At 46.9% G+C, this 263416-nt stretch overlaps 4 protein-coding genes and 2 pseudogenes across 4 annotated transcripts; all 6 read right to left on the bottom strand.

Moving 5' to 3' along the window:
- Nucleotides 1-38110: 38110 nt before the first annotated feature.
- Nucleotides 38111-45742, bottom strand: LOC142258794 (uncharacterized). The gene is made up of 5 exons (XM_075331388.1): nt 45725-45742; nt 45488-45610; nt 45295-45406; nt 45098-45211; nt 38111-40532 (listed from the first exon to the last, which is right to left on the bottom strand). Exons 1-5 carry the CDS (start codon nt 45740-45742, stop codon nt 39109-39111), a joined length of 1791 nt encoding a protein of 596 aa, XP_075187503.1. The 3' UTR covers nt 38111-39108.
- Nucleotides 45743-57403: 11661 nt separating this feature from the next.
- LOC142258792 (uncharacterized) lies at nt 57404-77780 on the bottom strand (annotated as a pseudogene).
- Nucleotides 77781-84667: 6887 nt separating this feature from the next.
- On the bottom strand, nt 84668-207415 carry LOC142258791 (uncharacterized). Its single transcript, XM_075331387.1, has 11 exons — nt 207326-207415; nt 207145-207242; nt 206857-206947; nt 188531-189409; nt 172950-173527; nt 155975-156068; nt 150656-152087; nt 119245-119657; nt 117123-117898; nt 96090-96183; nt 84668-85606 (listed from the first exon to the last, which is right to left on the bottom strand). The coding sequence occupies exons 1-11, from the start codon at nt 207408-207410 to the stop codon at nt 84687-84689; spliced, it is 5460 nt and encodes a 1819-aa protein (XP_075187502.1). The 5' UTR covers nt 207411-207415; the 3' UTR covers nt 84668-84686.
- Nucleotides 94132-95234, bottom strand: LOC142258802 (hydroxyacyl-coenzyme A dehydrogenase, mitochondrial pseudogene; annotated as a pseudogene).
- On the bottom strand, nt 97183-113246 carry LOC142258803 (zinc finger protein 667-like). The gene is made up of 6 exons (XM_075331399.1): nt 113221-113246; nt 113016-113139; nt 112839-112936; nt 97676-97825; nt 97367-97546; nt 97183-97285 (listed from the first exon to the last, which is right to left on the bottom strand). Exons 1-4 carry the CDS (start codon nt 113242-113244, stop codon nt 97784-97786), a joined length of 288 nt encoding a protein of 95 aa, XP_075187514.1. The 5' UTR covers nt 113245-113246; the 3' UTR covers nt 97183-97285; nt 97367-97546; nt 97676-97783.
- Nucleotides 207416-252081: 44666 nt separating the features above from the next.
- On the bottom strand, nt 252082-260959 carry LOC142258800 (uncharacterized). The gene is made up of 5 exons (XM_075331396.1): nt 260716-260959; nt 260407-260586; nt 260202-260325; nt 260005-260118; nt 252082-254916 (listed from the first exon to the last, which is right to left on the bottom strand). The coding sequence occupies exons 1-5, from the start codon at nt 260791-260793 to the stop codon at nt 253901-253903; spliced, it is 1512 nt and encodes a 503-aa protein (XP_075187511.1). The 5' UTR covers nt 260794-260959; the 3' UTR covers nt 252082-253900.
- Nucleotides 260960-263416: the final 2457 nt, after the last annotated feature.

Here is a 263416-nt window from a genome sequence, read left to right as displayed (position 1 = left end):
TATTAAATGCCCTCTCTAGATGGGTAGAACAGGAGTGGGTAAGAGTCATTAGATGTGTATGTAGGTTGTAGATTTTTTCCTGTTGTCAAATGGATTAGGTATGCTGAAGAGAAAGTCTAGATCTGAGTTGATGGAATTGGATGGAGATCCCCGCACAGGTGCAGCTGACCAAGAAGCAGTGAACGGGCCTAGAGTTGAGAGTCTTTCATCAATACCGACCATGCCTCGGTGACACCTGTCACATCATTAGTGACTTCTGTCACTCCTTGTGTTCTTAAATCCCTACAGGAACAAGCAAATCAACAAGGAATGGAGTGTGACATGCAGGGAGCCAGCTGACTGAGGAAGGTCTGTGGACAAAGGGTGGTAATCTTTCTCTGCCATGAGAGCTCTTCTTACTGATGGCCCAGGTAACATATGGACTAAAATCTGTGAAAGACAGTTATCAGTGTGTGCTTTGGTGACACCAAGGTTCAGTACCAAGGTGGGCAGATTCACACAGTCGTGTAAGACATGTGCCTAAAACGAAGTGAGAAAAAAAAAACGGTAAAGAGTCCGTAGAAACACCCTGCACCTGCTCTACCCATGTTTAGAGACTGCAAATTGATTATACATGTATATCACGAGCACGTTGTATGTAAGTCTGTGCGTGTTGTGTAAATTTCTCTCCAGGGTTGGTCAGAGGCATTCCAGTGCAGAAAACGACGTTTTTGCTGAGAAGCACATGAAGGTGGTATGTAAAAAAAAATAGGCTTACAAAAAGTGTATATTTTTTTATAGAAAAGTGGAAACTGGCAAATTGTGTACAAAATGTATGTTTTGTTCCCTTTTCGTAATAAACAGGTTTTTATGTAAAATGATTTTTGGTTTAGTACAGGCATGTATATTTTTATATAATTGACTGAAGAGTGTGATAATCAGGTGTATTTTCCAATTCCAGATCTTAAATCAGAGCTATTAGCATATGGTTTCCAGTCAGGAGACTGATCCTAAAGGACAAGCGAGAAAGAGCCATGAATCAACACTAGATGAGCCAATCCAACCGCAGAAAAATCTATGGATCCACGCCTCGCATTGCAAAAGGGTCGACCAACCAGAGCGGTACTGAGCGTTCTGCTCATACTTATCCTTTTCAGAAAACCCTGTACAGTTTCAGACCATTATTGCCAGAACAGTTAGAAGAGAGGACTTAGAGAACCTTGAGACATGGGAAAGTCCAACTACAAAGGGTGAGGACTCGCCTAGGAGTCGTTGGTCTCAAACCGGTGAAGAAAACCCCTTTCCCTTTCCGCCCATGTTTCAACGTTCAGTTAGGCAGGTTTTTCAACAGATCTTTCTACCTCTCTTCCTAAGGGAACACAGTACCCTTAGAATTCAGAAATGGCAGAAATAAGTCTTTAGGGGGGACTGTTGAGGATAAGAATTGAGTATAAAGAAATACTTAATTCAGCCATTTCATAGACTCAGGTATATAGTTCAGTAGATGTAAACTAACACACATATTTGTGAATGCTTTTGTTCCTTACTAACATGTATATATGTATATTGCATATTCAGTGATTTTTCCTTAATACAATATACCAGCACATGTAACTTAAAGATGGCTGCCATTTCCTGTCTACACCCGAGGTGATAAACAAAAGAAATTCCTGGAGCCTGGACTGACAAATCCAAGGAGGATATGCAGATCTCTCTACGTCATGAAGCACCGACCCACGATATTTGATTGGACTGTATTTTGTCCACGCCCTTCACTTCTGAAGAGCTGTGAAAAGTTTTAAACAATAAAGATCAGTTGCCTCAATGCCAGTCATGGAGATAGATGTAACTGACTCGTTGTCCGTTATTTAGTCTCAAGTGCACTCATGACATTTTAATTTGAAACAGCGGTCAGATCGAAAAGGGATCGCTTGTGTCTCGTCCTTAACAGACCGATTTGGAGTGGAGATCACAGGAGGAAACTCCGAAACAGAGAGTCCTTCTGGATCTTCACCTTAGAAACGCGACAACCGCAAGGTATGAACTACCGCCAGGATCTTATTTTACATTATTAGTGGTACTTTTATTGAATGGCACTGGATAGTGATATTCATTCTGGCATAGTTTTACTCTGCACCTCTGGTTGCTAGTATGATATATCATCTGTATATTGCAAACTTACTCTATATTACTGAAAATATTTTCTCCATTATATATTGATGGGATTGTTTTAGTTCAGGAATTAATATAATTAATATCATGTAAAAAAAATGTTTCCCTTCTTGAATTATTAGTATTAATTATTTCTATGAGAACATTATCATATGTTGAATGTTTTGCAATGTTTGATACATACAACTTTTCAGTAAATATTTGGAGATCATAAATATCAGATTAATTGTATTGGTAATTGTCTTTTTATATTGGACTTCATATTTTTATTCTATATAGTGAATACTGTCAGTATCGATTGTATATGTTATCTACTGTCCGTTTATTATATATTTAAACTTACTATAAGATTTATATTCACAAATGTTTACAGATTTTGTATAGTATAATCTGCATTTTATCATCATTTTAATCACTTATCATTTTAATCACTTATTTCTGTGTGTCAGATCCCCTGCAACAACTAGTTCTGGAGTTGCCCTGAATACTTGTTCAGGTGTTACTAATTATGGAATACGGGTGGATCTTACAAAAGGAAACCGACAACACATTACCTTTAGAACATGATGACCTGAGCGTCGAAACGCGTTCTGTACGGTTCCTTATGATGTCATTTCACCTGCTGGATTTTAATAATTTTGCTAAATAAAAAAATGGACTTTTAAATATTTTGTCCAGCGCTGGATCTTTCTTCTAATTTGCTATTGGAGGCCGCATCATTCCGAGCGCAGGACATGCCAATATTACAGCAGGTTTGATCAGTGAGCTGGATTTTTATTTCTTTTTGTGTGCAATCAATTGTGGCTCCATGCTCCCGACGGGGGAATACTCCATTAAACTAATTTGGATATTTTAATAACATCTTTCGTCATGTCGGAACCTACTGTGGATAATCTTGTGGACAAAGAGGATTATTCTAAACATCTCTCTAAAGTGTCAAAAATCTTTAACGTGGCTGATAAAATACCAGTGGCTGAACAGGATGCTTTCCAGGAATACATGTTAGATTTAGAGCGGAGTGTGGTGAAGGAACTTAAAACCTGGTGGGATTCAACCTCGCTGCAAACCTACATTGAAAAAGGTATGATCCCCAGGGGGTTGCGTTTGTTATATCTACTGGTAGGGAACTTTTTCAATGAGTTTAAAAAAAATTGGAACAATATACTGAGCGATTGCTCAATGAAATTGATGCAACTTATTGTGCAACAAGAGGAGTTGGAACTTGTGCAAATTAAAACTAATATAAATAAGATCAAAGAGTCCCTTAAACAATTTAATAGTTTGGAAGATTATAAATTATCTTATGATAAAATTCAAACCAAACTTTCCAAACTAGAGAATAACATCATGGAAATGAAAAAGAAAAAAATTGTGAGAGACTCTACAGTCATGGCCAAAAGTTTTGAGAATGCTACAAATATTAATTTTTACAAAGTCTACTGCTTAAGTTTTTCTAATGGCAATTTGCATATACTCCAGAATGTCATAAAGAGTGATCAGCTTAACAGCAATTACTTGCAAAGTCAATATTGGCTAAGAAAATGAACTTTAACCCCCAAAACACATTTCAACATCATTGGATTCCTGCCTTAAAAGGAGCAGCTAACATTGTTTTAGTGATTGTTCCATTAACACAGGTGGGGGTGTTGATGAGGACAGGGCTGGCGATCAATCAGTCATGATTAAGTAAGAATGACACCACTGGACACTTTACAAGGAGGCTGGTGCTTGGTATCATTGTTTCTCTTCAGTTAACCATGGTTATCTCTAAAGAAACACGTGCAACCATCATTGCTCTGCACAAAAATGGCCTAACAGGGAAGAGTATTGCAGCTACAAAGATTGCACCTCAGTCAACAATCTATCGCATCATCAAGAACTTCAAGGAGAGAGCTTCCATTGTTGCCAAAAAGGCTCCAGGGCGTCCAAGAAGGACCAGCAAATGGCAGGACCGTATCTTAAAACTGTTTCAGCTGCGGGATCGGACTACCAGCAGTGCCGAGCTAGCTCAGCAATGGCAGCAGGCTGGTGTCAGTGCTTTTGCACGCACTGTGAGGCAGAGACTCTTTGAGCAAGGCCTGTTTTCAAGGAGGGCAGCAAAGAAGCCACTTCTCTCCAGAAAAACATCAAGGACCGACTGATATTCTGCAAAAGGTATAGGGAGTGGACTGCTGAGAACTGGGGTAAAGTCATTTTCTCAGTTTGTTTGGGACATCTGGGAAACAGCTTATTTGGAGAAGAAGAGGTGAGCGCTACCACCAGTCTTGTCTCATGCCAACTGTTAAGCATCCTGAAACGATTCATGTGTGGGGTTGCTTCTCAGCCAAGGGAATCGGCTCACTCACAGTCTTGCCTAAAAACACAGCCACGAATAAAGAATGGTACCAGAATGTCCTCCAAGAGCAACTTCTCCCAACTGTCCAAGAGCAGTTTGGCACCCAACAATGCCTTTTCCAGCATGATGGAGCACCTTGCCATAAAGCAAAGGTGATCACTAAATGGCTCATGGAACAAAACATAGAGATTTTGGGTCCATGGCCTGGAAACTCCCCAGATCTTAATCCCATTGAGAACTTGTGGGCAATCATCAAGAGATGGGTGGACAAACAAAAACCAACAAATTCTGGCAAAATGCAAGCATTGCTTATGCAAGAATGGACAGCTATCAGTCAGGACTTGCTCCAGAAGTTGATTGAGAGCATGCCAGGGAGAATTGCAGAGGTCCTGAAGAAGAAGGGTCAACACTGCAAATATTGACTTGCTGCATTAACTCATTCAAACTGTCAATATAACCTTTTGGTACTCATAATATGATTGCAAATATATTTCTGTATGTGATGTAAACATCAGACAAACACAATTAAAAACCAGAGGGCAACAGATCATGTGAAAATATAATTTTGGGTCATTCTCAAAACTTTTGGCCATGACTGTAATGATTATGCCAAAGATGAAATTTATACCTGGAATTACAGACCAAGACCAATCTTGAGGAGGAGATGCTATTCCAGTTTCAATAGGGTTAATTTCGAGAATACTAATTCTTCAGCTGTCTTTTCAATAGCGTCCACTTCAGATGGAGCTACAGACATATCCAACTCCTCTAATGATACTCCTGGTATTACCACCCGCTCAAAACAATACAAAAACAAAAATCCACCACAAATGTTTTCCAACAACAGATCAAAAAATGCAAGAGAAGAGTGGGTAGGAAACATAAAAAACAACACCTACCCTGCTCACAATTACAATCAGAGACCCCAACGATCCCATATGAAGAAAAATAAGCACCAGGCACTCCAATTGATGTGAAAAAAGAATACATTTTATTGCAACTTCAAACAGTTCAACGTTTCGGTTGCTGATTGGATCTTCTTCAAGAACTGACAAAACAAATATAATTCCATTTAGATAAATACAATAAATGGTCTTCATAATGCTCAGATACAAAGTCTAACAGACAAGAGAAGGAACATAGAAATTAATGAAGACATGCGGAAGGGATGGGGGAGAAGGGAGAGGAGATCCAGGTGAGTGAAGTGAGTAAAAAACAATGTCGTAAAAAAACAGTATAGAAAAAACATGACTTTACAAAAAGTGATATTGATAGACTTATTGGATAATGCGCTTATGCAGCTGTGAAGCCGCATAAGAACTACTCGTGAGTAAACGATAAGGGGGCAGGACTGTGCGAATAAGTGAATGGTGATGTCAAACAGGTGTAAAGATAATACCAAGAATCAATGAAAATGACAAAAGAATAAAAGTAGCTGCTCACCCTGTCTTATGATGGTTGAGAAGCGAACGAAGGAGGTTTAAGTATGGATAAGAAACCAGGTGGGGAGGGGACTAGGGCAAAAAAATATATATTGGTAGTTATGAATCCCATATAAGGATTACAAGAATAGAAAACAGGACAATGGCGGTGAACTCTTACTCTGTTCTAAAAAGGTTTTAAATGGAAATTCACCTATAGCAAACTGTGTGTGAATCAGTAACAAGTAATGATGAGGATTGCTCTAAGAAAAAGGGGGACACGCATTAAGCGTAGAAAGTCACAGGGATGACATCCAAGAACAATAGCTGTCCAACGTGTTGATGTACTAATAAATAACCGATTATGATATCGTGTAGAAATGTAAAATTATAAATCATAAGACTAGTATAACTGGGAGTAGGAAATCACAAAGGTGACACCAGAGAACAATAGCTGTCCAACGTGTTGATATATAAATGGACAACCAATTATGATATCGTGTGAACATGTATCAATTGTCCCTAACCCTCTTGTGGGAAAGGTTTGTGTGAGGGCTCACTAGAAGTTGCTACAGTGTAGATTGGTCAGGAATGGCATAGGTTGTTCTATAGAGGAGGGAATACGTCTAATATAAACTGTATAGTAGTATGTTATGAAAAGATGTAGCAGAGTATAGTAATACTTGTAACAACACACTGTGTGGTGTCCACCGCTGATGAACATATAAAAAAGGGGAATGTAGGTAGATGGGTGTCTACACTGTGAAAAAATAAAAAATAGAATTAATGCATATAGACTGAATATAAAAAGGTATATATAAGACAGGGGGCAAAGGAATATGCATGTATATGAGGTCAAACTTACCCAGAAGGGGCAGAAAAAAGATGTGCGGTATCTACCGCTTGTAATAAAGATAAGGTAATCTGGCTGACGTCACTATGAGTAAAGGTAATTGTCGTCATATAGAGAAAATAAAGATATTATGCATATAAGGATAAGACTAAACTTACCCGAATGGGCAAGAGTATAACATGCGGTATCCACCGCTTGTTGAGAGTGTGGTGACTAAGGTTGCCGTTACTATAAGATAAAGCAACTATAGTAAGAAACAAATAGAAGACATATAATCGCCGTGGGGACGGACCGTAACTTACCCAGGAAGAGAGAGAGAGAATCACATGGTATACACTATTAGTGGAGAGCGCCATTGTAGAGGCGGAACTTCCGGGTAGAAATACCTTCTGGGTAATAAGTGACAGGTGAAGTCTATGACGTGCGTAGTGAGCAGTGCGCATGCGTGAGGGACAAACAGCTCAATCAGGTGAATGAATAGCTGCAAACATCCGATGGTGGCGTATATGGTAAGGTGAACGTGATTTCCTATGGGATGCGGGAACTAGGACACTGGAGAGGGATCGAAGACAACAGAACACAGGTTCATGTACAATTCTGTAAAAAGATAATATTATTAGAATACTTCCAGATACAAACAAAATGATAAAATACATATTGTAATCTAGTTGTACAAACTGGATAACCGAATATTTTAATCGTTATATTAATGCACAAGGTAATGCGCAGTGATTATAATACCAAACACTATTCTAATACCAGAAGGAGCATACACCTGATAAATAGAGAAGATGGTATAACATGTTAGTCATAGGAGGGCTTTGCACGTTGCGGCATCGCAGGTGCGATGTCGGTGGGGTCAAATCGAAAGTGACGCACATCCGGCGTCACTGTCGACATTGCAGTATGTGAATCCTTTTACATATGATTAACGAGCGCAAAAGCATAGTTACCGTATGATCGGTGTAGAGTCCGACATTTCCATAATTTGGCAGCAGCGACGGTACGGTGTTGTTCCTGCGGCAGCACACATCGCTGTGTGTGAAGCCGCAGGAGCAAGGAACATCACCTTACCTGCGTCCCGGCTGCAATGATGAAGGAAGGAGGTGGGCGGGATGTTTACGTCCCGCTCATCTCCGCCCCTCCGCTTCTATTGGCTGCCTGCCGTGTGACGTCACTGTGACGCCGCACGACCCGCCCCCTTAGGAAGGAGGCGGTTCGCCGGCCAGAGCGACGTCGCAGGGCAAGTGAGTGCATGTGAAGCTGCCGTAGCGATAATGTTAAGATAAGATATTGCTGCTGCGACGGGGGCGGGGACTATTGTGTTCGACATCGCAGCATCGGCTTGCGATGTCGCAACATGCAAAGCCCGCCATAGTCTTTTTAGAAAAGATGCAAGATCATAATCACGATTCAAGCCCCGAGGTGAAAGGGTCTTAAGCTCGTGGATCCAATAGGCTTCCCTTTGTTTTAGTAATTTAGAATGGTTGCCACTTCTCCTAGAAGTTTGTACCATTTTGATAATTTGAAATTTCAATTGGGCGATGGTATGGCCAGCTTTATTAAAATGATATGGTATAGGCAAAAGTAAATTTTTGCAACCAATAGTGGATTTATGTTTTGAAATGCGGTCCCTTATATGTTGGATGGTTTCTCCAACATAGAAGAGACCGCAGGGACATTTAATGAGGTACACTAGGTTAGAGGTTTCGCAAGTAAAATAGTCCCTAACAGGGTATCTGCGTCCCGAATGAGGATGGTGTATGTATTCTCCCTTCATTACATTGTTGCACTGATGACAGTGTAAACATGGGTAAGTGCCACGTTTTGGGGTACCAAAGAATATCTGTTTGGTAAGAGGAGCAGAGGAGCCTATATCAGCCCTAACAAGCTTGTTTTTAAGATTAGTTGGTCGGATGAAAACAAGGTAAAAAGGGAGATTGAAACTCAGGGATAGGTGGATAACCTGTTTGTAAAATATTCCAATATTTCCGAATAGTCCTGTGCATCATGTATGCATAAAGATGAAATGTATGTACAAAAGGGATTCTCTTGTGAGCTTCATTCCGAGGAGAACTATGGAGAGTGGGATCCTTAAGTACATGTGAGGGGTAACCTCGATCTATAAATTTTTGTTCCATCTCTTGAAGACGAACAGAGCGTACTTCAGAATCGGAAACAATCCGCCGTACTCACTGAAATTGAGATTTGGGAAGTGATCTCTTGGTGGCATCTGGATGAAGACTTTCAAAATGTAAAAGACTATTTCGGTCTGTAATTTTAGTGTATAAATCAGTACATAAAATGCCTGTACAGTCTTTAATGACGTAAGTATCTAAAAAGTTGATTTTAAAAGAATCATGATGAATGGAGAAATGAAGACCAGGCCAAGAATTATTGATGTCTTGATGGAAACTGATTAAGGACTCCAACGGGAACGTCCATATGCAACAAATGTCATCAATATATCTTTTCCAAACCAAAGAGTATAGTGAAAACAAAGGATGAGGATAAATGACCGTATCTTCAAATGCCGACATGTAACAATTTGCATATGGAGGGGCCACGTTAGAGCCCATAGCGGTACCCTGTATCTGAAGGTAGAATGTGTCCTCAAAGAGAAAAAAAATCTCCCTGAGGACCAGGGACAAGAGATCCACACAAAGGGAAACAATATTACAGTCAAGATTAGACTCTTGGAGAACTTTTTGTACAGCCGATATACCTGCATCATGTGGGATGCAGGTATAAAGGCTGTTCACATCCAGGGTCACCAAAATAGAATCTGGATGAATAGTGTTAGTACTTCTAATCATCTCAAGAAAAGCGCCAGTATCTAAAATGAAGGATTTGGCTTTTTTGGTCAAAGGAGTAAGAATCTTCTCCAAGAAAATGGACAATGGAGATAGTAAAGAGTCTGTAGACGCCACGATGGGTCTACCTGGGGGATGAAATAAATCCTTGTGAATTTTTGGTAATGTATATAGAACTGGAATGATGGGATTATTCTTAGTCAAAAAATCGCATGTTTTTTTGGTCAATGGTGTTATTCATGACATATTTCTGAATAGTATGGGCAATAGTAAGTGCCAGTTTTTTTGAGGGATCCTGAGATAGTTTTTTGTTTCCAATTTAAATTTTTATTGAGTTTTCATAAGCATACAATAAAGAGCATGGGACCATGTAATGATAGACAGGTTTCATCAAACATCTGAACAATGTTAAACTGTCATAGGAGTCATAATGGATTATAAGTCATTGTGGTGACACATAGGTCCTCATTTTAAACCGTAGAAACCATAGAAACCAGTAACACAGAGAGGAAAGACAGAGGAGAGTAGCAGTCATGGTATGTAGGAAAGATAGCGTAAGTCAGAGAGAAAGGAGGAAAAATGGAAAGAAGAGCACGGTGACCGGGGCTGATACACTGTCCGCTGGACCAAGACCATTCGAAAAGACGGTGTATGTCATCTGAAGAAGGGAGGGAGCCGGGGGTTCCTGCTCCTCAGGAGTCACACAGATCCAAGAATTTTTTACTAGACAGAAAAGATTCCCACTGAAGCCATTTGGTGGCTGTCACCACCGACTGCCCACGTGACTGAGCCATCACCACCTCCATACGGTGAATCACATTTACCTCCATGACCCATTCGTCCAACGAAGGGGGAACAGAGTCCTTCCATCGTCGTGGGATCACTGTCTTAGCTGCCTGGAGAAGATGGCCCAGGATAGAATTTTTATAGACCTTTTCGGATACATTAAAGATGTACAATAATACCGCCTCTGGGCGACTCGGAACCACAACCCCGGTGACCTCATGAATGGCCGCCAGTATTTTTTTCCAAAAGGCCGACAAGCTCGGGCAGTACCACCAGATATGCGACATAGTGCCCCCCTGCGCTCCACATCGCCAACACGTGTCAGGGACGTCAGGATACCATGCATGAAGAGATGCTGGGACCCTATACCATCTAGACAGTATTTTATAGCTGGTTTCTTGCATCCTGGTGGCCACCACGGACCTGTGGGTCAAACGGAAACAACGTTTCCACTGATTCTCAGGGAAAGTCTGGCCGAGCTCCTCTTCCCATGCCGCACAGAATCGGGGGGAAGACGTCTCCGCCGCGTTCGTCATACATTTGTACACCTTTGAGATTGCATGGCGTGCACCAGAGGGCCCACTACAAAGGTTTTCAAAAGGCGTTTGGGGCAGGTGGTGGGCTATGTCAATGTCCTGGGAGGTTATGAAGTGCTTAAGCTGGGCATATTCAAAGTGGAACCGCAATTTGAAGTTGCGGTTCTCTACAATCTCCCGGAGTGGAAGGAGGGACCCCCCCGAAACTACCTGGTTTAATCTCAGGGGGTTTAGTTTCGTGCAACCTAGAAAGTTGTTGGACGATGCTCCCGGTAGAAACTCCGGGTTGTCAGTTAGTGGCATGAGGGGTCCCCTAGGCTGGATCATGAGGTTGCGTGATGATATAGAGTGTATCGTTCGTAGTGTTTGTTTGGTACTATAGGACATCTCAATTTTATGTTTGATGAGGAGGGGCCAGGTCCACGGCAAGGTCGATGTCGATAAAGGGCACAGATCCTGTGCCAGGCAAACCCAGAGCTTAGACTTAGAGCAGTGCAAAAGGTCCAAGACCCTGGCATGAGCGGCTGCCATATAATATCGCCTACAATCGGGCAGACCTGTTCCCCCCGCGTTCTTGGTCCTGGTTAAAACGCTGCATCTCAAGCGAGCGCGTTTTTTGGACCAGACAAATTGATTAAATATGCGTTGTATCTTGGCCCAATATGCTGCCGGGATATATACCGGGACCGTCTGGACCAGGTACAATAATCGCGGCAGGGCGGTCATCCTGAGAGCGCCAATCCTGCCAAACCACGAAAGAGTGCCTTTTTGCCATGAGGCTAGGTCTCCCTCGAGTCTTGACAGAAAGGTTTGATAGTTTAATTGAAAGAGCCTAGTCAGATCGGAGGGAATCTTTATGCCCAGGTATTCAATGCTACCATGGGATGGCCATTTAAAGGGAAAACTTGGTTTTAGGGCGTTTACCATTGTGTGGGGCAGAGAGATATTCAGCGCCTCCGACTTGTCAAAATTAATTTTGAAATTGGACCATTTACTAAAGCGGTTTAGCTCCACTAGCAGGGACGGAAGGGAGGTGAGAGGATTACATAAATAAATAAGGAGATCATCGGCAAATGCGGCACATTTATGTTCCTGGTTTGCAACCTGAATGCCTTGAATATCTGGGTTAGCCCTAATGGCCGACAGTAAGTGTTCCATTACCAACACGTATAATAAAGGTGATAGGGGGCATCCCTGCCGGGTCCCATTCCGGATGGGGAAGGGCCTCGACAGAGTGCCATTAATCTTAATGTATGCAGTCGGAGAGTGATATAAAGCCATAATCTTAGAGGAGCAAATGGGTCCCAGGCCCATATGCTCCAATGTCTGTGAAAGTGACTGCCATGAGACTCTGTCGAAGGCCTTCTCAGCATCCAAAGATAACAGCATCAAAGAGAGTTTTTTAGTGTGTGCGTGTTGGATTAAGTCCAAGGTCTTTATAGTATTGTCCCTAGCTTCTCTGCCCTGGACAAACCCGACCTGTTCTGGATGGATCAGGTCAGGAAGCAAAGGGCCCAGTCTATTTGCCAAAAGCTTGGCATAGATTTTTAAATCTACATTAAGGAGTGATATCGGTCTGAAACTGCTACATATTGTGGGGTCCTTTCCAGCCTTACGAATCAGAGAAATATGGGCAGTGGTTGAATGGGGCGGGAAAGGGACCGAGTCCGAGATTGAGTTGAAAGAGAGGAGCATTAAGGGAGCTAACTGTTCCGAGAAGGCTTTATAAAATTTAGCGGGGAATCCGTCAGGTCCAGGACTCTTATTACCCGGTGTGTCACGAATCACCATCAACAATTCATTCAATAAAAATGGACTTTCCAGGTCCTCAATTGTGGAGCTACTAAGGCGCGTAAAGGGTGAGGGCATTGAGGGGCATTCGGCACTCAACTCAGAGGGTTCAACAGGTAAATTATATAGCTTGGAATAGTAGTCGTGAAACGTGTTGGAGATGTCGGGGGTGGCATAGAGTAGCTCGTCACGTGTGTTCTTGATACAAGGTATAAGGGTGTGGGCTCTTCCCTCTCTCAATGCGTTGGCCAGCAATCTGCCCGGTTTATCTCCAAACTCATAAAACCTCCCTTTCCCTACCTGTATCAGGCGCTTATACGAGGAGTCCAACAACTTTTTGACTTCCATCCTGGCCTGTAGAAGGGCCTGCAGGTTCGTGGCCGATAGTGCTCGTTTGTGTATAAGCTCACGTTCAGAGACCCTACGAAGGGCTGTTACTATATCTTGGGCCCGTTCTTTTTTGATTCGGGACCCATGCTTAATAAAAATACCCCGTATGACACATTTCAATGCTTCCCACTTATAAGTGGGGGCTGTGTCATCGGTTAAGTGGTCTGCTACGAACCCCGTGATAGAGGACTGAACGTCAGAAACACAAAGCTCATCCAGCAACAGCGACTCATTTAGCCGCCACGAACCCCTGGGGGTCGGGAGGGAGGGTATCTCAACTGTACAATAGACCGGGGCATGATCCGACCATAGAATGTTGTCCATCCCAGTGTATCGAATCCAGGGGAGAGCGTTGTGTTGTAAAAGTATATAGTCAATGCGACTGTATGAGTCTTGAGTATGGGAATAGAAACTATCTGAGATAGTTTTTTATAGACATTGGTATCAGAAAGTTGATGTTGGATTTCTGTTAAATAGTCGTTTTTGTTCATGACCACTATTACTCCCCCTTTATCGGGGAGTTTGACAATTAAATCTGTATCACTGATTAAACTATGCCTATTTTTCTATAGTAGAGATGTTGTTATGACAGTGTAAATGCCCCTGTTCATTATTAGATCTTAAGTGATGGAGATCCTCATTGACAAAGTCGATGAAAGTCTCCAAAGCTGGGGTACCATGTGGCGGACGGTAGGTACTTGGGGAACGTAAACCCAATGACTTTAAAGTTACAGCAGCATTAACAGGAGGAGGCAAAGTAGCAGGAGATGAATCAACATGAACTTTCAAACGCAAATTTCTATAGAATCTTTGCAAGTCCATTTCAAATTGGAAAGTGATGTATTTGTATGAAGGACAGGAGGACAAGCCCTTCTGTAACAACGAGTATTGGGCTGGACTCAACGTCTTCGATGAAATGTTGACGACCAAGGATGGAGTGGTGTTACCTGTGAGCGGAGCGTTCGGGTTGATCCTGGTTCCTCTTCGACACTGGCCTCCCCTTCGTGTCTTCCTCTTCCTTTTCTTGATGGTTTTCTGTAGCATTGGCCTAAAAAAGAAGGTGTGGGAGTACTCCGGTCTCGAGAATCGTGGTCAAAACTAGATGATGAGTTTTCTGATGAAGAACGTCTGTAAGAAAAGTGTGTATAAGTAGGGCGAAAATTATCTTGCCAACTATAAACTCTATTTTGTGAATAGTCCTCAGCGTCCCTCTGAAATTTGGCACGTTTCTTATTTTCAGTTTCTCTGCAATGCTGAGCTAAGTTGTTGTCAATCTTAGCTTTCAAAGAGGAGAATTCCTCCGCAGTAGTGAAAGTGGTTTTCAATTGAGCCTCTATGTTGGAAATACGATCTTTGACCTCTGTAATGTCTTTTTGAAGAAATTCTATTGTCAGGGTCATCAAGTCCAATGAACACTTGTTCAAAATGTTTTCAAATTTGTCACAATATTCTGGTATATTACGAAAAATGGTTGGCCGTATAGGTACCCGCAGGCCACGTGGAATATGTTGTAATGTGAGATACTCAGAGTAGCGCAGTGTAATTCAAAATTAATCAAATTACGAGATTCTCTTTCAAGATCTCGACTCCTAGTCTCCCTTGGAGGTAATTGTAAAAAATCGCTAGATAAGGTGGATTGCGCCAATATATGGGAGGTCTCTTCCGTATTGTAGGAAAAAGTCTTCGAAGACATATTGTTCAGAGTGCCCATGAAAAAGGAAGTATCACAATAAGAAATTGTCACGGCACTTCTGTGAGGTTATGGGTGCTCAGGTAGGGTCCAAGTCCATATGAAGAAAAATAAGCACCAGGCACTCCAATTGATGTGAAAAAAGAATAAATTTTATTGCAACTTCAAACAGTTCAACGTTTCGGTCGCTGATTGGACCTTCTTCAAGAACTGACAAAGCAAATATAATTTATTCTTTTAACCCTGTACTGTGACATCACTGTGTGTGTTAACCCTGTTTTGTGACATCACTGTGTGTTAACCCTGTACTGTGACATCACTGTGTGTGTGTTATCCTTGAATTGTGACATCTCTGTGTGTGTGTTAACCCTTTACTGTGACATCACTATTTGTTATCCCTATCTCTGTACTGTGACATCTCTGTGTGTTAACCCTGTACTGAGATATCTCTGTGTGTTAACCCTGTACTGTGACATCACTGTGTGTGTTAACCCTGTACTGTGACATCACTGTGTGTGTGTTAACCCTGTACTGTGACATCACTGTGTGTGTGTTAACCCTGTACTCTGACATCACTGTGTGTTAACCCTGTACTGTGACATCACTTTATGGGTCAACCCTGTACTGTGACATCACTGTGTGTGTTAACTCTGTACTGTGACATCACTATGTGTGTTAACCCTGTACTGTGACATCACTGTGTGTTAACCCTGTACTGTGACATCTGTGTGTGTTAACCCTTTACTGTGACATCACTATTTGTTATCCCTATCTCTGTACTGTGACATCACTGTGTGTGTTAACCCAGTACTGTGACATCACTGTGTGTGTTAACCCTGTACTGTGACATCACTGTGTGTTAACCCTGTACTGTGACATCACTGTGTGTGTTAACCCTGTACTGTGACATCACTGTGTGTTAACCCTGTACTGTGACATCACTGTGTGTGTTAACTCTGTTTTGTGACATCACTTTGTGTTAACCCTTTACTGTGACATCACTATTTGTTATCCCTATCTCTGTACTGTGACATCTCTGTGTGTTAACCATGTACTGAGATATCTCTGTGTGTTAACCCTGTACTGTGACATCACTGTGTGTGTTAACCCTGTACTGTGACATCACTGTGTGTGTTAACCCTGTACCGTGACATCACTATGTGTGTGTTAACCCTGTACTGTGACATCACTGTGTGTGTTAACCCTGTACTGTGACATCACTGTGTGTGTTAACCCTGTACTGTGACATCACTGTGTGTGTGTTAACCCTGTACTGTGACATCACAGTGTGTGTTAACCCTGTACTGTGACATCACTGTGTGTGTTAACCCTGTACTGTGACATCACTGTGTTAACCCTTTACTGTGACATCACTGTTTGTTATCCCTATATCTGTACTGTGATATCTCTGTGTGTTAACTCTGTACTGTGACATCACTGTGTGTGTTAACCCTGTACTGTGAAATCACTGTGTGTGTTAACCCTGTTTTGTGACATCACTGTGTTAACCTTTTACTGTGACATCCCTATTTGTTATCCCTATCTCTGTACTGTGACATCACTGTGTGTGTTAACCCAGTACTGTGACATCACTGTGTGTGTGAACCCTGTACTGTGACATCACTGTGTGTTAACCCTGTACTGTGACATCACTGTGTGTGTGTTAACCCTGTTTTGTGACATCACTGTGTGTTAACCCTTTACTGTGACATTACTGTGTGTGTTATTCTTGAATTGTGACATCTCTGTGTGTGTGTTAACCCTTTACTGTGACATCACTATTTGTTATCCCTATATCTGTACTGAGATATCTCTGTGTGTTAACCCTGTACTATGACATCACTGTGTGTGTTAACCCTGTACTGTGACATCACTGTGTGTGTTAACCCTGTACTGTGACATCACTGTGTGTGTTAAGCCTGTACTGTGACATCACTGTGTGTGTTAACCCTGTACTGTGACATCTCTGTGTGTGTTATCCCTGTACTGTGACACCACTGTGTGTGTTAACCCTGTACTGTGACATCACTGTGTGTGTTAACCTTGTACTGTGACATCACTGTGTGTGTGTTAACCCTGTACTGTGACATCACTGTGTGTGTTAACCCTGTACTGTGACATCACTGTGTGTGTTAACCCTGTACTGTGACATCACTGTGTTAACCCTTTACTGTAACATCACTATTTGTTATCCCTATATCTGTACTGTGATATCTCTGTGTGTTAACTCTGTACTGTGACATCACTGTGTGTGTTAACCCTGTACTGTGAAATCACTGTGTGTGTTAACCCTGTTTTGTGACATCACTGTGTTAACCCTTTACTGTGACATCACTATTTGTTATCCCTATATCTGTACTGAGATATCTCTGTGTGTTAACCCTGTACTATGACATCACTGTGTGTGTTAACCCTGTACTGTGACATCACTGTGTGTGTTAACCCTGTACTGTGACATCTCTGTGTGTTATCCCTGTACTGTGACATCACTGTGTGTGTGTTAACCCTGTACTGTGACACCACTGTGTGTGTTAACCCTGTACTGTGACATCACTGTGTGTGTTAACCTTGTACTCTGACATCACTGTGTGTGTTATCCCTGTATTCTGACATCTCTGTGTGTGTTAACCCTTTACTGTGACATCACTATTTGTTATCCCTTTCTCTGTACTGTGACATCTCTGTGTGTTAACCCTGTACTGTGACATCACTGCGTGTGTTAACCCTGTACTGTGACATCACTGTGTGTGTTAAACCCTGTTGTTGTAAATGTCAGTTATGTTTTTGCTGCTGTGAGGCTCCCTCTTGTGGCCAGGAATGGTTTGGTCAGAGACCAGGTGTGTTGAGCAATGGGCGTTTCCATTGCTAACTCTCTGCCTATTTAAACCCTGATCTGATAGCAGGCTATGCCGGATGTCAGTTGTTCTTTGTTCCCCAGCCTGCTTCATCCTGCTCCAGACCACATCTACCCCAGATAAGTGCTTTGCTCTTTATTTGTTGTTTGGTTCTTTTTCCTCTTATCTGAGTTTGTCATTTGCTGTGGTTGTTGTCAGTTTATTTGCATGCAGGGATCTTCCCTCTCAGTTGCTTGCTGGGAAGCTCCCTGCAGCTATGTTTGGAGTATTGCTCCTATAAGTTCATTTGTTTGTTGCTTCTTGAATTTGTAATGATTCCTGCTTTCTGTTCATTGGTATGACAAGAGCGCCTGGTATAGGACGGAGTTCAGATCTAATGATCTGAGGGTTTTTTTTGTACTATCAGGTTTTTGGATTTTTGCAGAGTTTTTCTCTGGCCACCATCAGTCCCTTTCCTGTCCTGTCCTATTTAGTCAGTATCCTATCATCTATCTGTGTATTGTGTTTTCCTATATCACCGCAGTCTTTGAATGTGGGGGGCTTGCTATTCTTTATCTATTTTCTGAGGCAGAGAGTTATTCATCTTTCCTTCCTTTAGGGTAGCTAGTTCTCTGGCTGGGTTCGCGGTGCACAGGATGTTAGTTCACCCCTCGGCTACTTCTAGCGTTCATGGTTAGTAAGGGGATAGTGGCCAGATTAGTTGCCAATGCTCTTGTCACCTTTTACCAATGATTTATGGTCGTCTTCCATGGTTCCAGGTCATAACAGTACATCCGGCCAACAAATTTAAAGGGTACTCTTAAGAAGGAAGAAAAAAAAAAAAAAAAGTCTGCTGAGAAAAAATTTTTTTGGTGTTTTTCCTCTTTTTCTTTGGGTTCCGTGGATGATTTCTCTTTTCTAGCATGGATGAATTGGGTGAGCATGTTGCTCATCTTGATGCTAAGGTTCGTAGTATAGAGTCTTATCTTGAACAGACTCCCCTTGCAGAGCCTAAGATTCCCGTTCCTGAATTTTTTTCGGGTGATAGGTCGAGGTTTTTGAGCTTCAAAAATAATTGTAAATTGTTTTTTGACCTACGCCCTAAGTCCTCAGGGAGTCCCGTACAGCAGGTTAAGATTGTCATCTCCTTCCTGCATGGTGATCCTCAGGACTGGGCCTTCTCTTTAGCGTCTGATGATCCGATTCTCAGTGATGTGGACTCCTTTTTTAAGGCCTTGGGATTATTATATGACGAACCCAATATTGTGGACCAAGCAGAAAAGGTCTTGTTGTCCTTAACTTAGGGTCTGGATTCTGCAGAAACTTTTTGGCAGAAATTTCGAAAGTGGGCGGTCCTTACCAAATGGAATGATGACGCGCTTGCGGCTCTTTTTTGGAAGGGTAATTGCTGATGCTGTGAAGGATGTAATGGTAGGATTCCCCATCCCTTCTGGTCTTGATGCCTCTATGACCTTAGGCATTCAGATTGATAGGCGGTTACGTGAGCGCAGGAAGATACCTGCTGGTTTTGTGCCTGTGGAACAGCCTTTGGAGCCTATGGAGTGTGATAGGGTCCTTTCTAATGCTAGTCGGCAGGGGTTCAGACGGAAGAATAGACTGTGCTTCTATTGTGGAGACGCTTCTCATAATATCTCTGTCTGCCCTAAATGTGAAAGGAGATTGGCTATTTCTGTTACTGTGGGTTCTTTGCAACCAAAGTTTCTTTTGTCTGTCACATTGATTTCCTCATTGTCTTCCTTTTCTGCATTTGCCTTTGTTGACTCAGGGGCAGCACTCAATTTGATGGATTTTGGGTTTGCTAGGGATTGTGGTTTCTCTATGGTTCCTTTGCAAACTCCTATTCCTTTAACCTTTAACCTAAGGGGGTGGAGATATTTTATTAAAATTTGGCCAATATATTCTGGACCAAAACTGCAGAGATGTCACGAAATTTCAGCCCTCTACGGCTTTTCGAAAAAAAAAAATGTCTTGCAATTTAAAAAGGGAATAGTTACAATTGTACCTATTCAGCCGGACGAAGGTTAAGGGGCATTGATGCTACCCCTTTGGCAGAAAATAAACCCCAATTTTGGACCCAGGTGCCTATGAGAGTTGCACCAGCGCATTAGGAAACTTGTAGATTTTTAGTATTGCATAATCTACAGGATACCTTGGTACTGGGATTTCCGTGGTTGCAGACCCATAATCCGGTTCTTGACTGGAGATCCTTGTCGGTAGCTAGTTGTGGTTGTCAAGGTGTGCATCAGCACTGTGTTAACCCAGTACTGTGACATCACTGTCTGTGTTAACCCTGTACTGTGACATCACTGTGTGTTAACCCTGTACTATGACATCACTGTGTGTGTTAACCCTGTACTGTGACATCACTGTGTATGTTAACCCTGTACTGTGACATCACTATTTGTTATCCCTATCTCTGTACTTTGACATCACTGTGTGTATTATCCCTGTACTGTGACATCACTGTGTGTGTTAACCCTGTACTGTGACATCACTGTGTGTTAACCCTGAACTGTGACATCACTGTGTGTGTTAACCCTGTACTGTGACATCTCTGTGTGTGTGTTAACACTGTACTGTTACATCCCTGTGTATGTTAACCCTGTACTGTGACATCCCTGTGTATGTTAACCCTGTACTGTGACATCATTATTTGTTATCCCTATCTCTGTACTGTGACATCACTGTGTGTGCTATCTCTGTTATGTGACATCACTGTGTATTGTCCCTGTACTGTTACGTCACTGTGTGTATTATCCCTGTACTGTGACATCACTATGTGTATTATCCCTGTGCTGTGATGTCACTGTGTGTATTATCCCTGTACTGTGACATTGTAAGAGGGTGGTCGCAACCCCAGAGAGAGAAGATGCCCCCCTGAAGACATCACATAGTTGTGAAGTATTTATTGAATATGTTATATAGAGTTATTAATGTATTGTCACAATAATGTGTAGTTTTATGGGGCCACCACTAGATGTCACCCAAGAGTAGCACACTGACACTAGGAACAGGCATAGGTATGCAGTTGAAGGTTAATTCTGCCTGGTAACAGACAGTTGGGATTTTGAAATTAGCCTATAGAGGAGAAGCTAGGGCATAGGTAGAGAGACTGTTTCTGTGGAAACAGGAGTTAGGGCCCAGCCTGGGTCGGAGTCAGGCCTCAGGCCTGTGGAGCAGCAAAGTCGCTGGCTATGTGGAACTTATAACGAGGAAAGTGGAGATAAAGTTACAGTGGTGTGCAGATAGAGACGGTTGAAGTTAGTTAAGTTTGGGACACAAGACAGAGCAGGAGCAAGGGGACGAGAAAGAAACCAGAATGAAGGAAAGTGGGACACCTCTGATGATGGAGTAAAGAAGGAGACACGGGGGAGAGGGAGCTGCCAAGAGAGACACAATATGGACCACACTACTGAGTCCCTGAGGCTGGCACAGGATCCTGCAGCTGGAGGCCTGAGAAAGTCTGAGGAAAGATTGTGGCTTGCTGGGGAGCAGTGCGGCAAATAGGGGTAAGCCTTACGGGCACCTTTTTGGGACTGTGATGTGGAGTAGTGTCCGAGGGCACTGTATCCAGAAGTTCATTTTGGTGGCGGCCTGAACTACCTGTATGAGGTCATGGTGACCGGTCTCAAAGCCTTTAACAATACACACATACCAGAGGTGAGAAAGACAGAAGGATGGAGCTAATGTACAGCTGTAAGATGGACTTTAATAAAGAAAACCTGTTTGAGTTGCCTGGTTATCTTGGACGATTTTTTGTTGCTAAGGACGGTGCCGGTGATCAGGAGAGGACCAAAGTGCTGGTGAAACCAGGTATTTTCCTGTGGGATGATCCCCAGCTCTCCATATTCCCCTTACTGCTTGCTCCATGTGCTCCCATGTTTTCTGTGACGGTGATGGCTGGGTTGCGCTTGGTGCCCTCCGGGCACAGGACCACGACTACTGCTGAGGCGCCACCTGCCCACCGTTACAACATCACTGTGTTAACCCTGTACTGTGACATCACTGTGTGTGTTAACCCTGTACTGTGACATCACTGTGTGTATGTTTTAACCCTGTACTGTTACATCACTGTGTTTATTATCCCTGTACTGTGCAGTGATTTATTATAGTGTCTAAAGCCCGCTACACACGCTTCAATATATCTCACAATCCGTCGTTGGGGTCAAGTTGTAAGTGACGCACATCCGGCATCGTTTGTGAGGTATCTACGTGTGACATCTACTTGCGATCAGGATTGAACGCAAAACCGTTGATCGCAAACACATCGTATCATTCTCTAGAATTGAGCATTTTGTTGCATGAACCTAGTGAATTGTAACGTGTGACATCCCTCATACGATTTTGGTGTCTGATGCTATGTGCGCAGGTGTGCGCTCTGCACCGCAGCTTAAAAAAGGTCCGCTTCAGAGCGCAGCTGAAAAGCTGCGTTCTGAAGCGCCTCACAATGTCTGTCAGTCACTAATCTCTGTCAGTCGGTCACTATCTCTGTCCCTCACTCTCTGTCCATGTCAGTCTATCTCCCTCTCTCATATACTCACCGATCCCCGGCGCTGCACGGCGTTCACACTGCTCCGGCGGCTTTGACTGTTTTGAAAAAGCCGGCCGCCCATTAAACAATCTCGTATTCCCTGCTTTACCCGCCCACCGGCGCCTATGATTGATTGCAGTGAGACACGCCCCCACGCTGAGTGACAGGTGTCACACTGCACCCAATCACATCAGCCGGTGGGCGTGTCTATACTGTGTAGTGAAATAAATAATTAAATAATTAAAAAAAACGGCGTGCGGTTCCCCCCAATTTTAAAACCAGCCAGATAAAGCCATACGGCTGAAGGCTGGTATTCTCAGGATGGGGAGCTCCACGTTATGGGGAGCCCCCCAGCCTAACAATATCAGCCAACAGCCGCCCAGAATTGCCGCATACATTATATGCGACAGTTCTGGGACTGTACCCGGCTCTTCCCGATTTGCCCTGGTGCGTTGGCAAATCGGGGTAATAAGGAGTTATTGGCAGCCCATAGCTGCCAATAAGTCCTAGATTAATCATGTCAGGCGTCTATGAGACACCCTCCATGATTAATCTGTAAATTACAGTAAATAAACACACACCCGAAAAAATCCTTTATTAGAAATAAAAACACAAACATATACCCTGGTTCACCACTTTAATCAGCCCCAAAAAAGCCCTCCTTGTCCGGCGTAATCCAGGATGGTCCAGCGTCGCATCCAGCGCTGCTGCATGGAGGTGACCGGAGCTGCAGCAGACACAGCCGCTCCGGTCACTTCCACGCAGGTAATGAAGACAGCCGTGCGATCAGCTGAGCTGTCAGTGAGGTTACCCACTGTCACTGGATCCAGCGGTGGCCGCGGGTAACCTCAGTGACAGCTCAGCTGATCGCGCTACTCACCGCCGCTCCTATCACCTCCACGCAGCAACTGAGGTGAGTAGCGCGATCAGCTGAGCTGTCACTGAGGTTACCCGCGGCCACCGCTGGATCCAGTGACAGCGGGTAACCTCAGTGACAGCAGCTGATCGCGAGGCTGTCTTCATTAGCTGCGTGGAGGTGACCGGAGCGGCTGTGTCTGCTGCAGCTCCGGTCACCTCCATGCAGCAGCGCTGGATGCGACGCTGGAGCATCCTGGATTACGCCGGACATGGAGGGCTTTTTGGGGCTGATTAAAGTGGTGAACCAGGGTATATGTTTGTGTTTTTATTTCTAATAAAGGATTTTTTCGGGTGTGTGTGTGTTTATTTACTGTAATTTACAGATTAATCATGGAGGGTGTCTCATAGACGCCTGACATGATTAATCTAGGATTTATTGGCAGCTATGGGCTGCCAATAACTCCTTATTACCCCGATTTGCCAACGCACCAGGGCAAATCGGGAAGAGCCAGGTACAGTCCCAGAACTGTCGCATATAATCTATGCGGCAATTCTGGGCGGCTGTTGGCTGATATTGTTAGGCTGGGGGGCTCCCCATAACGTGGAGCTCCCCATCCTGAGAATACCAGCCTTCAGCCGTATGGCTTTATCTGGCTGGTTTTAAAATTGGGGGGGACCGCACGCCGTTTTTTTTAATTATTTAATTATTTATTTCACTACACAGTATAGACCCGCCCACCGGCTGCTATGATTGGGTGCAGTGTGACACCTGTCACTCAGAGTGGGGGCGTGTCTCACTGTAACCAATCATAGGCGCCGGTGGGCAGGGAAAGCAGGGAATACGAAATTGTTTAATGGGCGGCCGGCTTTTTCAAAACAGTAAAAGCCGCCGGAGCAGTGTGAACGCCGTGCAGTGCCGGGGATCGGGGATTGGTGAGTATGAGAGAGGGCTGCTAACTTCAGTAATTTAGGAGATTAGCGGTCACCGGTGAGTCCTTCACAGGTCACCGCTAATCAGGACGCGACACAGACAGAGCCGCAGCATGACAATGAAGTCGGGTGAAGTTCACCCGAGTTCATTCTGACAGTGCGGCTCTGTCTGTGTCTGCTGTCATCTGCCATTCATCTCTGCTACATGGCTGTCTGTGTCTGCTGTCAGCGGCCATGTAGCAGAGCTGAATGGCAGATGACATGGTAAAAACGCATCCCTACACATTACACACGCTTGGCAAGTCAATAAATAAAAAAAAAAAGGTGCCCAATGCATACGTCACAGAACACATGATCTAAAGGATCGCACATAACATTGATCAATTTAACATAGACTACTAACGCTCGTGTGACAGCAAATGAACGACCAACGTGAAATCTCATAAGATCCCGTATGCAACCTGGGCGTGTCACATCGCAAATGCGATTGTACAACTAATTGCAACGTGTAAAGTGGGCTTAAGACTATGAAGAAGGTCGAATTTGTTACTTTTATATGGGAGAGACATGTGAAAATGTATATTGTGTGTGCGGTGAGGGGCACGAAAGAGGACATCGCTACTTTAGGCCAAGTTCACACACTGCATACTTTTTGGGGATTTGCGGTGTGATCCCACTGGTCTTTGTGCAGTGGGCTCTGCTCATTACCTGGACGGTGCTTATATTCAGGCTCTATGTGGTGATAATATTTGGTCATGGTGTAACGGCACTATTTTGCAATATATATTAGTATTACTGGTTTTGATGTGGTGGGTGCTGCTCAGTAACACTATATAGTATGCGCTATTTGGTAATTGTATGACTATTTTGTTGATGCATTACTAAAAAAAAATGGTAGACATTTATAGGTTTGTATTATTTAATTTATTTTATCTTGGCAGTAAATGTATCACTAATCACTGGCACTGTGGTAGGACTATTTTTTAGTAGTTTACTCTGGAGTTCTTTGGTTTGTTGGCTGCGGCTGATTCCACTGTTTGCAGGCCCTGCGGTGCTCAGCGACTGTCAGGCCCTGCGGTGCTCAGCGAAAGTCAAGGGCTGCGGTGCTCAGCGAGCGTCAGGCCCTGCGGTGCTCAGCGAAAGTCAAGGGCTGCGGTGCTCAGCGAGTGTCAGGCGCTGCGGTGCTCAGCGAGTGTCAGGCGCTGCGGTGCTCAGCGAGCATTAGGCCCTGAGGTGCTCAGCGAGCGTCAGGCCCTGCGGTGCTCAGCGAGCGTCAGGCCCTGCGGTGCTCAGCGAGCGTCAGGCCCTGCGGTGCTCAGCGAGCGTCAGGCGCTGCGGTGCTCAGTGAGCATCAGGCGCTGTGGTGCTCAGCAAGTGTCAGGCGCTGCGGTGTTCAGCGAGCGTCAGGCTCTGTAGTGCTCATTGACTGTCAGGCTCTGAGGTGCTCAGCAAGCATCAGGCTCTGTGGTGCTCAGTGACTGTCAGGCTCTGCGGTGCTCAGCGAGCGTCAGGCGCTACAATGCTCAGCGAGCGTCAGGCGCTACAATGCTCAGCGAACATCAGGCGCTGCGGTGCTCAGCGAGCGTCAGGCGCTACAATGCTCAGCAAGCATCAGGCTCTGTGGTGCTCAGTGACTGTCAGGCTCTGCGGTGCTCAGCGAGCGTCAGGCGCTACAATGCTCAGCGAGCGTCAGGCTCTGCAGTGCTCAGCGAACATCAGGCGCTGCGGTGCTCAGCGAGCATCAGGCGCTACAATGCTCAGCAAGCATCAGGCTCTGTGGTGCTCAGTGACTGTCAGGCTCTGCGGTGCTCAGCGAGCGTCAGGCGCTACAATGCTCAGCGAGCGTCAGGCGCTACAATGCTCAGCGAGCATCAAGCTCTGCGGTGCTCAGTGACTGTCAGGCAGTGTGCTGCTCAGCGAGCGTCAGGCACTGCGGTACTTAGTGAGCATCAGGCGCTGCGGTGCTCAGCGAGCATCAGGTGCTGCGGTACTTAGTGAGCATCAGGCGCTGCGGTGCTCAGCGAGTGTCAGGTGCTGCGGTACTTAGTGAGCATCAGAAGCGCTGCGGTGCTCAGCGAGTGTCAGGTGCTGTGGTACTTAGTGAGCATCAGAAGCGCTGCGGTGCTCAGCGAGTGTCAGGTGCTGCGGTACTTAGTGAGCATCAGAAGCGCTGCGGTGCTCAGCGAGTGTCAGGCGCTGCGGTACTTAGTGAGCATCAGAAGCGCTGCGGTGCTCAGCGAGCGTCAGGCAGTGCGCTGTTCATCGAGCGTGAGGCGCTGCTGAATGCATCTCACAGAGTCACAAGACAGAGAAAAGTTAATAAAGGAGCTTTTAAAGGCTGATTATAAAATATAACAGCTTTATTAAATACAAAGAATTATAAAAGATTCAGCTTTTACAATTACAATATAATGGTGCTAAATATTATAATGGGTGAAGACCCAGCAAGGTCACAGGAGAAATGGAAAGTCCAAAAAACAAAGGGCTCTGTGTAAATATAATAGTATGTGGCTGACAAGCAAGGAGCCTCTAACAACCATAAATTCCAAAGGGAATTTTCAGTGCAAAGCATTCAATTCAGTGCAGCTGACCAGTGTCAGACCAAGTATGTACAAAAGGCAATGAACAGGTCAGCCAAAAAATAATAATAAATTATAGCCCTAAGACTTACACATGACTCAAGTGGTCGCCTGGATGTCTCACATCAACACGAAAGGAGGGTCTTTCGTGTTGATGTGAGACATCCATCTGGGACCTTAAAGGGCGACGTTATCGAAAGGTTTGGGAATCTCATAATTTTCTAAGACTTATCGTTAACGAGATGTCGTTGGGGTCACGGAATTCGAGACGCACATCCGGCCTCGTTAGCGACGTCGTTTCATGTGAAATGCAGGAACGACCTTTAACGATCAAAATTACCTACCTAATCGTTGACGCGTCGTTCCTTTCCCGAATATCGTTGCTGTTGCAGGACGCAGGTTGTTCATCGTTCCTGCGGCAGCACACATCGCTATGTGTGACGCCGCAGGAACGAGGAACATCACCATACTTGCAGCCGCCCGCAATGAGGAAGGAAGGAGGTGGGCGGGATGTTCGGCCCGCTCATCTCCCCCCCTCCGCTTCTATTGGGCGGCCGCTTAGTGACGTCGCTGTGACGCCAAACAAACTGCCCCCTTGGAAATGAGGCGGTTTGCCGGCCACAGCGACTTCACTAGGCAGGTATGTGTGACGGGGCTTAACGATATTGTGCGCCACGGGCAGCGATTTGCCCGTGACGCACAACCGACACGGGCGGGTGCTTTCACCAGCGATATTGCTACTGATATCGCTGCGTGTAAAGCCCCCTTTAGGGTCCCGTCACATGTAGCGACGCACCAACGATCCCACCAGCGATCCGACCTGGCAGGGATCGTTGGTGCGTCGCTACATGGTCGCTGGTGAGCTGTCAATCAGGCAGATCTCACCAGCGACCAGCCACCAGTGACTCGTATAACGATGCTGCGCTTGGTAACCAGGGTGAATATCGGTTAACTAAGCAAAGCGCTTTGCTTGGTTACCCAATATTTACCCTGGTTACCAGCGTACGTTGCTTACACAGAGTCGGTGCTCGTTGGTCTCCCGCAGTCAAACACACCGATGCGTGCTGCCCTGCGGGAGCCCGACGACCAAAAAATGAACCACAACAGTGTGTAACAATCAGCGATTTCACAGCAGGGGCCAGGTCGCTGCTTAGAGTCACACACAGCGAGATCGCTGATGAGGTCACTGGTGCGTCACAAAACCTGTGACTCAGCAGCAATCTCGCTATGTGAGAAGTACCCCTTAGGCTCATTCTATCTTTCACTGAAGTCCAGCCGTGTTATGAGTCACCAGAGGGGAAGTATGTGGGTGTAACTTGTGTTAATAAAAAAATTCCAATTATGATCTTCATTCAATGAATGAAACATTGCTGTGTAGGATTGTTCTACGTTCCATTAGAGTCATTCCATCCAGAAATCTGAAGTCATTACTGTGACCCAAGTTCAGTAATTTTCCTTTTGTTATTCCCATTTATTTTATGTAATTGTATATATATTGTTTTGTTCCCCTTTGTAATATGTTTTGTATATTGTTATAAACCCTGCCTACTTTTCAGATTAAATATATAACATTTAATAGTGTTTGGCTCCGGGATGTGGTTTATAGATTAAGGGTATGTGCGCACGTTGCTTTTTACCTGCTTTTTACCTGCTTTTTTGCTGCTTTTTCTTCTGCGCTGTTTAATGCCAAAATGGATGTGTTCTTCTATTCAAGCAAAGTCTATGGGAATTTGGGTTTCTTGTTCACACTATGTTGTTCAAAATGCTGCCTTTTTGTGGCAGAACTTTGGTCAAAAACTCAGCTTTGCAGTGCAAAACCCAAATGGCAAAAACAATTGACATGTTGCTTCTTTGAAAAGCTGAGTTTTTGACCAAAGTTCTGCCACAAAAAGGCAGCATTTTGAACAACATAGTGTGAACAAGAAACCCAAATTCCCATAGACTTTGCTTGAATAGAAGAACACATGTATTTTGGCATTAAACAGCGCAGAAGAAAAAGCAGCAAAAAAGCAGGTAAAAAGCAGGTAAAAAGCAACGTGCGCACATACCCTAAGAGGAACAAAGCTACCTGTAACGTGTGTCCTATCGACCTGCATAAGCAGAGACCCTGATTCCAGCGATGTGTCACTTACTTGGCTGCTTGCTGAAGTTTTGAAAATCAGTTTTCTGTTTAAAATCTACCAGTTCTCAAAGTACTGCTCTGTGTATAACCCCACCCACATCACTGATTGGCAGCGGTGTACAATGAGCATAGACAGAAAGCTGCTAATCAGGGTGGAGTTATACAATGCTTATGGAGATAGAGGATACATAGCAGCAGGTTACTAGTTCTCTAGTGATAATCCCCTAATGGTAATACAGTGATTTTATCAAAACTACAGCAAGCAGCTCAGTAAAGGACACATCATTGAACTCAAGAGTCCCTCTCTGTCACAGGTGTGTCACGGGAAACAGACAGTCATGTGATGTCCGACAATAGAAGGTCACAGCGTTTGGCTGTGCAAAATGTTCCCTGACTTTCTATTTTTCCAGCTGTTAGTATTCTGTGTACTAGGTATCTCCTCTCTGCTGGGTTTTCATCCTTTTACTTTAGGACACTGGGGACCTCCAGTTCCCTTCAGCCGTTAATCACCTGTATTTCCTCTTGGGTTAAAATATTCTCATTTTTCCTGGACTTGTGGTGGAGATATTCAGTTCCTTCACAAGCTCTGGATGCAAGCAGGTGGCTTGCACAGACCAGTAGGATTGTTGTTGCTCTTTACTGAACTTCTTACTGAGTCGTCTAGTGGTACGTTGTTTGCTGTTTCTCTTGTTTGTTATCCATGTGTGTCCTTTAGTACCTAGTGAGGCTGATGAAGAGCTCATCCCATCTGTTCCCTATTTAGGGCTCAGTTCAGGGTCAGCCTAGAGTCAGGTATCCGGCTCGGCGCATAGGTGTGGAATCTTTATATGGTGGTGACGGAACTCAGGGGCCCAGCGGTAAACTTGGTCAGGGCTCTCATATCCCCTTACCCTAGGCACTGGGTTTCCCTTCCCTTTTGCCATTCGCTTGGTACTTCACCGTACCTAGTGTGACACTGTCTCTACATTATTCTGATTTTTAATTAAGTGGTAAATAGAGTTGATCGGACGACCAATAATCCGGGGCCGGCGGATCACTGCCAGATTTAAAAAAAAGAGTCCGATCCGCTCCGGAATCCGGTGCCGACATAAGTCAATGGAGACCCGAATCTGGAGGTTAAAAACGTTTGTGGAGGGGCTAGGGGGCTAGGAGCGAGCGCAGCATACTCACCGAGGCGCTGTCATGGCGGCACACTCCTTCCGGGTCAGGTTGCTACCTTCCGGAGACGACAATTCAATATTCATTGTTTTCCCCGCCCACCGGCGCGTGTTGGTTGCAGCTAGACACGCCCCACTCTGAGTGGCAACGTGCCAGCTAACTGCAACCAATCACAGGCGCCAGGACGGCCGGTGGCCGGGGAAAGCAGTACAGTCTGTCGGTGAGTTCACAGTGGTAAAAATAAGCACTCGGCAGCACAGGTATAGCACGTGGCTGCAGCCCCAGCTGTAGCGCTGTATCTGTGCTGTGTATACAGTGCCCAGTCACACGTGCGAGGCTTTGCCGGGTGCTGCCATGGCAGACTCACGTGAACCCCTCGCATGTGTGATTCAGGTGAAAGTAGAAAAAAAACAAAAAAAAACGATGTGCGGTCCCCCTATTTTTATCCCCAGCCAAGATAACGCCGGCTGGGGGCTGGTATTCCAGCCCGCAGACGCCTGGTAGTGCCGCATCTATTAGATGTGACCATACCGGTGTGCGCTACTGGCTCTTCCCGCAGGCGTGATGCGGTGCCAGTCGGGGTAATTGTGACGGGGTATGCGACAGAGCAGTAAGGGACGCCAGGCCTAGGAACAATCCAAGAAGATTTAATGAGGCAGGGAGCATAAAACATCCAATATTAAAATGGTTCTTTAGAGTCCACACAAAGGAAATAGGTCCGGGGGCGCCAAGGAGAATGCAAAAGTCCTCAAAGTCCAATCGTCCATGTACGGGCGAAAAGGAGCTGGCCTTAGCACAGGTCCTCACCCTTCACTCAACAAAGCATAACTAAAAACTAAAACATGTGGCTGAATCTCCCACCCCTCCTTAGATCCACCCCCTTAACATTTGCTACTTGTAGCTACTAGCTAGAAAAGGGTTCCTAGACACAGTCTCCAGAGATTATGTACTAGGCAAGCCCCCTGCAGAGGAGAACAATATATTTGCAACCCCCCCAAATCAAGGACAATAGCTATGGCTGAAGCCTGATTGCAATATGATACAGGCTGGGGGGATATAATGTTACAACCCCTTCCCCCCTCAATTGGGGTACGGACTAGTGACCTCAACAGGTCGCTTGTCAAGTACACGTAAACATGGTGGACCTGACTCAGGGCTCCTCTTGCCTGGACAATCCGTCTGCATTTTGGTGTTGGCTGCCCCTTCTATATTGTATTGTAAAGTTATAGGGCTGCGGAGCCAGGCTCCATCGCAGTAATCGTCCATTGTCCCCAGAGACTCTGTTAAGCCAGGTGAGGGGATTGTGATCAGTAACCACAGTGAATTCTCGCCCATACAGATACGGCCGTAGTTTCCTAAGGGCCCATACTACAGCCAGACATTCTTTTTCAACAGTTGCATAGGCCACTTCTCGGTCCAGCAGCTTCCTGCTGAGGTAGGCAATGGGGTGCTCCTCCCCGGCTGCATTCACCTGGCTGAGGACAGCTCCCAGTCCATAAGAAGAGGCATCCGTCTGCACAATGAATCTCCTCTGGTAGTCTGGAGCAGCCAGAACAGGGTCGCAGATCAAGGTGTCCTTCAGCTGGTTAAAAGACTCATCACAGGCTGGAGTCCAGATCACCAGCCGGGGCATTGTTTTCTTGGTCAGGTCGGTAATAGGCTTGGCCACACTGCTGAAATGAGAAACAAATTTTCGGTAATAACTGGCAGTGCCCAAAAAAGCCATAACTTGTTTCTTGGTTTGGGGTACAGGCCAGTCTCTAATAGCCTGGATTTTTGCAGGTTCAGGACGTAACATCCCTCCTCCTATTCGATGCCCTAGATATTGGACTTCACCCATTCCCAATTGGCATTTATCAGGTCGAATAGTTAGGCCTGCCGTGAGAATCCGGTCAAGAACAACAGCTACTTGATTCAGATGTTCCTCCCATGTGTGGCTGAAGATGGCGATATCATCCAGGTAGGCACAAGCGAAGTCGCCACATCCCCGGAGGATCTGGTCCACCATTCTCTGAAAGGTTGCAGGGGCGTTTTTCATTCCGAAAGGCATGTTTAGAAATTCATACAGACCAAAGGGGGTTATAAAAGCCGACTTTTCTCTACCTTCCTCCGTCAGGGGGATTTGCCAGTATCCCTTACTGAGATCCAAGGTGGTGACGTATCGTGCCCCAGCTAGCCGGTCTAGAAGTTCATCAATGCGGGGCATTGGGTAAGCATCACTGATGGTATGGTCATTTTGTCGTCTGTAGTCCACACAAAATCGAGTACTCCCATCCTTCTTGGGTACTAACACCACAGGGGAGGCCCAAGGACTATGGGAGGCCTGAATCACCCCAAGCTGTAACATCTCCTCCAGTTTGTGCTGCATGGTGTTTCTAACTGATTCTGGTACCCGGTAGGGAGCCTGTTGTATGGGACGGATGCCCTGAGTGTCCACATGATGTTGGGTTACTGTGGTTTGACCTGTTCGGGATGAGAAAGCAGCCTGTCTCTGATGGAGCACTCCCAGCATTTGTTTTTTCTGTAAGGAATCTAAGTGATCTCTCAGAGGAACCTGTTCCACAGTGGATGGGGCTCTGGCTGCTTCAACAAGATCAGGTAATGGGTCCTCATCCTCCTGACCATCTTCTGAAGCCAGCCGACAGGTTGCTATCATAGGTAATGTCCGGTCATGGTACTCCTTAATCATATTCACATGGACAGTCCTTTGTCTTAGACCCTGATCATCTAAAGCAAGAAGGTAATTGGTGTCGTTTAGTTTTCTGAGAACCCGGAAGGGACCCTCCCATGTTGTCTGGAGTTTATTTTGCCGATGGGGAACAATCATTAAGACTTGTTGTCCCTCTACAAATTCTCGATAGCGTGCTTTGCGGTCATACCATGTCTTCTGTCTGGTTTGAGCCATCCGCACATGATTCTGAGCCAAACTAGCAAGTTGAGCCAGGGTTTCACGAAGCTTGAGGACATATGGAACAACAGGAGTTCCTGTATCTTCAACTTGCCCCTCCCATATTCCTTTAGCAGAGTTAAGGGTCCTCTGACCTTTCTTCCATAGAGTAGTTCAAAGGGGGAAAACCCAGTGGACTCCTGGGGAACTTCCCGGTAGGCGAACAGGAGATGGGGTAGGTACTTCTCCCAGTCGGAATCACTGTCAGTGAAGGCCCTTAGCATATTTTTCATTGTTTGATTAAACCGTTCACAAAGTCCATTGGTTTGAGGATGGTATGCTGTAGTTCGAATTGCTCGTACTCCACAGGTGCGCCACAGACACTGCACCAACTCTGACATAAACTGGGAGCCTTGGTCCGATAAGATTTCACTGGGGAATCCTACTCGGGTGAAAATGGTAACAAGGGCCTCGGCCACCTTGGCTGCAGAAATACTTGACAAGGCCACAGCTTCTGGATATCGGGTGGCATAGTCCACAACAGTGAGAATGTACTGCTTTCCAGATTTACTTGGTTTAGCCAGAGGTCCAATGATATCGACAGCTACTCTTTGAAAGGGTTCTTCTATTTTAGGGAGTGGTTGCAAGGGTGCCTTTGGGTGATCTCCGGGTCGCCCTCTACGCTGACATATGTCGCAGGTTCGGCAGAAATGCGCCACTGCTTGAGAAATTCCAGGCCAATAGAAAATTTGAGTCAATCGTCTCTCGGTGCGGGTTTTCCCTTGATGGCCAGCAATAGGAATGTTATGAGCAAGGTGTAATAGGGAAATTCTGTATTTCTGAGGAACAATCAGCTGTTTGCTTTAAGTCCAGGGCTTATCTAAGGAGTCAGCGTTGGTAACTCGATATAGGAGTCCATCTTCTCTGATAATTTTTTTCCCCATTTTCTCCTAACTGCCCTACTTCAGCCCGAGCTCTAAAGCTAGCCAGGGTGGGGTCAGTCTCTACCTCTTGTCTAAACTGAACTTTATCCCAAGTGACATTCATATGAGACCCACAAGAAGAATCACTCACCGGCTGTGAAGGCAGTTCGGGTGGCCTCAGTTCCATTGATGGGTTGAACACGTCCACGTCTGATGCTCTCTTTGCTTGACTTCTGGTTATCGCGCCGACAAAGTGGCATTGAAGATTCCCCACATCATTCCCTAGAAGAATGTCTGCAGGAAGGCCGCTCATCACACCAATCGTGCATTGTTTTGCTCCAAAGCCATAATCCAGGGTTACACTCGCTCTTGGAATGTATCTTTGAGTACCTCCAGCCAATTCAATAGCAATTCCTGGTCCCTTTTGCATTGCTTCTGGTTGAATTACTCGGGGATCTGCGATGGTGAGAAAAGCCCCAGTGTCACGAAAGCCAACAACTTTTTGGCCATCCAGCACGACCTCCTGTAGATGTTTATGCTGAAGATCAGAAGAACGGGCGGCTGTGGCTCGCACCCCATAGACTCCTGGTAGGGAAGTCAACATATCAGAGTCACTTGGCAAATCATCAGGGAATGAATCCAGCTCTTCTCCTGTTGAGGGTGTCTGTAGATAATGAACAGGCAAAGGGGGTCTGTAACTGTTTTGCCTCTGAACACCTGGACAGTGAGCTTGCAGATGACCAGGCTGCCCACATCCATAACATCTGCGTTCTATGAGTTTCTCCACGTCGTACTCCCAAAGAGGAGGCAGGAGTAGTAGGAGGCACATTCACACGGGGTCCGCCATGTGTTGGTAGTCTATTGGGACGGTGAACATTGGAGGCCAAAGGACAAGGGACCACTGGTGTTGGGGAGCTGGTAGTTTTTTTGTCACCGACTAGTAGCCTTTTCCATTGAGGCTTGATGGTGAGCACCTCATCAGCTAGAGCGGCAGCTTGTTCCACAGTTGACGGCTTTCTCTCACGCACCCATTCTCTGATTTCCGCAGGGCACCTGGCATAGAACTGCTCTTTCAGGATGACCTGGAGGAAGGTCTCCCAAGTTAAGGCCCCCTCTCCCTCCATCCAGCGATGGCATACTTGTTTCAGTCTGTGGGCAAACATCTTGAAAGACACTTCTCCATCACAGGCTAATGTACGGAACTGAGTCCTATAAGTATCTGGGGTCACGGCATAATGTTCCAGAATGGTCTGTTTTATCTCCCCATACTCACAATTCCACTGAGGGTCCATAGCTCTATAGGCATCGGCAGCTCCACCCTCCAAGAGGCCCACCAGGTGTCTGACTCGCTCTCTTTCTGGGACTTCCATTAATCGGCACTGATGCTCAAAGTCCTGGAAGAAGCCCTCAATGTCACCTGCAGCTTCATTAAATGGCTTAAAGTCCTTGCGGGACACTCTGGAGAATTCCCTCATAGTTGGTGCTGTGGTTACAGTTTGTCTGGAGCCTCTAGCTGCTTCCACAGCAAATCTCTCCAGCAATGCCCTCTCCTTAGCTCTGCGAATAGCCTCCCTCTTATCTTCTATGGTGGCCTCATCTCCAAGCAGTGCCATCTCCTCCTCATACCACACAATCCATTGACTTTTTTGGGTATTTACCTCCAGCTCCCGTCTTTCCTCCCTTTGCTGTGGAAATTGTTCCTCGGTGCCATCTTGCAGGCAAGCGTTTTCCAATGCCTCAATTAGTTGCTCCTTAGAGAGTCCTTTGTAACCGACTCCTAATTCACGGGCCATTGTTTGTAGGCTCACCACAGTCCAGTTCTTGTACTCTGAGGTTCTGATTACAGATGTTAATGGGCCGTTGTCCTCCATTCTTTCTGCTCTGATCCCGCCGCTGCCACCAGTTTGTGACGGGGTATGCGACAGAGCAGTAAGGGACGCCAGGCCAAGGAACAATCCAAGAAGATTTAATGAGGCAGGGAGCATAAAACATCCAATATTAAAATGGTTCTTTAGAGTCCACACAAAGGAAATAGGTCCGGGGGCGCCAAGGAGAATGCAAAAGTCCTCAAAGTCCAATCGTCCATGTACGGGCGAAAAGGAGCTGGCCTTAGCACAGGTCCTGACCCTTCACTCAACAAAACATAACTAAAAACTAAAACATGTGGCTGAATCTCCCACCCCTCCTTAGATCCACCCCCTTAACATTTGCTACTTGTAGCTACTAGCTAGAAAAGGGTTCCTAGACACAGTCTCCAGAGATTATGTACTAGGCAAGCCCCCTGCAGAGGCGAACAATATATTTGCAACCCCCCCAAATCAAGGACAATAGCTACGGCTGAAGCCTGATTGCAATATGATACAGGCTGGGGGGATATAATGTTACAGTAATAGCATAGGCTAATAGCGGCACACAGCTGCTACTAAACTCTAGGTTAGTGTGATGGCACAGACGTCTATTAGATACCTGCATCACACTAACCTGTAAGTGACAGTAAATAAACAGAGAAAAATCTTTTATTTGGAATAAAATACAAACACCCCCTCCTTCACCTCTTTATTAACCCCCAAAACATCCTGCAGCTCCGACGTAATCCACAGGAGAAGTCCCACGCCGCTTCAGCTCTGCTACATCTGAATATCACAGAGAGCGGCACGACCGACCGCTCTCTGTGAGCTCCAGAGAATGAATGAGCTGTGCATTGAGCGGTGACGTCACTCAGGTCATTTGCGGTCACTGCTGGAAGTTCCCACGGTCCTTCATCTGTGATCGCAGGTAACCTGACCTTAGGTGGAGGTCACTGAGTTCACAGACCTGCATCTCCTAGCAGAAAAATCGCCGTTTTTTTGGCCAAGAGATGCAGATTTTGTGCTGAAATTTTTATACGATATTCCTGCATCCAATCTACACCTCCTGGCAAAAAACCGTGGTGTTTTGGCGGAATTTTTTGCCACTATTTTTGCCTCGGTTATTGTCATAGGATGTATTGTGTACAAGGAAAAAACTCCGTCATCCCTCCGCCGGTAATAAATACTCCGTTAATGTCTGGTTGCATGTGGACGGAGACCCGAACTGCCCAATCAGTGACTTCCAACAGGTTCAGGACCAGTCCGGTTCACGAACTGAACTTTATCTAAAATATAAACAAAAAAAGCTGAACCCGAACTTCAACGGGTCTGCTTATCTCTATTTGTGGGTAGCCCTACAAAAAATAATACATTGGATATCAGATAAAATACTTTAGTTTTTTAATTACAATAATTATCCTTTATAAAGGGATCATTTTTATAACATAAAGATCCCAATTTAGGCGGGGCCACTCCTGATTCATGAAGTGGTGCATGCCTCTTCATGAATCTGGAGTGTTTGATGAGTGGCATGTGCCTCCTTGTGCCATGCAAGAAATATTACTCCGGTCAGGGACTGGAGTGAAATTTCTGGCATAGAGAACACCACAGATCGTCATGAATTTAAGGAGCTGTGGTATCACGCCCCCGTCCCACCCAAACCCTACCAATTTTGGAGTGAAAATGGCAAAAGCCACCAGAATTTGGCACAACTATGAACTGATCCAAATTTTTGTGACTTTTCAAAGCTTTTGTGCCATTTTTTGGCATAAAAGTTTTGATAAATTGGGACCAGAATATTCTTAAAAACTTCCACATATCTAGGATGCATAGTGTGATTCAATTCTCCTCTGTCCCTGCTGGGGATAGAAGCCATATATTACAATACAAAGGGAAGGGGAAAAAAATGCCCTATCACTAGGGAAAGCGGGAAGTGGTGACCACTGACAATACAGCTCATCCTCACTGCCCTCAGCAACTTTATATAGGTTCTGCACCTGTCACCGAGCAGGAATACCTCACACTAGGCAAACCATGATCTGGGCCTAAGTAAGGATGGTACGTATGAGCTCTTCATCAACACCACTAACGTTAAAGGAGACAAATGGAAACAATACAGAGGAAATACAATTTCTACCACCTGAGCCCAGGTACATAGCAAAAGTCAAACACTCATCTTAGGACTGAGGAGCAGCTACGACAGAAGTCTCTGGAACAACAGGAAGAGACTACCTCTGCAAACCACAGCCAGGAACAACTATAAATTTCACCCAAAACACCCCAGGGTGAGGTTTATAAAGGAAGTCAGAGGCTGACAACAGAGGAAAAACTGACAGTTTCCCAGAGTCATGGAGTCCACGGCTGCAGAAATAGAGAACTGTCAGATAACAACATGTGCTGCAAATTTCTGGGATTTTCCAACACTTCTGCCACTGGATTGTCAGCCGGCCGTGACATGTCCGTGACATCCCCTCACTATTTTTGTGCAAAATGCCTACAGCTCTGCCTCAATTCCAGAGGTTATGAGGAAAAATCATCACATCTAAACAATAGAGAAAGATAGGCATGAAGAATATATATTTACAAGCATTTATTAACAAAACAAGTTTTGAAATGCAATTATATACAATGTGATGTACTTAAGAGTTCCTATCTTCATTCTGGAGCTGCGCTTTTAGTAAATAAAGCAGTGAGTAAATTGAGATTAGTGAATTATCTAAATATAATCTAGTATCAAAACCTTTCTCAAATGTTCATAAAGGGTCTCGAAATACCCAACTTACTAGCAAAGTGGAGCTCGAATTTTCATTTTGTGGGATCTCAGTGTGCAGAGCGGGATCCCACAAATCTATGCAGCTTCTCTAAGCACGAGACATTGCTCTCTCCACTAATCCAGCGCGGTCACATACTTTTTAAAGGTTTTACTGAACTGCTTAAGAAGGATGCCGCAGAGCTGGGGGCGTAGAGCTCACGCTATCAGTGATCACTGAGGGTTGTGGGATCTCACAACCTCAGGGACATTAGGGACACTTCCAAAAGTTTTGGTACTGGATTATATTTAAAAAAATTCACTAATCTGCAGCTTTTCACTGTTTAAGTAAATAATAAAGGCAGCCACAGATTTGTAATAAGCACTATTTAAAGGGAAAGTCATCAAACACATTGCACTAGAAACTACGGGATATTACCCCTGTAACCGTGTCAGCAGCATATACCCCTATAACAGTGTGTCATGACCACATTTTTCCTTCAATCTTTTTCCCTATTTTTCTCCTTCAAAATCTAGGTGTGTCTTATGGTCCGAAAAATAGGATAAGTTTAAAAAGAGAGAAACATTTTTTTTACTTGAGCAATTGTAGCCGACTTTTGGATAAACCCTTTGAATTATGGTACATCATGATGGCTTCTCTTGTGTGACTCATCTGACAACAGGACCTGATTAATGAAAAAAACATTTGCCAAATTCTGAAAGCAAGAATGGCTGCTCCGCTCTGTTGGTTTTCTGATGGTCGCAAAGACTTGATTTACCAGTTATACATTTCAATTATTCACAACATGAAAAAGGTCCCTTCCCTGTGCGGCTTCTTCACATGTTTAACTAGGTCTGATTTCTGAGAATAACATTTTCCACCCTTCAGAACATAAAAATGGTTTATTTTGTGTGATATTTTTGATGTCTAACAAGATCTGATTTCCTAGTAAAACATTTACCACATTCTGGCCATGAAAATGGCTTCTCCCCTGTGTGAGATCTTTGATGAAAAACAAGGTCTGATTTCCGAATAAAACATTTCCCACACTCTGAACATGAAAATGGCTTCTCCCCTGTGTGAATTTTCTGATGTGTAACAAGGTTTATTTTCTGAATAAAACACTTCCCACACTCTGAACATGAAAATGGCTTCTCCCCTGTGTGAATTTTCTGATGTCTAACAAGGTGTGATGTCCGAATAAAACATTTCCCACACTCTGAACATGAAAATGGCTTCTCCCCTGTGTGAGATCTTTGATGAAATACAAGGTCTGATTTCCGAATAAAACATTTCCCACACTCTGAACATGAAAATGGCTTCTCCCCTGTGTGAATTTTCTGATGTCTAACAAGGTGTGATGTCCGAATAAAACATTTCCCACACTCTGAACATGAAAATGGCTTCTCCCCTGAGTGAGATCTTTGATGAAAAACAAGGTCTGATTTCTGAATAAAACATTTCCCACACTCTGAACATGAAAATGGCTTCTCCCCTGTGTGATTTTTTTTATGTCTAACAAGGTGTGATTTCTGAATAAAACATTTCCCACACTCTGAACATGAAAATGGCTTCTCCCCGGTGTGACATCTTTGATGCTCAAGAAGTTGTGATTTCCAATTAAAACATTTCCCACATTCTGAACATGAAAATGGCTTCTCCCCTGTGTGAATATTCTGATGTTTAATAAGGCTTATTTTGTGAATAAAACATTTCCCACACTCTGAACATAAAAATGGCTTCTCCCCTGTGTGATGTTTCTGATGTATAACAAGGTGTGATTTCTGAATAAAACATTTCCCACATTCTGAACATGAAAATGGCTTCTCCTCTGTGTGAATTTTCTGATGTCTAACAAGGTGTGATGTCCAAATAAAACATTTCCCACACTCTGAACATGAAAATGGCTTCTCCCCTGTGTGAGATCTTTGATGAAAAACAAGGTCTGATTTCTGAATAAAACATTTCCCACATTCTGAACATGAAAATGGCTTCTCCTCTGTGTGAATTTTCTGATGTCTAACAAGGTGTGATGTCCGAATAAAACATTTCCCACACTCTGAACATGAAAATGGTTTCTCCCTTGTAGGAGCAGTTTCATGTTCCACATGCCTTCTGTAACTTTTATTTTGCTTACAATTCTGTAATAAATTGGAATTTTGGACTTGATTGAAAAGATCAGATGATAGAGCTTTCCAATGAAGGACTGAAGGTATATGTGGGACAGCAGCATGCTCTTCATATGCATCATGTGTGTTACTTTGATCATCTGTTTTAAATTCTGAAGATATTAGATTTCCATCTGAACTCCTGATATAGTCATCGGCTAAAAATAAACACAATGTTATTATTTTTTTATGATATAATTTTGAAAGTAGATTTATTGTTTTAAACCATAACATAAGAAATTAAATTAGGAAACAAATTATTTTTAATCTGTTTTCCAATTTCGAGATCTAAGAGTTACATCTTTGTTAATTCTGATCTCCCATTCCTAGCACCAGTTCTCTGGAATGTGCTACAGTAAATATTCTGATTAAATGTCGCAATGTGACTGTAGAATAATGAGGGACAGGGGGCTGCTATACTTTCCCTCATGCTAGGAGACCTTAGGCTATCCCTAACCAATGGATTACCCCTGAACGTGGAAGGAAGGGGCAGGAGTATGATGGAAATAAAGATTAAGACAGACGGGAAAACCAAAATTCAGACACACTTCAAACTCACAGAAATAAACAGTGAGAGACTAAGGAGAAAAGCAAGAGCAGGAAGGCAGAAACAAAAAGACAACAAGGGTTAACACAACTGCTCACAGCAATAATGCACAACAGCCACTAGTTTGTATCACAACACCTCACCAGACCTGGGTAAACTATAGCTGGCATTAATGGAATAGTCCAGCCAGCATATACAGAAGGGTTGCAAATGATACTGACTCCACTACAGCATGTGATCAAAGACATTAACAAGGAGCCCAGCAGAGTATAACTCTTGCTAGTCTTACTAATTATGTGGTTCGACGCCTGCATCTCCCTGCGCTGCTCACAGACATCGGAGAAGTTAGCAAGCAAAGTGCCAGAATCTGTAATTTCCACAGATCCTGATGCCGCCATGACAGTTGGCGATGCCTGCAAGCATCTCGTTGTGACATTGATCCACAACATAGACAATTTCAAAAAGGGTTTTTTTCAAAGACGAAAATAAAATAGAGACAGATGCCAAATATTTAATGGGCTTGTCCGGGAGTAACATTGATGGCCAATCCTTAGGCTTTGTAACCAAAGTAGGTAGCAGGGTCTTGCTGTCTGTGCAGATAAGCATTAGGGCTCCAATTCATCAAGACAGGTGATGTACAATGAAAATTGATGTCAGGGACTGGCGTGAGATTTCTGGCATAGGGAACGTTACAGTTTGTTATGAATTACAGAAGCGGTGGCATCACACCCTTCTTCTGGCCAAGCTCTGCCCATTTTGGCAAAGCTGGTTAAAATTGGCGTGAAACCTCCAAAAGTTGCACAATTTATTGTTTGTTCATTCATTTATTATTGACTGTAGAATGGCTATGACATATCAATGTTTGGAATCAGCGGTACAAAAGGATGTTGATGAAATAGAGAATCATGACTGTAAGGCACTAGAGTGTTAATAAGTGCTGAGAAAACCGTGCAATGTAAAAACAACAACATTCATCGTAATCAAAGCAAACAAGAGACTATAACAATATAGCTCTGCAGTGCAGCCAGGCCAACCATCTGTCTTTATAAAACCCTTCTCCGGTCTTCTTTCCAAGATTACTGTGCAATTCACTGGAGGCAAAAAGGGGGTTTTCAGGTTCCATCTGGTACCAACCATCAATGGTGTATTTACTAATATCAAGTCCAACTTAATCCAAAAGCTCAAAAGGACCCATTGGGTAACGGGCTTCCAATTTCATTGCAACATCCATGTCTTCCTTAGATGCATGACCTGTTTCATAAAGATGCACGAATTCCATTAGGTATGGTACCAGAAGACGGCTAACAATGAACCCTGGGGTGTCCTTACATAACACAGGCGTCTTTCCTACTGTTTTACTAAAGTCCATGAGAGTCAAAAGTCATTTAGCTAGTCCAGGGGTGGGGAACCTCCGGCCTGCGGGCCGTATGTGGCGACTTTTTATGCGGCCCCCGGGCACATTCCCGGGGACCGCTGTGCTCTGGCGGCAGCCGCACTTTTCCCGGCTGCTGGCCCTTTAAATCCCACTGCCTGATGACCTGAGGGTAGATGCTAGAATGTATGGGCTCTATCCAGATCCTGACTTCCAGGACCTGACTGCAGCTCATACATTCTAGGCTTTATCCCAAACTGTGCTAGTGTGCTCTGGTGGGCGGGGTAAGCAGCACGCTGTGATAAAGTCACAGAAGAGCTGCAGCAGCACGCTGTGATAAAGTCACAGAAGAGCTGCAGCAGATTTACTGGCCTTCCGGACCTGTGCTATGCTGTGTGTGTGACTCCTCCCCCACCCCAGTACTGTGAGTGCTCAACCCATCGCTGCCCCCCCTGCTCAGTGCGGTGTACCCCCTTGTGCTGTGTGTACCCACTAATGCTGTGTGTACCCCCCAGTGCTGTGTACCCCCTAGTACAGTGTACCCCCTAATTCTGTGTGTACCCCAAGTGCTGTGTACCCCCTAGTGCGTTGTACCCCCTAGTACAGTATGTACCCCCAGTGCTGTGTGCCACCCCTCAGTACTTTGTACCCCCCAGTGATCCGTACTCACCACTGCTGTCTATGCCCCCCAGTCCGTGCCCTCCTGGTGATGTCTAAACTCCCACAGTCCTTTCTGTGTCTCCCTAGTGATGCCTCCGAGTGCAGTCCGTGCTGCCTCCGAGTGCAGTCTGTGCTGCCACCTAGCGCAGTTCGTGCTGCCACCTAGTGCAGTTCATGCTGCCACCTAGTGCAGTCCGTACTGCCACCTAGTGCTGTAGGTGCTGCCACCTAGTGCTGTGCGAGCTGCCACCTAGTGCTGTGCGAGCTGCCACCTAGTGCTGTGCGAGCTGCCACCTAGTGCTGTCCGTGCTGCCACCTAGTGTTGTCCTTGTCCCCAGTCATGCAAGGGCTGTCCATGCCCCCCTAGTGATGTATATGCCCCAGCCCCTCCTGTGATGTATACGCCCCAGCCCCTCCTGTGATATATACACCCCAGCTCCTCCTGTGACGTATAAGCCCCAGCCCCTCCTGTGATCTGTACTCCCAGTGTCTCCTGTAATTTATGCGCCCCAGCGTCTCCATACCGAGACAAACCTGGAAAAGCAGCTGTGAGAAACAAGATGATCAATAACACCGAACATCACAGCCGCACCAAAGAGAAGCAGCTCCAGCAGCCACAGTAGGGGTGAGTTAATTAATCTTTTGACCAAATATGCCAGGGTAGTTTTCAACTTGATAATTTTGTGCGGCCCCCAAAGGTTAGTAGGAAATTCCAAATGGCCCCCGGCAGTAAAAAGGTTCCCCACCCCTGGGCTAGTCATTGGTGTCTTAATGACCTCCACCAGCTTCATCATTGGTACTGGATTAAAGAAATACAGACCTCCGAACTGATCCTGCCTAGTTGTGGAGTTGGCTATGTCAGTTATTGCCAATAAGAATGTGTTGCTGGCAAATATGGGGTGTTCTGGTGCAAATTTGTCCAGTATCTTGATTAGTGCCTTTTTCCACTTCCAATTTTTCTATTATGGCTTCCACCACCAGATCATTGCTGTGTACCACGGCCGCTGGGTCTGTGCTTGGGATGAAGTTTGAGAGTGTTTTGCTGATGAACTGTGAATTAGCCTCAGGCTTGTTTGCAAACATCTTCTTAGTGACCCTTTTCAAGCTGTCTGCAATACTTTTTGCAGACTTTTTCAAGATGTCATCAGTCTGGTCCACTAAAACAACAGTGTGTCTGGTTGCTGCAGCTACCTGCGCTAACCTGACACCCATCAGACCTCCTCCAATCACAGTCACGTGCTTGATAGTCAGCTTCTTCGCGGTGGCGAAGGCCATGGCGAGGCCATGTCTGCTTGTACTGCTGAGAGCTGAAGGACATGTTAGTGATGTCAGCACAGCGCGCCGTGATGATTTAGTCGCACAATCTTTCTCACAACTCTGTGTTGCACAAAAAATTGATTGAAAAGTGATTTCTGACAGAATTCTGGCATAATTGCTTTGAAGAATCAAGCTCTAGGTGTCAAAACTCCTTCTGTAGGTGTCTCCAATCCTTCCAGGGTAGTTTGCCTGTAGTTCACATTGTCTAAATCAATAATTTTATTAGATATTTTTCGGTAGTTTAAAAATTTGGTATTTCAGTGTGCGGCTGGAACTCTTTTTTTTCCTGTTATCCACACACACACACACACACACACACACACACACACACACACACACACACACACACACACACACACACACCTCCTCTTCAGCTTTATACTCCTGCAATTAAGAGACCTTTGGTTCCATCATGTCACATGACTTCAAAGGTTCTTAACACTAGAACTACTGGACTCGTGACACCTATATAGAAATACATAGTGCAAAGTAGTCAAAATGACTACCTCAGTAGTTCTAGTGTTAAACAATCAACTTCCGAATGCAACTGATGAGGTCCTTAAGTGGGGTTCCTAAGAAATTGCAGACTTTGACTCCTCCGAACGCTGGACCTGCCTGTAAGTAGGGCTTATTTTAATGGAAACAGGGTATTCATGAACCCTCTGCAGGTCTTTGAGTTGCCTTCATAATGACATAGAGAAGACACTAGAAACAAACAGCAGAAGAAGCAGAAGCAAAGAAAATACAGCTGAAAAAAAACATAGCAGAAAGTCTAAAAATGTAAACACAAAATGAGTGCAGAAAGTACATGAGTAGATATCTCTTACTGGATAGAGCTGGAGGAAACACATCCTGAGGAACATCGGGAGCTTCTTGTTTACAGTCCTGTGGGAGAAGAGGACGGGGACATCTCTCTGGTGTTGTCCTCTTACTGGATAGAACTGGAGGAGACACATACAGGGACTGAATTCATTCCTTACATACAGATAATTATAGGCCGTGTGTAGTTAGTCCTGTCTATTACCTGGTGATGTGAGGGGCTGGGGATCCTCCATCATGACGTCTTTGTGTCCTTCTAAATACTCCCACTCCTCCATGGAGAAATAGACGGTGACGTCCTGACACCTTATAGGAACCTGACACATACAATGATACCGTCACCCCCGATCCCTTCATAGCGTTACTGTATAATGTCCCAGCATTCCCAGCAGTGTCACCTCTCCAGTCAGCAGCTCAATCATCTTGTAGGTGAGTTCTAGGATCTTCTTTTCATTGATGTCCTCATGTATCGGGGGGTGAGGTGGAGGCCCCGTGATTGGGCTCAGGGGTCTTCCCCATCCCTCAGACACAGGGGCCTGACAGCGCTCACTAGAGGTCTTCTTCACTACTGTGTAATCCTGGTTATGGAGAGACAGAGTAATAAATCTCACTCCAGACATTTCCAGAGTCCTCACCTCTCCAGTTCTGTCCATCTGTTATTCCCATAGATAAGAATGATGTAATGTGACGTCATCAGAATCTCTCACCTCTCCAGTAAGCCGGAAGAGGATCTCTAGGGTGAGGTGTAATATCCTCTCCGCCATCTTGTCTCTGTCCATATCCATCCTTGAAGGGTCAATCAGGAGAATTCTCTTATATAGAAGATCTCCACTGAGAGGATCCGATATTATAAGGACCTGATTGGGGAGAAGATGATGATGTGACATCATAAAGAATCCTGTACAGTAATATAATTACCGGAGACTTTATATCAGATCACTGGCTGCAGAAATATCGCTAAGGCTAAGTTCACATTTCCGCTAAAATGTATCAGTCACAATCCGCTGCTCTTGTAAACAACGGAATCCGTTTAGCGGATTCCGTTGCTCCCATAGACTTGTATGAGCAGCGGATTGTGACTGATGATGCTGCGTTGCACCCTCCGCCCGACTGATCAGTCGTGGAACGACTGACCGCCGGGCGGGAGGAACGCAGCATGTAACGTTTTTTGAGCAGCGCGATCCGTCGGATTTCGCTGCGCATGCTTTCTGGCTCCCTGCACACGTCACCAGCTTTGGTTGGTTACCCGATATTTACCCTGGTTACGGTGCAAGGAGCCAGCGCTAAGCGGTGTAGGCCCGTAACCAAGGTAAATATCGGGTAACCAAGGTAAACATCGGGTGCTTTGCCGTTACCCGATATTTAGTCTGGTTATGTGTGCAGGGAGGCCGACACTTCCCCGCTCGGCCCCGCCCCCTCCCGCACTCCGCACATGTATGTACACACACACACACACACACACACACCTGTCCCCAGCCATGCAGACAAGCACTGCCACTGACATCCTCAGCGCCTGGCCCCGCCCCCCGCTCGGCTCCGCCCCCTCCCGCACTCCGCATGTACACACACACACTCTCACTCACTCACACATACACTCACCTGTCCCCAGCCATGCAGACAAGCACTGCCACTGACATCCTTAGCGCCTGGCCCCGCCCCCGCTCGGCTCCGCCCCCTCCCGCATTCAGCATGTGTATACACACACACACACTCACACACACACAGTCACACACTCACACACACTCACCTGTCCTGCAGTCCCTGCGGCACTGATGTCCTCAGTGCCATGGCCCTGCTCGGCTCCCCCCCCCCGAACTCCACCCCCGCACATAACGGAATCCGACAATGAATTCTGTTCTTTGTCATCCGTTGTACAGCGTTGTACAGCGCATCAGTCACATGCGTCAAGCGACGCATGTGACTGATACAAAACAACGGAAATGTGAACTTAGCCTAACATGTATGGCATGAAGGAGAAGACAATTCATGGTTTTGGGGCTGCAGGAACCGAAATGAAGATTCTTGATCCAATAATATTAGGAAGCGGCTTTTACTTGACATGTATGGCACGTGACTATTTTATAATATTCATCGGTTTGCTTGTTTTTGGGTGTTTTTTTTTTTATGTTTGCAGGTTTTCAGCTTTCCAGATTTTTTGGCTGATTTTTAAACTGCAATTTTTTTTAAATATTTGCAAAATTACTACATAATAATGACACTGAAAAAGACGTGGGTGAGCGGGAGGACGAGAAAACCAACCAGGGCCAGGAAGCTGCTGCCAAGGCAGATAATATAATAGGATGCAGTGAACGAGACACAGATGCTCCGGACAAGAACAGTTTTGCCTCTATACAAGTCACTAGTGCGGCCACACTTACAATATTCTGCACAATTTCGGGCTCCAGTGAATGAGGAGGACATAACTGAACTAGAGCGGATGCAGAGAAGAGTGACCAGTAAAGGAATGGAAGGTCTGCAATAGGAGGACAGGTTAGGAAGCCTGGGGTTATTCATATGGAAACACAAAGGCCAGGAGGCGATTTTATTACAATGTACAAGTATATCAGGGGCATTACTGAGATATTTCTAATGAGCTTTTTACAACTGAGGCTTGCAATGATGACAAGGAGGTTCAGTCATAATCACAGATGGGGATTCTCTACTGTAAGAGCAGTGAGAGTATGGAACTCTCTGACACATGATGTGATAATTGTTGATACACTACAAAAAAATCAAGGTGGGCTTGGATGCCTTTCGTGAAAAGTATATTATGGCAGGTTATCAGTACTACATTTTGTGATGGGACATTGATCCAGGGAACTAGTCTGATATTTTTAGAGTCATGGAGGAATTTTGCCCCTTGTAAAAGGTATTCACACCCTGGGAACGTTGCACTTATTTTACATTACACCAACAAACGTAAATGTATTTTATTAGGATTTTATGTAATATACCAGCATTAAGTAACAAGTATTTGTGAAGTGTAAAGGAAATGATAGATGGTTTTCTAGATATTTAAAAATATAAATCTGAATATTGTGACGTGCATTTGTATTAAGCCCCTTGTAGTATGATGCCCCTGAGTGACCAACTGCCTTCAGAAGTCACATAATTAGTAAATTGAGTCACCTGTATCATTTATTGTCAGTATAACTACAGCTGTTTTGTGAAGGTTTCACAAGTTTTGTTTGAGAACATTAGGGATCAAATAGCATCTTGAATACCAAGGAACACACCAGACAGGTCAGGGATAAAGTTGTGGGATAAAGTAAAGCAGGGTTCAGTTAAAAAAAAATTAGCCAAAGTTCTGACTAACCACTTTTCAATCCATCATCCAAAAATGGCAGGAGTATAGTGTGGAGACACAAGGGTCAGTGGGTATGGTCTTCCGCTGGCCTGGCTGTCTTCAGAAAGACCGCTCAGACCAGGACTCATCCCACTGAACACCCGCACTCCATCCTTGTGGGCAGAACACTACTCAGACAACACAGGGTGAGGGAACCACACCTTGATAGGACGTTACTGGTTCACCAACAGGAAAAATCATATTGTACACTTCCAGAAAGATCCCAAGATGGTACAAGCGACAGAGTCTCTCCCATCCATTGTCTCGCATGGGATTAGAAACTTTGCGACTTCGGGCCTTCCTGGCTCAACTATCCCAGCCAGCAGCACCTCGCTTTTGATGAGCACCCGCTGAGAGGAGATAGCGGCAAGCTTAGAAAGATGACTGAGCACAGCAAGATATGTAGCCAGGCAACTGAACTGTCCTCACCTGGGTTCTCCAGGCACAATTGTGGGCTCAGCATTGAGCAGTGAAGCAGATCTGTGATCCTCCAGCTAAAAATGTGGATTTTAGGCTGAAGTCCTGCAAAATAAATGTGGAAAGAGGAGCAAAGCATTTTTTATACGCCTCAGATCTCATTTCAGGGTATTGTGTCTTACAGGATTGGTGGGAGATGGCTGTTCTCTCATTGGTTCAGTTCAATTCGACTGCATAATATTCCTCTATCAGAATGGGTGACATAATGAGAGAGGGATCTTTACCATCCTTTGAGGATTTACAGACCCAATCCCCCTCCAGACAATTAAAGTGGATGCAATATATACAGCTAAGGTTATTTGTAAATTCCAAATATGGGGGGGACGATCTCCCCGATTAATACCGACCACACAATTTGAACAACTATTCTCAAGGGAGACACCACCCACACACCAGATTTCATTAATAAGTAACCTATTAAATAGACAAGGGTCGGTGGACCCCACTTATATCCGGGCATGGGAGAAGGAATTGGGATACGACCTCACAGAAAAAGACAAACAAAAGGCATATATATTCTCCCATAAAATATCTGTAGCGAGTAATGCACAAGAAACAGGTTACAAGCTACTGACGAAGTGGTACCAATGCCCCACTAGAGTCCACAAGGCATTCCCTTTGGTATCAGATCGTTGTTGGAGATGCGATAGGGAAAAGGGAACCATGGCGCACATATGGTGGGAGTGTCAAGGAGTGACCCCATTCTGGTCAAAGGTGTATCAGATTTATAATCAAATGACGGAGGAACGAGTCGCGCCATCATTCTAAACCACAATTCTATCAATCCTTCCCGGATCCATAGGGCAACAGAAAAAGAGTCTGCTGCGCTTCTGTCTAATAGCGGCACAAGCAGTTATCCCACGGCACTGGCAATCGACGACGCGACCTAGTATGACAGAGTGGCTGACGAAATGCTCCCATATATTTCATATGGAGGAACTCTCGTCGGAACTCTCAGACTCACAGGAAAAATGTAGACAAAAAAAAGACTGCCTGCACTCAGCCTCATCGACCTGACGTGTGAACAGGCGCATAACTGAACATGACATAAAATACAAAAAAAAGACAGTTTGCACTCTGATAATGCTAAAGTATGGAAACCATGAATGTGTGAACATGGACCTGCATTACTGCTAAGGAAAATCTAAGAAAAATGAGATATTTAGCATATAGAAATGGCCATTTGTATATCTGCCCAGTTGCCCCTTCACGGCACATCTCGTAACTGGGTACCTAACGCTATTCTGAAGCCTCTCTCTGGGTTAAAAACCTTCTGTGTATGGGCACGTAGGAACCTGCTATATAGAATGAGATTACCTGTGGCAACTGGGGGAGGGGTGCACGGTCAGAAGGTATGACCCTCTTGATATAGACAAAAAAGACTGCCTGCACTCAGCCTCATCGGCCTGACGTGTGAACAGGCGCATAACTGAACATGACATAAAAGAGGGTCATACCTTCTGACCGTGCACCCCTCCCCCAGTTGCCACAGGTAATCTCATTCTATATAGCAGGTTCCTACGTGCCCATACACAGGAGGTTTTTAACCCAGAGAGAGGCTTCAGAATAGCGTTAGGTACCCAGTTACGAGATATGCCGTGAAGGGGCAACTGAGCAGATATACAAATGGCCATTTCTATATGCTAAATATCTCATTTTTCTTAGATTTTCCTTAGCAGTAATGCAGGTCCATGTTCACACATTCATGGTTTCCATACTATAGCATTATCAGAGCGCAAACTGTCTTTTTTTGTATCACAGGGAAAATGTGTGAGGTTGTGGCAACCTTGGATATAATTTAAGGAAACAGCGGACTTTTCTAATATATTCCGGTAGCAGTATCCGGTCCCCCTGTTTTCCCTTGTCATTGTCTTTAGATCTCTCCTCTCTTCTTCGTTCTCTCTTGATCTTAATTCCTTGCTTCATATGTATTAAGTTGGAATAAATCATTATGTTCCAGGGGTCCAGAGACAGCTGGATTAATAGTAGAATCTGCAGTGGAGTTTCAGGATTACCCCAAGAGTACAGTGATAATAATACAAGGCAGAAATGATATGAATATATGAGAGTATGATATGTATATACGCTGTGTTTGAAATTAATGTAATACTTTCCTATACTCTTCTCCCTTTTTTTGTTTTCTGTATTTCTTAAAATTCTTTTAATAAACACTGATTGATTATTATATTCCTCTAATTGAAAATAGTCACAGAGGCTGAGGCAATCCATATTTAACAGGCAATAGGGCTCCGATCAGTCTAACATTAAACAATGGCTAACTTCTTTTGATTTGGCAATCAAAGAAACAAAAGATCTGGCCTAATTAAGAACAGTTCACCCATCACACAAATCTCCAGATGCTGAGTTGTCACATAAAGCACAACTACAAAACGACAAAAGACATGGCCGTCCACCTAAAATGACATCCCAAGCAAGGAGAGCACTAACTATAGAGAAGCAGGTAAGAGGCCTACGGTCAGTGGAAAAGCAGGAGCGATCCAGAGATCAGGGGGATCTCTGGATTTACACGAGACGACCAATCGTGCGAAGCATCGTCGGGGTCACCGTTTTCGTGACGCACATCCGGCATCATATAAGATGTCGTCTCGTGTGACACCTCCTAGCGACGCAGTATCGCTCACAAATCGGGAGCTGTGTATTCGTCGCTAGGTTTTATAAAATGGTTTATTAAACATGGCGCCGCTTGTTCATCGTTCCCGTGGCAGCACACGTTGCTCTGTGTGACACCACGGGAACGATGAACACAGCTTACCTGTGTCCCGTGGCACTTGCCGGCTATGCAGAAGGAAGGAGGTGGGCGGAATGTTTACGTCCCGCTCATCTCCGCCCCTCCGATTCTATTGGCCGGCGGCTGTGTGACTTCGCTGTGACGCTGGACGTACCTCCCCCTTCAGGAAGAGGATGTTCGCCGCCCACAGCGACGTCGCTCAGCAGGTAAGTACGTGTGACGGGGATTTAACGACTTTGTGCGACACAGGCAGCGATTTGCCCGTGACGCACAAACGACGGGGGCGGGTACGATCGATCGTGAAATCGCACGATCGGTCGTCTCGTGTAAAGCAGGCATAAGTCATAAACTCCACAAATTTGGTCTTTATAGCATAATGGATATTTTTAAAAGCAAAAGAATAAGAATTGAAATTTTTATCATACACGCCTTCATCCAATTTACCTGAGATAGAGCTGTTTTATAAAGTAGAAGGGGCAAAAATGTCACCTCTAGATGTGCAAAGCTGGTAAACACATTCCCCAAGAGACTGGCAGCATCAATTGTAGTGAAAGGTTTGTCCTGCAAAGTATTCACTCAGGGGGCTGAATACTAATGCACATCACAATTTTCAGAGTTAAATTTCTTAACATATTTAGAAATTCATGTATAATTTTCTTTATACTTCACAAATGTTTGCTACTTTGTGTTGGCATCACATAAACACCCAATAAAATCAATTTTTTTTTAATAGTTTTTCTTGCACCATTTTGAAACAAAAAAATAAAGGGAAGACAAAAAAAGTGACTTAGAAAAACCCAACAGAATTGATGAGTTGGATGTAAGTTTTGTGGTGCGGAGCCCGTTATACCGGCAGACGGGATGTGACCGGAGGCAGAAATATTCAGGGAAGGGAAAGATTTTACACTCTCTAGATAAATCCTCTCTTCCCGGGATGTAACGGCCTCTAATGCCGGGATCACACGACCGGATAAAGAATCATCACAGCTTCATCCAGAAAACTAGGACAAGTCTTTTCTTATTTGTCATCCATATACAATCCGGTATTTACAGCCGCTATTAATAATTTACAAGACCATTTACAGCTTCCTCCATTACAGAACTGCAATGTACCCGTAACACAATGTCTGCTGTATGGTGGAGCTGGTGGGAACCTGATGGTTTGTGCAGACACAGACCTGAATGGACGAGTCTCCTCCGATTTACGGAAGGCACTAGAGGATGCTGGGATTATTCTCACACGCAGATTCTGTCAGTGAGAAAGAAAATCCCCATCTGCACCGCCACATCCAATAACAATGGTCTGAGGGCGAGACGTTGTGTTATTTTATGGACAGCACTGAAAATACAGTAGTGTGAACGAGAACTAAAAGGAACCAAAGCTCTTATCTCTCCTAATCCTGCCATCTCCACCGCTCTCATTACACAAATATAACACATATAATACTGGAGGATAAAACAAGACTGAGCACAAGACCTTCACAGACGTCTACACATCATAGGGGGATTTCATGGCCCCTTCTCTCCATCTACCTGATGATCCTGAGGAACATCGGGGTCTTCTTGTTTACAGTCCTGTGGGAGAAGAGGACGGGGACATCTCTCTGGTGTTGTCCTCTTACTGGATAGATCTGGAGGAGACACATACAGGGACTGAATTCATTCATTACATACAGATAATTATAGGCCATGTGTATTTAGTCCTGTCTATTACCTGGTGATGTGAGGGGCTGGGGAACCTCCATCATGACGTCCTTGTACAGATCTTTGTGTTCTTCTAAATACTCCCACTCCTCCATGGAGAAATAGACGGTGACGTCCTGACACCTTATAGGAACCTGACACATACAATGATACCGTCACCCCCGATCCCTTCATAGCGTTACTGTATAATGTCCCAGCATTCCCAGCAGTGTCACCTCTCCAGTCAGCAGCTCAATCATCTTGTAGGTGAGTTCTAGGATCTTCTGGTCATTGATGTCCTCATGTATCGGGGGGTGAGGTGGAGGCCCCGTGATTGGGCTCAGGGGTCTTCCCCATCCCTCAGACACAGGGGCCTGACAGCGCTCACTAGAGGTCTTCTTCACTACTGTGTAATCCTGGTTATGGAGAGACACAGTAATAAATCTCACTCCAGACATTTCCAGAGTCCTCACCTCTCCAGTTCTGTCCATCTGTTATTCCCATAGATAAGAATGATGTAATGTGACGTCATCAGAATCTCTCACCTCTCCAGTAAGCCGGAAGAGGATCTCTAGGGTGAGGTGTAATATCCTCTCCGCCATCTTGTCCCTGTCCATATCCATCCTTCACGGGGCAATCAGGAGAATTCTCTTATATAGAAGATCTCCACTGAGAGGATCCGATATTGTAGGGACCTGAATGGGGAGAAGATGACGATGTAACATCATAGAGAATCCGCTGTAATAATACAATTACTGGAGATAATAAGGGGAAACATATAAAAGAGAACATTCTGGGGGAACATTATACTGTGTGGGGGCAGAAAGGGGCCGAGGACCGAGGGCAGAAAGGGGCCGAGGACCGAGGGCAGAAAGGGGCCGAGGACCGAGGGCAGAAAGGGGTCGAGGACCGAGGGCAGAAAGGGGCCGAGGACCGAGGGCAGAAAGGGGCCGAGGACCGAGGGCAGAAAGGGGCCGAGGACTGAGGGCAGAAAGGGGCCGAGGACCGAGGGCAGAATGGGGCCGAGGACCGAGGGCAGAAAGGGGCCGAGGACCGAGGGCAGAAAGGGGCCGAGGACTGAAGGCAGAAAGGGGCCGAGGACCGAAGGCAGACGGGTTTCCTCACTTCTGGCCTCTCATAGTTGGGTCGAGTGAATCTATCAGAGACAAAGGAACAAAAGCTTCATGATTCATAGAAATCAGCGAGAGAAAAACACCAAGAAAGTCTCAGCGCTGAAGGGGTTAATGCTGCCTGTGACCAATAATGGGCAATTTCCACACACCTCCACCTGCAGAGCCGCTGTCATGTGTGACAGTCATGTGGTTTCTGGCTATAGAAGGTCACAGTGTCTGGCTGAGTAGAATGCTCCCTGACTTTCCATTGTTCCTGCTGTCAGTATTAATTTCCTGCTGGATTTATCTTTCCCCCTTTTGGACCCAGCAGGAGCTCGTATTACACCTGATCATCAGCATTGTCTGGGTGCTTAAATACTTCCTTGGACTGATGCTGGTGATATTTTTTTAGTTCATTCAAGCCTTGGTTGCAAGCAGGAGGCTTGTACTCCTCTGTGGTATTGTCGCTGGTATCTTCTACCTGTGTCCCCTGTAGATAAGTAGTTCATGCATTTTCCTGTGTCCTCCTTGTGTCATTAGTGGGGTTGATGAAGATTTCATCCCACCCGTTCTCTATTTAGGACTGAGCAGTAGTTATAGCTAGGGTCAGGTATCCGGCTCAGCGCAGAGGTGAGGAACCCATCTATAGTAGGGAGGGACCTAGGGACCAGCAGTAGGTTTGGTCAGGGGTCACCAGCTTCCCTTTCCCTAAAAACAGGGTTTCCCTTACCTTCCTACTTGGTGTTTCCCAACCCCGTATCTAGAGTAACAGCCGCACAGTATACATGTGGCTGCTCTGTGCTTCCAGGACCTGTGATGATGTCACATGGAGGGGAGGAGTCAGGGTCACATGATCAGCTCCTCAGTGTATGCAGGACTCTGCTGTGCTGGGTGTCATGGTGCTGGATGAGGGGAGGTTTATGTGTGGGGTCAGGAGGGGTTTACAGTGTGGATGTAGCAGAGCTGTGTGTGTACAAGGTGTACGGAGCGGAGCCGTGTGTGTGCGAGGTGTACGGAGCGGAGCCGTGTGTGTACGAGGTGTACGGAGCGGAGCCGTGTGTGTACGAGGTGTACGGAGCGGAGCCGTGCGTGTACGAGGTGTACGGAGCGGAGCCGTGTGTGTGCGAGGTGTACGGAGCAGAGCCGCGTGTGTACGAGGCGTAAGGAGCGGAGCCGTGTGTGTACTAGGTGTACGGAGCGGAGCCGCGTGTGTACGAGGTGTAAGGAGCGGAGCCGTGTGTGTGCGAGGTGTACGGAGCGGAGCCGTGTGTGTGCGAGGTGTACGGAGCAGAGCCGCGTGTGTACGAGGCGTAAGGAGCGGAGCCGTGTGTGTACGAGGTGTACGGAGCGGAGCCGTGTGTGTACGAGGCGTAAGGAGCGGAGCCGTGTGTGTACTAGGTGTACGGAGCGGAGCCGCGTGTGTACGAGGTGTAAGGAGCGGAGCCGCGCGTGTACGAGGTGTACGGAGCGGAGCCGTGTGTGTGCGAGGTGTACGGAGCAGAGCCGCGTGTGTACGAGGCGTAAGGAGCGGAGCCGCGTGTGTACTAGGTGTACGGAGCGGAGCCGTGTGTGTGCGAGGTGTACGGAGCGGAGCCGTGTGTGTACGAGGCGTAAGGAGCGGAGCCGTGCGTGTACGAGGTGTACGGAGCGGAGCCGTGTGTGTGCGAGGTGTACGGAGCGGAGCCGTGTGTGTACGAGGCGTAAGGAGCGGAGCCGTGCGTGTACGAGGTGTACGGAGCGGAGCCGTGCGTGTGCGAGGTGTACGGAGCAGAGCCGTGTGTGTACGAGGCGTAAGGAGCGGAGCCGTGTGTGTACGAGGTGTACGGAGCGGAGCCGCGTGTGTACGGAGCGGAGCTGTGTGTGGTAGGCTTTATATAGGCCTCGGAAGCTCCATACATGGAGCACGCTGGATACTAGCAAAACCCAGTGTGAAGCACAAGAGAGTTTAGTGGACCGGGGTGTAGGGAGAAGAGCCCAGACCAAGGACAAGGGTGTGACAGGACCCCCTCAAAGGGACTCCCCCAAAAGACTTTGTAAGTGCGCCATTGAGAACCATGGTCTTGGATTCTGTCAGGGGGTGACAGTGAGGTAATGGAGGCTGTAGGGAGACAGGAGGGTGAAAGCCGTGGACGGACATGTAGCAGATATCCTGGAAAACCTGGGACGAGTAGCAGAGGCACTACCAGTCACAGGCATACAGCAGAAGTCCTGAAGACTGCAGACAGGCTGCAGAGGTACTGACACCCACAGGCAGACAGGTAACTGAGGTATTGGAAGCCGCAGACGTCCTGGAGACCTCAGACAGGTGCAGACATACTGGAAGCCACAGGCAGATTGGTAGCTGAGGTGCTGGAGGCCACAGATAGTCTGGAGATGCTCTGGAGACTGCAGACAGGTCGCTGTGCACACACTAATAGTCCTAATACCAGGACACAGGGGTGTATCTTGGTAGCCTTATATAGGCCAGTTAAGCTCAGCACATGGAGAGTGTCCGGCTACTTACAAAGCCCAACATGGAGCACAGGAAAGTTTAGCAGAGCGGGGGAAGGGGCAGATCCCAGACACGGGACAGGCGTGTAACAAGTGGATGTTGTCAGCCAAATATCCAACAATGAGCCATAAAATTGTGACAACTCTGAATTTCCCTTCCCCTTACATCTATTGATTAGTTTTCTATTGATCTATTCTCTCCTTTATCAGTGAATAACATTTATTTTTATCCTTTATCAAGTAAAATAATAATTGCAGATAGTGAAAGTCATTCTTCTGTTACCCAAATCTTTGCTGAACATTACACAATGCACATATCACATTCCTCTAATAATGGAGACAATCTAGTTACACCTTTATCAATCCATTCTGTGACATTCCCAAAGTGCTCACAATTCCTGTTCTTCCAGATGAGTTTATTATGAGTTTTATTCCTTTTTTGGACATTTATTTTTCTTCAGATGCTTCCACCAATAAAGTTGACTGCAGAATCTTCCGGAAAATAATCGCGGGTAACTCCCTTCTTCATGCGGGGAGTCGCCATCCCAGGCATGTCATCAACAACATTCCCACTAGGGAGTTCGTCAGGGCCAATAGATGCTTTACCACTGAAACGGCATATCCCTATGAATGCAGGATCATTGAGAACAGGTTTGCCAATAGAGGCTATTCAAGAAAGGTGGCTCTGGAGGCTAAAGATAAAATGTCAGATATTACCAGGGACCAACTGTTACTGAATAACCCTCCAGAACAGATGGATGTAATCGTGCAGTTGTATTTTCTACGAAATACAGCATTGATTATTATTCCATTGTCAATATTGTTAAAAAACATCTACCTATTCTCAATATGGATGAAATCTCCAAAACGTTTTGCAAGAAGGAGTTAAATTTGTTTAAAAAAAAAAAATGGCACCATTGGATGTATTGTGTCTCCGAGTGACCATACCAGCCGGTGCATTGCTGTGGGGGCTGGAAGTCACGATAATTGGCTTCTACAGTAGGTTCATACAGGTGCGGCAAAAAGCTGCGCGGTTTATGTAAATTCATGAGTAATGGAAACCAATGTAGCTCCTGTGCTACTCCTAAGGTTTATAATATTGATTCCTTTCTTAATTGTGGGTCGTGTGGTGTAATTTATGCTATTACCTGCACTTCTTGCGACTTCGGGATGTGGGGAGCACGAATCGTGCGCTTAGGAGAAGAATCTCTGAACACGCGTACGACGCTAATAATGTTAGTAGCAGGAGCCGCTCGGGGGCGTCTCGGGATTTCACCAATGTGCACGACGGCAAACTAGATGCCTTAGCGGTAAATGCTATTGAGAAGGTGTCTGTTTCCAAGAGAGGTGGGGATTAAATAAAACACTCCACATTAGAGAAGCAAAATGGACTTTTATTCTTAATACTAGAGTTCCATTTGGACTGAACCTTAAGAATGAATTAAACAACATTTATTAAACCCTTTTTTTCCCTTCAGGCCACTGCCAGGTGAGATAATATGTAATTTAATTATGTTAAACAACTGATCCACATGTAATTGTCTTATGTCAGTTCCGGTTCTTGTCTTTGTTAATCGTGTGCACTCAGTGGTGCTATGTGATCAAGGACGCTGCGACGTCTGAAACGCGTCTTGTGTATGGTACGCACCAAGCCATACTAATGGCTATTTAATGGAAATTCAATAAAGAGTGAAGTTTTATTCTACCTACTGGACTGGGGGCTGGATCTGTTTTTGTGATTGGATCTAGGAGTGGCTTTCCTTCCGTGCATCGTCCTCGATAATCTCCGCTGGGTGAGCTGGAATTCCCCTTGTCTTGGAAAGCATCCTAGTGCAGGTATGGCACTGCCTTTACTTCATACAGCAAAGTCCTGCTGGTTGGTTCTCTTTAAGATTCCTTTCTCAGAAGCTTTTATTATGAGGAGAGTATATTTAGTTTTACAATGGAAAGTATTCAGACCCATTTAAATTTTTCACTCTTCGTTTCATTGCAGCCATTTGGTAAATTCAAGAAAGCTGATTTTTTTTCTCATTAATGTACACTCTGCTCCCCATCCCCCATCTTAACAGAAAAAAAACCCAGAAATGTAAACATTTTTGCAAATTAAAAAAAAACAAACAAAAAACAAAACTGAAATACCACATAGTCATAAGTATTCAGAACCCTTTGCTCAGTATTGCGTAAAAGCGCTCTCCCTTTTAAGGTAGTAAAGCCATGAGTCTTCTTGGGATCCTGGATTTGTTTATCCTCTGCCATTCTTCCTTGCTGATCCTCTCCAGTTCCGTCAGGTTGGATGGTGAACGTTGGTGGATGCCATTTTCAGGTCTCTCCAGAGATGCTCAATTGGGTTTAGGTCAGGGCTCTGTCTGGGCCGGTCAAGAATGGTCACAGAAAAAAACAAAAAGCCAGCACTAAATGTGCACTTCAGCACTAAAAATTCCAAACTGTACTTATTATAAAAATTTTGACATTTTTGGCAAAAAATTGCAATTTCTTGAGCTACCCCGCCACGTCACGGGAAATCTCATCTGGGGCAGTCCTACACTAAAATATTTTTATAAAATGTGCCATACGGCCTCACATATGAATAGTAGAACTGCTCTTAGCAGTACTCACCTGGACTATTTCAATCCTGTACCCATGACTGAGTCATGGCTGTGGGCGGGACAGGTCCAAGCAAATGCTGCATGAAGTAAATAGCCTGTGGACAGGGCCTGATGACTGAATGTGAACAGTCACCAACCACCAAAATCTAGACAGGTGGAATACATCCCAAATTGGGGTGCATAGCAAGGTGGGGGTCAGCCACCGACCAATTCAATGAAGAAAAAACAAAAAGCCAGCACTAAATGTGCACTTCAGCACTAAAAATTCCAAACTGTACTTATTATAAAAATTTTGAGATTTTTGGCAAAAAATGAGATTTGCCGTGACGTGGTAGGGTAGCTCAAGAAATTGCAATTTTTTGCCAAAAATCTCAAAATTTTTATAATAAGTACAGTTTGGAATTTTTGGTGCTGAAGTGCACATTTAGTGCTGGTGTCACAAACCACCGGGGGGTCACTCAGAAATCCCCCGCGCTGGCTACCAGTACGTCACAATCGGGGGTAGCAAGGGGGCGTCCCCCTCCTTTATACCTCCCGACCGACAGACAGAGCACGTGACGCGCTCTCTAGCGCCCCTCTTATAGTCAGGCCAATTATGGAATTGCCCGACCATAAGCAAGGAGGCCGCTATACTACTTATGCCGATTATTGAAGGGCCCCCGGCGAGAGAAGGGTATATATTCCCCCGACCTCCGCGGGCGGAATATATAAACTCTCCCCGAATCTCACTGGCCTCCCCACAATAATCCTTGGCACAACTCGCTGCCACCAACCGATTTACGGTAACTATTAGCCGAACACACAGACGTGGGATTCAAGATCGAGATAACAGAACAGCCCAAGATTAATTATATAATTTAATCGCCTAAAGCACACTAGAAACTACAATATATACAATAGGGAATCTACAGAATATACAGTTATGTCAGAGTACAGTTACAATCAAAGCATGGGTTACAAACAGGTATACAATTACATCAGTTACCTTGTGTGTCTGGCCACAGGGGGGCGCTGTAGACCAGGTTTCCAGGAACTCCCTCTCCAGGTCTTTCCCAACCAGGCCCCCGAGCAGAAGAACCTTGGAAAATGGCCGAAGCAGGGTTATCAACCTGGGCAAATCCAGGTCTCCTCCTACCTTAGTGACCTCACGGGGAAGCACTGCCACTCCCCCTGCATGGATCAGAATTATCCAGAAAAGGGGATTTTGGCCATAACTGTGCCTGGGAGCGTCGTAGACGGACGCCAATGCTCTCATTGTGACAGTTATGAATTTAGCTGCAGAACGAGGGGACTCATGACCTGTCTACGAGTTCCCATATGGCTGATATCACGTTTGGTGTGTTTCCCAATGTCCTACTTCCATAAAAAGGGTGTGCCAGCATCGTCCACATGCGGAGACACCATTGTTATGGTTGCCATATTTATCGGAGATATGGCTTGCGAGATATGAACCATTTTTTACTGGAGTCGTTCTGTCTGGCTATTTCCATAGCCTTGCTAACTAGCTAGCAGCTCCTACTACAGGGTGACGGCAGGGAGTCATCCTGTGTCCATTGTCCTAAAGCCACCTAATTTCCATATCACAGGACATGGCCATGGATTTGTTGCTAAACCAGTTGTGTGAAGGGAAGGGGGTAGTGACACCAGGAGAGGGCTTCCTGACATGACTTGAATGTCATGATTTATCGTCATATCTCCGGATTTACCTCACACCTCCCCCCTTTTGAGGGCGCTAGGGGGCAGCACACTCCGGTGTTCCCCCGTGCGCCCGTCCGCGACCTCTCCTTGTCGGGACAGCCCGTCTGCGTTACCGTGGTCACGGCCCCTTTTGTGGCGAATGGTGAAGTTGTATTGCTGGAGCGCAAGGCTCCATCGCAACAATCGCCCATTCGTCCCAGAGACGGTGTGCAACCAGCTGAGGGGATTGTGGTCCGTCTCCACGATGAAGTGGCGCCCGTATAGATAGGGTTGCAGACGCTGCAGGGCCCACACTATGGCCAGGCACTCCTTCTCCATCGTGGAATAGGCAACTTCCCTTGGTAACAGCTTCCTGCTCAGGTACAAGACTGGGTGCTCTTGGCTCGCAGAGTCCACCTGGCTGAGCACCGCACCGAGGCCGAAGTCACTGGCGTCGGTCTGTACTACAAACGGCCGCGTGAAGTCGGCTGCCTGTAGCACGGGCGGGCTGGACAGGGCGTCCTTTAGGGCCCGGAAGGCTGTCTCGCAGTCCATTGTCCAATCGACTGCAGAGGGCAGCTTCTTCTTGGTGAGGTCCGTCAAGGGCTTTGCCAGGCTACTATAGCATGGAACAAACCTCCTATAGTACCCAGCGGTCCCCAAGAAGGACATCACCTGCTTCTTGGTCCTGGGGGTGGGCCAGGATGCGATGGCCTCCACTTTCTCAGGCTCGGGCTTCAGCGTTCCCCCACCTACCCGGTGACCGAGGTACTGGACCTCGCTCATGGCCAGCTGACACTTTCCCGGCTTGATGGTCAAACCTGCCCGGTGGATCCGCCTGAGCACCTGTGCTAGATGCTCTAGGTGGTCCTCCCAGGTGGGACTGAAGACGGCAATGTCATCCAGGTACGCGGCCGCGTACCCTTCAAGTCCCTTGAGCAGGGTGTTGACCATCCGCTGGAAAGTGGCAGGGGCATTCCTCATCCCGAATGGCATCACCGTGGACTCGTACAGTCCAAATGGGGTAATAAAGGCAGAGCGTTCCCTGGCCTTGCGAGTCAGGGGGATCTGCCAATATCCCCGGCTCAGGTCCATGATGGTCAGGTACTGAGCCCCGGCCAACTGATCGAGCAGGTCATCGATGCGTGGCATTGGGTACGCATCGGCGACCGTGACCGCATTGAGCCCCCTGTAGTCCACGCAGAACCGAGTGGTTCGGTCCTTCTTAGGGACGAGGACTACAGGCGAGGCCCAAGCGCTGTTGGATGCCTGGATCACCCCCAGCTTCAGCATCTCGTCAATCTCCTGGCGCATGTGTTGCTGCACCTCCAGGGAGACCCGATATGCTGAACGCCGGATCGGGGGATGATCCCCAGTGTCCACGTGATGGACAGCCAAGTCAGTCCTTCCGGTATGTCACAAACCACCGGGGGGTCACTCAGAAATCCCCCGCGCTGGCTACCAGTACGTCACAATCGGGGGTAGCAAGGGGGCGTCCCCCTCCTTTATACCTCCCGACCGACAGACAGAGCACGTGACGCGCTCTCTAGCGCCCCTCTTATAGTCAGGCCAATTATGGAATTGCCCGACCATAAGCAAGGAGGCCGCTATACTACTTATGCCGATTATTGAAGGGCCCCCGGCGAGAGAAGGGTATATATTCCCCCGACCTCCGCGGGCGGAATATATAAACTCTCCCCGAATCTCACTGGCCTCCCCACAATAATCCTTGGCACAACTCGCTGCCACCAACCGATTTACGGTAACTATTAGCCGAACACACAGACGTGGGATTCAAGATCGAGATAACAGAACAGCCCAAGATTAATTATATAATTTAATCGCCTAAAGCACACTAGAAACTACAATATATACAATAGGGAATCTACAGAATATACAGTTATGTCAGAGTACAGTTACAATCAAAGCATGGGTTACAAACAGGTATACAATTACATCAGTTACCTTGTGTGTCTGGCCACAGGGGGGCGCTGTAGACCAGGTTTCCAGGAACTCCCTCTCCAGGTCTTTCCCAACCAGGCCCCCGAGCAGAAGAACCTTGGAAAATGGCCGAAGCAGGGTTATCAACCTGGGCAAATCCAGGTCTCCTCCTACCTTAGTGACCTCACGGGGAAGCACTGCCACTCCCCCTGCATGGATCAGAATTATCCAGAAAAGGGGATTTTGGCCATAACTGTGCCTGGGAGCGTCGTAGACGGACGCCAATGCTCTCATTGTGACAGTTATGAATTTAGCTGCAGAACGAGGGGACTCATGACCTGTCTACGAGTTCCCATATGGCTGATATCACGTTTGGTGTGTTTCCCAATGTCCTACTTCCATAAAAAGGGTGTGCCAGCATCGTCCACATGCGGAGACACCATTGTTATGGTTGCCATATTTATCGGAGATATGGCTTGCGAGATATGAACCATTTTTTACTGGAGTCGTTCTGTCTGGCTATTTCCATAGCCTTGCTAACTAGCTAGCAGCTCCTACTACAGGGTGACGGCAGGGAGTCATCCTGTGTCCATTGTCCTAAAGCCACCTAATTTCCATATCACAGGACATGGCCATGGATTTGTTGCTAAACCAGTTGTGTGAAGGGAAGGGGGTAGTGACACCAGGAGAGGGCTTCCTGACATGACTTGAATGTCATGATTTATCGTCATATCTCCGGATTTACCTCACAGCTGGCTTTTTGTTTTTTTCTTCAAGAATGGTCACAGAGTTGTTCTGAAGCCACTCCTTTGTTATTTTAGCTGTGTGCTTAGGGTCATTGTCTTGTTGGAAGGTGAACCTTCGGCCAAGTCTGAGGTCCAGAGCACTCTGGAAGAGGTTTTCTTCCAGAATATCTCTATACTTGGCCACGTTCATTTTTCCTTCAATTTCAACACCACCATGTTTCACTGTTGGGATTGTATTGGGCAGGTGAGGAGCAGTACCTGGTTTTCTCCACACATACTGTTTAGCATTATCACCAATATGTTCTCTTCATTTCATCAGACCAGAGAATCTTATTTATCATAGTCTGGGAGACCTTCATGTGTTTTGTTGTAGAACCATCTCAAGGAGGATCACAAGGAAATCGACAGCATGTGACTTAAATATATGAGTGTCTGAACAAAGGGTCTGAATACTTATGACCATGTGATATTTGTTTTTCTTGTTTAAAAAATCTCCAAAAATGTTTATATTTCTGGTTTTTTTCTGTCAAGAAAAAAAGTCCATTTTTTGTCATTAATGTACACTCTGCATGAGTGTACATTTATGAGAAAAAATGAACTTTTTTGAATTTACCAAATGGCTGCAATGAAACAAAGAATGAAAAATTTAAAGGAGTCTGAATGCTTTCCGTACCCACTTTAAATGTAGAAAAAGGATCCATAGTTGTAATTCCTTAGTGTATGGGGTTGGAGAGAATATTCTGAGCTTCCTTATATAGTCACTGTAGTGCCCAGTCCTGGGCCCAGAGCAGCACCCACATAACCCCACTCCCAGGCCCCAGCAGAATCACTGCTCTCCTCACCTGTGCAGCGACTCCATGCGCTTCTTTCCTGGCCCGAGGTCTGCCGCAGCCTCTTCCTGGTTCCAGGCCATGCGCAGCCCTTCTGTGAGTGCCCATAGGGAGCGCGCGCGGTAACGCACCCTTTCTTAAAGGGCCGGCATCTCATTACCTAAAAGTGATACCTGAGGTCACCCATTACCCTAAAGGAATTTAAATCTGCCTCTCCTTTGGGGAGGCGCCTGAGCAACATTGCCTATTTGTTAGTATGTTGCTAGTTTTCAGGTCCCAATATGCTACTGTGTCTAGTTCAGCTTGCTGTGTCCTAGTTCCAGTTCTGTTTCTAACCCGTGTCTCTTCCTAGAGCCTGCTTACTACTGCCATCTCCTTGCTGCCACATCTGTGCTACCACTTCCGTGCCTGCCACGTCTGAGCTACCACCTCCATGCCTGCCACGTCTGAGCTACCACCTCCGTGCTACCACGTCTGAGCTATGACCTCTGTGCCAACAAGTCAGAGTTACAACCTTTGTGCTGCCATATCTGTACACATCAGCACCAGATATTGAGAGACTTATCCAGCCCGTAAGAGCCCACCTCCACTGGTCCTGTCAGTCATTCATTTAGGCCCTCTGGGGCTGCGCCTGACAGTCCCCGTATAGGGGTTCCTTACAGGTTAGCTCCTCTAGGGGAGTCCGGTGTACGGCCCAGTGGGTCCACTCCCAGACACCTACTGTCCTTCGGGGACTGTAACAGTCATTCCTGTTTTGGATGACTATTCCATGCCCCTTGTCGGCTGATTAGAGTTAGTATATCTGAATCATTGCATAATGATTTTAGGGCAACATTTTCTTTTTTATTTAGATTATTTTCTGTAGATGGGAGTGTAAAATGTCTGATTTTATTGCACTCTTCAAGCAGCAAGTAGAGGAACGTATTCAAACAATGACCTTGGCATGTAAGGGGATAAAAGCTTCATTTTGGAAACAATGTCAATATGTAGTCCTGTGTCATATAAAAATTATAAAATCCATAAAGACTCAACAAGACCCCTATGAAGCTGACCCCCTCCTTTGGAAACAGGTAATTAAAGAGAATTCTCTAGCATATGTGACGCCAATCTCAGCTTGAATGCACAAGAATACAGAAAAGGACAGATTTATGACCGGTAGAGATAAGAGCAGCAATTCAACAGAAAAATAGCAGAGAAATTCAAATCCCTTGTTTCCCCTTAAAGAAAATATGAATTGAGGTTTTATGAACTGCATCAATATAATAGATAGGAAAGTCATATTTTCGAATTTGTGATAAAGTGGAGAATGCATATCATATATCCGAATCATTGAGTGACAGCCTGGGTCCCGCCCAATGGATATTGGTCAGATAGGTGAAAATATCTATGCAATGTCTCCTATCTATGAACAGATAAAATTGTGATAGGAAAGATGACGAGATTATCTCCCGCCTGGGACTTCCAGGGGCGAAGATATCGTAAGTCCAGCCCTGTTATGAGTCACCAGAGAGGAAGTATGTGGGTGTAACTTGTGCTAATAGAATGGTAATGCTAATTATAATCCTTGTTCAATGAAAGGAACATTGCTGTGTAGGATTGTTCTATGTTCCATTGGAGTCCTTCCCTCCAGAAGTCTGAAGCTATATCTGTGACCCAGATTCAATAATTTTCTTTTGTTATTCCCTTTTATTTTATGTAATTGTATATGCTCTATTGTTTTTTTTCTCCTTTGTAATATCTGTTGTACATTTTTATGAACACTGCCTACTTTTCAGAATAAATATATAACATTTAATAGCATATAGCTTTGGGATGTGGTTTATAGATTAAGAGGAACAAACCTACCTGTAACGTATGTCCAGTCGAGCTATTGGTGGTGGTAGCTAGTAGTAGTTCTATTCATTATTGTGGAGTTGGCAGTGACTGTTCTGATGTATAGATATATTCCAGAGATAGAAACGATTGTATATATACTATACCTTCACTGTGAGCTTTTCAATAATTGGCCTACTAGTGGAAACAGACATGGCCTCATCCATTAATTTTTGGTCAATTAATTGCGTAAATGTCCTGACAATTGGGGGCAGCAGAGCACTGTTCCTGACATCCTGTATCAAATGTTTTTGTGTCGTGGGATTATCCTTATTTATTGTGAAATTTAAGGGTTAATTTACATATGAGTGTGTGAAGGTCCATGAATAAGGAAAATGTATCCATTGTATTTGTGGGACAAAGTGAGAGTATTTTAGCACAATCGACTCCATTTCCAGTGATGTGGCACTTACTTGGCTGCTTGTTGAAGTGTTTTATAATAATTAGTTTTACCTGCTGAAGATCTATCAGTTCTTGAAATACTGCTATGTATAACCCCGCCCACATCACTGATTGGCAGCAAGCTGTGTACAATGAGCATAGACAGGAAGCTGCCAATCAGGGGTGAAGGCGGGGTTATACAGAGCTTATGGAGATGGAGGGTACATGGCAGCAGGTTTACTAGTTCTTTAGTGATAATCCCCTAGTGGTAATACAGTGATTTTATCAAAACTACAGCAAGCAGCCCAGTAAATAACACACATCATTGGAATCAGAGTCCCTTTATATTATTCTGATTTTTAATTAAGTGGTAAACATTTAGTGACAAATTCCCAATAAATTTACCAAACTCAACATAGGTATCATAAATGTTACTTGTTCTTCATCAAGGGATAGACCCTTTTTAGTTCTTGACTCTTCTACACTATAATAAAGGTTTGTGGGCAGAGATGAGTGAACCCGAACGGGTAAAGTTTGTACTGAACACAGACTTTATAAAAAAAAAATCAGTGTTTGAGTTCGGAGTTGGGGTGCTTTTTGTATCCTAACCACTCGATCTAACATCTGTGTGTTTGGGTATGCCCGGTGCTCAGTAAAGTACAGTGTTTGAATGGCTTTCACGGGGGGTAAAAAACATCGTTATAGGATATTCTGAGTCAAAATCAACACATCTAAACAATAGAGAAAGACAGGCATGAAGAATATACATTTTACAAGCATTTATTAACAAAACAACAAGTTTTGAAATGCAATTATATACAATGTGATATACTTCAGAGTTCCTATCTCCAATCTGGGGCTGCGCTTTTTAGTAAATAAAGCAGTGGGCAAACTGAGATTAGTGAATTATCTATATTGTGATATAGTGGGGCCATTCATATGTGACGGACGGTACGTATCTCCCAGAATGCGTACAGAAACATATTAGAGCCCTACATAGTGGTCAGTCCACTAACCTCCAGGCCGGGTTATGTAGGTGGCTCATGGCCACAGTTCTCATTTAAAAGCTCTTTGTAAAGGCCTGGGTTGGGCAGAGTTGCTTTGTAAGCTGCAGAGCAGGAAGCTGAGGAGAGTTCAGGCCTGGGTGGAAGTATAACACAGGTCTGTGGACCCCCGGGAATAGCAAAACGGGGTATAGTAAGACCGTCTCCTACGCCAAGCAGTGCCTGTGTGACGGGGAATCGTATGGACTGTGAGTAACCCGGCTGTGTTCCGGATGACTTTACCTGTACAGCGAGGACAATAAAGCTGTTTGGATCGGACTGTTTTGGGTCACTGCCTCTTTGTCGTCCTGGGGGCCCTCCACCCCGCTACATTATGGTGGAAAATGCGGGCATACAGAATTGAGGCATACCCCACCGCTGCATGTCAATAATCAAGCCTGCTACGCTACAGTATAAACCCGCTGACAACATGGAGGAGCTTTTGCGGCAGTTGGTGCTAACTCAGCAGAAGCAATAGGAGCAATTGGGTCTGTTCCAGCAGCAGCACCAGGAATCCCAGCGGCAGCATCAGGAATCCCAGCGGCAGCATCAGGAGACCCAGCGACAACAAGAGGCAAATGCATTGCTACAGCAGCAGATCGCGGCCCTGCGGGAGACACCGGCAGCAACTGCCTCAGACCGACGGGTACCCCAGGACAGGGTTCGCTCTGCCCTGCGGAAACTAAGACCGGAGGTTTTCCTTACGGTTTTTGAGCGCACAGCGGAGCAGGAAATACTGCCGGCAGACCAGTGGGCGGAAGTGGTGGCTCCGTTCCTGATAGGGGACGCCCAGAAAGCCTACTTTGACCTCAGCCGGGAGGATGCCATGGACTACAAGAAACTAAAAGGTGAGATCCTTGCATGTCTGGGGGTCAATACCTATGTGAGGGCTCAGCGAGTGTTTTCATCGGCCTATGTGGAGACCTGTCCAGCCAGGTCTCAGGCATATGACTTACTACAACTGGTTAAAAAGTGGTTACAGCCGGAGGTGTTGTCTCCAGCCCAGATGGTGGAAAGGGTGGTGGTTGACCGGTTGGTGCGGACTCTGCCAGTCGCTATACAACGTTGGGTGGGGCAAGGAGACCCGGGTAACCTGGATCAGGTGGTGAGTCTAGTTGAGCGATATACCGCCACACAGGACTTTATATGAGACTCTGCCCCACTGCGTCAGGCTCGGCGGCCACAGGACCCTGGCCGAGAGACACGTACGGCGCTGGCGAACAACAAAAACCAAGCCCATACCGAGGGGGCAACCCGCACTGAGAGTGGCAAAAGACTAGTCCCCCCAAGAATGGTAACAAAAACTGGTGGGGCCACCGCTATGAAGTGCTGGAGGATTGTTTGTACACACACCGAATGTCTATGTATGCTAATACGGTGTATGCTGCACGCCCTATTCTTGAACCTCCTCTCTGTCATGTGTATGTAAATGGACATTGGGCAGAGGCCCTTTTGGACTCGGGCAGTATCGTGACCCTCGTTCATGGGTCGCTGATTTCGTGGTCGGAGTCCATGGAGAGGGAGGTTGGGATTGTGTGTATACATGGTGAGCTCCGCAAATATCCAACAGCAGAGGTATGCCTCTCCACTCCGTGCGGAGATGTGACGCATGTGGTAGGAGTGGTGAAAACCCTACCATACGGGGTAGTGATGGGAAGGGATTTTCTGTTGTTTTGGTACCTGTGGGAGAGAAATAGTACTTTTTCCCAGGCAAAAATGGGTCTGGGGGCAGAACCCGATGATCCTGAGTCGGGGACACCTGCTGTAGGGATCGCCGACCTTGGGACAGGGGGTGGACCTGACAGGGGTCCCCTAGAGGTGTTGGCAGGAGAAAGTGAAGAGACCGTAGCGACCCCGGAGCTGGAAATGTTCCGGGAGGTCTTCGGGATGGCATAGCTAAGGGATCCTACCCTCTCCCAGGCATGGGGGAATGTAAAAGAGGTGAATGGGGTGGCTCAACAACCAGGGGCAGAAGTTGTCTTTCCCCGCATGGCGGTTTATAATGATTTACTCTACCGAATAGACAAAATCAGGGAAGAGATAGTAGAACAACTGGTAGTGCCCCAATCCCACCGTTAGGCAGTGCTTAACATAGCTCACACAAACCCCCTGGGGGGGCACTTAGGGGTTACCAAGACACAAGAGCGTATTTTACAGAGGTTCTTTTGGCCGGGAGTGTACGCAGATGTACGGAAATTCTGTGAATCCTGCCCGGACTGCCAGCTGACCTCGCCCATTGCGAGTTTCCGGAGTCCATTGGTGCCTCTTCCAATTATAGAGGAACTTTTTGAACGGATTGCAATAGATCTGGTAGGGCCCCTGGTAAAATCCGCACAAGGTCACCAACACATTTTGGTGGTTGTGGATTACGCCACACGCTATCCAGAGGCCATTCCGCTGCGCCATACCTCCGCTAAGCTTATTGCTCGGGAATTATTTGCCATGTTTTGTCGTCTTGGGCTACCAAAGGAGATCCTTACTGACCACGGGACTCCGTTTATGTCCAACGTGACAAAAGAATGATGTAAACTGTTGAAAATAAAGCACCTGCGCACATCGGTGTATCATCGGCAAACCGATGGGCTGGTCGAGCGGTGCAACAAAACCCTTAAGTCCATGCTTAAAAAAGTGGTTGCCAAGGACGGGAGGGACTGGGACATGCTGTTGCCCTATCTTATGTTTGCGCTCCGAGAGGTGCCGCAGGCATCCACGGGTTTTTCACCATTCGAGTTGCTTTATGGCAGACACCCTAGGGGCTTGCTGGACGTAGCCAAGGAAACATGGGAACAGGAGCCCACCCCATATAAAAATGTGATTGAACATGTGGCTCTAATGCAGGACCACATCGCAGCGGTTTTGCCTATTGTAAAAGAACATTTAACAAGGGCACAAGGGGCACAAAGGCGCACTTATAACACACGAGCCACCGTCAGATCTTTTAATGTAGTGGATCGGGTCTTGGTTTTGGTGCCCACTGCCGAGAGTAAACTGTTGGCCAAATGGCAGGGGCCGTATGAGGTTCGGGAAAAGGTGGGGGAGGTGAACTACCGAATATACCAGCCGGGGAGGAGGAAGCCGGAACAATTGTATCATGTTAACTTGCTTAAAGCCTGGAAAGACCGTGACTGTATAGTTACGGGAGTAAGACCCGTGGGGCCCTGTGGGGATCCTGTAGTGCCGCCCATACTGGGAACCGAAGGGGGGTACACCTAGGCGCCACGCTCAGTAAACCGCAGCGTTGTGAAGTTCGGAAGTTAGTACAGCAGAATTCGGATGTGTTTTCCGAGTTACCTGGCCGTACTTCGGTTATCCAACATGACATTGTCACCGAGCCTCGGGTAAAGGTGCGTATGAAACCATACCGGGTGCCCGAGGCCCGGAGACAAGCCATTGCAGCAGAGGTGAAACAGATGCTTACCCTAGGGGTGATCGAGGAATCAAAGAGTGACTGGGCTAGTCCCATTGTGCTGATTCTAAAACCCGACGGGTCGCTACGTTTCTGCAATGATTTCAGGAGATTAAATGAGGTTTCCAAGTTCAACCTTTACCCTATGCCCCGGGTGGACGAACTTATTGAACGGTTGGGAAAGGCTCAATATTTCACGACGCTTCACCTTACCAAAGGCTATTGGCAGGTGCCGCTGACAGAGTCAGCCAAGGAAAAAATGGCCTTTATTACACCAGAGGGGCTCTACCACTATGTTGTTTTGCCTTTCGGTTTACATGGAGCCCCGGCTACTTTCCAAAGACTGATGGACATAGTGTTGGAACCCCATCAGAAGTACGCATCCACCTATCTAGATGACATCATCATCTTCAGTACCGATTTGCAGACCCACTTGTCCCAGGTCCAGGCCGTCGTTAACTCCCTGCGGGCGGCAGGGTTGACAGCAAACCCAAGGAAATGTGCAATCGGTCAGGAGGAAGCCCGGTATTTGGGGTACGTGATTGGCCGTGGGGTGATCAAACCACAAGTAAATAACATTGAGGCCATCCAAAAGTGGCCCAGACCAGTGTCCACTAAACAGGTGAGAGCGTTCCTCCGCATTGTCGGGTATTACCGGCGGTTTATACCGGACTTTGCCGGGAGAACGGCGGCTTTGACCGATCTGTTGAAGGGTATGAAGGCGACCATGGTACGCTGGACCCCTCAGGCTGAGGAAGCGTTTCAGTCAATGAAGACTGCCTTGTGTGGACAACCGGTCCTCATTAGCCCCGATTTCGGTAACACCTTTCTTGTACAAACGGATGCCTCCGAGGTGGGTCTGGGTGCCGTACTCTCGCAAGAGGTGAACGGAACCGAGCATCCGGTTACCTATTTGAGCCGGAAACTTACCCCGGCGGAGAAGAATTATAGCGTAGTGTAGGAGTGCTTGGCTATTAAATGGGCCTTGGAGTCCCTGCGCTATTATTTGCTCGGGCAACAGTTTCGGTTGGTGACAAACCACGCGCCCCTCGTCTGGATGAAAAATGTGAAGGAACGGAATGCCCGGGTCACCCGCTGGTTCCTGTCCCTTTCAGAATTTCAGTTTTATGGTGGAACATCGGGCCGGTTCGTCCCAGGGCAATGCCGATGCCCTGTCTCGGGCGGCCTGTTTAGGAGCGTCCGTTCATCCCCTCGGGTTTGAACGGAGGGGGGGGTATGTGAGATAGTGGGGCCATTCTTATGTGACGGACGGTACGTATCTCCCAGAATGCGTACAGAAACATATTAGAGCTCTACATAGTGGTCAGTCCACTAACCTCCAGGTCGGGTTATGCAGGTGGCTCATGGCCAAGGTTCTCATTTAAAAGCTCTTTGTAAAGGCCTGGGTGGGGCAGAGTTGCTTTGTAAGCTGCAGAGAAGGAAGCTGAGGAGAGTTCAGGCCTGTGTGGAACTATAACACAGGTCTGTGGACCCCCGGGAATAGCAAAACGGTGTATAGTAAGACCGTCTCCTACGCCAAGCAGTGCCTGTGTGACGGGGAATCGTATGGACTGTGAGTAACCTGGCTGTGTTCCGGATGACTTTACCTGTACAGCGAGGACAATAAAGCTGTTTGGATCGGACTGTTTTGGGTCACTGCCTCTTTGTCGTCCTGGGGGACCCCCACCCCGCTACATTATATAATTCAGTATAAAAACATTTAACAAATATTTCTAAAGGCTCTCAAAATACCAAACTTACTAGCAAAGTCAAGCCTGAATTTACATTTTGTGGGATCGCAGTGTGTAGAGCGAAGTCTCACAAATATTTGCAGCTGCTCTAAGCACGAGACATTCCTCTCTCAACTAATCCAGCACTGTTACATACTTTTTTTAAGGTTTTACTGAACTGCTTAAGAAGGATGCCGCAGAGCTGGGGTCGTAGAGCTCACTCTTCCACTGTCAGAGTGATCGCTGAGGGTTGTGGGATCTCACAATCTGGACGTTCCTTTCGGGAAACATTAGGGACACCTCCAAAAGTTTTGGTACCGGATTGTATTTAGAAAATTCACTAATCTGTGGCTCTCCACTGCTTTAGTAAATAAAAAAAGACAGCCTCAGATTTATGATAAGCACTATTTAAAGAAAAAGTCATCAAACACATTCCGCTAGAGATTCGTGGATATTACCCATGTAACCGTGTCAGCAGCAGATCTCCCCATAGCAGTGCCTCATGGCCATATTTCATGCTTCAATCTTTTTCCCTATTTTCTTCCTTCAAATCCTAGGTCCGAAAAATACGATAAGTTTAAAAAGAAAGAAAATGGTTCTTTCCCTCACCAATTCTTACTTGAGCAATTGTAGATGATTTTTGGGAAAAAAACCCTTTGAATTACGGTACATCATGATTGTTTCTCCCATGTGAGTCATCTGACAACAGGACCTGATTAATGATAAAAAACATTTGGCAAATTCTGAAATCAAGAATGTCTGCTCCGCTCTGTTGGTTTTCTGATGGTCGGCAAGACTTGATTTACCAGTTAAACATTTCAAATATTCACAACATGAAAAAGTTTCCTTCCCTGTGTGGCTTCTTCAGCTGTTTAACAAGATCTGATTTCTGAGAATAACATTTTCCATATTCAGAACAGAAAAATGGTTTATCCCCTGTGTGAAGTTTTCCCATGATCAACAAAAGTTGATTTCCTAGTAAAACATTTGCCACATTCCAGGCATGAAAATGGCTTCTCCCCTCTATGAGATCTTTCATGCCTAACAAGAGCCGATTTCTGAATAAAACATTTCCCACATTCTGAACATGGAAATGGTTTCTCCCCTGTGTGAGATCTTTGATGCACAACAAATTCTGATTTCCAGTTCAAACATTTCCCACACTCTGAACATGAAAATGGCTTCTTCCCTGTGCGATTTTTCTGATGCGAAACAAGATGTGATTTCTGAATAAAACATTTCACACATTCTGAAAATGAAAATGGTTTCTCCCCTGTGTGAATTCTTTGATGCTCAACAAGATCTGATTTCCAAAAAAACCATTTCCCACACTCTGAACATGAAAATGGCTTCTTCCCTGTGTTTTTTATGATGTCTAACAAGATATGATCTCTGAATAAAACATTTCCCACATTCTGAACATGAAAATGGCTTCTCCCCTGTGTGAATTATTTGATGCTCAACAAGATCTGATTTCTGAATAAAACGTTTCCCACACTCTAAACATGAAAATGGCTTCTCCCCTGTGTGATATTTCTGATGTCTAACAAGATGTGATCTCTGAATAAAACATTTCCCACATTCTGAACATGAAAATGGTTTCTCCCCTGTGTGATTTTTCTGATGTTTAACAAGATGTGATCTCTGAATAAAACATTTCCCACATTCTTGACATGAAAATGGCTTCTCCCCTGTGTGACATTTTTGATGGTCAACAAGACTTGATTTTCGAGCAAAACATTTTTCACATTCGGGGCAAGAAAACGGCTTTTCGTGTGTGTGAACTTTTTGATGTTCTTCAAGATTTGATTTCCTGGTAAAATATTTCTTACATTTTGAACATGAAAATGGTTTCTCCCTTGTAGGAGCCGTTTCATGTTCCATATCCCTTCTGTAACTTTTATTTGCTTACAATTCTGTGATAAATCGGAATTTTGGAATTGTTTGAAAATATCAGATGATAAAGCTTTCTGAGGAAGGACTGGAGGTTTATCTATATCAACAGCATGCTCTTTATCTGTATCATGTGTGATAATTTCATCATCTGTTAAAAATTCTGAAGATATTAGATTTCCATCTGAACTCCCAATACAGTAATCTGCTAAAAATAAACACAATGTTATTATTTTTTAATGAAAGTGAAAGTTAATTTATTTTTTTAAACCATAACATCAGAAATTAAATTAGGAAAAAATGTATTTTTAATCTGTTGGCCAATTTTGACATCTGTCACATATTCGTTAATTCGGATCTCCCAATCCTAGCACCAGTTCTCTGGAATGTACTACAGTAAATAATCTGTACTGTTGTCGGAATATGACTGCAGGATAATGAGGGACAAAGTGCTCCTATACTGTCCCTCACGCTAGGTGACCTTAAGCTATTCCTAACCTCTGGATTACCCCTGAAGATGGAGATGCTGGAGTCTCGTGCCTTACTATTCTGCTGATGAGATCTAATCTATAATCCCCCAGGGAAGAAAGGGGCAGGAATATGATGGAAACACAGAATAAGACAGACGGGAAACACATTGAAAACTTCACGTTGGCAACCAAATCTTCAGGACGGGAGGATTCCATGTCTTCCTGACCATTACACACATAGCTTGAAGAATAGTGATAAATAGGGTTTGTGGTCTAGATCCAGTCGGACTCCACAGCGAGGATCCGTCTCACCTGCGACAGAGCTGGGACACTTAAACAACCAAGGGGGTCCGCAAGGTGCTTCATGCTACAGGAACTGACACAGCGCACACGGAGGAAGGGCCCACAGACTGCCATACGGGACCTTTCTGTAACCTGCCCGAGATTGACCGGAGCTTCACGGCAGAGCCCACTACCCAGGGTGCGGCTTTGAACCAGTAAATAAAGACCTGGAACTCGCACCTATTGAATCTGACTCTGATTTCCGTCGCCCTGCGCTCCAGCGCTCCTGGGAACTACCGTGCCCCTGCCATCCTCCCAGGGACCACTCTGCCTGTGGGGAGTGATACCATCCCGGCTGCACCCAACATCTGCCTCGGTGAGAGACCCTGAAGCAGCGGCCGCCTACCTGGCCGCGTACCACAGGTGGCGTCACGATCTGAAGACTTTCCTCACAGTCACCCCCATCATCCACTGCCGACTACCCGTCCCGTTCTGCCTTCCCTCCTCCTCCACCCTCCTTCCTGTATGCCTCGGGGTCACGGAACCTGGCCAGGCCACTCCGTGACGACGCAGAGGATGTGCATCACCGACGAAGAGACAGGTTAACTCCTCGACCCCAGGCTCCTACATCTATACATATCACACGGCATAATGAATATTGGTGTATATAAATATCACACTGCATAATGAGTATTGGGGTATATACATATAACCAATGGTGATATATAATAAAAGCATATTTTACTGTATATAACATAAATCCTACAATTAGAGCCACTATGGGATATATTGTTATCCCTCAGGTATTAGAGCTTAATCACACAGCTGTATATGTAAGATTCACCAGCTGCTAATAATAATAGAAGAAATCAGATTTATCATATAAACCTGAGGGAAATCTACTTTCCATATGAGAAATCCAGTGGATCTCATGTGCACTTAATTGTGTTACCCAATCACCCCCACGATTCAGTCCATTAATTTTATCAATACCATAAACTTGCATATTTTTTGTATCACGACCATGTATTTCTAAAAAATGTCTGGAAACACCGGATAAAGAACATTTGTGTCATGCAATGTTTGGGTCTGCACACACCTGTGTGCACAGTGTTGTCGGATTCTGTTCACACCACAGAGCCTGACAAACAGCTGAGGCTTCTGTATTGTTCAGTCAGTCAGGCGTCGCCTTGTTCAGGTTCACTGATATTCAGCTCTGCAGGGGTTAATCCCTGCAGACTGGTGAGCAGGAACTAGGAGCTCTGGTTGCTAATTGCCATGTGCAGCTGCCTCCTCCCTATTTATAGCATGTCTTTCTTACTGTATGTGCAGATGATAGCTTCAGCATAAGCTCCATCTATCCGAGTTCTGGTGGTTATCCTGGTAATGGTGATCCATGTTGCTCTTCTGAGTGGTGTGAGCGTTTCCCTGTTCTGCGTTACTTCCTCCCCGTTTTCATTGTTCCTCGATACACATATTGTGTCTCCTATGTGTTTTGAGTGCAGTGGGTATGAGTTTACGTTCTCCCTTGTCCATGTCATTTTGTGGGGTTTTGTCTTTGTGTTTTCTGGGACGCCCCAATGGTATGGGAGAGGGGGGAGTAAGATCAGGGCCTGGACAGGAGTCAGGGTCACGCTGGGGGCTTGGACCTGGCTACCATCAAGCCTACCTCCAAGATAATGGACAACACAGGGTCTCGAGTGTGAGGGCCGGCCTAACGGGCCCCTGTCCTGTCATAACATACCCCGTGAAAATTTGTTTCGAGGTCGCATTTTGCACCATTCACATACTCTGATGTATGGATTTTAAGTTTGCGAATAGTGAATCCAATATATTGGAGCTGGCACACAATCCAGGTCGCCAAATACACTACATGCGGAGTGCTGCAGTTTATATAATCATGAATGGTAAATGACCTACCTGTGGAAATGGATCGAAAGGAATCAGCTTTGGACATACAGCACAGACAAAAATTAAGAGACCACTGCAAAATTGTCAGTTTTTCTGATTTTTCTCTTTATAGGTTTATTTTTTGAGTAAAATGTAAATTGTTTTTTATTCTATAAACTACTAACAACGTCTACGAATTTCTAAGCAAAACATTTTGTATTTATTTTCTGAAAATGAGAAATGGTCAAAATAACAAAAAATGCATTACTTTCAGACCTCAAATAATGCAAAGAAAATAAGTTCATAATCATTTAGAAACAACAATACTAATAATGTTTTACCACAGGAAAAGTTCAGAAATCAATATTTTGTGGAATAAACATGATTTATAAATCACAGCTTTCCTACATCTTGGAATGCTTTTCACCACTACTTTTGGGTGACCTTATGACACTCCTGGTGCAAAAAATTAAGCAGTTCTTATTTGTTTCATGGCTTGTGACTATCCATCTTCCTCTTGATTACATTCTAAAGGTTTTCAATGGGGTTCAGGTCTGGAGATTGAGCTGGCCATTACAGGGTTTTCATGTGATGGTCCTTCATCCACACATTGATTGACCTAGCTGTGTGGCATTGTCGCGCCCAGGGATATGGGGTACTCGGTTCCTGGCAGTGTATATCAGGGGAATGTCACGGTGGTGGCCATTGCCCGGTTCCGTGCCCTGGGCCCATTTTGTAATAGGTATAGAGCTGCTGCTGCAGAATGTCATTACTTGGGCTGATGTTATTTGCAGCCTTGATGGTAGGCCCTCCGCAAGCAGGGCCGGGCCCCAGAGGGTAAGTGATGTGACGGGTGCTAGAAGAAGGGAGTCCACACCAAAGTTCAGTGCAACTGGTTTTACTCACTGCTGGCTGGTAATAACTGGTTGCCCGAGGCTGGCTGGTTTCACCTCCACGTCCCCTTCATTCCAGTGCCAGTTTGGTTCTCTGGTATCTTCGTCCCCTGCACTTGTCTCTGGTAAATGGGTCCCTGTGGCGTAGAGCAACTCGGGGTCCCCGTTCGATGGTTTGTCCACTTCTGTCCGCCTGACGGTAGCGTCAACCCTGTGGGGATGGAGTCATTGGTCCAGTCCCTGGTTCTCCCTTTGTTACTGAGTCTTTGGATTCTTAGGGTCAGCAAGGTCCTTGATGGTCCCCTTGCTGTGCAGGTGTTAACAGGTCGGCTTGGAGCTCTTTCCTGTCCTAGGGTCCTGTACCCCATCGGTGAGTAGTTCTGGGAGTACTCCACTGTACTCCACCAGCAACCACTCTCCTGGGTACCAGGTCACAGTTAACCCGAGTCAGGACATCTCCTCTCACTCTGTCACTTGTCTGCTCCCTTTCACTGCAGACTCTGTCTGACTACTGTCTCCCTTCAGACTCTCTCCAGACTCTCATCTTTCTGTGTTCTGACTTCTCTGTCCTCAGTCCGCCCCTCCCACCTGGTCAACTAGTGGACTGCACTGGCTCCACCTCTAGGCGGCCATCCATTGGTCCGACCCTAGCTAGTACCATTATATGGGGGATTGTTGGTGAAAACTGAGATTACCTGGGTTTTTTGTGTTACCGCCACTGGATCTCCGGGTACCTAAGGGGGTAGGCCCCACATCCTTGTGGGGATGCAGAACCTTGTAGCACACTGAGGGCTTCAGGGGTGCTATATTCCCCCTTGGTTAATTCCAGCACATCCTTGGGCTGCAAGTGAAACTGTTTACACTTTTTATTTTCAACAAGTAAACATAAACAGGTCTTCCCACGCAGGGGAGGTTCAATCTTTAACTGTTGCAACAACTGGAGCACCCCTATCTTCACCCACCACCCCAAGGTCCTGTCCCAGAACCCTGTCAGGAGGCAGGTCACCGGTTGCACTGGTGACCAGGTCTCGACCACCTCTGCCACAGACCTTTCCTGCACCCGGCCTCTCCTGGTGGCGGTGTCCATTAGGGTCCACTGGTAGGGCATACTCTGGTGGTGCACTACTGGTGCAACTATTTGCAATCACAAGAGTTTGTGTTGGCTGCGGCCAGTCCTGCAGCCTGGGTCCATTTTTATCAAACACATAAAAACTAGTAAACTTTCTCTAGTGTCCAGGTTTCAAAAATATTCAAAAATTAAAAACGTCAGTTTTAAATCACATTTATATTTTTAACCTTTTGATTCCACACCATTAACTGGAACAGTCAACAATAAGAAACTGGTAGCATAGCAGGTCATGGCTACCAGGGGGTTGGAAAGGGGCCATCAGGTTCACTTGGCCTCCTGGGATCAGCACTTAGGGTCTGTGTGCACTGGTCCCGTGCTCCTGCATTGCCTCCTGGTGGCAGCTGAGGGACTGGTGCTGCAGTGGAAACTGAAGTGGGTGCTATAGTGGGAGCGGGGGCTGGCTTTTCTGCAAGAACCTCCACATTAAGGGCATACCAGCCCCGCTCGCCATAATGCCGGGTGTAGGCAACCTTGTCACCAACATGTAGATCCCGGTCAGGGTGTCCTTTGGGGAGATGGGGTTTCACATCCCGGCGGGAAATGAACACTCCCTCCTTCAGGCCGGGCTCTGCAATTAAACCCTATCCCTTTTTGATGCTAAAACGTTCCACAACACCCTGGTACATCAGGCCCCGGGCGCGATAGGTAGCGAGCTGCAGGTCTCTGGCCTCTGCCTGCATTCCCCGCCCCTCCCGCTGTTCCCGCACACAGGCCAACTGGGTGATAATAGCCTGGCAGCCTCCGTGGATGTCCTTTTCGACACGGGCCCACTCCCGGGTGATGACCGCTGCTTTTTTTGCTTGGTCTGAGGAGTCCAAATTTGAGATCTTTGGATCCAACCACCGTGTCTTTGTGCGACGCAGAAAAGGTGAACCGATGGACTCTACATGCCTGGTTCCCACCGTGAAGCATGGAGGAGGAGATGTGATGGTGTGGGGGTGCTTTGCTGCTGACACTGTTGGGGATTTATTCAAATTTGAAGGCATACTGAACCAGCATGGCTACCACAGCATCTTGCAGCGGCATGCTATTCCATCCGGTTTGCGTTTAGTTGGACCATCATTTATTTTTCAATAGGACAATGAGCCCAAACACACCTACAGGCTGTGTAAGGGCCATTTGACTAAGAAGGCGAGTGATGGGGTGCTACGCGAGATGACCTGGCCTCCACAGTCACCAGACCTGAACCCAATCGAGATGGTTTGGGGTGAGCTGGACTGCAGAGTGAAGGTAAAAGGGCCAACAAGTGCTAAGCATCTTTGGGAACTCCTTCAAAACTGTTGGAAAACCATTTCTGGTGACTACCTCTTGAAACTCATCAAGAGAATGCCAAGAGTGTGCAGAGCAATATTCAAAGCAAAAGGTGGCTACTCTGTAGACCCTAGAATATAAGACATATTTTCAGTTGTTTCACACTTTTTTTGGTATTTCATTCCACATGTGTTAATTCATAGTTGTGATGCCTTTAATGTAAATCTACAATTTTCAAAGTTATGAGAATAAAAAAAACTCTTTGAATGAGAAGGTGTGTCCAAACTTTTGGTCAGTACTGTATACAGTATATACCAATACTCATTAATGCAGTGTGATATGTATATATACCAATACTCGTTATGCAGTGTGATATATATATATATATACCAATACTCGTTATGCAGTGTGATATGCAAATACACTAATACTCGTTATGTAGTGTGATATGTATATACACCAATACTCGTTATGCTGTGTGATATGTATAAATGTAGCGCCCCTGAACACCTCAGGGTGCTACAAGGTTCTGCATCCCCACAAGGATGCAGGGCCTACCCCCTTAGAGAACCAGAACCCTAGTGCCGGTAACACCAAGAACCCAGGTAATCCCAGTTTTCTCCAACAAATCCCCCATATAATGGTACCCAGCTAGGGTGGGACCAATGGATGGCCACCTAGAGGTGTAGCCAATCCAGTCCACAAGTTGACCAGGTAGGAGGGGCAGACTGTGGAGGGTAGTCAGTGAGAGTGGAGACAGTGAAGGTGAAAAGTGTGACTGAGCAACGTCCTGATTTGGGTTATCGGTGACCTGGTACCCAGGAGAGGTGGTTGCTGGTGTAGTACGGTGGAGTACTCCCGGAACTACGCACCTATGGGGTACAGGACCCTAGGACAGGAAAGAGCTTCAAGCCGACCTGTTAACACCTGCACAGCAAGGGGACCATCAGAGACCTCTCTGACTCTAAAGAATCCAAAAGAGTCAGTAGCAAAGGGAGAACCGGGGACAGGACCAGAGACTCCAACCCCACAGGGTTCACGGTACTGTAAGGTGGACAGAGGTGGACACACCACAGACCGGTGATCCATAGTGTTCCATACCACGGGGACCCACTTACCAGAGACAGGTGCAGGGGAAGAAGGTACCAGAGAACCAGACTGACACTGGGACGAAAGGGACCTGGAGGCGAAACCAGCCGACTTCGGACAACCAGTTAACATCCAAGTGAGTAAATCAGTTGCATTGAATACCTGACGGACTACTTCTTTCGACACTCACCGCACCATACACCTGCTGAGGCAATACCCTACTTGCAGAGGGACTACCATACTAGCTGCTCATACCATCAGCCCCAGTAAGGACATTCTGCAGCGGCGGCTCCCTACACTTAGCCGCAACACTGCAAGTGGTGTCACAAATATTTTTATTCACAAATCCCCTGTAAATATCCCCATTACAAAAAGGGCCCAGTGCACGGAACCAGGTAACGGCCACCATCATCACCATTCCCAGGATGAACACTACCCGGAACCAAGTACCCCATATCCCTGTGTGCTACATATACACCAATACTTGTTATGTAGTGTGATATGTATTTAAACCAATACTTGTTATGCAGTGTGATATGTACAGTATATACACCAATACTCGTTATGCAGTGTGATATGTATATACACCAATACTCGTTATGCAGTGTAATATGTATATACACCAATTCTCGTTATGCAGTGTGATATGTATGCGTTGTATCTGTCGCATGTGTTAGATATGCTTAGAAGGATTTTGCCATGTATAATGAGTCTGCTGATATGACTGTCTGTTACAGCCGATATGTTATACGTCAATATACACTGTGTGCAGACTTATTTGTCAAATGAGTATTTTGATCACATGATAATTTTTATACATGTTGTCCTACTCCAAGCTGAGAGCCAAATACCAATTAAGTAAATAAGGTGATGTGCGTCTCTGTAATGAGAAGGGGTGTGGTGTAATGACATCAACACCCTATATAAAGGGGTGCATAATTATTAGGCAACTTCCTTTCCTTTGGCAAAATGGGTCTGAAGAGAGATTTGACGGGCTCTGAAAAGTCCAAAATTGTGAGATGTCTTGCAGAGGGCTGCAGCAGTCTTGAAATTGCAAAACCTTTGAAGCGTGATCACCGAACAATCAAGCATTTCATGGCAAATAGCCTACAGGGTCGCAAGAAGCGTGTTGGGCAAAAAAGGCGCAAAATAACTGCCCATGAATTGAGGAAAATCAAGCGTGAAGCTGCCAAGATGCCATTTGCCACCAGTTTGGCCATATTTCAGAGCTGCAACGTTACTGGGTTATCAAAAAGCACAAGGTGTGCCATACTCAGGGACATGGTCAAGGTAAGGAAGGCTGAAAAACGACCACCTTTGAACAAGAAACATAAGAGAAAATGTCAAGACTGGGCCAAGACATATCTTAAGACTGATTTTTCAAAGGTTTTATGGACTGATGAAATGAGACTGACTCTTGATGGGCCAGATGGATGGTCCAGAGGCTAGATCAGTAAAGGGCAGAGAGCTCCACTCCGACTCAGACACCAGCAAGGTGGAGGTGGGGTACTGGTATGGGCTGTTATTGTCAAAGATGAACTTGTGAGACCTTTTCAGGTTGAGGATGGAGTGAAGCTCAACTCCCAGACTTCTTCAAGCAGTGGTACAGGAAGAAGTCGGTATCGTTCAAGAAAAACATGATTTTCATGCAGAACAATGCTCCATCACATGCATCCAATTACTCCACAGCGTGGCTGGCCAATAAACGTCTAAAGGATGAAAAAATGATGCCATGGCCCTCTTGTTCACCTGATCTGAACCCATATAGAACCTGTGGTCCCTCAGATGAACTTGTGCGACCTTTTCGGGTTGAGGATGGAGTGAAGCACAACTCCTAGACCTACTGCCAGTTTCTGGGAAGACGTCTTCAAGCAGTGGTACAGGAAGAAGTCGGTATCGTTTAAGAAAAACATAATTTTCATGCAGGACAATGCTCCATCACATGCATCCAACTACTCCACACCGTGGCTGGCCAGTAAAGGTCTAAAAGATGAAAAAATAATGACATGGCCCCCTTGTTCACCTGATCTGAACCCCATAGAAAACCTGTGGTCCCTCATAAAATATAAGATCTACAGGGAGGGAAACAGTACACCTCTCGGAACAGTGTCTGGGAGGCTGTGGTGGCTGCTGCACACAATGTTATCTTAAACAGATCAAGAAACTGACAGAATCTATGGATGGTCGGCTGTTGAGTGTCATCATAAAGAAAGGTGGCTATATTGGTCACTACTTTTTGGGGTTTTGTTTTTGCATGTCAGAAATGTTTATTTCTAAATTTTGTGCAGTTATATTGGTTTACCTGGTGAAAATAAACAAGTGAGATGGGAATATATTTGTTTTTTATTAAGTTGCCTAAAAATTCTGCACAGCAATAGTTACCTGCACAAACAAATATCCTCCTAAGATAGCCAAATCTTAAAAAAAAAACCACTCCAACTTCCGAAAATATTAAGCTTTGATATTTAAAAGTTTTTTGGGTCGATTGAGAACATAGTTGTTAATCAATAATAACAAAAATCCTTTAAAATACAACTTGCCTAATAATTCTGCACTCAGTGTATTCACAACCTGAAAATAACATTTTCCACATTCAGAACATAAAAATGGTTTATTTTGTGTGATTTTTTTGATGGTAAACAAGCTGTGATTTCCTAGTAAAACATTCACCACATTCTGGGCATGAAAACGGCTTCTCCCCTGTGTGAGTTTTTTGATGTCTAACAAGGTTTGATTTGCAGATAAAACATTTCCCACACTCTGAACATGAAAATGGCTTCTCCCCTATGTGAATTTTCTGATGTTTAACAAGGTCTGATTTCCGAATAAAACATTTCTCACACTCTGAACATGAAAATGGCTTCTCCCCTGTGTGAGATCTTTGATGGTAAACAAGATCTGATTTCTGAATAAAACTTTTCACACACTCTGAACAAGAAAATGGCTTCTCCCCTGTGTGAATTTTCTGATGTTTAACAAGGTCTGATTTCTGAATAAAACATTTCCCACACTCTGAACATGAAAATGGCTTCTCCCCTGTGTGAGATATTTGATGGCAAACAAGATGTGTTTTTTGAATAAAACATTTCCCACATTCTGAACATGAAAATGGCTTCTCCCCTGTGTGAATTTTCTGATGTTTAACAAGACCTGATTTCTGAATAAAACATTTCCCACACTCTGAACATGAAAATAGCTTCTCCCCTGTGTGAATTCTCTGATGTGTAACAAGGTCCAATTTCCAAATAAAACATTTCTCACACTCTGAACATGAAAATGGTTTCTCCCTTGTAGGAGCCGTTTCATGTCTTACATCCCTTCTGTAACGTTTATTTTGCTGACAATGCTGTGATAAATCAGAATTTTGGACTTGTTTGAAAAGATCAGATGATAAAGCTTTCCGAGGAAGTACTGGAGGTATATTTGGAACAACAGCATGCTCTTCATATGTATCATGTGTAATAGTTTGATCATCTATTTTAAATTCTGAAGATATTAGAGGTCCATTTGAACTCCTGATACAGTCATCAGCTAAAAATAAACACAATGTTATTATTTATTAATGATATAATTTGGAAAGTAGATTAATATTTTTAAACCATAACATCAGCAAGATGGGCTGCAGTGTGTACATCGCCCAGGCTAAAAACTAGTACTCTACCAGGATACAGCTAAACCCCTGCTAAAGTGGAAGCATCACAGGTGCAGGAGGAGCAAATCACACACACACCTCCATGGAATGGAGGGGGGAGACTGCTAGATGATAAAACTGCACCTGTGATGCTTCCACTTTAGTGGGGGTTTAGCTGTATCCTGGTAGAGTACTAGTTTTTGGCTTGGGCGATGTACACACTGCAGCTTATCTTGCTGTAAGTATTACTTAATTTTTGGAGGATATGTTCCTCTTTTTGTTGCTATTTTTATATTTAGTGTAGGAACCTACAAGCATGAGGTCCCGTGACGAGTGTTGTAGGCTTACGTTTTATGGCCATAAATACCAACAAAAACCTCATATTTTTTTGTACAGGATACAGCCAGGCCCCTTTCTGTTGGGCATTGCATTGTAGAGTGTCTGTCCGTGCATGATACACAGTGGGGTAGAGCTTGGCAGCCCGCCTGATCTAATAGTATGGGCGTCACCTAATAGGCTGCGGGTTTGTGACTGTGTTATCTGCATATGTGAACAGCCCTCTATGCAAGCCACTAGTGTGCAGTTTTATCATCTAGCAGTCTCCCCCCTCCATTCCATGGAGGTGTGTGTGTGATTTGCTCCTCCTGCACCTGTGATGCTTCCACTTTAGTGGGGGTTTAGCTGTATCCTGGTAGAGTACCAGTTTTTGGCCTGGGGATGTACACACTGCAGCCCATCTTGCTGTAAGTATTACTTAATTTTTGTAGGATATGTTCCTCTTTTTGTTGCTATTTTTATAAACCATAACATCAGAAATAAAATTAGGAAACAAATTATTCTGAATCTGTTTTACAATTTCGAGATCTAAGAGTTGAGCGTCTCCCTGCGCTGCTCACAGACATCAAAGAAGTTAGCAAGTGTCGCGGGCGGAGGGGGCGCGCTCGCCACGCTCGGGTCCGGGGCTTCTGCTGCTGCTGCTCGGTGGCTCGAGCGGTGGGCCGGACCCGGGGACTCGAGCAGCGCAACTCACCCGTGAGTGAAAAGGGATGGTTTGTTTAGGGGGAGAGTTCATGACGCCACCCACGGGACGTGGTGATGATGGCACCACCGCTGCTGGTGACGGGGATCCCGGGAGAGATGGTAGGGAGTAGCTAGGATGTTGTCCCCTCCGTGGGTAGGGGTTGGTGTTCCCGGGGCCCGGTGATGTAACGGGGAGGCTGGATGGCTGGGGTGCAGGGTTGCAGGGACAGCGCGGCGCGGTGCCAGGCGGCACTGGCGTACTCACTCAGACAGAAAGTCACAAAGTCTCCGGTAAATTAAACGGCCAGATGGACGGGTCCCGCAGCCGGCTGCAATGTTGTTGTGCTCTCCCCGGACGGCTGATGGTGGCTGTCTTTCCCTGCACCTGTGTAAACTGTGTTGACTCCGATGGTTTCCCAACGGTAGTCTGCTCCCTGGCGTATAGGTACTGTAGGAGCCCTTTTGCCCGCAGGCGCTGGCCCTTGGATCTCTAGCCTGTGGCAGTGGCTATATATCCTCACGGTGTGGACTGTTGCCTTCTGTCGGGACTTGGTTGTTAGGAAACCCCTGGGGTTCCGGTCACTCTCAGATTTGACCGTTGTCGGCGTCTCCAAGCCTGGTCGGGGTCCGATGGCCCTGCCTGTGTGCTTAACTTCACTCCGCTCCCCGGTTCGGTACCGGTGGGCCACCGCCCAACCCCGGTCTTACGGTTCCGCAGAGATCCGTCAACTCCTGCAGACGGCCACCACCATCTGCCAATCTTGCTGTCAGTGCCTGGGCTCAACCCAGACACTTGCAGTTTGTGTCCTCTCACTTTTACCTCTCAAACTCATCTACTGCTTTTCCCGCCTCCAAGCCTGTGAACTCTTCGGTGGGTGGGGCCAACCGCCTGGCTCCGCACCACCTGGTGTGGACATCAGACCCTGTAGGGAGGCAACAAGGGTTTTTGTCTGACTGTTGTAACTGCCTAGGGTGGGGGGGTGTGTATGTTGTTAAGTGTGTGACTACCTGGCTAGTCCAGGGCGTCACACAGGCAGAGTGCCAGAATGTGTAATTTCCACAGATCCTGATGCCGCCATGACAGTTGGCGATGCCTGCAAGCATCTCATTGTGACATTGATCCACAACATAGACAATTTCAAAAAGGGTTTTTTTTCGAAGATGAAAATAAAATAGAGAAAGACGCCAAATATTTAATGGGTTTGTCCGGGACTGTAACATTGATGGCTTAACCAAAGTAGGTAACAGGGTCTTGCTGTCTGTGCAGATAAACATTAGGGTTCTAAATCATGAAGACCGGCGATGTATAATGAAAATTGATGTCAGGGACTAGAGTGGGATTTCTGGCATAGGGAACATCGCAGTTTGTTATGAATTAGAGAAGTGGTGACATCACACCCTTCTTCTGGCCAAGCTCTGCCCATTTTGGCAAAGCTGGTTAAAATTGGCGTGAAACCTCCAAAAGTTGCACAATTTCTTTTTTGTACATTCATTTATTATTGACTGTATAATGGCTATGACGTATCTGTCACGCTCTCCGGTCCCCGTGGCCCGCTCCACGGTTCCCGTGCCCCGCTCTCCGGTTCCCGGCGGCGTTCCCTGCTCACCGCTCCGGTCCCGGCTTCCTCTTCTGCACCCTCCATGTGTCCTGCTCCCCGCTCCCGGCGCCCCTCTGCGACACGGGACTCACAGCCGGGCTCTCCTGCTTCCTCTGTACCGCTCCCTGTACTGGCTTCTGGCACACAGGCCTCGCGCATGCGCATTAGGGCGCGCGCGCGGTCATTGACCCTCTCTTAAAGGGCCAGCACCTAGAAACAGGAAATTGCATAGACAGGTACAGGGTATATTAGGATTCTCTTTCCTGGTGGGCGGGGCCTGTTCTACGTGTTTAGTAAGCTAGAAGTTCAGGTCCCCATATTGCTGTGTCCAGTATTAACCCCTGTCTGTCTCGCAGAGCCTGTCCTGCCACACCAGCCGGTCCTGACCACGTCCGCTCCAGTACTCCTGACGGTGACTTTGGCAGATGTTCCACCACCTCTTCAGCTCCGCCAGTCTCAAGTCCCTGGCTCCGTTTGGTGACCAGTCCTCTCGCTCAGCAGGTTCCGGATTCCGCCTGATCCTACAACCCGGCCTCGGACCCTGAGCCTCGTCACCCGGACTACCGTCTAGAACTCTGTGTTCCCAGCGACATCTACTTTCCAGCTCTCATACGGACTGTCTTGCTACCAATAGTGTTTCGGCTGCCGTGCATCAAGGCCCTCTGGCGGGGTGACCGGTCTAGCTGCCTCATCAGGGGAACCCGGTGTACGGTCCAGTGTTTCCACAACCCGGACGTAACAGCTAGAACAGGCCATGGATCCCGCCGATGCACTAGCAACCCAGCTGGCTGGATTACAGCAGGAACTCGGACGACAACGTGAGACCCAATCCCGTATGTTGGCCTTCATGACATCCGTGGACACCCACCTGAATACGCTGCAAGCGACTGCCACGTCTCTGGCGACTCAATTCACGTCCGCAGCTCCCGTGGCAGCCTCCTCGGATACTTCCAAACTCCGTTTGGCCTCACCACCCCGGTACGCCGGAGATCCCAAGACCTGCAGGGGAGTCATAAATCAGTGCTCCCTCCATTTCAAGCTGCTGCCGCACCTTTTTGCCTCCGACCAAGCCAAGGTCGCGTTCGTGATGTCCCATCTAGAGGGAGAGGCACTGGCCTGGATGAACCCCTTGTGGGAGAAGGAGGATCCGGTAACCACCAACATCCAGGAGTTCCTGCAGGCTTTTCGTATTACCTTTGACGAGCCCGGACGCGCCTCTGCGTCCGCCTCATCGCTCCTCAGGCTACGTCAGGGGACTTTGACGGTGGGCCAATATGCTATCAGTTTCCGCACCTTGGCCTCAGAGTGGAACAATGAGGCCCTAACCGCCGCCTTCTGGGAGGGACTCTCGGGCCGTATTAAGGATGAGCTGGCTGGTCGTGACGTGCCTTCCACCCTGGATGCCCTGATCGCTCTAGCGACCCGAGTGGATCTTCGCTTTCAGGAACGATCGAAAGAGGTGTCCCGCGAGAGGCGTCCGATACGGCACTCCTCCCCACCACTGAAGTCCATCGCTCCCCAGTCGGCGTCATCCGGCGCTTCAGCCCACGAACCCATGCAGATCGACCACCTGAGGCAGTCTGAGCAACGCAGAGCAGAACGACTAGCAAAGGGTCTCTGCTTCTACTGCGGAGATGGCACACACCTGCTACGCTCCTGTCCCGAGAAGCCGGGAAACTCCAAAGCCTAGGCTTGGTAGGAGAGGCCACCCTAGGTACTGGGACTCTCTCAGACTCCGTTACATGGATTGTTCAAGTGACTACAGAAGAGAACCGGTTCACGGCAGAGGCGTATCTTGATTCCGGAGCAGCAGGCAACTTCATCCAGCAGGCTACGGTGGATAAGTGCCAGGTGCCTGTTCTCCCACTAGAATAAACGCTGGTGATCGCCTCTGTAGATGGGAGACCCCTCTCTGACACCGTCTCGTTGATCACCAGGCCCATGGAATTACGGATCGGTGCCCTGCACACCGAGAAGATCACCTTCTACGTCCTCCCACGCATGTCTCATCAGATCCTGCTGGGACTTCCATGGTTACGGGCACACGAACCGTCGGTCAGCTGGAGTACAGGTGAAATTACCCGATGGGGCTCCTCCTGTCACGAGAGATGCCTGAAATCCATACAGCCCATCCGACGACCTCCGGTTCCAGAGTCTCTACCAGGACTGCCTTCCGCCTACTGGTCCTTCACGGACGTGTTTGATAAAAAGGAGTCAGAGATACTACCGCCTCACCGTCCCTACGACTGTGCCATAGACTTACTGCCGGGAACTACGCCTCCTAGAGGAAGGATATACCCCTTGTCCCCTGCTGAAACACGGGCCATGTCCGCCTATATCACCGAGAGCCTGGCAAAGGGGTTTATTCGGAGGTCTTCGTCCCCTGCCGGAGCAGGGTTTTTCTTCGTCAAGAAGAAGGAAGGTGATCTGCGCCCCTGCATTGACTACCGGGGATTAAACCAGATCACCGTGAAAAATAAATATCCTTTGCCACTCATCCCCGAACTATTCGATCGGCTCCGAGGAGCTCGTGTATTCACCAAGTTGGATCTCCGTGGGGCTTATAACCTGGTTCGCATTCGCTCTGGAGACGAATGGAAGACCGCATTCAACACTTGGGATGGGCACTACGAGTATTGTGTCATGCCCTTTGGTCTGTGTAATGCTCTGGCAGTCTTTCAAGAACTGGTGAACGACGTGTTCAGAGACCTCCTCTATGTCTGTGTCGTGGTATATCTGGACGACATCCTGGTCTTCTCTCCGGACCTACAGACCCACAGAGAGAACGTGCAGCTAGTACTCCAAAGGCTTAGAGAGAACCGCCTGTACGCCAAGTACGAGAAGTGCGTTTTTGAAAAGTCGTCTCTTCCTTTCCTGGGTTATGTAATCTCTGACACTGGCCTGCAGATGGACCCACAGAAAGTGTCTTCCATCCTCAACTGGCCTCCTCCTTCCGGGCTGAAGGCCATCCAACGCTTCCTCGGCTTTGCAAACTATTATCGTCAATTCATCCCGCACTTCTCTGCCCTGACTGCGCCTCTCTCTGCCTTGACTAAGAAGGGAGCTAATCCTAAGGACTGGCCACCTGCGGCCGATGCCGCATTCTGCTCTTTAAAACAGGTGTTTGCTTCTTCCCCGGTTCTCCATCGCCCTGAATTGAACCGACAGTTGACCTTAGAGATGGATGCCTCCTCCTCAGGGGCCGGGGCAGTGTTAATGCAGAAATCCTCTACCGGGAAGATGGTCACTTGCGGATTCTTCTCCAAGAGCTTCTCGGCACCCGAACGCAACTACACCATCGGTGATCGAGAGCTACTGGCCATCAAGCTGGCCTTGGAGGAATGGCGCTACCTCCTGGAGGGAGCAGTATATCCTGTGATCATCTACACGGACCACAAGAATCTGGAGTACCTACGGTCAGCCCAAAGACTGAACCCGCGACAAGCCCGCTGGTCCTTGTTTTTTGCTCGATTTGATTTCCAACTCCATTTTCGGCCCGCGGATAAGAACGTGCGGGCAGACGCCTTGTCTAGGTCCTTCGTGCTCGTTGAGCAGGAGGAGGAGACGTTCCAGCCCATCATCAGCCCCAGTAAAGTTATTCCGCTGGCTCCTGTCACTCTGGCTCAGATTCCCCCTGGGAAAACCTATGTCTCAGATTCTGACAAACAAAGAGTCCTACACTGGGGTCATGCCTCAAAAATCGCCGGCCATGCTGGTCAGAACAAGACTTGGAGTAAGATTGTCCGTCACTATTGGTGGCCGTCCCTCCGTAAAGACGTCGCAACCTTCGTCTCAGCCTGTCCATCTTGTGCCCGGAACAAGACACCCAAGCACCTGCCATATGGACGTCTTCTGCCTTTGCCCATTCCTTCCGTTCCGTGGCAACACATTGCAATGGACTTCATTACGGACTTACCCTTGTCCTCCGGACACACGGTCATATGGGTTGTGGTGGACCGTTTCTCAAAGATGGCTCACTTCGTTCCCATGGCCGGGCTGCCCTCTGCCCAGGAGCTCGCTGACTCCTTCATACAACACATATTCCGATTGCATGGCTTTCCTACACACATTGTGTCTGACATAGGAACTCAGTTTACCTCGCGCTTCTGGAGAGCTCTCTGCAAACATCTGGGAGTAACTTGGACTTTTCTTCGGCCTACCACCCTCAGTCGAATGGCCAAGTGGAACGGGTCAATCAGATCCTGACCTCCTTCCTGCGCCACTACGTCAACATCCATCACGACGATTGGTCCACGCTCCTTCCTTGGGCTGAATTCTTCCATAATCAGCAAATCAGCGAGTCCACCTCCAGCTCTCCCTTCCAGGTCGTTTACGGATTTCAGCCTTCTGTCCCGTTGCCAGTATCCTCGGCTTCAGATGTCCCCGCTGCAGATGCCCTAGCCCGGGACTTCTCTGCTATATGGAACTCAGTCAAGACTTCCCTAGAGCGTGCTTCCTTGCAGATGAAGAGACATGCGGACAAGAGGCGCCTGGATCCCCCGTGTTTCTCCCCAGGTGATCTGGTCTGGCTTGCATCCAAATATGTCCGACTGAAGTTACCATCGTACAAGTTGGGTCCTCGTTACATCGGGCCGTTTAAGATCATCAGCAAGATCAATGCAGTCTCCTACAAGCTGCAACTCCCGGCCACGATGCGGATACCCAACTCCTTCCATGTCTCCTTACTCAAGCCTGTTGTCCTTGGTCCCTGCTCCGCTGGTCTCGGTACTTCTCCTCCTCCCATCGCTGACGATGACATCTATGCGGTAAGGGATATCGTGGCCATGAAGACTGCGCGAGGTCGCCAATTCTTCCTGGTGGACTGGGTGGGTTATGGTCCCGAGGATCGGTCCTGGGAGCCCCGGGAGAATGTTGGTACTCCTCTGATACGTGCCTTCCTGTCCCGGTTGCGGGGAGGGGGGCGTGGGGGAGGGGGTACTGTCACGCTCTCCGGTCCCCGTGGCCCGCGCCCCGCTCTCCGGTTCCCGGTGGCATTCCCTGCTCACCGCTCCGGTCCCAGCTTCCTCTTCCTCACCTGCACCCTCCATGTGTCCTGCTCCCCGCTCCCGGCGCCCCTCTGCGACACGGGACTCACAGCCGGGCTCTCCTGCTTCCTCTGCACCGCTCCCTGTACTGGCTTCTGGCACACGGGCCTCGCGCATGCGCATTAGGGCGCGCGCGCGGTCATTGACCCTCTCTTAAAGGGCCAGCACCTAGAAACAGGAAATTGCATAGACAGGTACAGGGTATATTAGGATTCTCTTTCCTGGTGGGCGGGGCCTGTTCTACGTGTTTAGTAAGCTAGGAGTTCAGGTCCCCATATTGCTGTGTCCAGTATTAACCCCTGTCTGTCTCGCAGAGCCTGTCCTGCCACGCCAGCCGGTCCTGACCACGTCCGCTCCAGTACTCCTGACGGTGACTTTGGCGGATGTTCCACCACCTCTTCAGCTCCGCCAGTCTCAAGTCCCTGGCTCCGTTTGGTGACCCGTCCTCTCGCTCAGCAGGTTCCGGATTCCGCCTGATCCTACAACCCGGCCTCGGACCCTGAGCCTCGTCACCCGGACTACCGTCTAGAGCTCTGTGTTCCCAGCGACATCTACTTTCCAGCTCTCATACGGACTGTCTTGCTACCAATAGTGCTTCGGCTGCCGTGCATCAAGGCCCTCTGGCGGGGTGACCGGTCTGGCTGCCTCATCAGGGGAACCCGGTGTACGGTCCAGTGTTTCCACCACCCGGACGTAACAGTATCAATGTTTGGAATCAACGGTACAAAAGGATGTTGATCAAATAGAGAGTCATGACTGTAAGGCACTAGAGTGTTAATAAGTGCTGAGAAAACCGTGCAATGTAAAAGCAACAACGGTCATCGTAATCAAACCAAACAAGAGACTGTAACAATATAGCTCTGCAGTGCAGCCAGGCAACCATCTGCCTTTATAAAATCCTTCTCCGGTCTTCTTTCCAAGCTTATTGTGCAATTCACTGGAGGCAAAAATGGGGTTTTCAGGTTCCATCTGGTACCAACCATCAGTGGTGTATTTACTAGTGTCAAGACCAACATAATCCAAAAGCTCAAAAGGACCCATTGGGTAACAGGCTTCCAATTTCATTGCAACATCCATGTCTTCCTTAGATGCATGACCTCTTTCATGAAGATGCACGAATTCCATTAGGTATGGTACCAGAAGACGGCTAACAATGAACCCTGGGGTGTCCTTACATGACACAGGCATATTTCCATGTGTTTTACTGAAGTCCATGAGAGAGTCAGAAGTCGTTTGGCTAGTCATTGGTGTTTTAATGACCTCCACCAGCGTCATCATTGGTACTGGATTAAAGAAATGCAGCCCTCCAAACTGATCCTGCCTAGTTGTGGAGTTGGCTATGTCAGTTATTGCCAATAAGAATGTGTTGCTGGCAAATATGGTGTGTTCTGGTGCAAATTTGTCCAGTGTCTTGATTAGTGCGTTTTTCACTTCCAAGTTTTCTATTATGGCTTCCACCACCAGATCATTGCTGTGCACCACGGCCGCTGGGTCTGTGCTTGGGATGAAGTTGCTGATGAACTGTGAAGCAGCCTCAGGCTTGTCCCCAAACATCTTCTCAGTGACCCTTTTCAAGCTGTCTTCAATACTTTTTGCAGACTTTTTCAAGATGTCATCAGTCTGGTCCACTAAAACAAAAGTGTGTCCGGTTGCTGCAGCTACCTGCGCTATCCTGACACCCATCAGACCTCCTCCGATCACAATCACATGCTTGATGTCATCTTGATAGTCAGCTTCTTCTCGGTGGTGCTGGAGGTCATACATTTCACTATGAGCTACCAGCAAGAGGAGACCCTGTCTGCTTGTACTGCTGGGAGCTGAAGGACATACAAGTGATGTCAGCGCAGAGCGCCGTGATGATTTAGTTGCACAATCTTTTTTCACAACTCTGTGTTGCACAAAAAAATTGATTGAAAAGTGATTTCTGACAGAATTCTGGCATAATTGCTTTGAAGAATCAGGGTCTAGGCGTCAAATCTCCTTCTGTAGGTGTCTCTAATCCTTCCAGGGTAGTTTGCCAGTAGTTCACATTCTCTACAGCAATAATTTTATTAGATATTTTTTGGTAGTTTAAAAATTTGGTATCTCAGTGTGCGGCTGTAACTTTTTTTTTCCTATTATACACACACACACACACACACACCTGTCTCCACTTCAGCTTTATACTCCTGCAATTAAGAGACCTTTGGTCACATGACGTGATGTCAAAAAGGTTCTTAAGCAGTCCTATAATCGATATATAAACACTGGGGCCGCTAGGAGAATGGGGGCCCTGTGTAATTGCCCAGTTTGCTCAACCCTTTCCCCTAATACCAGTCCTGCATGCCAGCCTGTGTCCTGTTCAGTTTTTTTAGATTCATGCAATTAAGAGACCTTTGGTTACATCATGTCACATGACTTCATCAAAGGTCCTTAAACAATCAACTTCCGAATGCAACTGATGAGGTCCTTAAGAAAGTGGGGTTCCTGAGAAATTGCACAGTTTGATTCCTCCTAACACTAGCCCTGACTGTAACTAGGGCTTATTTTAAGGGAAACAGGGTATTCATGAACCCTCTGCAGGTCTTTGAGTTGCCTTCACAACAACATAGAGAAGGGACTAGAAACAAACAGCAGAAGAAGCAGAAGCAAAGAAAATACAGCTGAAAAAACCAGAGCAGAAAGTCTAAAAATGTAAACACAAAATTAGTGCAGAAAGTACATGAGTAGATATCTCTTACTGGATAGAACTGGAGGAAACACATCCTGAGGAACATCGGGATCTTCTTGTTTACAGTCCTGTGGGAGAAGAGGACGGGGACATCTCTCTGGTGTTGTCCTCTTACTGGATAGGACTGGAGGAGACACATACAGGGACTGAATTCATTCCTTACATACAGATAATTATAGGCAGTGGCGTAACTAGAGTGCGATGGGCCCCGGTGCGAAATTTAGACCTGGGCCTACCTCCGGACGTTGGTCAGTACAGTTCTAAGTCATATATACACATTATTGTCTCCCAGACTGGGCCCTATTGTGACCCAAGGTGTGGGCCTATCCTGGTGTGTATATATACTATATACATACTTATATTTATCCCAGTCTAGTGTGTGTGTATGCACTGGATGTATATATATACACATATATATAATATATATATATATATATATATATATATATATATATATATATATATATATATATATATATATATATATATATACACATCCAGTGCATACACACACACTAGGCTGGGAGATTATGTATATATATATATATTTATTTATTTATCCCAGCCTAGTGTGTGTATGCACTGGATGTATATTATATTATATTATATTATATTATATATATATATATATATATATATATATATACACACACACACACACACTAGGCTGGGATTTATATATGTATTTTTTATGTAGGTATGTATGATATCGCGCGCGGCAAGATATCAAAGTCCCGGCGCTTTGTTTGTGACGTCACCACGCTGGGACTCTGATGTCCTGCACGTTCACTCATGCAGCAGTGCAGGGAAATCATATTTCCCAGTATTACCGCAGAGGTTAACTATATCGGCGCGCTGTATGCGCCGATATAGTTAACAGTAGCGCAGCTCCGGTTGGGCGTCCTCTGAGCACGGGGCCCCCCTCCCCCGGTAGCTGCGCTACTGTTTGAAAGTAAAGTAACAGCTGAGAGGAGCCGGCTGTTTCACTGAACGGCGGGCGCCAGCCGCGGGCCCCAAACCTGCCCGGTCCCGGTCGCTACGCTCCTGATTATAGGCCGTGTGTATTTAGTCCTGTCTATTACCTGGTGATGTGAGGGGCTGGGGATCCTTCATCATGACGTCCTTGTACAGATCTTTGTGTCCTTCTAAATACTCCCACTCCTCCATGGAGAAATAGACAGTGACGTCCTGACACCTTATAGGAACCTGACACATACAATGATACCGTCACCCCCGATCCCTTCATAGCGTTACTGTATAATGTCCCAGCATTCCCAGCAGTGTCACCTCTCCAGTCAGCAGCTCAATCATCTTGTAGGTGAGTTCTAGGATCTTCTGCTCATTGATGTCCTCATGTATCGGGAGGTGATGTGGAGGCCCCGTGATTGGGCTCAGGGGTCTTCCCCATCCCTCAGACACAGGGGCCTGACAGCGCTCACTAGAGGTCTTCTTCACTACTGTGTAATCCTGGTTATGGAGAGACACAGTAATAAATCTCACTACAGACATTTCCAGAGTCCTCACCTCTCCAGTTCTGTCCATCTGTTATTCCCATAGATAAGAATGATGTAATGTGACGTCATCAGAATCTCTCACCTCTCCAGTAAGCCGGAAGAGGATCTCTAGGGTGAGGTGTAATATCCTCTCCGCCATCTTGTCCCTGTCCATATCCATCCTTCACGGGGCAATCAGGAGAATTCTCTTCTATAGAAGATCTCCACTGAGAGGATCCGATATTGTAGGGACCTGAATGGGGAGAAGATGACGATGTAACATCATAAAGAATCCTGTACCGTAATATAATTACTGGAGACTTTATATGGCATGAAGGAGAAGACAATTCATGGTTTTGGGCTGCAGGAACCGAAATGAAGATTCTTGATCCAATAATATTAAGAAGCGGCTTTTACTTGACATGTATGGAACGTGACTATTTTATAATATTCATCGGTTTGCTTGTTTTGTTTTTTTGTTGTTTTTTTGTATGCTTGCAGGTTTTTAGCTTTGCAGACTTTTTTGGCTGATTTTTAAACTGCAATTTTTTAAAAAATATTTGCAAAATTACTGCATAATAATGACACTGAAAAAGACGTGGGTGTGCGGGAGGACGAGAAAACCAACCAGAGCCAGGAAGCTGCTGCCGAGGCAGATAACATAATAGGATGCAGTGAACGAGGCACAGATGTTCCGGACAAGAACAGTTTTGCCTCTATACAAGTCACTAGTGCGGCCACACTTACAATATTCTGCACAATTTCGGGCTCCAGTGAATGAGGAGGACATAACTGAACTAGAGCGGGGGCAGAGAAGAGCGACCATTAAAGGAATGGAAGGTCTGCAATAGGAGGACAGGTTAGCAAGCTTGGGGTTATTTATTTGGAAACACAAAGTCTATGGGGCGATTTTATTACAATGTACAAGTATATCAGGGGCATTACTGAGATATTTCTAATGAGCTTTTTACAACTGAGGCCTGCAATGATGACAAGGAGGTTCAATCATAATCACAGATGGGGATTCTTTACTGTAAGAGCAGTGAGAATATGGAACTCTCTGACACATGATGTGAGAAATGTTGATAGACTACAAAAATTCAAGGCGGGCTTGGATGCCTTCCGTAAAATGTATATTATGGCAGGTTATCAGGACTAGATTTTGTGATGGGACATTGATCCAGGGAACTAGTCTAATATTTTTAGTCATGAAGGAATTTTTCCCCTTGTAAAGGTATTCGCACCCCCGAAGCGTTTCCACTTATTTTAGCGTCATACCCACAAATGTAAATGCATTTTGTGATTTTATGTGATATACCAGCAATAAGTAACAAGTATTTGTGAAGAGTAAAGGAAATGATAGATAGTTTTTTAAATATTTAAACCTATAACTCTGAATATTATGATGTGGATTTGTATTAAGCCCCTTGTAGTATGATGCCCCTGAGTGACCAATTGCCTTCAGAAGTCACATAATTAGTAAATTGAGTCACCTGTATCATTTATTCTCAGTATAACTACAGCTGTTTTGTGAAGGTTTCATACGTTTTGTTTGAGAACATTAGGGATCAAATAGCATCTTGAAAACCAAGGAACCGGGGGCATGTCCTGGCTATGGAAAAGTGAGGACGTGTTTGTCTCAGCTCCTGCCACCGGACTACATTACTGACAATTAAACCAGCCCAAGAGTCTGGAAGAAAAGAATATGCAGCGGAGGAGAAGGGAGAGCACCCAGGGGCCCAGCAGAAAAGCGTCACGGACAGAGGAGAAGGGAATTAGAGGCTTCCTTACCGGGCCGAAGCAGAGGACAGCACTGCAGACATCTCCCAAGATGGAGAGGCAGGGGAAGCCCAAGCAGCAGCAGAGACAGAGGGAGGAAAGCACCCGGGCAGCGGAGGAGAGGCAGCTGATAACCCCAGACAGCCAGTATACAAGGTCTCAGGTACAGGGGATCCCTGGAGCAGGGAGCATGGGTACAACAGAAGAAAGAAAAATCCAGCTTCCGGAGTAGTAGTAAAACTGATGCAAAATTTTATTAAAGGACGTAAAAATTAATGTGATGACAAAAATAGGGAGCCCATATGTGGCGTAAGGCTATGCGTTTCGAACGCTGCCTGCGTTCTTTGTCAAGCCTACTCCGGAAGCTGGATTTTTCTTTCTTCTATTGGACCCTTGCACTGCCAGAGTATTATCCTTGCATGCCGGACTTTGCCCCAGTTGAGCTGGATCACCTTTTTTCCTTCAGCATGGGTACAACCCCCACCATTGCTGATTGCAGACCTGCAGTGGGGAGGCCTCAGGAGGGGGGAGAGGTGCCCTTACCCCGTCACAGAAGGAGGACAATAATAAATCTCAAGCAGAGGCTGTTAATGCTGCAAATGGGGAACAGGGCCCTGCTAGTGGAAATCTCCTATCTTCAGTGAGACACAGCCTGAGTCAAAGTGTGTATGATATGGAAATGCAAGCAGAGTTAGAGCCTGCCACAAGTACAATAAGATCACATGAACCAGGAGTGCTGACAGAACTTAATGAAATCCGGGCACACATCTCTTCTATGCCCACCAGAGAAGATATGGAGACATATATAGCAAGGCTGGAACAGGCATACCGCACAGAGCTGTCGGCCCTGAGGCGGGAGGTGGAAAGAGTGGACAATCAGAACCAAATACAGGCAGCTAAAATACAGAATATAGAAGATACCACTCAGGCACAAGGGGCCATTTTGGATCAACACTCCCGCCAAATACAATATATGGTGGAAGCAATGGACGATGCTGAAAACAGGGCCGGAGAAACAATTTAAGGGTCCGGGGTTTACCAGAGTCTGTTGAACCTAAGGATCTCCAGAGAGCCCTCCAAGTGATGTTTAATGAGATTCTGGGTGAACCATCAAGCCAACCCCTGGAGCTAGACAGAGTGCATAGAGCGCTTGGCCCTAGACCTACACAGAATGACAGACCTCGAGATGTGATTTGCAGGGTCCACCGTTATGTCCTTAAAGAGGCCATCCTGTTTAAGTTGCGCAGTGGAGTTTCACCAGCATACGAGGGGAGCCAAGTCCAGATTCTGCAGGACTTATCCCGTTTCACTTTACAAAGAAGGAGAGCACTGAAACCTCTCCTGGACATGCTCCGTTCGTATGAGTTTCAATACAGCTGGGGATTTCCTTTCAGCCTGCAGGTCAGACACGCGGGAAGAATGCATGTTCTTAGGAACCCGACTGATATGCCATCGTTTGCTGCACCCCTGGACATTCCATTGGTGCCTATAGAGGAATGGCCGGTGTTTCCAATGGGGGTATGGGGTGCTGCCCCAGATGGTGATCGGATGCGTGGCCCTCGAAGAGGAAGACCAGTCTGATGTTTAAGGAGTTATTGGTTTATAAACAAAAATTCATTGGTTTCTCAATAGAATGTACCTCCCAGTTTTGCTATAAATTTTTTTTGCCAGGGGGATTAAGTCTTTCTGATTATGAGGGGGGGGTTCCCTCCCGCCTTCCTGGAAAAGGGGGCACCCCCTGACGGTGTATAGCACAATATTCTCTCTAGACCTTGTGTCCTCACATTATATAGGGCTCTGGATGACAAACTAAGTTGAATAATTGCTTATTGTTAGTCCAGGGCAGGGGGCTCCTTTGTAGAAAGTTCCCTCCCTGATTGGGATAACACGCCATAAAGGAGTGGCGTAGTCTCACCATCCCTAGGTTAGACAGTTTGGTATTCTCTTATACCTATACAGTTACTTTTAGTCTTTTTAGACCCGACGTTAGGGTCTTGTTGTAACCTTGCAGGCGGGAGGCACTCTGACCTCCTTGCCTTTGGTTTCTACTGCTTTGTTGGTAGTTTCTTTTGTATTCTCGACCTTCTTACCTCTTCTCTTTTATTTCCTCTTCTCTTTCCCTGCTCTTCCTATCCTACTTGCCTGCACATCTCTCTCTCTCCCTAATCCCCGAACCTATCCCTAGAGTCCCCACCGTTCCTCCGCATTGGAATGACGCAGATTAATTGGGGTTCACTAAATGTGAGGGGACTTAATGTCCCGCAAAAACGCTCCCAGATATTTTTAGACATGCACAAAAAAAAAAAAAGAGTCCATATACTATTGATCCAAGAAACACATTTTAAAACGGGCCACCTCCCCATCTTTAGAAACATATATTACACTAACTGGGTCCACAGTTCCAACCCAGAGTCAAAATCCAAGGGAGTGTCCATAGGCATTCATAAGTCCCTAGTGCACACAGTTCTAGATACATGGGTGGACACGGAGGGAAGATTTATATTCCTGAAAATTAATGTTAACTCATCCATCTTTACCATTGTCAATTGGTATCTACCGAATAGAGATCCGGCGACGACCTGCTCCTCTCTCCTGTCATCACTGGATGAATTCGCAGAAGGGACCGTGATCGTGGGCGGTGATTTACACTTCACTTTGGACCCTAAGGTAGACACAACGTCGGGACATAACTTTCTCTCAATAAGGAAACTAACGAAGGTTAAACGTTGTATACAGGAACTCAGATTAGTGGATGCATGGAGAACACTACACCCAGTAGACCGTGACTACACATATTTTTCCCCGGCTCACTCTTCGTACAGCCGCATAGACCTATTCCTTGTAAGTCAGAAGGCCCTGACATGGCAGATACAGGCCTCTATAGGCAGTATCCCTTGGTAAGATCATGCCCCCATATTTTTGAGCCTCACTATGCCGGATGGGCCTGGGAGGCCGTGGTCTTGGCGGTTGAATGATAGTCTGCTGAGGGACCAGGGATGCTTGAAAGACCTGCAGAACACAATAGATGAATTCTTGGAGATGCACTCAGGAGACACTACTACCCTACCTGTTCAATGGGAGACACTAAAGTGTGTGTTGAGAGGGATTCTGATCAAACATGGGGCTAGGATTAAGAGGGAGAGAGCCCAAACTATTCTGTCTCTACTTCAGAATATTTCAGACCTAGAGAAGATCCATAAGCAGACATTATCCCCGGTGACACTGACAGAGCTAGTTAAAAACAGAGAGGAACTTAAATCCATTCTGGACCGACAATACGAGCGCCACAGGAATAGACTAAAAAGATTTATGTATGAATATGCGGACAAATGTGGCAGACCACTAGCTAGGTTATTACATCCGAGGGGGGACCCCAGTCACATCCCTACGATCAAAAAATCGGACGGCCTTTTGACTCAGAACCCAATCCACATAGCGGAGCAGTTTCAAAAATATTATAGTGACCTTTACAACATAAGGGGCAAATTTGGGGATATGCCACAAGAAGCTTTGGAGACTAAAATAAATGATTACATACTTAAAACAGCCGACTATACCCAATACTGAGGTTGAAAACCTAGAAGCAGACTTTACAGAGACAGAAGTGGCATCTATTATCAGGGATTCTCCCTCAGGCAAAAGCCCAGGTCCGGACGGGTTTACCCCCAAGTTCTATAAAATTTTTCAGACTCAGTTATCCCCGTTCATGACCAAAGTATTTAACTCCATATCTGAAAACTCCCAGTGGGTAGCGCAGTCTCTTGAATCACACATATGTGTTATCCCCAAACCGGGAAAGGACCACTTGCTGGTTACAAATTACAGACCCATCTCACTGATTAATTTAGATTTGAAATTTTTCTCTAAAGCACTTGCCAACAGACTTGCCCTGTCCCTGCCTGGGATAATACATACGGACCAGGTGGGATTTGTAAAAGGCCGGGAGGCACGGGACAACACCAACAAATTGTTCCTCCTGATGGCTCGGTCGAGGGCTCAGTCTCTCCCCATGTGTTTACTTTCAGTGGACGCGGAGAAGGCCTTCGACCGGGTCAGTTGGAGCTTTATGATGGCAGCCTTGAGACAGGTGGGTTTGGGTCAGAAATTTTTGGGTAGAATTGCGTCCCTGTATACGAGACCCTCAGCAAAAGTCAGGACAAATGGGTTTCTATCATCATCCTTTCTGGTCCACAATGGAACGAGACAGGGATGTCCACTGTCGCCCCTCTTATACGTCATAGTCATGGAGCACCTTGCGGTCGCCCTGAGAAGCAACACAAGCATCCACGGGATAGAGGCGGGGGGGGAGAACCGTAAGCTGGCTCTATTCGCGGATGACCTTCTCATGTTCATTTCCCGTCCTTGCTCAAGGAGTTCGAAGAGTTTGGCAACTTAAGCAACTTCAAAGTAAATTTTTCCAAATCAGAGGCCATGAACGTGACTTTATCGGCAGAATACCTTGCGAGAGTATCACAAAACTTCCCTTTTAAGTGGCAACCGTCAGTTTTAAAATATCTAGGAGTTATGGTACCTAGGGATCCAGCAAAAATTGTATATCACAATTTTTTCCCCTTATTAGAAAGAACAATCAGGGACTTAAAGAAATATGACAAAAAGAGATTGACGTGGTTTGGGCGTATAAACGCGATAAAAATGGATGTGTTACCGAGGTTCCTGTTCCTGTTTCAGACAATACCCATACAGCTACCGCTAAGTTACTTCTCCAAGATCCGGACAGCCTTGTCTGGGTTTGTCTGGGGGAACAGGAGACCCCGAACAGGAATTAAAACTCTGACCAGACACAAAAGTGACAGGGGAACGGGGCTCTCAAATTTTCAGTTATATTACAAGGCAGCTATCCTAACGAGATTACTGGACTGGCATTTTCATGGTAATTCGAAACAATGGGTGGTGATTGAACAGGATGTGCTGGGAACTCCCTTACATTTACTTCCATGATTAGAGAAAGAAAATAGGATCTAGATAGCGAAAGGAATGGAGTTCACGTGGACAGCGATGGGGATGTGGGAAGGAGAGATAAAAAAGGGATCTCTCTCTCAGGAGCAGGGCCCACTTTCCCCCGTATTTGGTAATAAGAAGTTCCCCCCAGGACTCCACTCCCATAGATTCGGGGGATTTACTCGGGCGGATGATACTCGTTTTTGTCACGTGCTCCAGGGACACACCCTACCAACTTATACTTCCATGCAGGCCACAGGGAGAGAGATTTCCTGGATGGAATATATGCAGATGAAATCTTTCCTCTCGTACCAGGACAGGGAGAGAAGGATGAGGACACCCCCTACTCCATATGAGAAAATATTTTTACAGGGGTCATCACCTGGACATGGCATCTCACTCATTTATAAAATGCTGAACCAGAGAAATAGGGTGGATAAACCTCACTTTGTCTGTAGGTGGGGAGAGGAACTGGGAGAGGATATTCCAGAGGACGATTGGAGCAGAGCGTACCTGTGGACCCACAAGCTTTCCTTGGCGTGCGCCGCTCAAGAGAAAAGTTATAAAATTCTCACAAGGTGGTACCATTACCCGACTAAATTACATGCTATATTTCCCTCTGTGTCTGATGTGTGCTGGAGGTGTGGCACAGACACAGGTACAATGCTACACATATGGTGGAGCTGTACTAAGCTGCAACCCTTTTGGGACTCAGTGTTCTACCTGTACAAAAAGATGAGCGGAGGTGAAATAGAAAAATCCCCCCAGGTTGCTCTTCTTTCTATGCTCCCAGGAGCTATTAAAACACAAAAAAGGGACATGTTGCGATTTTGCCTGGCGGCTGCCCGTATGATTATCCCACGATTTTGGAAACAGACTAGATGCCCTATGGTGCTGGATTGGTTGGAGGTAATGACAAACCTCCAGAGAATGGAGGAGCTGACAGCAGAACTAAATGGGAACACAGAAAAATGTACTACAGTTTGGAGACCATGGATTATGTTCATGGAGTCCCCAGAGTTTGTGGAGAGTTTGGCGAGCTTTTTGAACTGAGAAACGGTGGGGAGTCTCATTCCTCCCCCCCCTTTTTTTCTTTTCTTTTCTTGCTTTCCCCCCTCTCCCTCCTTCTCTCTAATTTCCTCTTCTTTATGCTTGTATCTTTCCTCTTCTTTCTTTCTTTTCTGAACATTAGTCTGCATTTTTCTAGTTTCATTTTTTATATGAAAAGATTTATCAATAATTCATAAGACAATAGACATACAAGGAGAATGAGTATATTAGGATACGGGAAGTCAAAAGAAGTGGGAATTCTGACCTATAATTTATAAGTGGTTGTATGGTAATAGCACAAAGATAATTTGAAGAATTCCAAGAAATTTAGTAATGTAACAATTTCTGGATGTTATCCTGGCATTGAGAAAATGATGTTTGTGTATTGTAATTGCACAAATGATATGTTTGTATGTTGACAACAGTTTCATCAATAAAACAGATTTGAAATAAAACCAAGGAACCCACCAGACAGGTCAGAGATAAAGATGTAGAGAAAAGTAAAGCAGGGTTCAGTTATAAAAAAAAAAATAGCCAAACCTCTGAACATTTCACTAAGCACTTTTCAATTAATCATCCAAAAATAGCAGGAGTACAGTGTGGAGACATGAGGGTCAGTGGGTACAGTCGACCACTGGCCTGGCGGTCTTCAGAAACACTGCTTGGACCAGGGCTCATCCCACTGAACGTTCACACTCATTTTTTGTGGGCAGAACACTTCTCAGACAACACAGGGTGAGGGAACCACAACTTGGTAGGACGTTACTGGTTCTCCAACAGGCAAACACGTATCGTACATTCCCAGAAACAACATAAGGTGGTACAAACGACAGAGTCTCTCTCATCCGTTGGCTGTCAAGTGATTAGAATATTTGTGACTTTGCGACTTCCTGGGCAAACTATCCTAGTCAGCAGCACCTCGCTTTTAATGAGCACCCACTGAGAGGAGATAGCGGCAAGCTTAGAAAGCTGACTGAGCACAGCAAGATATGTAGCCAGGCAACTGAATTGTCCTCACCTGGGTTAACCAGGCACAATTGTGGACTCAGCATTGAGCAGTGAAGCAGATCTCTGATCTTCCAGCTAAAAATGTGGATTTTAGGCTGAAGTCCTGCAAAATGAATGTGGAAAGAGGAGCAAAGTCCTCTGCGTAATATTCCTCTAATTGACGTAGTCAAAGAGGCTGAGGCAATCCATATTGAACAGGCAAAAGGGCTCCAATCAGTCTGACATGAAACAATGGCTAACTTCTCTTGATTTGGCAATCAAAGAAACAAAAGATCTGGCCTAATTAAGAACAGTTCATCACTCACACAAATCTCCAGTTGCCGAGTTGTCACATATAGCACAACTGCAAAACTGCAAAACGACAAAGACATGGCCGTTCACCTAAACTGACATCCCGACAAAGGAGAGCACTAATTATACAGAAGCTGCCAAGAGGCCTATGGTCAGTGGAAAAGCAGGAGCGATCCAGAGCTCAGGGGGAAAATCTGTCCACAGGACAACTATAAGTCATAAACTCCACAAATTTGGTCTTTATAAAAGAATGAATTTTTTTAAAAGCAAAAGAATAAGAATTGAAAATTTCTTCACAGACGCCTTCATCCAATTTACCTGAGATAGAGCTGTTTTATAAAGTAGCAGGGGCAAAAATGTCATCTCTAGATGTGCAAAGCTGGTAGACGCATGCCCCAAGAGACTGGCAGCAGTAACTGCAGTGAAAGGAGGTCGTGCAAAGTATTCACTCAGGGGGCTGAATACTAATGCACATCACAATTTTTAGAGTTACATTTCTTAACATATTTAGAAATTCATGTATAATTTCCTTTATACTTAACAAATGTTTGCTACTTTGTGTTGTTATCACATTAAAGGGGTGGTTCACCCATTTTTTTTATTTTCTGTATGAGCTCTACTTACCTTTCTAGGCGTCTTCTCCATTGGCTTCTGTTTCCAGTTCTGGCACTGAGCGGCGCTATGCTGCACGCTCAGTGCCAGTCACATGACCCCCTGGAGCTGTGGCCGCCGGCATCCTCTGACGTCCCGGCATTTCCGGGCTCTCAAACAAGACGGGTATGTCACAGGATGCCGGCGCCACTCAGATTGAGTGACAGGGCTGTGGGCGGTGACTACCGCACGTCACAGCCCAGCATCGAGGGGAGGAGCCGGAGGACGTCAGTGTGGAGCCGGCGTCCTGCAGAGAGGCTGAGACACGGGGCGCCAGTGTGCAGTACAGGGGGGGTCTTTAGCTGAATCCCCCCCTGCACGTAAGTATGTGCTCACACTGTCCACCCGCCCGCTCTGCTGCGATGTCAGGAGAGCGGCCGGTGTCGGGCAGTGTGATCATCTGCTCCTCCCAGCAGCAAGACACTGGCAGGCATGTCACCGCTGTGCTCTGCCATCTGTCCTGCTGCATGGGACCAACTGTCTGCACTCTGTCACCTGCACCACAAGTCACAGAGTGGAGACAGTTGGTGACAGAGCACCTCTGCCCCCCCCTCTTCTTTCCCCACTCTCTTCTCTCCCCCCACTCTTCTCCCCCTCCCCTCTTCCCCCTCTTCTCTGCCCCCCTCTTATCCCTCTCTCCCCTCTTATCCCTCTCTCCCCTCTCTCCCCTCCCCTCTCTTTTCCCTCGCTCTCTTCCCCCCTCGCTCTCTTTTCCTCCCCCCTGCGCTCTCTTTTCCTCCCCCCTCGCTCTTTTTTCCTCCCCTCTCGCTCTCTTTTCCTCCCCCCTCGCTCTCTTTTCCTCCCCCCTCGCTCTCTTTTCCCCCCCTCGCTCTCTTTTCCCCCCCTCGCTCTCTTTTCCCCCCCTCGCTCTTTTTCCCCCCCTCGCTCTCTTTTTCTCCCCCCTCGCTCTCTTTTCCTCCCCCCTCGCTCTCTTTTCCTCCCCCCTCGCTCTCTTTTCCTCCCCCCTCGCTCTCTTTTCCTCCCCCCTCGCTCTCTTTTCCCCCCCTCGCTCTCTTTTCCTCCCCCCTCGCTCTCTTTTCCTCCCCCCTCGCTCTCTTTTCCTCCCCCCTCGCTCTCTTTTCCTCCCCCCTTGCTCTCTTTTCCTCCCCCCTCGCTCTCTTTTCCTCCCCCCTCGCTCTCTTTTCCTCCCCCCTCGCTCTTTCCCCCCCTGCGCTCTCTTTTCCTCCCCCCTGCGCTCTCTTTTCCTCCCCCCTGCGCTCTCTTTTTTTCCTCCCGCGCTCTCTTTTCCCCCCCTCGCTCTCTTTTCCCCCCCTCGCTCTCTTTTCCCCCCCTCGCTCTCTTTTCCCCCCTCGCTCTCTTTTCCCCCCCTCGCTCTCTTTTCCCCCCCTCGCTCTCTTTTCACCCCCTCGCTCTCTTTTCCCCCCTCGCTCTCTTTTCCCCCCTCGCTCTCTTTTCCCCCCCTCGCTCTCTTTTCCCCCCCTCGCTCTCTTTTCCCCCCCTCGCTCTCTTTTTCTCCCCCCTCGCTCTCTTTTCCTCCCCCCTCGCTCTCTTTTCCTCCCCCCTCGCTCTCTTTTCCTCCCCCCTCGCTCTCTTTTCCTCCCCCCTCGCTCTCTTTTCCTCCCCCCTCGCTCTCTTTTCCTCCCCCCTCGCTCTCTTTTCCTCCCCCCTCGCTCTCTTTTCCCCCCCTCGCTCTCTTTTTCCCCCCCTCGCTCTCTTTTTCCCCCCCTCACTCTCTTTTTCTCCCCCCTCGCTCTCTCTTCCTCCCCCCTCGCTCTCTTTTCCTCCCCCCTCGCTCTCTTTTCCTCCCCCCTCGCTCTCTTCTCCCCCCCGCTCGCTCTCTTTCCCCCCCCCGCCCGCTCGCTCTCTTCCCCCCCCCGCTCGCTCTCTTTCCCCCCCCGCTCGCTCTCTTCCCCCCCCCCCGCTCGCTTTCTTTTCCTCCCCCCCCTCGCTCGCTCTCTTTTCCCTCGCTCTCTCCTGGCATGGTCAGTACAGAAATCTCTCCATCGTGGAGGGGTGAGAGGGAGTAATAAACATGGAGTCCCTACTGTGTTTGTGTATTTATTTCTAATAAAGTATTTTTCTCTGTGTGGTCTTTTTTTTTTAACCCTTTATTGGAGATTCTTAATGGCCAGGTCAACCTTGGCCTGACATTTAGAATCTCGGGCTTTATACCAGCGGGTAAAACATAGCTGGTATTAACCCCTTATTACCCAGCGTGCCACCTGCCACCAGGGCCACTGGAAGAGTTGGATACAGCGCCAGAAGATGGCGCTTCTATAAAAGCGCCATTTTCTGGGGCGGCTGTGGACTGCAATTCGCAGCGGGGGGCCCAGAAAGTTTGGGCACCCTTCACTGCGGATTCCAATCCCCAGCTGCCTAGTTGTACCTGGCTGGACTCAAAAATTCGGCGAAGCCCATGTCATTTTTTTTTTAATTATTTCATGAAATTCATGAAATAAAAAAAAAAAAAGGGCTTCTCTATATTTTTGGTTCCCAGCCGGGTACAACTAGGCAGCTGGGGGTTGGGGGCAGCCCGTAGCTGCCTGCTGTACCTGGCTAGCATACAAAAATATGGCGAAGCCCACGTCATTTTCTTAAAAACGTTTTCAGGGAAAAACCTTTATAAAAAAAAAAAAATGCTTCCCTGCATTTCTATTGCCAGTGAAAGTAACACCAAGCAGCGGGGGCTAGCAGCCAGTAGCTGCTTTGGTTACCCTTAGCAACAGAAAATGCAGCGGGAGCCCACAAACAATGTGATTTTTTTTTTTTTTTTTTTTTTTAATTTATTTTTTTTTTAAAAAAAAACGGCATGGGCTTCGCCCATCGAGCACCAGAGCATTTTACTGCTCAATTCATCCCAAGTAATCAGATGACTCCAGTGTCGGCCGATTACTTGTTCTGTGTCCCCCTGCATCCATCGCAGCGTGTACGGGCTGTGAGGTCAGCGGAGTGGAGACAGTGACATGCTCTGCTCTGACACATAGTGTGCTGCATGTCACTATCTTTCTCCACTCTGGCACTTGTAGTGCAGGTGACCGGATGCTGCATTTCACGTTTTTGCCGCGATTTGGTGCCTTTTTTGCTGCGTTTTTGCTCACTGCGTTTTTAATCAGTGCACAATGCCATTAAAGATTGTTGATGAAAAAAATAAAAAAGGTCTGATGTCATTTCCTTATTCAAAATGTTCATTGTATGCAGGAGAGCAGACAGCAGCTGCAGAACTACAAGGCTCAGCATCCTCCATCCAGGACTGTATGCAGTTTTTTACCCAAAAAGAAAAAAAAAATGACGTGGGCTTCGCCATATTTTTGTATGCTAGCCAGGTACAGCAGGCAGGTACGGGCTGCCCCCAACCCCCAGCTGCCTAGTTGTACTCGGCTGGGAACCAAAAATATAGAGAAGCCCTTTTTTTTTTTTAATTATTTCATGAATTTCATGAAATAATTTAAAAAAAAAATGACGTGAGCTTCACCTAATTTTGGTGTCCAGCCGGGTACAATTAGGCAGCTGGGGATTGGAATCCACAGTGCAGGGTGCCCATGCTTTCTGGGCACCCCCACTGCGAATTGCAGTCCGCAGCCACCCCAGAAAATGGCGCTTTCATAGAAGCGCCATCTTCTGGCGCTGTATCCAACTCTTCCAGCTGCCCTGAAGCCGGGTGGCTAGCCGGGTAATAATGGAGTTAGGACTAGCTGTATATTATCAGCTAGCCCTAAGCCCGAAATTCATGGTGTCACGCCAATATTAGACATGGCCACCATGAATTTCTAGTAATGATAAGAAAAAAAAAAAAACACAACACACAGAAAAATATTTTTATTAGAAATAAAACACAACACAATTAGTGACTCCATCTTTATTGAAATAAACCCCCCTCCGCAGTAATCCTGGGTCAGGGTCCCGCGCCGTCCAATCCGGATCCAATATCATCTGATCGGTTTGCTGGAAGGAAGGCAAAGCGATCAGATGATGTGTCAGGATAAAGGATGTGAATCACATCATACATCAGCTGATTGTATAAAAGCCGATTATACAATCAGCTGATGCATCAGTGCAAAAAAAAATAAAAATAAATAAATACTCACGTCTGTGCTGATGACCGGCAGCTCCTGGAGCGGAGTCTGATCCTGGCCCATCACTGCAGGAGCTGCCGGTAATCAGCTGATGAAGTCCCCTGACGGCAGGATCAGCTGATAGCCAGGCAAGAAAAAGCCGGCGAGAATTGATCATCTGATGCGTCAGGTGACTGCATCAGGTGATCCACGGCCAGGTCCTGCAAGCTTCGTACGTGCCCCGGGGAGACTGCACACAGCCAGAGCGGCGGGACCGAGACAGGGGCTGGAAGCAAGCATGGCACCCGGACCCTGCAGACAGGTGAGTATGACATACACACTCACATACACACTCACACATACACACTGTATATACACACACACACTGTATATACGCACACACACACTGTATATACGCACACACACACTGTATATACACGCGCACACACTTTCTTCTCCTGGCTGTGCAGACAGAGCTGCTGTATATCTGTGATTTCTCTGAGTGCACATCCACTGGGAAGAGGCAGGGAGGAGGGTTTGGGTGAGAGCAGAGTGGGTGTATTAGACACAATGGGTGTGTTAGATAAGCTAGACACCGCCCTAAAGCCACAAAGAATTCTGGGACTTGTAGGAACTGAACACAGGAAGTCAGAGGAGAGATTAACCCCATCAGAGCTGGAGCCAGCAATGAGCATGTGCTGCTAGTGCACAATGAAAGGTAATTTTGCTGAAAAAACATAATAGATGTGTTGAGGGGCACATATTAGCAAGATTTATCAGAAAAAAAAAAATCAGTTTTGGTAACTGGACAACTTCTTTAAACCCGTTATACCGGCAGACGGGATGTGACCGGAGGCAGAAATATTCAGGGAAGGGAAAGATTTTACACTTTGTAGATAAATCCTCTCTTCCCGGGATGTAACGGCCTCTAATGCCGGGATCACACGGCCGGATAACAAATCATCACAGCTTCATCCAGAAAACTAGGACAAGTCTTTTCTTATTTGTCATCCATATACAATCCGGTATTTACAGCCGCTATTAATAATTTACAAGACCGTTTACAGCTTCCTCCATTACAGAACTGCAATGTACCCGTAACACAATGTCTGCTGTATGGTGGAGCTGGTGGGAATCTGATGGTTTGTGCAGACACAGACCTGAATGGACGAGTCTCCTCCGATTTACAGAAGACACTAGAGGATGATGGGATTATTCTCACACGCAGATTCTGTCAGTGAGAAAGAAAATCCCCATCTGCACTGCCACATCCAATAACAATGGTCTGAGGGCGAGACGTTGTGTTATTTTATGGACAGCACTGAAAATACAGTAGTGTGAACGAGAACTAAAAGGAATCAAAGCTCTTATCTCTCCTAATCCTGCCATCTCCACCGCTCTCATTACACAAGTATAACACATATAATACTGGAGGATAAAACAAGACTGAGCACAAGACCTTCACAGCCGTCTACACATCATAGGGAGATTTCATGGCACCTTCTCTCCATCTACCTGATGGTCCTGAGGAACATCGGGATCTTCTTGTTTACAGTTCTGTGGGAGAAGAGGACGGGGACATCTCTCTGGTGTTGTCCTCTTACTGGATAGAACTGGAGGAGACACATACAGGGACTGAATTCATTCCTTACATACAGATAATTATAGGCCGTGTGTATTTAGTCCTATTACCTGGTGATGTGAGGGGCTGGGGAACCTCCATCATGACGTCCTTGTACAGATCTTTATGTCCTTCTAAATACTCCCACTCCTCCATGGAGAAATAGACGGTGACGTCCTGACACCTTATAGGAACCTGACACATACAATGATACCGTCACCCCCGATCCCTTCATAGCGTTACTGTATAATGTCCCAGCATTCCCAGCAGTGTCACCTCTCCAGTCAGCAGCTCAATCATCTTGTAGGTGAGTTCTAGGATCTTCTGGTCATTGATGTCCTCATGTATCGGGGGGTGAGGTGGAGGCCCCGTGATTGGGCTCAGGGGTCTTCCCCATCCCTCAGACACAGGGGCCTGACAGCGCTCACTAGAGGTCTTCTTCACTACTGTGTAATCCTGGTTATGGAGAGACACAGTAATAAATCTCACTCCAGACATTTCCAGAGTCCTCACCTCTCCAGTTCTGTCCATCTGTTATTCCCATAGATAAGAATGGTGTAATGTGACGTCATCAGAATCTCTCACCTCTCCAGTAAGCCGGAAGAGGATCTCTAGGGTGAGGTGTAATATCCTCTCCGCCATCTTGTCCCTGTCTCTATCCATCCTGCATAGGAGATTCTCTTACACAGAATAAAATCACTGAGAGGATCCGATATTATAAGGCCCTGAATGAGAAGGAGATGAGCTGATATGTAAAATTAATGGAGATAATGGAGGTGAGATATCATTTGAGTAGGAAAAAAAAAATCAACGTGAAATGTGCTATGTAAGTAGTAAAACCGACCGATAAAAGTAGCACATTATCTGTATAATAATACACAATCCTTCATACGACAATGTGAATGGAAAAATAAAAGAGTAATTTCTCCCGGAATAAGAGTAGGAAAATACGAAAGAGCAAAAATAAAACATTTCCCAGTTTTTCGGTTAAGAACAGTGCAATGGAATTAGGATTCAATGTTTTCTTGTTTATAATGGAAGAAGAGGGGCCACACATGGCGTACGGATCTGTGCACTCGCTGACGCGCACAATTTACCACCTATTTCTTGTATGAATGCAGCAAAATAGTGAAAATTAACCCAATTCTAAAATATGCTCCCATTATATTTCAGTCCTAAACTAGAAAAAGTATGTAAATAACAAAGTTTAGATATTCTAAACTGGTTTTGGAGCTTGTAGACTTTAACCCCTTCAAGACCGCGGGCAGTAAAATTATGTCCTAGCTGTCATAGTGTTTATTCCCTCACGCTGCTGCAGGCAGCCGGCGGAGATAGGCGCACACCTCAGCTGATTTGTACAGCTAAGATGTGTGCCTAGCAGGTACCAGCAGATCCGCGATCTGCTCGTGCCTATTAACCACCTAAATGGCGCTGTCAAAATGTGACAGCCTCAGTATAATCGCAATCGCCATAAAACCTCTACTCACAGGCCTCCACCAGAAGTCAGGTAATGTGATCATGTGGATCTGATGGTTGTCAGGGTAGACCAAAATTATGTTTTTTGGTCATCGCAAACTTTGCGCAAAATGCAATAACAGGCGATCAAACTGTATGTGCGCAAAAACGGTACCATTAAAAAGTTCAGCTTCAGACAGAAAAAATAAGCCGTCACTGAGCCATAGATCATGGGAACACTACGAGTTGCAGAAAATGGCGCAAAATGAGCGCCACTTTTGTAGGACGAACTTATGAACACCTATTCATGTTTGATGTCTACGAACTTGTACCGACCTCAGGCATCACAACAACACATCAGTTTTACTATATAGTCAATACAGAGAATAAACTATCTCAAAAACAATCGTGCAATCACACTTTTTTGCAATTATTCTGCATTTGGAATTTTTTTGCCGTTTCCCAGGACACTATATGGTAAAACTCATGGTTTCATTTAAAAGTACAACTTGTTCCGCAAAAAACAAGCACCACATAGCAAAATTGACTGAAAAATAAAAAAGTTACAGCTCTCAGAAGAATTGGAGCGAAAAAAACAAAAACATCTACCGAAAAATCGGCCGGGGGTGAAGGGGTTAAACATTAGGCCATCTGACTCCTACTCTGCAGTGATGTTCTACAATGGTTATAGCAAATTTCAAATGGCAACTCTCTCAGTGCAAAAAAAATTTTTTTAACATTTAAAAATTAACCTTTAATATTTCCACTAAAATGGTCAGATGACCATAGACAAACAACACTAAAAGATAGGTTTAACCCCTCCTGTCTCTTAGGGGATATATGTAAACCAAGTTGAGTTTCAACCTCAGTAATAGATTGGACCCATCTCACCAATTCATGGGTACCTTTAAAGTCTACTGGTAATGATAAATTTAATAAATTGGATTCATCTCACCAAATTTATACAGGTGCCGCTCATCACAAAGAATAGGGTCCAATTTATTCCATAATGGAGCCCTTAGGAAATTGGATTTATCTCACCAAATTTTGAAAAGGTGCCACTCTTCATAAGGATATTGGGGTCCAATTCATTCCACAATGGAACCCTTAAGAATGTTTTCTCCCGACGCGTTTCATTCAATATTCACTCTTCAGGGGAGTCAGAAATCCATCTCAGGTCTCATTCAATATGTACCTGTGAGCTGCACAATATGCCAGAATATACAAAATGACAAAAAGATAACGGCAAGTCTGCAAGCCCAATTTGAATTCAGAAAAAGCACTCACCAGTCAGTCTAGACCCATCAAGGAGTCATAGATGCAGCGGACCCAATCTTAGTCCCAAGATACATGGACCAGATACCTAAATGACACGCCAAAAAATGCACAGTACAACAAAAATCAGCAATTCAGCGGTCCTCAAAGATCCCACACACAGATATAGGTAAACGGGGAACTTACCACGTGGCAGGAGCGGCCGTAACTCTCGCTCTCTCAAGGAGCCGCCGCATAATGCCAGGTTTTAAGCGTTCCCCCTCATCCGGCCATGTGACGCTATTTCCGCCCATTCAGTCACATGACAACGGCCGGATATGCCGCGTCATGTTGTTTACGATCACTAAGGCAACCAAGTGCCGTCCCCTCACTGCCCGGTCACGTGAGCACCACGTCACACAGGCTGAGTATAGGATTACATCAGTCTCAGAACAGAGACAGCACTCTCATTTAATTCATTAGGGCGAACAGCACAATGTGGTCATTCTTCCAATAGACGGATGTGACCATCATACTAAACAGGAGGAGATTTCATAAGAAGTAGCTAAAATAGCGCAAAGTATTATTATTGTTAGATTGTTTGTAGCATGGAATGTTCACACCGCTATAAAAGACGGTTCAACCAACGATTGCTACAAACAATTTTAAGGTGACTGCATATTGTGTTTCAAATTATAGCCATGTCACCAAGCTATTAGGACACACCTCTTAAACATACATCAGAAGTGTATCACCCATATATATGGCAGTGTCATTATCATCCCAAAGATCAATACTTAAACTCAAAAAGTCCCAATAAGGCAAAGACATCTTCAGAAAAATTTTTATATTTTATCATTAATCGTTAGAAAGAGGATTAGATGTCAAAGGTCCCATATGTGATGACAATATATGGGGCTATCCCAAAAACTGACAATGATCTATAAAGGTGAAAAGGTGAAAAGGAGGGTAAAGAAGGAATGGAAAAAACCAGTGGAATGAAAGGGACTACCCTTGCCCTAAATAAACTAGCTGTAAACTCTGACCCTACCTATCATGTGGGGGTTGGCGCCCTAAGATAGAACGGTGTGTGGGCGCCCCCACTCGGCCGACGTGTATCCCTCCTCTCTACCACTGGCCCTGCACCACCACTAGATAAAGGCTGCAAAAGAAATTTCCTCATTTAGTCCATTAGGATGTAGAGTCTTTAACCAATAAATCCATCTGGACTCTTGTTGCAACAACCTCCTGTCCCAGTTTCCTCCTCTGGGTAGTGGCTTAACATGATCAATACCCTGAAATACAATAACAGTGAGGTCCCCATTATGCATGCGATTTACATGTCTTGCCAGTGGTGTATCGTTGTTCAATCTGATATCCCTGAGGTGTTCACCTATCCGCCGTCTGAACTCCCTGCGGGTCTTACCCACATATTCCATTCCACAGACGCAGGTCGCCTTATAGATTACCCCCTGTGTCTTACAATTAATGAAAGATCGGATATCATATTCCTTCTTCGTCACCTGACTTGTAAACCTTTTGCCAACAAGAATCGAATTGCAGGCTATGCAACCGCTACATTTGTAGCAGCCCTTCAGGGTTGGAAAATTGACAAAAGGATTTTTCGGATTGAGATGACTATGGACTAGTCGATCTTTAAGTGACCTCGCTCGTTTATATGTAATGGATGGCCCATCGGTAAGCAAACTTCCCACGTCGCCATCCATCTTCAAAATAGGCCAATATTTCTCAAAGATTTTCCTCACCTCATACGCCCCGTTATCAAAAGTCGTTATAAGTCTAATCGTATCCTTACCATCATCCTTTGCCATGTTCTTAGGGGGATAAAGAAGGTCTGTTCTTCTGACCTTCCTGATGTCAGCAGCCGCCTCTTTTATTATTTTCCTTGGATATCCTCTTTCTAAAAATCTCCTTTCCAGATCACCTGACTGATCAATAAAGTGCCTCTCATTAGAACAGTTCCTCCGAATTCTTGCGAACTGTCCCTTTGGGATGCCTTTTTTTAGACTGAGTGGATGACTACTCTCCCACCTCAAGAGTGAGTTTGTTGAGGTGGGCTTACGGTAGGTGCTTGTTATCAGATTACCCCTCTCGTCTTTTTCAATCAATAGATCCAGAAAGGATAATTTAGACCTGTCCATTTCAAATGTAAAAAACAGACCCAGGTTATTCGTGTTCAGATCGTTCATGAACAACTTTAATTCATTTTCACTGCCTTTCCACACTAAAAAAATATCATCAATGAATCTGTACCAGATTCTGATGTTCTCATTGGCAGATTCACGATCCTCCCTGAAGACGACCGTTTCCTCCCACCAGCCCAGGAGCAGGTTAGCGTACGACGGGGCACATGGGCTCCCCATCGCTGTACCCCTGAGCTGGTGGAAGGTGTGGCCATCAAAAGAGAAGATATTGTGTGTCAAGCAGAAATTGAGGATATCCAAGACAAAGTTGGTGTGTTCCTCACACTGTATCCCCCTGCCTTTCAAAAAATATTTTGTTGCTGTCAGGCCCAGATCATGGCGTATGGATGAATACAAGGATTCAACATCAATTCCAACCAAAATTGTCTCTTCATCAAAAGAAAGTCCCTCCAGTTTTTTCAACAGATCAGTCGTATCAGCTATATAGGAACCCAAACCTAATACAAATGGTTTCAAGATGTCATCCAAATAGACCCCCAAATTCTGCGTTAGATTGTTAACACCAGAAATTATGGGCCTGCCCTTCAAAGGATCAACACCCTTATGCAACTTAGGTAGACTATAAAAAGTTGCCATAGTCGGATGTTTAGAGAAGAGAAAATCAAATTCAGATTTACCTATCAGATTTTTATCCAATGCGGCAAGGAGGATGGATTTTAGCTCCTTCGAATACTGCCGTGACGGATCAGACCTCAATTTAGCATAACTATTCTGGTCTCCAAGTATGTTATAACACATAGTTAAGTATTTGTCACGATCCATCACAACAGTATTCCCCCCCTTATCTGATTGCTTGATAATAATATATGTAACTCTCCCCAAAGTGTCAAGGCTCTCCATCTCCTCCCTAGTCAAATTAAATTTCGTCCTATGTTTAGGTTTCAACTCCTCCAGTTCATGAGACACAAGATTACAAAAAACATCAATTGCACTGAGGTCACTCTGGATTGGTGGCATCTTCGTGCTTTTCAACCTGAGATCTGTAAAGGGACCTTGACCAGTTAGGTCAGGCCCCATAACATCCAGATTATATAAGAGTCTGACATCTTCAAGGATGTCATCTGGGATCCCCATATCAGTACATATTTTCTTATTGTCTCTAATGAAGAATTTCTTCCATTTTAACTTTCTGATGAAGAGATTGAGATCCTTGACACTTTCAAAATCATTATAATCCGTTGTGGGCACAAAAGAGAGACCCTTGCTTAATACACTCATCTCTGACATAGACAGAACCCTACTTGAGAGGTTCACTACTTGTTGGTATCCTGAGGATTTTGAAAGCCCCCCCTGTTCATTCGATTTCTGAGGAAGTGTTCCCTTGGTTCTAAAAAATGATTACTCTGATAGGGTTGGTTAAACCTACCTCTACCATTCCCAAAGTTCTTCTTCTTCCTACCTCTCACTCCTGTATTTCTTCCCTCAGAATCAGACACATCTGTGTCTGTTGTGGAGCACTCAGTTTCGCTAGGTCTCACAAAGCGTGGGGGGACAAAATTATAGATCTTATTCTCTCTGAAATCTTGCATATCCCTATTATAAAATTTATGTTTTTTGTCTTTCAGATGGTACTGATATTTTTCAATCGTGTTTTGCAGAGTTTTTTCTTTCCCCTGAAAGTCTGGATCTTTCGAGAAAGTATTGGTCATGTCTATGTGCTCTTTAAGTGATTTTTCTAGGTCTGCAAGGTTCTTTTTTTCTTCCTCCAGGAGCAACGTCATGAGTCGAAGGGAACTCTCCGTTGCTTCCTTCTCCCATTTAGCAGCTAATTCCTGACTTCTATAACGATAGCCAGGCTGTAGGGAGATTCTCAAGTGCCTCGGTACTATCCTGTCACGCAAGTAAACCTCTAAGGACTGCACCTCCCACCAGGAGGCTGTCCTATTTTTATAAATTTTAGTTAATTCTCGAAAAGCACCATTCAAAGTAGGGGTGTACTTTTTTTGAATAAATGTTTTCTCTGAAAATACGTCCCTCGCCTCATTAGCCCAAGAGCCCTTATCAAAACTTGTGCTCAAAAAACCTGCCATATTCATCAATTAGAACGTAAATAGCCAATGGGTAATTTTCAATATTCAACAGTTATAGCAAATTTCAAATGGCAACTCTCTCAGTGCAAAAAAATTTTTTTTAAAATTTAAAAATTAACCTTTAATATTTCCACTAAAATGGTCAGATGACCATAGACAAACAACACTAAAAGATAGGTTTAACCCCTCCTGTCTCTTAGGGGATATATGTAAACCAAGTTGAGTTTCAACCTCAGTAATAGATTGGACCCATCTCACCAATTCATGGGTACCTTTAAAGTCTACTGGTAATGATAAATTTAATAAATTGGATTCATCTCACCAAATTTATACAGGTGCCGCTCATCACAAAAAATAGGGTCCAATTTATTCCATAATGGAGCCCTTAGGAAATTGGATTTATCTCACCAAATTTTGAAAAGGTGCCACTCTTCATAAGGATATTGGGGTCCAATTCATTCCACAATGGAACCCTTAAGAATGTTTTCTCCCGACGCGTTTCATTCAATATTCACTCTTCAGGGGAGTCAGAAATCCATCTCAGGTCTCATTCAATATGTACCTGTGAGCTGCAAAATATGCCAGAATATACAAAATGACAAAAAGATAACGGCAAGTCTGCAAGCCCAATTTGAATTCAGAAAAAGCACTCACCAGTCAGTCTAGACCCATCAAGGAGTCATAGATGCAGCGGACCCAATCTTAGTCCCAAGATACATGGACCAGATACCTAAATGACACGCCGAAAAATGCACAGTACAACAAAAATCAGCAATTCAGCGGTCCTCAAAGATCCCACATACAGATATAGGTAAACGGGGAACTTACCACGTGGCAGGAGTGGCCGTAACTCTCGCTCTCTCAAGGAGCCGCCGCATAATGCCAGGTTTTAAGCGTTCCCCCTCATCCGGCCATGTGACGCTATTTCCGCCCATTCAGTCACATGACAACGGCCGGATATGCCGCGTCATGTTGTTTACGATCACTAAGGCAACCAAGTGCCGTCCCCTCACTGCCCGGTCACGTGAGCACCACATCACACAGGCTGAGTATAGGATTACATCAGTCTCAGAACAGAGACAGCACTCTCATTTAATTCATTAGGGCGAACAGCACAATGTGGTCATTCTTCCAATAGACGGATGTGACCATCATAGTAAACAGGAGGAGATTTCATAAGAAGTAGCTAAAATACTTTAGACACAGATGTGTCTGATTCTGAGGGAAGAAATACAGGAGTGAGAGGTAGGAAGAAGAAGAACTTTGGGAATGGTAGAGGTAGGTTTAACCAACCCTATCAGAGTAATCATTTTTTAGAACCAAGGGAACACTTCCTCAGAAATCGAATGAACAGGGGGGGGCTTTCAAAATCCTCAGGATACCAACAAGTAGTGAACCTCTCAAGTAGGGTTCTGTCTATGTCAGAGATGAGTGTATTAAGCAAGGGTCTCTCTTTTGTGCCCACAACGGATTATAATGATTTTGAAAGTGTCAAGGATCTCAATCTCTTCATCAGAAAGTTAAAATGGAAGAAATTCTTCATTAGAGACAATAAGAAAATATGTACTGATATGGGGATCCCAGATGACATCCTTGAAGATGTCAGACTCTTATATAATCTGGATGTTATGGGGCCTGACCTAACTGGTCAAGGTCCCTTTACAGATCTCAGGTTGAAAAGCACGAAGATGCCACCAATCCAGAGTGACCTCAGTGCAATTGATGTTTTTTGTAATCTTGTGTCTCATGAACTGGAGGAGTTGAAACCTAAACATAGGACGAAATTTAATTTGACTAGGGAGGAGATGGAGAGCCTTGACACTTTGGGGAGAGCTACATATATTATTATCAAGCAATCAGATAAGGGGGGGAATACTGTTGTGATGGATCGTGACAAATACTTAACTATGTGTTATAACATACTTGGAGACCAGAATAGTTATGCTAAATTGAGGTCTGATCCGTCACGGCAGTATTCGAAGGAGCTAAAATCCATCCTCCTTGCCGCATTGGATAAAAATCTGATAGGTAAATCTGAATTTGATTTTCTCTTCCCTAAACATCCGACTATGGCAACTTTTTATAGTCTACCTAAGTTGCATAAGGGTGTTGATCCTTTGAAGGGCAGGCCCATAATTTCTGGTGTTAACAATCTAACGCAGAATTTGGGGGTCTATTTGGATGACATCTTGAAACCATTTGTATTAGGTTTGGGTTCCTATATAGCTGATACGACTGATCTGTTGAAAAAACTGGAGGGACTTTCTTTTGATGAAGAGACAATTTTGGTTGGAATTGATGTTGAATCCTTGTATTCATCCATACGCCATGATCTGGGCCTGACAGCAACAAAATATTTTTTGAAAGGCAGGGGGATACAGTGTGAGGAACACACCAACTTTGTCTTGGATATCCTCAATTTCTGCTTGACACACAATATCTTCTCTTTTGATGGCCACACCTTCCACCAGCTCAGGGGTACAGCGATGGGGAGCCCATGTGCCCCGTCGTACGCTAACCTGCTCCTGGGCTGGTGGGAGGAAACGGTCGTCTTCAGGGAGGATCGTGAATCTGCCAATGAGAACATCGGAATCTGGTACAGATTCATTGATGATATTTTTTTAGTGTGGAAAGGCAGTGAAAATGAATTAAAGTTGTTCATGAACGATCTGAACACGAATAACCTGGGTCTGTTTTTTACATTTGAAATGGACAGGTCTAAATTATCCTTTCTGGATCTATTGATTGAAAAAGACGAGAGGGGTAATCTGATAACAAGCACCTACCGTAAGCCCACCTCAACAAACTCACTCTTGAGGTGGGAGAGTAGTCATCCACTCAGTCTAAAAAAAGGCATCCCAAAGGGACAGTTCGCAAGAATTCGGAGGAACTGTTCTAATGAGAGGCACTTTATTGATCAGTCAGGTGATCTGGAAAGGAGATTTTTAGAAAGAGGATATCCAAGGAAAATAATAAAAGAGGCGGCTGCTGACATCAGGAAGGTCAGAAGAACAGACCTTCTTTATCCCCCTAAGAACATGGCAAAGGATGATGGTAAGGATACGATTAGATTTATAACGACTTTTGATAACGGGGCGTATGAGGTGAGGAAAATCTTTGAGAAATATTGGCCTATTTTGAAGATGGATGGCGACGTGGGAAGTTTGCTTACCGATGGGCCATCCATTACATATAAACGAGCGAGGTCACTTAAAGATCGACTAGTCCATAGTCATCTCAATCCGAAAAATCCTTTTGTCAATTTTCCAACCCTGAAGGGCTGCTACAAATGTAGCGGTTGCATAGCCTGCAATTCGATTCTTGTTGGCAAAAGGTTTACAAGTCAGGTGACGAAGAAGGAATATGATATCCGATCTTTCATCAATTGTAAGACACAGGGGGTAATCTATAAGGCGACCTGCGTCTGTGGAATGGAATATGTGGGTAAGACCCGCAGGGAGTTCAGACGGCGGATAGGTGAACACCTCAGGGATATCAGATTGAACAACGATACACCACTGGCAAGACATGTAAATCGCATGCATAATGGGGACCTCACTGTTATTGTATTTCAGGGTATTGATCATGTTAAGCCACTACCCAGAGGAGGAAACTGGGACAGGAGGTTGTTGCAACAAGAGTCCAGATGGATTTATTGGTTAAAGACTCTACATCCTAATGGACTAAATGAGGAAATTTCTTTTGCAGCCTTTATCTAGTGGTGGTGCAGGGCCAGTGGTAGAGAGGAGGGATACACGTCGGCCGAGTGGGGGCGCCCACACACCGTTCTATCTTAGGGCGCCAACCCCCACATGATAGGTAGGGTCAGAGTTTACAGCTAGTTTATTTAGGGCAAGGGTAGTCCCTTTCATTCCACTGGTTTTTTCCATTCCTTCTTTACCCTCCTTTTCACCTTTTCACCTTTATAGATCATTGTCAGTTTTTGGGATAGCCCCATATATTGTCATCACATATGGGACCTTTGACATCTAATCCTCTTTCTAACGATTAATGATAAAATATAAAAATTTTTCTGAAGATGTCTTTGCCTTATTGGGACTTTTTGAGTTTAAGTATTGATCTTTGGGATGATAATGACACTGCCATATATATGGGTGATACACTTCTGATGTTTGTTTAAGAGGTGTGTCCTAATAGCTTGGTGACATGGCTATAATTTGAAACACAATATGCAGTCACCTTAAAATTGTTTGTAGCAATCGTTGGTTGAACCGTCTTTTATAGCGGTGTGAACATTCCATGCTACAAACAATCTAACAATAATAATACTTTGCGCTATTTTAGCTACTTCTTATGAAATCTCCTCCTGTTTAGTATGATGGTCACATCCGTCTATTGGAAGAATGACCACATTGTGCTGTTCGCCCTAATGAATTAAATGAGAGCGCTGTCTCTGTTCTGAGACTGATGTAATCCTATACTCAGCCTGTGTGACGTGGTGCTCACGTGACCGGGCAGTGAGGGGACGGCACTTGGTTGCCTTAGTGATCGTAAACAACATGACGCGGCATATCCGGCCGTTGTCATGTGACTGAATGGGCGGAAATAGCGTCACATGGCCGGATGAGGGGGAACGCTTAAAACCTGGCATTATGCGGCGGCTCCTTGAGAGAGCGAGAGTTACGGCCGCTCCTGCCACGTGGTAAGTTCCCCGTTTACCTATATCTGTGTGTGGGATCTTTGAGGACCGCTGAATTGCTGATTTTTGTTGTACTGTGCATTTTTCGGCGTGTCATTTAGGTATCTGGTCCATGTATCTTGGGACTAAGATTGGGTCCGCTGCATCTATGACTCCTTGATGGGTCTAGACTGACTGGTGAGTGCTTTTTCTGAATTCAAATTGGGCTTGCAGACTTGCCGTTATCTTTTTGTCATTTTGTATATTCTGGCATATTGTGCAGCTCACAGGTACATATTGAATGAGACCTGAGATGGATTTCTGACTCCCCTGAAGAGTGAATATTGAATGAAACGCGTCGGGGGAAAACATTCTTAAGGGTTCCATTGTGGAATGAATTGGACCCCAATATCCTTATGAAGAGTGGCACCTTTTCAAAATTTGGTGAGATAAATCCAATTTCCTAAGGGCTCCATTATGGAATAAATTGGACCCTATTTTTTGTGATGAGCGGCACCTGTATAAATTTGGTGAGATGAATCCAATTTATTAAATTTATCATTACCAGTAGACTTTAAAGGTACCCATGAATTGGTGAGATGGGTCCAATCTATTACTGAGGTTGAAACTCAACTTGGTTTACATATATCCCCTAAGAGACAGGAGGGGTTAAACCTATCTTTTAGTGTTGTTTGTCTATGGTCATCTGACCATTTTAGTGGAAATATTAAAGGTTAATTTTTAAATTTTAAAAAATATTTTTTTGCACTGAGAGAGTTGCCATTTGAAATTTGCTATAACTGTTGAATATTGAAAATTACCCATTGGCTATTTACGATGTTCTACAATGTCATTACATAGCAGTGCATCTATACACAAACATGTAGCAACGGAGATGAAATCCGTCCATCTCTACATAAGGCACCGACGGTTTATTACTGCCTCTGCCTTCTCTGTCACTATATACACAGCTCTGCAGTGCAATGCAGCTGGAACGGCAAGGGACCTGACAGCGACACAGATCTCTGTGTGAGAGCACATCCACCATCGGTACTTGCCAACTGTAATTGTTTGGGGTCTGGTAAGTTTGATTTTTGTTTTGGGGGGGACGTCTGCTTTCGTTTGGGGGTGTCTGCTTTCTTTGATGAAGGGTCCTGCTGTATTCTTTAACTTTTTTAGATGCTTGGACACTTCCCTATGGAAACGCAACTAAGGCTTATTTTTAGAGTAGGGCTTATATTTTAATTACAGTATAGTCAAAAAAAGCCCCAAAAATCCTACTAGGGCTTATTTTCCGGGTAGGTCTTATTTTCAAGGTGGAAAGAGCTGACTGTGCTTCCTCCCCCATACACAGAGGCCATGTGGTCACTGCTAAGAAGTAAATTAAAAATACTTAAATACGGAACTGACCTTGGAATATGTGAATTATAGGAAAATACCATTGTGAATCTATTTCTCTGTTATTAGCCCCGACCAGGTAAAAATCAGCCATATATACAAAATAATAAGTGTTACAAAATAGCTAAGAAATAGTTACATGTGATCATAAACATAATATGACAGTGTCCGGTTTTCAGTCATAGGGATGGCCCCGATGAGGTTTTAGTCATTGCTCAGTATACAGTGATCAGTGGTTGTATACGCGCTCTCAGCACTGACTGACAGCAGGTTCTAATGCTGAGCGGCTGTCAGTCACTGCGGGGGGCAGGGTATATATGTGGTAATAACAGACATTTCCCTTATTTTCCCACCAGTTTCGCTCGACATCAGCAATAAAAACTCGATGCTGAAGTCGGTTTCTTATTGGTCAGTTTCTTATTCGGGGCTGAAGTTGGTTTCTTATTTAGATTTTTTTACTGTTTTTTCTCTTTACAGGTTTAACAACAAACGTAAAATAATCCCAATAATAAAGTACAATACAGCGAGGAGCCCGGATGTGAATACACTTAAAAGCAGCTACAAAAATTATAAAACTGGCACAAAAATTGCATCAAAGTGGCACCGAAGGATGTTTTTTAATGGGTTAAATGGCCTTTGGTCACTAATCTGACACCACCATTATATAGTGATGTCTCGCATCAGATTCAGGTCACTCCAGCCCGGCCCAAATGGGTTCTGGGCATCAGAACTGGCACCAAAGTGAGTAAATAGCCAATTCATCCAGATGTGAATAAGTAACTGGTGTTCTGTAAAGTTCACTTCCGGCTGATGTAAATGGGTTTCTGGCAATAATTAGAAATCACAAAGGGAAAGCCGCCATTGTTCTCTGATTTCAGTCTATTCTCACATTATTATGGTTTTACCTGTACAGATCAGTGGCACAAGGCCATTTAACCCTTTCCATAACACCCTTCGGCGCAACTTTGATCCCTATTTTTGCGCCAGTTTTATCATTTTTGTTGCTGCTTTTCAGTGTATTCACATCCAGGCTCCGCACTGCAGTGGATTATATTGTAATCATTTTTTATTTTTGTTGCTAAAAACCGTTAACAAAAATAAAAAATTGCCAAAGAAACCGACTTCAGCCTCGTCAAAAAAGCAAAAACAATAAAGACGACGACAGAAACATGAAAATGAAGCCAAGCAAATCACGAGAAAAATGCAAAATTTAATTGAATGTCCGAACAAGGAAAAAGATTTTCACAGATCTTTAACCCCTTTATGACTGCCTTACGTATTAAAACGGTGGCAGAAAAAGGTACTTATTCTGATTCGCCGTTTTAAAACAGCGGCAAGAAATAAAGTGTATACCGCCCCCCAGCATTGGAAAATCTCCATGGTTTCAGCTACCGGGGATAGCTCACACCCTAGAGATCACGATTCAGGTGTAAAAAAATGATTTATCTCCAACTTGGTATAATTAATCATGTCAGATGGGAGATAAGTTGCCTCCCTGGTCCCCCGATGTGGCCTAAGTTCCCCCCTAGTCCCACACTCAACCCCATGATCTAAAATGGCCGCCGAGCACGCTGCGCTCATCCTCCTCCTCTAAGTTCTGTCGCACCTGACATGTCAGATGTGACATCAAAGTTCTCCCCAGGTCCAGCCAGGTCACCCCCTGTCAATCCCCGGTCTCTCGTTACCTCCTGCAGTAACGATCCCTTCTCCTCCTTCTAAAAAGATGCTGGCCGCATGTGCAGAATGGCTCTCAGCCGGCTCCCTGCTAATAGTGACACTGAGCTTACTGCAGCTCACACTGTCGTGCTGCGGACCCAGGGAGTGTGAGTGCAGCATCACTGCACCCACACTCCTCACATGGGGGATCTGCACTTGCAGAAAAAGGAAGAGAAGTTCTACGAGCATGCCCCCCATATTCTGGATTTTCGTTATGGGATTTCCAAAATGGATTATGGACCGGATTTTTTTTTCTTTTCAATAAATTGGTGAAAGAGGGAATGTACTGGGGAGAGTTTTTTCAAATAATTTTTTTTTTGTCTTTTTTTATAACTGACTAGGTTAGTGATGGCGGGTATCTGATAGACGCCATGATATCATTAACCCCAACCCCATCAACACCATTTATTACCCCATTTGCCACCGCATCAGGGCAACGAGAAGAGTCAGGGCGAAGCACCAGGATTAGTGCATCTAATGGTTGCACCACTTCTGGGGTGACTGTGGCCTGCTATTTTTAGGTTAGGAAGGGCTAAATAACCATGGTCTTGCCCACCCTGAGAATACCAAGACCACAGCTGTCCACTTTAGCTTGGCTGGAAATCTATTTGGGGGGGACCCCACTTTTTTTTTTTAATTATAGATAAATAATTTAAGAAAAACAGCATGGGGAGACCTCCAATTTGGATTACCAGCCAAGGTGAAGTTACCAGCTGTGGTCTGCAGCTGTCTGCTTTATCCTAGCTGTTTTTTTTAATTATTTATTTTTTGGGGCTAAATATAAGGCAAAACACCCTTTAGTGCCACATGAATGTTACTAAAGGGTGTCAGCTTAGAATATGCAGGGGATAGGACATTATATATGCGTTTGACGTCTATTTAGCTAGCCATCTATCCATCCATCCAATCCTAGCTTCTTAAGCTCGCTACACACGCTTCAATATATCTCACAATCCGTCGTTGGGGTCAAGTTGTAAGTGACGCACATCCGGCATCATTTGTGAGGTATCTGCGTGTGACATCTACTTGCGATCATGATTGAACGCAAAACCGTTGATCGCAAACACATCGTATCATTCTCTAGAATTGAGCGTTTTGTTGCACGAACCTAGTCAATTGTAACGTGTGACATCCCTCATACGATTTTGGTGTCTGATGCTATGTGCGCAGGTGTGCGCTCTGCACCGCAGCTTAAAAAAGGTCCGCTTCAGAGCGCAGCTGAAAAGCTGCGTTCTGAAGCGCCTCACAATGTCTGTCATGCACTAATCTCTGTCAGTCGGTCACTATCTCTGTCCCTCACTCTCTGTCCATGTCAGTCTATCCCCCTCTCTCATATACTCACCGATCCCCGATCCCCGGCGCTGCACGGCGTTCACACTGCTCCGGCGGCTTTTACTGTTTTGAAAAAGCCGGCCGCCCATTAAACAATCTCGTATTCCCTGCTTTCCCCGCCCACCGGCGCCTATGATTGGTTACAGTGAGACACGCCCCCACGCTGAGTGACAGGTGTCACACTGCACCCAATCACAGCAGCCGGTGGGCGTGTCTATACTGTGTAGTGAAATAAATAATTAAATAATTAAAAAAAACGGCGTGCGGTTCCCCCCAATTTTAAAACCAGCCAGATAAAGCCATATGGCTGAAGGCTGGTATTCTCAGGATGGGGAGCTCCACGTTATGGGGAGCCCCCCAGCCTAACAATATCAGCCAACAGCCGCCCAGAATTGCCGCATACATTATATGCGACAGTTCTGGGACTGTACCCGGCTCTTCCCGATTTGCCCTGGTGCGTTGGCAAATCGGGGTAATAAGGAGTTATTGGCAGCCCATAGCTGCCAATAAGTCCTAGATTAATCATGTCAGGCGTCTATGAGACACCCTCCATGATTAATCTGTAAATTACAGTAAATAAACACACACACCCGAAAAAATCCTTTATTAGAAATAAAAAACACAAACATATACCCTGGTTCACCACTTTAATCAGCCCCAAAAAGCCCTCCATGTCCGGCGTAATCCAGGATGCTCCAGCGTCGCTTCCAGCGCTGCTGCATGGAGGTGACCGGAGCTGCAGAAGACACCGCCGCTCCGGTCACCTCCACGCAGGTAATGAAGACAGCCGCGCGATCAGCTGCTGTCACTGAGGTTACCCGCTGTCACCGGATCCAGCGGTGGATGCAGCGGTGGCCGCGGGTAACCTCAGTGACTGCTCAGCTGATCGCGCTACTCACCTCAGTTGCTGTGTGAAGCTGACCGGAGCGGCGGTGTCTTCTGCAGCTCCGGTCACCTCCATGCAGCAGCGCTGGAAGCGACGCTGGAGCATCCTGGATTACGCCGGACATGGAGGGCTTTTTGGGGCTGATTAAAGTGGTGAACCAGGGTATATGTTTGTGTTTTTTTTTTATAATAAAGGATTTTTCGGGTGTGTGTGTTTATTTACTGTAATTTACAGATTAATCATGGAGGGTGTCTCATAGACGCCTGACATGATTAATCTAGGACTTATTGGCAGCTATGGGCTGCCAATAACTCCTTATTACCCCGATTTGCCAACGCACCAGGGCAAATCGGGAAGAGCCGGGTACAGTCCCAGAACTGTCGCATATAATGTATGCGGCAATTCTGGGCGGCTGTTGGCTGATATTGTTAGGCTGGGGGGCTCCCCATAACGTGGAGCTCCCCATCCTGAGAATACCAGCCTTCAGCCGTATGGCTTTATCTGGCTGGTTTTAAAATTGGGGGGAACCGCACGCCGTTTTTTTTAATTATTTAATTATTTATTTCACTGCACAGTATAGACACGCCCACCGGCTGCTGTGATTGGGTGCAGTGTGACACCTGTCACTCAGAGTGGGAGCGTGTCTCACTGTAACCAATCATAGGCGCCGGTGGGCGGGGAAAGCAGGGAATACGAAATTGTTTAATGGGCGGCCGGCTTTTTCAAAACAGTAAAAGCCGCCGGAGCAGTGTGAATGCCGTGCAGTGCCGGTGATCGGGGATTGGTGAGTATATGAGAGAGGGCTGCTCACTTCAGTCACTTAGGAGATTAGCGGTCACCGGTGAGTCCTTCACTGGTGACCGCTAATCAGGACGCGACACAGACAGAGCCGCAGCATGACCGTGAAGTCGGGTGAAGTTCACCCGAGTTCATTCTGATCGTGCGGCTCTGTCTGTGTCTGCTGTCATCTGCCATTCAGCTCTGCTACATGGCTGTCTGTGTCTGCTGTTAGCGGCCATGTAGCAGAGCTGAATGGCAGATGACATAGTAAAAACGCATCCCACCACATTACACACGCTTGGCAAGTCAATAAATAAAAAAAATAAAAAAAAAGGTGCCCAATGCATACGTCACAGAACACATGATCTAAAGCAGGGGTGGGGAACCTTTTTACTGCCGGGGGCCATCTGGAAATTTCTACGAACCATCGGGGGCCGCACAAAATTATCAATGTGAAAATTACCCCGCTACATTTGGTCAAGCAATTAATTAACTCACCCCTATTGTGGTGGCCAGAGATGCTTCTCTTTGGCGCAGCGGTTAATTTTAGGTGATATTGATCATGTTGCTTCTCACAGCTGCTTTTCCAGGATTGTCTCTGTCTGGAGCAGTCAACTCTTTGTGATTAATAAGATTGGTAAATCATATACATCACAACTGACACTGGGACTGCTGTATATATATATATATACATCACAGGAGGGGCTGGGGGCATATACATCACATAGGAGACGCTGGAACTACTGTATATAAATCACATAGGAGACGCTGGGACAGCTGTATATATATTAAAGGAGATGCCCCAGGCCCTCCTGTGATGTATATGCCTCAGCATCTCCAATGTGATGTATATGCCCCCAGTGTCTCCTGTGATGTGTATGCTCCAGCCCCACCTGTAATATATACATTACAGAAGACAATGGGGCATATACATCACAGGAGGGGCTGGGGGCATATACATCACAGGATATATGCCCCCAGCCCCTCCTGTGATGTATATTTCCCCAGTGTCTCCTGTGATGTGTATGCTCCAGCCCCACCTGTAATATATACATTACAGGAGACAATGGGGTATATACATCACAGGAGGGGCTGGGAGCATATACATTACAGGTGGGGCTGGGAGAATATATACGTCACAAAATAGGCTGAGGACATATACATCACTGGGAGGCATAGATATGGCTTTGGAGCGCAGACAGCACGGGGGGGGCACGGACAGCACTGGGGGGCACGGGGGAAACTGACAACACATGCAGAGCCCAGACATTGCAACGGGGGCGCAGACAGCATGGGGGAGCATGGACATCACTGGGGGCACAGCACTGGGGGGTGGGGGGGGAAGTCACACAGCTCTGGGGGAGTGGGGGGCACACAGCTCTGGGGCAGTGGGGGGCACACAGCTCTGGGGGAGTGGGGGGCACACAGCTCTGGGGGAGTGGGGGGCACACAGCTCTGGGGGAGTGGGGGGCACACAGACCTAGTAGAGGGGGGCACACAGACCTAGTGGAGGGGGGGACACACAGACCTTGTGGAGGGGGGGGACACACAGACCTAGTGGAGGGGGGGACACACAGACCTTGTGGAGGGGGGGGACACACAGACCTAGTGGAGAGGGGGGACACACAGACCTAGTGGAGAGGGGGGACACACAGACCTAGGGGCCACACAAACCTGGAGGCCACACAAACCTGGCAGACACACAAACCTGGCAGACACACAAACCTGGCAGACACACAACCCTGGGGAAGAAACACACAACCCTGGTGGAGCGGACACAAGGGAGCAGGCACACAGCAGCTGGGAAATGAGCACATAGCAGCACAGTGGGAACGGGCACACAGCACAGTGGGAGCGCACACGGGGAAGCGGGTGCAGAGGAGTGAGCACGGGGGAGCTGTAACGGAGAAGCGGGCAAGGGTGAGCGCGCACGGAGAAGCGGGCACGGGGGAGCGGGTGCAGAGGAGTGAGCACGAGGGAGCTGTAACGGAGAAGCGGGCAAGGGTGAGCGCGCACGTGTTAGCTGGCACACAGCACGGGGGAGCGCGCACAGAAGAGCTGGCACGCAGCAGGGGGGGGGGGAGCGCGCACTTACTAGTTGACTTGAAGCCGTCAAACTGCTGCTGGGCTTCTGTGGGACGGGGCGAAAGTGTTAACCCCGCCCACAAAATAAGTCCTCCTGAGCACACACGCACTGACCAGCGTTCAGTAGTGCATGCTGAATGCGCGTCCTCGTAGCGCGCAAGGGGATTTAAAGGGCCGGCAACCGGCAAGACACGGCTGCTGGCAGAGTCCCGGGGGCCGTACAAAAGGTCTTCGCGGGCCGTATGCGGCCCGCGGGCCGGAGGTTCCCCACCCCTGATCTAAAGGATCGCACACAAAATTGACCAATTTAACATAGACTACTAACGCACGTGTGACAGCAAATGAACGACCAACGTGAAATCTCATAAGATCCCGTATGCAACCTGGGCGTGTCACATCGCAAATGCGATTGTACAACTAATTGCAACGTGTAAAGTGGGCTTTAGGCTGTGTGCCCACGATCAGGATTTGCTGCGGTTTGGTCGCAGAGTGTTTTGACTGCAATGATGTGCAGTACAAACGCAGTGGAGGGATATTTAGAAATCTCCTGCCCACTTTGCTTCTTTTGTCTGCAGCATAAACTGACCAGCGGCGTGGCTTCCTGAGACGCAGAATGTCAGTTTATGCTGTGAAGATGAGAGTGTTATTCGCAGGGTTAGAATAAAGTCCGCAGCAGCCTGAACCCAGATCGTGAGCACAGGCAGCTGCATTCTCCTGTGGACAACACTGGCACCTGCGCAGTAGGGCTGACACTGCATCCTCACAGGATCGTGGGCACATAGCCTAAAAGTGAGAAATTTGGCACTACAGAAACATTTTTGTGAAGTACCTGTGGGTTCAAAATGCTCACTATATCCCTGAATAAAATCCTTGAGGGGTCTAGTGTCCAAAATAGGGTCACTTGTGGTGGTTTCTGCTGTATAGGTACCTTAGGGCCCTACAAATGAGACATGGTGCCCGGAATTTATATCAACTTTTCCAAAATTGAAATGGTGCTCCTTCTGTTCCAGCTCCTCCCATTTGTCCAAACAGAGGTTTCTGACCACATGTGGGAAATCACCGCGTTCAAAAAGTGGGTACCAAACCGTGGGGTCCACTTTTTGGCGTTACGTCTCGAAACCTGTCAAAGTGACACTGGTCAGAATGGCAAAAAATAAAGTCATAAAGTACAAAACTGGCTCCATCCTTAAGGGGTTAAACTGATTGTAAATGAGTCGGTTAGGAATAGCAGGAAACTAGTCTTGAACTGGTTAAAGTTGAAAATAGTTGAGAAACGAAGGGGTTAATGATAAAGCTGACCCCCAAAATAATAGAGACCCTGCACCTACCTCCACCTGCAGAGCCGCACACTAGATATATGGCGGCTCTGTGCTTACAGGACCTGTGATGATGTCACATGGAGGGGAGGAGTCAGGGGTCACATGATCAGCTCCTCAGTGTATGCAGGACTCTGCACCTACCTCCACCTGCAGAGCCGCACACTAGATTCGATTCCATCATTGCCCCAATCCTCCTGTACGGCAGCGAAGTCTGGGGCCCTCACACTTACCCAGTTTGGTCAAGGTCGGATTCCAGCCCAACAGCAATATTTCACCTGGAATTCTGTAAGCACCTTCTCCAGGTCCATCGAAACACCTCCAACAGCGCCTGTCGAGCTGAGCTGGGCAGATTCCCTCTACACCTAGCAGCTCTGAAGAGGTCACTATCATTTCAGGCTCACCTACAGAGTAGCAATCCAAGCTCCCATCACCACAAAGCTCTGATATACAGTATATACGTGGTCCAGATGAACCAGGACCCCTGGCACAGCTCTCGCAAACCCGACTGGATAAAATAACCAATCACAGCAGTCTTACAAAAACCACAATCAGGAAGATGGTAGACGAGGGCCAGGAGAGGTATGTCAGTGACTGGAGGACCGACATCAACACCTCACATAAACTGACCACGTACCAGAGTCTACAGAGAGACTACAGACTGGCCCCATATCTGGAAAAACTCCCAGACCCCAGAGACCGCAAAACCCTGAGCCGATATAGACTCAGTGCCCACAGTCTAGCCATCAAATCCGACCAACACAAGCAGAGCTACAAGCCCAGGGAGGACAGACTGTGCCAACACTGTGACCTGGAGGCCCTGGAGGATGAAACCCACTTCCTGCTACACTGCACCAAGTACTCAGCAGTGAGGGACACTCACTTCAGGAGACTTTACGATCTCTTCCCGGATTTCAGCTCCATGAAGGAGGACGAGGAAACATATATCCTGCTGGGGGAAGAAGAGAGCACAGTGGAGATAGCAGCGCACTATGTGAGCGAATGTCATAGACTTTGAGAAAGAGAACTATAATAAGCCATGGACTTCCATAGCCCCCACCCTAGATGTGCCCCCACAGTCCCCACCCTGGATGTGCCCCATCCATCTTTACTACAGTCCCCACCCTGGATATGCCCCATCATAAGTCATGGACTTCCATAGCCCCCACCCTAGATGTGCCCCCACAGTAGTCCCCACCCTGGATATGCGATATGCCCCATCCATCCTTGCTACAGTCCCCACCCTGGATATGCCCCATCATAAGCCATGAACTTCCATAGCCTCCACCATAGATGTTCCCCCACAGTCCCCACCCTGGATGTGCCCCATCCATCCTTACTACAGTCCCCACCCATCATGGCCGGCTTTACCTATGTGCGAGTGGTGCAGTCGCACAGGGCACCGGCTGGCAGACAGCAGAGGAGGCGCCTGAGAAGCAGCAATTCACTTTCACTTTGCTGCTCCTTCTCTGCACAGGCTCCAGCAGGGGGCGCCCTCCCCTCCTCTCTACGGTCTACTCCCGCTCTGCACAGCCTCCAGCAGTCAGCACTCTCCTCTGTTCCCTGTGTCTAGTCTCCTCCCACTCTGCACAATCTACAGCAGGGGGTGCCCTCCCCTTTCCTGGGCTCGGTTTCCTCTCTTCTCCCGTCTTTACCAGAGAGAGGGGGGAGGGGCGCCTGCAGTACTAGAGATGCTGCTAAAGCCCCACTAAAATCCTGGAGCCCAGGAAGTAACTTGTATGTGAGTATAATGGGCTGTGTGTCATATCTGTAATGTATTATGTGCTGTCTAAATGTGTGATGTATAACTTGTGTGTCCTGTATACTGTGCAATATCTAGCTGTCTGTGTGTCTATACAGCCATTCTGGCTGTCTGTCTATGTCAGGGGTGGGGAACGTCCGGCCCGCGGGCCGTATGCGGCCCGCGACGACTTTTTCTGCGGCCCCCGGGCTGATTCCCGGGAACTGCAGTGCTGGAGCAGCAGCCGCATCTTACTGGCTGCTGGCCCTTTAAAACCCCACACAGCGCGTTCAATGCTGAACGCTGCATTTCCCATACCTGAAAGACTACGTCCCCACGCTGGCACTGCCTACGTGAGGACGTACTTTGTAGGTGGGGTTGGCGTGAGGGGCGCTAAAATCAAAAGGAGAGGATTGACTGCCAATCATCCCCCAGGTCTTACTGTGCCGGCAGCGCTCTGTGCCCAGCGGCGGTGGCTCCCTGTTCCCAGCGACGGCGGCTCCCTGTGCCCGGCGGTTGCGGCGGCGGCTCCCTGTGCCCGGCGGTTGCGGCGGCGGCTCCCTGTGCCCGGCGGCTCCATGCCCAGCTCCCTGTGCCCGGCGGCTGCTCCTCTCTGTGCCCGGTGGCTCCCTGTTCCTGGCGGTTGCGGCGGCGGCTCCCTGTGCCCGGCGGATCTATGCCCGGCGGCTACCTGTGGCCGGCGGCTGCTCCTCTCTGTGCCCGGTGGCTCCCTGTTCCCGGCGGTTGCGGCGGCGGCTCCCTGTGCCCGGCGGCGGCTGCTCCTCTCTGTGCCCGGCGGCTCCCTGTGCCCAGCGGTTGCGGCGGCTCCCTGTGCCCGGCGGCTCCCTGTGCCCGGCGGCGAAGGCGGCTGCTCCTCTCTGTGCCCGGCGGCAGAGCCCTCCATGCCCGCAACCACCTCCAGCGCTCTGTGATCCCAGCCTCCCCCAGTTCTCTAACTACCTCCAAGCTCATCCGGGTCTGTCTGTGCCCCCAGCGCTCTGTACCTCCAGTGCTCTGTGCCCCTCTTTCTCCCCAGTGTTCTGTGCCCCTCCAGTCTCCCCAGTGATCTGTGCCCCCCCAGTGTTCTGTGCCTCCCTCCAGTCTCCCCAGTGATCTGTGCCTCCCTCCAGTCTCCCCAGTGATCTGTGCCCCCCAATGTGTTCTGTGCCCCCGTCTCCCCAGTGATCTGTGCCCCCCCCCAGTCTCCCCAGTGATCTGTGCCCCCCCAGTGATCTCTGTGCCCCGAGCCTCTCCTAGTTCTGTCTGTGCCTTTAGCCTCTCCCATTCTTCTCTGTGCCATCTGTGTCCCCAGCGTCCCCCTGATTTGTCTGTGCCTCCAGCCTCTCCCATCATTCTCTGTTCCCCCAGGGCTCTCTTGTGTCCCTCCGGCATCCCCCAGGGCTGTTTGCCCCCGGCTATTTATATAACCCCAGCAATGTTTGTGCCCCCCAGCTATGTCTGTGTAACCCAGTGATGTGTATATACCCCAGTGAAGTCTGTGCCGCCCAGTGATGTATGTACCCCCAGTGACGTCTATGCCCTGCTGCTTCCCTAGTGATGTATATTCCTCCCAGCCCTCCCCAGCAATGTTTATGCCCCCCCAGCTATGTTTGTGCTCCCCATCAATGATGTATGTATCCCCCGGTGATGTATGTACCCCCCAATGATGTCTATGCCCCCAGCCTCCCTAGTGATCTATATTCCTCCCAACCCTCTCCTGTGATGTATATACAGCAGTCCCAGCCAACTCAAACCTGGAAAAGCAGTTGTGAAAAGCAAAAAGATCAATATCGCCTAATATTACAGCTGCACCAAAGAGTAGAAGCTCCAGCCGCCACAGTGAGTTAATTGTTTGACCAAATATATTAGGGTAATTTTCAAGTTGATAATTTTGTGCGGCCCCCGAAGGTTGGTAAAAATTTCCAAATGGCCCCCGGCAGAAAAAAGGTTCCCCACCCCTGGTCTATGTCTATCTATCTATCTATCTATCCCTCTATCTGTCTGTCTAGCTATCTATTATATATCTGTCTATATCTGTCTGTATCTCTTTATTATCTATCTAATCTGTCTTTTCTATCTATTTCTCAATTATATATTTGTCTATCCATCTATGTCTCTATTACGGTATATATATGTCTTTCTATCTGTCTGTCTATCTCGCTATTATCTATCTATCTATCTCTCCATTATTTATCAGTCTGTATATCTCTCTACTATATATCTATCTATCCATCTATTTTTCTGTCTATCCATTTATTTATTTGCCTGTCTATTATCTATCTATCTATCAATCATATATCTATCTATCCCTCTATCTATCTATTATCTACAGTATCTCTCTATATATTATCTGTCTATTGATCTGTCTGTCTGATATGTATTTGTCTATCATCTATCCAGCGTTGGTCTGGCACACTGAGACACTGGAGAATGCCCCGGTGGGCTCTCCAACTGGATATAGAGGGGACCCGCCGGCAAGGGCACCACTGGCATCAAAGATGCGTGGCTCCAGCCAAGAACTTCTTGCCCAAAGCACGGAATCTTCTGCAACCACCGTACTGAACTGTGTCGGTGTCGCATTGCCCTGATACAGTTCAATCCTGTGTCAGAGAACGGAGGAAGAGTTTCATGCTCTATCACTGCCTGTTTCCTAAGCCTCAGATTGCTACAGGCCTGTGGCTTAGAAGACCATATGCCCACGAACGCAGTGCAGTGACATCATTGCATCGCGCTGCCTCTGGAGGCCACCATAGAAGAGGAGATGAAAGCTGTGGTGCTGGGATTCAGGATTAGGTGAGTATATTTTTTTTAATGTCTATATGGGATCTGTGGGGGCTCCTGTTATATATAAGAGGCTATGTGGGGGCCCCTGCTGTATATAGAAAGCACTGAGGAGGTCACTGCCTTTATGTCTATATGGGATCTGTGGGGGCTTCTGTTGTACATAAGAGGCTATGTAGGGGCCCCTGCTCTATATAAGAGGCTATGTGGGGCCCCCTGCTGTATATAGGAGGCTATGTGGAGGTCACTTCTATGTATAGGAGCCTGTGTGGAGGCTCATGCTGTGTATAGGAAGCTGTGTGAGGGCTCCTGCTGTGTATAGAAGGCTTTGTGGGGTCTCCTGCTGTGTATAGAAGGCTGTGTATAGGCTTCTGCTTTGCATAGGAGGCTGTGTGGGGTTACCTTCTGTACAAAGGAGGCTGTGTGGGTGCTCCTGTTGTGTATAAGAGGCTGTGTGGGGGCTCCTGCTGTGTATAGGGGCTCCTGCTGTGTGTAGAAGACTGTGTAGGGGTTCCTGGTGTGTATAGGAGGCAATGTGGGGGCTCCTGCTGTGTATAGGAGGCTGTGTGTGGGCTCCTGCTGTGTATAGGAGGCTGTGTGGGGGCTCCTGCTGTGCATAGGAGGCTGTGTAGGGGCTCCTGCTGTGCGTGGGGGCTCCTGCTGTGCATAGGAGCCTGTGTGGAGGCTCCTGCTGTGTATAGGAGGCTGTGTGAGGGCTCCTGCTGTGTATAGAAGGCTTTGTGGGGGCTCCTGCTGTGTATAGAAGGCTTTGTGGGGGCTCCTGCTGTGTATAGAAGGCTGTGTGTAGGCTTCTGCTTTGCATAGGAGGCTGTGTGGGGTTGCCTACTGTACAAAGGAGGCTGTATGGGTGCTCCTGCTGTGTATAAGAGGCTATGTGGGGGCTCCTGCTGTGTATAGGGGCTCCTGCTGTGTGTAGAAGACTGTGTTGGGGCTCCTGATGTGTATAGGAGGCAATGTGGGGGCTCCTGCTGTGTATAGGAGGCTGTGTGGGGGCTCCTGCTGTGTATAGGAGGCTGTGTGGGGGCTCCTGCTGTGCATAGGAGACTGTGTTGGGGCTCCTGCTGTGCATAGGAGGCTGTGTGGGGGCTCCTGCCCTGCATAGGAGGCTGTGTGGGGGCTCCTGCTGTGCATAGGAGGCTGTGTGGGGGCTGCTGCAGGTATTTGCATATAGTTGTGGTGTGGCCTCTAGATTTAACTCCTGTGGACCCCAGACACCCCAGTCCGACCCTGCATCGATAGTATCTAAAACGACTGGGCCTGTGGGTGATGGGGGCCATTGCTGTTTCCTCGGATACATGGTTGAACACCATTGAGGAGCTGATGGCCACTGGCTCCGTTTCTCCCTTGCTCTGCAGCTGTGGGTCTGAGATAGTGTAATGACATCACGGGGAGCCTGTGACGTGATGCCAGTGTGCCCTGCAGCTGCGGTCAGAGTGGGTGCAGAGCATGTGTAGGGGGTAATAGATACATGTATATTTATTATAGACCCTACATATGCCCTGTACCTGTCACGTATAGTGTGTAATGTAATTCTGAATATTTACCTGCCATATCCTAAAGGTGTGTAATATGCGCTCTGCTAGGATTTCACTTGCCGATTCGAGTTGTTGTCATCTGATCGATCACGTGATTTGCAATGTGTGGTCATCTACCGAATGATGTCTGTTTCTCTCAAATTGAAAAGTATAACAATGAGAAAATTATAACAATGAGAGAAGCAGGAGGAGATGTCATTCTGCAGATGACCCCCAGTCTGCAAATCACTGGTGAGCGATCACATGACCACTCAGATTGGCAAATTAAATCCTGACAGCGTATATAACCCACTTTGGAGATTCGGCCGGTCAATGTGCAGAATGTCAAACCTAGGGGAGACACTGGTCAGTCTAGGGCAGCAGAGCAGGGAGAAGCAGAATATTCTGCAGAATATCACATGATTCGGCATGGATTTATCTTACAAATTTTCCAACAAAATTATTTGCAGCATTGCCAGCTGGTGTGAGCCCAGACTGATTAATAAACGGATTACAGTATATATGCCATAGTTATTCCATACACAGTGCCCCTCACTCATGGTGTGTATTTGGTACTGCAGCTTAGTCTGCTCAGGTCATTCGAGCTGAAAAGCCGCGACACATACACAGCGCCCCCCGTCCTAATGGTGTGTATGTGGTACTTCATCTCAGTGTCTTCAGGTCAGTGGAGCTGAGAGGCAGTGACGCATACATAGCACCCCCCGTCCTTATGGTGTGTATGTGGTACTGCACCTCAGTCTGTTCAGGACAGTAGAGCTGAAAACCCGTGACACATACACAGCGCCCCCAGTCCTTATTGTGTGTATGTGGTACTGCACCTCATTGTGTTCAGGTAAGTGGAGCTGAGAGGCAGAGACACATACACAGCACCTTCTGTCCTTATGGTGTGTATGTGGTACTGCACCTCAATGTGTTCAGGTCAATGGAGCTGAGAGGCAGCGACACATATAACTTGAGAACACTTTATTATGTAGAAAGCAGAGATTTGTTTTCTAATTTCTTACATTCCCCTTTAACATCTGTATTTTGGACTTTTTGGTCCGGAGTACACGCATCATCGTCCGACGGCTCCATGGTGCCTTGCCTGGAATCATCTGGTACATTTATTCACAGGATTTGTATAGTAGATGCTGATCCCACCAATGTGGCCACGACATGCGCCGTTCTCAGTCCAGAGACGCAGAACTCCCATCCAAGTGTACAGGGATTTATACCATCTCTCCACGAAGAGCGGCAGCGCCTCATTTTCCAGATACAAGTGCGCCCCATTGGTGAGATCCGCATGTACCATCCATGATGTAACATCCAGGGATACAGCATAAATGGATGAAATCAGAAGACCCCCTATAAGAACGAGATCAGACATGGTGACATTAATGTAGATTTGAGGTGCAGATTCTCCAGCACAAATCTGGAGGAGTTTATTGTACGTTAGAAGAGATTAATTTTCTTAGCATGTAGAAAAAAAATGGCCTCCTGTCCTCGTTTGTTTCCTGGGAAACTAGGTAAAAAAAATTAGTAGGGTGGGGGCACCAAATGCATGTTTTGCACAGGGCACCATTCAGGCTAAGGCCGGCCCTGACTGTAAATCACCCTTCCAAATCAAAAACACATTGTCTATAAAACGCCTCCAAATAACCGCACACTGTGTCTAAACAGGGAATGTTGATATACAAAATGATCTTTAAAGGCAGGCATAAAAATGTTGGCATACGGTGGGGCCACATTAGACCCCTTCGCTGTACTTTTCTTCTGTAAATGAAATTGATCACTTTTTAAAGATTTTTTTTTTGTCAAAACCATAGCAATAGATTAATACAAGTCAAACTGCCCGTAAGGAGGAATTATTATTATTATAATTATTATTATTTATTTATAGAGCACCATTGATTCCATGGGGCTGTACATGAAAAGGGGGTTACATACAGAATACATATACAGTCATGGCCAAAAGTTTTGAGAATGCTACAAATATTAATTTTTACAAAGTCTACTGCTTAAGTGTTTCTAATGGCAATTTGTATATACTCCAGAATGTCATAAAGAGTGATCATCTTAACAGCAATTACTTGCAAAGTAAATATTGGCTAAGAAAATGAACTTTAACCCCCAAAACACATTTCAACATCATTGCATTCCTGCCTTAAAAGGAGCAGCTAACATTGTTTTAGTGATTGTTCCATTAACACAGGTGTAAGTGTTGATGAGGACAGGGCTGGCGATCAGTCATGATTAAGTAAGAATGACACAACTGGACACTTTAAAAGGAGGCTGGTGCTTGGTATCATTGTTTCTCTTCAGTTAACCATGGTTATCTCTAAAGAAACACGTGCAGCCATCATTGCTCTGCACAAAAATGGCCTAACAGGGAAGAGTATCGCAGCTACAAAGATTGCACCTCAGTCAACAATCTATCGCATCATCAAGAACTTCAAGGAGAGAGCTTCCATTGTTGCCAAAAAGGCTCCAGGGCGCCCAAGAAGGACTAGCAAACGCCAGGACCGTATCTTAAAACTGTTTCAGCTGCGGGATCAGACTACCAGCAGTGCGGAGCTAGCTCAGCAATGGCAGCAGGCTGGTGTGAGTGCTTCTGCACGCACTGTGAGGCGGAGACTGCTTGAGCAAGGCCTGCTTTCAAGGAGGGCAGCAAAAAAGCCACTTCTCTCCAGAAAAAACATCAGGGACCGACTGATATTCTGCAAAAGGTACAGGGAGTGAACTGATGAGGACTGGGGTAAAGTAATTTTCTCAGATGAATCCCCTTTTCGATTGTTTGGGACATCTGGAAAACAGCTTATTAGGAGAAGAAGAGGTGAGCGCTACCACCAGTCTTGTCTCATGCCAACTGTTAAGCATCCTGAAACCATTCATGTGTGGGTTTGCTTCTCAGCCAAGGGAATCGGCTCACTCAGTCTTGCCTAAAAACACAGCCATGAATAAAGAATGGTACCAGAATGTCCTCCAAGAGCAACTTCTCCCAACTGTCCAAGAGCAGTTTGGCGCCCAACAATGCCTTTTCCAGCATGATGGAGCACCTTGCCATAAGGCAAAGGTGATCACTAAATGGCTCATGGAACAAAACAGAGATTTTGGGTCCATGGCCTGGAAACTCCCCAGATCTTAATCCCATTGAGAACTTGTGGACAATCATCAAGAGACGGGTGGACAAAAACCAACAAATTCTGGCAAAATGCAAGCAAGGTCCTGAAGAAGAAGGGTCAACACTACAAAAATTGACTTGCTGCATTAGCTCATTCTGTCAATATAACCTTTTGGTACTCATAATATGATTGCAATTATATTTCTGTATGTGATGTAAACATCAGACAAACACAATTAAAAACCAGAGGGCAACAGATCATGTGAAAATATAATTTTGGTGTCATTTCCAAAACTTTTGGCCATGACTGTACAAGTTACAATAGTAGTACAGAAGGAAGAGGACCCTGCTCTTGCGGGCTTACATTCTAAAGGATTTTGGGGAGGAGACATTAGGTGGGGTGTAAGTCTGGCGGCAGCTCCGCACGGTGGTGGGGCGGCAGCTCCACACGGTGGTGGGGCGTCAGCTCCGCACAGTGATGGGGCAGTGGGGTCATAATTACAGTGGAGTCACAGAATAATACTCATCTTTCTGACTTTGGCCACTGTTAAAAATATGGGCGATATCTTGCCTTGTCAGTATACAGTATCTGGTTGAGCAGCTATAGACTCCTATTCAAAGACTGAATCTGAGACAGGATATCGGGGTCAGCAAGTGGTTCAGTGTAACCAGCTTCAAAGGGAAAACCTCACCTCTCCAGCAGCTGATAGCTGGGACAAGTGTTATGATTCACGGACCGAGGAGGATTAAAAAATGCGGAAACCCAAAAGGTAACAGAGTGGCTGGAATCTTAACGGACTGCAGACCTAATCCTGACACACAACTAGAAGTAGCCGTGGGACAAGCCTACGATGACACAGCCGGAGAACTAGATATTCTTATAGATAGAGATATTAGAAAGGTAATCTGCCTCGGAGCAATCCCCAACGATATAGATAGCCCCCCACATGTATAGACTACGGTGATATAGGAAAACACAATACAAAGCTAAAAAACAGATTCAGCAAAGGCGAGGCCAAAACTACATGTATAGGAAAGGATAGGAAGGAGCACTGTCTGCAGCCGTAAAAACCCTAATAAATACCAGCACGCCTGATATGGAAAAACCCTGAGGTAGCACAACCTCTCCTCCACTATATCAGCACACTGTTACTGGAATCCAAAAACACTAATATAGATGAGGGACTGAATTAATACCAAGCATGACAAAACACATTGCAGAATCATGAGTTAAGTATAAAGACACTTCCAGCAGGGAATGATTCAATTCCACCAAGAACTCCACACAGACAAAATAGGAATCAAGCATTAGTATCAAAACTGAAAAAACAACATGAGAGTGAAAACAATAAGCAGAGGTACAAAGACCACTTATCTGAGAGAGGAGTTCTGGTAGTGAGCAGGGCTGGTTTCAGAATGTCCTTAACACACAGGATATCCATTGAGCATCGGCAAGCAACAGGAGAGAACTGCTCAGCTATATAGTCTAATCAGAAATACCTGATTGACAGTCCTCCACAGGTGTGTGGCTTTCATTCCACACATCAACTGCACTGACCACAAGAGGGAGCCCCAAACTGGAAAATGTATTCACAACAGACAAGTTATTGGCACAATGAACCCCCTGCTGTGAGTTCAGGATTCACATTCTTCAGACAAACAGGAAACATAATGCCATAAGGAGTTATGAAATTATTGCATGTCCTAGCCGTACATTGATTATATTTCCAGGACCGTGGGGACAGGCCGTACACGCACATGGGTCTCAACTCTCTCCAGCACCCTGGGGTGGGGAGATATGGAAAATGGCTAGTAAAAGCCAGGCAGTGAAGCTGTATTTGGTCTCCAAGCATAATTAGGGCCTGTCCAGATGCAATGGCACCAGAATAGCCTCTCTACGATCTCCCAGCGAGAAGTTCTGACCTATTATAGGTTTTTGGGAGTTTTCATCCATCAGACCCAGGGGAGGGAGAAGGACAATTCAGTGGGCGGGAAAGGGAGTGACTGACCAAGAGCTTATTTCCAGGGTCAGGCAGTCGTCAAGTGTTGTTTTCTAGGGAGGGTACGCTGTGTATCGTGGTGGAAATAATCGGAAACCCCTGGCACCACACACTTCCCATGTTTCTGCCTGCACCAAGGCCTAAACATCTACCTGGTAAATGACTTATGTAAGTCTACTTATACCTCTTGTATTACCTCCTGTGTCTGCCTATCTGACCATTGTATCTGTATATCCATTGTGCATATAGTGTTTTGTCTAGTGTGCCCTGAAGGCGATTAATTATGTAACTTAATCCTGGGTTGCTCTGTTATTTCGATCCATTCGAGTAACATCACCCCATACATCACCACACAGACCCACGCTAAGAATATAACCCCCTCCTCCACGCAGCCCCCAAGCACATAGTCCCACACACGTAACATCAGCCACTTGCCAATGCAGCCCCATGCGAGTAAAATCACCCATTTCCCTATGCAACCCCCCACCATGCAGCTCCCTTAGCACAGAGCCCCCTGCACATAACATCACCCTTCCACACACATGTAACATCAGCCCTCCTGCACGAAACCCCACGCAAACATCAGCACCTAGAATGCAACCCAATGCAAGTAATATCACTCACTTTCCCACGCAGCCCCTCCTAGCACACAGCCTGATGCGATTAAAATCACCCCCTTTCCAATGCAGCCCCAAGTGTTAACATCACCCCCTTCCCTATACAGCCCACCAACAGTCAAAAAAATCACCCCTTCCTTTCCCACGTAGCTCCATGTGAGAAACATCACCTCCTTCCCCCACAACAAGGAACATCAATCTCTCAGTACCCATGCAAAATCCCAGCACACACTCCACACGAGTAACATCACCCCCAGCATGCAGCCGCAAGAAATTAACACCAGCAACACATGGAAGAAATGTGAACCACTGCTCTATCCTTCAAGCCACACATCCAAGCCCTCTTCACCTCATGCAGACTACAACTCAAAAATATCTCCCGGATCCGTGCTTTCCTTCAGCAAAAACATTAGTGCATGCCCTCATCATTTCCCACCTCGACTACTGCAACCTCCTGCTCTCTGGCCTCCCTTTGAACACTTTTGCACCCCTCCAATTTATCTGAAACTCTGCGGCCTGCTTAATCCACCTTTCCCCTCGCTATTCCCCAGCCTCGCCACTCTGTCAATCCCTCCACTGGCTTCCCATCGCCCAACGACTCCAGTTCAAAACATTAACCATGACATACAAAGCCATCCACAACCTGTCTGCTCTCTACATCTGTGACCTAGTCTCCCGGTACCTACCTGCACACAACCTCAGATCCTCACAAGATCTCCTTCTCTAATCCTCTCTTATCTCCTCTTCCCACAATCGCGTACAAGATTTCTCCCGTGCCTCCCCCATACTCTGGAACGCTCTACCTCAGCACATCAGACTCTCCTCTACCGTGGAAAGCTTCAAGAGGAACCTCAAGACCCACCTCTTCCAACAAGCTTACAACCTACAATAGCCCTCAGTCCAGTACACCACTGCGCAACCAGCTCTGTCCTCACCTATTGTACCATCACCCATTCCCTGTAGACTGTGAGCCCTCACTGGCAGGGTCCTCTCTCCTCCTATACTAGTCTGTTTTGAACTGTTAATGATTGTTGTACGTATACCCTCTTTCACTTGTAAAGCACCATGGAATAAATGGCGCTATATAATAATAAATAATAATAATAATAATAATAACCCCTTTCCCCAAGCAACGCTCCCAGCAAGTAACCCTAAACAGTGCCTAGGTCCTCACACTTCTGCAGCCCCTCGGTCCTCTCAGTGTAACGTACGAAGCCCCTCAGTCTAATAGCTCAGTCTGCACTGAACTGAAGAAGACTTCGCCCCTTCTCCTGTCCATTTATATTGACAACGGACAGGATAAAGATTCCCAGATCACATCAGGACAACAAGATCCCAGGTACCTTCAGCTGCACCACAACCAATGTGGTGTACTTAATTATATGTACAAAATGTCCAACTGGGGGTCTGTATGTAGGGGAGACAGGACAACAGCTCAGGACAAGGATGAATTCTCACCGCCACACAATTAAGGAAAAAAGAATAGATCTACCTGTGGCCAAACATTTTTGTAACTCAGACCACAGCATCATGGACATGAAATTGCTGGTATTGAAAGGAAATTTCATGTCCCAGAGAGACAGGAGACTATGGAAGTACAAACTTATGATGACCTTTGACACATTCAGAGCAGGAATGAATGTGTCTCATGGATTCATGTATTTTTACATCAGTTAAGAGATGTGCTCCTCTGACCATCCGAGCGTGTCACATCCCTGGACCATTTGAAAAAAAAATACATTTTGAGGGCACTAAGGCAATATAAATGGGATCCTCCAAATGCACACCTGAAAGCAGCAACAATGAAAAGGAGAAAAGGGTGGTGTGCTGAGGAGATCACCAAAACAATAATGGCAATAAATATTCAAAAGTTTATTGTAGGAAAAACACGAACATAGTTAAAAACATCTAAAAACATGAAGTACAATAAACATCAGAGGTTTGCTATAATAAAGCATAAGCCTACTGCAATCAATAACATCAATGAAGCATAATCATATAGCATGCAAAAAAAAAACCCAAAAAACCAAAGATATAAGTGTCAGTCCTAAAGACAAATGGCTAATACATTAATAAGTAAAAATCAATATGCAAAAATGCCCAAATACATATATCAATCCAATCAACCATAGGATAGGGCATGGAAAAGCTTGTAAGATGGAATAAAGCAGTTTTACATATAAGTAAATATATACAACACCATAATCTTTACCAGAATCACAATGATGGAAAAAGAGGCATGGAAAATAATTCCCATTAAGGCAAACAGAGCAATGGTGAAAAAGCAGTCATGGAGGAGGTGGAGACCTAAAGCAAAACCCCCCCAACGCGTATCGCCATATCCAGATGGCTTCCTCAGGGAAAAACGGGGTCCAGACACTAATGAGAGGACAATAAAACTTTCACACTGAACTGCAGCAATATTTATGGCCACAACAGTTTGCCCCCTGCCATAGAGATAGTTCTGTTTCATATAACTTGGGTTTGTTTTTTGTTTTTTTTTACTGCACTATTCTATGTCATGTTGTGTATAAATATGTGACTCTTCAGATGTTGTGTTATACCATGCCTGATGAAGAGACCTGAGTAGTCGCGAAAGCTTGCTATTATTACCATCTTTTCAGTTAGCCATTAAAAGGTATCAACCACTGAGGACTTCAGTTCTTTTAAACAACTTTTTATGCCCTTCTAAAATCATGTAAAACACAGCAAACGGACTCCAACCACAGTCTCCCTCTTTTCCAAAAATTGGGCCACACACATCACTTCACTGGCATCAATTGTCCCACAGTTGCAAACTTAAAAAGTTGATTTGCATGAAGCACTATCAAAAATCCACCAGCCTTTCATCTCCCTTGGATGACACAGGGTAGAAAAGTCCTTGCTGATTCATGACTTGTTCATCTTGATGAACGTTAGTCTGTCCACATTTTCACTGAACAGATGCGTGCGCTTATCTGTCAGCACACACCCAACAGCACTGAAGACACGTTCCGAGAGAACGCTGGCTGCGGGACACGACAAGATCCCCAAGGTGTAAGTGGCAAGTTCAGGCAGTTTATCCAGATTGGAAGCCCAAAATGAGCAAGGCTCAGGTTGCACAGTAATGGCATCGATGTTCACTTGCTGATACTCTGATATCTGTCTCCTCCTCTTTTTACTCGTCCAGCTTTTTTGTTTTCGCATGAGTATATATCCTTGTCACTTTTCCATGTGTTTGTGGTGTCTTGTGAGTTGATTGTCACCTTTTGGACACCTTAGAAGGTGTTTTCTATGTGTTTTTATGTGTTTCTGTTTGCCTGCCATTGTTTTCAATGGGGTTCGAATTGGTTCGTCGAACATGTTCTCCATTCTCCGTTCGACGAACCGAACCGAACTCGAACTCTAGGGGAGTGGCTCATCTCTAGTTGCTAATCCTTTTGTGTCACCTGCTGATAATTCGTGGGATCAGATAAGATTCTAAAAGCCTGTGCTATATAGTCTGATTTATTCTGTAGGACAACCCCCCTTTATCCGCTGGTCTGATAATATCATTATTCCCTTTTAGTGAGTTTAATGCCCTCTTTTCAGATCTGGATAAGTTCCAAGGAATATTTCCACATCGGCTTTTTAACAGGTTGAAATCCTGAAGCACCATTTTACAGAATGTGTGTAAATTGTGTCCTTTACTTTCCGTTGGATAAAAATTAGAGGTCCTTTTAAAGTCAGTGTGTAAGAATTGATCGGTGACCGAATAACCTAACAGTGTACTATTGGATGTCGCCCTACCCGCCATAATGGTATAGTGTCTCTGCAGAGTCAATTTTCTAATAAATGTCTGTAGATCGGTAAATAAATAAAAATCTTTTATATTAAAAGTGGTACAAAAAGAAAGGCCCTTATTAAGTAAAGAAATTTCAGCAGTAGTAGGTGTATAATCTGAAAGATGAAATATATTATTTGTCTTATTTAAGCATCCAGCAGATAAACTTTTTTCCCTTTTCTGCTTTGTTTTGGCTCCAGTTCTGGTCCCTCTGTAACGTTTTTTCTTTTTACTGACTTGGGAGTTAGATAATTGGTTATCACATTGTTCTGACCGGGGGTGGCCTTGGGTAAAAAAAGGCACCAATGTTGCAGCATTAGTGGAATTATCAATAGTGATAAGTTTATTATGATCAGGTAGTGTAGAGGATGAACCAGGGGTTGCAGTAAAATCGTCTATATTATAATGAATGGAGAGATGAAGCAAATCAAATGAAGTTTTGTTACATGTGTTAGATACTAGAGGGTTGATATATGTATCAGATGCCAGAGGGTTAGATACAGAGTCAACTATTCCAATCTCCTTAAAGTTTCTGGAATTAGCTACCATCAAAGAAACCACAGATTTCTCTTTCCTCAATTTATCAATTTGCGTCTGAATGATAGCCAAATCCTGTTGTGTATCAGTGTTGGATTTGTCTGTATTGGTATCAAAAACCTTATTAACATCCGAGGACAGAGTATTTGCCCACATAAGCGTTGTATTAGTAGTGATAGGAGCAATAGAAGAAGAAATGTGTACTTTAATAACCTCAATAGAAGGAGGAAGAGATGAGTATTCCTCAAGGACTGTAGGGGGTAGTGGTCCGTACAGGAGGGGTCGCTTGGTCAATGTTTTGTGACCTATTGTCTCCACCACTGGCTAGTAGTGGCGATGACACACAAGGCTCAGCAGAATGTGATCTAATTCTACTGAGTTGCTGAAACCTAGTCTTGTTATATCTACTGTTGGTGAAACCCCTTGTGTGGTTAGAACCACTCACGGTGGAGCCTTTTCACACAGGCTTCTCCCCTGTGTGAATTTTGTGATGTCTAACAAGGTCTGATTTCTGAATAAAACATTTTCCACACTCTGAACATGAAAATGGCTTGTCCCCGGTGTGAAATCTTTGATGCCCAACAAGTTCTGATTTCCGAATAAAACATTTGCCACACTCTGAACATGAAAATGGCTTCTCCCCTGTGTGAATTTTCTGATGCGAAACAAGGTTTGATTTCTGACTAAAACCTTTCCCACACTCTGAACATGAAAATGGCTTCTCCCCTTTATGAATTTTCTGATGTCTAACAAGGTCTGATTTCTGACTAAAACCTTTGCCACACTCTGAACATGAAAATGGCTTCTCCCCGGTGTGAAATCTTTGATGTCCAACAAGTTCTGATTTCTGAATAAAACATTTCCCACACTCTGAACATGAAAATGGCTTCTCCCCTGTGTGAATTTTCTGATGCCTAACAAGTTCTGATCTCTGAATAAAACATTTCCCACACTCTGAACATGAAAATGGCTTCTCTCCTGTGTGAGATCTTTGATGCTCAACAAGATCTGATTTCCAAATAAAATATTTTCCACACTCTGAACATGAAAATGCCTTCTCCCCTGTGTGAAGTCTTTGATGCCGGACAAGTTCTGATTTCCAATTAAAACATTTCCCACATTCTGAACATGAAAATGGCTTCTCTCCTGTGTGAATTTTCTGATGTGTAACAAGGAGTGATTTCCAATTAAAACATTTCCCACACTCTGAACATGAAAATGGTTTCTCCCCTGTGTGAGATCTTTGATGCATAACAAGATCTGATTTCCGAATAAAACATTTCCCACACTCTGAACATAAAAATGGTTTCTCTCCTGTGTGAGATCTTTGATGCATAACAAGATCTGATTTCTGGTGGAAACATTTCCCACATTCTGAACATGAAAATGGCTTCTCCCCTGTGTGAAATCTTTGATGCCGGACAAGTTCTGATTTCCATTTAAAACAATTCCCACACTCTGAACATGAAAATAGCTTCTTCCCAGTCTGATATTTTTGATAATCAATAAGGTTTGATTTTCGAGCAAAACATTTCTCACATTGAGGAGATGAAAACGGATTTTCATGTGTCTGAACTTTTTGAAGGTTAACAAGATATGATTTCTTGGTAAAACATTTCCCACATTTTGAACATGAAAATGGTTTCTCCTTTGTATGAGCCATTTCATGTTCCACATCCCTTCCGTAAGTTTTATTTTGCTGACAATTCTGTGATAAATCGGAATTTTGGACTTCTTTGAAAAGATCAGATGATAAAGCTTTCCGAGGAAGGACTGGAGGTAAATCTGGGACAGCAGCATGCCCTTCATATGTATCATGTGTGATACTTTCAGCATCTGTTCTAAATTCTGAAGATATAAGATTTCCATCTGAACTCCCAATACAGTCATCTGCTAAAAATAAACACAATGTTATTATTTTTTAATGATATTATCTTGAAAGTACTTTTACTTTTTTAAACCCGAACATGATAAATTAAATTAGGAAAAAATGTATTCTGAATCTGTTGTCCAATTTCGACATCTAAAGGCCCCGTTACATGCAACGACATCGCTAACGAGATATCGCTGGGGTCATGGAATTCGTGACGCACATCCGGCCTCGTTAGCGACGTCATTGCGTGTGACACTTACAAGCAACCGCTAACGATCCCAAATACTCCCCAAATCGTTGATTGCTGACAAATCGTTGATTGCTGACACATCGTTAATTTTCAAAATATCGTTGCTTGTTATGGACGCAGGTTGTTTGTCGTTCCTGACGCAGCACACATCGCTACGTGTGAAACCCCGGGAACGACGAACAACATTGTTCCTGCGTCCTCCGGCAACGAGGTGGGAGTGTTGTTCTTGCGTCTGCTCTCCGCCCCTCCGCTTCTATTGGTGGCCTGCTGTGTGACGTCGCTGTGACTCCACACGAACCGCCCCTTTAACAAAGAGGTTGTTTGCCGGCCACAGTGACGTCGTTAGGAAGGTAAGTTCGTGTGACGCTTACCTGTGATATTGTTCGCCACGGGCAGCGATTTGCCCATGACGCACAAACGATGGGGGCAGGTGCTATCAGTAGCGATATCGCTAGCAATCTCGCAGCGTGTAAAGCGGCCTTAAGAGTTGCATCTTTGTTAATGCGGATATCCCATTCCTAGCACCAGTTCTCTGGAATGTGCTACAGTAAATAATCTGATTGATTGTCACAATGTGACTGCAGGATAATGAGGGACAGGAAGCTCCTATACTGTCCCTCACGCTAGGGGACCCTAAGCTATTGCTAACCTCTGGATTATCCTTGAAGATGGAGACGCCAGAGTCCCATACCTTACTATTCTCCTGACCAGATCTAATCTGTTATCCCCCCCCGGGAAGGAAGGGGCAGTAGTATGATGGAAACACAGATTAAGACAGATGGGAAACACAGATTAAGACAGACAGGACATAATGCAAACTCACAGAAATAAACAGTGAGAGACTAAAGAGAAAAGCAAGAGCAGGAAGGCAGCGATAAAAAGAGAACAACAACAGCTCACAGCAATAATGCACAACAACTACCTGTAAGTCTGGATCACAACACCTCACCAGACCAGTATAGGTAAATTATAGCTGGCATTAATGAAATAGCCCAGCCAGCATATACAGAAAGGGAGAGAATGATACTGGCTCCCCTACAGCATGTGATCAAAGAAATTAACCAGCAGCCCAGCAGAGAATAACTCTTGCTAGACTGCCCAAGCCTGTGGTTCGATGCCTACGTCTCCCTGCGCTGCTCACAGACATCAGAGAAGTTAACATGCAGAGTACCAGAATCTATAATTTCCACAGATCCTGAAACCACCATGATAGTTGTGAAAATCTGCAAAAAATCTCCTTGTAACATTGACCAACAGCATAGACAATTTAAAGAGATTTTTTTCAAAGACTAATATAATAGTTACAGACAGATGCCGGATATTTAATAGGGTTGTCCGGGATTGTAAAATTGATGGCCTATCCTTATGCGGGCGTCACACGAGACGATCTATCCTACGATATGTCGTCGGGGTCACGGTTTTCGTGACGCACATCCGGCATTGTTTGCGACGTTGTCCCGTGTGACACCTACGAGCGACTCTGACCGTTCGCAAATCGGTTACAAATCGTGTATCGTTGACACGTCATTAATTTTTAAAAAATCGTTTTTTCTTCTTTGCGCTGGTTGTTCATCGTACCCGGGGTAGCACACATCGCTCCGTGTGACACCCCGGGAACGATTAACACAGCTTACCTGCGTCCCGCCGGCTATGTGGAAGGAAGGAGGTGGGCGGGATGTTTACGTCCCGCTCATCTCCGCCCCTCCGCTTCTATTGGCCGGCCGCTGTGTGACGTCGCTGTGACGCCGAACGTCCCTCCCCCTTCAGGAAGTGGTTGTTCGCCGCCCACCGCGACATCGCGGGTTTACCGACTTTGTGTGCCACGGGCAGCGATTTGCCTTTGACGCACAAACGACGGGGGCGGGTAAGATCGCACGATAGATCGTACCGTGTGACGCCTGCGTTAAGGCTACGTCTCACTAAGCGACATCGCTAGCAACATCGCTGCTGAGTCACGGTTTCTGTGACGCAACAGCGATCTTGCTAGTGATTAGTGAAGGAATGAAGACCTCGCATCACCTCTTGTAGGTGCTCGGGAGAAAATAAACAGTCATGAGAGGCTAACTCCGGCACACTCCGGGACATTGTCCAGGACATTCAGCAACGACCGGCGACCTCACAGCAGGGGCCAGGTCGTAGCTGGATGTCACACACAGTGACATCACTAGCAAGATCCGGCACACTACCGATTTCCCATAAACCAAAAAAGAATGCAGTAGTTGGATGTCAAAATCCTTTTCTTTTATTTCATTTTGTAAGTGCGGACAATTGTACAGCACCGTTTTTTTCACATTTCTGCACTTACAAAATGAAATAAAAGAAAAGGATTTTGACATCCAACTACTGCATTCTTTTTTGGTTTATGGGAAATCGGTAGTGTGCCGGATCTTGCTAGTGATGTCACTGTGTGTGACATCCAGCTACGACCTGGCCCCTGCTGTGAGGTCGCCGGTCGTTGCTGAATGTCCTGGACCATTTTTTGGTCGTTGCTCTCCCGCTGTGAAGCACACATCGCTGTGTTTGACAGCGAGAGACCAACGATCTGAATGTGCAGGGAGCAGGGAGCCGGCTTCTGCGGACGCTGGTAACCAAGGTACACATCAGGTAACCAAGCAAATCGCTTTGCTTGGTTACCCGATATTTACCTTGGTTACCAGCGTCCGCAGCTTTTAGAAGTCGGCTCCTTGCTCCCTCCACACGTAGCCAAGGTACACATCGGGTAACTGTAAGCAAAGCGCTTTGCTTAGTAACCCGATGTGTACTATGGTTACCAAGCACAGCGTGGTTACACAGGTCGCTGGTGGCCAGTGTCTAATCTCTGATCGCTGTGGAGCTCTGCCTGATTCAAAGCTCACCAGCGACCATGTAGCGACGCTCCAACGATCCCTGCCAGGTCAGATCGCTGGTGGGATCGCTGGAGCGTCGCTAAGTGTGACGGTACCTTTAGGCTTTCTAACCAAAGCAGGTAGCAGGGTCTTGCGGTCTGTGCAGATAAACATTACGGCTCTAATTCATGAATACCAGTGATGGACACTGAAAAATTACGTCAGGGATTGGAGTGAAATCTCTGTCATAGGGAATGCCGCAGTTTGTTATGAATGAGAGAAGCGTTAGCTTCACACCCTTCTTCTGGCCAACCTACAAAAGTCGCACAATTCTAATTTGCTCTTCCTTTCCCCTAATGCCAGCCTGTGTCCTGTTCAGTTTAGACTCCTGCAATTAAGAGACCTTTGGTTACATCATGTCACATGACTTTGAAGTCAAAGGTTCTTAAACAATCAACCTTAGAATACAACTGATGTGGTCACTAAGAGAGTGGGGTTCCTGAGAAATTGCTCAATTTGACTCCTCCTAACGCTGGCCCTGACTGTAACTAGGGTTTTTTTTTTAGTAGGGCTTATATTTCAAGCATTCTCCAAAAATCCCATAAAATCGTGCTAGGTCTTATTTTCGGTGTATGTCGTCTTTTCGGGGAAACAGGGCATTCATGAACCATCTGCAGGTCTTTGAGTTGCCTTCATAACAACATAGAGAAGGGACTAGAAACAAACAGCAGAAGAAGCAGAAGCAAAGAAAATACAGCTGAAAAAAACAGCAGAAAGCCTAAAAATGTAAACACAAATTAGTGCAGAAAGTACATGAGTAGATATCTCTTACTGGATAGATCTGGAGGAAACACATCCTGAGGAACATCGGGATCTTCTTGTTTACAATCCTGTGGGAGAAGAGGACGGGGACATCTCTCTGGTGTTGTCCTCTTACTGGATAGACCTGGAGGAAACACATACAGGGACTGAATTCATTCCTTACATACAGATAATTATAGGCCGTGTGTATTTAGTCCTGTCTATTACCTGATGATGTGAGGGGCTGGGGAACCTCCATCATGACGTCCTTGTACAGATCTTTGTGTCCTTCTAAATACTCCCACTCCTCCATGGAGAAATAGACGGTGACGTCCTGACACCTTATAGGAACCTGACACATACAATGATACCGTCACCCCCGATCCCTTCATAGCGTTACTGTATAATGTCCCAGCATTCCCAGCAGTGTCACCTCTCCAGTCAGCAGCTCAATCATCTTGTAGGCGAGTTCTAGGATCTTCTGGTCATTGATGTCCTCATGTATCGGGGGGTGAGGTGGAGGCCCCGTGATTGGGCTCAGGGGTCTTCCCCATCCCTCAGACACAGGGGCCTGACAGCGCTCACTAGAGGTCTTCTTCACTACTGTGTAATCCTGGTTATGGAGAGACACAGTAATAAATCTCACTCCAGACATTTCCAGAGTCCTCACCTCTCCAGTTCTGTCCATCTGTTATTCCCATAGATAAGAATGATGTAATGTGACGTCATCAGAATCTCTCACCTCTCCAGTAAGCCGGAAGAGGATCTCTAGGGTGAGGTGTAATATCCTCTCCGCCATCTTGTCCCTGTCCATATCCATCCTTCACGGGGCAATCAGGAGAATTCTCTTCTATAGAAGATCTCCACTGAGAGGATCCGATATTGTAGAGACCTGAATGGGAAGAAGATGACGATGTAACATCATAAAGAATCCGCTGTAATAATACAATTACTGGAGAGAATAAGGGGAAACATATAATGAGAATATTCTGGGGGAACATTATACTGTGTGAGGGCAGAAAGGGGCCGAGGACCGAGAGCAGAAAGGGGCCAATGACCGAGGGCAGAAAGGGGCCAAGGACCGAGGGCAGAAAGGGGCCGAGGACCGAGGGCAGAAAGGGGCCGAGGACTGAGGGCAGAAAAGGGCCGAGGACCGAGGGCAGAAAGGAGCCGAGGACTGAGGGCAGAAAGGGGCCGAGGACTGAGGGCAGAAAGGGGCCGAGGACTGAGGGCAAAAAGGGGCCGAGGACTGAGGGCAAAAAGGGGCCGAGGACCGAGAGCAGAAAGGGGCCAATGACCGAGGGCAGAAAGGGGCCAAGGACTGAGGGCAGAAAGGGGCCAAGGACCGAGGGCAGAAAGGGGCCGAGGACCGAGGGTAGAAAGGGGCCGAGGACTGAGGGCAGAAAGGGGCCGAGGACTGAGGGCAGAAAGGGGCCGAGGACCGAGGGCAGAAAGGGGCCGAGGACTGAGGGCAGAAAGGGGCCGAGGACTGAGGGCAAAAAGGGGCCGAGGACTGAGGGCAGACGGGTTTCCTCACTTCCGGCCTCTCATAGTTGGGGCGTCTGTATGTATCAGAGGAAAAGGAACAAAAACCTCACAATTCATAGAAATCAGCGAGAGAAAAACTCCAAGAAAGTCTCAGAGCTGAAGGGGTTAATGCCGCCTGCCCCAGTAATGGGGAATCTCCACACACCTCCCCCTGCAGAGCCGCACACTAGATATATAATACCCTGCACCTACCTCCCCCTGCAGAGCCGCACACTAGATATATAATACCCTGCACCTACCTCCACCTGCAGAGCCGCACACTAGATATATAATACCCTGCACCTACCTCCACCTGCAGAGCCGCACACTAGATATATAATACCCTGCACCTACCTCCACCTGCAGAGCCGCACACTAGATATATAATACCCTGCACCTACCTCCACCTGCAGAGCCGCACACTAGATATATAATACCCTGCACCTACCTCCACCTGCAGAGCCGCACACTAGATATATAATACCCTGCACCTACCTCCACCTGCAGAGCCGCACACTAGATATATAATACCCTGCACCTACCTCCACCTGCAGAGCCGCACACTAGATATATAATACCCTGCACCTACCTCCTCCTGCAGAGCCGCACACTAGATATATAATACCCTGCACCTACCTCCACCTGCAGAGCCGCACACTAGATATATAATACCCTGCACCTACCTCCTCCTGCAGAGCCGCACACTAGATATATAATACCCTGCACCTACCTCCACCTGCAGAGCCGTACACTAGATATATAATACCCTGCACCTACCTCCACCTGCAGAGCCGCACACTAGATATATAATACCCTGCACCTACCTCCACCTGCAGAGCCGCACACTAGATATATAATACCCTGCACCTACCTCCACCTGCAGAGCCGCACACTAGATATATAATACCCTGCACCTACCTCCACCTGCAGAGCCGCACACTAGATATATAATACCCTGCACCTACCTCCACCTGCAGAGCCGCACACTAGATATATAATAACCTGCACCTACCTCCACCTGCAGAGCCGCACACTAGATATATAATACCCTGCACCTACCTCCACCTGCAGAGCCGCACACTAGATATATAATACCCTGCACCTACCTCCACCTGCAGAGCCGCACACTAGATATATAATACCCTGCACCTACCTCCACCTGCAGAGCCGCACACTAGATATATAATACCCTGCACCTACCTCCACCTGCAGAGCCGCACACTAGATATATAATACCCTGCACCTACCTCCACCTGCAGAGCCGCACACTAGATATATAATACCCTGCACCTACCTCCACCTGCAGAGCCGCACACTAGATATATAATACCCTGCACCTACCTCCACCTGCAGAGCCGCACACTAGATATATAATACCCTGCACCTACCTCCACCTGCAGAGCCGCACACTAGATATATAATAACCTGCACCTACCTCCACCTGCAGAGCCGCACACTATATATATAATACCCTGCACCTACCTCCACCTGCAGAGCCGCACACTAGATATATAATACCCCGCACCTACCTCCATCTGCAGAGCCGCACACTAGATATATAATACCCCGCACCTACCTCCACCTGCAGAGCCGCACACTATATATATAATACCCTGCACCTACCTCCACCTGCAGAGCCGCACACTAGATATATAATACCCTGCACCTACCTCCACCTGCAGAGCCGCACACTAGATATATAATACCCTGCACCTACCTCCACCTGCAGAGCCGCACACTAGATATATAATAACCTGCACCTACCTCCACCTGCAGAGCCGCACACTAGATATATAATACCCTGCACCTACCTCCACCTGCAGAGCCGCACACTAGATATATAATACCCTGCACCTACCTCCACCTGCAGAGCCGCACACTAGATATATAATACCCTGCACCTACCTCCACCTGCAGAGCCGCACACTAGATATATAATAACCTGCACCTACCTCCACCTGCAGAGCCGCACACTAGATATATAATAACCTGCACCTACCTCCACCTGCAGAGCCGCACACTAGATATATAATACCCTGCACCTACCTCCACCTGCAGAGCCGCACACTAGATATATAATACCCTGCACCTACCTCCACCTGCAGAGCCGCACACTAGATATATAATACCCTGCACCTACCTCCTCCTGCAGAGCCGCACACTAGATATATAATACCCCGCACCTACCTCCACCTGCAGAGCCGCACACTAGATATATAATACCCTGCACCTACCTCCACCTGCAGAGCCGCACACTAGATATATAATACCCTGCACCTACCTCCACCTGCAGAGCCGCACACTAGATATATAATACCCTGCACCTACCTCCACCTGCAGAGCCGCACACTAGATATATAATAACCTGCACCTACCTCCACCTGCAGAGCCGCACACTATATATATAATACCCTGCACCTACCTCCACCTGCAGAGCCGCACACTAGATATATAATACCCCGCACCTACCTCCATCTGCAGAGCCGCACACTAGATATATAATACCCCGCACCTACCTCCACCTGCAGAGCCGCACACTATATATATAATACCCTGCACCTACCTCCACCTGCAGAGCCGCACACTAGATATATAATACCCTGCACCTACCTCCACCTGCAGAGCCGCACACTAGATATATAATACCCTGCACCTACCTCCACCTGCAGAGCCGCACACTAGATATATAATAACCTGCACCTACCTCCACCTGCAGAGCCGCACACTAGATATATAATACCCTGCACCTACCTCCACCTGCAGAGCCGCACACTAGATATATAATACCCTGCACCTACCTCCACCTGCAGAGCCGCACACTAGATATATAATAACCTGCACCTACCTCCACCTGCAGAGCCGCACACTAGATATATAATAACCTGCACCTACCTCCACCTGCAGAGCCGCACACTAGATATATAATACCCTGCACCTACCTCCACCTGCAGAGCCGCACACTAGATATATAATACCCTGCACCTACCTCCACCTGCAGAGCCGCACACTAGATATATAATACCCTGCACCTACCTCCTCCTGCAGAGCCGCACACTAGATATATAATACCCTGCACCTACCTCCACCTGCAGAGCCGCACACCAGATATATAATACCCTGCACCTACCTCCACCTGCAGAGCCGCACACTAGATATATAATACCCTGCACCTACCTCCACCTGCAGAGCCGCACACTAGATATATAATACCCTGCACCTACCTCCACCTGCAGAGCCGCACACTAGATATATAATACCCTGCACCTACCTCCACCTGCAGAGCCGCACACTAGATATATAATACCCTGCACCTACCTCCTCCTGCAGAGCCGCACACTAGATATATAATACCCTGCACCTACCTCCACCTGCAGAGCCACACACTAGATATAATACCCTGCACCTACCTCCATCTGCAGAGCCGCACACTAGATATATAATACCCTGCACCTACCTCCACCTGCAGAGCCGCACACTAGATATATAATACCCTGCACCTACCTCCACCTGCAGAGCCGCACACTAGATATATAATACCCTGCACCTACCTCCACCTGCAGAGCCGCACACTAGATATATAATACCCTGCACCTACCTCCTCCTGCAGAGCCGCACACTAGATATATAATACCCTGCACCTACCTCCACCTGCAGAGCCGCACACTAGATATATAATACCCTGCACCTACCTCCACCTGCAGAGCCGCACACTAGATATATAATACCCTGCACCTACCTCCACCTGCAGAGCCGCACACTAGATATATGGCTGCTCTGTGCTTACAGGACCTGTGATGATGTCACATGGAGGGGAGGAGTCAGGGTCACATGATCAGCTCCTCAGTGTATGTGTTTCGCCCGGGGACCAGGGGTACTCAGATCCGGGCCACAGAGTCACTTCTGTGGGTATCACGGCAGCGTGACCCGGTCTGTGATCCCAGGCTCCACAGTAAAAGGGGTTTTGTTAGGGGAGATTGTCCGTGACGCCACCCACGGTTGTGGTGATGGTGGAACACCACCGCTGCTCTAGAAGGGGATCCCGGGAGCGATGACAGGGAGCAGCGTAGTTGTTATGTCCCCTCCGTGGGTAGGGGGGTTGGTTGTCCCGGGGCCCGATGATGGGGTAAGCAGGGGGCGGCAGGGCGCAGTGCTGCAGTGCGGTGCCCGAGGGCACGGGTGTACTCACAATAAAGTCACACGGAGTCACTGGTGAACTAAGAATTGCCGGTGTCCGCAGCCTTCGGTACGGGGTGTTTGTATCCTACGTACGGTGCAGCAGCCCTGGTTGTTCTCTCCCTGCAGCAAGTGTCTTTTTCTCCTCTCTCTCTTCCTCTGTCTCCTCAGCCGGGAACGGGGAATCACTCCCCTGTAGTGATCCGGGAACCCAGGTACCAAGGGGCCACCGCCCGGCTCCGGCTACCTCTGGCCCCTTCCTCACTACGGCCTGCCCCGGCCCTTTTGGAGAACCCTCCACTCCCAGCCGGGAGCTACACTTCAGACCTCCGTCCTGTCTGCTCTCCACACACTGTCTGCTCCAGCCCCTCCCCTCTCCTCTGCTTTTCCCTTACACTGGGGGCTGTGCTTTGTCATGCTGCACCGTGTGAGATCATATTACCAAGGAGGATTAACTCTTTATGTGACACCCTGGCTGTGCCAGGGCGTCACACACCCCCTTGGTAAAACACGGCCCGTCCTCGGGCCGGCTAGGCACCGACATTTTATTAAACTGGAAAAGATAAAACATCAAACATTTTCAATCCTCCCAAAACGGGATGCACATCACTTTAACATTGCAGTAACAGTCCAACACTTTTAATAATAACAGGGTAACGGTTCCTTCAGTCACCCACCCAAACAACCTAGCCTTGGTGCTGCCCCTAAAGCCCAGGCAGCACCCCTTGACCCCAGTCCAGAAACGGTTCCAGATTGGTCAACGGGACCGATACTTCGCTGCCGTTGCGGCCGGGCGGACTGCCGGAGCCGTCGTCATCTCCGTCGCGGCCGGGCGGACTGCCGGGGCCGGTGGCAGGGTGGTGACAAAGGTGAGGCCTGGGGACCCCAGGTCTGGGTCCTCCCCAACAGGCGCTGCGGGCTCCGCTACCGGTAACAGGGGTAACGGCTCGGTGCATCGCTGCGGCGGCCTTTTCCAGGAACCAAATGCTGGCAGAGTCCTGGCGTCCCTGCTTCCACAGTCCTTGTCACATAAGCTGCGGTTCCTTTCTACTGCTCCCCCTTGGTACTCGGGAGCAGTCCTACCAGCAACTTTTAAACTTTCTCTTTCGCTTCCGGTCCTCCGGAGCTTCACTTCCGCCCGCGTTCTCGGGGGGGCGGAGCCTCTTTTTCGCGCCCAACGCTTGGGGAAGAAGGTGCTGGGCGGGAGATTTTCACGCCCAAAATGGCGGCAAAGATGGTGACTTTAAGATTTTTGCAGCGGATCACCGCTGACAGTCCAGAATAAGGCGCACTTCCTCCAGATAACTGGATGGGTTCGATCCTGTTCGTGACGCCAAATGTTTCGCCCGGGGACCAGGGGTACTCAGATCCGGGCCACAGAGTCACTTCTGTGGGTATCACGGCAGCGTGACCCGGTCTGTGATCCCAGGCTCCACAGTAAAAGGGGTTTTGTTAGGGGAGATTGTCCGTGACGCCACCCACGGTTGTGGTGATGGTGGAACACCACCGCTGCTCTAGAAGGGGATCCCGGGAGCGATGACAGGGAGCAGCGTAGTTGTTATGTCCCCTCCGTGGGTAGGGGGGTTGGTTGTCCCGGGGCCCGATGATGGGGTAAGCAGGGGGCGGCAGGGCGCAGTGCTGCAGTGCGGTGCCCGAGGGCACGGGTGTACTCACAATAAAGTCACACGGAGTCACTGGTGAACTAAGAATTGCCGGTGTCCGCAGCCTTCGGTACGGGGTGTTTGTATCCTACGTACGGTGCAGCAGCCCTGGTTGTTCTCTCCCTGCAGCAAGTGTCTTTTTCTCCTCTCTCTCTTCCTCTGTCTCCTCAGCCGGGAACGGGGAATCACTCCCCTGTAGTGATCCGGGAACCCAGGTACCGAGGGGCCACCACCCGGCTCCGGCTACCTCTGGCCCCTTCCTCACTACGGCCTGCCCCGGCCCTTTTGGAGAACCCTCCACTCCCAGCCGGGAGCTACACTTCAGACCTCCGTCCTGTCTGCTCTCCACACACTGTCTGCTCCAGCCCCTCCCCTCTCCTCTGCTTTTCCCTTACACTGGGGGCTGTGCTTTGTCATGCTGCACCGTGTGAGATCATATTACCAAGGAGGATTAACTCTTTATGTGACACCCTGGCTGTGCCAGGGCGTCACATATGCAGGACTCTGGATGAGGGGACGGTTATGTGTGGGGTCAGGAGTAGACATGACCGGTCCTGAACATTATTGTTCGGTGTTTGTAGTGAAAAAAAATTAGTTTTTGGAGTTTGGGTGCCTTATCAATGTAACCACTGGAGGGAGCAGCGCTGTGCTCTGTGCTCAGATATACTCTGTGCTCGGATATACTCGGTGCTCGGATATACTCGGTGTTCGGTGCTCGGTGTTCGGCCCACTGGGTGTCACTTGCAGTGTATGAATGTCTCGCATTATATAAAGTGGATATCAAAAAGCAAATAAGAGGCTAAAACATAACTTTCAATAAAAGTATAGAAGAGACCTAATACCGAGGCCAATGTAACCATAAGCATCCCCGACTACTATCAGGATATAAGGCGTAGACCAAGCCACACAAGAGACAGCCCCTCAGGGATGCCACAAATATAACAAACTAAACAAACAAAAAACAAAAAAATGAAAAAAATATATAGATTGTGTTTCCACGTGTTATCCACGCCTTATATCCTGATAACAGTCGGGGATGCTTATGGTTACACTAGAAGGTGGCCCGATTCTAACGCATCGGGTATTCTAGAATTTAATGTGTAGTTAATGTATGATTTTAGTTATATATATCAATGTTGTTGTGTGTAGTTGCCAGTGTTTGTGTAGGGCACTGTAAATGTTCTGGGTGTTGTCTGGGTGTGGGGGTGTGTGAGAGCGGTGTTGTATGTGTGTTGCGTTGTGTGTGTTGCGTTGTTTGTGGAGGGCTGTGTGTCTGCAGTGTTGTCTGTGTGTGGTGCTGTGTGTGTTGCGCGGTTTGTGTGGGTGTGGAGTGTGTGTGTGTTTTGGGGGAGGTATGTTTTGTGCAGTGTGTGTTGCGCGGTATGTGCGTATATTTGTGTATGCAGCGGTGTTTGTGTGTTGCTTGTTGTGTGTATGCGGCGTTGTCTGTGTGTGGGTGTCTGTGTAGGGCAGTGTTTGTAGTTCCCAGTGTGTGTGTGGTGTGTTGTGCGGTGTGCGTGTGGCGCTGTGTGTGTGTTTTGGGGGGCGGTGTGCACCCCCATCGTGCTCCATCACCAATGCTGCGCACCCCCCATCGTGCTCCATCCCCCATGCTGCGCACCCCCCATCGTGCTCCATCCCCCATGCTGCGCACCCCCCATCATGCTCCATCCCCCATGCTGCGCACTCCCATCATGCTCCATCCCCCATGCTGCGCACTCCCCATCGTGCTCCATCCCCCATGCTGCGCACCCCCCATCATGCTCCATCCCCCATGCTGCGCACCCCCCATCAAGCTCCATCCCCCATGATGCGCACCCCCATCGTGCTCCATCCCCCATGCTGCGCACCCCCCATCGTGCTCCATCCCCCATGCTGCACACCCCCCATCGTGCTCCATCCCCTATGCTGTGCACTCCCCATCCTGCTCCATCCCCCATGCTGCGCACTCCCCATCGTGCTCCATCACCCATGCTGCGCACCCCCCATCGTGCTCCATCCCCCATGCTGCGCACCCCCCATCGTGCTCCATCCCCCATACTGTGCACCCCCCATGCTGCGCACCCCCCATCGTGCTCCATCCCCCATGCTGCGCACCCCCCATCGTGCTCCATCCCCCATGCTGCGCACCCCCCATCGTGCTCCATCCCCCATGCTGCGCACCCCCCATCGTGCTCCATCCCCCATGCTGCGCACTCCCCATCGTGCTCCACAGTCACACATCAGACAGTATACACGCACACATCTGATCGCATACACTCACACCCCACTTCTCCCTGTGCCCTCCGGTGGGCGGTCCCAGCAGCTGTGCTGCACGCCGTTCTCCTCTGCCTTCTGCCGACACTCACAGATCCGATCGCGTAACTAACACATCAGAACACATGCACACATCCGATCGCATACACGCACATATCTGATCGCATACACGCACACATCCGATCGCATACACGCACACATCCGATCGCATACACACACTGACGATATCGCACATACACGCTCACACACTCACAACATCCGGAGATACCACATGCTTCCGGCCATGTGATCCTCCGGCAGGTCCTGGAAGGTCACTGCACGAACAGTATCGCCGCCGAGAAGTAAGCAATATCACTGGATGTTGTGAGTGTGTGGATGCGATCTGTTGTGTGTGTGAGAGTGAGTGAGTGTGATCTGATGTGTGTGTGTCTGTTCTTATGTGTGTGCGTGTGTGTGTTCCGCCGCTGCAGGACCTTGATGCGCTCACCTGCTCCCGGTCGGCGTCTGGTGAGTATGACTGCGGGGTCTTCTTTCTTCTGTCTTCTCTTCTGGGGGTGCCCGCTGCCTGTAATGAAGTGTCTTGCAGTGTCTTTAACTCTTTCACCGCTGCATGACACTTCATTATTGACCGCAGCGTATGCCGCCTCCCTGCACATGTGTACCGGGAGCCGGTGTTCGCTGGTAACCATGATACACATCGGGTAACTAAGGGAAGCACTTCCTATAGTTACGCGATGTGTATCATGGTTACCAGCGTACACCGGCTCCTTCACGATCCCAGCATCGCAAGGTTATGTCCGCCGGGGGCGGGGCCGAGTGTGCCAACGTGTGGCGGGGGCGAGCGGGCGAGGCATCAGCGTATGCCGGCTCCCTGCACATGTGTACCGGGAGCCGGTGTACGCTGGAGCGGGCAATGCGTGCGGAGGGCCGGGGCGAGCGGCTAACCCATGCGGGGGGCGGGGCCAGGCCGAGGCGAGCGGCCAATCCGTGGGGGGGGTGGGGCCAGGCCGAGCCCAGCGGCCAATCCGACAGTTGTCACGCTAACGACACTGTGACGGTGACACTGTCACGGTGACACAATTTTGGAGCAAGACAGACAGACAGACAGAATAAGGCAATTAAATATATAGATTGGCCTAAATATTAGGTCTTTCACATACGTTTATTGAAAGTTATGTTTTTGCATCTTATTTTCTTTTTGATATTTATTCATAAGTGGCATTGAACACATTTGCTGTATTCTATTATATAAAGTGGAGATTAAAATTAGAGAACAACAAACAATTTCCTAAACGTTGCGGTCATTGTGTCGTCCTATGTGATTATATACCCTGTTTCCCCGAAAATAAGACATTGTCTTATATTAATTTTTGCTCCCAAAAATGCACTAATCTTATATTCAGGGGATGTCTTATTTTTCCATGAAGAAAAATTCACAATTATTGATGAACAAAAATCCCTGAAACTTTATTATATGCTGTACAGTATTTATCACAAACCAGCAGAACCAGACAAACCGTGAATCCTATCAAGAATGTTTTACTGCCATTACTTCCATGTACAACAATCTATGGCACATTTATTGATCACAATATTTAACATCACAATGCAAGATGTATTCAGTGACAGTCATGTCATCATCTTCTGGAACATCACCATAACAATCCAAACTTTCAATTCTTTGGTGAATTTCTTGTGACTCCATTTCTTTCAGAATCATTGGCCCAAATCTCTCATGTTTGGCAATAGCATTGTCCTTAAATGAGCTCCTCTTGTCCAGGTCGCTGCTCGTAGTGCATTTGCAATGCAACTGTCAGTGATTTTGTCCCATGAATTTTTCACCCAAGTCACATCCTCTTGCAGTTTAGGCTTCACAAAGTTTCCACGCTGATTGCTCTCCATTCTGTTTTCAATAAAGTCATTCTACGTTTCTGTCATGAAGAAATGTCTTCATATCTTTAGCGCGGTGTGCTGCCTCCTCCCCCTCCCACCCAGCCTTCACAAACAGCACAGGCAAATATTGTTCAAAGCCAACCTGCTTTATGTGCTGGGGCAGTAATAAGCCCTTCAGCACACATTAACCCCCAGATGCTGGTCTTGCCAACCATTATGCAGGGATCTGCGGGTGTGCAGCCAGCTGTGTCTGCCCACCCCCCATCTGATCTGTTCCCACTAGTCCACACTTCACAGGCCCCCATGATTGCTTTGGAACAGATGAATGCTGAAGCTCTGGCCCGCGGTCGTAGCCGCCGCGGCCGCCGCGAACGCTCAGCAACACATTCATCTGCGTCATCGCACACCCCCGAGCGATACGAGCGCCCTGCTAGGTCGCATGGAGCACATAGCCATTCCCGCCGTTCCAGGTCCTCTCGGAGGAGCCGCCGCTCTCGCTCATCAAGGTGGCGCTCTCCTTCCGCCTCATCAGATTCTTCAGACGCCTCCGTCGTGCCTCATGGGAATCATCACCGACGTCACCATCACCCGCAGAGGGAGTCGGGTCCTCCCACAGCGCGTTCGCAGCCCGTGGAGGTCGTTGATCCACCACTGGAGCCTTATGTCGCCCCTATTCAGGATGCTGGTGAGTACCACTACTCTGGGGCATGGGGGGATGGTGCGGGTATGCCAGCAGCCCTTAAAGCACTTTTAGCAAATTTACAGCCTGCGGCGGGGGGAAAAATACTAGTTAACCCTTCATTTAATACTCAAATTTCAAACCAACCCCCCTCCCTCCTTCCCCCCCTCCACGCGCGGATATTCACAGAGACGCTTTCTTCTGCAGCGTTACCCCTTTGGGATCCCACTTGAGCGAGGAGACTGTTCAAAAAATATGGGCCAATGACTATATTGATATATGGTCCTTGGTTTCCACCGATCAACATACCGTTGATAAAGAGCGGCAATCGGCGGATCGTCCTTTTGAAAGGAGGCCAAAAGTAGCCAGGTCTATGAACAACTGGCTGCAAGCATTTTGTGTTATGGGATGCGTAATGGGTCAGAAGCACCCCGAGCGCTGCTGCGAGATGTTCATTTATCTCGACACCATATACAATTCTTACAAATCGCACGGGGGATCTGCCTGGTGGCGTTACAACGAAGATTTTCGTCGTCGTTTAGCCCTCCAACCCCAGCTAGGCTGGGGGGTCAAAGCCACGGACACATGGCTGCGACTGATGCTGGCCCAGAAGGCTTATCAGCCCTTTCATTCAGCGGCCCCTAGCACTACCGCCGGCTCCGGGTCAGTGGCCGTTCGTAGACCCGGCACGTGCTGGTCATTCAATGAAGGCCACTGTCGTTTCTTTGGCCTCTGTAAATTCAAGCACGAGTGCTCCGCCTGCGGTGGACCTCATACCGCAGCCAAGTGTACCCGTCCATCCGCAAAATTGCCTGCAAAAACATCCAGCATGCCGGATAAGGACGCCAGTGAGCGTCCTCGCGATGGGGCCGTGGCTCGACCAGTACCCCAATAAAGAGGCGGCGGCCCAGCTGCGTTTTGGTTTTACTTTCGTTTTTTTCATCCCTTTTAATTTTTGTAGGGACCCCTTGTTTGCTCAGAACCTAAAATCGGCTACTGAGTTTCATCATGTGTTACTACAGAAGTTGGAAAGCGAATTGTCAGCAGGCAGGATTCGAGGCCCATTTTCTTCACCCCCCTTTTTCAACTTGAGGGTTTCTCCTTTGGGTGTTGTTCCCAAAAAGGAACCGGGCAAATTTCGCCTGATTCAGCATTTGTCCTACCCCAAAGGATCATCAGTAAATGATGGCATATCTGAAGCAGATGCCACCGTGACTTACGTGTCTTTTGATAGAGCGGTTTCGCTAGTTCGACAGGCCGGAAGGGGCGCGTTGATGGCAAAATCTGACATTGAGTCGGCCTTTCGCCTCCTCCCCGTTCACCCCGACTGTCACCATTTACTGGGCTGGTTCGTTGATGGCTCTTATTATTACGATACGTGCTTGCCCATGGGCTGTTCGATTTCCTGCTATTATTTTGAACTTTTCAGTTCATTTTTGGAGTGGGTGGTGAGATGGGAGTCTGGCTCCCATTCCATCACTCACTACTTGGATGATTTTCTTTTTGTAGGACCAGGTGATTCCTCACACTGTCAATTTTTGTTGGATAATTTCTGCCGGCTCATGGAAAAATTTGGCGTCCCCTTATCACGAGGAAAAACAGTTGGTCCGGTTTCAACACTATCCTTTTTGGGATTGAAATCGATTCTGAGGCCATGATTTTTCGCCTCCCATCTGACAAAGTTTCTGCATTACTTTCATTGCTCAAGGGTTTTCGTTCAGTTCGTAGCGTTACTTTACGCCAAATGCAATCTTTACTGGGCCTTCTGGTGTTTGCATGCCGGGTCATGCCTATGGGACGTATTTTTTCTCGTCGCCTGGCCCTTGCCACCAGGGGTGTCAGGCTCCCCCACCACCGGATTCGGATCTCGGCTCCGCTGCGCGCTGATTTGATTGTTTGGACTGAGTTTATCTCTCAGTACAACGGTCATACATGCTTTCAGGAGGAGGAAATAACTAATGAGGAGCTATCCCTTTTCTCTGATACGTCTGGGTCGCTTGGTTTTGGAGTGATTTTTGATGACCAGTGGTGTGCTGAACGATGGCCAGATTCCTGGCATGCCTTAGACTGGGTTTCCAACTTAACCTTGCTTGAGCTTTTTTCCATAGTGGCGGCTGTCGCTATTTGGGGAACTGTTCTACGGAATAAGCGCAATTTGTTTTGGACTGACAATATGAGTGTAGTTCATGCAATTAATCATTTGTCTTCCTCGTTCACCCCGGTCATAAAATTACTCAGGTCATTAGTCCTTAGATGTTTGGAACTTAACATCTGGTTTCGTGCCCGTCATGTCCCTGGTTTTCGCAATTCCGCTGCTGATGCTCTTTCTCGTTTTCATTTACAGAAATTCCGAGAGCTTTGCCCTCACGCTCAGCCGGACAGCTTGCCCTGCCCTGTCAGTATGTGGAACCTCCTTCTCAGCAACTGATTCCGTTGGTGAGAGCTTCCGTGGCTCCTGTGACGTGGCTAGCTTATGGTAAGGCATGGTCGGAATGGCTGAATTTTGCGGGGCATCCCCCGATTGACAGTTCGGAACCTGCCCGTTTGGCAGCTACAGTTCGGTACTTGATTCATTTGCGTGATTCTGGTTTTTCTGGGTCCGTGGCCCGGAATCATTTAACTGGCATCGCCTTCCATTTCAAGCTTCGCGGCTGGTCGGACGTCACAAAATCTTTTATTATCAGTCGGGCCGTTCGTGGTTGGTGTCGGTTGACCCCCTGCCGGGAGCATAGACGGCCCATTTCTTTTGCACTGTTGGCTCGCCTCATTGGGGCCGTCCGTAATTTTTGCTCATCCCCCTTTGAATCCGCCCTTTTCGCGGTTTCCTTTGGATTGGCCTTTTTTGGCGCTTTGCGAATTGGTGAGCTTTTGTCCTTGTCGAAGCACCGTCCCGGTGGCCTCCGGCACAATGATGTTACAGTTTGCAGTGGGGGTTTGCGTATCCGCATCCGTAAGTCCAAAACGGACCCATCTGGCAGGGGCTCTTGGATCCCCTTATTCGCTATCCCTGGCCCTGTCTGCCCCATTGTTTTGGTAAACAACTATCTAGCTGTGCGTCGCTCTGGTGTGTCCTTCTTATCTCACGAGGATGGTTCACCACTCACAAAGTTCCAGTTTTTGGCCCTCTTTCGTAAATGCCTGCGATCATTTGGCCTGACGCCTACTGAATTTGGTACACACTCCTTTCGGATAGGTGCTGCTACCGAGGCCGCGAGAGCTGGTTTGTCCAATTCCGAGATTCAGCGCATTGGTAGATGGCGTTCTTCTTGCTTTGCGCGCTACGTTCGACCTGATTTATTGCTTTACTAATTCTGTTTCTTTCCATAGGCGGTGCACGGCCGGCGGTGTGGCTGTTGGGCCACTCATATATTTTTTGGGCTGGCCAGAGAGTGGTGTATCGTCCGGGTGGAAGGCATCTCGGCTTTCGTGGCCTCGACGTGCATTGGAGGGGCATCAGAGGCCTGATGTGGCCGCAGGTTCTCCCGGAGGTAGTTGGCATCGCTCAAGTTGCTGCGTCCCCGGTGATTCTTCTCATACACGCCGGGGGCAATGATCTTTGTTCCTACCGGCTTGCAGAGCTCCTGACTACTATGAGGTCTGACGTGGATAAATTCCACGGTTTCTTTCCCGAGCTGGTCCTCATTTGGTCAGAAGTAATTCCCCGCGTTGCATGGCAGGGGGCTCGCGACGCAGCAGCGGTTGAGCGGTCACGCCGTACTTTGAACGCGAGAATGTCCCGTTTCTTCCGCTTTAAGGGTGGTGTAGTCGTCAGACATAGGCAGCTGGAAGGGGACAACTCCAGCCTCATGTTGCCGGATGGCGTCCATTTGTCGGACATTGGCATCGATATTTTTTTATCAGGCCTTCAAGATGGCATTGAGCAGGCACTTCTTTTAATGGGTGGGGGTCGGAGCGCTGTCTAGGGACTTTGCTCCTCCGTGGCGGTCAGTTCTGGAATGGTGGTGTCAAGCGAAGGCTGATTGCGCCGGGTGACCGGCCTGGCATTACGCCTCGTCTTGACAGCAGTATAAGTTGGTTTTGATATTTGCACAAATTAATGTAAAAGCTGTGACCGACCTCAACCCAGCAAAAGATGAGAGTTTTATATGTTTGCACTTGATTATCTCTCCAATAAAGTTTACTTGTTTTATTACAAACGTGTGTTTTGTTCGGGCATGGGGGGTTGGTTTGGTTGTGGGGTCTCAGCAGTCTGTGGGGCATATCAGTAATATTGAGCTGGATGCACCCTGACTGCTGAGCCCGGTCTGAAGGGGTTAATTCCTCCTTCCCATGCCCGAACCGTCCGCCCCCTTGTCCGTGTCCAATCCCAGTGTTTTCTCCTCCTCCAGTTTCCCATATAAAATCCCCCTATTTCCTGGTTTCGGTCTCTCCTCATCCGTGAGACCTGGAAGCTGCTGTCCCACCCTCCCTCCCCGTTGGTTCAATGTTAAACTATTTAAGTCACAGCGGTCAGTTCTGGAATGGTGGTGTCAAGCGAAGGCTGATTGCGCCGGGTGACCGGCCTGGCATTACGCCTCGTCTTGACAGCAGTATAAGTTGGTTTTGATATTTGCACAAATTAATGTAAAAGCTGTGACCGACCTCAGCCCAGCAAAAGATGAGAGTTTTATATGTTTGCACTTGATTATCTCTCCAATAAAGTTTACTTGTTTTATTACAAACGTGTGTTTTGTTCGGGCATGGGGGGTTGGTTTGGTTGTGGGGTCTCAGCAGTCTAATGCCATCCAGACGAATTGCCAATATGCAGGTAACACGTGCACTTTCGTAAGCAGTGGAGGGAATGTACACTGAGGTACTGCTGGTTGAGATGCTGGTTGAGATGCTTGGCTCATAAACACTGCCGTTTCATCCATAGCAATCATGTTGGAAAGATTGTACTTAGAGAAGTCAGTGTCATCAATAAAGGACTTGAATGCAAATGCACGTTTAATAATTTCAGCATCTTCCAGCCTAAACAGTGTTGTGGCTCTTCTTACAGACAGTTCACTTCGCTGAAGAAAGCTATCCAGCCAGTGTTGTGATGCTTTGAATTCTTCGGGGGCTATTTCGAAATGTGGTGCCATTGCAAGGGCAAATTCTTTAATCTGAGCCCTATTCACAACCAAAGTCTTTGCTCTCCTGTCAATAACCCATTCACAGATCAGGTCTTCCAGCTCGGAAAATAATGGTTGCCGACCTGATCCACACTTGCGCTTTTTAGCATTTCCGTTGTCCTCTTGTTGACTGAGGTTACCGTAATCTGCTCGCCATTTTCGGACCAATCGGATATTCAGCATCTTCTCTTTGCAGAAAGCAGTAAGATTTTTGCCCTGAGAGTCCTCCACGATTCTTTTCTTGTACTCGACGGAATAGCTCTTTCTTTTTGCGCTCATGTCTAGGGGTAAAAATATACCAAGAATGTTTATTTCTTGTACTTTAGACCCTTCAGCAGAAAAGCAGACACCCCCTAAGGCCTCTTTCACATGTCAGTCAAAAAACAACAAAGAAATGGAATACACGGCACTTCTGTAGCTGGTGCACAAGTACCGTAGGATCCAATCCCATAAGCAATGACAAAAAGAACATGGCTCTCAAATCTGGATGCAAAGAAGTTGTTTTATTCCCTAATACTGAATAGCACAAACGTTTCGGTCATTCACAGACGGTTCACTTCAGCGGTGGACACCTCAAGGTTAAGATAAGCACCAACCTCTTCTAGGATACTTCTCACTGAATCACCTCTGCACACTGAGTCTCGGATCTGCTGCTCAAACCGCGCAGATCCGGATTTTGGATCGCGGTGCAGATAATATTCATGAGAATAATTACCGTAGCCGGGTTGAAAGTAACAGACAGCAAAGGCAGAAACAGCAGCGCTGGAGTCAGGTGACTATAGAAAATCATTTTATTTCACAGGCACGTGTTTTCTCCAGTACGTGTTACACAGATCACATCAATGGGTGGTTCGTGTGACATCAGTGCTGCCGGAGAAAACCAGACATGTCTCTGTGCGGAAAACACGGACATGCGGGTGCGCCGCACGGACACACAGTCCGTGAGAAATCACTGATGTGTGCGCAGACCCATTGATTATAATGGGTCTGCATATATGTCCGTTATTCTGGTACGTATGGTATAAAAACTGTACCATGGAGGGACAGCGTGCTGTTCGCTATGGCGGAAAGTAACAGGTTAATGGCAGAGTGTGTACGGGGATGGCGGCAGGTGACGAGCCTCTTGCCTGCACATTTACAAGTGATGGCCACGGTGTGAGATATGATGGCTCCCGCCACCAGGGAAGGTCACCACAGGACAGCGCAGGAGGGACACCATACCGTTCACTATGGCGGTAAGTGACGAGATAATGGCAGATTATGTGGGGGATGGCGGAAAATGACAGGCCTCTTCCCTGCAGATTTACAAGTGACGGCTGCAGAAATTTATAAATTTATATCAGGGTTGGCGGTCGGTGACGGTCATGTCATGAATGCAGCTGCTCTGCAACATTGAAGGTAGTTGACAACGCCGGCGGGCTACAAATTATCATATATCTTGGTGGCATGGTGGCTCAGTGATTAGCACTGCAGCCTTGCAGCGCTGGGGTCCTGGGTTCTAGTCCCACTAAGGACAACATTTGCAAGGAGTTTGTATTTTCTCCCCGTGCTTGCCTGGGTTTCCTCCGGGTACTCCGGTTTCCTCCCACACCCAAAAACATACTGATAGGGAATTTAGATTGTGAGATCCAATGGGGACAGTGTTGCAATTGTATGTGAAGTGCTGTGGAATTAATAGCGCTATATAAGTGAATAAATATTATATTATTAATATATTATCTGCATGCCCTTGTATGTTGTTCTGTTCGGTGGGCATGTTTACAAATGGACACTTTCCTAGGTCTTTTTCTGGGGATGTCTTATATTTGGCAAATCAGCAAAACTTCCACTAGGTCTTACTTTCAGGGGATGTCTTATTTTCGGGCAAATATAATACTAACATGAGGAAAGGATTTTCCACTTATTTCATAATGAATTTATTGTAAAGCAAATAATGAAAATATAAATGAGATAAATGTAAAAGAACACTGATCAATATTAGAGAATATTAGAGAACACTTTCAGCTCCTGCAAGTTATTGGTGTTAATCTGTACCTGGTGCTAATTTCCTTAATTATCTGACAAACCCTATGTAACTGGCAGCCTAACTTTCCAGTTTGCACTGACCTTGTAAAAATGGTGTGTCGTTCCAAAGTGACTGAAACCCTCCAGTAGCAGGTTGTCCAGATGAAAGCCAAAGGAGTGACTTTATTAGCCATAGAAAGAGAAGTTGGTCCTTCTATGTCTGTGATTTCTAGAATATTGCATCTTTACAACATCACAAACTTTTTCAAGCCCCCCCAAGAAGGCTGGTCGCCCTCGAAAGACAAATGCAAGAGAGGACTGGATAATGGGGAGACTCTCCATGGGTAATTGTTTCAACACTGCAGCTGGAATTGCTCACCAGTTCAGCACTGAACAGAGTAAAGATCTGTCGTCTACAGTGTCACAGCGTTTAAGAGCATTTAGACTGAAAGCCCACTCTGCAGTGACCAAAGCTCTCATTAGCAGAATGAATTACAAGGCTAGACTCACCTTTGGTAAGGAGCATGCGGACAGAGGAGAAGTGGTCCACAGTTCATTTTAGTGATGAAAGCAAATTTAATTTATTTGGGTCTGATGGGAAACATGTTTGTCGACAAACTGGGGAAAGACTGAACCCAAAGTGTGTGAAGAAGTCAGTGACAGGCGGTGGGGGAAATGTAATGGTTTGGGGAATGTTTTCTGCAGCAGGAGTTGGACCTGTCATACAGCTACATGGCAGAGTGAATGCAAGTGTGGATCAGAAACTTCTTCACAACACGTGGCCCCTTAATTGCGCTCATCACTCAATCAGCCAGTACATTTTCATGCAGGACAATGCCACCTCTCACACAGCAAAATGGGTAAAGTAGTTCCTTGAAACAGAAAACATTGACACACTGAAATGGCCACCCAGAGTCCTGATCTAAACCCAAAAGAAAACCTCTGGAAAATCCTTGGTGACAAAGTTATGGCCAAGAAACCCACAACAGTCAAAGAACTGTGGAAGAGACTGGAAGAAGAGTGGACCAAAATCACACCAGAGCAATGTTAGAGACTAGTGATGTCCTGTGGTCGTAGATGTGCTGAAGTCATTCACAGCGACGGCCTGTACACGTCCTACTGATTGGTGACTGTTATCTTCTGAAAATTCAGTTATAATCTTTCTCTGTGTTACAGTTGTGACGCCCTGGCCTATCAGGTTGTCACAGGGTATTGGGCAATCTGCCCTTCTACACAGTATCCACATCCTCCTTGGTTACGGGTCCTTGGCCTTTGGTGTTGCTAAGAACATGCTAATCAAAATCCTAGAAACACTCTGCACCACACCCAACAGACACACCAATGGGTAGCCTGAAGGGAATAGGGCCACTTGGGGGGTTGGTAGGGAGGTTCTGGAGTGTCAGGAGCAGACAGTTGTGAAGTGACTCTCAAGAGGAGGGGTCACGAGACAGTTGAGAGAGGTGTAGCGTTGGAGGAGGTTGGGAGCAGGGCTCCTTGACAATACTAGGTGGCAGACGTTTGTCTGGGCCTGGTAGGAGGTGGAACCCTGGTTGCAGGGTATCTTGACAAGGGGCACAGAACTGGCGAGGAGGGCAGCCGGCGGCCTTGTGCCATCTCCGGACAGGGGCCAGGGCACGACGGGGTAAGTGGACCCTAGGCCGGGAAGTAGCTTCAAGCGTCCTGGTAATTCACCCGACAAGGACGGAGCCTTCAAGAGTCATTCTCCACCCGCTCCAAAATCGGGGTACTAGCGCACTGAGGGGGATAGGACTTTCCCAATACACAGTCCAGAAAATCCCAAGCGTTAACCCTGAGAGCAAGCTCACTCTGTTAGCCATATGGGTGAGCGGGAGCCGACTAGTTCAACATTACAGGGGCCAATCAGTAGAAAGGTGCCAAGGAAAAGGCCACAGGATAACAAGCAACATCATCGGGCACAGGATCCAGGCATGCTCCCTCCCTGCTGCAGCGGTGCTCAGAACTTTGGTTCACAAGTTGTCGGTGTCAGCGTCATTGGACTGAGTGAGTACGCAGTGACCCTTACCTCCCCAACGGCATCCCTTTGTCAGCATCATCGAGCCCCGGGGCATTCCCCCCTACCCACGGAGGGGTTAAACAGCTGGCTGCCATCCCATCGCCACTGTGTGCTCCCAATGGCAGCGGTGGTACTCCACCTTAACACACACTGTGGGTGGCGCCACAAACTTTAAACACACAACCCCCTGTAAATACCCCCCTTTTATTTCGAGTGGCCGCACGACCCCTCCCGAGTCCGGAGACCCCTCGAGCCACCGCGGATCCGGATCCGAGCAGTTCTGGCTGCTGACATGGGGGCGGTACACAGTCATTGCTGTTCTCTAATTATGATCATCACGTTTTGGGCAAAACAAAAGTTTTATGTTGATAAACTTTGGATCTTTTGTAAAACCCTGCGCTAGTGGCATGGTGCACCCCTAACATAAAACCTGCAAATGTTCAACAATATAGATTACATTATTTCTGAAAAAAGCAAGTGATCATTCATTGTGCTCTAATTTTGATCTCCAGTGTACAACAGTAATAGGATGCAAATTATGCAAAGATATATGTGTATAAGTATCCACTAAGTATTACAGTATGTATAGAGTATCCAGGAGAAATAGAGTGGAGCGTACAATATACTAATGTAAAGAGTCCATAGAAGTAGATAACTTCCCACTCTTCCCAGTTTGATCGTAGTGTGCGCTATCATCTGCGGACCTACTTCTGGAGTAGGTACATTGTACCAAAGAACATGGAAAGATCACTGAACTTTATGGGGTCATAGTAGTAATCCCTATAGTAACACTCACATGTAAAGCAGAGTAATAGATGTTGTCAAGGAAACAGCCCTCTGGCGCCCCCATATTGTCAGGACAATTACGGAATTGACAGACAATAAGTAAATCAGGCCGTGGCTGTTCTGCTTTAGCGGTTATAGAGGTGCTGACAGTGAGGGTAATGTATATATGTCACCAATTCCAGCTCATGGAATATATATATATATATACCTCGGTACAGTCACTGGTAACCCCACAATAATGCCAAGTAAGATACTCACTGCCACCACTAATCGTTTATAGGTAGACTGGACACCCGTTACGGATAGCATAAGGCAAATTTGGGTTCTTTGTTTATATAGGGCAAAAGAAACAAATCTATTACATTTTATATATTTAATCCAAAAGAATAGGCAGTATTTATAGAAATATACAAGATTTTACAGAAGGGAACAATACAATACTATATAGACAATCACATAAAATAAAAGAGAAAAATGAAAGAAAATTACACCTGGTTTACGGATATAGCTCAAATATAGGGGGAGAGGCACTCCAGAAGAATTCGGACAATCCCATACAGAGCTATATATTCCTTTAGGCATTCACCAAGATTATAATGGGGCACTTGATTTTATTCACTACGTAAGGCCCACAGAACCTCCCCTCTGGTGACCTATGTCAGGGCCAGAAAGGGCATGTGCTCCTGTGTCCAGATAATTATGGAATTGTCACTTTTCTTATATCTCCGCCTCTGAGCGTCCCACGTGAAAGATATTGCCGTCATATTTCCTATGATGGTTTTAGCAGATCATGGATAGTAAACATGACGTGGCTGGTATGTTCTAGTTGGCAGATATTAATTTGAGGCTCAAACGTAAGTCCAATAAGTAAAATAAAATATGTCTTATGGGTGTCCCTAAACCCTGATGCTGAAGGTGTGCCCACCATATTTGTGTGACTTATGTACCGCTCAATATTAGTAACATTACATAGGTGCCAAATTTACTGGGAGAACAGTTTTCATCCCAGCATCTGTATTTGTGAAGGAAGCCACTACTCCGCCTCCATATACACAATCTCCAGCCTGACCGTCTTTCTTGGCAGTTTTAATTACTGATGGACACCAACGGTCCTGAGGTTCAATGAGACTTGCTTCCTTAATTATGTTGGTCACATAGCTGCTAGGTGAACATTTGCTGGTGCCTACCGTTCATGAGAGGGAGGGAGTCACTTCTAGGTTTGGAGCAGTGAAAACATCTTTGCTTATTACATCTTCATGACAATGTGCATCCCCGCACCCTAATGGGTGATTCATTCTTTCTTTGTTAGGGAGGTGTCTAAAGAGGGAAAGGGTTCAGTATATATAGACCTGCTGGTGGCTGGGAGCCTATTATCAGTGGAGGGGACATAAGAGTAAGCCACATGACCAGTCACATGGCTGGCAGCTAATTAGCAATGGAGATGTCATGAGGGTAAGTCACATGACCAGTCACATGGCCATCAGTCATTTTTCAATGGAAGTGTCGTAGGTAGGGATGAGCGAATCCGAACTGTAAAGTTCAAGGTTCTTACGAAACACCAGGTGTCCAGGTCTCGCACCCGAGTACGGACGTTTAATTTACTTCCATTTGTCATCTGAATAAAACTTGTTGAAAGTCTGCAGCGCAGCCAACCAGCAAGCTTTTAGGTTGTGGGCACGTCCAAAGCCATCGCAGCCATGCCAAGTATTAGCATGGCTGTGACTGGCCGGCGTACCTTGTGACCAAGCTCGTACGAAGGCCGGATCACAGGTTGTGCTGCCATTTTGCTGTGAATAACACAGGGGTAGGACGCTGTTATAGTCAGGGATGGTGTTAGGTTCCAGTGTGGCGTACTGTTACAAAAGACTCTGTATTGTGACTGTGCACCAGTTTTTGTGGGCTCAATCTCTGAACATATTGTAGTGCATCGCAGTAGGTCCTGTGTAGGAAATATTAAACAAGCTCTATTTGGCCTCTGCACACCACTTTTTGTGGGCTTAATCTCCAAAAAAGTTCTATTACTGCACTGCACAAGACTGTGTGTGGATACTCAGAATAAAGGATCACTTCGAAATTTTTCTGAATTTGGGGGTGCAGAGCTTTCTTAAAAATTACTCACAAGTCAGAGCTTTTGCGGAAAGTACGTTCTCACTCTGATGCTTGCCTGTCTGCACTACAGAGTCAGTTCAGTCTTCCCAATCAAGGCCTCATATGCGACGTACCAACAAGGTGGAACTCCATCTTACATCTGCTGGAGAGACTGTGGATCTCAGGCAGTCTTGGCTGTGAGAGTCAACCGAGAAAAAAGGCTGTTTAGAGGGTTTTTTAAAATTGGGTGCTCAGTGGTGAATCTCGGATAATCTTGTCTTTGAGTGTCAAATGTCAAATGTGAAATCAGGCTCTGTAAAATTTAATAAAATGTAGTCTGAGCCTGAGGTGGAAACTGATTTGGTGCATGTCCTAACACCACAGAGGATTGATGCATGTTTCTCTGTCTGTGTTGCCAACTCCTACTACTCAGCTTCCTACACCTTCTGCTGATCCAGTCAGTGTAAGGGCGGCTTTGCACGTTGCGACATTGCACGTGCGATGTCGATGGGGTCAAATCGAAAGTGACGCACATCAGGCGTCGCAGTCGATATCGCAATGTGTAAATCCTTTTTGATACGATGAACGAGCGCAAAAGCGTCGTTATCGTATCATCGTTGCAGCCTCCGACATTTCCATAATGCCGGTGCAGCGACAGGTGCGATGTTGTTCCTCGCTCCTGCGGCAGCACACATCGCTGTGTGTAAAGCCGCAGGAGCGAGGAACATCACCTTACCTGCCTCCCGGCTGCAATGAGGACGGAGGTGGGCGGGATGTTTACATCCTGCTCATCTCCGCCTCTCCACTTCAATTGGCCGCCTGCCGTGTGACGTCGCTGTGACGCCGCACGACCCGCCCCCCTAGGAAGGAGGCGGGTCGCCGGCCAGAGGGACGTCGCACAGCAGATATGTGCGTGTGAAACTGCCGTAGTGATAATAATCGCTACGGCAGCTTTCACTAGATATTGCACGTGTGACAGGGGCGGGACTATCGCTGCAGCATCGGTAACACATTGTTACCGATGTCGCAGCGTGCAAAGCCCGCCTAACAGTTGGACGACCAACCGCAGCACAGCCTGTTGGAAACAACAGCAGGCTGTTCAGAGACTCAGCTGCTTGGGGTTAAAGTCCCCCATCACACTGGAGCTGTGGATGGACTTTGTAGGGACCTTTTTAAAATTGTTGCTCTGTAGGGAACATATTCTACTTTTGGCTGTTGGGAGAACTCTGGAAAAAAAAAAAGCTCTGTGGGGGCCGTTTTAAATTTGTTTCTCCGTGAAGGAAATCTTATATTTTTATCTGTGGGGATGAACTCTGGCAAGAGGCTCTGTAGAGGCCTTTTAAATTGGTTTCTCTGGGGGGGGATCTTTAAATTTTGTCTGAGTGAGTTAACTGTAGAAAGATGCTCTATATTTAAAATTGTTCTGTGAGTAAACTCTGCCAATGTTGTATGTCTGGGTCAACTCTGAAAACAGACTCTGCAATGGACTTTTTAAAAATTGTTGCTCTTTGGGGAAACTCTTCCAAGCCTCGCACTGGACCACCAGCTCAATCCAAAATCCAATTACCAGCTTTTTTTTAAATTATAATTTTTTATTGATTTTCAAAAGCAAACAAATCATTACATAGAAACAAATAATATTAATATTAATAATATCAATAATATTATCAGCAAAATGACAAGAAAATTGTATATCACTCCTTTTACAATTCAGTACTACAATATCTAATCAATGCAGGAGCCAGAGACCAAAGAGACCCCCCCAGAAGCAAGGTAACGCGCGTTTCACGTCTTTATTGTGTAACGCTTCATCTCCGGTCTGAAGAGACTGGAAGAAAAGTGGACCAAAATCGCACCAGAGCAATGTGAGAGACTAGTGATGTCCTGTGGTCGTAGATGTGCTGAAGTCATTCACAGCGACGGCCTGTACACGTCCTACTGATTGGTGACTTTTATCTTCTGAAAATGCAGTTATAATCTTAGTAGTAGTACATAACCATATTTTTTGGACTATATGACACACCGGACCAGGGTGTATAAAAATCAATGTTTTTTTAAAAAAAAAAAATAAAAAAAAATCGGATTTTTTTGATTTAAATCGGATTTTTTTTATTTAAATCGGATTTTTTTCAATAAACTGCTTTTTGAGGAAAATATTTTACCATCCAAAGGTTCTTCCATCATGAGATAAAGCTGAGTTGTTTAACTCAGTAGAATAAAGGCTGTATATGTGTAACATTCACAATGCCATGCTCTTCCAGAGGTTTCTGTAGGATTAGTAGGCAGTTTCTCTCCTATATTATCACAGACGCTCGCTTTACTTACGCAGTTCTCAAAACTGAATTTGACTCCGCAGAGGTCCCAGCCTCTTCTTCACGGCAAAAATATTACAACATGAACAGAGTTGAGAAAAAGACCTTAATCCTATTGTTCTACAAACCTATGAATACAGAATCAACCCCTTCAGTGCCAAGTCCAAGAAGTTAGACAATATGTTTCTGATTGTTTGGAGTGGAATAGATCTGCACAACACAAGAAGAATGTGAATCTAAAGGCCCCGTCACACACAGAGATAAATCTTTGGCTGATCTGTGGTTGCAGTGAAATCATGGACATATTGTTCCATTTGTACACAGCCACAAACCTGGCACTGATTGTCCACAATTTCACTGCAACCACAGATCTGCCGCAGATTTATCTCTGTGTGTGACAGGGCCTTAAGTGTGAGGAGGAGGAAGGGCAAGCAGACAAGAAAATGAAAGTGAAACTTTGAGCACAATACTGCTGCATAGCCACAGACAGACAAGTCTGGATCTGTTTGTGTGTACGATCTGAGGTTTATTACATTCTTTCCTTATAATGGCAGCAGGCCGTAAAAGAGACCCAGTTTGGGAATATTTTAATGAAGCTCCTTCGCCTATCGGTAAGGCAGGCATGCGTGCAAAATGCAAACGATGCAACAAAGAGATGCAAGGCCTGGTGGCGCGAATGAGGCAACATCATGAGAAGTGCGGTGATGAAGATGACCAAAGAAACACTTCTGAACAGGCAGGATCTTCAGGTTGGTAAACATTTTTATTGAATCCTATTTCTAAAGGCTGAACTGTCATGTGTGAGAAAAATTATATTTCTTATTATTACTGCATGTTACTGTCATTTGGTACAGTTATGAAGAAAAACAAATATTCCTTCTGGGGGCAGGGGCAGTGATGTGTTGTGTACAATAAGCAGAAATTGTATAATAAACAATAAAATAACAGCATTGACTTTTTTTGTTTAGGGGAATTCATGGATTCTGGAAACTATCCACCTCCAAGATCACCATCATCCTGTTCTACAGTTTCAGAGTTATCCATCCAGGATAGTGCTTCATTAGCAGCAGCATCATCATCAGACACCCACAGCCACATATCACCATCACCCAAAAGGAAGAAAAAACTTTTACCTCCTGGAACCACCATAGATAGGTTTGTGATAAGAACTAGCAGATTAGAAAAAGAGTTGATTGATGAAAAAAATTGATGAAAAAAAGTTTATTTTTGCAACAAACTCTTCTTTCCGTCTGACTGAGAACCCACATTTCATTAATATGGTTCAGTCACTGAGACCAGGATACAGTCCACCCAGCAGAGCTGATGTTGCAGGGAAACTGCTGGATCAAGTGTATGACAGAGAAATGGAGCAATGTGCAACAGCTCTGGGGGGTAAAATTGTTATCCTAAGTATTGATAGGTGGAGTAATGTCCACAATGATCCTATTGTATGTGCTTGTATAACAACAGAAGAAGGTAAAGTCTTCCTTGCACAAACAACTGATACGTCAGGAAATGCACACACAGCAGAATACTTACAAGAAGTGGCAGTAAAAGCTATAACGACATGTGAACAAAAATTCAAATGTCTAGTACGCAGTTTGGTCACTGACAATGCTGCAAACATATCCAAGATGAGAAGAGATTTAGAAGAGCAGGGAGGGAATACAAAGCTGCTAAAAACATATGGTTGCAGTGCTCATTTGCTGCACCTCTTAGCCAAAGACTTAAGTGTTCCAGAAATAAAGGCTAATGTTGTTGAAATTGCTAAATACTTCCGTAATAATCATTTTGCTGCAGCAGCTCTGAAAAGGATGGGTGGAACCAAGCTAACGCTCCCACAAGATGTTAGATGGAACTCTGTGGTGGACTGTTTTGAGCAGTATATCAAAAACTGGCCTATTCTGATGACACTTTGTGAAGAAAATCGAGATAAAATAGATGGCACTGTCACGGCCAAAATCCTCAACATTGGGCTTAAGAGAAATGTTGAACATATGCTGAGCTTCCTGAAACCCATCTCTCAAGCTTTAAACAAAATACAGAAAAATAGCTGTTTTATTGCGGATGCTGTTGAAATTTGGAAGGAACTGAGTGAACACTTAAAAACAGAACTACACATGGACAGAATTAAATTACAAGCAGTAAACAAACGAATGGGACAAGCACTGACTCCAGCTAATTTTTTGGCAAATATTGTCAATATCCAATATCAGGGTCAAAACCTAAGTGCTGAGGAAGAGGAGTTAGCTATGACATGGGTATCCAGCAATCATCCATCTTTAATGCCAACTATAATAAACTTCAGAGCTAAGGGGGAACCATTCAAGAAATATATGTTTGCTGATGATATTTTAAGGAAGGTCACACCAGTAAACTGGTGGAAGTCACTTAAGCTCTTGGATTTAGAGACTGTTCAAGTAATGATTTCACTTTTAACAGCAGTAGCTTCTTCTGCAGGCGTTGAAAGAATATTCTCTTCCTTTGGACTCATTCATTCTAAATTGAGAAATCGGTTGGGACCCAATAAAGCTGGAAAGCTTGTTTTTCTTTTCCAGATTATGAATAGGAACAAAGAAGAAGATGATGATGAAGATGACGACAAGTGAGCTACAGAGGACAGCAGGGACAGTAGTATTTAAGTTTTTCATGTGTCGGCTGGGCTGACAGTCTAAGTTTCTTAAAATATATATATATATTGTTTAGCCAAATTAGTTAACAAACATGGATGTTTGTTTAAGCAAATAACTTATGCTGTAATGTTGTTATTGTTTCAGTTGAATAAATCTATTTAAATTGTTATTAAGGTCAGGATTATTTTTCTCCTTCCTAAGTACAACAGTGGTGTCCAAATATGAATGATTAACCCATTAAACTGGGGAGAAAAAAGTAATATAAAAAGTGATTCTAAAAATCTTCATCTACTTGCATGTTAAAGTAGCAAGAACTAGTTTAGGTAGAAACTTTGATTTAAATCACTGATTTAAATCAAGCCTTACTGACTAGTGATTAAATCGTGATTTAAATCAGTTAGATTTAAATCAAATCCACCCTGCCGACGCTACACCGATGATACGATTTTTGCGCTCGTTAATCGTATCAAAAACGATTTATAAACTCCGATATCGACAGCGACGCCGGATGTGCATCACTTTCGATTTGACCCCACCGACATCGCAGCTGCGATGTGGTAGTGTGGAAAGTACCCCTAACTGTAATGAATGGCAGATCACTGAGATTGGGAGTTAGGAAGAAGAGGGAAGAGGAATGTTGTATATTTTGGGGGGAAGGGATGCAATACTCTTGTCCATATAGTGAATATATAAATATATAATAATGTGAAATGTTCGATGCACATGGAATATTGCTTTTATTTAATTTTTAGAAAACAGACGTCTATTTGTAACTGTATATAATTCTAATATAACTTCTAATGTGGTTTCCCTTTCTTCTTTACTTTTTTGCCTTTACTTTGTTTCTGTTGTTTTCTTGTTCGGTTTGCCATTAGTGATGGGCGATCCTGATCTGTAAAGATTAGGGATCGTACCGATCACATAGTCATCGTGTACATGATCCCGAGCTTTCCTGGGAAGCTCGTGTTACAGATCGGGTCCAGAGGCTGTTTAAAAAAAGCACCTTTTTAAAAACCATTATGATCATACTTACATGTCCCCGACCGCTTCTGCATCCACGTCCAATCATTGCCGTGCCCTCCCGGTAACCACCAGTGACTAAAGGACTTTCCGAGACATCATAACCATGTGACCAGTCAGGTGTGAATGTTGTATTACCTCATTGGCTACAGACTGGACTGGGAGGGCACAGCAATGATTGGACTCGGAAGCAGAAACGGACGGGAGACAAAGTCTGCGGGACGCGTCATGGGACCTGTAAGTATAATGACAATGTTTATTATTAACTATATTCTTTATTTTACAGCCCCCCATCACATGATCTGTAGTCCAAGATCAGTGATCGGACGCAAGACCGTGTTATCTTGATCCCAATCTTTACAAAACGATCGGGCGAGGTTCCCCGATCCCAATCATCGGGGGATCACCCATCACTATTTGCCATATACAGTGCTGCTCACCATTATTGGCACCTTTTCATTTTTTTCATAGACTGTACAATATCTTTAGAAATAAATGGAAATGCACCAAAATTATTTCCTCAGTATTTTTAATTAGTGGTCCAAAATACAACAATAAAACATTGTTTGTCACTTACATGCTGCAATTTCAAAGAAGAAACAGAATAAACAGCATGTGCAGCAATAAAGGCCCCTAATTAATACTTGGTTACACCCCTAATAAATACATGGTTGTACACCCTTTGACATTGATGAGCCTCCAAACACATCTTGTAGCCATCTACAGTGCCTTGCGAAAGTATTTGGCCCCCTTGAATTTTTCAACCTTTTCCAAATTGTCACTCCAGGAAAGGAGACAAACTCTAGCACCACCTATTGGAAATAGCAATTCTAAAAGTCAAAAGTGGCCTTTTAACAAGCCTTTTCATATGACCTAGGATAGATGCCAGATCAGAATCCCATTTGCAGACAGGGTGTTTCGGGGTGATTGCCCCTCGTCAGTGCAAAGTGTGGGTAACTCACATTTCAGGCTTCAAACATAAAAGATAAACATTTTAATGTTATGGTGAAGATTCAACAACAAGTGGGACACAATTGTGAAGTTGAACGAAATTTATTGCTTTTTTTAAACTTTTTTAAAAAAATAAATAACGGAAAATTGGGGCGTGCAATTTTATTCGTCCCCTTTAAGTTAATACTTTATAGCGCCACCTTTTGCTGTGATTACAGCACAAGTCGCTTGGGGTATGTGTCTATCAGTTTTGCACATCGAGAGACTGAAATTCTTGCCCATTCTTCCTTTGTAAACAGCTGGAGCTGAGTGAGGTTGGATGGAGAGCGTTTGTGAACAGCAGTTTTCAGCTCTTTCCACAGATTCTCGATTGGATTCAGGTCTGGACTGTGACTTGGCCATTCTAACGAAACCTTGATACGTTTATTTGTGAACCATTCCATTGTAGATTTTGCTTTATGTTTGGGATCATTGTCTTGTTGGAAGACAAATCTCTGTCCCAGTCTCAGGTCTTTTGCAGACTCCAGCAGGTTTTCTTCAAGAATATTCCTGTATTTGGCTCCATCCATCTTCCCATCAATTTTAACCATCTTCCCTGTCCCTGCTGAAGAAAAGCAGGCCCAAACCATGATGCTGCCACCACCATGTTTGACAGTGGGGATGGGGTGTTCAGGGTGATGAGTTGTGTTACTTTTACGCCAAACATATCGTTTGGCATTGTGCCCAAATAGTTCGACTTTGGTTTTATCTGACCAGAGCACCTTCTTCCACATGTTTGATGTGTCTCCCAGGTGCCTTGTGGCAAATTTTAAATGACACTTTTTATGGATATCTTTGAGAAATGACTTTGCCACTCTTCCATAAAGGCCAGATTTGTGCAGTGTACGACTGATTGTTGTCCTATGGACAGACTCTCCCACCTTAGCTCTAGATCTCTGCAGTTCATCCAGAGCGATCATGGGCCTCTTGGCTGCATCTCTGATCAGTCTTCTCCTTGTTTGAGATGAAAGCTTGAATGGACGGCCAGGTCTTGGTAGACTTGCGGTTGTATGATATTCCTTCCATTTCAATATGATCGCTTGCATAGTGCTCCTTGGTATGTTTAAAGTTTTGGAAATCTTTTTGTAACCAAATCCGGCTTTAAACTTCTTCACAACAGTATCACGGACCTACCTGTTGTGTTCTTTGGTCTTCATGATGCTCTCTGCACTTTAAACAGAACACTGAGACTATCACAGAGCAGGTGCATTTATACGGAGACTTGATTACACACAGGTGGCTTATATTTATCATCATCAGTCATTTAGGACAACATTGGATAATTAGTTGGCAACAAACTATAATTTTCAAGTAAAACATTTCTCAACTTCTAGGTATGATAATGGCTTCAACCCTTGTGAATTTTGTGATGTTTAAAATGATGCTATTTGTGTGTAAAACATTACCCTCATTCTGAGCACAAGGGTTTCTCCTCTGTGTGAATTCTCTGGTGAGTAACAAGATGTGATTTTTGGTTAAAATATTTTCCACATTCAGAACATGAATATGGCTTCTCCCCTGTGTGATTTTTCTGGAACATAGACTCTGAAGAAAATATTTTCTCCCCTGTGTGACTTCTTTTGTGTTTAGCAAAATTTGATTCATCTGCAAAACATTTCCCACATTCTGAACATGTAAAAGGCTTCTCCCCTGTGTGAATTCTCTGGTGAGTAACAAGATGTGATTTTTTGTTAAAACATTTTCCACATTCAAAACATGAATATGGCTTCTCCCCTGTGTGAATTATCTGATGTGTAACACAAGCTATTTTACGTGCAAAACATATCCCACATTCTGAACATTTAAAAGGTTTCTCCCCTGTGTGAGTTCTCTGATGTGTAACAAGATATGATTTTTGCTTATAACATTTTCCACATTCAGAACATGAATATGGCTTCTCCCCTGTGTGAATTCTCTGATGTGTAACAAGATGTGATTTACATGCAAAAGATATCCCACATTCTGAACATGTAAAAGGCTTCTCCCCTGTGTGAATTCTCTGGTGTCTAACAAGATTTGATTTTTGGTTAAAACATTTTCCACATTCAGAACATGAATATGGCTTCTCCCCTGTGTCAGTTCTCTGGAACATAACAGACTCTGAAGAAAGTCTTTTTTCCCCTGTGTGAATTTTATGGATTTTTCCATATGCTGAAGTTGAGAACGGCTTCTCTGCTGTGAGAGCACTTTGATTTGATGAGGCATTCACTTCAGTTATATCTTGTGTGATATCAAAGTCATCTGATTTAAAAATTGAAGATGTCAGTTGTGCTTCTAATCTCCTGGTAGATTCATCTGCCAATAAGAAAAAATATTTTTAATAATATATACAAATTTAAGGATATCATTTATATGATAGCTTGAAACGTACAGACATCACTGCATACTTACCTTCCCGGCCGCCCAACAATGTCTTCCATGGCCTCTATCCCTGCTGCTGTCTCCCAGGACCTGCGCATGCCATGCAAATCTCCTTTGAGTGTGCTTAAGGCATCCGTGCACCTATTCTTAAAGGTCCAGCATACCCTAACCAGGAAGTGCCTCTCAACTTATGGCTAAGAGGCACTAGGTACTTAATGTATCCTCCCCCTATGGGAAGTGCCTAGGCAACATGGTCAATCCTTAGAGAAGTGTTGCTAGCTCTCAGTTCCTGTTCCATTTGCTGAGTCTTATGTTCTGTGTGTGCGAACATGTGTCTGTATCCTGGTATCCACAATGCCCGGGAAACCTGCTGCATTTATCTATCTATATCAACTGTGTCTACCATATTTGCTGCACCTGTCGTATCAGCTGTATCCACTGCGCCTGCACCCAACCACATCAGTGACTGTTAGTAACCAATCCAGGATCCCAGGGGTCAGCTGTTGCAGTGACAGGACACCCTGGAATAGCCCTTGGCATCTACCTTCCAGCACAAGCCTATCCTCACCATCAAAAGCTCTAATGAAGCCGAGATATCTGCTTAGTTATGCTCCTCCTGGTTGAGATGGTGCTGCAGCCCAGTGGGCCCACTCCCGTTCGCGCCCACAAGCATAGTTTGCCCAAGCCATGGATCCCACTGACTCCAGAACGTTTCATCTCGCAGCAAGATTGTCCGTCAATGGGAACAAGACTGGATCCTGAACTATTTGCAGTCAGTGGACACTTGCTTGAAAGCCTTCACCCCAATGCCTCCACTCGATCTTGTCCCAGTTGTAGTCGCCACCCCGACACCATATCCAGCTCCAATCTTTGGTCTTCATCTATGCTCCTCTGTGGTCTAACGGTGACCCCAAGCAATGAAGAAAGATTCATAAAATCAGTGCTCCTTGCACTTTGAACTTTTATTAATTTTGGACAGGTCCAAAGTAGCCTTTATGATGTCAGATATGAACGGTGAGCCCCTTGCTTAGATCAATTAATTATAGTAGTGAATTCAGCCTGTTGTACTGGATCTGCAAATCTTTCAGGGGGCATTCTGCAAGATAATCAAAGAACCGGGTAGAATCTGCACTCCATAGACTGCCACGAAATTCTCACCATAGGCCACTATGCCATTCATTTCCGCACTTCCAAACTAGGCTGGAATAATGAGGCACTGGTGGCTTCATTCTGAGAGGTTCTGTCCTGCAGAAACAAAGACGAACTGGCGGGCCATAATATACCATATTCCCTGGACGACTTGGTATCTCTGGCTGTCCGCATTTATCTCAGGTTCTAACAACTGCAGTTCCTGCTGCTTTCTCTAAGTGCATGAAGGTAGATAACGTGAACCTGGCAAAGCCTCGTCCAGTGAACCATCGCAACACAGTCACATACGTTTATGTCCTTTGAAGCAGGGAAACTTCCAAGCCTAGGGTCCGTAGGAGAGGCTATCCTAGATGAAAGCAAGTCCTCTCTGTATTTATCCATATCACAGGCGGCACGGTGGCTCAGTGGTTAGCACTGCAGTCTTGCAGCGCTGAGGTCCTGGGTTCAACTCCCACCAAGGACACCATCTGCAAGGCGTTTGTATGTTCTCCCCATGTTTGCGTGGGTTCCCTCCGGGTACTCTGGTTTCCTCCCACACTCCAAAGACATTCAGATAGGGAATTTAGATTGGGAACACTGTCCCCATTGGGGCTCAATGTATGTAAAGCGCTATGGAATTAATAGTGATATATAAATGAATAAATTATTATTATTATTTATTATTATCTGTGTCCGTATCCTGTGGCAGCACAGATTCACTGAGTTGGCCTATCTGGACACTAGTTCTGCCGAAAACTTCATACAACAGCCCATTGTGGATCAGTAACAGATTCCAATTCAATGAATTCAAGCTCTTATAGCAGTTTCATCCGTGGATGTAAAACTTCTGTAGGAGACTAACCTGTTCATCACTGAACAAGTTGAACTCTGGGTGGAAATGCTGCACTCAAGGAAGATCGCCTTCTATAAATTTGCAGGACCGTCGCACCCAATACTACTGGCTCTGGCATGGCTTCAGATTAACGAGTCTGTCTTGGACTGGCGATCCGGAGATGTGCTCAGATGGAGTCAGCCCTGTTCAGAAAAATGTCTCATTTCAGTCCGTCATGCCCGATGACCAGTGATGCCCTCAAATCTTCTGGGTCTGCCATCCGCCTGCTGCGTTTATGCTGATGTCTTTGACAAGAGGAGGCTGAGACTCTTCCTCCACTCAGGCCATATGATTGCCTTATCAAAATACTTTCTGGTTTCTCACCTCCCATCGGCCATGTCTACCCTCTGTCCCAGGCAAAAAGCCAAGCCTTGCCAGAGCAAATCAAGGAGAATCTGGCAAGGGCATTTGTCCAGAAGTCCTTATCAGATGGAACCGGGTTCTTCTTCTTTCAAAAAAAAAAAAAAAAGATGGTCCTCTGCCCCCCTGTGTAGATTATAAAGGTCTCAGCCATATCAAGGTAAAGAATAAGTATCCTCTGCTGTTTATACTGGAGGTGTTCAACCATAACCAAGGTTCCAGAATCTTCTCCGAGCTCGACCTCCGTGGTGCATACAACCTTGTCCGTATATGGTCGGGAGACAAAGGGAAGCCTGCATTTAATAGCCATGGTGGCCACTATGAGTTTTAGGTAATGCCATTCGGACTCCGCAATGCTGTGGCGGTTTTCCAGGAATTAGTGAACCATATCTTCTGAAATCTGCTCTACTCAAGCGCAGTGGTGTATCTGGATGACATTCTGGTATTCTCACCTAATCTGACAACGCACAGGAGTAATATTGGCCAGGTTCTAAATAGATTGTAGAATTGTTTATATGCCAAATTCGAGAAGTACCTTTTTGAATGCACTTCATTTCTTTTCCTGGGCTACGTATTCTCAGACACCAGTTTTAATATGGATCCGGAGAAGGTGTCAGCAGTTCTGAAGTATGGCTTCGTCCTGATGGAGTTAACGTGATTCAGCAGTTCCTGGGTTTCACAAATTATTACTGCCAATTCATTCCTCAATTCTTGCATCAGATTCTCCCTATCACGGCCCTGACTCACAGGGGGGAATCCTAAGATGTGTATTTCTGAAGGGGAGAGTCCATTTATCACCCTCAAGTAGACATTCTCATCAGCTCCGCCACTACATAGAACAGAGATTAACAGACAGTTCTTCTTGGAAAAGGATGCTTTGTCCTCAAGGGCCGGTGTGATCCCCACGCAGAAGTCGGCTTCTGGTAAGTGGGTAACCTGTTGTTTCTTCTTCAAGGGCTTCTCTGCTCCTGAGCGCAACTAGTCAATTGATAACCGAGAATTGTTGGTGATCAAGATAGCTCAAGAGGTGTGCCGATACTGTCATGGTGACAGACCGGCTGCAGAAGGTTGTTGCATTTTCCTGCGCTAATTGCTCCTTGATATTTCATTCTTTTTTCCCTGATGTGAATTGAGTTTCAGGTATGTTCTCTGTCAGGGTTAAAGCTTTCCCCTCTAGGAACCTGCGAACACCTTGGCAATTCAGCTGCTAATCCTTATCCCAACGCCCTGTGTCCATATATACCTGCATTACACCTTGGTTTGTTGCCAGAGATAGAGTTCAGGCCGCTTTACACACTACGACATCACTAAAGCGATCTCGTTGGGGGTGACGAATTTTGTGACGCACATGCGGCCGCGTTAGCGATGTCGTACGTGTGACACCTATTAGTGATTTTGAATCGTTGCAAAAACGTTGAAAATCGCTAATCGGTGACATGCCCCCCCCTAAGCTCAATTATCGTTGCTGCTGCAGTAACGATGTTGTTCATCGTTCCTGCGGCAGCACACATCGCTATGTGTGACACCGCAGGAACGAGGAACCTCTCCTTACCTACGTCCCGCCCGCAATGAGGAATGAAAGAGGTGGGCGGGATGTTACGTCCCGCTCATCTCCGCCCCTCCTCTACTATTGGACGGCTGATGTCGCAGCGTGTAAAGCACCCTTTAATCTCCACATTGTGTCTGATAGAGGTGTCCAAGTCACATCTCAGTTCTGACAAATTTTCTGTGGTACTTTGTTAATTAACACCACAGCGATTGGGTCAAGCTTCTACCATGGGCGGAGTGCTCCTATAATAATCATGTGAGTCATCCAGTAACTCTCCATTCCTCATCGTATATGGACAGCAGCCCAAGAACACTCTCCCTGTGGTTATCACCTCCGGCAATCCTACCTCCGATGTTCTTGTCAAGGGGTTCTCCAAAGTCTAGGTGAAGACCAAGGCCTCCCTGGAGCAGTCCTCCAATAGAATGAAAAGCCATGCAGAAAAGTGATGCCTGGATCCTCCTTCGTTCTGTCCTAGAGTCAAGGTGTGGCTCTCTTCTAGATATGTCGGTTTCAAAATGCCTTCTTTCAAGTTGTCCCTTCTAGGTGCTTCAAAAGATCAACACTGTGTTCTATAAGCTGAAGATTTTAGCCTCCTTGCGGAATCCCAACTCCTTTCATGTGTTCTTCCTCAAGCCTGTCGTCCTGAGCCTCTACTTCAGAAATCCTGGTACCCTGCCGTCACCGGTAAGAGTGAAAGGTGTCTTTGAGGCAAAAGGCATCCTTGCCATGAAAAAAGTGAAAGGTAAAACCTTCTTTTTGGTTGACTGAATGGGGTTTGGTGGAGAACAGTAATGCCCATCTTGTGCTGAAAAAGATTCCTTTCAGGCCTGGAAAAGGGGGGGGGACACAAGGCGGTGCACTGTAAGGCTGTTACCGGCGTTCCTGCATGGTTCTGTCCGCTTTCCCCAGCGGAGACGCTAGCACACTTACTTTCTTGTCGCCCAGCGTTGGCTTCAATTTCCCCGGTCCCTGCCACCATTTCCCAGGGCCTGCACATGCCATGCAGGTCTCCTGGGAGCATGCTTAGGGCATTGGCACACCTATTATTAAAGGGCCAGTGTGCCCCAACCTGGAAGTGCCTCCTAGCCTATAGCTGAGAGGCACTAGGTATGTAAGGAATCCTCCCCTTAGGGGAGGTGTGGCGCCCCTGAGGCTTCAGTCACCACAGAGGTACTGCACCTCAGCCAGAGGTGTGGTATCCCATCCTGGGTAAGGAAGAGGTCAATGCAGGTTCATGCAAAAGCACAGCACACTCACTTAGCAACACATCACCAAACATGGTGAGGGCGTGATTATACCTGAACCAGATCGGGGGTGAAGTCAGCTGAGTGGGAACAGAGGTGTCGACTGGAGGAAGTTAGAACAGTCTAAAGATCAAGTCAGGTGAGGAGCAGTGGAGGAGCTAAGACCCATGGTCTGAAGCTGGTACCGCTCGGCTCAAAAAGGTCCCAGAGACCAGGAGAATTACTACACTACCCCGTGGCCTTGTTCTACACATAATCAAGTGGAGGGACATGGTCGCAAATCAGGAACTGGTTCCTAGGCTAGCGGAGATTAAACCCACGGGCTCCCTTGTAAAACCAGTGACTGAGGTGACGTCAAGCACCAAAGCTACCACCACACACGAATTTGTTGGAAGGTGACCCAAAAAGGACCAAAGAGATAGCGCTTCACGCCGCCCGATAGGGTTCACAAGCACTGGAACAGGGTTCAGTGAGAGAGTGCGCATGGCAGGAGGGAGAAGCCAGCGCAGAAGTCGGCCAGAGAAAGCATACATAAAGAAAGGTGCACCGGACACAACCTCCAAACTATCCGTGAGGCTACAGTGAGTAAACACCTATTGACTGCACCCCTGAGTCGCTCCATTATTCGCCTGCGCCCACCATAATAGACTACTACTACCACCCCCTCTGCCCTGGGGCCCAGCTCTACCTGTGGAGAGTTACACCATCCAAGCTGCGTCACCATCAGCCCCAGAGGTTCCCCAATCCCGAAGTGGCTATATTGCCGCATACCACAGGTGACGTCACAAATCAACCATCATCCCGTATATCTTTATTAAACACCACCGCCGGGGTCACAGAACCGGGCCACGCCACCGCGTTGCCTGATCAGCAGCAGAACCGCAGCCTGGTGACGAGTCACCCACGGCCCAGGTGGGCACATCAGAGGTACTTGGGCAACGTGTTCTATCCTCAGAGACATATTGCTAGTTGTCAAGTCCTATTCCGTTTGCGGAGTCTTATGCTCTGTGAGTGAACACGTGTCTGTATCCTAGTACTCGTTGTGCCTAGCAACCCTGCTACATCTATCTATATAAGCTATGCATATCGTACCTACTACATTCATCTATACTAGCTGTGCCTGCTGGAGCAGCAGTGACTGTCAGTATTTCATCCCCAACCCCTGAGGCCAGCTGTTGCAGTACTGGGATTCCCTGGAGTAAAACCTGGCATCTACCTTCCAGCACAAGCCTATCCTCACCATCAAAGGCTCTAATGAAGCCAAGGTAGTCGCTGAGTCATGCCCCTCCTGGTTGAGACAGTGCTGCGGCCCAGTGGGCCTACTCCCGTTAGCACCAGCAAGCATAACAGTTTGCCCAGGCCATGGATCCCACTGGCTCCAGAACTCCTTAGCTCACGGGTATTGAGGAAGAGATTGTCCATTAATAGGAACAACAAGACCAGATCCTGATCTACTTGCAGTCAGTGGAAACCTGCTTGCAAGCCTTCCATCCAGCACAAACTTATCCTCACCAACAGAAGCTCTAGTGAAGATGAGGTAGTCACTTAGTTACGCCACTCCTGGTTGAGCCAGTGCTGTGGCCCAGTGGGTCCACTCATGCTTTCAAACGCGAGCATAACATAGCTAAAGAACTTACAAGGTATACAAATTGTAATTATTTACTCCAACAAAAAACATTTACAATCTAAGAGTAGACCCCAGAGCAGGAACCAGTAGACCAGGATGTTCATTTTGCCTCCCGTGTATTGGAATAATAAGCCATCAAATAATATTTTGTAAGATAAAATTATACCAAACTACTTCTCTGTGAGTGGAAAAATGGAGGGTTTCCACAATGGTTGTAGCTGAAAGATTCTTGATAAAGAGATATGGCTTCATAATCCAATCCATCAAAATCCCAGAGCCAAATCTCCTCGATGCTTCTCAGCCTTGCAGTGTATCCAGACACTGTCACTATCCACATGTTTGGCATTGCCACAGGGAAGACCCCACATAAACATTTACGGTTTGCGTGTCTCGTGGAGCACAAGCTGGCCACTAGGTGTTGGGCACTAAAATGGCAGATTTGCTATTTTCACTCTACAACAGGAGTGGGGAACCTTTTTACTGCCGGGGGCCATTTAGAATTTCCTACTAACCTTTGGGGGCCATTTGTTGAAAACAGCTGACATGTGTGCCGACCGCCGCCGCCTGTCCGCGGCAGGGGGTGGGGCTTAACGGGACACGCTCCATGACAGATATATCCGTCCATGGTCGTGAAGGGGTTAATGCACCCCCATAGTCCTCTGGCCACTGTGATTAAATACATATTCACTTCTCCTTGTTCCCCCGCTACTGCGGTCTCCTCAGCATGTGTCCAATCTTCTGCCACTCTGCACATCTCAGCACAGTGTGCAGTAGTGATGTCATTGCGCTCTAGTGTGCTGACACATCAGAGCGCAGACACAGTGGGAGAATGCCATCTGTGATGCCAATACAATTGAAAGTGCTATCCTTGGCGGGGGGCTCGATACCAGCGTTTGCACCGGGCCCCACAGCAGTTGTTTGGCCACCGCTATTGGCTGAGATCCCTGGGCCGCCTAAACACCTGCGACCGCAATCGTTCCGTGAGCTTTGGTTCTAACTACTGTACAGAAAAAATGTGACTGTAGACAAGAACATATCTACTAAAATGATCGCCCTCCAGCCCAACAGCCTTCACCGTCAGTGATTTAGTAACTAGAGGTGACACATCTGGAGAAATTACAGTATGTGGCTCGGGGGCTCTCGGCAATCCAAACTACACTGTGTTCCAAAATATTATGCAAAAAATATTTTTTCATATTTTCCTAAATTAACTTTATCAATTATAGTCATTGTTATTTTCCAGTCATCTACTATTCGAGTAGAATTGAAATGTTTTTGATCAAACTGCCTATGAAAACAGTATATTTTTAAAAATAAACACTCAAAGTGCACTCAAAATGCATGTTCCAAATTATTATGCCCAGCAGTTTTCAACCTCTTTATTTTTATTTTGAAAAACAATATGGTCAATTGTGAAATTCTAAGCATTATCAGCTTATCACAAAATGAAATCAAACAGTTTTCAAGTCAAAACTTAATTCTAGGTGATGTTACATTTGCACATAGGACCCCTTGTTTGAAAGAAGCTTCTGAACTCTCTCGTCCATTGAATTTGTCAGTTTTTGGATGGTTTGTGCTTCAATTGTTTTGCATGTGGACAGAATACCCTCCCAGAGCTGTTGCTTAGATGTGACCTGCCTCCCGCCATCATAGACACTCCTTTTGATGATGCTCCAGAGGTTCTCAATGAGGTTGAGGTCAGGAGAAGATGGTGGCTACACAATAAGTTTGTCCTCTTTTATGCCCATAGCAGCCAGAGATGCAGATGTGTTATTTGCAGCATGAGACGGTGCATTATCATGCATGAAAATGATCTTGCTGCGGAATGCACGGTTCTTCCTCCTGAACCATGGCAGGAAGTGCTGTTTTAGAAACTCCACATAGATTATTGAGTTCATCTTGACCCCTTCAGGGATCCTAAAGGGGCCGACAATCTCTCTCCCCATGATTCCAGCCCAAAACATTACTCCACCTCCTCCTTGTTGGCGCCTTAACCGTGTTTTCATGGGGTGTCCATCAACCAGCCATCCTCCACTCCATCCATCTGGACCATCGAGCGTTGCACGGCACTCATCGGTGAACAAAACAGTTTGGAAGTCGGTCTTCATGTATCGTTTGGCCCACTAGAGCCGTTTCTGGTTGTGTGCAGTGGATAGAGGTGGTCGACAGGATGGCTTACGCACAGATGCAAAGCTCTGAAGGACCCTGCATCTTGTTGTTCGGGGGACGTTGGAGGCACCAGAAGCTTCAAAAACTTGTCTGCTGCTATGACAAGGCATTTTAGCAGCTGCTCTTTTAACCTGATGCAATTGCCTGTTGGAAAGAGTCCTCAATTTTTCCTTATCAGCACGCACACGTGTGTGCTGTGAATCAGCTACATACTTCTTGATTGTGCGATGATCACGATGAAGTGTCTTGGCAATGTTGACACTTGACCTTGACCTAAATACTCCACAATTTGTTGCTTCTCAGCAGCCGACACATCCTTTTTCTTCCCCATTTTGGCAAAAGATGTAGGCTGCTTAATAATGTGGAACAGCCTTCTTAAGTAGTCTTGCCTTTATTTGGACACACCTAACGCCAAACTAATGTGCACAGGTATCTGCAATTGCTTTCAGTGATATAAAGAGCCCTGACACACATCACCATCAATGAGTTTAAATTACAAACAAAAAATGTCTAACCTTATCACTCCAAAACTCTTTTTGCATAATAATTTGGAACACAGTGTATTGTAGGGGCCAATATCTTCTGTCAGATGAGTTTCTTGAAGAAACATTACACATTTACTTTCTGCCTCTCGGACTCCACAATGGACGGCTCCAGTACAAGTTCTTATATAATGGAGATTTGTAGAATTCAGAGAAAATATCTTTCAGGCTCTTGAAGGTAAAAATATCAGAACTTTATGTGTTACTTTCCTTTTTTTTCTAATTAAATCTTGTGGGTGGGCTGCCTCCATGTACCCACTGTGGGGTAATTCTAACCTCCCTCATATATGTTACAGTTACCCTGTGCCCAACTTTGGATAACAACGCCCCTATCAGCACATTCATGAGAAGGGAGAGAAGGAAGATCCATCAATAAGAGGCCGAGATTCTAGGAAGATGGAGTCATTGCTCTCAGTGGAGAAACAATAAGAATCTTGTAGTTATGATACTTATAAGGACCTGCCAAATCACATTTGTGCGAAACGGTGTGCCGTCGTCCTCACCCCACTGCCTCTCCTCACCTCCCCCCACTTTTGATGTATCTGCTCTGCGCTCACAAATAAACTGTGGATACTGAAGTACGGTGATCGCTGCCTTTCTTTCTCTGGATGGATTATACTTATTAAATGGTGAATAAAAATTAAAAAAAATGATGATGTTACAAAGCAAGCTTTCCAGACTACTGAGATCTCTTCATCAACTACAAGATTATTATTCTGTTTCTCCCACTGAGAGCAATCAATCTTTATTCACCTGGAGAACACGGCACCAAACTAAGACTCTAGGAAGTCACCAGCATCATTAGGGTAAGTTCACACAGTGCGTTTTTCGTGGCGTTTTTGCGCGTTTTTTAGGTGCGTTTTTGCTCAGAAAACTGCATGACTTTGCTTCCCCAGCAAAGTCTATGAGTTTTCATTTTTGCTGTCTGCACACAGCGTTTTTTTTTAGCTGCGTTTTTGTGGTGCCCATAAAAACGCAGCATGTCAATTATTTTTGCGTTTTTCACTGCGTTTTCCACCCATTGAGTTCAATGAGATGTTCATAAACGCAATGAAAACAGCAAATTGCAAATATAGCTGCGTTTTAATTACTAAAAACGCAGCTATAAACGCAAGGGGTGAGTAGTAAAGTGACATGTACAGGAAGAGGATTTCTTCTGTCAGTAAACACAGAAGCGTGAATCCTCCCGGTACCGCCACCGCCGCTTCCATTTCCCGCTCGGTGCCATGTCCGCTCCCGTGCAGGAGGTGGAAGCGGCTGCTGAATCAAAAGTGAACAGTAGAAAAATGTCATACTCCCCTGTCTGCAGACTCCCGGTGCCATTTCCGCTCCCAGCTCCTCTCCCGGTCGCGCCACCCCCGCTCCGGCTGTGTGCCGGGTCCCAGGCACGTCCTATAGCTGCATGACCTGGCCGTGAGGACCTGGCGGTGATCACCTGATGCGGTCACCTGACGCATCAGCTGATCGTAAGTCTCGTGGTGACGCCGGATTTTACCGCTGAGTGACTGATTCCCCGGCGCTTGCAGTCAGTTCATGACAGCTGCAGACAGGCTGGGGTGATCTCCGGAGTTCAGGTGAGAGCACCGGAGATTAGCCCGGAATGTCTGCAGCTGTCATGAACTGAATCGCAAGTGCCGGGGAATCAATCACTCGGCGCTCGCTGTAAAGTCCAGGCTGCACGCCAGAGCTCAGGTGAGAGCTCCGAAGTGCAGTGCAGGTACCTGAATCCAGGCCTGGCATTACTGGAGATTCCTCCGGTAGCCAGTCCGACGCTGCACAGACATGTTTTTTTTTTTTGCACTGATGCATCAGCTGATTGTATAAACGGCTTTTATACAATCAGCTGCTGTCAAATGTGATTCAGGCCCTTGAACCTGACACATCATCTGATCGCTGTAATGCCTGATTGGAGCCACAGACTCAGACTGGCTGTAAGGGGAGTCTAGAGAAAAGCCGCTCACAAAGCAGGACCCCAAGAACTCTGCAACCCTTTAACCCCTATACAGGGATTTGGAATTACACAGAGCTCCAGAGATCACTATCTGTGGTAGGCTGTAGTCCGTGGTCATCAGGCAGGGTCAAAACCAGGAGATGCAAAACAGGAACCGAATCGGCAGGGAAGGGCGTAGTGAGGAGACAAAGCCGAGGTCAAATCCGGAACTGGCAGCAAGGTACAAAAACGACAGGCAGGAGGGTAGTCAAAAAACAAGCAAAGGTCAGCGCACAGGAATCAAAATACAAACAGCACATGAGCCAGGAGTACAGAACTATCTCTGGCAGTGGTCATGTGACAGGAGGGGGAATAAGAAGGGTGTGGTGTCTTCCCATTGGCTGCAGGTGAATGTTGGCAACTTCAGCTGGAAGACACACACGCCACCTACAGTCAGCCAGTGGTAATGCAGGTTCCAGGGAAACCCAGCCTGGTGGATGAGCGGAGCCTGTGCTCCGCAAAGCCACGGGCACCGACTCCTCTCCCATCACCAGCACTATCCATGGTGGGAACATGGCGTTGTCTGGCGATCGGAGCAGAAGTCGCAGGAGCGAGCTCCGGTGGGGACGTGACAATCGCTTTGCCTTCCAGCAAACCTATCAGATGACATTGGATCCGATTTGGACGGCGCGGGACCCTTGACCCAGGATTACTGCGGAGGGGGTTCTTTATTTCAAAAAAGATGGGAGTCACTAATTGAGTTGTGTTTTATTTCTAATAAAAATATTTTTCTGTGTGTTGTGTTTATTTTTTTATCTTTACTAGAAATTCATGGTGGCCATGTCTAATATTGGCGTGACACCATGAATTTCTGGCTTAGGGCTAGCTGATAATATACAGCTAGCCCTAACCCCATTATTACCCAGCGAGCCACCCGGCATCAGGGCAGCTGGAAGAGTTGGAAACAGCGCCAGAAGATGGCGCTTCTATGAAAGCGCCATTTTCTGGGGTGGCTGCGGACTGCAATTCGCACCAGGGGTGCCCAGAAAGCTTGGGCACCCTGCATTGCGGATTCCAATCCCCAGCTGCCTAGTTGTACCTGGCTGGACACAAAAAGTAGGCTAAGCCCACGTCATTTTTTTTTTTATTATTTCAGGAAATTCATGAAATAATTAAAAAAAAAAAAAGGGCTTCCCTATATTTTTGGTTCCCAGCCGGGTACAAATAGGCAGCAGGGGGTTGGGGGCAGCCCATACCTGCCTGCTGTACCCGGCTAGCATACAAAAATATGGCGAAGCCCACATCATTTTTTTTGTTTGGGGGGGGCAAAGAAATCCTGCATACAGTCCTGGAAGGAGGATTCTGAGCCTTGTAGTTCGACAGCTGCTGTCTGCTCTCCTGCATACACTATTAGATGGAGGATACTGAGCCTTGTAGTTCTGCAGCTGTCTGCTCTCCTGCATACACTAGTGGAGAATGAAGAACATATGGCAGAAGGAAATGACATCAGACCTCTTTTTTTTTTCAACAATCTTAAATGGCAATGGCAATGTTGATAAAAAAAACGCAAAAAAACGCAGTGAGCAAAAACGCAGCAAAACGCAGCCAAAAACGCACCAGAACGCGGTAGAAACGCATGCGTTTTTTTCATGCGTTTTTTAAAGACACTGCCTTTCTGTACGTTTTTAGCGCTAAAAAACGCACAAAAACGCAGGGTCAAAAAAACGCAGTGTGTGCACATAGCCAGACCCTCCGCTTTCTCTTAGAGGTCCACCATACTGATTAGATTTTTCTTCCCATGATTTTCTAAGTTGTCTGCACATTCTACGTACGCTGTCATTTGGCTTTACAGATTAGAGGTCTGGGCAGCTAAGGGTCAACATCATCTAATTTCTGGGGATAGGGTGGATCCTACCTGTACAGTCTGGCTGACACAGATCTCACTCCAACAGAAGCGCGTCCAATGCCTAAAATAATGGGACCAGGGTCGAACTAGCCCACCAGGAGGTCGGGAGAACCCCCGGTGGGTCCCTGCTATTGATGGCCACGCTCCGCCCCCCTACCCACCGTGGGCCCCTATGGATATGTGTGAGAGGCCCCCCCGGCCAGTAATTTCACTAATCATATCGGCACATTGCCGATATTAGTGACATTCCCATTCCCTCTGCAGCGGAAAGCAGGGAGAGCGATCTCCCTGCTCTGCCTGCTGTCACTGTCAGTGCCGCTCTGACTCCTCTGCGCAGCGATACTGCAGGAGGAGGCAGTCACAGAGCGATGACTGCTTCCTTCCTGCCCCAGTGCAGGCAGCATCGCGCTGCGGAGGACGGATCCGGCGTCCCCCCCAGGCCAGGCTGCAGGAGCAGCAGCATGTGAGCATAGAAGGTGGGGGCTGGGGGGGGTGAGCAGGGGCCCCGGGGGTGGCGCGGGGGCCGTTTACCTCACCAGTGACCTGCCTGGGGCCAGCCCCAGGCCAGGGGTCCCCAGACAGTGCTCCAGCCGCCACCATCATCCCATCTGTCCTGCTGCTGGGGGCCTGTAGTGCAGCTGCCCCCTCCCCCCTCCCCAGTATGGTGCCCTCAGGCAGCTCCCAGGCCACAGGGCATCACAGGCCCCCAGCCTTTCAATCGGAAACTTCAGTGATTGTACAAGTTCTGTACGATCACTGAAGTTTCCGCAGTTGCAGGACCTTTAGTGACATCACATGTGTCATGTGACTCACAAAAGGTCCTAGCGGTGGACTGCGGGAGTCCCCAGGCCTGCACAGATGAGGTGTGGAGGACTTGGAGATAGCGCCGGTATACAAATGTATGCGTGTCTTTCAGGCGCGCATACATTTGTACAGGAGGTAGAGCAGCGCTGCTCAGCCCCGCACCGCGACGTCATCACTGGGGCCGGGGCTGCAGAGGAGGAGGACGCCACAGGACTGAGGCAGAGGAGCGCGCCTCACTCCTGCACCGACATGACATCATCACCGGGGCCGCAGCTGCAGGGATGAAGAGGAGGACGCGCAGGCACAGCTAAGCGCTCCAGAGGAGCCGAAGATGTACATGAGGGGCTGCGGGTGGGGGAGGAGCAGTGTTATTTTACAAGGGGCATTAAGAAGCGGTGGGGGACTTTATGGAGCATATTATGGGTCAGTTTGGGACATAATAGTGCAGTGGGGGACATAATAGGGCAGTGGGGGACATTATAATGCAGTGGGGGACATTATAGTGCAGAGGGGACATTATAAGGCAGTGGGGGACACTATAGGGCAGTGGGGGACACTATAGGGCAGTAGGGAACATAATAGGGCAGTGTGGGACATTATAGGGCAGTGTGGGACATTATAGGGCAGTGGGGGACACTATAGGGTAATGGGTGCCATTATGAAGCAAATTGGGGCATTATAGGTCAGTGGGGGACGTTATGAAAGAAATTGGGACATTATAGGGCAATGGGGGACATTATGAGGCATCAAAGATTGTGGAAGGCAGCATAGTATAATGAGGAGGGGGGGAATTTATACAGGGATATAGTTGGGGGGAGATATTATAGAAAGGGCAAATTTTGGGGGGACATTTTGGAAAGGGGCACTTTGTGGAGCTATTTTGGAGAGGAGCAGTGTGTGGGGATATTTTGTGCAGGAAGCAATTAAGAACCCCTTCTCATTCCACTTGTTTCCCCAGACATTATTAAATAAAAGTGGCCAGGATGAGGGACATAATTACTATATGGGGCCAGGATGAGGGACGTACATTATTAGTTTATGGTGGCACGTGGGGCATAATTACTGTAGGGGCAAATTAGGGGACATTATTACTGATGAAATATAAGGTAATTTTGAGGATACTGTCTCCAATTGGGGAACAAGAGTTTGACGTGGTGTAGAAATTGGGGAAATAGTGAGGAATGTGCTCTGGGAGTGATCAGCTATAGGTGACTGTTATTTTCTGCAGAGTCGCGTCATGGCAGGAAGAAGTGATGACGGTCAGCGCCGGATAAAGAGAAAAAGCGAAGATGAATAACTTCAACTAGAGACGTCACTGGTAACTCAGTGTGTTACATGTACACACACACTATACTGTACACTGTATACAGAGCTCCTGTATATAATGTCACTGGTGATCACTGTATTACCTATACACTATATACAGAGCTCCTGTGTATAATGACACTGATGATAATATTAGTGTTATTAGCATTGTAGTTTTTATTCATGATCGTTATTGTAGTATTATATGTCCTTGTGGTAGTAATATGTCGTCTGGTCATGTACTGATATTTGACTTGTGTGTGGTATTATTTGTTCATTATGTGATGTGGTAATAGTGTGACGGTATTTCTCCCTTGTATGTGGTTGTATTCGGTCACTATGTGGTCTGATTATGGTGTGGCGGTATTACTTTCTTGTATGTAGTTATAGTCGGTCCTTATGTGGTGTGGTTATAGTGTTGCGGTATTTCTCCCTTGTATGTGGTGATATTCGGTTACTATGTAGTCTAATTATGATGTGATGATGTGGTGGCATTACTCTCTGGTATGTGGTTGCTTTTGATCACTATGTGTTGGTAGTATGTTATCTGGTCATAGTGTCATGGTATTTCTCCATTGTATGTGGTATTATTCGGTCTCTTTGTGGTCTGTTCATGGTGTGGTGGTATTTCTCCCTTGTATGTGGCTGTATTTGGTCACTGTTTGGTGGTAATATGTAGTCTGGTCACGGTGTGGTGGTATTTCTCCCTTGTATGTGGCTGTATTTGGTCACTGGTGGTAATATGTTGTCTGGCCACAGCGTGGTGGTATTTCTCCCTTGTATGTGGCTGTATTTGGTCACTGTTTGGTGGTAATATGTGGTCTGGTCATGGTGTGACGGTATTTCTCCCTTGTATGTGATATTATTGGTCTTGGTATAGTGGATTGTGTTGTGTATGGAGGTCACTTTTTCTCTCTATAAGGGGGAGATTATTTCCAGTAGAAATTAAATACTTCAACATTTAACCCCTCCCTGTCCTGTGACTATTACACTGCAGTAAATATGCACTTACAGAGATTCTCCAGTGAAAACAAGTAATCATCTTTACTAAGGCCACATGCACACACTATTCAGTGAGTTATTTACCTCCATATTGGAAGCCTAAACCAGGAGCGGTAAAATCAGAGGAAAAGTAGACTAGAAATACGGGCACCACTTCTGTATTTATCACCCACTCCAGAATTTGGCTACAAATACTGATGTAAGATACTGACCAAATACTGAACGTGGCCTAAGGATAAGTGATAACTTATTCATCAGTGGGGTCCGATTGCTGGGACCTGCACCGATCGTGCAACTTTTATCCCCCATTACACTGGAGCTCGTGTCCGAATCAACCACTGACCCATTCATTCCTCAGTGGTTGTGAGCACTGTGCTTGTTTTTATCTGGCTGCTCCACAGAGGATGAATGGAGTTGCGGTCACACATCCCACCCCACAGATGATGAATGGAGCTGCGGTCACACACCCCACCTGCTGCTGCAAAAAGTTCCCAATCTTCCGATCGGTGCGGTTTCCACTGGTCTGTTCACCGATCAATAAGTTATCACCAACTGAACCTGTGGATCGGTGATAACTTGTTTTCACCAAAGACCCCATTACTGCAAACTACTATAATTGTACATTCCAGTTATGGTGCACAATATAGATGTGCAGGAGCCGCCTGTGTATACAGTCAAAACAACGAAACAATGGGGTGTTTATATTTAGCTGTAGGGAGGGCCCCTGGAGTCAATTCCCCTGGTGGGCCCCAGACACCCCAGTTCGACCCTGCTGGGGACAGTTTTGGGTGGAAGAGCATGTGGTGGTCTATCAGCAGAATGGTGACCATTTCCTATGGCCGGACTACAACCCTGATAAAGCAGCCACAGCCGGTGACTGAGAAGAATCTGTGACTTCTCTGCATTTAGTGGTCACTACTCACCTGGGCGGTTATATGTAGGAATCTCCTCTTTACTCCGCTCATCACCCCTCACATATGTCTCTGTAGTATTAATATGGGGCAGATCTTCCCCCTGAAACAAATATTGTAAAAGTCACAGACAGATGGAGAAGTCCCATCTATGATCAGCTCTAATCCTGCCATCTCCACCGCTCTCATTACACAAGTATAACACATATAATACTGGAGGATAAAACAAGACTGAGCACAAGACCTTCACAGCCGTCTACACATCATAGGGAGATTTCATGGCACCTTCTCTCCATCTACCTGATGATCCTGAGGAACATCGGGATCTTCTTCTTTACAGTCCTGTGGGAGAAGAGGACGGGGACATCTCTCTGGTGTTGTCCTCTTACTGGATAGAACTGGAGGAGACACATACAGGGACTGAATTCATTCCTTACATACAGATAATCATAGGCCGTGTGTATTTAGTCCTGTCTATTACCTGGTGATGTGAGGGGCTGGGGAACCTCCATCATGACGTCCTTGTACAGATCTTTGTGTCCTTCTAAATACTGCCACTCCTCCATGGAGAAATAGACGGTGACGTCCTGACACCTTATAGGAACCTGACACATACAAAGATACCGTCACCCCCGATCCCTTCATAGCGTTACTGTATAATGTCCCAGCATTCCCAGCAGTGTCACCTCTCCAGTCAGCAGCTCAATCATCTTGTAGGTGAGTTCTAGGATCTTCTGGTCATTGATGTCCTCATGTATCGGGGGGTGAGGTGGAGGCCCCGTGATTGGGCTCAGGGGTCTTCCCCATCCCTCAGACACAGGGTCCTGACAGCACTCACTAGAGGTCTTCTTCACTACTGTGTAATCCTGGTTATGGAGAGACACAGTAATAAATCTCACTCCAGACATTTCCAGAGTCCTCACCTCTCCAGTTCTGTCCATCTGTTATTCCCATAGATAAGAATGATGTAATGTGACGTCATCAGAATCTCTCACCTCTCCAGTAAGCCGGAAGAGGATCTCTAGGGTGAGGTGTAATATCCTCTCCGCCATCTTGTCCCTGTCCATATCCATCCTTCACGGGGCAATCAGGAGAATTCTCTTCTATAGAAGATCTTCACTGAGAGGATCCGATATTGTAGCGACCTGAATGGGGAGAGTGATGATATGTAAAATTAATGTAGATAATAATGAAGGTGAGATATAATTTAGATAGGAAAAAAATTCACATGAAATGTGCTATATAAGTAGTAAAACCGACCGATAAAAGTAGCACATCATTTTTATAAAAAAAACACAATCCTTCATATGGCAATGTGAATGGAAAAAACAAAAAGGTAATTGGTCCCGGAATAAGAGTAGGAAAATACAAAAGAGCAAAGTCAAAACATTTCCCAGTTTTTCGGTTAAGAACAGGGCAATGGTATTAGGATTAGAGTTGAGCACGGTTCGTGGTTCTCCAGTTCTAGGCTCGAGTGATTTTGGGGCTGTTCGAGATCGAACTAGAACTCGAGCTTTTTGCTAAAAGCTCGATAGTTCTAGATATGTTCGAGAACGGTTCTAGCAGCAAAAAGCAGGGCTTTTTACAGCTACAGTGTGCAGGAGCCATCGCTGGCAGCCTGCCACAAGCTGGTAACCAAGATAAACATCGGGTATCCAAGCAAAGCGCTTTGGTTAGTAACCCGATGTTTATCTTAGTTACGTGCAGGAAGCCCACACTTTCCCGCTCAGCTCAAGCTCACTCCGCCCCCTCCTGCCTGCGGCATGTACACATACACACACACACACACACACACACACACACACACATCCCCCCCCCCCCGCTCGGCTTACCTGCGGTGATGAAGTCCCGCCATCCCGACCTCAGCGCTGTCACTGTCCTCCATGGCCGCCGCTTGTCACATCACCTCTCGCTTCCGACCCGAGACTGACTAGCGGTGACGTCACGGACCTCTCGCGATACTTGCTGTGAAGGCGCCGGTCATTGAACTCAGTGACAGGGGCTGTCGGCAGTGCTGGAGATCAGCGCAGGTAATGTACCTCGCTGACAGCAGCACTTGTCATGCCCTGCAGTGACCTGGGCTGACCCATTGATGTTAGCTCAGGTCACTGCATTGCTCTCCCAGCCAATGGGGAACATCCTGCTCTTCATTGACTGGGACAGTGTGCATCGTCATGGCAACCCCTTGGATTACACCAGACCTGGATTTGTTTTTCAATCTAATAAATTGGTTAAAGAGGGAATGTTTTGGGGAGTGTTTTTTCAAATAAAAATGTGTTTGTCGTCTATTTTTTTTTATTACTGACTGGGTTGGTGATGTCGGGTATCTGATAGACGCCTGACCTCACCAACCCCAGGGCTTGATGCCAGGTGACATTACATATCTGGTATTAACCCCATATATTACCCCGTTTGCCACCGCACCAGGGCGCGGGATGAGCTGGGGCGAAGCACCAGGATTGGCGCATCTAATGGATGCGCCACTTCTGGGGCGGCTGCGGCCTGCTATTTTTAGGCTGGGGAGATTCCAATAACCATGGACCTCCCTAGTCTGAGAATATCAGGCCCCAGCTGTCTGCTTTACCTTGGCTGGTGATCCAATTTTGGGGGACCCCTACGTGTTTTTTTTTTTAATTATTTATTTAATTTAAAATAACAGCGTGGGGTGCCCTCAGTTTTGGATTACCAGCCAAGGTGAGGTTGCCAGCTGTGGTCTGCAGGCTGCAGCCGTCTGCTTTACCCTAGCTGGCTACAAAACTAGGGGGAACCCTACGTCATTTTTTTTTCATTTTTCTGGCTAAATACAAAGCTAAGCACCCCTTAGTGCCACATGAAAGGTACCAAAGGGTGTTCCACTTTTTCTCCATTTTTTTCTCCACTTTTTCTCCACTTTTTCTCCACTTTTTCTCCACTTTTTCTCCATTTTTTTCTCCACTTTTTCTCCTCTTCTTCTCCACTTTTTCTCCTCTTATTCTCCACTTTTTCTCCACTTTTTCTCCACTTTTTTCTCCACTTTTTCTCCTCTTATGCTCCACTTTTTCTCCACTTTTTCTCCACTTTTTCTCCTCTTATGCTCCACTTTTTCTCCACTTTTTCTCCTCTTATGCTCCACTTTTTCTCCACTTTTTCTCCTCTTAATCTCCACTTTTTCTCCACTTTTTCTCCACTTTTTCTCCTCTTATGCTCCACTTTTTCTCCACTTTTTCTCCTCTTATGCTCCACTTTTTCTCCACTTTTTTCTCCACTTTTTCTTCTCTTATGCTCCACTTTTTCTCCACTTTTTTCTCCACTTTTTCTCCACTTTTTCTCCACTTTTTTCTCCACTTTTTCTCCTCTTATGCTCCACTTTTTCTCCACTTTTTCTCCTCTTATGCTCCACTTTTTCTCCACTTTTTCTCCTCTTATGCTCCACTTTTTCTCCACTTTTTCTCCACTTTTTCTCCACTTTTTCTCCACTTTTTCTCCTCTTATGCTCCACTTTTTCTCCACTTTTTCTCCTCTTATGCTCCACTTTTTCTCCACTTTTTTCTCCACTTTTTCTTCTCTTATGCTCCACTTTTTCTCCACTTTTTCTCCTCTTATGCTCCACTTTTTCTCCACTTTTTCTCCACTTTTTCTCCACTTTTTCTCCTCTTATGCTCCACCTTTTCTCCACTTTTTCTCCTCTTATGCTCCACTTTTTCTCCACTTTTTCTCCACTTTTTTCTCCACTTTTTTCTCCACTTTTTCTCCACTTTTTCTTCACTTTTTCTCCACTTTTTCTCCACTTTTTCTCCACTTTTTCTCCTCTTATGCTCCACTTTTTCTCCTCTTATGCTCCACTTTTTCTCCTCTTAATCTCCACTTTTTCTCCTCTTATGCTCCACTTTTTCTCCTCTTATGCTCCACTTTTTTCTCCACTTTTTTCTCCACTTTTTCTCCACTTTTTCTCCTCTTATGCTCCACTTTTTCTCCACTTTTTCTCCAGTTTTTCTCCACTTTTTTCTCCACTTTTTCTCCTCTTATGCTCCACTTTTTCTCCACTTTTTTCTCCACTTTTTCTCCACTTTTTCTCCTCTTATGCTCCACTTTTTCTCCACTTTTTCTCCACTTTTTCTCCGTTCTTTTTCTATGGTCAGTCTACCCATTAGCTCTGCCATGCATACTGTAGCTCTACACCTACTGCACATGTTACTTTATGATTGACATCTCTTTCGTACCAGAGCTGTCTAAGCCTACTCTGACCCCATATTTGTCATTACTATATTGTCCTTGTACTGTATTATGACATTTGTATCATGTGTTTCATTTCTTGCTGTGTTGCAATTTTTTTGCTGCATCCCAATTGTACCTCTACATTGTTCGAGTTTATGTTATTGTTCTCTCACTCTTATGTGATACTGATTATTGTCATTTTTCATGATTACATGCAGATAAGTCCAATCTGACGAAGGCTCAGGCCGAAACGTCATTTGTAACTTGTTTTGGACAAAAACATATATGCTTATGAAAAAATTTTTTTCTTAATACGGACCAATAAAGAGTGATTTTGCATTACTATCCATTGTGACTTACTGACTTAGTCTGGGAGATATAGAGTGCCGAGGTTACTCACTAATTTTATCTATTATTACCTCTGAGCACCTATATACCAGTGAGCAGAGCTTCCTCTACAGTAGTTCTCCTGATTAGGCATGCCCTTACCTCATGAGCAGGGCATTGCAGCTTTGGTAGCAACCATTACGACATGGACTCTGCTGCTGTGGACCCGGGGAGAGTGAGTGCAGATTCATTGCACCCACACTCCTCACATGAAGGGTCCGCACTCCTAGAAAATGGGGGATACGTTCCCTGAGTGTCTCCCCCCCATATTCTAGACGGTCCAGAGTCGTCGTGGGACCCCTTTATTTTTTTTCTTACAATAAATTGGTGAAAGAGGAAATGTTTTGGGGACTGTTTTTTCAAATAAATTTCTTTTGTCGATTTTTTGTTTTTGTTAGTACTGACAGTTTATGATGTTGGGTATCTAATAGACGCCATGACATCACAAACTGCTGGGCTTGATCTCAGGTGACTTTACAGCTAGTATCAACCCGATTTATTACCCCGTTTGCCACTGCACCAGGGCACGGGATGAGCTGGGGTGAAGCGCCAGGATTGGCGCATCTAGTGGATGCGCCACGTCTGGGGTGCCTGCGGCCTGCTATTTTTAGGCTGTGAAGGCCCAATAACTATGGACCTTCCCACCCTGAGAATACCAGACCACAGCTGTCCGCTTTACCTTGGCTGGTGATCCAATTTGGGGGGGACCCTACTTTTATTGTGTAATTATTAATATTTATAAAATAATTATAAAAAAGAGCCTGAGGGGACCTCCACATTGGATCCCCAACCACGGTAAAGCTGCCAGCTGTGGTTTTCAGGCTACAGCCGTCTGCTTTACCCTAGCTGGCTATCAAAAATGGGGGGACCCAACGTAATTTTTTTTTTTTTTTTTTTTTTTCCAAAACGTTTTTTATTGATTTTTCAAATTTGTAAAAACATGACAAGTATCATTGCAAAAGAAGAACATTCGTCTGACAAAATGTGACATAGAGGTGGGTGATACCCCAATTTGGAGTTCCATGTTGCTGTTCGATTTAAGATAGTATACAGTAACATTAAACCAAAACATAGGTAATGAAATATAATATAACATATGCAATACAATTCGTTAAATCTCTGTGTCGTCCCTGAATGATTTCAATTTTGCTAGCGTGTCTTGGTATTCCCAACCGTCTCGTCTCCCCCTCCCGCCAGAGCCCCCTCCTAGGTGATTCTCAGTTTACCCAGGCTGTCCTGAATATCGCTCAGGATATACCACTCCGAGTGAACAAAAGGTGCCATCAGGTTAATTATTTCTCCCTGTGTGAATTGGCTTTCAATAAAATGTCTCCATCTCACAAAAAACTTGGCTGTCAACCCATCTTTATCCCTCTCCGCTTCTAGTTTTTCCCACTTCAGAAGGTTGTGTAGTTCGCCCACAACCTCCTTTATGGATGGGCCCTCCCTTTGAATCCAGTGTTTTAAGATGCAACGCTTAGCTATCATGGCTATGTCATGCATTATTGCGTATTTCCTCTTTTCCTGCGTGCTCGGTCCTCCTCCTACTCCTCCCTCAAAGGAGTGGAAAATCCACACCATTAAGTCTAGTTTGCTGAAAATTCCCCATGTTGACTGGGCAAATAGTCTGACTTGGTTCCAGAACCTAGCGATTGTCTCACATTCCCATAGCCCATGCAGCATATCCGTTTTTTCTTTTTGACACTTAGGACACCACCTATCCCTACCTGGTATGTTGAAACCTATAATGGCCCTATGTAGAATTCTGAATTGAGTGTCTCTCCATCTCTCATTGGTAATATGTTTCCGCACTTGTACCCATCCTCTCAGTATATCATCCACCACTTCTTCCCTTCCCAATTGTTTCCCCCACGCTTTTAAAGTCCGACTATCCTCCCGTGAGATAAGCACCCCCCTTAGCGATCGATAAATTTTAGAGACATTTATACTTGTTACATTACATTCCAGTAACTCATCAATCGAACTTCTGTTCAGCTCTCTTCCAACCACACCCAGGTCTCCTATTATTCCATGTTTCAATTGTTCATACTGGATGACATGTGAGCTATTAAGGTTGTACTTATCCAACACTTCCCGACCTGTCATCCACCTCCTGTCCTCCACATTCATAACATCTATCATTCTCCTGACTCCCCTCTCTTTCCATCTAGTAAATAGCTTGTTTTCTCGTCCCAGGGGAAAATTTGGGAATGCCCAGGGGTTCAAGTACTTGGACACTTTCCATGAGAGCCCCAGTTTTTTCCTTACCGACTTCCATGTTAGCATGGTGTCTCGGAATATAATTGAGTTCCTTATGTGCCCTTCAACCCTGGATAGTGGGGAGTGCAGAATGGACGTCAGATCCCACGGTGACGCATATTTAGTTTCCATCGCATGATCTGAGTGCCTACTCGTTCCTCTCACCCAATCTATTACATGCCTCATGATACATACAAGATTATACCCTTGGACATCTGGAAAGTTTAGACCTCCCTCCTCTGCTGACTTCATCAGCGTACGCAGCTTTATTCTGGGTTTCCTTCCCCGCCACAGAAATTCTGTATACGCGGAGTTGAGCTTATTCACATCCTTTAGTTTTAGCAATAGCGGGATTGTCTGGAAGGGATACAGCAGCCTAGGAAAGCTCATCATTTTTATCAGGTGGCATCTTGCCAGTAATGGAAGTGGCAGACCTTTCCATCCCTTTAATTGAACTATAATTTTCCTGATTAGCGGTCCATAATTCAAGTTATAGATTGTTTCCACCGATCTTCCTATATGCACTCCCAGGTATTTAATTGAAGATTGTGCTATAGGAATTCCACATAGACAGCCATCCCTTATTTGTCCCCCCATTGTCCCATGATGCCCCTTTAGGAACATGATCTCGCATTTTTTTTTGTTCAGTTTGAAACCGGAGAATGAGCCAAATTTTTCAATCAAGGCAAGAGTCTGTGGCAAATCCGCACCGGGGTCCCCCATATAAAGTATGATGTCATCAGCAAAAAGCGCTGTCTTTACTTCTGAACCCCTTATCTTGATTCCTTTAAAGCTATTTTGTCCCTGTAGTATTCTTGACAACGGCTCGATTGCCAGGTTGAATAAAAGAGGAGATAATGGGCAGCCCTGTCTTGTTCCCTTCATCAAAGGGAACACGTCTGATAGAAAGCCCGGAGTGTGTACCCTAGCTCCCGAGTTGGCATAAAGGTTTCTAATGTAAAGTCTCATCTTGCCTACAATCCCTATGGCCTCCATTACCCTGTCTAACCACCCCCAATTTACATTATCAAACGCTTTTTCTGCGTCAAGTGTAACTAGGGCAGGTCTAGCCCCTCCCTCAGTGAGACCCAGTCTAACCGCGTCTACCACTAGAATTGTCTTTCGGATATTGGTAACGGCATTTCTCCCCTTGATAAACCCCACCTGGTGATTCGTAATGATCCTAGGTAAGATCTCGGCCAGTCTATTAGCCATGATCTTGGACATAATTTTTAAATCCTGATTTATGAGCGATATAGGTCTATAACTAGAGGGATCATCCAGGTCCTTGGTTCCCTTGGGGAGTAATTTAATATATGCTATGTTGGAATTTTTGGGTATTTCCGCCCCTCCCAGGAAAGCATTAAAGACTGAGGTTAGATCCGGCGAGATCAGATCCTTCAGAGCCTTATAGAATTCACTATTGAAACCGTCAGGTCCCGGTGCCTTGTTGGTGTTAAGCTCCCCAATTGTTCTCGTCACCTCCTCTACTGTGATATCTGCGTTTAAGGCACTCAAATCTTCCTCCGTCAAGCTAGGCATTTGGGCTTGTCTTAGCCACTCTGCCTCATCAGTCATGTCGTTATTCCCTGACCCATATAGTTTTCTATAGTAATCTCCCAACAGTTTATTAATGTCCTTAGGATCCGTAGTCACCTCTCCCCCCTTTGTTTTCAGTTTAGAGATCACTGTCATCTTTCTGCTGCCCCTTGCCAGATTGGCCAACATCCTTCCCGCCTTGTTGCCAAACCTATGTAAGTCAACCTCCTTGTGCGACCAGAATAGTTGTTCCTTTTTTTTGGCCCATTCGTCAAATCCCTCTTTTGCCTCCAACCATCTGCCTTTTGTCATGGGAGATCTATTTGTCACATAATTTGTATATGCTACCCGTACTGCTTCACTATGGAAATTATAATTCTCATTGGTTTTCCGTTTGATCATGGCTGCGTACCCCACCAGACGGCCCCTTAGGACCGCTTTTGCCGTTTCCCAAAATATCACTGGGGACTCTCTATGTTCCTTATTGTCCTCTGCGAATTCTCCCCACCACTCCTGTAGCACCTTATGGAAATTATCTTGCCTGAGAAGGAACGATGGGAATCTCCATATGATATCTGTACCTCTCCTGAATTTCTCTCTAATGCCCAATCTCACCGGACTATGATCAGAGATCACCATATTCTCTATCACACAATCTTGCGTTCCACTCAGTAAGTCTTGCGAGATCCAGAACTGATCAATACGTGACCAGCTATCATGAGGGTGAGAGAAGTGTGTATACTCTCTGTCATGTGGGTGAGTTAGTCTCCAGATGTCTTTCAGTCCTACGTCTTCTAATGTTACATCCCTATTGTCTAAACTCCTGCCCACATTAGCTGTCCCCTCCTCGCCCCTCCTCCTATCTTCAGCTGAGTCTGGGACGGTGTTAAAATCGCCTCCCACTATAATGTTAGCCTCCCCATCTGCTAATATGGTGGCCTTTATGTCATCATGAAATGTGATTTGTTGTGAATTTGGGCCATAGACATTATAAATACTGAGTTTACCCGCTGGACTAACGATTGTTAAGTGCTGCCACCTTCCATGGTCGTCTGCCTCATGTGCCACTACCTCATGACTGAATTGTTTATTTATTAGAATCATAGTGCCCGCTTTTCTACCTTGTGCCGCTGCCCCGTAAACGGTGCCCACCCAATGTTTCTTCATGCGGAAAAAGTCCTCCCCCCCCAAGTGGGTTTCCTGTAATAAGGCAATGTCTGTCTTTAGTCTTTTCAGATGTCTCAATATCATTGCTCGTTTGTTAGGTGATCTCAGCCCTTTAACATTCCACGTAGTTATCTGTATCATGTTAACCTGTGTATTCTGCTTTTACTACTCCCTCCCCTATGGGCCCCTGCATCAAGGAAGACGAGATGTTCGACACTAGAATCACAGTTGGTACCACAAAATCGACACTCCCTTTCCCCACCTTGCAAATATAACAAATACAACAAAAAGCATGTAACTGTAAAACATATTTTCCCTTCCGAGAAATCCACGGCGTTTCCCGCCACGTTGGTGAGCTCCCCTATTCCTAGCCAAAATATGTAGCTCCCTAATCACCCCCCAAAAAATATATGTTCTATCCCCGGACTAACTTGAATAAGCCTTTGAAAATTATGCAAAAATTAGCACAGTATGTCAAAACCTCAGCAAGATTCTCCAGTCCTACTTATCTCTGACTCCAGGTAGCCATCAGTCCGCCCAGAACAGGCCCACTTCATTTGAATTTGGATGATGTTCCTGGACAAAGGAGAAAAAGAAAAAAAGAAAAAAAAAAAGACCAAGGGGAGAGAAGATGGAGAAAGAAAGGAGAAGAACAAAAAAAAAAAAAAAAAAAAAAAGAGAGGGGGGGGGGGGGAAGAGGACCCAGACTTTGGGATGTTTTCCTCTCTTTTCTCCCTTCCCCCTCCTCCTCTCACCTCCCCAACCCTCTCTCCGTAATGCATCCTCCTCAACGCCTCTCCCTGTTTGGGAAGAGAGAAAAAAAAAAAAAAAAAAACAGGCAAAAAAAGGAAAAACAATGAGCGAGTTCCAGTTCAGGTATCATGGTTTCTCTCCAAGGGTTGGTTCCTGTGTTCCAGGCGAGAATTATGCTGTCGACCCGGGCTTGGCCTCCTTTCCTCCCTGGTCTCGACTTGCTTTTGTCCCCCAAAACGTCCCACATCTCTTCCTGAGCTTGTGGGGGATCTTCTTCTATTATTCCCTTCTCCACTAGCTCCTTTTTCTTGCCTTTCTGACCTAGTCTTGTCGAGCTCTGCCATGAGAATGTTTTCTGCTTCTTTGTAGTCCTTGTAGTATACAAACGAGCCATTGGGGTTTCTAACTTTCAGTGTAGCAGGGTATAATAGCTGGCACTTTACTTTTTTGTTGTACAGAAATGAGCACATTTTGGTAAATTCTTTTCTCCTTCTGGATACTTCCGCTGAATAATCCCCAAAAATTAGCAGTCTGTTGCCTTGATATTGTAGTGGACGCTTTCGTTCTCTAAAGGCCCTCAATATTTCCTCCTTATGCTTATAATCAAGGTATTTGACAATCACCTGCCTGGCTCTTGTCGGGGTATTCTTGTTTGAGTTTTGGCCCTCTCCCTTATTCGCCTCCTGGTGTCTCAGTGGACCCACTCTGTGGGCTCTTTCAACTCTGAATTTCGCCTTTATGCCCAGGGCCTGCGGTAGCTCCAACTCGCATATATTATCCAACTGTCCAATCGATACAGACTCTGGCAACCCGACTATACGTAGGTTGTTTCGTCTCGATCTGTTTTCCAAATCGTCTGCTTTATCCTTCAAGTATTCATTAGATTTTGCTAGAGCTGCTATTTGTGCTTGCATAGCCAGTATTGTCTCCTCGGAGTCAGATATTCTCTGCTCTGATTCTGCCAGTCTAGAGGCATGGGCATTTATCTGTTTTTGCATATTAGCTAATGATGTTTGCATGGCTGCCTCAATAGCCACTTTAACCTCTTTTGACAAGTGTGATGTCACTTCTTCAGCCAGTTTTTTATAGTCCACATTAAGCTTTTGTGTGTACTTGTCTTGGCCTGCAGGTGGTGCTGTTTTCTTAGTTCTCTTTGTCTGGACTGGGCCACCACCTCCATCCCCCAATAGCTTGCAGGCTTGTGATGTTGGTGTAGTAAGCTGCTTTTTGTTTCCTTTGGAAGGGGTACTATGAATTCTTGCATTTGACTTCCTGTGAGTCTGAGTGGGATTAATCTCCCTGTGCTGTTTGTCAGTTTCATCCTCCAACACTGCTGTGTCTCTGAGCTCCCCTGCTTTGCCTGCATCTTCTCTCCCCTCTGCCTCCATATCTCCTTCATCCTCCCATTGCGATCCACCATCATCAGTCCCCTGCATCCACCTCTCTCCTGCTGTGTCCTCCTGTGACTCCTCGCTCATATCTTCCTTATCTCCTGTCTCCTCGCTCATATCTCCCTTATCTCTCCCCTTCCAGCTCTGTGTTTGCTTTTCTGTGTCTCTCACCATGCGTTCAGGCTCCTCCCCCATCAGGCTCGGCGCCATTATCTTATCTTCTCCTCTGTCCATATCAAAGCTTCTCCAGGCTGATTCACCGCTCCCAGCGCTTCTCAGGAGGTACCGTTCCATAGCTGTCTGCTTTAGGTAACCTCCTGTGCTGCTCTCTGTTTGGTGGCTCGTCCGGGGGGTCTGTTTTTAGTCGGTTTCTGTGAGGGGTGGCAGGAGATTCTCCTCTAAGCTTCCACCTCAGCCAGGACAGGAACAGGAAGTCGTAATTTTTTTTTTTTAACTATTTTTTAAATAGAAAAAATTAATGGGCTTCCCTGTATTTTGATTGCCAACCAAGGTAACGGCAGGCAGATGGGGGTGGCAACCCATAGCTGTCTGCTTTATCTGCGCTGAGAATCAAAAATACCGCGGAGCGCTACGTCATTTTTTTAAAGATTTATTTTTACAGCACTGTGATGTCCAGCAATCAAAATACAGGGAAGCCCATTTTATTTTTAGTTATTTAAATAAATAATTAAAAAAAATATATATGGGCTCCCGCTGCATTTTTTGTATTGCTAGCTAAGGGTAATCCAAGCAGCTACTGGCTGCTAACCCCCACTGCTTGGTGTTACCTTCACTGGCAATGGAAAATCCAGGGAAGCATTTTTTATTTTTTTTGCCAAAAAACTACAAAAAAAGGACGTGAGCTTCGCCATATTTTTGTATGCTAGCCAGGTATAGCAGGCAGGTGCTGGAAGAGTTGGATACAGCGCCAGAAGATGGCGCTTCTATGAAAATGCCATTTTCTGAGGTGGCTGCAGACTGCAATTCGCAGCAGTGGGGCCCAGAAAGCTCAGGCCAACCGGTGGTGCGGATTCCAATCCCCAGCTGCCTAGTTGCACCTGGCTGGACACAAAAATGGGGCAAAGCCTACGTCATTTGTTTTCTAATTATTTCATGAAATTCATGAAATAATATAAAAAGGGCTTCCCTTTATTTTTGGTTCCCAGCCGGGTACAAATAGGCAACTGGAGGTTGGGGGCAGCCGTACCTGCCTGCTGTACCTGGCTAGCATACAAAAATATGGCGAAGCCCACATAATTTTTTCAGGGGGCAAAAAACTTCTGCATACAGTCCTGGATGGAGTATGCTGAGCCTTGTAGTTCTGCAGCTGCTGTCTGTCTGTATGGAGAAGAGCAGACAGCAGCTGCAGAACTACAAGGCTCAGCATACTCCATCCAGGACTGTATGCAGAAGTTTTTTGCCCACCAAAAAAATGACGTGGGCTTCGCCATATTTTTGTATGCTAGCCAGGTACAGCAGGCAGCCACAGGCTGCCTCCAACCCCCAGTTGCCTATTTGTACCCGGCTGGGAACCAAAAATATAGGGAAGCCCGTTTTTTTTAATTATTTCACTTATTTCATGAAATAATTAAAAAACAAATGACGTGGGCTTCGCCCTATTTTTGTGTCCAGCCGGGAACAACTAGGCAGCTGGGGATTGGAATCCGCAGCACAGGTTAGCCCGAGGTTTGTGGGCGCCTCTGCTGCGGATTTCAGTCCGCAGCCGTCCCAGAAAATGGCGCTCTCATAGAAGCGCCATCATCTGGCGCTGTATCCAACTCTTCCAACAGCCCTGGAGCCGGGTGGCTTGTTGGGTAATCATGAGTTAATACTGGCTTTGTTTTACCAGCCAGTATTAAGCCAGAGATTCTTAATGTCAGGCACGTTTGACCCGGCCATTAAGAATCTCCAATAAAGGGTTAAAAAAAAGACACCACACAGAGAAAAAATACTTTAATAGAAATAAATACACAGACACATTAGAGACTCCATCTTTATTACCCCTGTCAGCCCTCCACGATCCTGCTCTTCTATCTGCTTTCTTTCTAGTGTAGTAGTAGTGACGATTGTAGTGAGGGGCATCACTTGGGGCTGGGGAACCTCCATCCTCACTACAATGCTCACTACAATCGGGAAGCAGCGTGCAGCCTTCACTCTGTGAGTGATCAGTGCTGGCTGCTAGCGGTAACGCTGACAGACGCGTTACCATAGCAACGGTGCTCTCGGAGCCGCGGTTAGCGGTGACGTCACCGCTAACTGCGTTGCTATGGCAACGGTGATCTCCGTTAATGACCGGCTGTGTCAGCCGGTCCCTAACGGAACGGGGAGTCGACCGTGTGCTAGAGCATGTCGCCGGTACACGGCGATACACATATGTGCACCGTGTACCGGAGAGATGCACTCGCAGGTCCTACATGACGTGTCATAGTCATGTGACCAGTCTGTAGCCAATGAGATAATAGCCACGTGACTGGTCACATGGCTATTTTGACGTCACGATAGGTCCTGCTTCTCTGCTGGCAGTGCAGGTCACCGGGAGGATTCAGCGATCATCGGATGGAATAGCGGCAGGAGACAGAGTGCAGAAGGGATCGCGAGGACCGGTAAGTGTTATGGCAATGTTTATTAACTGTTTGTGTACATTTATAATGCATTTTTATGTGTTTGTGATTGCCTCCCATTATAGCCTATACGTTCGAGTTCGGTTCGTCGAACGTTCGACGAACCGAACTCGAACGGGACCCCCGTTCGGCGAACCGACCTCGAGCCGAACCGCGACCGGTTCGCTCATCTCTAATTAGGATTCGATGTATTCTTGTCTCTAACGGAAGAAGAGGGGCCACACATGGTGTACGGATCTGTGCACTTGTGGCGCCCTGGAAAAGCTAGGGGCCACAGAGAACAACACCACAATACCCCACACTCCCAGCAGGCACATCAAAGTCAGACACAAAACTCTTGTTGCCTTCCTCCAGGGGCTGATGTTCACACCAGGGGGTGGGCCAGGCGGTTGGTCCCACCCACCGAGGAGTTCACAGTCCTGGAGGCGGGAAAAACCAGGCAGATGGAGTTTGGAAGTGAAAGTGGAAGGAGGGAAAGTGTTGAGAGAGGAGAAAAGTGACATCTAAGCAGCCTGAAGTTGGTCCGGGTGTGTGGCCCGGACAGATCAGCAAGGTTGGCAGACGGTGGTGACCGTCTGCAGGAGTGGCCAATTGGAGTCTACCGTAAGGACCGTGGACGGGCGGTGGCCCGGCGGTACCGGACCGGTACACGAAGAGAAGCCAGCACCATCTGGCAGGGGCTTTTCGGACCCCGGCAAGGCTAGGAGTCGTGAATTTGCCGAATCCGTTAGTGAAGGGGACCTCCTGGGTTTCCAAACAGTCAAGTCCCGACAAGGCAACAGTCCAACCCAGTGAGGGAGACACCGCCACCGCCAAGGCAACCGTTTCTCAGGGCCAGCGCCTGCGGGCAAAAGGGGCTCCTCCGGCCCATATCCAAGCCGGGGAGCGGGTTACCGGTGGGAACCCATTGGAACCGTACAAGCAACTTAGGTGCAGGGAAAGGCAGTTACCACCAACCTGCCGGGAGCAACAACACCGCAGCCGTCTGTGGGACCCGTCCATCCAGCCGAGTGTCTTACCGAGAACTGAGTCTTCATCATTGGGCTGAGTGAGTACCACCGTGCCGTGCGGCACAGCGCTGCCCCGCGACCCTGCACCTCACCAGGCCCCGCAACCCGCCTGCCATCCAGCCCTACCCCATCACCGGGCCCCGGGACAACCAACCCCCTACCTACGGAGGGGAGAACTAACAACCAAGCTTCTCCCTGTCACCGCTCCCGGGATCCCCGTCCAGAGCAGCGGTGGTGTCACCAAAATCACCACAACCGTGGGTGGCGTCATGGACAATATCCCTAAACCAAACCACCCCCTTTCACTCACGGGCGAGGAGCGCCGCTCGAGTCCCCGGGATCCGGCCCACCGCTCGAGCCACCGAGCAGCAGCAGCAGCAGCCGGACCCGAGCAGTGGGAGAGCGCAGCGTCCCCTCCTCCGCCCGCGACAACTTGGCGTCACGAACAGGATTCTACTGTTCTACCGATTGGTGGAAGTGTGACCGCTGGAGGTGTCCGGCCGGAAAATTTGAAAAGCCGCCATCTTGGGCGTGAAGAGTTCCCGCTCGAGCGTCTCCTCGAGTAGTGGAGGCGCGAAGGCCTAAACCCCGCCCCAATAGAGGAGGAGCCGGAAAGAGGCTAAGGGGGACGAAATGGCGGCTGGTCGCATGTGAGCGCGGCTATAAAAGCAGGGACGCCAGGACTCTGCGGCCATCTTGTTGCTAGTTCCTGGAGAGCACGACTGCTAAGATGTCCGCTCCAACTACCAGCAGCGAAACCCCTGCGCCCGGCACAGCGGCGTGGGTGGAGGACCGGACCGCCCCGCTCAATCATCGTCTGCAGGCCCGCATGCAGCTCCTCCTGGAGGAGTGGGAGGCCGACATGGCGGACGTGGTGGCTGCTATGCGAAGATGCGAGGTGGAGGAAGATTTGGAGGAACGGGTAAGAGACCCACGTCCCTGTATTCCCGAGGGATCGGCCACTGCGGCTGAGGGGCCCGGCCTATACCCGTTCACCCTGCTGCCTCCCCCGCTACCCGCGTTGGCCGCTGCCGCCCCGCCACTAGGCCCGCTACCTGTCCAACCGGTAGCGGTACCCTGCCCGTCCGCCCAAGCAGACCAACCGGCTGCAGACGCCCGGGGCAGCCCTGACCTGCTTCCCCAGAGGCCACCGGAGCCAAGGCCCCTTAACGAAAATGTGTCGGAGGCCCCGGCAGTGATTGCACCGGGTTCCGTGCCCGAGCCCGGGACTGTGGTGTAGATGAGGGCCAGAGTAGTTGAGTTCAACCAACGTCAACAGAATCAGATCTTCCGGATGATGGAGCAGTGGACCAACGAGGTGGAGATGCTGATTGCAACTACCCCGATGTACGGGATGGGAACAGATGTAACAGAGCCGACTGGTGACCCACGTCCCTATGTCCTACCAGGATCGGCCACTGCGGCTGAGGGGCCCGGCCTAGTCTCGACCCATGCATCGCCCTTGCCGTTACTTATGGGGCGCCTCAGTGTAAACTCGCCTGACCTGCTGCCCCGTGCTACTGCAGAAGGATCTGATGTGCTGGATACTGGAAGCCAGGAGGCTGCGGCAGATGGCGGCAACCCGCCTGACGCAGAGACAAGCGATGGTGACTCCAGTGACTCCAGCTCTGGTGCTGAGCCCACCCCTGAAGGTGAGGAGGCAAGTGAGCGTCTCCGCTATGTGGGAGAACCGGTAGTTTATTACATCGCGCATAATGGTGGGAACGGATACCGGGCACCCATGTCACAGCAGGCATGTCACTGCATGTTTGATATGCTGGTAGCGGAGGATGGGGCCGCCTCATCAGAAGACTCAGAGTAAGGGCAGCGGAATGCCGTTGTCACCGTCCCCGTTGGGACCACCAGTGTGTTAAAGTTTTGAAAGTTTTTGCAAATGATAAGTGAATGAAACCGTGAAAGAATTACCTGATTGTCAACCTGATTTGGAACCGGTCGTAGCCGGCAACTGGTCCCCGTTGGGACCCCCTTCACCATTTTACATAGAAACTACTATGAACATGCCTGAGAACTTGCAAGGCAACCACAAACTTGTGGCCTGTAAATAAAAATGTTGTTACAGCTTCTACCGTGACCACCTCCGGAGAGGCAGATTGGAGGAAGGGCCCGCAGTGGAGCAGGCTGGGGCCCAGCCACCACCGGAACCGGTGGCAATCCTCTGGGGGTTTCAGAGGGTCCCCATGGATGTGGGTCCCCTGAAAAGGACAGAACCTGCTCTGGCAACTTGTGCAGGACTGGGGTCAAGGGGTGCTGCCCATTTGCTTAGGGGCAGCATCAGGGCCAGTTTGCTTGGGTGGGAGAAAGCGGAAGCCGTACCCGTTTACGCAACGTTTTAAGTAAGAGTACCTCCTGCTGTGGGAAGAAGTTATTATGATTGTATGTCTGTTACCGTTTTTTATCTTTTTCAGTTGGTAAAAATAAAACCGGTGATGGACGGGCAGCCCGCGGACGGTCTGCATTTAACTAAGGGGGAATGTGGTGCCCTGGACAAGCCAGGGGCCACAGAGAACAACACCACAACACCCCAGACTCCCAGCAGGCACATCAAAGTCAGACACAAAACCCTTGTTGCCTTCCTCCAGGGGCTGATGTTCACACCAGGGGGTGGGCCAGGCGGTTGGTCCCGCCCACCGAGGAGTTCACAGTCCTGGAGGCGGGAAAAACCAGGCAGATGGAGTTTGGAAGTGAAAGTGGAAGGAGGGAAAGTGTTGAGAGAGGAGAAAAGTGACAGCTAAGCAAACTGAAGTTGGTCCGGGTGTGTGGCCCGGACAGATCAGCAAGGTTGGCAGACGGTGGTGACTGTCTGCAGGAGTGGCCGATTGGAGTCTACCGTAAGGACCGTGGACGGGCGGTGGCCCGGCGGTACCGGAGCGCTACACGAAGAGAAGCTAGCACCATCTGGCAGGGGCTTTTCAGACCCCGGCAAGGCTAGGAGTCGCCGTGAATTTGCCGAATCCGTTAGTGAAGGGGACCTCCTGGGTTTCCAAACAGTCAAGTCCCGACAAGGCAACAGTCCAAGCTAGTGAGGGAGACACCGCCACCGCCAAGGCAACCGTTTCTCAGGGCCAGCGCCTGCGGGCAAAAGGGGCTCCTCCGGCCCATATCCAAGTCGGGGAGCGGGTTACCGGTGGGAACCCATTGGAACCGTACAAGCAACTTAGGTGCAGGGAAAGGCAGTTACCACCAACCTGCCGGGAGCAACAACACCGCAGCCGTCTGTGGGACCCGTCCATCCAGCCGAGTGATTTACCGAGAACTGTGTCTTCATCATTGGGCTGAGTGAGTACCACCGTGCCGTGCGGCACAGCGCTGCCCCGCGACCCTGCACCTCACCAGGCCCCGCAACCCGCCTGCCATCCAGCCCTACCCCATCACCGGGCCCCGGGACAACCAACCCCCTACCTACGGAGGGGAGAACTAACAACCAAGCTGCTCCCTGTCACCGCTCCCGGGATCCCCGTCCAGAGCAGCGGTGGTGTCACCAAAATCACCACAACCGTGGGTGGCGTCACGGACAATATCCCTAAACCAAACCACCCCCTTTCACTCACGGGCGAGGAGCGCCGCTCGAGTCCCCGGGATCCGGCCCACCGCTCGAGCCACCGAGCAGCAGCAGCAGCAGCAGCCGGACCCGAGCAGTGGGAGAGCGCAGCGTCCCCTCCTCCGCCCGCGACAACTTGGCGTCACGAACAGGATTCTACTGTTCTACCGATTGGTGGAAGTGTGACCGCTGGAGGTGTCCGGCCGGAAAATTTGAAAAGCCGCCATCTTGGGCGTGAAGAGTTCCCGCTCGAGCGTCTCCTCGAGTAGTGGAGGCGCGAAGGCCTAAACCCCGCCCCAATAGAGGAGGAGCCGGAAAGAGGCTAAGGGGGACGAAATGGCGGCTGGTCGCATGTGAGCGCGGCTATAAAAGCAGGGACGCCAGGACTCTGCGGCCATCTTGTTGCTAGTTCCTGGAGAGCACGACTGCTAAGATGTCCGCTCCAACTACCAGCAGCGAAACCCCTGCGCCCGGCACAGCGGCGTGGGTGGAGGACCGGACCGCCCCGCTCAATCATCGTCTGCAGGCCCGCATGCAGCTCCTCCTGGAGGAGTGGGAGGCCGACATGGCGGACGTGGTGGCTGCTATGCGAAGATGCGAGGTGGAGGAAGATTTGGAGGAACGGGTAAGAGACCCACGTCCCTGTATTCCCGAGGGATCGGCCACTGCGGCTGAGGGGCCCGGCCTATACCCGTTCACCCTGCTGCCTCCCCCGCTACCCGCGTTGGCCGCTGCCGCCCCGCCACTAGGCCCGCTACCTGTCCAACCGGTAGCGGTACCCTGCCCGTCCGCCCAAGCAGACCAACCGGCTGCAGACGCCCGGGGCAGCCCTGACCTGCTTCCCCAGAGGCCACCGGAGCCAAGGCCCCTTAACGAAAATGTGTCGGAGGCCCCGGCAGTGATTGCACCGGGTTCCGTGCCCGAGCCCGGGACTGTGGTGTAGATGAGGGCCAGAGTAGTTGAGTTCAACCAACGTCAACAGAATCAGATCTTCCGGATGATGGAGCAGTGGACCAACGAGGTGGAGATGCTGATTGCAACTACCCCGATGTACGGGATGGGAACAGATGTAACAGAGCCGACTGGTGACCCACGTCCCTATGTCCTACCAGGATCGGCCACTGCGGCTGAGGGGCCCGGCCTAGTCTCGACCCATGCATCGCCCTTGCCGTTACTTATGGGGCGCCTCAGTGTAAACTCGCCTGACCTGCTGCCCCGTGCTACTGCAGAAGGATCTGATGTGCTGGATACTGGAAGCCAGGAGGCTGCGGCAGCTGGCGGCAACCCGCCTGACGCAGAGACAAGCGATGGTGACTCCAGTGACTCCAGCTCTGGTGCTGAGCCCACCCCTGAAGGTGAGGAGGCAAGTGAGCGTCTCCGCTATGTGGGAGAACCGGTAGTTTATTACATCGCGCATAATGGTGGGAACGGATACCGGGCACCCATGTCACAGCAGGCATGTCACTGCATGTTTGATATGCTGGTAGCGGAGGATGGGGCCGCCTCATCAGAAGACTCAGAGTAAGGGCAGCGGAATGCCGTTGTCACCGTCCCCATTGGGACCACCAGTGTGTTAAAGTTTTGAAAGTTTTTGCAAATGATAAGTGAATGAAACCGTGAAAGAATTACCTGATTGTCAACCTGATTTGGAACCGGTCGTAGCCGGCAACTGGTCCCCGTTGGGACCCCCTTCACCATTTTACATAGAAACTACTATGAACATGCCTGAGAACTTGCAAGGCAACCACAAACTTGTGGCCTGTAAATAAAAATGTTGTTACAGCTTCTACCGTGACCGCCTCCGGAGAGGCAGATTGGAGGAAGGGCCCGCAGTGGAGCAGGCTGGGGCCCAGCCACCACCGGAACCGGTGGCAATCCTCTGGGGGTTTCAGAGGGTCCCCATGGATGTGGGTCCCCTGAAAAGGACAGAACCTGCTCTGGCAACTTGTGCAGGACTGGGGTCAAGGGGTGCTGCCCATTTGCTTAGGGGCAGCATCAGGGCCAGTTTGCTCGGGTGGGAGAAAGCGGAAGCCGTACCCGTTTACGCAACGTTTTAAGTAAGAGTACCTCCTGCTGTGGGAAGAAGTTATTATGATTGTATGTCTGTTACCGTTTTTTATCTTTTTCAGTTGGTAAAAATAAAACCGGTGATGGACGGGCAGCCCGCGGACGGTCTGCATTTAACTAAGGGGGAATGTGGTGCCCTGGACAAGCCAGGGGCCACAGAGAACAACACCACAACACCCCAGACTCCCAGCAGGCACATCAAAGTCAGACACAAAACCCTTGTTGCCTTCCTCCAGGGGCTGATGTTCACACCAGGGGGTGGGCCAGGCGGTTGGTCCCGCCCACCGAGGAGTTCACAGTCCTGGAGGCGGGAAAAACCAGGCAGATGGAGTTTGGAAGTGAAAGTGGAAGGAGGGAAAGTGTTGAGAGAGGAGAAAAGTGACAGCTAAGCAAACTGAAGTTGGTCCGGGTGTGTGGCCCGGACAGATCAGCAAGGTTGGCAGACGGTGGTGACTGTCTGCAGGAGTGGCCGATTGGAGTCTACCGTAAGGACCGTGGACGGGCGGTGGCCCGGCGGTACCGGACCGGTACACGAAGAGAAGCTAGCACCATCTGGCAGGGGCTTTTCAGACCCCGGCAAGGCTAGGAGTCGCCGTGAATTTGCCGAATCCGTTAGTGAAGGGGACCTCCTGGGTTTCCAAACAGTCAAGTCCCGACAAGGCAACAGTCCAAGCTAGTGAGGGAGACACCGCCACCGCCAAGGCAACCGTTTCTCAGGGCCAGCGCCTGCGGGCAAAAGGGGCTCCTCCGGCCCATATCCAAGTCGGGGAGCGGGTTACCGGTGGGAACCCATTGGAACCGTACAAGCAACTTAGGTGCAGGGAAAGGCAGTTACCACCAACCTGCCGGGAGCAACAACACCGCAGCCGTCTGTGGGACCCGTCCATCCAGCCGAGTGTTTTACCGAGAACTGTGTCTTCATCATTGGGCTGAGTGAGTACCACCGTGCCGTGCGGCACAGCGCTGCCCCGCGACCCTGCACCTCACCAGGCCCCGCAACCCGCCTGCCATCCAGCCCTACCCCATCACCGGGCCCCGGGACAACCAACCCCCTACCTACGGAGGGGAGAACTAACAACCAAGCTGCTCCCTGTCACCGCTCCCGGGATCCCCGTCCAGAGCAGCGGTGGTGTCACCAAAATCACCACAACCGTGGGTGGCGTCACGGACAATATCCCTAAACCAAACCACCCCCTTTCACTCACGGGCGAGGAGCGCCGCTCGAGTCCCCGGGATCCGGCCCACCGCTCGAGCCACCGAGCAGCAGCAGCAGCCGGACCCGAGCAGTGGGAGAGCGCAGCGTCCCCTCCTCCGCCCGCGACAACTTGGCGTCACGAACAGGATTCTACTGTTCTACCGATTGGTGGAAGTGTGACCGCTGGAGGTGTCCGGCCGGAAAATTTGAAAAGCCGCCATCTTGGGCGTGAAGAGTTCCCGCTCGAGCGTCTCCTCGAGTAGTGGAGGCGCGAAGGCCTAAACCCCGCCCCAATAGAGGAGGAGCCGGAAAGAGGCTAAGGGGGACGAAATGGCGGCTGGTCGCATGTGAGCGCGGCTATAAAAGCAGGGACGCCAGGACTCTGCGGCCATCTTGTTGCTAGTTCCTGGAGAGCACGACTGCTAAGATGTCCGCTCCAACTACCAGCAGCGAAACCCCTGCGCCCGGCACAGCGGCGTGGGTGGAGGACCGGACCGCCCCGCTCAATCATCGTCTGCAGGCCCGCATGCAGCTCCTCCTGGAGGAGTGGGAGGCCGACATGGCGGACGTGGTGGCTGCTATGCGAAGATGCGAGGTGGAGGAAGATTTGGAGGAACGGGTAAGAGACCCACGTCCCTGTATTCCCGAGGGATCGGCCACTGCGGCTGAGGGGCCCGGCCTATACCCGTTCACCCTGCTGCCTCCCCCGCTACCCGCGTTGGCCGCTGCCGCCCCGCCACTAGGCCCGCTACCTGTCCAACCGGTAGCGGTACCCTGCCCGTCCGCCCAAGCAGACCAACCGGCTGCAGACGCCCGGGGCAGCCCTGACCTGCTTCCCCAGAGGCCACCGGAGCCAAGGCCCCTTAACGAAAATGTGTCGGAGGCCCCGGCAGTGATTGCACCGGGTTCCGTGCCCGAGCCCGGGACTGTGGTGTAGATGAGGGCCAGAGTAGTTGAGTTCAACCAACGTCAACAGAATCAGATCTTCCGGATGATGGAGCAGTGGACCAACGAGGTGGAGATGCTGATTGCAACTACCCCGATGTACGGGATGGGAACAGATGTAACAGAGCCGACTGGTGACCCACGTCCCTATGTCCTACCAGGATCGGCCACTGCGGCTGAGGGGCCCGGCCTAGTCTCGACCCATGCATCGCCCTTGCCGTTACTTATGGGGCGCCTCAGTGTAAACTCGCCTGACCTGCTGTCCCGTGCTACTGCAGAAGGATCTGATGTGCTGGATACTGGAAGCCAGGAGGCTGCGGCAGCTGGCGGCAACCCGCCTGACGCAGAGACAAGCGATGGTGACTCCAGTGACTCCAGCTCTGGTGCTGAGCCCACCCCTGAAGGTGAGGAGGCAAGTGAGCGTCTCCGCTATGTGGGAGAACCGGTAGTTTATTACATCGCGCATAATGGTGGGAACGGATACCGGGCACCCATGTCACAGCAGGCATGTCACTGCATGTTTGATATGCTGGTAGCGGAGGATGGGGCCGCCTCATCAGAAGACTCAGAGTAAGGGCAGCGGAATGCCGTTGTCACCGTCCCCGTTGGGACCACCAGTGTGTTAAAGTTTTGAAAGTTTTTGCAAATGATAAGTGAATGAAACCGTGAAAGAATTACCTGATTGTCAACCTGATTTGGAACCGGTCGTAGCCGGCAACTGGTCCCCGTTGGGACCCCCTTCACCATTTTACATAGAAACTACTATGAACATGCCTGAGAACTTGCAAGGCAACCACAAACTTGTGGCCTGTAAATAAAAATGTTGTTACAGCTTCTACCGTGACCGCCTCCGGAGAGGCAGATTGGAGGAAGGGCCCGCAGTGGAGCAGGCTGGGGCCCAGCCACCACCGGAACCGGTGGCAATCCTCTGGGGGTTTCAGAGGGTCCCCATGGATGTGGGTCCCCTGAAAAGGACAGAACCTGCTCTGGCAACTTGTGCAGGACTGGGGTCAAGGGGTGCTGCCCATTTGCTTAGGGGCAGCATCAGGGCCAGTTTGCTTGGGTGGGAGAAAGCGGAAGCCGTACCCGTTTACGCAACGTTTTAAGTAAGAGTACCTCCTGCTGTGGGAAGAAGTTATTATGATTGTATGTCTGTTACCGTTTTTTATATTTTTCAGTTGGTAAAAATAAAACCGGTGATGGACGGGCAGCCCGCGGACGGTCTGCATTTAACTAAGGGGGAATGTGGTGCCCTGGACAAGCCAGGGGCCACAGAGAACAACACCACAACACCCCAGACTCCCAGCAGGCACATCAAAGTCAGACACAAAACCCTTGTTGCCTTCCTCCAGGGGCTGATGTTCACACCAGGGGGTGGGCCAGGCGGTTGGTCCCGCCCACCGAGGAGTTCACAGTCCTGGAGGCGGGAAAAACCAGGCAGATGGAGTTTGGAAGTGAAAGTGGAAGGAGGGAAAGTGTTGAGAGAGGAGAAAAGTGACAGCTAAGCAAACTGAAGTTGGTCCGGGTGTGTGGCCCGGACAGATCAGCAAGGTTGGCAGACGGTGGTGACTGTCTGCAGGAGTGGCCGATTGGAGTCTACCGTAAGGACCGTGGACGGGTGGTGGCCCGGCGGTACCGGACCGCTACACGAAGAGAAGCTAGCACCATCTGGCAGGGGCTTTTCAGACCCCGGCAAGGCTAGGAGTCGCCGTGAATTTGCCGAATCCGTTAGTGAAGGGGACCTCCTGGGTTTCCAAACAGTCAAGTCCCGACAAGGCAACAGTCCAAGCTAGTGAGGGAGACACCGCCACCGCCAAGGCAACCGTTTCTCAGGGCCAGCGCCTGCGGGCAAAAGGGGCTCCTCCGGCCCATATCCAAGTCGGGGAGCGGGTTACCGGTGGGAACCCATTGGAACCGTACAAGCAACTTAGGTGCAGGGAAAGGCAGTTACCACCAACCTGCCGGGAGCAACAACACCGCAGCCGTCTGTGGGACCCGTCCATCCAGCCGAGTGTTTTACCGAGAACTGTGTCTTCATCATTGGGCTGAGTGAGTACCACCGTGCCGTGCGGCACAGCGCTGCCCTGCGACCCTGCACCTCACCAGGCCCCGCAACCCGCCTGCCATCCAGCCCTACCCCATCACCGGGCCCCGGGACAACCAACCCCCTACCCACGGAGGGGAGAACTAACAACCAAGCTGCTCCCTGTCACCGCTCCCGGGATCCCCGTCCAGAGCAGCGGTGGTGTCACCAAAATCACCACAACCGTGGGTGGCGTCACGGACAATATCCCTAAACCAAACCACCCCCTTTCACTCACGGGCGAGGAGCGCCGCTCGAGTCCCCGGGATCCGGCCCACCGCTCGAGCCACTGAGCAGCAGCAGCAGCAGCCGGACCCGAGCAGTGGGAGAGCGCAGCGTCCCCTCCTCCGCCCGCGACACACTCGCTGACGGGCACAATTTACCAATCATTTCTTGTATGAAGGCAGCAAAATAGTGAAAATTATCCCAATTACAAAATGTGCCCACATTATATTTCACTCCTAAACTAGAAAAATTATGTAAATAACAAAGTTTAGATATTCTAAACTGGTTTCGGAGCTCGTAGACTTTAACCCCTTAACGACTGCAGTAAAATTATGTCCTAGCGGTCATAGTGTGTATTTCCTCTCGCTGCTGCCGGCAGCCGGCGGAGATAGGTGCACACCTCAGCTGATTTGTACATCTGAGATGTGTGCCTAGCAGGTACGAGCAGATCCGCGAACTGCCCGTGCCTGGTAACCCCTTAAATTGCGCTGTCAAAATATGACAGTGCCAGTATAATCGCAATTGCCATAAAACTTTACTCATAGGCCTCCACCGGAAGTCACGTGACATGATCACGTGGATCCGATGGTTGTCATGGTGGTACATATAATGACTCCTGTAGCCCACATGACTTAGGTCCTGTAACAAGCAGCCAGGTACTGCAGGTTACAGGAGATGAGTATTTTTCCTGATCTGACCAGCGCTGCTCTGATCTGGATAAATGAATGAGCGATCAGACTGCTGATCCTTATAGCCCCCTAGGGGAACTAGTAAAATAAAAAAAAGTAAAAAAAGTTTTCAAAAATTAAAAAAAAAATAAAACAAACCTATAAGTTCAAATCACGCTCCTTTCACCCCATTGACAATGAAAGGGTTAAAAAAATAAAAATATACACACATTTGGTATCGCCGCGTTCAAAAATACCTGATCTATCAAAATATAAAACCAATTAATCTGATTGCTAAACGACATAGCGGCAAAAAAATGCTAAACGACAAAATTATGTTTTTTGGTCGCAGTAAATTTTGCGCAAAATGCGATAACAGGGATCAAACTGTAGTATCTGCGCAAACAACGGTACCATTAAAATCTTGAGTTTGAGACACAAAAAATAAGCCGTCACTGAGCCATAGATCATGTGAACGCTACGGGTTACGGAAAATGGCGCAAAATGTACGCCACTTTTTTGGACAAACTTCTGATTTTTTTTTAACCCCTTAGAGAAAAGTAAACCTATTCATGTTTGATGTTTACGAATATGTACCGACCTCCTATATGTATTTGACTCCTACTCTGCAGTGATGTTCTACAATGTCATTACATAGCAGTGCATCTATACACAAACATGTAGCAACGGAGAGGAAATCCGTCCATCTCTACATAAGGCAGAGACGGTTTATTACTGCCTCTGCCTTCTCTGTCACTGTATACACAGCTCTGCGGTGCAATGCAGCTGGAACAGTGAGGGACCTGACAGTGACACAGATCTCTGTGTGAGAGCCCATCCACCATCGGTACTTGCCAACTGTAATTGTTTGGGGTCTGGTAAGTGCGGTTTTTGTTTTGGGGGGGTCGGTCTGCTTTCTTTTGGGGATGTCTGCTTTCTTTGATGACGAGTCCTGCTGTATTCTTTAACTTTTTTAGATGCTTGGACACTTCCCTATGGAAACTAGGGCTTATTTTTAGAGTAGGGCTTATATTTTAATTACAGTATAGTCAAAAAAGCCCTAAAAATCCTACTAGGGCTTATTTTCCAGGTAGGTCTTATTTTCAAGGTGGAAAGAGCCGACTGTGCTTCCTCCCCTATACGCAGAGGCCATGTGGTCACTGCTAAGAAGTAAATTAAAAATACTTAAATACGGAACTGCCCCCCCCCCCCTCTGCCTCCCTCTCCTTGGAATATGTGAAATATAGATAAATGCCACTGTGAATCCAAATCTCTGTTATTAGCTCTGACCAGGTAAAAATCAGCCATATATACAAAATAATAAGTGTTACAAAATAGCTAAGAAATAGTTACATGAGGTCATAAACATAATATGACAGTGTCCGGCTTTCAGTCATAGGGATGGCCCCGATGAGGTTTTAGTCATTGCTCAGTATACAGTGATCAGTGGTTGTATATGCTCTCACCACTGACTGACAGCAGGTTCTAATGCTGAGCGGCTGTCAGTCACTGCGGGGGGGGGCAGGGTATATATGTGGTAATAACAGACATTTCCCTTATTTTCCCACCAGTATCACTCGACATCAGCAATAAAAACTCGATGCTGAAGTTAGTTTCTTATTTGAATTTTTTTTCTGTTTTTCTTTTTACAGATTTAACAACAAACGTAAACTAAAGCGGAAAAAAATGATTTATCTCCCACCTGGTATAATTAATCATGTCAGATGGGAGATAAGTCGCCTCCCTGGTGTCCGATGTGGCCAAAGTGCCCCCTAGTCCCACTCAACCCCATGATCTAAAATGGCCGCCGCGCATGCTGCGCTCATCCTCCTCCTCTGAGTTCTGTCACATCTGACATGTCAGATGTGACATCAAAGTTCTCCCCAGGTCCAGCCAGGTCACCCCCTGTCAATCCCCGGTCTCTCGTTACGGCTGCTTTCACACTACGTCTTTTTAACATGCGTCCTGAACGTTTTTTTAACGCAGAAACGGATCCAGTGCAAATGCGTTTTCATTTCAATGCATTTGCAATGGACTCGCGTTAACATGCGTTCACCTGCGTTTGCGTGCGTTATAGTGAGGATCCAGCGACTTGCAGTTTTTTAACATCTTTCAAAAACGCTACTTGTAGCGTTTTTGAGCTGCGTCCAACTTCTGCAAATTGCTGGATCCTGACTAAACAGCACGCAAACGCATGTGAACGCTGGCATGCTGATAGACAGGATCCTGCTTGCTCTACTGAGCATGCCCAGAAACCAGCCTCCGTGATCAGTCTATCTCTCTCCTATCTCTCTGTCTCTCCCCCTCCCTCTCCCCCACCTGAGAGCTGCGGACACTCGTAACCAAGGTAAATATCGGGTAACCACTTATCTTAGTTACCCGATGTTTACGTTGGTAACGTGTGCAGGGAGCCCGGCTCCTAGCAGCTGCAGACGCTTGTAACCAAAGTAAATATCGGGTATCCAAGCAAGTATACCCGATGTTTACCTTGGTTACGAGCCTCGCAGCTGTCAGATGCCGGCTCCCAGTCTGGCACGTTTAGTTCCCCTCACTCCCGATCACATGACTCCAATGCCCGCCCCTAAACATCCAGTGACAGGATCCTGCAAAATAAGACATGCGTTTGCATGCATTTTTTGCTGTAAAAGCAGGATCCGCTTTTGCAGCAAAAAACCGTTCAGGATGCATGTTAAAAAGACGTAGTGTGAAAGCAGCCTACCTCCTGCAGCGACGATCCCTTCTCCTCCTTCTAAAAAGATGTGCAGAATCGCTCTCAGCTGGCTCCCTGCTAGTAGTGACACTGAGCTTACTGCAGCTCACACTGTCATGCTGCGAACCCAGGGAGTGTGAGTGCAGCATCACTGCACCCACACTCCTCTCAAGGGAGATATGTTCTCTGAGCGTGCAACCTATATTCTGGATTTTCGTCATTGGATTTCCAAAATGGATTACGGCAGACCGGATTTTTTTTTCTTTTCAATAAATTGGTGAAAGAGGGAATGTGTTGGGGAGAGTTTTTTCAAATACATTTTTTTTGTCTTTTTTTTATAACTGACTAGGTTAGTGATGGCGGGTATCTGATAGACGCCATGATATCATTAACCCCAACCCCATCAACACCATTTATTACCCCATTTGCCACTGCTTCAGGGCAATGAGAAGAGTCAGGGCAAATTACCAGGATTAGTGCATCTAATGGTTGCGCCACTTCTGGGGTGACTGCGGCCTGCTATTTTTAGGTTGGGAAGGGCCAAATAACCATGGTCCTTCCCACCCTGAGAATACCAAGACCACAGCTGTCCACTTTACCTTGGCTGGAAATCCAATTTGGGGGGAACCCCACTTTTTTTTTTTTTTTTTAATTATTGATAAATAATTTAAGAAAAACAGCATGGGTAGACCTCCAGTTTGGATTACCAGCCAAAGGTGAAGTTGCCAGCTGTGGTCTGCAGCTGTCTGCTTTACCCTAGCTATTTTTTTAATTTAATTTTTGGGGCTAAATATAAGGTAAAACACCCTTTAGTGCCCCATGAATGTTACTAAAGGGTGTCAGCTTAGAATATGCAGGGGGTAGAACATTATATATGCGTTTGACGTCTATTTAGCCAGCCATCTATCCATTCATCCAACCAATCCTAGCTTCTTAGGCTGTGTGCCAACGATCAGGATTTATAGCGGTTTGGTTGCAGAGTGTTTTGACTGCGATGTTGTGCAGTACAAGCACAGTAGCGGGATGTTTAGAAATCTCCTGCCCACTGTGCTTCTTTTATCTGCAGCATAAACTGACCAGCGGCGCGGCTTCCTGAGACGCAGGATTTCAGTTTATGCTGTGAAGATGAGAGTGTTCTTTGCAGGGTTCCAGAATAAAGTCTGCAGCGGCTTGAACCTAAAACATGGGCACGGGCAACTGCATTCTCCTGTGGACAACACTGACATCTGCGCAGTAAGGCTGACACTGCATCCTCACCGGATCGTGGGCACATAGCCTAAAAGTGAGAAATTTGGCACTAAAGCAACATTTTTGCGGGTTCAAAATGCTCACTATATCCCTGAATAAAATCCTTGAGGGGTCTAGTGTCCAAAATAGGGTCACTTGTGGTGGTTTCTACTGTATAGGTATCTTAGGGCCCTACAAATGAGACATGGTGCCCGGAATTTATATCAACTTTTCCAAAATTGAAATGGTGCTCCTTCTTTTCCGGCTCCTCCCATTTGTCCAAACAGAGGTATCTGACCACATGTGGGGTATCACCTCATTCAAAAAGTGGGTAATAAACCGTGGGGTCCACTTTTTGGCGTTTCATCTCGAAACCTGTCAAAGTGACACTGGTCAGAATGGCAAAAAATGGCCGAGTCATAAAGTACAAAACTGGGTCCATCCAAGTGGTTAAACTGAATGTAAATGAGTCGGTTAGGAAGAGCACGAAACTAGTCTTGAACTGGTTAAAGTTGAAAATAGTTGAGAAATGAAGGGGTTAATGATAATGATGACCCCAAAATAATAGAGACCCTGCACCTACCTTCTCCTGCAGAGCCGCACACTAGATATATGGCTGCTCTGTGCTTATAGGACCTGTGATGATGTCACATGGAGGGGAGGAGTCAGGGTCACATGATCAGCTCCTCAGTGTATGCAGGGCTCTGCACCTACCTCCACCTACAGAGCCGCACACTAGATATATGGCTGCTCTGTGCAAGTTACAGGACCTGTGATGATGTCACATGGAGGGGAGGAGTCAGGGGTCACATGATCAGCTCCTCAGTGTATGCAGGACTCTGCACCTACCTCCACCTGCAGAGCCGCACACTAGATTCGATTCCATCATCGCCCCAATCCTCCTGTATGGCAGTGAAGTCTGGGGCCCTCACACTTACCCAGATTGGTCAAGGTCGGATTCCAGCCCAACAGAAATATTTCACCTGGAATTCTGTAAGCCCCTTCTCCAGGTCCATCGAAGCACCTCCAACAGTGCCTGTCGGGCTGAGCTGGGCAGATTTCCTCTACACCTAGCAGCTCTGAAGAGGTCACTATCATTTCAGGCTCACCTACAGAGTAGCCATCCAAGCTCCTTTTACCACAAAGCTCTGATATATATACGTGGTCCAGATGAACCAGGACCCCTGGCACAGCTCTCGCAAACCCGACTGGATAAAATAACCAATCACAGCAGTCTTACAAAAACCACAATCAGGAAGATGGTAGACGAGGGCCAGGAAAGGTATGTCAGTGACTGGAGGACCGACATCAACACCTCACATAAACTGACCACGTACCAGAGTCTACAGAGAGACTACAGACTGGCCCCATATCTGGAAAAACTCCCAGACCCCAGAGACCGCAAAACCCTGAGCCGATATAGACTCAGTGCCCACAGTCTAGCCATCAAATCCGGCCGACACAAGCAGAGCTATAAGCCCAGGGAGGACAGACTGTGCCAACACTGTCTGAACTGGGTGCAAAAAACCTAAAAAACATCACTATGGGGAGATAAGGTATGCACACCAGTGACTATGGAAGGGGAATACATGGAATAGCAGAAACTGCTGTGTGAATACTGACATGAAAAATTCAATAGCTATTTGTAAGAATGAAATGTGAAAAATGGAACCTGCATTACTGCCATGAACATATGAATCAAGAGAAATTTAGCTACTGAATTGATCAATGCAGAAGAGCCCCAACACTACGCCAAAGTATTTCTCTACGTTGGGGTCCCTAGCTTGTGTGTGTCCTCTCATGCAGTTAAAAAACTTACCGTGTATGGGACGCTGAGACCCAGGCTATATATGCGTATAATGTGGATTGGCAATAGGTGTGTATGGGGAGGGTTCACAAACGAAAAACTACTAACATTAATGAATAACGTTTGGAACTCCATTCTATGTCTGAACTGGGTGCAAAAAACCTAAAAAACATCACTATGGGGAGATAAGGTATGCACACCAGTGACTATGGAAGGGGAATACATGGAATAGCAGAAACTGCTGTGTGAATACTGACATGAAAAATTCAATAGCTATTTGTAAGAATGAAATGTGAAAAATGGAACCTGCATTACTGCCATGAATATATGAATAAAGAGAAATTTAGCTACTGAATTGATCAATGCAGAAGAGCCCCAACACTACGCCAAAGTATTTCTCTACGTTGGGGTCCCTAGCTTGTGTGTGTCCTCTCATGCAGTTAAAAAACTTACCGTGTATGGGACGCTGAGACCCAGGCTATATATGCGTATAATGTGGATTGGCAATAGGTGTGTATGGGGAGGGTTCACAAACAAAAAACTACTAACATTAATGAATATCGTTTGGAACTCCATTCTATGTCTGAACTGGGTGCAAAAAACCTAAAAAACATCACTATGGGGAGATAAGGTATGCACACCAGTGACTATGGAAGGGGAATACATGGAATAGCAGAAACTGCTGTGTGAATACTGACATGAAAAATTCAATAGCTATTTGTAAGAATGAAATGTGAAAAATGGAACCTGCATTACTGCCATGAATATATGAATAAAGAGAAATTTAGCTACTGAATTGATCAATGCAATAGAGCCCCAACACTACGCCAAAGTATTTCTCTACGTTGGGGTCCCTAGCTTGTGTGTGTCCTCTCATGCAGTTAGGTTTTATGCACCCAGTTCAGACATAGAATGGAGTTCCAAACGTTATTCCTTAATGTTAGTAGTTTTTCGTTTGTGAACCCTCCCCATACACACCTATTGCCAATCCACATCGTATATATAGCCTGGGTCTCAGCCTCCCATACACGGTAAGTTTTTTAACTGCATGAGAGGACACACACAAGCTAGGGACCCCAACGTAGAGAAATACTTTGGCGTAGTGTTGGGGCTCTTCTGCATTGATCAATTCAGTAGCTAAATTTCTCTTTATTCATATATTCATGGCAGTAATGCAGGTTCCATTTTTCACATTTCATTCTTACAAATAGCTATTGAATTTTTCATGTCAGTATTCACACAGCAGTTTCTGCTATTCCATGTATTCCCCTTCCATAGTCACTGGTGTGCATACCTTACCTCCCCATAGTGATGTTTTTTAGGTTTTTTGCACCCAGTTCAGACATAGAATGGAGTTCCAAACGTTATTCATTAATGTTAGTAGTTTTTCGTTTGTGAACCCTCCCCATACACACCTATTGCCAATCCACATTATACGCATATATATAGCCTGGGTCTCAGCTTCCCATACACGGTAAGTTTTTTAACTGCATGAGAGGACACACACAAGCTAGGGACCCCAACGTAGAGAAATACTTTGGCGTAGTGTTGGGGCTCTTCTGCATTGATCAATTCAGTAGCTAAATTTCTCTTTATTCATATATTCATGGCAGTAATGCAGGTTCCATTTTTCACATTTCATTCTTACAAATAGCTATTGAATTTTTCATGTCAGTATTCACACAGCAGTTTCTGCTATTCCATGTATTCCCCTTCCATAGTCACTGGTGTGCATACCTTATCTCCCCATTGTGCCAACACTGTGACCTGGAGGCCCTGGAGGATGAAACCCTCCTCCTGCTACACTGCACCAAGTACTCAGCAGTGAGGGACACTCACTTCAGGAGACTTTCCGATCTCTTCCCGGATTTCAGCTCCATGAAGGAGGACGAGGAAGCATATATCCTGCTGGGGGAAGAAGAGAGCACAGTGGAAATAGCAGCGAACTATGTGAGCGAATGTCATAGACTTTGAGAAAGAGAACTATAATAAGCCATGGACTTCCACAGCCCCCACCCTAGATGTGCCCCCACAGTCCCCACCCTGGATGTGCCCCATCCATCTTTACTACAGTCCCCACCCTGGATATGTCCCATCATAAGTCATGGACTTCCATAGCCCCCACCCTAGAAGTGCCCCCCACAGTCCCCACCCTGGATATGCCCCATTCATCCTTCCTACAGTCCCCACCCTGGATATGCCCCATCATAAGCCATGGACTTCCATAGCCCCCACCCTAGATGTGCCCCCACAGTAGTTCCCACCCTGGATATGCCCCATCCATCCTTCCTACAGTCCCCACCCTGAATATGCCCCATCATAAGCCATGGACTTCCATAACCCCCACCCTAGATGTGCCCCCACAGTCCCCACCCTGGATGTGCCGCATCCATCCTTCCTACAGTCCCCACCCATCATGGCCGGCTTTACCTATGTGCGAGTGGAGCAGTAGCACAGGGCGCCGACTGGCAGACAGCAGAGGAGGCGCCTGAGAAGCAGCAATTCACTTTCACTTTGCTGCTCCTTCTCTGCACAGGCTCCAGCAGAGGGCGCCCTCCCCTCCTCTCGGCTCTACTGTCTGCTCCCGCTCTGCACAGCCTCCAGCAGTCAGCACCCTCCTCTGTGCCCTGTGTCTAGTCTCCTCCCGCTCTGCACAATCTACAGCAGGGGGTGCCCTCCCCTTTCCTGGGCTCGGTTTCCTCTCTTCTCCCGTCTTTACCAGAGAGAGGGGGGAGGGGCGCCTGCAGTACTAGAGATGCTGCTAAAGCCCCACTAAAATCCTGGAGCCCAGGAAGTAACTTGTATGTGAGTATAATGGGCTGTGTGTCATATCTGTAATGTATTATGTGCTGTCTGAATGTGTGATGTATAACTTGTGTGTCCTGTATACTGTGCAATATCTAGCTGTCTGTCTGTCTATACATCTATTCTGGCTATCTGTCTGTCTATCTATCTATCCCTCTGTCTCTCTAGCTATCTATTATATATCTGTCTATATCTGTCTGTATCTCTTTATTATCTATCTAATCTATCTGTCTTTTCTATCTATTTCTCAATTATATATTTGTCTATCCATCTATGTACCTATTACGGTATATATCTGTCTTTCTGTCTATCTTGCTATTATCTATCTATCTATCTATCTATCTCTCCATTATTTATCAGTCTGTATCTCTCTACTATATATCTATCTATCCATCTATTTTTGTCTATCCATCTATCTATTTGCCTGTCTATTATCTATCTATCATATATCTATCTATGTATCCCTCTATTATCTACAGTATCTCTCTATATATTATCTGTCTATTGATCTGTCTGTCTGATATGTATTTGTCTATCATCTATCCAGCGTTGGTCTGGCACACTGAGACACTGGTGAATGCCCCAGTGGGCTCTCCAACTGGATATAGAGGGGACCCGCCGGCAAGGGCACCACTGGCATCAAAGATGCGGGGCTCCAGCCAAGAACTTCTTGCCCACAGCACGGAATCTTCTGCAACCACCGTACTGAACTGTGTCGGCGTCGCATTGTCCTGATACAGTTCAATCCTGTGTCAGAGAATGGAGGAAGAGTTTCATGCTCTATCACTGCCTGTTTCCTAAGCCTCAGATTGCTACAGGCCTGTGGCTTAGAAGACCATATGCCCACGAACGCAGTGCAGTGACATCATTGCATCGCGCTGCCTCTGGAGGCCACCATAGAAGAGGAGATGAAAGCTGCGGTGCTGGGAATCAGGATTAGGTGAGTATATTTTTTTTAATGTCTATATGGGATCTGTGGGGGCTCCTGTTATATATAAGAGGCTATGTGGGGGCCCCTGCTGTATATAGAAAGCACTGAGGAGGTCACTGCCTTTATGTCTATATGGGATCTGTGGGGGTGGGGGCTCCTGTTATATATAAGAGGCTATGTGGGGGCCCCTGCTGTATATAGAAAGCACTGAGGAGGTCACTGCCTTTATGTCTATATGGGATCTGTGGGGGCTTCTGTTGTACATAAGAGGCTATGTAAGGGCCCCTGCTCTATATAAGAGGCTATGTGGGGGCCCCTGCTGTATATAGGAGGCTATGTGGAGATCACTTCTATGTATAGGAGCCTGTGTGGAGGCTCCTGCTGTGTATAGGAAGCTGTGTGAGGGCTCCTGCTGTGTATAGAAGGCTTTGTGGGGGCTCCTGCTGTGTATAGAAGGCTGTGTATAGGCTTCTGCTTTGCATAGGAGGCTGTGTGGGGTTACCTGCTGTACAAAGGAGGCTGTGTGGGTGCTCCTATTGTGTATAAGAGGCTGTGTGGGGGCTCCTGCTGTATATAGGGGCTCCTGCTGTGTGTAGAAGACTGTGTAGGGGTTCCTGCTGTGTATAGGAGGCAATGTGGGGGCTCCTGCTGTGTATAGGAGGCTGTGTGGGGGCTCCTGCTGTGTATAGGAGGCTGTGTGGGGGCTCCTGCTGTGCATAGGAGGCTGTGTGGGGGCTCCTGCTGTGCATAGGAGGCTGTGTAGGGGCTCCTGCTGTGCATAGGAGACTGTGTGGGGGCTCCTGCTGTGCATAGGAGCCTGTGTGGAGGCTCCTGCTGTGTATAGGAGTCTGTATGAGGGCTCCTGCTGTGTATAGAAGGCTTTGTGGGAGCTCCTGCTGTGTATAGAAAGCTGTGTGTAGGCTTCTGCTTTGCATAGGAGGCTGTGTGGGGTTGCCTGCTGTACAAAGGAGGCTGTATGGGTGCTCCTGCTGTGTATAAGAGGCTGTGTGGGGGCTCCTGCTGTGTATAGGGGCTCCTGCTGTGTATAGGGGCTCCTGCTGTGTGTAGAAGACTGTGTTGGGGCTCCTGATGTGTATAGGAGGCAATGTGGGGGCTCCTGCTGTGTATAGGAGGCTGTGTGGGGGCTCCTGCTGTGCATAGGAGGCTGTGTGGGGGTTCCTGCTGTGCATAGGAGGCTGTGTGGGGGCTTTTGCTGTGCATAGGAGGCTGTGTGGGGGCTCCTGCTGTGCATAGGAGGCTGTGTGGGGGCTCCTGCTGTGCATAGAAGGCTGTGTGGGGGCTGCTGCAGGTATTTGCATATAGTTGTGGTGTGGCCTCTAGATTTAACTCCTGTGGACCCCATACACTCCAGTCCGACCCTGCATCCATAGTATCTAAAACGACTGGGCCTGTGGGTGATGGGGGCCATTGCTGTTTCCTCGGATGCATGGTTGAACACCATTGAGGAGCTGATGGCCACTGGCTCCGTTTCGCCCTTGCTCTGCAGCTGTGGGTCTGAGATAGTGTAATGACATCAGGGGGAGCCTGTGACGTGATGCCAGTGTGCCCTGCAGCTGCGGTCAGAGTGGGTGCAGAGCATGTGTAGGGGGTAATAGATACATGTATATTTAATATAGACCCTACATATGCCCTGTACCTGTCACGTATAGTGTGTAATGTAATTCTGAATATTTACCTGCCATATCCTAAAGGTGTGTAATATGCGCTCTGCTAGGATTTCACTTGCCGATTCGAGTTGTTATCTGATCGATCACATGTGATTTGCAATGTGTGGTCATCTACCGAATGATGTCTGTTTCTCTCAAATTGAAAATTATAACAATGAGAAAATTATAACAATGAGAGAAGCAGGAGGAGACGTCATTCTGCAGATGACCCCAAGTCTGCAAATCACTGGTGAGCGATCACATGACCACTCAGATTGGCAAATGAAATCCTGACAGCGTATATAACCCACTTTGGAGATCCGGCCGGTCAATGTGCAGAATGTCAAACCTAGGGGAGACACTGATCAGTCTAGGGCAGCAGAGCAGGGAGAAGCAGAATATTCTGCAGAATATCACATGATTCAGCATTGATTTATCTTACAAATTTTCCAACAAAATTATTTGCAGCATTGCCAGCTGGTGTGAGCCCAGGCTGATTAATAAAGGGATTACAGTATATATGCCATAGTTATTCCATACACAGTGCCCCTCCCTCATGGTGTGTATGTGGTACTGCAGCTTAGTCTGCTCAGGTCATTGGAGCTGAAAAGCCGCGACACATACACAGCGCCCCCCGTCCTAATGGTGTGTATGTGGTACTTCATCTCAGTGTCTTCAGGTCAGTGGAGCTGAGAGGTAGTGACACATACATAGCACCCCCCGTCCTTATGGTGTGTATGTGGTACTGCACCTCAGTCTGTTCAGGACAGTGGAGCTGAAAAGCCGTGACACATATAACCTGAGAACACTTTATTATGTAGAAAGCAGAGATTTGTTTTCTAATTTCTTACATTCCCCTTTAACATCTGTATTTTGGACTTTTTGGTCCGGAGTACACGCATCATCGTCCGACGGCTCCATGGTGCCTTGCCTGGAATCATCTGGTACATTTATCCACAGGATTTGTATAGTAGATGCTGATCCCACCAATGTGGCCACGACATGCGCCGTTCTCAGTCCAGAGACGCAGAACTCCCATCTAAGTGTACAGGGATTTATACCATCTCTCCACGAAGAGCGGCAGCGCCTCATTCTCCAGATACAAGTGCGCCCCAATGGTGAGATCCGCATGTACCATCCATGATGTAACATCCAGGGATACAGCATAAATGGATGAAATCAGAAGACCCCCTATAAGAACAAGATCAGACATGGTGACATTAATGTAGATTTGAGGTGCAGATTCTCCAGCACAAATCTGGAGGAGTTTATTGTACATTAGAAGAGATTAATTTTCTTAGCATGTAGAAAAAAAATGGCCTCCTGTCCTCGTTTGTTTCCTGGGAAACTAGATAAAAAAAATTAGTAGGGTGGGGGCACCAAATACATGTTTTGCGCAGGGCACCATTCAGGCTAAGGCCGGCCCTGACTGTAAATCACCCTTCCAAATCAAAAACACATTGTCTATAAAACGCCTCCAAATAACCGCACACTGTGTCTAAACAGGGAATGTTGATATACAAAATGATCTTTAAAGCCAGGCATAATAATGTTGGCATACCATGGGGCCACATTAGACCCCATTGCTGTACTTTTCTTCTGTAAATGAAATTGATCCCTTTAAAGATTTTTTTTTTTTGTCAAAACCATAGCAATAGATTAATACAAGTCAAACTGCCCGTAAGGAGGAATTATTATTATTATAATTATTATTATTTATTTATAGAGCACCATTGATTCCATGGGGCTGTACATGAAAAGGGGGTTACATACAGAATACATATACAACTTACAATAGATAGACTAGTACAGAAGGAAGAGGACCCTGCCCTTGCGGGCTTACATTCTAAAGGATTTTGGGGAGGAGACAGTAGGTGGGGTGTAAGTCTGGTGGCAGCTCCGCACGGTGGTGGGGCGGCAGCTCCGCACGGTGGTGGGGCAGCAACTCCGCACGGTGGTGGGGCAGCAACTCCGCATGGTGGTGGGGCAGTGGGGTCATAATTACAATGGAGTCACAGAATTATACTCATCTTTCTGACTTTGGCCGCTGTGAAAAATATGGGCGATATCTTGCCTTGTCAGTATACAGTATCTGGTTGAGCAGCTATAGACTCCTATTCAAAGAGTGAATCTGAGACAGGATATCGGAGTCAGCAAGTCGTTCACTGTAACCAGCTTCAAAGGGAAAACCTCACCTCTCCAGCAGCTGATAGCTGGGACAAGTGTTATGATTCAGGGATCGAGGAGGATCAAAAAACGCGGAAAACCAAAAGGTAACAGAGTGGCTGGAATCTTAACGGACTGCAGACCTAATCCTGACACACAACTAGAAGTAGCCGTGGGACGAGCCTACGATGACCTAGTCGTCTCGACACAGCCGGAGAACTAGATATTCTTATAGAGATATTAGAAAGCTAATCTGCCTCGGAGCAATCCCCAACGATATAGATCGCCCCCCACATGTAAAGACTGCGGTGATACAGGAAAACACAATTCAAAGCTAAAAAACAGATTCAGCAAAGGTGAGGCCCAAACTACATGTATAGGAAAGGATAGGAAGGAGCACTGTCTGCAGCCGTAAAAACCCTAATAAATACCAGCACGCCTGATATGGAAAAACCCTGAGGTAGCACAACCTCTCCTCCACTATATCAGCACACGGTTACTGGAATCCAAAAACACTAATATAGATGAGGGACTGAATTAATACCAAGCATGACAAAACACATTGCAGAATCATGGAGTTAAGTATAAAGACACTTCCAGCAGGGAATGATTCAATTCCACCAAGAACTGCACACAGACAAAATAGGAATCAAGCATTAGTATCAAAACCGAAAAAACAACAAGAGAGTGAAAACAATTAGCAGAGGTACAAAGACCACTTATCTGGGAGAGGAGTTCTGGTAGTGAGCAGGGCTGGTTTCAGAATGTCCTTAACACACAGGATATCCATTGAGCATCGGCAAGTAACAGGAGAAAACTGCTCAGCTATATAGTCTAATCAGAAATACCTGATTGCCAGTCCTCCACAGGTGTGTGGCTTTCATTCCACACATCAACTGCACTGACCACAAGAGGCAGCCCCAAACTGGAAAATGTATTCACAACAGACAAGTTATTGGCACAATGAACCCCCTGCTGTGAGTTCAGGATTCACATTCTTCAGACAAACAGGAGACATAATGCCATAAGGAGTTATGAAATTATTGCATGTCCTAGCCGTACATTGATTATATTTCCAGGACCGTGGGGACAGGCAGTACACGCACATGGGTCTCAACTCTCTCCAGCACCCCGGGGTGGGGAGATACGGAGAATGGCTAGTAAAAGCCAGGCAGTGAAGCTGTATTTGGTCTCCAAGCATAATTAGGGCCTGTCCAGATCCAATGGCACCAGAATAGCCTCTCTACGACCTCCCAGCGAAAAGTTCTGACATATTATAGGTTTTTGGGAGTTTTCATCCATCAGACCCAGGGGAGGGAGACGAACAATTCAATGGGCGGGAAAGGGAGTTTCTGACCAAGAGCTTATTTCCAGGGTCAGGCAGTCGCCAAGTGTTGTTTTCTAGGGAGGGTACGCTGTGTATCGTGGTGGAAATAATCGGAAACCCCTGGCACCACACACCTCCCATGTTTCTGCCTGCACCAAGGCCTAAACATCTACCTGGTAAATGACTTATTTAAGTCTACTTATACCTCTTGTATTACCTCCTGTGTCTGCCTATCTGACCATTGTATCTGTATATCCATTGTGCATATAGTGTTTTGTCTAGTGTGCCCTGAAGGCGATTAACTATGTAACATAATCCTGGGTTGCTCTGTTATCTCGATCCATTCGAGTAACATCACCCCATACATCACCACACAGACCCACGCTAAGAATATAACCCCCTCCTCAACGCAGCCCCCAAGCACATAGTCCCACACACGTAACATCAGCCACTTGCCAATGCCCCATGCGAGTAAAATCACCCATTTCCCTATGCAACCCCCCACCATGCAGCTCTCTTAGCACAGAGCCCCCTGCACATAACATCACCCTTCCACACACATGTAACATCAGCCCTCCTGCACGCAACCCCACGCAAACAACATCAGCACCTAGAATGCAACCCCATGCAAGTAATATCACTCACTTTCCCACGCAACCCCTCCTAGCACACAGCCTGATACGATTAAAATCACCGCCTTTCCAATGCAGCCCCAAGTGTTAACATCACACCCTTCCCTATACAGCCCACCAACAGTCAAAAAAATCACCCCTTCCTTTCCCATGTAGCCTCATGTGAGAAACATCACCTCCTTCCCCCACAACAAGGAACATCAATCTCTCAGTACCCATGCAAAATCCCAGCACACGCTCCACACGAGTAACATCAGCCCCCAGAATGCAGCCGCAAGAAATTAACACCAGCAGCACATGGAAGAAATGTCAACCCCTGCTCTATCCTTCAAGCCGCACATCCAAGCCCTCTTCACCTCATGCAGACTACAACTCAAAAATATCTCCCGGATCCGTGCTTTCCTTAACCAAGAATCAGCAAAAACATTAGTACATGCCCTCATCATCTCCCGCCTCGACTACTGCAACCTCCTGCTCTCTGGCCTCCCTTCGAACACTCTTGCACCCCTCCAATTTATCCTAAACTCTGCGGCCCGCTTAATCCACCTTTCCCCTCGCTATTCCCCAGCCTCGCCACTCTGCGAATCCCTCCACTGGCTTCCTATCGCCCAACAACTCCAGTTCAAAACATTAACCATGACATACAAAGCCATCCACAACCTGTCTGCTCCCTACATCTGTGACCTAGTCTCCCGGTACCTACCTGCACACAACCTCAGATCCTCACAAGATCTCCTTCTCTACTCCTCTCTTATCTCCTCTTCCCACAATCGCATACAAGATTTCTCCCGTGCCTCCCCCATACTCTGGAACGCTCTACCTCAGCATATCAGACTCCCCCCTACCGCGGAGAGCTTCAAGAGGAACCTCAAGACCCACCTCTTTCAACAAGCCTACAACCTACAATAGCCCTCAGTCCAGTACACTACTGCGCAACCAGCTGTGTCCTCACCTATTGTACCATCACCCATTCCCTGTAGACTGTGAGCCCTCACTGGCAGGGTCCTCTCTCCTCCTATACCAGTCTGTTTTGAACTGTTAATGATTGTTGTACGTATACCCTCTTTCACTTGTAAAGCACCATGGAATAAATGGCGCTATATAATAATAAATAATAATAATAATAACCCCTTTCCCCAAGCAACGCTCCCAGCAAGTAACCCTAAACAGTGCCTCAGTCCTCACACTTCTGCAGCCCCTCGGTCCTCTCAGTGTAACGTACGCAGCCCCTCAGTCTAATAGCTCAGTCTGCACTGAACTGAAGAAGACTTCGCCCCTTCGCCTGTCCATTTATTTTGACAACGGACAGGATAAAGATTCCCAAATCACATCAGGACTACAAGATCCCAGGCACCTTCAGCTGCACCACAACCAATGTGGTGTACTTAATTATATGTACAAAATGTCCAACTGGGGGTCTGTATGTAGGGGAGACAGGACAACAGCTCAGGACAAGGATGAATTCTCACCGCCACACAATTAAGGAAAAAAGAATAGATCTACCTGTGGCCAAACGTTTTTGTAACTCAGACCACAGCATCATGGACATGAAATTGCTGGTATTGAAAGGGAATTTCAAGTCCCAGAGAGGTAGGAGACTATGGAAGTACAAACTTATGATGACCTTTGACACATTCAGAGCAGGAATGAATGTGTCTCATGGATTCATGTCTTTTTACATCAGTCAAGAGATGTGCTCCTCTGACCATCTGAGCGTGTCACAGCCCTGGACCAGACCCTAATCAGGGGACAATGAAACTTTCACACTGAACTGCAGCAATATTTTTGGCCACAACAGTTTGCCCCCCTGCCATAGTGATAGTTCTGTTTCATATAACTTGGGTTTGTTTTTTTTTGGTTTTTTTTTACTGCACTATTCTATGTCCTGTAGTGTATAAATATGTGACTCTTCAGATTTTGTGTTATACCATGCCTGATGAAGAGACCTGAGTAGTCTCGAAAGCTTGCTATTATTACCATCTTTTCAGTTAGCCATTAAAAGGTATCAACCACTGAGGCATTCAGTTCTTTTAAACAACTTTTTATGCCCTTCTAAAATCATGTAAAACACAGCAAACAGACTCCAACCACAGTCTCCCTCTTTTCCAAAAATTGGGCCACACACACCACTTCACTGGCATCAGTTGTCCCCCAGTTGCAAACTTAAAAAGTTGATTTGCATGAAGCACTATCAAAAATCCACCAGCCTTTAGTTTCCCCTGGATGACACAGGGTAGAAAAGTCCTTGCGGATCCATGACTTGTTCATCTTGATGAACGTTAGTCTGTCCACATTGTCACTGGACAGATGCGTGCGCTTATCTGTCAGCACACACCCAACAGCACTGAAGACACGTTCCGAGAAGACACGTTCCGAGAAAACACTGGCTGCGGGACACAACAAGATCTCCAAGGCGTAAGTGGCAAGCTCAGGCAATTTATCCAGATTGGAAGCCCAAAATGAGCAAGGCTCAGGTTGCACAGTAATGGCATCGATGTTCCCTTGCAGATACTCTGATATCTGTGTTACGGGGGGACCGGCAGATTAGGACCAGGGGGTATATATCCTAATCGCCAGTCGGGGCCCACCGTGCTCCAGATGACAATGGAGCTGCTGGCACCTGAGGGTTAGGCGGAGACTATAGAGCTGGATGGCTCTGAGATAACCCAGGAACTCTGGGAACCGGTCACGTGTGTTGGGACACGTCAGACCGGTCGACAACCCGATTAGCGTTTTGGTGCACCTAGCGCTACACCAACCACGTGTGCAGGAAACACGTCAGGCCGGGTGGTAACCAGGTAGCGTTGACCGGAAGACCGCCACGAAAGCGCCCTGTCGGCCACGTGTGTAGGACACGTCAGGCCGAGCGGTCCTCCGATTAGCGTTTCTGGCCACCTCTCGACTGGCCACGTGCGTGTAGGACACGTCAGGCCAGATGGGTACACCAGTAGCGTTGACCGGGAAGCCGAGGAAAATAAGGAACACCCTGTTAACTCCACAGGGGTCCTGGAGTACGCTGTCCGTGCGCGTAGGGGGCACAACCGGACAGGTGGCGCAGCAGGTGCATTGTCCGTGTGCGTAGGGGGCACAATCGGACAGGTGGCGCAGCAGGTGCGTTGTCCGTGTGCGTAGGGGGCACAATCAGACAGGTGGCGCAGCAGGTGCGTTGTCCGTGTGCGTAGGGGGCACAATCGGACAGGAAGCACAGCAGCCGCAGCCCAGTTAACGCCACTGGGCTGCTATAGCAAGACTGGAACGGCAGGAGGGAAGCACGGCGCCTGACCCTGATGTGCCGAGCCACGAATCTTGGCGTGACAGGCACCGTTCGCCTAACCCTACCTACCGCTTCCCAACATAGGCTTATGCCGCAATGAGGCTCTAACATGGAGGTGTGCTCTGACTGAGAAAATGTGAAGACTGCGCCCCTCCATGTTGTCTCCAGCCCCTTTTATAACCTGAGTCCGCCCCAAACCCAGGGTGGAACCACCAAGGTCCAATAGCAGAGTGCCATGTCATCAGTGACGTCACATGCGACCTATCTGGAACCGCCACGTCATTGATGACCTCATGGCAGCCACGCCCCAAACACTTCACCAGTCATCGTCTGACGACCAATACTGAGGTGCCAGATCATAGGGGCGGGCCTCTGTGAGCCAGTCCGGAGTTGCCACGTCATCAGGACACCTGACACCCTCTGCCCTATCAGGACCTGCCACCTCACGGACATGCTCAGTGAGGTCCTTACCGGACCTAGCCTCTGATGCACTAAGTGCCTGAGCATGCTCAGTAGCCTGAGCCACAGGCTTAGAAAGCAGACTATCAGTTTGAGCATGCTCAGTAGCCTGAACTGAGGACTTAGTCTCAGACATAACACAAACAGGCTGAGCATGCTCACTAGGCAAAACACCGGGCTTAAACTCTGGCTGGGGTAAATCGGCGCACGCATGCGCACTAGCCGCCTCTCCACACTTAGACGTGGTGGAAGGAACAGCCAACTGGACCACCCGAGGCACAGCCAAGAACGGCAGCCGGCGCCTGGGCGCAACAGGAACCGCAGCAGGCTGCTTGCGGCTATGGCGGCGCCGGTTCGTAACAATCTGTCTCCTCCTCTTTTTACTCGTCCAGCTCTTTTGTTTTCGCATGAGTATATGTCCTTGTCACTTTTCCATGTGTTTGTGGTGTCTTGTGAGTTGTTTGTCACCTTTTGGACACCTTAGAAGGTGTTTTCTATGTGTTTTTATGTGTTTGTGTTTGCCTGCCATTGTTTTCAATGGGGTTCGAATTGGTTCGTAGAACGTTCGACGAACAAGTTCTCCGTTCGATGAACCGAACTTGAACTCTAGGGGGGTGGCTCATCTCTAGTTGCTAATCCTTTTGTGTCACCCGCTGATAATTCGTGGGATCAGATAGGATTCTAAAAGCCTGTGCTATATAGTCTGATTTATTCTGTAGGACAACCCCCCTTTATCCGCTGGTCTGATAATATCATTATTCCCTTTTAGTGAGTTTAATGCCCTCTTTTCAGATCTGGATAAGTTCCAAGGAATATTTCCACATCGGCTTTTTAACAGGTTGAAATCCTGAAGCACCATTTTACAGAATGTGTGTAAATTGTGTCCTTTACTTTCCGTTGGATAAAAATTAGAGGTCCTTTTAAAGTCAGTGTGTAAGAATTGATCGGTGACCGAATCACCTAACAGTGTACTACTACCCGCCATAATGGTATAGTGTCTCTGCAGAGTCAATTTTCTAATAAATGTCTGTAGATCGGTAAATAAATAAAAAACTTTTATATTAAAAGTGGTACAAAAAGAAAGGCCCTTATTAAGTAAAGAAATTGCAGCAGTAGTAGGTGTATAATCTGAAAGATGAAATATATTATTTGTCTTATTTAAGCATCCAGCAGATAAACTTTTTTCCCTTTTCTGGTTTGTTTTGGCTCCAGTTCTGGTCCCTCTGTAACGCTTTTTCTTTTTACCGACTTTGGAGTTAGATAAGTAGTTATCACATTGTTCTGACCGGGGATGGCTTTGGGTAAAAAAAGGCACCAATGTTGCAGCATTAGTGGAATTATCAATAGTGATAAGTTTATTATGATCAGGTAGTGTAGAGGATGAACCAGGGGTTGCAGTAAAATCGTCTATATTATAATGAATGGAAAGATCAAGCAAATCAAATGAAGTATTGTTACATGTGTTAGATACTAGAGGGTTGATATATGTATCAGATGCCAGAGGGTTAGATACAGAGTCAACTATTCCAATCTCCTTAAAGTTTCTGGAATTAGCTACCATCAAAGAAACCACAGATTTCTCTTTCCTCAATTTATCAATTTGCGTCTGAATGATAGCCAAATCCTGTTGTGTATCAGTGTTGGATTTGTCTGTATTGGTATCAAAAACCTTATTAACATCCGAGGACAGAGTATTTGCCCACATAAGCGTTGTATTAGTAGTGATAGGAGCAATAGAAGAAGAAATGTGTACTTTAATAACTTCAATAGGAGGAAGAGATGAGTATTTCTCAAGGACTGTAGGGGGTAGTGGTCCGTACAGGAGGGGTCGCTTGGTCAATGTTTTGTGACCTATTGTCTCCACCACTGGCTAGTAGTGGTGATGACACACAAGGATCAGCAGAATGTGATCTAATTCTACTGAATTGCTGAAACCTAGTCTTGTTATATCTACTGTTGGTGAAACCCCTTGTGTGGTTAGAACCTTTTCACACAGGCTTCTCCCCTGTGTGAATTTTGTGATGTCTAACAAGGTCTGATTTCTGAATAAAACATTTTCCACACTCTGAACAGGAAAATGGCTTATCCCCGGTGTGAAATCTTTGATGCCCAACAAGTTCTGATTTCCGAATAAAACATTTCCCACACTCTGAACATGAAAATAGCTTCTCCCCTGTGTGAATTTTCTGATGCCTAACAAGGCTTGATCTCTGAATAAAACATTTCCCACATTCTGAACATGAAAATGACTTCTCTCCTGTGTGAGATCTTTGATGCTCAACAAGATATGATTTCCAATTAAAACATTTCCCACACTCTGAACATGAAAATGGTTTCTCCCCTGTGTGAGATCTTTGATGCATAACAAGATCTGATTTCCGAATAAAACATTTCCCACACTCTGAACATGAAAATGGTTTCTCTCCTGTGTGAGATCTTGGATGCATAACAAGATCTGATTTCTGGTGGAAACATTTCCCACATTCTGAACATGAAAATGGCTTCTCCCCTGTGTGAAATCTTTGATGCCGGACAAGTTCTGATTTCCATTTAAAACAATTCCCACACTCTGCACATGAAAATAGCTTCTTCCCTATCTGATATTTTTGATTATCAATAAGGTTTGATTTTCGAGCAAAACATTTCTCACATTGAGGAGATGAAAACGGATTTTCATGTGTCTGAACTTTTTGAAGGTTAACAAGATGTGATTTCTTGGTAACACATTTCCCACATTTTGAACATGAAAATGGTTTCTCCTTTGTATGAGCCATTTCATGTTCCATATCACTTCCGTAAGTTTTATTTTGCTGACAATTCTGTGATAAATCGGAATTTTGGACTTCTTTGAAAAGATCTGATGATAAAGCTTTCCGAGGAAGGACTGGAGGTATATCTGGGACAGCAGCATGCTCTTCATATGTATCATGTGTGATACTTTCATCATCTGTTATAAATTCTGAAGATATAAGATTTCCATCTGAACTCCCAATACAGTCATCGGCTAAAAATAAACACAATGTTATTATTTTTTAATGATATCTTGAAAGTACATTTACTTTTTTAAACCAGAACATAAATTAAATTAGGAAAAAATGTATTCTGAATCTCTTGTCCAATTTCGACATCTAAAGCGGGCTTTACACGCAACGACATCGCAAACGAGATGCCGTTGGGGTCACGGAATTCGTGACGCACATCCAGCCTTGTTAGCGACGTCGTTGCGTGTGACACCGCAGGAACGACTGTTAACGATCAGAAATATTCACCATATCGTTGTCCAGTCGTTCCTATCCCGATTATCATTGCTGTTGCAGGTACGATGTTGTTCGTCGTTCCTGCAGCAGCACACATCGCTCTGAGTGACACCGCAGGAACGAGGAACTACATCGTACCTGCGGCCGCACTCAATGAGGAAGGAAGAAGGTAGGCGGGATGTTCGGCCCGCTCATCTCCACCCCTCCACTTCTATTGGGCAGCTGCTTAGTGACGCCGCACAAACCGCCCCCTTAGAAAGGAGGCGTTTTGCCGGCCACTGCGACGTCGCTAGGCAGGCAAGTATAGTGTGACAGGTGTAAGCGATGTTGTGCGCCATGGGCAGCGATTTGCCCATGACGCACAACCTGACGGGGGCGGGTACGCTCGCTAGCGATATTGCTGCGTGTAAAGCCCACTTAAGAGTTACATCTTAGTTAATGCGGATCTCCCATTCCTAGCACCAGTTCTCTGGAATGTGCTACAGTAAATAATCTGATTGATTGTCACAATGTGATTGCAGGATAATGAGGGACAGGAGGCTCCTATACTGTCCCACACGCTAAGCTATTCCTAACCTGTGGATTACCCCTGAAGATGGAGACGCCCATATCTTACTATTCTTCTGACCAGATCTAATCTGTTAGGAAGGGGCAGTAGTATGATGGAAACACAGATTAAGGCCCCCTTCACACTCACGTGAAAATTAAGCACGTGCCGCGAGACGCGTATTTTCCTTGCGTGTTGCGTTTGGTAAGTACGTGTCTCCGGTACGTGCGGGCCACGTGTGTTCTACGTGTGCTATCGGCGATAACACACGGAGAACCTGTAATTTGAATACTCACTAGGTTCTTCCTGCTGTCCAGGGTACTGATCTTCGGCTCCAGCCCCGCCCACTCCCCGCTGATGTTGCTTCCAGCTGAGAATAGGGGGGCGGAGATCAGCGGCTGTGACACCACGCCCACCTCCTTAACACGCTCATAATGTGCAGCGGTCGGCAGCAACTGTTTGCAGCGGAAGATTCTGGAGGGCTGGTGGAGGTGAGTATGTGTTTTTTTATTTTAAAATAATGACACGTGTTTCTCCGGCGTGTGTCACACAGGACCGCATCCACACTCTATCCGTGTGGTACATGTGCGGGCCGCGTGACACCCGCGCTGCTGGAGAAAAACGGACATGCCTCCGTATGGAGCACACGGGCTCACGTCTGCTCCACACGGAGGCACGGGCCAATGGCTGAACACGTGCGTGCACATAAACCCATTGACTTTAATGGGTATACATGTGCCCGTGTCTCCGGTACATGCGGAAACGGACGTAGCACATACCGGAGACACGTGTGTGTGAAGGGGGCCTAAGACAGACAGGACATATTGCAAACTCACAGAAATAAACAGTGAGAGACTAAAGAGAAAAGCAAGAGCAGGAAGGCAGCGATAAAAAGAGAACAACAACAGCTCACAGCAATAATGCACAACAACTACCTGTAAAGGCCCCGTCACACACAGATATAAATCTTTAGCAGATCTGTGGTTGCAGTGAAATCATGGACATAGTGTTCCATTTGTGCACAGCCACAAACCTGACACTGATTGTCCACAATTTCACTGCAACCACAGATCTGCCGCAGATTTATCTGTGTGTGTGACAGGGCCTTTTGTCTGGATCACAACACCTCACCAGACCAGTATAGGTAAATTATAGCTGGCATTAATGAAATAGCCCAGCCAGCATATACAGAAGGGGAGCGAATGATACTTTCTCCTCCACAGCATGTGATCAAAGACATTAACAAGCAGACTACCAGAGAATAACTCTTGCTAGCCTACCCAAGCCTGTGGTTCCTCGCCTGCGTCTCCCTGCACTGCTCATAGACATCAGAGAAGTTAACATGTAGAGTACTATAATTTCCACAGATCCTGAGACCACCATGACAGTTGTCAAAACCTGCAATCTCCTTGTAACATTGATCCACAGCATAAACAATTTAAAGAGATTTTTTTCGAAGACTAAAGGGTGCTTTACACGCTGCGACATTGGTAACGATATAGCGTCGGGGCCACGTCGGTAGTGACGCACATCCGGCGCCATTACCGACATCGCAGCGTGTGACACCAATGAGCGACAATCAACGAGCACAAAAACGTGAAAAATCGTTGCTCGTTGACACGTCGCTCATTTCCTTAATATCGTTGCTGTTGCAGGTACGATGTTGTTCGTCGTTCCTGCGGCATCACACATCGCTATGTGTGGCACCGCAGGAACAACGAACATCTCCTTACCGGCAATGAGGAAGGAAGGAGGTGGGTGGCATGTTCCGGCCGCTCATCTCTGCCCCTCCTCTGCTATTGGTCGGCTGCCGTGTGACGTCGCTGTGATGCCGCACAACCTGCCCCCTTAGAAAGGAGGCGGATCGCCGGCCAGAGCGACGTCCCAGGGAAGGTAAGTCCGTGTGACGGGTATTAGCGATGTTGTGTGCCACGGGCAGCGATTTGCCCGTGACGCACAACCGACGGGGAAGGGTACGCTCGCTAGCGATATCGGTACCGATATCGCAGCGTGTAAAGTACCCTTTATATACACAGTGTGCAGAATTATTAGGAAAGTTGTATTTTAGAGGATTTTTTTTATTATTGATCAACAACTATGTTCTCAATCAACCAATCAAATCAAAATCAAGACTCATAAATATGAAAGCTTAATATTTTTGGAAGTTGGAGTGTTTTTTTTTTAGATTTGACTATCTTAGGAGGATATCTGTTTGTGCAGGTAACTATTACTGTGCAGAATTATTAGGCAACTTAATAAAAAACCAAATATATTTCCATCTCACTTGTTTATTTTCACCAGGTAAACCAATATAACTGCACAAAATTTAGAAATAAACATTTCTGCCATGCAAAAACAAAACCCAAAAAAAATTAGTGACCAATATAGCCACCTTTCTTTATGATGACACTCAACAGCCTACCATCCATAGATTCTGTCAGTTGCTTGATCTGTTTACGATCAACATTGCGTGCAGCAGTCACCACAGCCTCCAGACACTGTTTTCCCTCCATGTAGACCTCACATTTTATGAGGGACCACAGGTTCTCGATGGGGTTCAGATTATGTGAACAAGGGAGCCATGTCATTATTTTTTCATCTTTTAGACCTTTACTGGCCAGCCACGCTGTGGAGTAGTTGGATGCATGTGATGGAGAATTGTCCTGCATGAAAATCATGTTTTTCTAGAACGATACTGACTTCTTCCTGTATCACTGCTTGAAGAAGTTGTCTTCCAGAAACTGGCAGTAGGTCTGGGAGTTGAGCTTCACTCCATCCTCAACCCAAAAAGGTCCCACAAGTTCATCTTTGATGATACCAGCCCATACCAGTACCCCACCTCCACCTTGCTGGCGTCTGAGTCGGAGTGGAGCTATCTGCCCTTAACTGATAAAGCCTGAAGATATTTCCCAGTCTTGATGTTTTATCTTACGTTTCTTGTTCAAAAGTGGTGGTTTTTCAGCCTTCCTTATCTTGGCCATGTCCCTGAGTATGGCACACCTTGTGCTTTTTGATACTCCAGTAACGCTGCAGCTCTGAAATGTGCCCAAACTGGTGGCAAATGGCATCTTGGCAGCTTCAAGTTTGATTTTCCTCAATTCATGGGCAGTTATTTTGCGCCTTTTTTGCCCAACACACGTCTTGCGACCCTGTTGGCTATTTGCCATGAAACACTTGATTATTCAGTGATCACGCTTCAAACGTTTGGCAATTTCAAGACTGCTGCATCCCTCTGCAAGACATCTCACAATTTTGGACTTTTCAGAACCAGTCAAATATCTCTTTTGAGCCATTTTGCCAAAGGAAAGGAAGTTGCCTAATAATTAAGCACCCCTTATATAGGGTGTTGATGTCATTACACCACACCCCTCCTCATTACAGAGATGCACATCACCTGATTTACTTAATTGGTAGTTGGCTCTCAAGCCTATACAGCTTGGAGTAGGACAACATGAATGAAAAGTATCATGTGATAAAAATACTCATTTGCCTAATAATTCGGCACACAGTGTAATAGTTACAGAAAGATTCCAGATATTTAAATAGGGACTGGACTGTAAAATTAATGGCCTATCCTTTGTAACTAAAACAGGTAGCAGGGTCTTGCTGTCTGTGCAGATAAACATTAGGGCTCTAATTCATGAATACCAGCAATGGACACTGAAAAATGACATCAGGGACTGGAGTGAGATTTCTGTCATAGGGAAGGCCGCAGTTTGTTATGAATTAGAGAAGCGGTGGCATCACACCCTTCTTCTGGCCAACCTACAAAAGTCGCACAATTCCAATTTGCTCTTCCTTTCCCCTAATTCCAGCCTGTGTCGTGTTCAGTTTAGACTCCTGCAATTAAGAGACCTTTGGTTACATCATGTCACATGACTTTGAAGTCATCAAAGGTTCTTAAACAATCAACCTCAGAATACAACTGATGGGGTCACTAAGAGAGTGGAGTTCCTGAGAAATTGCGCAGTTTGACTCCTTCCAATGCTGGCCCTGACTGTAACTAGGGTTTTTTTTTGAGTAGGGCTTATATTTCAAGCACTGCCTAAAAATCCCATAAAATCATGCTATGGCTTATTTTTGGTTTTAGTCGTCTTTTCGGGGACACAGGGTATTCATGAACCCTCTGCAGGTCTTTGAGTTGCCTTCATAATGACATAGAGAAGGCACTAGAAACAAACAGCAAAAGAAGCAGAAGCAAAGAAAATACAGCTGAAAAAACAGAGCAGAAAGTCTAAAAATGTAAATACAAATTAGTGCAGAAAGTACATGAGTAGATATCTCTTACAGGATAGAACTGGAGGAAACACATCCTGAGGAACATCGGGGTCTTCTTGGTTACAGTCCTGTGGGAGAAGAGGACGGGGACATCTCTCTGGTGTTGTCCTCTTACTGGATAGAACTGGAGGAGACACATACAGGGGCTGAATTCATTCCTTACATACAGATAATTATAGGCCGTGTGTATTTAGTCCTGTCTATTACCTGGTGATGTGAGGGGCTGAGGAACCTCCATCATGACGTCCTTGTACAGATCTTTGTGTCCTTCTAAATACTCCCACTCCTCCATGGAGAAATAGACGGTGACGTCCTGACACCTTATAGGAACCTGACACATACAATGATACCGTCACCCCCGATCCCTTCATAGCGTTACTGTATAATGTCCCAGCATTCCCAGCAGTGTCACCTCTCCAGTCAGCAGCTCAATCATCTTGTAGGTGAGTTCTAGGATCTTCTGGTCATTGATGTCCTCATGTATCGGGGGGTGAGGTGGAGGTCCCGTGATTGGGCTCAGGGGTCTTCCCCATCCCTCAGACACAGGGGCCTGACAGCGCTCACTAGAGGTCTTCTTCACTACTGTGTAATCCTGGTTATGGAGAGACACAGTAATAAATCTCACTCCAGACATTTCCAGAGTCCTCACCTCTCCAGTTCTGTCCATCTGTTATTCCCATAGATAAGAATGATGTAATGTGACGTCATCAGAATCTCTCACCTCTCCAGTAAGCCGGAAGAGGATCTCTAGGGTGAGGTGTAATATCCTCTCCGCCATCTTGTCCCTGTCCATATCCATCCTTCACGGGGCAATCAGGAGAATTTTCTTCTATAGAGCGATTGTTCTCCCCCAGCATCTAATGTGTATGGAGCCTGAGCCCAGTAATGGGGAATCTCCACACACCTCCTCCTGCAGAGCCGCACACTAGATATATGGCTGCTCTGTGCTTCCAGGACCTGTGATGATGTCACATGGAGGGGAGGAGTCAGGGTCACATGATCTGCTCCTCAGTGTCTGGTAGGGGCTCAGTATCCGGCTCTGCAAAGATCGTATGGCGTGAGTCTCTCGTCTTTCTTTATAGTAAAGACATCATGTGTTTGGTAACAGTAAGCCTACTTTCACTTTTCGTTTTTTGCTCTGCGGCACAATACGGCGCTCTGCAGAAAAACCGCAACCGTTTTTTTTGCCGCCGGTTGCGGTTTTTTTTGCATAGACTTACATTAGTGCCGTATTGTGCCGCATGGGCGTGCGTTCGGTCCAGTTTTTGCCGCATGCGGCAGATTTAGCCGATGCCGCGGCCGGATGGAACGTTGCCTGCAACGTTTTTTACTCCGGCAAAAAAACCGCATCGCGCTGCATCCGGCCGCTGCGGCGCATTTTTCAATGAATGCCTATATGCCTATATGGACGCTGGATGCGGCGCGATGCGGAAAAAAACGCATCCGGCCGACACATGCAGTTTCTTCCACTGCGCATGCTCAGTAGCATGCCGCAACCGGAAAAAAACGGACCAGCCGCATGTAAAAACTTATGCAAAGGATGCAGTGTTTTCGCCGCATCCGCTGCATAGGTTTCACAGCCGGATTGAGCCGCACGGCTCAAACCGGATGTGTGAAAGTAGCCTAAAGGACAAGGATCGCATCGGACAACGCGTTTAAAGCAGTTGTTGCTGTTACTCAGAGCATCCATGTAATAAAATCACATACACTTATAACATATGGAAGACTAGATGGTGACCAATGAGACTTTGGCAAGTCCTAATTAATTCCAACCCACCTGCCGCACATCATCACAGAGGGGAATGGAGGAAAGAGAATGGCTTCAGAAATTATCCAAGACAAATACAGTAGGAAATAGTTCTGTAAAGTTGAAGAAGAAGGGAATTTTGTTACTTACCGTAAATTCCTTTTCTTCTAGCTCTTATTGGGAGACCCAGACGATTGGGGTATAGCTACTGCCCTCTGGAGGCCACACAAAGCACTACATCAAAAGTGCAAGGCCCCTCCCCCTCTGGCTATACCCCCCCGTGGTATCACGGGTTCTCCAGTTTTAGTGCCAAAGCAAGAAGGAGGAAGCCAATAACTGGTTTAAACAAATTAACTCCGAATAACATCGGAGAACTGAAAAAACCGTTCAACATGAACAACATGTGTACCCGCAAACAACAAAAAAACATCCCGAAGGACAACAGGGCGGGTGCTGGGTCTCCCAATAAGAGCTAGAAGAAAAGGAATTTACGGTAAGTAACAAAATTCCCTTCTTCTTCAGCGCTCTATTGGGAGACCCAGACGATTGGGACGTCCAAAAGCTGTCCCTGGGTGGGTAAAGAAATACCTCATGTTAGAGCTGCAAAACAGCCCTCCCCTACAGGGGTGTCACTGCCGCCTGCAGGACTCTTCTACCTAAGCTGGCATCCGCCGAAGCATAGGTATGCACCTGATAATGCTTGGTGAAAGTGTGCAGACTGGACCAGGTAGCTGCCTGGCACACCTGTTGAGCCGAAGCCTGGTGACGAAATGCCCAGGACGCACCCACGGCTCTGGTTGAGTGGGCTTTTAGCCCTGAAGGAACCGGAAGCCCCGCAGAACGGTAGGCCTCTAGAATTGGTTCTTTGATCCATCGAGCCAGGGTGGCTTTAGAAGCCTGCAACCCCTTGCGCGGACCAGCGACAAGGACAAAAAGTGCATCGGCACGGCGCATGGGCGCCGTTCGGGAAATGTAGATTCTGAGTGCTCTCACCAGATCTAGCAAACGTAAGTCCTTTTCATACCGGTGAACCGGATGAGGACAAAAAGAAGGCAAGGATATATCCTGATTAAGATGAAAAGAGGATACGACCTTAGGGAGAAACTCCGGAATAGGGCGCAGCACTACCTTGTCCTGGTGGAACACCAGGAAGGGAGCCTTGGATGACAGAGCTGCCAGCTCAGACACTCGCCGAAGCGATGTGATCGCAACAAGAAACGCCACTTTCTGTGACAGCCGAGAAAAGGAAACTTCCTTCAGAGGCTCGAAGGGCGGCTTCTGGAGAGCAACTAGTACCCTGTTCAGATCCCAAGGATCTAACGGCCGCTTGTACGGGGGCACAATATGACAGACCCCCTGCAGGAACGTGCGCACCTTAGGAAGACGTGCTAGACGCTTCTGAAAAAACACGGATAGTGCCGAAACCTGCCCTTTAAGGGAGCTGAGCGACAAGCCCTTTTCTAACCCCGATTGCAGGAAGGAAAGAAACTTGGGCAATGCAAATGGCCAGGGAGACACTCCCTGAGCAGAGCACCAGGACAAGAAAATCTTCCACGTTCTGTGGTAGATCTTAGCCGAATTCGACTTTCTAGCTTGTCTCATTGTGGCAACGACTCCCTGAGATAATCCAGCAGATGCTAGGATCCAGGACTCAATGGCCACACAGTCAGGTTCA

The sequence above is a fragment of the Anomaloglossus baeobatrachus genome (assembly GCF_048569485.1).
Source record: "Anomaloglossus baeobatrachus isolate aAnoBae1 chromosome 5 unlocalized genomic scaffold, aAnoBae1.hap1 SUPER_5_unloc_11, whole genome shotgun sequence".
In the NCBI taxonomy this organism is placed as follows: domain Eukaryota; kingdom Metazoa; phylum Chordata; class Amphibia; order Anura; family Aromobatidae; genus Anomaloglossus; species Anomaloglossus baeobatrachus.
This window is presented reverse-complemented; position numbering and strand designations above follow the sequence as displayed.

Bases quoted from the DNA above. Each gene is read 5' to 3' on its own strand.
- LOC142258800 (XM_075331396.1), bottom strand. From the start codon at position 260,793: ATGGATATGGACAGGGACAAGATGGCGGAGAGGATATTACACCTCACC. The intron at 260,119-260,201 runs GTAATAGACAGG...TGTCTCCTCCAG, and splicing joins TCAGCCCCTCACATCACCAG to TTCTATCCAGTAAGAGGACA. The intron at 254,917-260,004 runs GTAAGAGATATC...GTTTATTTTTAG, and splicing joins GTTTCCTCCAGTTCTATCCT to CCGATGACTGTATTGGGAGT.
- LOC142258794 (XM_075331388.1), bottom strand. The intron at 45,212-45,294 runs GTAATAGACAGG...TGTCTCCTCCAG, and splicing joins CCAGCCCCTCACATCACCAG to TTCTATCCAGTAAGAGGACA. The intron at 40,533-45,097 runs GTAAGAGATATC...GTTTATTTTTAG, and splicing joins GTTTCCTCCAGCTCTATCCA to CCGATGACTATATCAGGAGT.
- LOC142258803 (XM_075331399.1), bottom strand. From the start codon at position 113,244: ATGATTGAGCTGCTGACTGGAGAG. The intron at 113,140-113,220 runs GTGACACTGCTG...TGTATGTGTCAG, and splicing joins TTGAGCTGCTGACTGGAGAG to GTTCCTATAAGGTGTCAGGA. The intron at 97,826-112,838 runs GTAGATGGAGAG...CTCCCCATTCAG, and splicing joins ATGTTCCTCAGGACCATCAG to GTCCCTACAATATCGGATCC.
- LOC142258791 (XM_075331387.1), bottom strand. From the start codon at position 207,410: ATGGAGGAGTGGCAGTATTTAGAAGGACACAAAGATCTGTACAAGGAC. The intron at 207,243-207,325 runs GTAATAGACAGG...TGTCTCCTCCAG, and splicing joins CCAGCCCCTCACATCACCAG to TTCTATCCAGTAAGAGGACA. The intron at 117,899-119,244 runs GTAGGTTTAACC...ATATTTTTTTAG, and splicing joins GAACTTTGGGAATGGTAGAG to TGTGGAAAGGCAGTGAAAAT.